The sequence below is a fragment of the Bactrocera dorsalis genome, chromosome 4, assembly GCF_023373825.1.
Source record: "Bactrocera dorsalis isolate Fly_Bdor chromosome 4, ASM2337382v1, whole genome shotgun sequence".
In the NCBI taxonomy this organism is placed as follows: domain Eukaryota; kingdom Metazoa; phylum Arthropoda; class Insecta; order Diptera; family Tephritidae; genus Bactrocera; species Bactrocera dorsalis.
In genome coordinates, this window is record NC_064306.1 from 19,409,317 (window position 1) to 19,692,699 (window position 283,383).

At 37.0% G+C, this 283,383-nt stretch overlaps 2 protein-coding genes, 5 long non-coding RNA genes and 1 pseudogene across 13 annotated transcripts; 3 read left to right on the forward strand and 5 right to left on the reverse strand.

Moving 5' to 3' along the window:
- Positions 1–3,442: 3,442 nt before the first annotated feature.
- LOC125778136 (uncharacterized) lies at positions 3,443–14,478 on the reverse strand. Of its 2 annotated transcripts, none has more exons than XM_049454679.1 (2): positions 12,623–14,478; positions 3,443–3,610 (listed from the first exon to the last, which is right to left on the reverse strand). In XM_049454679.1, the coding sequence occupies exon 1, from the start codon at positions 14,442–14,444 to the stop codon at positions 13,269–13,271; it is 1,176 nt and encodes a 391-aa protein (XP_049310636.1). In that variant the 5' UTR covers positions 14,445–14,478; the 3' UTR covers positions 3,443–3,610; positions 12,623–13,268. The 2 variants fall into 2 exon arrangements, with proteins under 2 accessions (XP_049310636.1, XP_049310634.1); XM_049454677.1 differs by having other exon boundaries at positions 3,444–4,574.
- Positions 14,479–50,753: 36,275 nt separating this feature from the next.
- On the forward strand, positions 50,754–50,883 carry LOC125778540 (small nucleolar RNA U3; annotated as a pseudogene).
- Positions 50,884–62,458: 11,575 nt separating this feature from the next.
- LOC105232894 (inhibitory POU protein) lies at positions 62,459–171,538 on the forward strand. Of its 6 annotated transcripts, none has more exons than XM_049454660.1 (9): positions 62,459–63,068; positions 77,101–77,157; positions 104,264–104,440; positions 161,869–162,046; positions 162,101–162,238; positions 162,294–162,525; positions 165,031–165,274; positions 165,356–165,488; positions 171,026–171,538. In XM_049454660.1, the coding sequence occupies exons 1-7, from the start codon at positions 62,949–62,951 to the stop codon at positions 165,167–165,169; spliced, it is 1,041 nt and encodes a 346-aa protein (XP_049310617.1). In that variant the 5' UTR covers positions 62,459–62,948; the 3' UTR covers positions 165,170–165,274; positions 165,356–165,488; positions 171,026–171,538. The 6 variants fall into 6 exon arrangements, with proteins under 6 accessions (XP_049310617.1, XP_049310616.1, XP_029409103.1 ...); XM_049454659.1 differs by having other exon boundaries at positions 165,057–165,274; XM_029553243.2 differs by having other exon boundaries at positions 62,460–63,068; positions 165,031–165,220; positions 165,275–165,488.
- LOC125778181 (uncharacterized) lies at positions 115,360–120,119 on the reverse strand. The gene is made up of 3 exons (XR_007422548.1): positions 119,496–120,119; positions 119,131–119,436; positions 115,360–119,043 (listed from the first exon to the last, which is right to left on the reverse strand). It is a non-coding gene; the product is annotated as an uncharacterized LOC125778181 (long non-coding RNA).
- Positions 171,539–178,622: 7,084 nt separating the features above from the next.
- LOC125778166 (uncharacterized) lies at positions 178,623–181,551 on the forward strand. Its single transcript, XR_007422533.1, has 2 exons — positions 178,623–181,233; positions 181,320–181,551. It is a non-coding gene; the product is annotated as an uncharacterized LOC125778166 (long non-coding RNA).
- A 1,307-nt stretch (positions 181,552–182,858) lies between these two features.
- On the reverse strand, positions 182,859–183,295 carry LOC125778169 (uncharacterized). Its single transcript, XR_007422536.1, has 2 exons — positions 183,123–183,295; positions 182,859–183,068 (listed from the first exon to the last, which is right to left on the reverse strand). It is a non-coding gene; the product is annotated as an uncharacterized LOC125778169 (long non-coding RNA).
- Positions 183,296–217,369: 34,074 nt separating this feature from the next.
- LOC125778165 (uncharacterized) lies at positions 217,370–219,172 on the reverse strand. Its single transcript, XR_007422532.1, has 2 exons — positions 217,928–219,172; positions 217,370–217,712 (listed from the first exon to the last, which is right to left on the reverse strand). It is a non-coding gene; the product is annotated as an uncharacterized LOC125778165 (long non-coding RNA).
- Positions 219,173–273,586: 54,414 nt separating this feature from the next.
- On the reverse strand, positions 273,587–274,429 carry LOC125778183 (uncharacterized). Its single transcript, XR_007422549.1, has 3 exons — positions 274,300–274,429; positions 274,055–274,208; positions 273,587–273,992 (listed from the first exon to the last, which is right to left on the reverse strand). It is a non-coding gene; the product is annotated as an uncharacterized LOC125778183 (long non-coding RNA).
- Positions 274,430–283,383: the final 8,954 nt, after the last annotated feature.

The window sequence follows — 283,383 nt, forward strand, 5'->3', positions numbered from 1 at the left end:
TGACTCCCTATCGTGCGACTTTTTCAATCTTCTGTTGGAGAAACTAATTCGTGAGTGTACAGCTGCTGGTGTACGCAGTTGGCATCGATATCATTATCCTCAACACCCGCGCAGATAGTTCTGCTTTCTCCAGACTGGATAAGGGAACGAAGCGGATGGGTCTGGTAGCAAGACGAAATATCTCCTCTCATAAAACAAACAGTTATCGCTCTCAACAGCAACGACAACGTCAGCCTCGAAATCCAACGCAATATCCTTACCTTACAAGTGTTACTTTGGACTAAGTAGGCAATTGAGAAATATAGTTTTCTCTCAATGAACAAAAAGCAAACTCTATAAGTCACTCATTATTCGACTCCTGCTTTATGGAGCAGAGGCATGGCTGATGACAACATCTGATGTGTCGACGTTACATGTTTTCGACAGAAAGATTCTGCGAAAGATTGTGCAGGTGGAGAAGGATATGGCTTCGCTTGGAATCACTAATTTTCAAGAGAATCTGATGAGTTACGATTTCTTCTCTTACCCGGATTAGCAAATAGATACAAGTAATTGCTTTGGAATCAAAAATCAGACTAACTCTGTCATTAGATCAGCAACTCAAATCTGCTCCCGCACATTCCAACAAACTCAAAGTAACCCGAGTCTGTTGTTTTGGTCACGTACTGTCGGATCATGCGATGTGGTGCAGAACTGCATGCTGTGAGTTGATGTAACCTCAGATGTAACTCCCCCAGAGCCACTCTGGGAAGTTTCCTGACTTCTTTTATTTATAATTTTAAAACTTGATTTACCATTTTTTCTTTTACAAAAAGAGAATAACAATAATTATACTTATTAATATTATTATAATTACCGAAGCACTTTGCCATAAGAAAGGCTTTTGTGATATTTTAGCTCTTCTATTTCCTTGATATTCTTTATTTATTATTTAGTACATTATTGTCAAAGTTTATTTTTGACTCATAGGTTTGGTTAAACATTTTAACAGGATATAAGTATAAGTTGATCAATAAATTTGGTTTTGTTATTACTAAAATTTTCTTGATTAATTTTTATTTCACACTTTGCAAAATTCATCATATAGTTATTTTGTAATATAAAGTTTCTTTCGTCACAATTCTGAATAAGATTCAAAATATGTGCATTCTTTATAATTAAACTGTCATCATTTATTTCTTGAATTATTGTCTTGTTGTTGTACTTAAATTCACAATCATTAAAAAAGATACAATTCTAACATAACATTCGTTTTTTGAATAACGTATTTTCTTTATATATAAGTATAATGCTTTCTATTTATTGTTACATTGATCTACGAGGGCTGTCCGATAAATAACCGACCTCAACGTGAAGCTAGCGGCACATCTGAAAAAAAAGTTTCTACTTCAAATTGTGCATATTGTAATAGCTACTCACCAAAATTTCAGAAATTTATCTTGCGCAATTATCTGTTGACAGTCGTTTTTGTGAGTCTATTTCGGTGATTTCTCCAAAATGGAAAAAATTGAATATCGAGCTGTAATTGAATTTTTATTTTTGAATACGCCTTCACAAATCAAAGATGAGTTGGACTCTGTGTATGGTGACTCTGCACCATCGTTTACCACCGTAAAATTCTAGGCAGCTGAATTTAAACGTGGTCGCAGGAGCTTGGAAGATGGTGAACGTCCTGGGCGTCCAAAAACTGTAACCACTAATTTCCACGTATTTCCAAATTGTTTCTGTTTGGCATTTGTGTGATTAATTTTAAATCGGTAGATAATTTGTAAGTCAAAACTCCTATTTTTACAAGTTTTACCACATAAAAATCTATCTTAAAATAGTCTATTTAATCTTTTGTTAATATTGCTGGGTGTATAAGTATCAGTTTAGTATTTATTTAATTTTTTCCTCTAAGTACCTTAATATGTTCAACTGATCAATTAAGAAAACATGTTCCATTATTTCACTGTCGACTGTTGTACCTGGTTCAATGAGTTCAATACTTCCTTTCTGCCGTTTTCTATTGTACTCTTTAATTGATACAGATTATTGTTACGAATTTACTCCTTGCTACATAAGCCGAGGAAGCTGCGGAGTTCATGTATGTTGGTGGGTCGAGGCCAATTTTTAACTGCTTTTATTTTTCCCTCCTCGGTGTGAATCCCCTCAGTTGACACTTTATGTCCGAGATATGTGACCTGCTTCTTCCATAATGAACACTTTTTGGGATTCAAGCGTAATCCGGCTGATGCTATTCGCTGAAAGACTTCCTCTAGATTTTTCAGATGATCATCGAAACTTTTTTCCATGATGATAATGTCATCAAGATACACCAAACATGTCTTCCAGTTGAGTCCTTTTAACACATGTTCCATCAGTTGCTCGAACGTTGCAAAATGGCATCACAGAGAATTCCCATAGCCCGTCGCCCATACTGAAAGCGGTCTTTTCACGGTCACGTTCATCAATCTCGACTTGCCAATATCCACTTTGTAGATCTAATGTAGAAAACCATTTCGCTCTAGACAAGGTGTCTAAAGTATCGTCGATTCTCGGTGGAGGATAACTGTCTTTCTTTGTGACATCATTCAACTTCCTATAATCTACGCAGAAACGGGTGCTACCATCTTTCTTTTTAACTAAGACGATAGGTAAGCTCCATGGACTTATTGAAGGTTCGATTAAACCGTTTTTGTGCATGCTTTCAATAATTTTGTTAACATCCTCACGTTTTGCTAGTGGAAGCCTACGCGGAGCTTGTCGGATTGGTTTAGCGTCTCCAGTATTTATGCGATGTTTGACAATGCCGGTTCATCCTGTGTTGTTTCCTTCGTTTGCAAATATGGATGCGTATTTTTCTAATAGTTTTTCTGCTTTTAATTTTTCATTTCCATGCACCTCGTTCAGCAAATTGTTTAGGAGTGTAGGACTTATCTGCTGTGGCTCAATAGTAGGCTTCTGTTCTGACCGTTCGCATCGTGCTATTGCACTTATATTCTGGCACTGTCCAATTACTGCTCCTTTCTTCAGCCTTATAGGCGTGTTGAATTCATTCACTACTCTGACCGGAATGGTGGCGTCTTCTCTAGTTTTCACAAGCGTTCTTCCTATCAATATGGGTGTATCTATTTTTGTTGGTTCCACAATCCACAATTCTTCAGTCCCACCTCCTCCATTCACTTTAGCCCATACAATCGCCTCAGATTTTGGTGTAATACTCTGATTACCATCAACAATCACCCTCTTACTTTCAACGTTGGTCACATATCCGGTGTTTATAGGCATCTCCATGTTCTGGCAAAACAGCATTTGCTTGTTTAAATCCGTGATTTCTGCTACGATGAAGGTGTGATTAACTTCCAGGGTACCAATCATCACTTCGCAATACACTTTTTCCGCGACAGCTGCTTCCTCTCCGGTGGCCGTTCGAAACTTGCAACCGACTAATGGTTCAACCGTTCCTCTTACCACATCCGGTCTATTTAACCACTTACCTCGGCGCTAGGTAATTCCGCACAAATTAACTAGGAAGTAAATGTAGTAACAAACACAGTTTGGTTGGCGTTTTTTTCTTTTGGGTTTTTTTTTTTGAGTTTTATTTTCCTTTGGTTTCACTGCCACTGCACTTTGTAGACAATATATATATAATCGATATAATCATAAATAAAAAATGGATCGAGGTATAAAAGGACTAGCTGTCGCTGCGTGATACACGTTCGTTCGGTTCGAGATCGACGAAAAGAAGGGAAGGTCGTCCTCTCGAACGGTCGGTTTTGATTGTTGGGCAGTGTAGAGTTGTGGTGTGATGTTCGTATGGGTGATATATATTCATGTGTAGTAGTGTGTGGTGTCTTCATGTGGAATGTCTGCATGTGTGGTGTCTTCATTTATGGATCGCGTTAGTGTGGTGTGTTGTCGTGTGGTTGTTCAGTGTCGGATGTATAAAGGGGAGAGCTAACTCATCTAGCCATCCCGGCCCCCCTAGGCGAATATTAGCCTAGCAGTCGCTGTAATTGTTGCAGCGTGGCAACAACGCTGCTAAGACCAGTGGAGCGACGGTTTGATGTACGATGTGGCCGGCGCCGCGGGGATGCTTCATTTCGCCTTGCTCTGGACGATGGAGGAGCAACTAGCCTTCGGTGCCGACTGGGCTGCGGTGGCCGGTTCGTGGCAAGCTGTCGCGCTACAGGCCGTTTTGGGGTTCGATGCAGCATGGTGTGGTGCGGCCTATTGCACAGTTGGCATAGGGTCACTGATGTGCACTCCTGTGTGGTGTGTACCGTTGCCAAGCAGTTCAGGCAGTGCCCGTGAGCTTGAGCAACCTTCTGCCGTTGCATGGGCTGCATGCTGCGGAAAATGCTGCAGTGTTGCAGCCGGTGTGGGCGCCGACATAGGGGACATCGGCTGCGCTGATGTTCTGCTACGGGTGTTGAGGACGGTGGTAGTGGTCGCGTGCCACTACGAGGAGCGGTAGCAGTGGCGGTTGCCGCTGGAGCTCGAGACGCTGGAGTTGCCACAGGGCGTGGCACGGTTATGGTTGACCTTACCGTTGGCGTTGGCACAGTTGGCATATCCACATCCATGGTAATCTGTGTGGGAGGAGGAATGTGGTTAAAATGTGTATCATTAAAATATGTTTGGCGATCGTGCCACGTTATGTGGCATGAAAAGGGTCGTCACGTAGATCGACCATTGCGTTAGGTTTCGATAGTTTAAGCGAGGTTTTAATTTGCGGGTTTATTACGTCGGGTTTTTGGTTATTTAATTTGCGTTACGATAGTATCGGCGGTTTTTTCGTTATCTGCGGTTTCGTCAATGTGTGGTAGAAAACATAGTTTCACGAGCGGTCTTGTTAATATACCGCTTTGAGTGCGGAGATCAACGACTCGTACATGACCGTCGGAACCGTAGTGTAGGTTTTCAATGCGGCCAAGCCGCCATTCTGTAGGGGGTAGACAGTCATCATGGATGATGACACAATCTCCAAGCTTTGGCGCCTTTTCTGGACTCTTCCATCTGTACCTTTTATGAAGGTCCTTTATATATTCTTCCTTCCATCGGCGGCTGAAATCGTGATGGAGAATTTTGATTCTCTCCCATTGATTTAATAAGGATAGCGACCCCACGCCTGGCTCAGGTGTGGCCAGAATGGGTGCTCCTTTGAGAAAATGCCCTGGTGTTAGGGCTGTGAAGTCAGAGGGATCTTGCGAGAGGGTTGTGAGTGGCCGTGAATTGAGAACGGCTTCAATTCGCACTAACAGTGTGGTGAACTGTTCATAATTAAATTTGTAGTTTCCAGCTACTTTTTTGAAGTGGGATTTAAAGCTTTTTACTGCTGATTCCCATAAACCACCCATATGAGGAGCGCTTGGGGGGATAAATTGCCAGTTAATACCTTGGGGAGCATACCTTTGTACAATCTCTGGTGAGACTTGTTTGATAAAATCCACAAACTCCTTTTCAGTGGCTCTTTGGGCTCCAATGAAGGTTTTACCATTATCGCTCATCAGTTTAGATGGGAAGCCGCGTCGTCCGACGAAGCGAGCGAATGCCGCGAGAAAAGCCTCCTTTGTCAGATTCGTACACAGCTCTAGGTGCACTGCTTTTGTCGTAAAACAGACAAAGACAGCCACATAGCCTTTCATTAGAGTGGGGGACCTTAGCATGGACGCCTTTATCTGAAAAGGCCCAGCAAAGTCGACACCTGTAACTGTGAAAGGCAGAGCGAAGTTACAGCGTTCCGGTGGAAGTGCTGCCATAATCTGAGTTCGTAACTTCTGCTTGTGCATCGTGCAGATCTTGCACATGAAAATGCATTTCTTTATTTGGGGCTTAAGTCGGGGAATATAGAACTCTTGACGGACTATATGCTGCATTAGGCGATGCTCAGCGTGAAGCATGAGTAAGTGGATATAATTGAGGAGTAATGTGGCAAGTGGGGATTTCTCTGCTATAATTAGAGGGTGGCGTTCGTTGTACGTCAGGCTTGAGTTAGCAAGCCTACCATTCGCACGAAGCAGACCTTTCGTGTCCAAGAATGGGTTAAGAACCAAGAGTGAACTCCTTTTATCAATGGGTTTTGATTCTCTTAATAATGAGATATCGCGGCTGAAGTAGCGCATTTGAGTGGATACGATTAGTGCGACCTTTGCCTTTTGTAGTTCTAGGTGCGTCAATGTATCGCATTGGTTAGAGTCTGGGTGAATTCCCTTAATTTTATTTTTGAGTCGCTCTATGAACTTTAGCATGTAGGCGATAACTCGGAGGGCGCGAGGGAACGATGAAAATCGCTCAAGGATGTCACTATCATCCAATGTTGCGTGAAAGCAGTCGATTTTTCGACTTTCTGGGGCAATTATATTGCGCATGGGCGATCTTGGCCAAGAATCGGGAGATTCTATTAACCATCGGGGGCCATTCCACCAGAGGGTGGTGGTGGCGAGGTGCAGCGGCTTGCACCCTCTTGTACCTAAATCGGCAGGATTGTCAGCACTGGCTACGTGTCGCCAAGTGGCTGACCCCACTAGGTCAAGTATTTGTGACGTACGATTAGAAATGTACGTTTTCCATGCGTGTGGTGGTTTTTCCAACCAGGCTAGAACGATTTCAGAATCGGACCAGAGATGCAATCTGTATTTCTTCATGTTTAAGTGGGTCTGCACCATGGAAACCAATTTTGCGAGTAGTAGGGCGCCACAGAGCTCAAGTCGAGGTAGACTTAGCGTTTTTAGAGGAGCCACCTTAGCTTTAGCTACTAATAAGTGGCTTGTGGTCGCGTTATCGCTTTGTGTGCGCACATATAAAGTGGCACAGTATGCCTTCTCAGAGGCGTCACAGAAGCCGTGTAATTCGACTTTGTGTTCGGGGGAGTAGTTTACCCACCGTGGGATTTGTATCTGTGAGATATCGTTTAGATTGCTCGCGAACTGTGACCACTTTTCTAAACGAAGTGGTTTTACTTGTTCGTCCCAATCGGTCCCATCTAGCCATAATTCTTGTATCAGGATTTTAGCTTGTATCATAATTGGCGAAAGCCATCCTGCGGGGTCGAAAAGTTTTGCCACAGAGGATAGAATTTGGCGTTTTGTGGTGGCGGATACTGCAGATATTGACTCGGTAGTGTATGAAAACTGGTCAGATATCGCATTCCATTGAATCCCCAGAGTCTTTGTTGTACTTTCCTTTTCGAACTTAAGGAAATTAGTATCCAACAAGTTTTCTTTCGGTATATGTTTTACTATATCGGGATGATTAGCAGTAATCTTTTTCAGTGGAAACCCTGCGGTTTTGAGGGCTCTTATAACCTGTGATAAGGATTCGTATGCTTGTGGAAGACTGTGACTTCCAGACAAAATGTCGTCAACATACGTTTGCGTTTTTAACACCTCGGTTGCCAGAGGAAATTCTGACTTGGTGTTTTCTGCCAATTCGTGCAGTGTTCGAATGGCTAAGTATGGGGCACAGTTAACGCCAAAGGTTACTGTTTTTAACTTAAAGTCGCGTAGTGGACTAGCGGGGGATTTTCTGAAAATAATTCTTTGAAAATCTTGATCGTCTTTATGTACGACTATTTGTCTATACATTTTCTCGACGTCCCCGTTGAAGACGTATTTGAAGATACGCCAATTTAAGATAAGCAGCATTAGGTCTGGCTGAAGCGTGGGTCCGGTAAACAGGATATCGTTTAGGGAATTTCCCGAGCTAGTGGATTTTGACGCATTGAAGACAACTCTTACCTTTGTGGTTTTTTTGTCTGGCTTTACTACTGCATGGTGTGGCAAATAAAACGAGTAGTATTTACTTTGTATGATTTTTTCGCCAGCGCTGACTTCCTCCATATGATCTAAAAGGAGGTATTCTTCTACGACCCTATCATATTCTGGTTTCAGCTCGCCTTTTTTTTGTAGGTTTTTTTCCATACTTAAAAACTGTTGAATAGCAGCGGTGCGGGAATGACCTAAGGCGAGCGTGCGGGGAAATTCTGGCTTTAGTGGTAGTCGTACGACGTACCGGCCATCTTCTGATCGAGTAGTTGTGGATTTGTAAAAATCCTCACAATATCGATCTTCAGGGGTTGTGATTGTTACGGGGGGGAGTTCTTCTAACTCCCAAAATTTTCTTAATTGGGAATTGAGGTATTCGTTGGAGATTTCCTCAACTTGAGTTGTCATCGTGGCAACTGGTTCCGCAACTAGTCCACTTAGGACCCATCCGAAAATGGTATTTTGCGCCAGAAGTGTTTTGGTAATTTTCTCAATACCTTCGAGTATTATCTGTGGTATGAGATCGCTGCCTAATAGAAGATCTATTTGAGCGGGAGTGTTGCAGTTGGGGTCTGCTAACTTAAGGTGTGAAACCTTTTGCCAATGCTTGCTATTTATATGATAGCTTGGAAGCATGTTTGTTAATTGCGGTAAGACAATAGCTTCTGCTTGAATGCGCTTATCCGCTTGGGGGGAAATTAGGGTAATGGGGCAGATTTTATTGGAGTTTTGAACTACTCTTCCGCCCATTCCCGTAATTTCAAAATTGGATAATTTCGTAGGCAGTTGTAGCCTATTTTGTGCCCTAGACGCAATAAATGATCGTTGTGATCCTTGGTCTATTAAGGCCCTGAGTTTAAACAGCTCTCCTCGGTGTTCGATGGAGACGACTGCTGTAGGTAGTAGTACTCTACTGTTGTTTTCGCTATGTAGCGTTTGAGTTTTCAATGCCTTTGAGCAGCATGGTGCTTCTTGGCTGTTTTCTGAATTTGTTGTTGCAACTAAACCTGTTGCTCTTTTTATGTTTGCGCTGTTTGGGGGTGAGCTGGAAAAATTGGTAATGTGTAACATCGAATGATGTCGTTTATGGCAATAAACGCAATTAAATTTGCTTTCACAATCTTTAAGCATGTGTGCATGTGATAAGCAGTTTGTGCAAAGTCTTTTTGACTTTACGAAATTGTTTCGATCAATTATATTTAGTTTCTTAAATTTCTCGCAAGATTTAAGTTTATGTCCCCCTGTGCACAATTCGCATGACGTTTGTTTGTATTGTTCAGATGTGAACGTTTGATTTTTGAAGTAGCTTCTATTTGAATTGTTGTTGCTACTGGCTTGGGATCTTTGGAAGCTTCTATTAAGGTCATGGGAAACACCTTTTGGTTTAATTATCTTTTTATCAACTCTTTCTGCGATTTCATACTGGGTAGTTAGGAAATCTTGCATTTGCTGCCACGTGGGGCATTTTTTCCTTGATGAGAGAGATTGTTCCCATAGCAATAACGATTTTTCTGATAATGCGGAGGTGCATATATTTATCAGAATTGGGTCCCAATTGTCTGTGGGAATATTTTGTGTCGCTAAAACCGACAAACAGTTGGAAACAGTGGATTGAAGTTTCATATATTCCTCACTTGTTTCCTTTTGAATTTTGGGCAAGTTCATTAATATCGTTATTTGCTTGTCTACCAGTATTCGCTCGTTTTCGTATCTTGATCTCAGAGCTTCCCAAGCCAAATGGAAATTGTCGTCATTTAATGCGAACTGTTTTACGATGACGCCTGCTTGACCTTTTGTTTTGTATCTGAGGTGATACAACTTTTGAGCATTTGATAATTTCGGATGGTTTATGTAAACAGCTGTGAACATGTCGCGGAAGGACGGCCATTGTTCATAACCACCATGGAAAATTTCCGTGTCGCATGCGGGCACCTTAAGGTGGATACCCGTACTTGCTTCTTGATTTTGAATTTGTTGCAGCTCTACTCTCGGAGGTGGAGTAGGTGCAACTGCTTTAATTAATTTTAGCTGATCTGCGATCATAATTTTTGTATCTTCATACTGGTCTAAGCAGTTTTCAAATTTGGCGTAAGCAGAAGATTTAAAGTTTTCTGGTAGATCTGAATCGTCAGTATCTACAATTGCGTCATATGCAGCCTGGAGACGTGTCCAAAAATTTTCAATTGTTTGGCTTTTTATTTCTAGCGCAGATTCAGAATTTTCTTGAATCGGCGAAGAAGCAAATCGATTGCAATATTTGATTAGACAGTCACTCTCAGAAATGAATTTAGAGTATGATATGTCTTTCCCCCTTTTTTGTTTCGTAGCACCTTGCTTCGAGCGTGTAGCTTCTGCAGGTGTACATGGACTTTTTTCGTCAGAAATCATCTTTGGGACTTTTAGTAACTGACTTGGTTTAGAGTCCTTTGAGTCTGAGCTCATTTAAAAAATGTATAGTATATCAAAACGTCTTAGTGAAAACTAGACTTGTAGATGTTTAACAAGGTTTCGTATATAAAATGTTCAATAGAAGACTCTTTTGTATGTAAGAGTTTCAAAGAAAATCGATAAACAGATAAATAAATTATATGCTGAAATTATTGATGAATTTCACCACAGATTGTGTATATGTACAAGTGTGTCGATGTAATATTTCGAAAGGAAGACTCTTTTGTAAGTAAGAGTTTCCCAGAAAATCGATAAAACAGATAAATAAATTATGTGATGAAATTAATGATGAATTTCACCACAGATTTCGTATACACATATGTATGTATGTTCAGACGAGAACTCTTTTACGTAAATAAGAGTTTTTAATTAAATTAGTAAACCAAACGCTTTTAATAGCCGCGTATAATTGCGATTTTGTATAACCGACAACTCTTTTAAGGTAAATAAGAGTTGTTTTATTTTTGTTTCGAATTATATTCTTTACTAGTATTCAATTTTAATTTCGATTTAATTTTATTTAATTATTTGTTATTAACCGCAAAAACAAATAATTTTTTGTTGTATATATTTGTATGTGTACTTGTATATATATTTATGTATCTTTTATTTTGTTATGTGCAAATGAGAGCTCGTTTTAGAGATCACTGCACTTTGTACATATGCATGTATGTACCTATGTATTACGCTTTATTATGTTTTACACAATCCTGCTTGTTTTTGTTGATCAAAAACCAAGGGGTATTGTGGGATATATGCCAATGTGGTCTTTGAATATATTGTATACGCAATCCTGCTTGTTTTTGTTGATCAAAAACCAAGGGGTATTGCGGGATATATGCCAATGTGGACTTTGAAGTAATATGCGTATTTACATAAGTGACGATACAAGATTGTACAAAATTTTAAGTATATTATTATTAAAAATTTTCACCGCTTAAAACGTACGGATGAGTATTAAATTTTTGGCGATTTTATTTTATTTCAATGGTATCCGAGTAAATGGAGTATATATTCTACCAAAAAGGTTTCCGAGTATATTTATGTATGTACTTGTACGTAAGTACGCGTGTGCATATGTATGTATATAAGTTCGCAGTACGTATAAACCGCGAAAAGAAAATTTTCAGACAACTTAATTTCGATATATGAGCATGTATATATGTAAGTAAATGAAGAGAGTTTACTCTTATAAGTTGTTACACTGTTATATATGTATGCATAAAAGAGCAAGTTTTTACTCTTTGCTCGTTATATATAAATATATGTTACATATATGGATACGATATATAAGAAAATATATTATTTGCGCATATGTATGTATGTATGTTCTTAAGTTTAACTATTTTATCTCTTTTGCCTGCTTGTGACTTGCCTTTAGCTTATTTTAAGCAGTCCTGCTTATACTTGATTAAGTATAAAGAGTACCGCTGGAAATTGGTGCAAGTAAATACTTGAAAAGGATTTTTTGTTGTTGAAATAATTTTGTATTTTCACACAACGGAAAGCATTTATCGGCAATCAGTTATTTATTACCCGTATTACCAAACTGTTTTGTTTCTTATTGGTATTCCGGTTTTAACCGGGAAATAAACCGAATACTGAAACAGTATGGCAACGGCTTTCTCTTCTTTTATTCTAACGGATGGTTAGAACCGCAAATTTATCTTTATTCTTAGTTTTTGCAATTTATTTTCCTTGTTATTTGAAAACCATACATATGCATATATTATATAAATACTAATAGGCACGATACAACTCACTTGAATTTCCGCCAGGGGTTTTTTGGGGACAATTTGAGTGTATTGTGGACTAGAGTGTGTGTGCGTTTTTGGCTTCTCCTCCCAGTGTGTGCATTAGTGGCCTCTTCTGCCAGTCCTTTCCTTCGGTGTGGTGAATTTGGTGGGATGGTGGTGTTGTTGTCAAAATTTTATGTTAGTTTTTTATTACTTCACGCCCGATTGTTTGTGGTTATTAATCTATGTATATTTTTGTTGTTTGAACCGGCTTCGCGCCCGCTATGTAATTTATTTATTATTTCGCGCCCGCTCTTTTTATTATATGTATATGTATGTATATGTTTTGTAGTTTGCACCTTTGTTTCTTTTATTAACACTTATGTATGTATATTTATGTACATATGTTTCGCCACTGCACTGCACTCTTATGTGGTCACTGATCGTTAATGTCTTACTTTTTTTTTTTTTTCCTTTCACTGTATAATTTTGCACTCGTATAATTTTGGTTATAAAAATTTTGTTTGTTGTTTCCAAATCTCGGCACTCGTTATAAAAAATATGCACTTATGACACTGCACAATTTTTTGTTTTGGTCAATAATTTTTATTTTGTACTTTTTTTTTTTTTTTTTTATTTTTCCATAGTGCTTCTCACTATGGCTCGAAGGACCAATATTTAACCACTTACCTCGGCGCTAGGTAATTCCGCACAAATTAACTAGGAAGTAAATGTAGTAACAAACACAGTTTGGTTGGCGTTTTTTTCTTTTGGGTTTTTTTTTTTGAGTTTTATTTTCCTTTGGTTTCACTGCCACTGCACTTTGTAGACAATATATATATAATCGATATAATCATAAATAAAAAATGGATCGAGGTATAAAAGGACTAGCTGTCGCTGCGTGATACACGTTCGTTCGGTTCGAGATCGACGAAAAGAAGGGAAGGTCGTCCTCTCGAACGGTCGGTTTTGATTGTTGGGCAGTGTAGAGTTGTGGTGTGATGTTCGTATGGGTGATATATATTCATGTGTAGTAGTGTGTGGTGTCTTCATGTGGAATGTCTGCATGTGTGGTGTCTTCATTTATGGATCGCGTTAGTGTGGTGTGTTGTCGTGTGGTTGTTCAGTGTCGGATGTATAAAGGGGAGAGCTAACTCATCTAGCCACGGTCGGATAATTGAATGTGTGGCACCAGTATCCAAAGTAAGCGTTGACAGTCGTCCATTTACGATACTGTTGATAGTAAGATTGTTGTCATGGCGACCTATTTGTGATATCGAGATGGCGGGGCAAATAGTTGTGGGAACCAGCTCACGCCCCTTTGAACTGTTCCGTTTTAGTTTAACGACTTGTGAGATGTGGATGCTCCGTCCTCGTTATCTGTTGGTTGTTTCCGTTTTGATGGGTTTACTTTTATATTGCAATTTCGGGCAAAGTGACCCGCTTTTCCACAGTTGAAACATCTGCCTGTTGTATTTACTCGCGGTGCAGCAATTGTCTTCAGAGTCTTCAATATTTCTTCCATCAGCGCCGGTTGTTCCATTTCAACTCTTTGTACTTTGTGTGCTGGTTTACTTAGTAGCGAAGCTGTTTCCTGTGCGAGGGCGTGCGAAACCGTTTCAGCAAACGTTCTTTTTGGCAATGCATATGTGGCGCGTTTGGTGTCCACATCACGAATTCCATTTATGAAACTTTGAATTTTCACCCTCTCAATGTAATCCACAGGTGCATCTGCATTTGCCAAATGAGCCAGTCGTTCTATTTCAGTTGCGAACTCTTGCAATGACTCGTTCATTTTCTGACCCCTATTTTGCAGTTCGATCTGGTATATTTGTTTCCGGTGCTCACTACCATATCGTCTTTCTATCGCACTCATCAATGCGTTATAGTTGTCCCGTTCACAGTCTGGAATAGTTTGAAGGATTTCTGCCGCAGGTACTTTCAATGATACAAACAAGGACGCCACTTTGTCCGCTGCATTCCAGTTATTGGCCATTGCTGTCTTTTCAAACTGAAGTTTGAAAATTTGAAATGGAATACTTCCATCGAATGTGGGTGCCTTCAATCTTTGATTATTTGTTGATGGTGCAGGGCCATGCAGTTGCAGTTCTCGCATACGATTACTCAGTTGAAGAAAATCTGATCTTAAATTTTCTTCGTCATTTTTTATTGTGCTTAATTCGTCTTCAAATTTTGAAAATTTCTCTTGCACTTGTGTATTATTTTCTGTAATCTGTTGTACCAAACGCTTTTCTAACTGCGTATTATTTTCAGTCATTTGTTGTGTAAGGCAAGACTTTAACTGTAATTGTAATGTATTTTCAGCTATTTGCTGTGCCAGGCGATTTTCTGTTTGCACTGCATTTTCTGCTATTTGCTTAATAGCCACTAACAGCATGTTCGTGTCTACGCTTGATGATGTTCGTTGTTCTTCTACTTTTTCTTCTACCTTTGTAGAAGTTTGTGGCCCATCAAATTCGAACTTGTCCACATTAATTCCATCCGCTTCCATTGCTTCACGTAATCGTGCCCGCAGATCCGCCTTTTTCCCGCTTATCGGCAAATTACGCTCCTCCAGTTACTTTTTTAATTGCTGAATTCTCAATTCTCCGAATTTAACCATCTTGAATTTGGATTATTTGACAATCCCACTTCTGACACCAATTGTTACGAATTTACTCCTTGCTAGTTTTACTTTACTAGGTTCGAATCTCTGGATTGACAAATAAAACCAAAAGCCGTTTAATTCGCTTCAACAAAATCTCTTTATTTTACAACTCGTCTACACTATATCAGTTTACTCTTAGCACTGGTTGATTACGTTTGCGCTGCCACGGCTTATATAGCCACGCACTTCTCGCTGATGCCGACGTGTCCTTCTAGAATATTGCGTCTGGAAATTACAAGAACATAATGCTATACGGCGGCAAATGCAGGTATTGTTTCGACAAGCAGACAGCCGCGGCGCCAGATGTCTACAACAAGACAAATGCTATTCCATATACCTACAGCTATTGTTCATAATAAGGGATGCATATAGCAATACAAATACAACTTAATACTACTTTTGTAACATTATTATTAAAATGGTTGTTTACCGAAATTTGTTTATTTAAATTGATTATCTCATTGTGACTATTTTCTTCTACTATCTTTAGATGTCCTCTATATCTTGCCTGTCTTCATCGTCCATTATCACCAAATAACCATTGTGCCTACTATGTTATTCCTATTTTCCTCCTTGGGTATAATTGTTCTTATTTTTCAGAAATATATTGACTTATGGAATAACACTTTCAAATACATCGCCATTAAGCACTATTGTGCTTAACCTATCATCCTCCTCTTCCATATCTACTCTATCTAATTTAAGTGGCCTTTCCCGTATGGCTATTTGACTTTGTGAGAAGAACCTGTATTCCTTCATCCCGATGGTAAGTCAATACCTGTTCTACCTTGAATTCATTATCCATAACGGACTTTTTAGGTTCACCGAATTTTGAAAATTGTTCAATCAATTGTTTCTATCTGTTATTTTAAAGACTGCCGCAAATTTTGTAACTTTACCTAATGTCGCGACATGTCGTTACAAAGGATTGTTTTTTTAAATGTAAAATATCAATGTGCACTATTTCATTTTTATTTTCAGGGGTTTATGTTAATTGAAATTTTGGTTTTATTGGGTTCCTATCGTATTTGACTTGTTGGCATTTTTGATAGTTGTTTGTTAGTAGTTGAATATGTTCCTTAAATTTAAGATAATATATGTATTTATATATTCTTTTTCTTCTTAATTGGCGTAGACACCGCTTATGCGATTATAGCCGAGTTAACAAGCGCACGCCAGTCGTTTCTTCTTTTCGCAACGTGGCGCCAATTGGATATTCCAAGCGAGGCCAGGTCCTTCTCCACTTGGTCCTTCCAACGGAGTGGAGGTCTTCCTCTTCCTCTGCTTCCCGCGGCGGGTACTGCGTCGAATACTTTCAGATCTGGAGTGTTTTCGTCCATCCGGACAACATGACCTAGCCAGCCTAGCCGCTGTCTTTTAATTCGCTGAACTATGTCAATGTCGTCGTATATCTCGTACAGCTCATCGTTCCATCGAATGCGATATTCACCGTGGCCAACGCGCAAAGGACCATAAATCTTTCGCAGAACTTTTCTCTCGAAAACTCGCAACGTCGACTCATCTGTTGTTGACATCGTCCAGGCCTCTGCACCATATAGCAGGACGGGAATTATGAGTGACTTATAGAGTTTGGTTTTTGTTTGTCGAGAGAGGACTTTGCTTTTCAATTGCCTACTTAGTCCGAAGTAGCACCTGTTGGCAAGAGTTATCCTGCGTTGGATTTCTAGGCATTGTTGGTGGTGTTTACGCTGGTTCCAAGATAGACGAAATTATCTACAACTTCAAAGTTATGACTGTCAACAGTGACGTGAGTGCCAAGTCGCGAGTGCGACGACTGTTTGTTTGATGACAGGAGATATTTCGTCTTGCCCTCGTTCACTGCCAGACCCATTTTTTTTGTTTCCTTGTCCAGTCTGGAGAAAGCAGAACTAACGGCGCGGGTGTTGAGGCCGATGATATCAATATCATCGGCCTCTTTGAAGTTGGTCGCCTTGCCGTGGCGAGGGGCTTAAGTAAGAGTGTGCATCCCAAAGGAAACGCACTCTAATCTTACGAACTAAGTGGGACACTTCATAATTTCCCACAATAGTGAAATGGATGAATAAACCCTAGGTTTTTACGCCCATCTCCTATTGTGGAATTGTGAGGATACCCGAACCAACACCACCCTAAGCCAAGGTGTCGAGGTACCCGTGCCAAGGGCTGAATGGTCAGCGGGGGGTAATAAATAGCTGATCACGAACGGTCCCCTCCGATGCCCGGGCGAGGTCGGAGGTATAAATCGCCTTCTCTCCGTATACCGGCTCTGCGGACGAGTGACCAACCCTTTCCGGATTACTCGTGGGACCAAAACATGAATGTAACAAACAACTTCACAACAACAACAACAACTACAACAACAACCATGACGACGACAACAGCGACGACTACGGACATGAATTATAGGAATCCGATCACGGAATCCGAAGAGGACGAATTGCTTGCCTCCAGCCAGGAGACAAGTAAGAGTACTACCGGACGTATCAACCAAAGTACACCGGTAGATACAGCAGACAAACCATCAAATTTAAGGGAGGAGGCGTCCACCTCCAAGGCTGCCATGAGCACCAACCAAAGTGCACTGGCGGCTAAAGGAGACAGCAGAAAGAAACGCAAAAAATCCCAGAATCAGCTGAGGAAAAACCGGTACCAGAGGGCAGTCTTCATACTAGGGAAGATAGCCAAAGACCAGGCAGCCGGTACCCCAGTTGATGAGGCTGAAACAAAGCGCCTCAAATCTATTGTAGAGGAATATGAGAGCTACCTGAAAAGGAAGCAATCACAACCGCAAGAAGAGAGCAAACGAGAGAGCACTTCTCAGAAGAGAAATCGCTCCACCACAGAAGTACCCGGAGCTCAGCCCAAAAAACTGAGGAGGAGTGAGGGTGAACACAGCAGCACAACAACGGCTAGGCATTTCTGCGATGTAGCCAGGGATAGCCTGCAGGTGGCCATAATAGATGGGAAATCCTCCTCTCCGAGCACTATTCAGGAGAGATGGGTGAAGATCGATGTCAGATTGTCGAGTATGGTGCTAAGCTATGTACTCGACAATCCTGCGGGTCCCCACCCGGAGTTTGACTCCTCTGAGACCCTCAGGGGCTACAGGGTCATCAAGTGCGCGGACCAGGCCTCGCTAGATTTTCTGACGGGTAGTGTTGCTAAAATTAACAACGCCTTTGTAGGCCTCCAATTGAGGCTTATACCCGCCAGGGATATTCCAAAGAGGCCTCGGGCTCGCATTTGGTTACCCCCACTAGAGTAGCCAGGCGAAAAACTCCTGAGGTGCATTAAGCTGCAGAACAAATCTATACCTGGTATAGATGAGTGGCAGCTTATAAAGGAGCAAAACCCGAACAAAGCAAGCAAGCCAATACTAGTGGCCATTTGTGATGAGTCCATTGAGGCTCTGAAGAAGACTGACAACAAAATCAGCTTCGGAATACGCAAGGCAAGAATAAAAATCTTCCAAGGCGACAAAGCGGCTGACGAAGACGACACGGAAGAGGTCGACGACGCCAGCCAGTTGCTGAGGAATGTGGGCATTGAAGAACCCCGAGATGCCCAATAACAACAGCATAAGATGCGTACAGATTAACCTGCAGCACTCGAAGAGTGCTACAGCGAATCTGACAACCCTCGTGAACGAGGGGGGCATCGAAATCAGCATAATACAGGAGCCCTGGGTCAATGAAGACTCCATAAAAGGGCTAAACAGCAGCAATTATAACCTGTTTTACACGCGGAACAGAGGAAAACCTAGGGCATGCATTCTTATCAATAAAAGTATAAATGCGTTTCTTTGTCCTAATTACAGCACAGCAGATATCACAGTGGTGAAGGTGGAACAGAAGGAAAAGCCCTCCTTCTTGGTCTCGGTCTACTTGGCCCATGACGGAGACATACCACCGGCCCCGCTCACCAAGCTAGTAGAGGAGAACAAGAAGGATGATGTCCTAATAGGGTGTGATGCAAATGCAAGGCACACCGTATGGGGTAGCTCCAGTATAAACACCAGAGGTGAGTCACTCTTGCAGTATATTTTGAATAGTAATCTAAGTATTTGCAACAAGGGAGATAAGCCAACCTTTATTTTCCCAAGCTCGGATAGGTTCCCGGGATGGGAGGAAGTTCTAGACCTCACGCCATCAACAGACACAGACAGTCTCGTTGTGGATAACTGGAGGGTGTCCGATGAGCCTTCCATGTCGGATCACTCCTGGATACTCTTCAGCATCCGCGAGAGGTACAGTCCGCCTCTCACATACCGGAACCCTAGAAGAACGGAATGAGAAAAATTTACCAGTATAGCAACAAAATGCCTCGAAAAGGGAGAAATACAGAGGAACTAGATTCAGAAGTAGAGAAGTTGGAAAAAATCCTAATCACAACTTTTAATAAATCTACTCCGCTAACAGTTTTGAAAAAGAGAAAGTCTCTTCCTTGGTGGAACAGTGAACTCAAGAATTTGAGAACACAACTAAGGAAAGCTTTCAATGAGAGTTTTAGAATTAAAATATGGCAGCCATATAAAGACATTATGAAGGAATACAAAAAAGCAGTCAGGAAAGCTAAAAATGACTCATGGCGAGCTTTCTGCACATCGATTGAAAGTTGCAGAGAAGCCGCTAGGCTGAGTAAAATGCTATCCAAAGACCATATTAATACTGCCTACATTAGGGCGGAGGGAAGTGATTGGACCTCCTCGGCAAAAGAGTCTCTGGAGGTACTAATCACAACACACTTCCCCGGGAGTCAGCAAACACCTTCAACGAGGGTTCAACCGGAACCACCGGTGAACGCAACTGACTATCGAAGCCAAATAGTAGACAAAAGAAAAATCAAATATGCCATAAATAGTTTTGCACCATTTAAAGCGGCAGGTCCTGACGGGATTATGCCCATAATGCTGCAGAAACTGGTAGAACCAATGGTTCTAAGGCTTGAAAATATATACAAAGCAAGCATTCAACTATCTTACATCCCAAGAAGTTGGAAAAGGAGTAAAGTTGTGTTTCTTCCGAAACCAGGCAGAAGAACGCACGAGAACGCCAAGGACTTTAGACCTATAAGCCTTACCTCATTTATGCTGAAGGTACTAGAATGGCTGATAGATATACACGTAAGAACAATAATGGCGGAGAAGTTATCGAAGTCCCAACATGCGTACATAAAGGGCGATTGTGAAGTGTGATTGAAAAATCACTGCACCACAAACAATACACCATGGCTGCCTTTCTAGACATAGAGGGCGCTTTCAATAACATAGAAGTAAATACGATAATTAATTCTCTGGCGCATGGGGGCATAGATGACACTGTGTGCAGATGGATACTATCGATGCTTGAGAATAGGAAGATTATAGCTTCAAACGGCGCTGCAACACAAACAAGTTATGTGAGTAGAGGGACGCCTCAAGGGGGGGTCCTCTCTCCGCTTCTATGGGTTGTAGCGCTGAACGAAATACTCCTCCAATTAAACGGTGGAGGAGTGAAAGCAGTAGCGTATGCAGACGATATAGTGTTGTTGGTATCAGGTATGTTTCCTTCAACAGTCAGCGAGATTATGGAAAGAGCACTTCGTAGGTTAAGCCTATGGGCTAAAAGCAATGGTCTAGGAGTTAACCCGAACAAAACAGAACTGATGCTATTCACTAGCAGAACCAAAATACCTCAGTTTCAACTTCCGGTACTAAACGGCACAACACTCACTCTATCCCCAACAGCTAAGTATTTGGGGGTGGAGATTGATGCCAAACTGTCCTGGAAAATAAATATAGAAAAAAGAATAAACAAAGCATACATGGCCTACTATACTTCTAAGAAAATTGTCAACAAGAATTGGGGCCTCAAACCGAGTATAATCATGTGGATGTACACGGCGGTCATAAGACCCATACTCACATATGGAGCTCTGGTATGGTGGCCAGCGCTAAACAAACTGTACAACATTAGAAAATTAAATGGAATACAAAGAGCAGCATGTGCGGGTGTTACAGGCGCAATCAGGTCATGTCCGACTGATGCGCTCAATGTGATCCTGCATCAACTACCAATGGACATTTTTATTCAAAAAACAGCAACTATTGCGGCGATTAGAATAAAAGAATTGGGAGGTTGGAGTCAGCAGAACTACGGACATAGCGTAATCCTAAACAAACTCACTATTAATAAATCAGACTACATTCTCCCAAAGCTGGATTTCAATAGACACTTCCAGGTGAGGATACCATCTAGACGAGAATGGAGAAGAGGTTCAATTGCAGAGGAGGGTACCACCTCAGTCTATACCGACGGGTCCAAAATGGACTGCGGAGTGGGCACGGGGGTATTCTCCGCTGATCTGGGCATATCTCTCTCTATACGTCTACCGAACTCGGCTAGCATCTTCCAAGCAGAAGTACTAGGCATAGAAAAAGCCTGCGAAGTTCTATTAGAAAACCACGGGAATATACATAAAGCAACTATATTTACGGATAGCCAGGCGGCCCTCTTGGCATTGTCTTCACCCATGACAAATTCCAGTATAGCAAGGAAACAATCTTCCACTTTCTCTGCGAATGCCCAGCTCTGGCACAGATCCGACACAAAACACTCGAAATCCACCAATCACCAAACCTTGATTGGATTTCCACCAAAAGCATATCGGACATAAGTAGTTTCATCGAAACCTCAAAATGGTTTGAGAGAGAAGGTGGAACGTAACAGCAGATACAGGAGGTTCCACGAACAGTGTACCAAAATGGTACATCAGTGCTAATTGAGCCCGATAGGGCTGCACTCCTACCTACCTACCTACCTACCTACGCCAGCAGTTGTACACTCTTGTAGAAGATGGTACCTTCTCTGTTGAGTTCTGCAGCTCGAACTATTTTCTCCAGAAGCAGGTTGAAAAAGTCGCACGATAGGGAATCACCTTGTCTGAAACCTTGTTTGGTATCGAACGGCTCGGAGAGGTCCTTCCCGATCCTGACGGAGCTTTTCGTGTTGCTCAACGTCAGTTTACACAGCCGTATTAGTTTTGCGGGGATACCAAATTCAGAGATCGCGGCATAAAGGCTGCTCCTTTTCGTGCTGTCGAAAGCAGCTTTGAAATCGACGAAGAGGTGGTGAGTGTCGACTCTCCTTTCACGGGTCTTTTCCAAGATTTGGCGCATGGTGAATATCTGGTCGGTTGTTGATTTACCAGGTCTGAAGCCACACTGATAAGGTCCAATCAGTTTGTTGACGGTGGGCTTTAATCTTTCACACAATACGCTCGACAGAACCTTATATGCGATGTTGAGGAGGCTTATCCTACGGTAGTTGGCGCAGATTGTGGGGTCTCCTTTTTTATGGATTCGGCTGAGCACACTTAGATTCCAATCGTTGGGCATGCTTTCCTCCGACCATATTTTACAAAGAAGTTGATGCATGCTCCTTATCAGTTCTTCGCCGCCGAGTTTGAATAGCTCGGCCGGCAATCCATCGGCCCCTGCCGCTTTGTTGTTTTTCAGGCGGGCAATTGCTATTCGAACTTCTTCATGATCGGGCAATGGAACGTCTGCTCCATCGTCATCGATTGGGGTATCGGGTTCGCCTTCTCCTGGTGTTGTGCGTTCACTGCCATTCAGCAGGCTGGAGAAGTGTTCCCTCCATAATTTAAGTACGCTCTGGGCATCGGTGGCTAGATCACCTTAGGGGTTCCACAGGAGTATGCTCCGGTCTTGAAACCTTCTGTAAGCCGCCGCATCTTTTCGTAGAATTTTCGAGCATTACCCCTGTCGCCCAGCTTATCGAGCTGTTCGTACTCACGCATTTCGGCCTCTTTCTTCTTCTGTCTGCAAATGCGTCTCGCTTCCCTCTTCAACTCTCGGTATCTATCCCATCCCGCACGTGTTGTGGTCGATCGTAACGTTGCGAGGTAGGCAGCCTGTTTTCTCTCCGCTGCGACACGGCACTCGTCGTCGTACCAGCTGTTCTTTTGCACTTACCGAAAACCAATGGTTTCGGTTGCAGCTGTACGTAAGGAGTTTGAAATGCTGTCCCGCAGTTCCCTTATACCGAGATGCTCTCGGAGTGCTCTCGGAGAGCAGGAGTGCAAGCCGAGTAGAGATTCGTTCGGCTGTCTGTTGTGATTGCAGCTTCTCGACGTCGAACCTTCCTTGTGTTTGTTGGCGTGCGTTTTTTGCTGCACAGAGGCGGGTGCGAATCTTAGCTGCAACAAGATAGTGGTCCGAGTCGATGTTAGGACCTCGGAGCGCACGCACATCTAAAACACTGGAGACGTGTCTTCCGTCGATCACAACATGATCGATCTGGTTGGTAGTTTTTCGATCCGGAGACAGCCAGGTAGCTTGATGGATCTTCTTATGCTGGAATCTAGTACTACAGATAACCATATTTCGGGCCCCGGCGAAGTCGATCAGCCTCAACCCATTTGGGGATGTTTCCTCGTGGAGGCTGAATTTACCGACCGTAGTACCAAAGATACCTTCTTTGCCCACCCTAGCGTTGAAGTCGCCAAGCACGATTTTTACATCGTGACGGGGGCATCTCACATAAGTGCGCTCCAAGCACTCATAAAAGGCATCTTTGGTCACATCGTCCTTCTCTTCCGTCGGGGCGTGGGCGCAAATAAGCGATATGTTGAAGAACCTCGCTTTGATGCGGATTGTGGCTAGACGTTCATTCTCCGGAGTGAATGATAGTACTCGGCGACTGAGTCTCTCTCCCACCACGAATCCAACACCAAACTTGCGCTGCTTTATATGGCCACTGTAATAAATGTCACAAGGACCTACTCGTCTCTGTCCTTGTCCCGTCCATCGCATTTCTTGGACGGCGGTGATGTCAGCCTTTGTTTTCACGAGGACATCAACCAGCTGGGCAGTGGCACCTTCCCAGTTAAGGGACCGGACATTCCAGGTGCATGCCCTCAATTCGTAGTCCTTATTTCGTTTGCCATGGTCGTCATCAAAAGGGGGGTCTCTCATCCGAGGCTGGTTATGACTATTCACTGGGGGTGTTTTTTTACGTGGCGGGTCCCAAACCCATCGCACAACCCTATGCAGGGGATGTTTCGCCTTCTCACGTTAGCTCGCCTTCAAACGGATGTTCTTAGGCTACCCAGAGGATACTTGGTCAAAGACCGGAAGTCGTGAGCTGCTTGAGTCACATGTAAAAGAATCGTTTCTGGCCACTCCCAAGTGAATGGCAATCAGAGAGCTTTCCTCACTTGCGTGAACTTCTACACATGACTCCATCCTCCCATAATAATAATAATGTGGGAACGCATAAAGGACAGACCAGAAGTGGGCGAGCGTATGGACGGTGACATGCAACACTGACTACAAGAGACAACGAGCGTATGGACGGTGACATGCAACACTGACTCAAATAGACAACGAGTAACGAAGACTCGAGAAACGACGGTCAGTCGAGACGTGGACGAGCATCATGCAAGTAGTTGGCAAAAAATAAGATACAGTTGTAAAATCAGTTTTGTGTAAAATTAAAATAAGATGCAGATGTGAAATCGAGTACAGTCAGTTTTGTGTAAAATTAAAAAATAAGAAACAGTTGTAAAATCAGTTTTGTGTAAAATTAAAATAAGATGCAGATGTGAAATCGAGTACAGTCAGTTTTGTGTAAAATTAAAATAAGATGCAGATGTGAAATCGAGTACAGTCAGTTTTGTGTAAAATTAAAAAATAAGAAACAGTTGTAAAATCAGTTTTGTGTAAAATTAAAAATAAGATACAATTAAAATAAGACACGTTTGTAAAATCAACTAATAAACCCTATTTTTTGAAAATAAACACGAATCCACCCCTACAAATTGGGGGCTCAACCGGTGGAATTACGAAAAAAAAAAAAAAAGAGTTTTAAAATCATTTTTTGCTGTGCGTTGAAAAAGTGCGTCGTCAAACGCTATAAAAACATTAACATTTAATCGTCCGTTGTTTTGTAATTGTAAGCGTCGTCAAACGCAGTGCAATACATAAACATATCACAAGTGTCGGCCAGCGTCTTCAAACGCTATAAAAATTTCTTAATTGGCATACGTACCAAAATTCTGGAAAGTTCGGGAAGCGTCACTAATTGTTCGTCATACGAAGTCGCCATTTCAAAAATTAACAGCGATCGAGTGAAGAAGTGAGCAATATAAACCAATCGGTGGCATCAACCAGCAGTTTGAAAGCAGAGAAGTCGATCAAGTTGGAATACGTTGAACGAAGAAGCAGAGAAGTCGATCAAGTTGGAATACGTTGAACAAAGCAGCAGAGAAGTTAAACAAAGAAGCAGAGAAGTCGATCAAGTTGGAATACGTTGAACAAAGCAGCAGAGAAGTTAAACAAAGAAGCAGAGAAGTCGATCAAGTTGGAATATGTTGAACGAATAAGCAGAGAAGTCGATCAAGTTGGAATACGTTGAACGAAGAAGCAGAGAAGTCGATCAAGTCGTAATACGTTGAACGAATAAGCAGAGAAGTCGATCAAATTGGAATACGTTGAACGAAGAAGCAGAGAAGTCGATCAAGTTGGAATACGTTGAACAAAGTAGCAGGGAAGTTAAAAGCAAGAAGCAGAGAAGTTGAGTAAGTTAAACGAAGAAGCAGAGAAGCTGAGCAAGTCGGAATACGTTGAACGAAGCAGCAGAAAAGTTAAAACACGAAGCAGTGAAGTTGAACGGGGAAAGAAGAGAAGTAGAACAAGTCAAATAAGCTGAGGGAAGAAGCAGACAAGTTGAATACGTAAAGCGAGAAGCAGAGAAGTTAAATAAGCTGAAAGCAGAAACATAGAGATTGAACAAAGAAGCAGAGAAGTGGGACGCAGACAGCAGATAAGTTGAATATAAATATTTATACATACTTATATTATTCATTATTTGTACATTGCTAGTAGTTTGTTTAGAAATACTTTTTAATTATAAGTGAAAAGTTGAATTGTAATAGTGCATTGCGACAATGGACAGACAAGCAGTACTGACACTAAACATCAGGGAATTGCAGCAAGCACTACGTGAACTAAATATTTCCACTACTGGACGTAAAGCAGACTTGCAAAAGAGACTGTTGTTGCACCATGGACATGAGACACAAGAAGATGATGAAATTGCTGACTCAGTTAGTTCCTACGACGATGTACCAAACGCAAATTTTACTGCCGCTGTGGCACCGATAGGTAGATCTGTTTTTACGTTTAATGATATCCAAGAAAGCCTAACACAATTTAGTGGTGACGATAATATCGATATTCAGCAATGGATAAATGACTTTGAGGAGAACGCATTAGTAGTAGGTTGGAATAGTGTGCAGAAATTTATTTATAGTAAGCAGTTGCTGAAAGGAGCTGCCAAATTGTTTATTAGAAGTCAACGAGGCTTGGTCAGTTGGGAATCACTGAAAGAAGAATTGATCAGTGAATTTGGGAAAAAAGTGTCGTCGTCAGAAGTGCATAGTCAGTTGAGAAGTCGTAAGAAGAGGATAAACGAAACGTTTCGCGAGTATTCGTATGTTCTTACAGAAATTGGAAAACCAGTAAATATCGATACGGAAAGTTTAATATCATATTTCATAGAGGGTATAATAGATACGAAATTAAACAAAGCGGTTCTGTACGAAGCAAAAACAATCAGTGAGTTAAAAGATAAGATAAAAGTTTACGAAAAAATCCATAGTAAAGCAGAGAAGTCAATACAGAAAGTCGTAAATACAACTTATAATCAGGAAGTCTCAAAATCGTGTTTTAGGTGTGGAAGCTCCACACATCTCATTCGAGACTGCAGCAGTCAACAAACCAAATGTTTCAAATGTAATGGTATAGGACACAAGTCTTTTGAATGCAATGGTACTCCAGGTATAGAAGTAAAGAAAGAATCAGATAAAATTAATGTTGTGAATATTGACAAATCAAAAACAAGTTTACCACTAAAAATAGTGAAAGTAGGAGGACTAAAAGTTGATGCATTAGTTGATACTGGGTGTTGTTTGTGTTTAATACGGAGCGATGTTTTCAAAAAAATTAAATTTGATGGTGAAGTAGGCGATGATAAGCGAACTTTATATGGCGCGGGCGCGGAAGAATTTTCAACATATGGTAGTTTTGTCGCAGAATTGGAGGTTGATGGTTTAAAATTCTTACAACAGTTCCACATTACCAGCGATACCACTATTCCATATTCAGTGTTCATAGGCACATCAGTACTAGATAAAGTCAATATTAATATAAAGCCAGAAGGTGCAGAATTTATAGAGAGGAGTAATGTTGAACAAGAGGTGGAAGAAAACCGCAAAGAAAAAAGGATAGAGTTATTAAAAGAGTTTCAGGAGCTATGTTTGATTGCAGGGGAATATAGTAACGACGTAGTTATTCAGGAATTGATAAACAGTTATAAATCAAACGAAAGGGCTTTGGCCGATTAATTGGGTCAGTTGGTGAGGGGTAAAAACAACTCATCACCTGGATACAGTAGAGGGAGATTAGGAGGTAGTTGCGGCGATGGCGGACGCATAAATAATTATGGAGGGGCGTAAATGCACCGAATAATTGGAATCAAGGTGGAAGTAGTGGTAGTGAAAATATGATGTCATTAACGCAACGTGGTGGGGGTATGAAGATGAATAATGGTGGTGATGGTGGTATGCCACAAGCAGGTGGCATGAACGATGGCTACGGTGGCATGCAACAGAGCAACAATTATATTGGTATGTCAGGAGGTAATCCATGTGGTTACGGTGGGATGTCATCAAATAGGGGAATGAACAATGGTGGTTTTGGCGACGGCGGTAGTGAGGGTAGTAGCTTTCCAAAAAATAATAATTCTGGTGGGAATGGGTTTGATAATTGTCCGCAACCTTCATCTGATCGCTCTAGTAGCACAAAGGTGTCCCCATTCAAGCTGTTAACAGGGCTTGACATGCGTGTGGAAAAGCAGATAGACTTGAACGAATATATTGAAAATGAGGTAATCAAAGAGCTAGAAACAGAACGCGACCAGGTTAGAGAGATGGCTAGGAAAAATATTAAAATAATACAGGAAGAAAATCGGAAAAATTTTAATGCAACAAGAAAAGCCGAACAAACGTATGAAGAAAATGAGTTAGTAGCTATAAAGCGTACGCAATATGGTCCCGCATTAAAGGTTAAGAAAAAGTTTTTAGGACCGTACAAAATCGTCAAGAAATTGAATCATGGTAGGTATGATGTCGAAAAAGTAGGCGAATACGAAGGACCGTATCGAACAACAACAGTTGCCGAGTTCATGAAAAAATGGTGCACGTCGTTCGAGGACGAACGAAGGTCAGGACGGCCGAGTGTGGGAACGCATAAAGGACAGACCAGAAGTGGGCGAGCGTATGGACGGTGACATGCAACACTGACTACAAGAGACAACGAGCGTATGGACGGTGACATGCAACACTGACTCAAATAGACAACGAGTAACGAAGACTCGAGAAACGACGGTCAGTCGAGACGTGGACGAGCATCATGCAAGTAGTTGGCAAAAAATAAGATACAGTTGTAAAATCAGTTTTGTGTAAAATTAAAATAAGATGCAGATGTGAAATCGAGTACAGTCAGTTTTGTGTAAAATTAAAAAATAAGAAACAGTTGTAAAATCAGTTTTGTGTAAAATTAAAATAAGATGCAGATGTGAAATCGAGTACAGTCAGTTTTGTGTAAAATTAAAAAATAAGAAACAGTTGTAAAATCAGTTTTGTGTAAAATTAAAAATAAGATACAATTAAAATAAGACACGTTTGTAAAATCAACTAATAAACCCTATTTTTTGAAAATAAACACGAATCCACCCCTACAATAATATATTTATATATTAGTGAAATATAAATTTCGTTTATTTTGAATTTTAATTCCTGTTCTTCTATTTCTGAGGCTATATTGTGCATCTTACAAATTTTAAATCTCTATCTTGAGCAAGCATATTTTTTACAACTTTTTCTTTAATTGAAAAATAGTCAAGTAATTCTTCATCTGCTGAATGAATTGTGTCTGACAATTCCTGGTTGGGTTCATTGTCGTTACCTTCTTTTATTTTTGGTGAGTTCTCTTATGAAATCAGCTGCAACATTATTTTTTCAATTTAAGTATTCTACTTCAAAATTGTATTCCTGTAATTTCAATAACCACCTCTGATGGCGTTGAGAAGAATCTTCTCCTTGATAATTATTAACTAGATATTTTATTAGACTATGATCCGTAAAAATTTTAAATTTTGTGCCATAAATGTATGGCCTGAAATAGGTTATTGAATATATAACGGCTAGAAATCCTTATCTGTTGTAGCATATTTTTGTTCATGGTTATTTATTGTTCTAGAAATGTAGCACATTGGCTGACCTTGTTCAGAAAGCACTGCTCCTATTGCAAAATCACTTGCATCAGTTGGATTAGTAACCTCTTTTTCATATTCAGGGAATTTTAAAATTGAATGTGATGAAATTAGTGTTTTAAAATTTTCAAAAATAGCTATTCACTGCGGATCTTTTGGATTTATTTTATAACTTTTTCAAGTACTTTATCATAGGATATGCTACTTTCGAATTGTCTTTAATAAATTTTCTACAATATCCTGTAGCTCCCAAAAAACCTTGAAGCTGTCTCTTTGTTTTCGGAAGTTCTAACTCTTTTATTGCCAGAATTTTTTCTGTATTAAGATTAATTCCCTCTTTTCTTAATGTATGCCCTACAAATTTCGTTTCTTTTTTTAGAATTTGCTTGCTTGAATTTTTAAATTGTGATTCGCTAAAACCGCAAAATTTTTTTCGAGAATTTTGTTTATGAATTCTCTTAGAACCTCATACATCATACAGACGTAGAGGCATACGGACCATTGTAGAAACATACAAGTAAAAGAGTCATATGGTCGTCAACAGCTGAGATCACCTGATCGAAATAGTTGATTTTTCGGCACAGAGATTTAAATAAAAGGACTTAAAAATAGTAAAGAGGTTGCAGTATAAGCGTGTTAGCAATATTTTTTGAGTGTTAGGTTCCCCAAGAGGCCTATTTTCACACATATAAAATATATAATACTAAACAAAACTATTTGTAATAATTTAAACAAAAATAGATAGATTCTTCAAATATTTTTAATAAAATAGAAAAAATATACCAATATTTTGATACAATAAATAAAATTTTATTCAAAACTAGGTATATTTAATCTTTATGAATTTTAATAATCGAAATATATTTGAAAATTTAACAAAAACGTACTTAAAATAATAAATAGGATAGCATAACACGGCAACACACTCGTGCCTTTTCTAAGGCATTGGCCGTTTTAGTAGTAGAATATTTAGGAAACCCCAAGGAACTGCCTGGGCTTTTGCCCTGAGTTTTCACTCATTCTATTGAATTCTTAATGTAATTTCTGTCATTCTACAAGCTTTCGCCTGTCCATGTATGGGTGAAAATGATAGGATTTATTACTTGTAGATTTATACAATGATACGGACCAACTCATACAGTCCTGCAGGAGCAACGAAAGCTGTTTTTTTCGAAATCAATGATGCTAAAGTACTGTGCTTTGCCCAATTTATTCAAAATCCCATCAGTATTTGGCAGAGGGTACTTATCAGACAGTCAGTTGGTTAAGTCTCCTATAGTCAACCACTGATCTATGTATATTTTTGAATATTTGAACCCTACCTTTTCTTTGTTACAATTAAAATAGGTGAGCTTTACCCGCTCCTACTTTTTCGTATAATCCCCTGCTTTCTTCTTCATATTTTAGAGGTAGTCTATAGATTCTTGACTTTATTTGCTGGATGGTTGTGGTCTTAAACACATGTACCAAAGTTTTTGTGTTGGTGAGATTATTCCCCTTTTGTAAAATATCTCGTCAAATGTGAAAGTTTTCCATACAAGAACTTGATTCCGATCGTTCACTTTGTATGGCAGCTATATGTTATAGTGGTCCGATATCGGCAGTTCCGACAAATGAGTAGCTTCTTGAAGAGAAAATGATCGTTGTTATTCGTTTCCTCTGTGCTGCTCACAGCATCAACATCCGTGGGTGCTCGGCCATTTGAACGTTTTGTTTGCCGAGTGCCCTTCTGTACATTTTGTCTTGCAGAGTTACCGTGGTTATTATTACGATATTGATTGGTATATTGACCCGAATTTTCTGTCCGATAATTAGTTTGTCTCTGTGAATTATTTGGGTGATAATTATTTTGCCCTGAAAAGTTGGTATTTCTTTTTATCGTCCCGAATTATTTAGTGAATAGTAACGATCATTGTTTTGCTCGCTAATATTTTGCCTCAACTTTATGTTTATTCTTTGATTATTTTGATTTCGGTTACTATTAAAATTTCTTGCTTTCTGAGCAAATTGGTCTGAACTTTTGTTTCTTGCTAGAAGTATAGGGTTTAAATTGTCATATCTGCCCATGCCGTTATATTCCGTACCTGAAAATATTTCTTTCATCATACCGCCTGTTTCACTCAAGGCACAATTTTCGGTAATATTATCCATTATTCCTTTAGTTTTCCTACCAAGTTCACTGATACTTCCCGCCCTAAGGTTAGTGATGTCGTTGGTCAAAGTCATCTGGTCCTTTGTTGGCCTAAAATGCTGTTTTATTTTGCATTTATCCCAATTTTCTGGAGGATTCAATGTTTTTTTGCCGATTCTAAAATTTTTAAGTTATAAACTACTCAGAGTGCTACCTGTTGTTGTCTTGCCTAATCAGATAGTACCCTATCAATCGCCACAATAAACACCTGTAATTTTTTTTGCATTACCTTCAAATTGCTGTAAGTATTTTAGATATTTTTCAATTTTCTGCCTAATAGCGTTTTCTGTTTTGTAGCGTTATGTTGAAGCAATTGTATTATTGTTGATAAAGAACGTTCAACGTTTAACATTAGATTTTGCATTTTTTTTATGCGAGATTATATATTATTTAATTAATTTGTTTTTCTTTTTATATTTATATATTGGTTTTGAAAAATTAAAATATTTTTATTAAAAAAAATTATCAATATCAAAAAAACCAATCTATATGCTTTTTAAGTTGTACAAAATATTGAATTTTAATCATTATGTAAAAAGAGTTTTGTTTTGTAATCATTATTTAAAATATAAATTTTCTTCCAAATATTATGTACATCTTACAATCTTACAATGTTAATAAATATTTGTCACAACACCACATTTCACTTTAATTTAATTTCACTTATGGTAATTTGCATTTAAACAAAAACTACATATGTATGTACATCTAATTCGAACAATATTCGAACAAGAGAGTAGAGTTGTAGAAACTTGACAAGTTAAACAAATTGAATTAAATTTAAATACGTTTTTTATATAAATGTTTGAACATTATAAATTGAATTAAAGGAAGTTTCTTTTATGCAAAAGTTTTAAATTAATAAAAACTCCAAATGGGGACTTAACCGAGATGTGAACATATGTGAGCAGTACCTGTTGCCGCCTGTTTCTGCCCCTTGTACAGTTGTTTTGTTGTTAGTATTTCTAGTACTGCTGCTATTGGTATAGTGTGATTAGTTCGGATTAGTAAATTAATACAAGTAATTGCTTCGGAGTCAAGAATCAGACTGACGCTGCCATCAGATCAGCAACTCAAGTTTGCTCCAATGTGTGCACACTGCACATTCCAACAAGCTCAAAATATGCCGAGTTTGCTCTTTTGGTCACGTAACCTGAGATGTAACTCAGGCAAGAAACATTTTTCACAAATGACGTTCGTACGAACATTGCCACCCACTGTCGAACGTGTTCGCCCAAACACAGCCAAGATAGTAACGTTTCTATCTTTCAAGCGAACAAAACGTCGAACACGAACACTTCTATTAACCACGAAAACTTCGTCGAAACGATCCTGGTCGTCGAACAAAGCAAGCACTAGCAAGGCTCTCCCAAGTAGGCTCAGCTACTCGGATTCGGGGGAGTCACATCGGGCGAACACCGAAGGTGGTCAAAAAGGAGGAGGAAACGGAGAAGGGGGTAACTGTTCTCTCTACCACCAGCAGGTAAACCCGACGGGCACGATGCCCCTCGTAGGAAGGCCATGAGTGGTGTCAGGCGGAAGTGGTGTCGAAGCCATCTCCGAACTCAAGCCGGGATTAGTGCGGACGGTTTCTTTCCAGCATTCTTACAACAGAGAGAGCAAGTAGTACTGCCATACCTTGTTTGGCTGATAAGGGATAGCCTCGCACAGGCGTACATCCCTGAAATAGGGAGAACCGGGAAGATGATCATTATTCCCAAGGTTGGAAGGAAGGGCTATTCACTGCCAAAATCCTTCAGGCCAATTGCTCTATCTTCCTTTTTACTAAAAAGTATGGAAAATATAGAAGATTATGAAATACCGTCGAAGGCACTGAAAATTGCACCCTGCACGTAAATCGACATGCTTCCAGAGCAGGCAGATCAACCAATACCGCTCTGTTCCAGTTAACCTCGGAGATAGAGAGTATAGAAGAATAGCTGAAACCACAGTAGGAGATACAAAGATTAGTCTCGGTACTAGAAGAGCTACCTGAAGGGAGGAGGGATATCCGCCTGTTATGGAGTCTTGTAGTGGACGACCTAGTAGTATTGCTAACTGACAAAGGGATCCGCTGTCAAGGTTACGCGGATGAGATTGTTATTATAGCCAAAGGTAAAATTGAGGACACTCTCTGTGACTTAATTCAAAGAGATTAACACCTGGCAAAAGGTTGTGTAGTGGGGTTGAGTTGACCATCAACCCCTCTAGCATGACCATCGCCCCCTTCACGATACGGTGGTCTATGCCCGGCCTTAGGAACCTTACACTTGAGGGCAGAGAGGTAGAGATAGCCAACATGGTCAAATATCTTGGTCTCACGCTGGACCAATAGGGACTGCAGACCAAAGATCGTTAGATGGATATATACCATGGTCGTGCGACCGATAATTGCGTGTGGGGCGGTGGCCTGGGATACAAAAGCTTTGCAGACCTCGGTAGAGCTTCAACAATCGAAGCTGCAACGACTTGCATGTATCTGCATGCCGAGTGCAATGTGCACTTGTCCGATATGTTGTTAGTCAGGTAGCCAAGCAAACACTTCTAAAAATGACAGCAGAAGGGTGCGGCTGAGGTACTATACCATTGGCCCTTCTCCCAAGGGACCCTTTGTTACAGCCTCAGCAGGTTTAAATATGCAATCAACCTCCCTAGGGATAAACTCACACTATTGGTCGCATTTCTAGGTACATTCCCCGTTTATCATTCAATCAATCAATAAAACCGTAATTTAGAACTTGAACGAAGGAAAAAAGTAAAAATTGGGTTATTTTTGGATAGCGAAATGATATTAAATAAATTATAGCCTTGACAAACAGTTAATCACCATTAACTACGCACTCAAACAGATCCAAATTTATAGGTTACAGACAGTAGGAATAATGCGAGTTAGTGAACAGCTGATTGACATTTTAAGCAAATTCAAGCAGATACATTGGAGTATGTTTTGAACACATCTTGCCTAATGCCATATAAAATTGAAACATATGTATCTTTGTGTCAACTTTAATTTAAAAAAAAATGCTAAGTACTAAAGTTACTTCTTATTTCTTTCTTTTGGGTTTTTCTTGTATACAATTACAATTAATTTTGAAAAACAAGTGATATTTCACTTACATTAAAATCCTGCTTTTTAACAATGTTGCAAGTGAAAATACCACTAAATACACTAAAATTTCGAGAGTAATTTTTGGATTTGGCAACAGAGGTAGCTGCAGTTAACTGGATCTAACGCTACCGCCTGTCAGGCATAATAGACAATAAAGCCATATTAACCTGCATTATAATGCACATAATATATGTATATATACATACATAGCTTAGGGAGATTCAAAAAAAATTTTTTTTTTTTCGTTTGGTACTCGGAAAAATAGGTTCCTAGACTCCTCTAAGAAAGCCTCTCCAAGCATGAGTTCTTAATTGTAACGGAAGGTCCTCCTTCATACAGTTTTCTATTTTTTCTTATTATCAGATAGAAAAATTTATATCTCGCTTCCAAATACTTGAAAAAATATCTTGTTCCTTAGATTTCGTAGGAAATTGAATGCTCTACAAAAAAGTTCGCCCATGATTTTTTCGTAAACCCAACCGTTTAAAAGATATTAACAGTTAAAGTTTGATTATTTTTGGGAACATTTTTTATTTCTTATGAATTTTATAACTCAATGAAAAAAAATCATTATGAATAATGAAACTCATAGGTTTTTGGAGAGGCTTTCTTAGAAGTGTCTAGGAACCTATTTTTCAGAGTACCAAACGAAAAAAAAATATATATTTTTTTTGATCCACCCTAATATGCATTGATGTTTGACGATGATCGGTAATAACAGGTAAAAGTTGAAAAATCCGGATTCTTACTCAGTGAACTATACCAATAAAATGCTTCCCTCGTCCTTATAAATCAATTAAACCATTGTGGTTTACTGAATGAGGAATTACTGGTGAATATTCACACTCGAAAACGCGGAAATTATATTAAATAAGTGAAAAACTGTTTAAATGAAAAAGATGAAGGTGATTAATGCTATTCTCGTTATACTATACATACAGTGGACCAATAAAGTGTACATACACCCAGTTCCATTAAATAACTACACGTTTATTTTTTTTTTTAATTAATAAATTTTGTGATTTTATTCTATCCATTTCAAAATATGTACATATTTTTAACATTAAGTATAGCATATCACAATATTTTTTTTACACAAATAAAAAAAATGAATGTTAACGTTTAAAATGCGCCTAATTCATATCAAAAAAGTTTACGTACACCCATGATTATTTATATAAATCAAAAGTAATAACAATAATTTTAGCGGTTTTTGGCCTACATTTTGTTGCAATTATGTATTTTCCCTAGACGTCGACGCATGCTCCCCACCTAATTTCTAGTATTATTTCTGGATATTTTGACCCACAAGTCGATGATCCAGTTTTTTTGCCTTATTTTGATGAAATTCGATGTTTTCGAATACGGTTTTCCAAAAAGTTCCACATATTTTAAATAGGATTAGTGCCTGGTGATGGCGGAACCTATGGAGTTGTAACGTTAATTTTATGGTATTAATTTATATGGTAACAAAAGTATCTGTTGAGTTAAACTTATAGATGTTAACCAATTATCTACTGTTACATTTTTGTTGGACCCGTGCATAGTTTTACTTAGAAGCTTACCTTGGTAAGGCTATAAGGCTCGCCTGTATGTTTTTCTCAAATTTGGGATAGCGTCGAACATACATATATTTAGACCTGTTGACGCACACTAATACGATCTTGATACCATACTTTGCTGGCTTGCTCGGCGCCTTAAATGGCCACTTTCCTCTAAATGCTAGTAGTAGCTCATCCAAAGTCATATAGTATGAGTTACGTTTAAAGAGATCTCTGTACTGTTTAATGAATGTTTCCTAAATATTTCTTATCGGAAAAAATTTATAATTTCATTTACTCATGTCGCTACGTTTACTTAGTACAGAAAAAAGGATAAAATATAAAAGGTTATTTCCCAACGTATCATCGTTAGTGCGAAGAAGTATTTCATCAACTACTTATGTTTAATGTGAAAAATTTTTGGACACTTGAAATTCTGACATTATATGAACAATATTTCTGTGAAGTTCTGTGTGAAGTTCTTTTGATTGATGGTGCTGCATACGATCATATGAAGCTATTATGAAGAATCAGCTGGCTGGGTAGAAATAAAATTGGACTGTTGATTCCCATTAGCTATAGGTACCATCTTCAGATTCAGCAATATTGTTTAGATTCGCTTGTTCTTTATTCTTTCTATATCATTATTCTCGATCCCATCTACTGAAAGTTCACCCAGAAAATTTGCTATTTCGAAATCAGAGGCAAATATGTATCTCCAAAACTAAACAGAAAGTCATCTAAGTTTAAAAAAAAAATAACGTAATTCAAAAAGCGCGAAAAAATTACAATTAAAACTAAACTTCCTTTTAGGCGAAACAGATGCCTAATCTCAAAAGTAAAAGGCCTAAGCGCAATAAATATCTACACACGCAGCATACTAAATTGTAGTGATGATGATAAGGAGCATGCATCAGCTTCTTTGTAAAATATGTTCGGACCAAAGCGTACCCAACGATTGGAATTTTAGTGTGCGCTGCCCAATCCACAAAGGGAAGATCCCACAATCTGCGGCAACTTTCTTGGGTATCGAATATTAGGGTCTATCGAGCGTACTGTGTGAAAGACTGAAGCCCACCGTTAACAAACTGATTGGACCCTATCAGTGTGGCTTTTTTTACCATGCGCCAAATCTTGGAAAAGACTCGTGAATAAAAGACGACCTCTTCGTCGATTTCAAAGCTGCAAGAAAAGGAACTGCCTCTATGAAACTATGCCTGAGTTCGATACCAAACAAGGTTTCAGACAAGGAGAATCCCTATCGTGTGCCTTCTTCAATCTGCTACTGGAGAAAAAAGAGCTAAATAGAGAAGGTACAATGTCTATAAGAGTGTACAGCTGCTGGCATATGCCGGTGATATTGATATCATTGGTCTCAACATTGGGCTCCGTTTTTTTTGCTTCCTCAATAAAGAAGCAAAGCAAATGGGTCTGGTAACAAACTAGGGTAAGACGAAATATCTGCTGTTCTCAAACACACAAGCGTCGCCCTCACGACTTGGCTCCCACGTTACTGTTGACAGTCATAACTTCGAAGTCGTAGATAATAACTCTTGCCAAAAGGTGCTATTTCGGACTAAGTAGGTAATTAAAAAGTAAAGTCCTCTCTCGACGAATAAAAACTAAACTCATTAAGTCACTCATTATTCCCGTCCTGTTATATGGTGCAGAGGCATGGACGATGACGATAACTGATGAGTGGACTTAGCGAGTTTTCGAAAGAAAGGTTTTGCGGAAGATTAATGGTTCTTTGCCCATGGGCAACGACGAATACCGCAGTCGATGAAATGATGAGCTATATGAGATGCACGATGATTTTGACCTAGGTCATGTCGTCCAAATGGATGAAAACACTCCAGATCTGAAAGTATTTGACGCAGTACCCACCTGGGGAAGTAGAGAAAGAGATAGACCTTCACTTCTATTTAAAGACCAGGAAGGACCTAGCTACACTAGTAATCTCCAATTTGCGCCAAACAGCGGTAATGAAGAACGACTTGGTTATAACCGCGTAAGCGGTGTCTACCACAAAAAAAGAAGAAAAATATTAGAAAATTACGGTTTTAACTGTTAACATTGTTATGATTTTTAATGCAGAAAGTTTATTAAAGAAAATAAGTGAAATGGCAGATGTTTGGTATATGAAATATATGCAAATTTAAATATTTTTAGATTGTAAATTTTATTAGAAAAACATACTCTCTACGGCCGATTGGACGATGAAAAGGTCAAAATGCTAATATTTTTAAACGAAAATATTAAAAACTTGTCTTAGTTTATTCGTTTTAAGCTTATTTAATTTTATTGTTAAAACCAAATTTGAAAGCGTACAAATACTTTCATATCTACAAGTAAGTTGGTTTAGTTGCGATTGCAATCTATATATATAAAAATAAGTCCGTATATGTACGTCGCCGAACTAATCATAAACGCGTCGTGCGATTTCAACCAAACTTGCACACTACGTAGGCAGTGGCCCATATATGGTTTATGTGAAGTTTGGTTGAAATCCGATAACGCATGTGTGTGCGATGCGTATGTGAAGTGAGTGTGTTTTTGCCGCAGGCGTTTTTTGTACCGCATACAGCATTCATTAGTATTGAATACGAGTACATTTTGGTCGTTTGTGTATTGGAGACCATTGCACGGAGTGATGCAAATAGCAATTTGCTATCATTTCTCTTTGGACGTCATTGGTGATTGATCTTATCGTAATCGATTTTTGAAAATATTAATTTCTTCGCATTTTTTGGTGAGTATTTTGATAAAAATAAATTAATTTTCGTTCTAATCATCGTTTTAATTTGAATATTTTGTTAAACAAAATTAGAAAAAACAATGATTACTGAGATAAAAATCGATTGTTTTGTTAAACAAGTGTTCTGATTGTTACAAACGACATAATCACAAATTTGATATTTTGTGAAAAAAATTAAAAATTGAGTGAATTTATTTTGTTTAATGTCCGATCAGTGAGCTAGATCATCAGATTTTCGTGTCTTTTCGTCAATTTTGGTGCTTTTCGAGTGCAGACGATCTCGAACGTTTCATTTTCGCTTCCGAACGGTAAGACAAAAATTATTTCGATTTTTTGGCCCATTTTTAATTGAATTTTGACACATTTTCAGCTTTTCGAGTCCAGAATTTGCTGGATTTCATCAATTTATTACTGAAGTTCTTTATTATCTATAGTTTAGTTTCTTCTAAAAATGCCGCGAAGAGCAAGAGCTGACATTGGACGTCGGTCACGTAGAACGCAACATAGATCAAGCGAAAGGGAAAATCAATCGCAAGAACAGTGGAGAACAAGAGATTACAAATACAGGGGAACGTGTTGCAAGATCGGTTTCAGATCGTAGGCCGACAAGTATTAATCAAAATTTTCGAAGGCGTGCCGCAGAAATCTACGTTAATGTTGTTTGTTGTTGTTGGTGCTAGATTTAGATATAATCACGCAATTGATTACAGTTTGCATAAGTTTGTGGTTATGCACATAGAATTATTATGCGACAAAATCAGGAAAATCATATTTTGAAATGTCGGAGACTCTTTCATCAATATGTCGTAGACATGTATGCAAAGATAGAAACAGAGCGTTTGAACTTTATTCAATTCAATCAACGGAAGTTGCGATCAGAAGAGTATATACAAGAAAGATTAAAACGAAGTTAAGTTGTACTTTGAACAAATTGGCTTTATTACACTTCAAATGACAAACCAAAAGTGATTGACTTAAACTAATTTTTCATGTCGTCACCCACGCTTCGAGCTCCTATCTCTTAGTATAAGAGACGAAATGTGAGAACGCCTGGATGATTACTGTTAAGTATGTATGTACATGAGATTGATATGTTACTCCTCCAATCTTTAAAAATTACAATGCCCTCATTGTAGTGAATATCTTAAAACTAATTATAGTGTACTCTAGTTATATGAAAGAAATAACCTAATACATTCATTATTTGCTTCTTTCGAATTAATTTAAAATACATGTAGACAAAAAGGTTAGATTTATTATCTCATACAATACTTATAATCTATATCCATAAAATAGTTAAATCTCATAAAAGATTTATAATCTAAGTCTATGAAATAGTTAAATTCATTTTGAAATTTATTTTATTAATAATTCTTCTTTTTCCGTTTGAACTGGTTTTTATATTTTCTGACTTTTTGATTTTTAAATTTAACTACATGGTGCTCTCCATCTTTTTCCGTTTGTAATAGTTTTACTTGTCGATAAGGATTACATAGTTTATCCAATCTTTTTCTTGATTTTTCTGCACTTACAAAATTAGTATCAATTTCTTTTTCTTGCCTATATTTGTTCACATTATTTATTCTTCTGTCTTTGATTAATTGAGGATCATTTTCTGGTAGTTTTTTATTAAAAAAATGTTATATGGAACTTCGCCTGTAGTGGAATGTCTATTTATATGATTGTAAGTATAAAGTGTTTGCTCTATTTCTAAGTATTTAAGCTCTTTATCTTCTGATGTATTTATTATTCTTAATTTTTCATTGAGTGTTTTATGAAGCCGTTCTATATCACCAATACCTGTTTCACCTGTTGTTACTATGACTTCTATGTTTAACTGATTACACCACTCTTTGATATTTATATTGTTTAAACCTTGATCTTGGTCTATTTTCAAAGTTTTTGGGGGCCCCATAGTATTAAATACCTTCAGCAATGATTTTTTTGCTTCCAGCCAGTTAAGCGCCTTCACCTTTTCCACCATAGCAAATTTAGAAAACAAATCAATGCATGTCAAATTATATTCATTATCCCATTTCCAAAAGTCAACCACAAATTTATCTCGTATTTCGTACACGGGAGGTGTAACTTTAAATGGAAGCTTATTGGCAATATGATCACTTTTGCAGTGATTGCAAAGTTCACAACAATTAATTATATTGGAAATTTCATTTAGATATTTTGGATAATAATATTTTTCCTTGAAACATTTTGCAACTTTCTCTATGCCCTGGTGAAGTCCACTTATATGTATTTCTGTTACTATAGCTTTAAATTCAGAATATTCCAAAATATTTTGCAATTCCTTAGTTGTCCTGTAAACTCTATTTCGACTACTATTAATCAAAGTTTTATACATATTTTGAAGCCGCAAAAAATCATTATCATCTGGCATATATATCACTGTTTTGTTCTTTAAAAGGTAAGTTTTAATTATTTCTTTTATATACTCTGTAGTTAGATCTTTATAAGTAATCAAAGTCAAATTATTTGTGAAAACTTTTTTCGTGTTGCTACTATTCTGCTTACCTCTAACTATTTTGAGTTGATTTTTATACACATTCAAGGGCCTTTCAGTTATTTGAATAAAACTTTCGCTGTCTTCAGCAGCGGAGTGAATTGTTGCGCAATTTGAGACGATTTCATCTTCTTCTGCATTACTTTCCTCAATTTTAATGCGAGAAAGTGCATCTGCAACGTGATTTTCCCTTCCCGGGATGTACTTCACGTCGAAGTCATATTCGTTAAGGCGAATCTTCCACCTTTGCAACTTGGTATTCGGCTCTTTTAAATTATGCAGCCATTGAAGTGGTCTGTGATCGCTATTAATAATGAATTTTCTCCCATATAAATATGGCCTAAAATACTTAGTAGCCCAAAACATTGCTAAAAGCTCTTTCTCCGTGGTCGAATAATTAAGCTCGTGCTCGTTTAAAGTGCGGCTCGCGAAGCAAACAGGGTGACCTTGCTGGCTTAAAACTGCTCATAAGGCCACATTAGAAGCATCTGTAGTTAGGGTAAATGGCTTATCATAGTTTGGGTATACCAATATGGGATCTTGGGTAATCAATATTTTTATAGTATTTATGGCGTTTTGATATTCTTTATTCTCGCTATTTACTTTATTACCCTTCTTCAAACAATTTGTCAAAGGTTTAGTAATATTTGCGAAATTTTGAATGAATTTTCGATAGAATCCCGCCAGACCTAAGAACTGCTTTATTTCTTTCTCTGTTCTATAATTTATAATGGCCTCTATTTTATTTGGGTTGGCTTTTATGCCTGTTGGAGTCACCACATGCCCTAAAAACTCTGTTTCGTGTTTTAAGAACTCACTTTTAGTTAACTGTATTTTCAGATTAGCGTCAGCTAGTCTTTGAAAAACCTTATCGAGCGATTCGATATGTTCCTGAAGTGATGTACTAAACACGACGATGTCGTCTAAATATACCATACAAATGTGTCCAACTAGCCCATCCAAAACTGTGTACGAAAGGCATCCGTAGAAACTCATAGTGTCCACTCTGGGTGGAAAATGCGGTCTTTGGTTTGGTTTGGTCAGGGATTTGGTGGAATCCCTGTGCCAAATCTATTGTAGAGAAATACATACATTTACCTAATTTATCCAAAATTTCGTCCATGTTGGGAATAGGATACCTATCATCTACAGTTATCGTATTTAGTTTTCGAAAGTCAAACACTATTCTCCATTTCTCTCTTCCAGATGAATCCTTTTTTTTTGGTACAACCCAGAGAGGTGCGGAATATGGAGAGTCGCTATGGCAAATAATTTTTTGCCTGAGCATTTCCGTTATCTGGCTATTCACTTCGGCTTTGTGAACTTCTGGGTATCTGTAGGATTTAACATAAATTGGGTCTTCATGTATGGTTTTTATTTTGTGTGTAAAAGTGAGTTGCTCTCCTTCCTTATAAAAAATATTTTTAAATTTTCTTAGTAATTCATTAAGCTTTTTGTGCTCTTCATAGTTTAAATGGTCTAGTCTAAAATTATTACTGTCTTCTTCGTCACTGCTAATATTCAGTAAATTATCGAAATTTTGATCTGAATTTTTCATTTCTAAGAAGTTATACATCTGATCGTTTAAGATGATAGTATTATTTTCTAAATTTATCTTTGAGTTAAGTTTTTTTAATATATCAAATCCTAAAAGCCCTTCATAGTTATTAGAAAAGTCAAACTCAAAAAGTTATAAATTCTGGTTTCCAAAAGTAACGACTTCTTGTACTTTGTCTAACAAAACTTTTCCTGTTGCTGTTTTTAAAACGATTGGTTTAACTTGAATAGCTTCATTACTAAGTACAAACGGTCTAATTAGGCTAACTGATGAGCCCGTATCTACTAGAAATATTATTTGTTTGTTGTTTATTGTTAATCTAATGGTGGGTAATGTTCCGAGGCTTCTAATTTAAAATTTGAAAAATCTTGTTCCATTGGCTCAGGTCGTCCATATCTACGAATTCTGGACTGATTTGAATTTGTCGTATCTTTTTTTGATCCCTGAAATGAATTTGTCTGCGGGTTATTGCATAAATTGGTAGTATTACGGTTGTTGCTTATGTTAAACGGAGAACTGAAATTCGTTGGCTGAAGAGGTTGAACGCGATCAATCTGTCTGGATTGCATTTTACTAAAATCATTGTTGCCTAATGGGACCCCTCCCGTGTAATAGTTATTTGTATTTAAAGTCTGCCCTAAATGGTTTCTATCTGGTTGGGAAAAGTATTCAAATTCGTTTCGATAAAAGCTATTTTTATTTGAATAATTAGGAGCTCGGTTATTTATAAGTGTATTATTTCTTATATTTTGTTTATTCTTATTTATGTTTCTGTCATCATCAAAATCACCATTTTCTTTTAAAATTTTAATTGCGGATTTAATGTTTGTGGCTAAGTTTGCATTAATTAATGCTGTTAAGTAGTTTGGTAATTCTCGTTTAAGAGTTTTCATACTAATTTGTTCTAGTTCATTATTCAGAAATTCTTTGGTAGAACTACTTGCAGTTTTTAATTTAATACAATCTTTAATTTTACAAATTTCGTTATTTATTTCTTCACATAAAATTCTCACGCTGTGCTTAAACTTAATGTTACTAACTTGCAGTATAAGTGTTGATATTGGAGTGTGCTCACCAAACTCGTCAATTAGAAGTTGCCGCAGTATTGCCCAGTCAACCGGTTGCTCTCTTCTTACGACGTCTATCGCTGGTCCTCGCAAAGTGCGTAAAACGCTATTAAAATAAAATGTTCGTTGTTCTGGTAACGATGGTAATACTGGAGGTATTATCGAATCAATGCTGTCGATGTAAAGCGCCAAATAATTGCTATCGCCGTCAAAGGTCTGAATTAATTTAATGTTCTGCAGCACAAGTTCTCTTCTTTGTTGTTCCTCAGCCATATTGATTGTAGGGTTTATGCTCAATGTTTGAAAGTTTTCACTCAAATACTGTAGTTCTGTATTAATGTCCATCTACTTATTTTGTTGCTGCGTATTTTATGTTATGTGCATTTCACTTTTTGTGATCTACGTATCAATTACTCTTTTATATTGCTCTTCTTGTAGAGTTAGAATTTGTCTCTTCACTGTTTGTTGTTGCGCTTTGTGGTAGAGTTACACTAAAATTATTCACCACAGCAGAAAAAGGTTAATTGAAGGACAATGTGGATATGGTAAATGTTGTTGCTTTAGTTATTATTTCGTTGTTTGTTTTTAACTCATGTTCTTTCTTTGTGAAGGTCAATTCAAAATCACACCGAAGTCAAATTAGCAAGGAAAGATCACGTTGAAGGTTAAATGAAGGTCGTTTTCGGCGAATGCACAAATGTTTTTTATTTTTTATTTAAAATTTTTTTTTTGTTTTTTTTTTATTTTTTTTTAATTTTTTTTAATTTTTTTTTTATTATTTTTTATTTTTTTATTTTGATAGTAGGCAGTTCATTCAACAAAGTTTATAATATACTTTTTCTGTCTCGGTTTATTGGGTTTTTTTTCAGCACGGATATTTAAAAATAGGAATAAGAATTTTCACTTTTTCACAGAGAATGTAGGTTCGTTTTTTATTAGGATATTTTTCACAGATCCTACCGACTGCGCCAGAAAGATTAAAACGAAGTTAAGTTGTAACTTGAACAAATTGGCTTTATTACACTTCAAATGACAAACCAAAAGTGATTGACTTAAACTAATTTTTCATGTCGTCACCCACGCTTCGATCTCCTATCTCTTAGTATAAGAGACGAAATGTGAGAACGCCTGGATGATTACTGTTAAGTGAGATTGATATGTTACTTACATCTCCGCGAAGCAATCAATAATGATATAAATGTTGACAATGTTGGACAAGTTGTTATTTTACCAGCGAGTTACACAGGCAGTCCAAGGCACATGCATGAATATGCACAAGATGCTATGTTCGTTTGTATGGTCGACCAAATTTGTTTATTACACTTACATGTAATCCACAATGGGACGAAATCAAGCAATATTTATCTGTAGGGCAATCTTCTACAGACCGTCATGACATAACTGAACAGAATAACAGAAATTCCTGATCAGGATGCAGGTTTATTTGATGTTGTTACAAAAAGTATGATTCATAGACCATGTGGTGTTCTAAATATTAATTGGCCATGTATGAAAGGTGGGAAATGCACGAAGCGGTATCCCAGAGATTTGATTTCCGAGACAATTAATGGAAAAGATGGTTACCCATTGTATCGCCGACGCTCAACGGATGATAATGGCAAATCAATAAATCTACGAGTCAATAATCTAGATGCTAATTTGCTAAAACATTGCTTTATTCACAAGTACCAACATATTACACTTGGAATGCATCTGGAAAGAAATGGCACAGACGTAAGAAAGGAAGACCAGTTCAAGATTATGCTGGCATTTTTGAAAGTGATGCCATTGGACGTCTCTACACAGTGCATCCCAGTCATGCTGAATGTTTTTATTTGCATCTGTTATTGATTTATGTTCGTGGGCCTACATCTTTTTTGAGTTTGAAAAGAGGTAACCGGGTCACACTTTTCGTCAAGCATGTCAGGAATTGCAATTACTGGAAAATGATAATCACTGGGATGCGACACTTAGGGATGCATCAGCAACAGGTTCTCCTCATGAAATACGAACAATATTTGCTATTATTATTGCAACATGTTTTCCATCTGATCCACTGCAATTATGGGAAAATTTTAAGGATTTTATGACCGAAGACATTTTGCATCGAATGCGCCGAATTGCAGGAAATAACTATTTAATGATTACACTTGAAATGTTTAATGAGGCATTGATTATCATTGAAGATATTTGTTTGGTAATTGCAAATAAAGCATTGACACAATTGGGTTTGGTAGCTCCAAATCGACCAATGCATGATGCATTCAATCAAGAAATAAACCGTGAAAAACAATATGATTTGAATGAGTTGACCACATTTATATACTTGAATTTGCGTAAATTGAATCCAGAACAGAGACACACATGTGATACCATAATGGACTCAGTACGAAACGAAACTGGAGGAATGTTTTTTTTTAGACGCTCCAGGAGGAACTGGCAAAACATTTCTGATTTCCTTGCTATTAGCGACTGTAAGATCACAGAGTAATATAGCATTGGCACTTGCATCATCTGGAATAGCAGCGACGTTAATAGATGGTGGTCGGACAGCCCATTCTGCACTTAAATTACCACTGAATATGAATGTAAATGAAAATCCCCCCTGTAATGTTTCCAAAAATTCGGGAATGGGCAAAGTCTACAACAATGCAAATTAAAAGTGTGGGATGAATGTACAATGGCCCATAAGAAATCAGTGGAAGCGTTAGACAGGACTTGCGTAGTAATGATCAACAGATATTTGGTGGCGCTTTGATTCTGTTGGCTGGTGATTTTCGTCAGACATTGCCTGTGATTCCCCGTTCAACACCAGCAGATGAATTAAAAGCATGTTTAAAGTCATCTTATTTATGGAGACATGTAAAAATACTCAATTTGACTACAAATGTGCGAGTACAAATTCAAAACGATCCATCGGCCGACACATTTTCAAGGCAACTGTTGGCAATAGGCAATGGTCAATCTGGTGATCATGAAACTGGCTTAATCACTTTACCAGATAACTTTTGTAATATTGCACCAACAAAAGAAGAATTGGTGTCAAGTGTTTTTCCAAATATTGCAGAAAATTATCGCAATCATAATTGGTTGGCTGAAAGAGCTATACTGGCCGCTAAAAATAAAGATATTGACGAAAGTATAAGAGAAGTCAATGATATAATAACCAGCGCAGCTGTCTTAGCAACACCAAACAAAAGCTATAAGCCGCTTGATTTCAGAAAAATCTCTAATAGAGAAATAGAAATGCTTGTAAATGTAAAAAGGCGTGCAAGACGTGAATGGCAGATAAATCGTTCCCCTTCCACTCAGCTTCAATTAAAATCTGCTGTACGTAAATTAAAAAACGCGCTTAAACGTGAGGAAGAATTGAACACCGAAATGTATATAAAGAAGCTGTGTCCGAATTCAAACAAGCAAAATTCCCTTTGGAAAGCCCAAAAGTCCGTGAAGCCACCAACTGACTTCAACATGCCTATACGAGACTTGGGAGGAAATTGGGCTCGAAGTGACGAGGAAAAGGCTAATTGCTTTGCAAATCACCTAGAAAAGGTATTTCAACCCAATTTGCCAAAGAACAACTTTAAGCTGTCAATCTTACCCAACACAGCTAAAGAGTCGCTCGAGCCTCTTATGACTTCACCTTCTGAAATCATTGGTATCATCAAAGAACTTAATCCAAAAAAGTCGCCGGGACATGATAAAATTTCCCCAAAAATGCTAATTGAGTTACCAATTATTGCTGTAGAGGTGCTCTCTTTGCTCTTCAATGCAATTCTTAGTTTCGGATACTATCCAATTTCATGGAAAAAGTCGCAGATTATCTTGATAGATAAACCTGGGAAAGACTTAACACAGCCGTCTTCATACAGACCAATCAGTCTTCTACCCTGTCTTTCAAAAGTATTTGAAAAAGTATTACTATCAAAGATGTCTCCTTTTCTCCACGAAAATAACACAATACCAATGCATCAATTCGGATTTCGTGCGAAACATGGCACAATAGAGCAAGTAAATAGAATTACTAACGAGATAAGGAAAGCATTTGAGCACAGGGAGTACTGTTCAGCAATATTTCTAGATGTAGCTCAGGCGTTTGATAAGGTGTGGCACGAAGGTCTTTTATATAAGATTAAAAAAATTCTACCTTTAGAATTGTATAGAACCTTGGAGTCTTATTTAAAAAATAGAAAATTTACGGTAAAAGTGGGAGATTTCATATCTGATGAACGTCAGATAAGGGCTGGTGTACCCCAGGGCAGTGTTTTAGGCCCAACACTATACATCATATATGCAGCAGATCTTCCAACAGCTAACAATGTATTAACTTCAACTTTTGCGGACGATACAGCAATAGTGAGCCGTAACAAATGCCACATTTTAGCATCAAGAATATTAACGGAGCATTTAAGTTCTGTCGAAGAATGGCTAGCGAACTGGCGTATAAATGTGAATGAACAGAAGTGTAAGCACATTACATTCTCGCTAAGACCAAAGATGTGCCCGGCAGTAAAAATAAACAATATCTTAGTACCCCAAGCGAACGAAGTAACATATCTTGGTATTCACCTAGATAGAAGGCTCACGTGGAGAAAACACGTATCTAGTAGAATAACATGTATGAAGATTAGAGCTGCAAATTTAAATTGGCTTTTAAATAAAAACTCCAAACTTAGCCTAGACAACAAAGTGCTCTTATATAATGCGGTCATAAAGCCGATTTGGATGTATGGCATTCAACTGTGGGGTACGACCTGTGCAACTAATATTGATCTAATACAAAGGTTCCAATCAAAAATGCTTAGAACAATCACGTGTTCACCATGGTACATGCGTAACGAAAATATCCATAAAGACCTTGGTATTCCTATGGTAAAAAAAGAAGTAGAAGACAGCAGAATTAAATATATATCTAAACTCCGAGATCACCCAAACCCTTTGGCTAATGCTTTGGTACATTCCTGCGATCAAACACGACTTAAAAGAAGAGATATGCCTGCGTATTAAAGAGCGACGTAACACCAAAACAGCTCAATCACTTGCTTGAGTCTGTCTAGTTTTTAAATAGATTTAAGATTTCATTACTTATTGTTAGGCTTTAAGAAAAAGCAGATACAATAAATAAAATAATTTTTGAAAAAAAAAAAAAAAATAAAGACGTTGGTCAAACGAATGCAGACATTTTAACCCATGTTCCTGGCGAGGTTGTAACATATCAATCAGTTGGCACGGTTACGAATCAAGACGACGCTGTTAATTATCCGACAGAATTTTCGAATTCCTTAGATTTACCCGGATTTCCACCTCATCGTTTAAAATTTAAAGTGGGTGCTCCCATTATTATGCTTCGAAATATAAATCAATCACGATTATGCAATGGGACAAGAATAGCGGTTAAAAAGGTCATGAACAATTTTATCGAAGCAACAATTTTAAAGGTGAAGATGTATTGATTCCACGCATTCCAATGATTCCATCAGATTTACCTTTTGAATTCAAAAGACTACAGTTTCCAGTACGTCTTGCATTTGCTATTACAATAAATGAAGCGCAAGGGCAATCGTTGGAATTCTGTGGAATTGATTTAGAATATCCTTGCTTTTCACACGGCCAGTTATAACTATGTTTCGTGCTCACGTGTTGGCAAGCCTTCAGTTCTCTTTATCTACACAACAACTCATGGCAAAACCAAAAATGTTTCTACGAAAGAGCTCTAAGATAGTTTAAGTGATACATACTCTAAGATTGTAAGAAACTAGAATTAAAAGTTGAATAATAGGGAACAAAACCAACTTTATTAAAAACAAGTGTGTTTCTTTTCTTATTTTGTTTTGCCGTGCGAAGCAGGCACCGGGCCCCGCTAGTAGTAATATGAATAGCAATCACTGAAATCACGGATATTGAAAAAACAAAATATCGGTCTTCACTAGACAGTTGACACGAAAGCTTGAGCTCGTATAAATATCGTACCAGATCAAATACGTTGCACCCCACGGGCGAGGATTAGTTTTCTAGATGATGCATGATTTTTTTTTGGTTTTCCATAATTGTTTTCTGATAAAAAGCGGTTGGTCCTAGATGAAGCTATATTTCGTCACCTGAAATGCAAAATAACATAACAACATTTTCGGAAATTTGCAGTGGCATGAATGAAACACGAAATAAAATGGAACATAAGTGAAACAAAGTTTTATTATTGGTTAAAACTGGTTTATATCTGAGGGCAGAACCTAAAAATGTTGGACATATGTCATATTATGTATGTAATTTGAAGTAATGAAGCGTAACCAATAAGACACTCAATTTCGAATTTTTTGACGATGCGTTATTTTGCATTTCAGGTTATTTGCATTTCGGGTTATACGAATTTCATGACGTTGTTCTTACTGTAAAAGGAAATTGTATTACCACCGTCTACGAATTACTTAATACTGTAGTGGAAGAGCTTTTGAGAAGATACGAAATCGTGAAGCTAATACTCTTTATGGAATTTTCGTTTGTAAAATGTACTCGGTAAAGCTACACTCGCTAAGAAGCTTGAACGTATCCAAAGTGCGGCTCTTAATGGCATGTGTGACGTGCTTCTGAGAACCCCAACAATGGCCATCATATTGGGTTGTCAAAAAAGTCTTGCGGTATTTTTATTGAATTTTTGAAGTTATACTTCTTATACGACGCCGGAAAAGGTTGCGATAGATTCTGGTTGCGCAACCTTCTATATAAAAGTAACGCAAAGTTGCGCAACCTCGCTCCATCCATATGAATGTAACGCAACCTTGTCTGCGAAGATGTGCGAGCAGCAAGCGAAGCGGTGACAATCGGCGATCGTTTGTTCGTTTCTTTCGGCACAGCTCGGCCGACACAACAACACAACACAATGTTCCATGCTTATGCTGTTGTTGTTTTTGTAGAACAATGTTTCAATTTTTGGTTGGTGACATATTCACATGTGTGCGCATATGTATGTTTGTATGCTTGTGCATTATTGAAGTTATAGTTCTTTTTCTTTCGTTTGCTTTTCTGCGAATTCTCAACTATTTTACGTATGTTTTGGTTGAAATACTCTGCGTTGGCCTTTCAGAATCACACAGAATCATTTCTGTGGTTTTTGAAACTGACCCACGACGACGAGGTATATGGTTTTATCTGGGAGCGTGAGATTTAAGAAAATCGCTCGCTTACAAGGGATAAAACGACTTCTGAGTGGCGATTTTAATGAATAAATTCACAGAATCATTTCTGTGCTTTTTGAAATCTATACTAATAAATATTTTTTTCTTACTAATAGAAAATAAATTTATCACAGCAATATACATAAACATATACATAATATTGCTGTGATAAATTTAATTTCTATTAGTAAGCAAAAAATTAATAGTAAATTTATTAAGACTATACTTCTCAGGGCATCATAACAATGTTATGTATATGTATATACATATTATGTATATGTATATTGCTATGATAAATTTATTGCGAAAGCAAATGTTCTACAAAGTAGGTATATTCTATACTTAAACAAAATTATTAGAACCATCGTATGTTTCTTGCATTCATAACCACATCATACTTAAGTCAGCGCGACCTAATTGTCAATGGTGGTGTTGGTGGTAAGCACTTGGAAGGTCAAGATGCTAACACAGGTCCCAGGTTCGAATCCCGACAGAATAAATTTTTAATTTTTTGCTTTTAACATCGTATACTATAAAAATAAGTATTTTTCTTTATTTTAATTTCTATTAGTAAGAAAAATATTTATACTTATATGTACATGTATTTGCATACATTGCCGAAAAAATAAATCACAAGCATACAAACATACATATGCGTACACATATGAATATGTCACCAACAAAAAATTGATCTTCACAAGTCAATCCGGCAGCCAAATTGGCGAAGAACAAAAGAGAGATGATTACGCTGCATATTCTCTTTCGCAACGAAGAGACGGAACTACTTTCCGAGTCAAAATTCCTTCATTTAGAGATTGCTTTATTCTTCATTTTATGTGCATAATAAATTTATAAAATGTGAATTTAAGTTTTCTAGTTTTCTTTCATACAAAATGATACGCATTTCTGAAAATCACTAAGAAGTATAACTTCATCCGCGCGTAGGGACTCCACGCACCTTTTTTTTTATTGAATCTACACCAGAACGAAAACGTTGAAACCATCGTTGTGCGATGGAAATGGAAACTGTATCGGGTCCATAAACTGCTCAAATTTTAAAATGTGCCGTATTTTCTATTTATTTTGCTCCATGTTTGCGATGCTATAACTCACGAACGACTTAAAAGAAACGACAATCAATCAAATACGTGTTAGCTCGTGAAATGAGCTTTCCAAAAAGGTATAGCATGACCCGTTGCGACGAATAAAACGAACTACGCGCTTTCAGCGCCAACTAGCGAAAATTCCGCAAGACTTTTTTGACAACCCAATACTTGTATAATATACACCAGAGCCGCTCAAAATTTTTCATGCCTATACTCGGAGTATAGGCAAGCAAATGCAGTCGAAGCATGTACGCTATGACGCTAATTCTGCCAGCGTCAAAAATACACTCGAAATACAGGAATTCAGTTTCGAATAAGCATATAGAGGACTTAATGAGAATCAAAACTTACGATCTTGAAGTCGATATGGAAAAAATCATGGAAAGTTAAAAAAAATTAACTTAAAATTATTGTTGTTCTTAATTGCTTTTTTAATCAAAAACCATAATTTTTTATTTTTTTCTAAATTTTTAATAACAAAATAACCAAATAGCACGATTTCACTCAGTGTACTAAGCAAGCGAGCGCACACAATCATACGCTGGCAGATATCAAATGTGTGATTGTATGCGTTGGTAAATAAATTGCGTATTATTTTGAGCGGCTCTGATATAAACATAACATCCGTGCATACAGAAGAAGTGAAGCAGAGGAGCAATACTACCGTCACTGTGCTCTCAATGTAAATCAAGAAGTGCTTGTTCTCACTATCGAAACAATAAAGTTACCTAATTATCGGATTGGTTTAGGTGCCTGCTAACTGCAAAACCATCGAATATGCAAGAGAGGATACCTTTGACTCGATTATATCATAGTGGGAACGAGCTGGTTTGCGTTGTCTTCTTACGTTCTAGTGGTAGACCCAGAAATAAAGAGATGTTCAACTCATCTCTCATTGGAAGTGTATATTATTATTTTTTCTTTTAATAGGCGTAAATGTTGGCTCAAACGTTTAGGTGTTTTGAAGACCTCTATGAAAAAACACCTAAAAACCTTTTTGCGTGTGAGCGGCAATTTATGAAGAAATGCGTAACGCAAAGGAATTGCCTCAGAGCCGTTCGGGAAATTAAATTATTGAGGCAGTTAGGGGAGTTAAATCCATAATTCTGTTTTTGAAAATACCATAGAAATGGGCGTAGAAGATTTTGTTTTCCAAATGGAAGGGTCTGCCTCAAATGTCAACGTTGCATCGAGGCAGCTGCTTTCGATTTTAGAAAGGGAAGATCGTGATATAAGCACCCAAAGCACCCAAAGCAGCATCAAGTCTTACAAATTAAGAGTAAGGGATTTTCTTGTGAACAAAAGTTCAAATCAGTTTCTTGTGATTAATTGTCACTGAAATGTCATTTGCAGTAGGATAGGAAAATTGATATGGTGATAGGTATTGAAGATTATGGCGATGAAAATCGCACATCTAGAATAGTCACAACTGCAATGACCATAATGGTGTCTCCACCTCCAAGGTTCACACCTCGGTCCCACCCGTTAGCTTATTTTTTTGTTAGAGGCTCTTGCAAAGGGAATGTCCTTAAAAAATATACATATATTCTTGAAGCCATTACCCAACTTCTAAGTATAGGGCTAGTTCCTTGCCATTTTGTTTGTGACCAGGGTACCAATTTTCAAAATTTAGCTAATTTGTTAGGTATGTATTATGTTGATATACATATGTTTTTTTTTACGATAGCCTCTATTTATTTAAATGTAATCGAAACTGTTTGAGGATGGATTCATGTGTAGAAGTTCACACAAGTGAGGAAAGTTCTCTGATCGCCATTCACTTGGGAGTGGCTAGAAACGATTCTTTTACATATGACTCAGGCAGCTCACGACTTCCGGTCTCTGACCAAGTATCCTCTGGGTAGCCTAAGAACATCCGTTTGAAGGCGAGCTAAAGTGAGAAGGCGAAACATCTTCTGCATAGGGTTGTGCGCTGGGTTTGGGACCCGCTACGTAAAAAAACACCACCAATGAAGAACCACCAGCAGCCTCGGATGAGAGAGCCCCCTTTTGATGGCGACCATGGCAAACGAAATAAGGACTATGATTTGAGGGCATGCACCTGGAATGTCCGGTCCCTTAATTGGGAAGGTGCTGCAGCCCAGCTGGTAGATGTCCTCGTAAAGATAAAGGCTGACATCACCGCCGTCCAAGAAATGTGATGGACGGGACAAGGACAGAGACGAGTAGATCCTTGTGACATTTATTACAGTGGCCATATAAAGCAGCGCAAGTTTGGTGTTGGATTCGTGGTGGGAGAGAGACTCAGTCGCCGAGTACTATCATTCACTCCGGAGAATGAACGTCTAGCCACAATCCGTATCAAAGCGAGGTTCTTCAACATATCGCTGATTTGCGTCCACGCCCCGACGGAAGAGAAGGTCGATGTGACCAATGATGCCTTTTATGAGTGCTTGGAGCGCACTTATGAAAGATGCCCCCGCCACGATGTCAAAATCGTGCTTGGTGACTTCGATCATGTTGTGATAGACGGAAGGCACGTCTCCAGTGTTCTAGACGTGCGTACGCTCTGAGGTCCTAACATCGACTCGGACCACTATATTGTTGCAGCCAAGATTCGCACCCGCCTCTGTGCAGCAAAAAACGAACGTCAACAAACTCATGAAAGGTTCGACGTCGAGAAGCTGCAATCACAACAGACAGCAGAACGATTTTCTACTCGCCTTGCACTCCTGCTCTCTGAGACCACTCGTCAACAACCCGTTATAAGGGAACTGTGGGACGACATTTCAAACTGCTTACGTACAGCTGCAAGAGAAAACAGACTGCCTACCTCTCAACGTTACGGGCGACCACAACACGTGCGGGATGGGATAGATACCGAGAATTGAAGAGGGATGCATTTGCAGACAAAATGGCCGAAATGCGTGGGTATGAAGGGCTTGACAAGCTGGCCGACATGGCTAATGCTCGAAAATTCTAGGAAAAAATGCGGCCGCTAACAGAACGTTTCAAGACCGGAGCATACTCTTGTTGAAACCCCAAAGGTGATCTAGTGCACTTATTCAGCCAGCTGAATGGCAGTGAAAGTACAACGCCAGGAGTAGGGGAACTCCATTCCCGAATCGATGACGATGGAGAAGACGTTGCATTGCCCGACCATGAAGAAGTTCGAGCTATTCAAATACGGCGCACAGTGATTCGCCTGGATCATAGTAGGTGATCAAAAGTCAATTGACAGTACTCTGATTATAACAACCCTTGATATGTCACAATTTTAAGTACGAATTGCGCAAAATATTCTAATACGGTTAAGTACAACAAGTTTAATCGAAGTGTTATCATTTTTATGTTTTCAATTTGAATAAAAAATACAATTAAAATAGTGATTTAACAAGGTTTGGAGAGGAAAACACGACTGTTGATGAAATGGAATTTAATTTAGAAGGTATGTATATATGTATATTTTATGCAATTTAATACTTGTTTTGCGTTTAGCTAATACGTTGTACGGGGTTTTGAAAACTCATATAAAAATGTTTGTGTTCTTTTTATTTTCAAGTTTTTAACGTATACAACTTTTTGTATCCACATATATCCAAGCTAATTTTTGAATATTGTATAACGGCAACCTTAAGATATACAATGACCTTTGATCGAGTACCACATCTTTCCCCCATAAATTTTAATTATTTTTTTCACTATCGAGTTTGCTCTAATTCAAAAATGGAGTTATTTGAAGAATAGCGAAAATGTAAAATAGAACGAAATTCCTAGTTAGTTAATAATGTTTTGACAAAATTTAGTGCTACAGATCTAGCAGAAGGAGATAAAGTTATAAATTTTGAGTGTTTCGTCAAAATTTTCAAAAAAATGGACTGAGGCAAATATGATGATTGAACGTTTTTTAAACAAAAATCGCAGTTGGTTAAAAGGAGCAGATTTACAAATTCACCTACAAATGGAGCATCCCTGTCCAACCTCATCAACTGGAAGCAATCGACCTCAAGGTAGACAAAAAAAAATTTGAAGAGTCGTCTTTTAAAACGAAAAAACGAAGGGTTGAAACCAGAACACTTTACTAGAATCGCGAAGAGCCATCGAGTTGACCGCTGAAGTAGCAAATCACTTGAAGGGTAATAGAAACATAGCTATGTACTTCGATTAAAGAAAGTTTGAAATCTACAGAAAAAAAGAAGTCTGGAATACTACATGCGAAGGCAGGTAATTGACAAGTGATGAGGCATTAGCTTATTATGTGGATTCTAAGTGCACAAGTTACTCCTACAAACAGACGCGAAAATGGTCATTGAAGGCAGGCCATAAAGTTTTCCATCCTATTTTAGTTTACGTAAGTATAAAAATTTGTGTTACCCTGCAGAAGTTAAACTTCAAGCCATTTTGGATAAAACAGCTAAACGTTTAATTGATGCACAAAGTGAAGTTTTCAAAGAAAATATATCTTCTAAGGCGTCATTGACACTAATCAGGAAATGGGGATGTGACGGAAGCTCCGGCCATAGCGCTTATAGTTTGGGCATAAAAAAGTGGCAAGCTAAAATCGATATAGAAAAGGCTAATGTAAAACAGCGTTCGGAAGAAGTAAGACAAAAGTTTAAAAACCAGATGGGACTTATAGTAGACACACCGAAATCTGAATATGGGAACTCTAATGATGGAAATACGGCCCGCAGGTTCTTTATGAATCTGGAACTGAGTGGGCAGATTACCGGATTGGATATTCAGCTAATTAAAAATTTTAGCATTTTATTGAGAACGCTATCCTCCGGCTACGATATTGATTGCAATAAATTCGAAAATCTTTGTTCCAAAACCAGAACACTTTATCTTAATTTATATTCGTGGTACTATGTACCAGTCACCGTGCACAAAATCCTGGCACATAGTACGGAGGTAATTAGAACTTGTATTCTTCCAATCGGACAACTTTCGGAGGAATCTAAAGAGGCCCGTAAAAAGGACTGCCGTAGATTTCGTGAACACCACACCAGAAAACAGTCACGTATAGCCACAAATATAGATTTACTACATATGCCTTTAATAACATCCGATCCGGTAATCAACTTACTCAGAGAAGTTCCTAAAGAGAGAACAGGTAAATTACCGTAGGAAGTTCTAAATTTAATTGTCCCGCCTTCAATACCATCAAAAGTACCACGTCGGGTAACGTGTGACGATAAAGATTATCTAGTATCTGATTCAGATGAATCTAACAGTGATGATGAGTCATTCAATGAGTAATGATATCGTAGCATTAACATTTTGTTGTTGTGTGTTAATGTTATTTTTATGTTATTGTTATTATTAGGTCTGTTGGTAAAAAATTCCTTACATTCAAGTAAATGTTATTGTATTTTCTGAAATTTAAAAAAATATTTAAATATATTTTTTACACAATTTTTTGTTTTCTATTCGTTAATCTAAAAAAAATATATTAATTTTTCATTGAAACTTAAAATCATTAATCAAACGACCAAAACAATTAAATTTCAAACTAAAATATTTTTGTCCCCCTAACTTGTATTAAACGATACACTGTGCGGCGGCGAAGAACTGATAAAGAGCAGGCATCAGCTTCTTTGTAAAATATGGTCGGACGAAAGTATACCTAACGATTGGAATTTAAGTGTGCTCTGCCCAATCCACAAAAAGGTGGACCCCATATTTTGTGCCAAATAACGTGAGGTAAGCCTTCTTAACATCGCGTATAAGGTTTTATCGAGCGTATTGTGTGAAAGATTAAAGCCTACTGTCAACAAACTGATTGGATCTTATCAGTGTGACTTTAGACCTGGCAAATCAACAACCGACCAGATATTCACCATGCGGAAATTTTGGAAAATACCCGTGAAAGGAGAATCGACACACAGCACCTCTTCACAGCTGCTTTCGGCAGAACGAAAGGAGCTGCCTTTATGCCGCGATATCTGAATTTGGTATTCCCGCAAAACTAATACGGCTGTGCAAGACAAAATATCTCCTGTCATCAAACAAAAAATCGTCGAACTCGCGACTAGGTACCCACGTCATTGTTGACAGTCATAACTTCCAAGTTGCAGATAATTTCGTCTATTTAGGAACCAGGGTCCGAATCGCGGCATTCGTGATCGAGCGAGCTATTGTATCGAAATAAATTTCGTGACGTTTCGAGTAGCCGGATCGCCGCACTCGATACGAAGCGAATCTAAATTAGCTCACTGTAACAGCCCTGGCCTCTCTACAAATGGCATTTACGAAGTGTCAAATTCTGAAATCAAAACAAAGAAAGTTGTTGAAGCCGTGCTATATTTTTTTATAAAGGTGAAATACTATTGTATTGTGATATCATCGGTCTCAACACCCGCGCCGTTAGTTCTGCTTTCTCCAGACTGAACAAGGAAGCAACGCAAATGGGTATGGCAGTGAACGAGGGCAAGACGAAATATCTCCTGTCATCAAACAAACAGTCGTCGCACTCGCGACTTGGCTCTCACGTCACTGTTGACAGTCATAACTTTGAAGTTGTAGATAATTTCGTCTATCTTGGAACCAGCGTAAACACCACCAACAATGTCAGCCTGGAAATCCAACGCAGGATTACTCTTGCCAACAGGTGCTACTTCGGACTGAGTAGGCAATTGAAAAGTAAAGTCCTCTCGACGAACAAAAACCAAACTCTATAAGTCGCTCATAATTCCCGTCCTGCTATATGGTGCAGAGGCTTGGACGATGACAACAACCGATTTGTCGACGTTGCGAGTTTTCGAGAGAAAAGTTCTGTGAAAGATTTATGGTCCTTTGCGCGTTAGCCACGGCGAATATCGCATTCGATGGAACGATGAGCTGTACGAGATATACGACGACATTGACATAGTTCAGCGAATTAAAAGACAGCGGCTAGGCTGGCTAGGTCATGTTGTCCGAATGGATGAAAACACTCCAGCTCTGAAAGTATTCGACACAGTACCCGCCGCGGGAAGCAGAGGAAGAGGAAGACCTCCACTCCGGCGGAAGGACCAAGTGGAGAAGGACCTGGCCTCGCTTGGAATATCCAATTGGCGCCACGTAGCGAAGAGAAGAAACGACTGGCGCGCTGTTGTTGACTCGGCTATAATCGCGTAAGCGGTGTCTACGCCAGTAAAGAAGAAGAAAAAGAAGAAGAAATACCATTGTTTTTCTCAAAAGTGATGCATGCAATAATTTTTTTATATTCGTCTTCGGAATCTGCGGAAGAAAACGTGCAGCAAGTCATAAGGAACCGAATGCGAGACAAAAGCAATCCCTTGGCATTGCCGGAGGCAGCGTAAGGAATTAGAATTGTGTACAAATTAATTTCAATTGCCTACATGTTTATATTTACAGCTTCAGGACACGGTTCAGACTCTCTAAAAGTGCATTTAACTACGTATTGGCTGAACTCAAATTTGAAGGGCATTTGTCAACCGCAGTGGCACCAATGAGTCAACTTGGAGCGACTTTGTCCCTTTTGGCCAGTGGTAGCTACCAGCACTTGGTGGGAAATGACTTTTTGATAGGAATATGTCAAAGCACTATTTGCAAAATAATAAAAAATGTAATCAGCGAAATGGAAACAAAGTTGTGCCCCCAATTTATTAAATTCGTGCCCGACAATCTTTCGGAATGCACGAAATCGTTTGTTGAAAAATACAAAATTCCTGGAGGTAAGATTAGTGCTTTTATTTTGAGTAAAATGTTGCGCTTTTAAAGCTGAAGCATACTTAACATATTTAAATATATGTTTATGCCTGCAGTTAATGGATGTATTGATGGCACGCACTTTGGGCTGCAAAAACCAACAGTAAATGAGCACACGTTCTTCAACAAGAAAGGATACCATAGCCTCAACTCAATGATAGTAGGTTGCATATAAAATGTATGCACATACACATACGTATACTTATAAACTTTAATTTAATTACAGATATGTGACCATGAATACCGCATTTTGGCCATTGACTCAAAGTATGGTGGAGCCGCACACGATTCCTTTGTGTGGAAGCATTCGGCACAACGAAAGTTTTTAGAGGAGCAATTTAACCAAAATAACTTCAAAAATGTTTGGCTTTTAGGTAATATAACTTTTTATTGTACTGTTATGCATACATGTACCTAAATTTAAAATACATTTTTCGTAAATCAATAGGAGATTCGGGTTATCCCTTGGAGCCGTGGTGTTTAACACCATTCAGGAACCCTGAAGAAGGGTCTACTCAAGCTCGGTTCAATGAGGCTCGTTCTAAAGCTCGCTGTGTGGTTGAAAGAACCATTGGTATCCTAAAGGTCCGTTGGAAAATTCTCAGCAATGACAAGAGAAGCCGTGACCAACCTGAAAAAATGGCACAATTCGGGAATGTATGTGCAGCGTTGCATAACATTTGCATACATTTCAAAGATGCGTCGTATTGCAGACATTATGCAAGTGAAGCTATTAACACAGAAGTGGATATGGGAAACGAAACTCATTTAACCAAAATTGGACACAAAATTCGAAACCATATAATGTTGGCGCTAGAAAATACAATTTGAATAAAACAAGTGTATGTACGTTTATTATTATTTGTATGTATATTTATTTATTTTCTTTTAAGGCTTCTAATTGTATTCGGTTAATTTGCAGCTCTATTGCTGCGCCGCGGCTCATACCGCCTTCTACAGCCGCCATACAACCTAGATGTGACTCCTCGGAACATTTTTGTTTCCTTTCCTGAAAAGGCCAATGAAAGGCGAGCATTTTGAGACGACAGGCTATTCCGAAGAATGTCTTCCGTGACGCCTTCAATGCTTGGAAACCGCGCTGGCAGCGCTGCATCGACGCAGTAAGAGCCTATTTGAAAGTTTTTAAAGAATTGGAACGATTGGTTCAATATTTTTTTTTTAAATCGACTCAGCCCTATTACTTTCCGGACAAACCCTGTATTACAGTATATATCGATATCTTAATACAGTTAAAGATTAATGTTTAGTACTACATGATGCGATATGATGTAATGAACAAATAACGGCAGTGAATTTGCAATAATTCCACAACCTTATGTTTAAGTATAAAGTCGATTTTCTTGTATATACACATTTATCTATCGATAATGAGTTGCTTCAAATCATTAAAATTAGGTTGATTTTAATATTAATAATTCGGATATAAAGAAATACATAGAAGTGAAGAGAAGATAAAGCTTAAAAAGGATAATACGGCATAATATGATAGGGTTGAAAAAAGCTTTTGACGGTCTCATGTACGAAACCGAACATTAAATCACTTACCATGGTATGCTACAAATTTGTCATTATTTGCATAAAAAATTTACCAAACATAGAAAATAATCATAAGAAATGAAAAGAACATATATATAGGAAAAAATTCAACTAGGGTAGTCAATATTATTATTTGGTGCATAATATTACTCTAATAATTTAAAGCTACAATGTGAAAATAGGACTACAACCACGTCCACTTCTCAAATATCACAATTTTAAATTTCGTGTGATTCTTTCACACTATACTATAAACCAAGCAGCAATATAATATACTTATAACATATACGAGTATATCGGAATAAAACTTTTAACGAATACTGGCTTTAGGATAGTCATTTCAAGTCTAAAAGTTTTCGAAATGGGGTTATAACGATTTCAATCTCCGAAAGTATGGACCCCAATGTATGTGCAGAAAAAAACTAAAATTTGTACGCTAAATACTTGTATATCTAATATAAAGAGAATCTTTGGCCAATAATAATGTACCCATGTGTCAAAATGAATAAAATCGGATCAATATTTATCTAGCGCCCACATATCTCATATAAAGAATTTGCGGTTGATAAGATGTGATTTATCTTAATAACAATAAGAGAGGGTATATTTCTAAAAGTTCTGTCCTTGTTTAACAAAAATGTTTCTAATAGAATAAATAAAGTTAACATAAAACTATAACTATAAATTCATAAAATATAAGGAGACGTGATTGTGCTGAGCACTAAAACGTTTTTTAAGCGCACAGATATGGTTGAATCATTTTACATTTAATACTTAACATGGGGACAGATTTCGGGCATACATGCACACGAAATAATATATGCGTGTATATGTTCGTTTCGAAATTCATTCATTTTGATGTTCGATAGGTCGACCTTCTGGGTATGCTACCTAAAAGCCCATCATTTGGGTCTCTCTGTCCTGAAACAGCTTTGTCCCAAATCGCCTCTTCGTCAGGCGCACGCGTTGAATTTTCTCATTTAATATCCATGAGAGCATCCAAACGAAATACACAACTTCAATAAATACAGTCTTTAAAGTACATATAATCAAAGGTTTATGTATATACATATATATGGTGTTGTGCATAAAAAGCATGGTAGATACTTATTATATAAAATTACTGTCGCCTCAATTGGCCAATGACAAGCATTCATAAGGTTGGATTTCAAATCTAAATTCAGCCACACTGAAGGGTGGGTCGGAAAAACGACACGCCCCACATGAATAATGAAAATTTGTCCTTCCCAAATAAACTGGAGTTAGTGAAACTCATCATAGAATTCTTTATCATACGGTTGTCTAGTTGTAAAATCTGTTCGGGTCCGTTTAGTTTAAACAATCGTGAATTATTGTGAATAAAGTACTTTAGATGTAATTATGTGCGTGTTTTTATATTAGTCGTTTCATAATTCATTAATTTGTAATTCATAGTTAGTTTTGGATCGGTGCTAATGTGTGTATATACATAAAAACATACATGTGAAAAGTGTCATAGTCTACGATTCAACGGTGTGACAAAGTAAATCGAAGAATGAATAATATGTTCTATATTTGTGAGAAAAATTGTATTTAAAAAGTTAAAGGAAGAAGATTATAACAAGTTCCTCAAATTGCTATTTGGTAATATTTTGTCCTGCATATTTATATGCGGGATATAAATAGATTCAAAAACAGTGCTTCAAAATTTATTCGCCGACGACTTTTGACGCCTCTCGGGCGTTTAAGCTCGAGGAGGATTTCGTAGGGAGTTGTGTGACAATGTCGATGTATTCAACGACGGATAAAATGAAAATGTCTGCTCCTACCTGCTTTCCTGGCCGATACAGCCCTACTTATAGGGGTCCGGATCAGATGAGGAGATGTATGCCGAATCCTTCTGTAAGTATAAAAAAAGAGTGCCACTCTAAATTTGTGGAACAAAACATTGAATTTAATTTTAATGTAATATTACTCCATATTGTATATACATGTATAAGCAAATCGGCTTACATAGAATATTGAAATTTATAATTGATAAATTATATTGATAAAGTTTTATATGCATATATTTGTAGGTATTTTCACAAGTAGCTATGCAAAAATGTGTGTATGAATGAATAGAGTTTTTAAAATTAGTTTTCTATTTCAATGCATTTTTCTTCTAAAGTGATTTGTATTCAACAACAAAAAGTAGATTCTAGTGAAAGAATTTTTAATTACTTCAAGAAGGAATTCTTTGAAAATAGTTTAGACAATATTCCCCTGTACGTATTATTTCTGATGTTATGTAGAGTTAAGTACCAAACATTTATATACATGTAAAGTGTATCTAATTGGATAATAACATTTTTTTGTACTAATTTTGAAGAATTTTTGAAAGAACGACGCCTAGTGGGTTAAGATATTGAAATTTTCATATAGATTTGAGCCTTTAGTTCCACATAAAAAATACATAAAATACTCTGATATGTATACTCATAAATTAGAAAATATGTGCTAGAAAAAGTTACGCCATAGACGCTGAAAGTTACAGTGTAAGAGTTTCGAATTTATGTGCAGACTTAAAATTCTGAATTAAGCGGCCTAAAACAAAAATGGTTTCACCTCGTTGATCTATAGATATTTAAATCTATAAATTTCTTTGTAGGAATGGACTTATAGTATAGCCTCATTTTTTATCGTTTGTAAAACATTTTTTTTAGAATTTTTACGAAGTAGTATGCATGGCTATGAAGATACAATTTGAGATATGTTTTTTACAGTAAAATACATTTAATTGGTTCTTATACCTTTCGGTTTAAGTTTAGGGGTTTAAGTTTTGGTTTTCACTGACCTTTTAAACTCTTTCTTCGCTTTGCTGTATTTTTCTAATTTTTTTCATTAAAAACTAAACCAACTACAAGATTTCGAAAAGAGAAAGATTGAACATCTAATAACAATCCTTATATTAATTTGTTCATTATTTGTTAAAGTTTTATGACGGCCCAAATCGTCTTCAATAATATCTAAAATAGTTAAATTAAACTTTACATTTTATATAAATGGTACTTCAATGCATATGTTGAATTCAATTCTCCCATTTTGAATTATGACAAATAAAGAAGAATACGAAAATCGACTGCAACTAATACCATGGAAAAACGATGTGTGCGAACGCACGCACATACATAAGTGATTTGAAAATTAGTCTGATAGGTGATTTGACAACAAAAGATGAAGTACACTTACTCAATTGCTAAATCCGTAAATAAACTAAGGTTTACTAAAAATCCGTTAATTTCTAAATATTTTATGTAACTTTCCGCTTGATCGAAGTTCCTCTAGGTCAACTAATAAAACTTTGTGGAAATAATTAGATATTTAACATTTTTTGGTAAACTATGTATCTCGGAAATGACACATTCAGACAATTCGTCTAAATGAAGATATATTATTTATTATTTTAGATTCGGAATATTTTAAATATATCTTCTCTTTCAAACATTTTTTAATATTTTAGGAATGTTTTACGCATTTTTAGCATACTGATATTACTTAATAAACATTGCTAAAAATACTGTTATTTTAGCCACGGCTAGTAGATCGTTAACTACGCACTGATATACATTCATAACTGTATCTTAATAACTATTGTGTAGTTAAGGTCCACGATAATTTTATTAAATTAACTAAATTCTGTTCTTGCAACATGTTGCATAGGACAATTTGTTTCTCAATCTTTGAGGTATTTAATAAATAATAAAAGCGGTACGCTTCTTTGATTGTCAAATGTGTTAGGAATAATAAAGTATTTTAATTTTTTTCACTTTTTTTAAATATAAGTAATAATAAAACTATCACAACTTACTATTCCGGTTATTTAAAAAATTGTCAACACTTGCGTTGCACCCTGGCGTTCAACATGTCCTCTGACGTATTCGCAATTGTGTTTCCCCATTTGGTGGAGAAATGTTTCCTATCGCATTAAAATAGTTTTATTACCCCTCAGTTTCCAAAAGAATTCATGCCTAGCGTTTCCATAAAATTATATTATTTACTAGTTCACCTTCAACTTTTAAAATCAAGAATTTTTGAAAATTGGTTAAACCTTACCAGAAAGTTATTTAAAAAGATTAGAAATAGAATAGGTAATCTGGTAGTTTTCGGAATCAGAACTGAAACCGATAAAACAATTAAGTATATATCATAAATTCAGATATTATTAGTCTCATGTTCGAAACAGAAATTGTATAGGTTAAAATGTATGTAATTATTTAATTTTTACATGTACATTGTCATTGATAGAGGATTTCAAAATGGTTTGTTTATCTTTTGCGACGCAGAGGTTAGCAAAACTCAATTATTTTAAAGTCCATTTACGATTTATATATTTAAATAATATTAATAATATTAATAATATTAGTAATATTAGTAATATTCAATTAATCAATCTATTATATGCCGACGTTAAAGAAATAATTTATTACATACTAGCTGACCCGGCGAACTTCGCCCCGCCCAATTTTTATTTTTTTTTTGGAAGTCATAGACTCGTATAACTTTACCACAAATAATATAAACTTCAAACAACGCATTTTCATTTAATGTTTGTAGCGCCATCTACTGTAACATACCGCACTCAATACCGCACTTAGCGCCACCAACTGGTGGATAGCTCTTTGCTAATAATAAACAAATAATTTGCAATAAATAAATAATGCGACTATAAGGAGAGTTATAAACCATCCTATCTTTCAAGTTGGACCAAACTGCACACAGTGTTGAAAATTTCATTAAAATCGGTTCAGTCGTTTAGGAGTCCATCGAAAACAAACATCGTGACACGTGTTTTTTATATATTAAGATTAAATTACCGACTAAATAAAGGCATTCTTGAAAACTCTTTTGTAACTGTAAACAAATGTTTTCTTCACCAACCATCATGACCAGCAGGAAGTTATACTCGTACATTGTCTTCGTTGTATCTTTTTGGTCACAACGAAGCGGCTTTAACCGATTGCGGCAATTTAATTAGTATACATAGGTAAATCACATAAGCTAGGAAGAGTTGGTGAAATTAAAAGAATAATCAGTTCGGTTAAAGTGCAAAACGTCTATCAGGGGGTCGGAATCCAAGCAATTTTATATGTACACTAGAGGACTCGCCTACGTTTTACTGTGGCTGATACATAGGTAGTACTACTAATACCGTCTATATGATTTCTATTAGTTAGATTATAAGTATTAGTTAAAGAATAATCGCATTTTTGATGAAGCAACAAAAATGAATCAAAAAGCATTTCGTACGTTAGGAAAGAATTTGTTTTTGGGGTAAAAATACTATTGAATTTTGGCTGTGCATCAGTGAAATCAATCGAGTCCAATCGATTATCAGCCTGGTGGACTGCATATTAAGAAACTGTTCTCAAGCGTGGAAAGACAAAAAAATCGGCTGGCAAGGTTATGGCATATTCATCGAATGATAAATGAGCCAGTTTTAATTCATTGCATTGTGTATTTGATTGCAGTTCTATTCTACCATTCCCAATATTTAGCAATTGTATTATTTTTCAGCAAGGATCAGTTATAGCTACCCATAGACGTATTGAATCACCCAATCTATTACTTAAGAACGAACAACTCTGTCCACAATATAAAAACTTGATCCACAGATGTCGCCTTTTACTTTGGCATCGTTTTGTTTAATGCACGTTTACGCCAATTTAAGGTTTGAATATTGGATACTGCGATGGTGGCGCCATCTATCGGTCAAACATTTCAAAATTAACAATTGATTAAAAATGAAAAAATAATTTAAAAAACATTTTCCAGTGGACCAAATTGTAAATCTAAACCATTCCCGAATCTCCTTGAACATACACACCAAATTTCATCACAATCGGTCCATCCGTTTAGGAGCAGTTCAAATGCAAACACGCGGTCAGAAGATTTATATATATAAAGATATGCTATATACCATATAGTATAACTTATACAAAAACAAAAACCATTATATGTAGTAGTTGCACAAAGCGAAATGGCCACCTAAAATGCCCTGTAAATTAGAAGAAAATTTAGAAGATTTCTTTTCAGTTTCTCTCCAATAATATGCCCATATTATTATTACTGGACATCTCTTTTTAATAAAATATAATTTAGGAGATGACGCGTAGAATTTAGATGAAATCCTTTTCAGTGAAATGTAATAGATAGCCTATAAAACTAAGGTGGAAACCTTTTCAATATAATTAAGAAGGTGAACCCTAGAAATAAGAGGAAACACTTCTTAATAAAATCAAGTAGATAACCTGTAAAACTAAGCAGAAACTCTCCTTAACATAGATAAGATGGGAGTCTTAATTATTATTGGAACATCATCTTAATTTTAACAAGCCGATGATCTTATCAATTTGATATTATTTTCCCCTAAATTGAAATTAACACTTTCTGAAAATAAATAAAACACGAGTTTTTTTTAACTGTTTTTTTTTTTTTATTAATTCAGCATTAGCATAACTATAGCTAGTTTAAATACTTATGTATATATAATTAAAATTGACTTTACATATTTCCTTGTAATTTTAATAACATAAATAATTGAAAAACTTATAATTCTTATAACTCTAATAGAAAATTAAAGGTATTTTTACCAATATTTTTTGGCTCTTATAACTTTAAGACCATTATTTAAAACATAAAAATCTATTGGCGGACCATCTAAAGAATTAAATTTGATGAGAGTGTAATTATGTTTTTCACTGCCAATCACATATGATTGAAATTTTTCAGAAAAATTTAGACAATATGACTTTTCGCTACAATACTAATATTATTTTCGCTTATTAAGAAATCGCATATTTCGTAAATAAGAAAACTGTCTTTAGTAACTTAAACAATGTGTCCAATTTTGAAAGTTTTTCCTCGGAAACTTATACTCAGAATCCATATTTTTAAATGGTTCAGATAAATTTACCATTATTTCATCATATTGAACTTTATTTTAAAAATTTTGAATCAACGGGTTAACCATTTCTACTATTGGAGCCATAATATGTTCTTTTATAGATTTTTGAATACTAAGAACGTCTTTTCTCAAAAATGTGGATGATTGTGCAGTTTAAAAGTAAATTAAATGAAGTTTGCAAGACAAGGAAGTGGATATTCATCACGATACTGTAATTGTGTAAGTGGCTCTTGAGAAACTAAAATTTGATTGCAATTTTCCTCATCGAAAACATATTTTGCTATGGACTGAAGCCCATGATCTTCCTTTAAATGATTTATAAGTAAACATGAAGTTAAGTGGGGCTTGTGACATAAATAGCAAGCAAATTTGGACATTTTTAACAACTAAAAAGAAAAGAAAGAAAATAAGAAAATAGTTATCTAACTTACTAAGTAAATTTGAAACTGAAGGAAAGTTCAAACTTAAGCCCAAAAAAGTATTGTTCTAAAAATACCCAAACTTGCTTGCTATTATGGGAATATTCAATTTGGAATACATAACTTAACTTAATAATACATTCGACGCATTTCATTAAAGTGTACCCCACTTTCCTTTCCACTTAAGCCCGTCGCAAAATATAAAGAATTCTGATATACTTGTATAGTCCTCACCTACTGTAATGATGTGAGGCTGCAATTGCTGTTTTTTAATCGCGTATTGCTCAATTTTGCCTGTTATAATTGAATAATGTTTAATTTGAAAATAAATACTTTGTGCTTTTTTCTTACCAATTCGTAACCGATAAAATCACTGTAGCGCGTCCAGTCTGCTAGCAAATCCGATAGGGATCTCTATCATTATTTCTAAACGTGTCTGTATCTACCCAAAATTTTTTAACTTTTTCCCAAGGTGTGCAGTTATGTGCCAACTAAAACTTTTTTCCAAAACGTTATCTGCAGTGCAAGTAGTTAAATTAAATATTGTTAAAACAACAAATTATTTTATAAAATAGGAGTAAAAAGTATTGCATACCGTCAAAAGCGTCTTCATGAGCTTCCTGAGTAACAGAATTGGCTTTATTTTCTAACTTTATGGCATTAGCCCAACGCGAGAACAATTTATCGCTCGGATTCTTTTTTCACATTTTTCTTTCCAAAAAGTAAAATTCCTAGTATATAAGAGTAACAAAAAATTGGTGTAAGTTTTTAGTAGTTGTAATCGAATTCGTGCAATTACCTTCTTTTCTTCAGGAAATACCGCAACAATTTCATTCACCCATTGCTTCATATCTGAGTATTGCATTTTGCGTCCTAAACCAATATAGTTGTCAACGATGCAATGTGTTACATTTTTTTGATTTCTACTGTCCAAGTAGCCATGCCTTTCTTGATAACTTAAAGCAATTTGTCCCTTTACTGACGTTTTTAAAAGCTCGCGTAGATTGAAATTCTTCGTTTGAGGCGAACAAGGTAGCATACTACATTCTCCCGATTTGACGGAAGACAAATCACTAGATATTTTTTTCAGCCAATCTAAGACTTCGGTGTTTGCAGTTTGTGTCTCCTGGTCACAAATAAATGGAATACCCTTGAAAACAGAATCCACACACTAACTTTCAAATTAAAATTACTTCAAATTTGGCTTTTAGAGCAAAATTAAAGTTTTTTCTTAAACGATTACTTGTGTTGTGCATACCGCTCTATAAACTGAATTGATAACTTAAAAATAAAAAAATCATCTTACCTTTTTTGTTCGTTTGTACTCATGTCTCTCACTTATGCCGACAAGCTCAGCCATTTTGAATGTTCATTTAACTGTTGACAGCTGCTTTGCTTGCACGTGTTTTGGATCGGATTTGGTCGAATTTTACCTATCAAAAAAATTGCACCACGATAACGCCCCTGCTCACACATCGTTGCTTGTGCGCGACTTTTTGGCCAAAAACAACACTCTAATGATGCCGCAGCCACCGTATTCCCCAGATCTGGCCCCCTGTGACTTTTTCTTCTTCCCTAAACTGAAGAGGCCCATGAAAGGATGACGTTACGCTCCTCTTGACGAAATAAAGACGGCATCGAAGGAGGAGCTGAAGAAGATAAAAAAAATGATTTTTGTACACAAGTGTATAATATCTCTTTGGGATTACTTTGAAGGAGACAAAATAGATATTCATGAATAAATAAATAATTTTTGAAAAAACACAAAATTCGCTATACTTTTTGAACAGACCTCGTACATATGTATGTACGCATTTGAGACGTTAAAAGCAAATTTTAAATTAATAGAAACTCTTTTAAAAATAAAAGGTTTTTCTTTTTAATCAATTTAATTGGTTATAGTAAAAATTAGTGGATGTCCTTATTGATTTGCTCTTTAATAGTTTTCTCATAAAAACAAGTAGATTTCTTCTTCAAAAACGAGTTATTAAATAAGAATTTATCATTTTATTTTTAGTCGGTTTCCTTTTCAAGAGATTTTAGAAGAAATTTAAGATAAAAATAAGAAGACTTCCTAGTAAAATTTTCTTCAATTTTTCCCCACCTAGCTCTCCCCGCCCGAAAAGCTGTTTAGAAGTCAATGTTATTAATTATAGGTGAAGTTTTTGGCTCTGTGTGGGAGTTGTGGTAGTATTGACCTGATTTTATCTATTTTTGCTAATACCACATTACACTTGCCACATACTAAAAATTGTGTAGGTTTCATAAAGTCCCCCACGTATAAACACCAATCATTTGAAGTAAAGACAGCCGAATGTTCGACAATTCGGATATTAGTTATATGGGGGCTAGGTCAAGTTGTCGCCCGATTCTATCTATTTTAGGATTTGCAATAGGGATGTATGAATAATATCACGAACTAAATTTTGTCGAAACCGGTCGGGCGGGACCCGAGATATCAGATTTCACCAAAAAGTAGGCGGTTGCATGTCCTATTTTCACAGCGGCTCGCATAAAGCCCTCTCATACATATGGATGAGGTAAAATTTAATGTCTCTGGCATTGTTGGTTATTGATTTATTTGCGCTCAGAAAATTTGATTGTTGTTGCTTTTGAAGTTTAGGAGATACATTTGTACCAGAGACCTGCATTGAACATGATCGATCCGGTTTGATCAGCCACGCTCAAAACGGTCAAACTCAGCACAGCGGTTCGCTACAAAATCGTTCGATCGAGTTTCGTGCTCAAAACGAAGGAGTTCGATCAGTTGATTTGATTGCTCTGATTACTGATTGAAACTGTTTGGTTTGTTCCGGTATGATGATTGAAAATGATTGTACAGAAAAAGACGATCAAGTCCAACGATGCACGAAAACTCAGACATCGATCAACTGTGCGTTTGAATTGATTGTGATTGAACCAATCAGATCGAGAATTGCCCTGCGAATATCTATATATGTATGTGCATAATTTGTATGTACATATTTGTGTGTTTTAACGGAAACAAGTTGCGATGCATAAAATTAACCAAAACATTACTGCATATATTTCTTCATTTTTAACGCCTAAAACTAAAATTCAATTAATGCTTAAAATTAATAAACAAAGGTAAAGCTTAGGAAACACAAATTTCTAATTTTAATCACTTCTTCATTGAGATCCACAAAAACTTAAAATTAAAAAAAGGTTTATTTTCTGGTTTCAATCTTAATCGCTAAAACTTTTATAAAATTAATTAAAAAAAAAAATAAGCTTTCAACTGAACATAGTCCGAGCCTATTTCTTTTTTCAGTTATAATATTTCCAGCTGAAGAAAAAGAACGCTCAGCGACTGCGCTGCTGGCAGGAACCACCCGGTATGACCAAACGGTATGATTGTGATCGATCGGAATGCAAGCAACATTCACGAACATTCTTTGCTGCTCACACAAGGCTTTCGATCGAGAAAAATCATGACGAAACAAGCGACAGTGATTGGAACTGATCATTCATTTTTGTTGAAGCAAAGTTTTCCGTCACAAAAAATCTGAGTCAATGATAGGGTATGATTGAAAAAATTGTGATCGTTGCAGCTCTCTGATTTGTACGATGGACGATGGGCGTTGTACCACCCACTTTTTGGTAAAAACACATACATATCTCTGGACCTGTCAGACTGATTTCGACTAAACTTAGTACCTTGCATTTTAATTATATATCTATGTCATGGCGTGAAAATTTGCGAAATCGGTTCACAACCACGCCTACTTCTCATACAACATAACTTTAAATTCCATTTCATTCACTCAAATCAGGAAGCGATTGATAAAACGGGCTAAAACTCTGCACTTAAAATTCCTACTTTAAAGGAATGCCATCTTATGATTAAAATTTGTCCAAATCCAAAAAAAATTGCTTATGAACCTAGATACCGAATATGTGAGCTCCAGTATCTATAGTTATTTTTTGACCGAAAATATCGGTCAATGTGTGAGATATACAATTGAAGCTTTGGCTGAAACCTTTCCTGACAATAGTAGTTATGTGTATTAAAACTTGTTTGAATCGGGTCTAAACTTCCCTGAGCCTCCATAAACGCAATATAAAAATTTTCGAATTTACAAGTGACTTTATGGTTGTTATAACGGCCAATATTTAAGTTACCTCAATGAAAATTACAGAACATTCTTTACCCCCCATTTAACTATTTCCTTTCGTTTTTCTTACAAATCGTATGCCGAATTTGTCGGTCAGTGTATGAGTTATATAGAGAATATGTATATATAAAATTGCTTGGGTTCCGATACTCTGGTTGAGGTTTTACATTTTCAAGTATTTCCCTGGCGTTGATTCTGTAAGTTGCAAGAGTATAAAATGTTCGGCGGCACCCGAATTTAGCCCTTTCTTTCTTGTTCTGAGTTCATTTTGAACAAAACCAACTAGGATCGTTCTTCTGTTCTTGCGTTATTTTGCATTTTCAGTGAAAATATACTTATTTCGGTTTAGCTATGCCAAAGTTGAAACCAACAGTATTTACGTGTAATTTTTGGACTAATTGTACATACCGTTATGTTAAGTAAGACTATACTACAAATATATCCAGCAGCAAAAACTAATATAGCAGAAAATTTGAATTTGAGTTTGTGCAAGAGTACGCGGATACCTCATTAAAGTGGTATAGCCGCAATCTTCAGAGCTACTCAGTTTCGTTTTGCATATTTACAAGGTCCAATATTCGATTCGACGCTTGTGACAAATTATTTGACCAAAAATCACTTTTTAACCATTAACCACTCCTCGTATTCACCTGATATGGTACCGTGCGACTTCTTCCTTTTCGCAAAAATGCATTTGCCCATGAAAGAAAAGCGTTATGCCGACGTAGAGGCCATTCAAAAGGTTTGCACCGGCATACTGTCGGCCCTACCGGCCAACGAGCTAAAACACTCGTTCGACATGCTTTTGGACCCTGCAAAAAGCTGTATTGAAGCTGAAGGAGACTATTTTGAATAAAATAAATTGATTTTGCAGAAAAAAACATTTGTTCTGTTTTTTTTTAAGTCCATTTTACTTTGGAAAGCACCTTGTAGATCTGTTTTATTATTGTGAATGGTTTAAATGGCATACAAAATACAAATTTCTATTTTTTTTTTGTATTTTTGAAACTTAAGACTTAAAATAAATTATAGTATGGTAATTTAGAGAAAAGTAAATAAAGAGTTACTGCAACGTTTCCAAACCCGGTATAAAAATTTCTTTTCATACATCATTGGTCATGCGTCAAATGACATATTGCAGGGTTGCACCACAATTTCTTCCCGTTTGTTGCAGCAGCGGATAGAGTTTTTCGATTCCTTTCTCCTCAACGCTTAACAAATCGAAGACAGTTAATATTTCGTCGTATTGCCATAACCAAAAACCTTTTATTTCTTGTATTGTATATACAAACATATGTATGTATCATATCGTGCTCCTATAATTGAACTGGTGTTTAGATTTTTGCATTTCCATAGTTTAGAGTTGTTATTTTTTTTACTAATAATTTTAGTTATTTATTTTCACTTTTTAAAACAAATTCTGTACAGTTACCTTTATATAAAATAGAAAAAGAGATGAAATTTAATATAAATATGATGAAAAGGGGCGACAATTTCTGCAAGGCGTGTTATGGTTGTTCGGTATAAAGTCAACTAGAATAGCGAAAACTATTATACCTATAAACTACAATTAGGACTGGTGCATTCATAGACCGATTACATTTTTGGTATATCCAAGAATTTACTTTCATTTAATATTAAGGTTTTTCATATTTTAAAGATAATTTATAGGTTTATTGATACTTTCGGCATGTAGGTTCAGCCATGTACATACTTACATATGTTGGCATGTGGGGGGCTTGAAAAGTAATAGTCTAATTTCAACCAGTTTGAGAGATAGAGGTACCAAAGGCATAATTTATAGTTATATTTCAATTTCTTCATTAGTGCTTAGATTATCTATTGTAAAGTGAATGAAACTGGCTGAATTTGGAATTGTGTTCTATGAAAGAGGTTGTGGTTATATTCCGATTTCTTTAATTTTAAGCCGTTATATAAGATGTACAGAGAGAGGTGGTCCAAATTTGAATTTTTTATACCGATTCCATTCAACTCACTTGTATCATTAGATAGTTATTAGATGTAAAATTGAATGTCTACATATGTATGTACTATATTTAGTTATTGCTTTAGATTTGTGTTTTAAAGAACTTATATAAAAACGTTTCATGTTAATGAAAACGGTGCTTAAATAATAATAGTAGTTCTATTACCACAGACAATTAATTATCTGTCTCCATTTTTTGTACATTTTAGTAAAACCGCTAACATAGCGGGAAGAAATATCAAAATCGCTTACCTAAATTATTTTCGAGTTTTAAAGTTTGATTACATTTAATATCTTTAAAGAAACAGAATAATTTATGAACATTAATCTTCAAAAAAATGTTTACTCTTCAAATACTTTATGGATTTTTCAAGCAATATTTTCTTTTTTAATACGCTTTTATTAGCTTCACTTATAGGTATGTATGTATGTATGTATGTTTGTAACTTTTTTAAGTGGTACTGTAACGTAGAATATTTGAGCGACACAGCAGGAAGGCGGTAGTAAGTTTAAGCAGCTCACCAAAAAAATGCGCTTAAAAGTAGGCAACATCTATATAAAACTAGTTTTAGTGACATTTAAATAGCATATTGATTTGGGCGTCGACCAGAGAACTGCAAAAATCACTATTTTCTTGATTTACTCATACGCGAACTTTTTCATTCAACCTAACTCACTGAAAAAACCAGAGTGATGAGTAAAAATCAACTAATTTTGCCGTACACATCATTCCGAGGATCTTGAGTCTTCGGTTCAAAATTTCTCACTCAATTCAACTCACTGAACAAAAGTCAGCGTTCAAAAAAATGAGCATGTGTTCGGTTCAATTTGAGTTGATTGATTATGAGTAAACTATTAGCGACAAGACGACACGATGTGAGCGTGCATGTACAGTAACAATTTCTATGCAAGCCCCATGCGTTCCACGAACTGCAGCTTGTTGTTGTAGCTTGTTTTTGTTTTCGTTCTTCTCACGTTTCATCTGTGCAGAAAAAGTGCCGCTTGCTGCGCGCATGAGTAAAATCATACGAGTTGATTTTTGCGAGTTGAGTGTTGTTCTTGTTCAAAACAATGATTGTTGAACCGATTGAGCAAGCGTCCGAAATCATTATATTGAACACGAGCCGAACAAACTCGGAGTGAAACAAAAAATCGCACACACCCGAGTGAATTTAAAATCAACAACGAAAATGTGAGCGCATGCATGTTGGATCGGCTGATCAGAACAGTGTGATTATTCGGCTGTTGAGTGCGTACGAATGTTTTTCATTCAGCCGATGCCGTTCTCTGGCGTCGACCGTTCATAAGATGCAAAGTTGTACAGTAGAACATGCAGTAATTTATCTGGGTTCTCGACTGTTTGCTGCTGGACATGCTTATGTAGCACTTAGTCGTTGTCTTTGGACTGTATTCGAATTGAAGAACTGGACTGTTCAAAGTTCACAGGTAAAACCCCATGTAACAGTGAAGCTTTAGAAGAAATGATTCGATTAAGAAGTAATAACTCGTAAAGTCGTCAATAGAACTTGGTCGCAAATAATGTAACAATTAGTCAATGAAAGGTTACGAGTATATATTAAATGCTGCCTAAGTATCGATTTACTTAACCAATACTACATGTCATAATTCATATTTTAACAAATATTGGGGTTTCTCACATCAAACTAAAAAATTAATAATAATAAAAATAAATATACATAGTTTAAAAAAACTAAGAAACACGCTTTTAAAGCATATTAAACTAATAAGTGAAAAATAATTCTTTGTATAAACTAACAATAATAATGAAGGAAAAATTCCTGCATTATTGTGAGAAACGCGTGGGGAGCTTTGTGACATATTTTTCATATATCGAGCATGCCACGCTTGGAAAAATTGTCGTGATCGGACTATAACTTTTCAAGGTCCCTGATATCGAACACGAAGAACTCAGTGCCTAACATAACCTAACCTAATTTTTCACCGAAAATATCGGTAAATCTCTCAGAATTTAATTCTAATTAATTTTACAGCAAAATAAAAAAATATGTAAATGACGGATAATGAAATCTCGATTATCACTTTATCATGCGAGAGTATAAAATGTTCGGTGACACCCGAACTTAGCTCTTCCTTACTTGTTTTAATTACCTTTCGCAGGAAAAGGAAATTCTAAAATATAATATTTAGTAACGCATTTATCAATCCTGCGATAATTGAATTATTATCTTGGTTACACGGTTGTATTTTATTTGGTACCTTAACTTCCCCCAACTAAATTTATTACACGGCTTTTAGCACTCTTCTTGAAGCCATGTACATGTATTTTGTTTATGGTTTCGTGTACATGCTTATATAGGTAAGTGAGGTATTTTTAATTAATACAAAAAAATTCACATATCATCATATATTTGTCATACATTTACAACTATATAATATTATCAATATTGCTTGTACATATTTTCAGACCCGTATTTTAGAAGACGCTTCCCTTTTATGCAATTCTTGGTCAGCTCGTCAGAATGTAAGTAATTATAAATTTCATAAAACATTTCTATATCATCTAAAATTTTTAAAAATCTGTTTGTTAAAAATAGAAAATTATGTAGCAGTAGTATGTGTTTAAATATAATGATATGAAAAGTTGAAACTAGCATTGGGCCCTCATATTTTTTAAAAATAGTAATATATGGGTTCACTTAATTTCGGCAAAGTCAGAGAAATTATTTAACTAAATAATTATTTCAAATATTCAAGTAATGCTTAGGATAATTCAGTAGAGTTTCCAGAAAGTTAGGCAAAAAATCCCAAAGATATTTAACCTCATAGAATGATTAAATTTTGTAAACTTTTTTTTTTAAATTGAAAGAAATACAACATTAAACAGAAGTTTTTGGAAATAAAACCTCAAATTTATTTTAATGATTTAGTTACATTACGAAATAGTGTATTTTTTTGTACTGGTTTAAAATTCACAAAATTAACAAAATCTTAATTTCAAAATTGGACTAGTCATTACACAGTTACGCCGTTTTCCGAAGTGTCTTTTTGTTTTGTTTCTTGATATGTTCTCTGCTTTCAATGACGTTTTCTTAACTTGATATATGTACATATTTTGATACAATATTATAATCAAGACCAATCGACTTTCACTAACGCTTCGGTCTATTTTTCTGAAAATCTCAGCTTTTTGAAATCATATATGTATATGTGTTTACGATGATTTTTTCTGCTTAGTTGAGAGTTTTTTTACTTGTAAACAATACACAACTAAGGAGGGGTTAAGTTCGGGTGCATTTTATATCTTGCAAATTGCAAGAATCAAAATCAGAGAAATACTTTTGGGTGTAAAACCAATCATATATAGAGTAAAGTCAGCCGGATGTTCGAAAATCCTGATATTAGTTATGTGTATAGAGGCAAAACCAAGTTTTTACTGAAATTTATCTATTTTAGGCACAAAGGTACACTGTTATGAATAAAACACTCTCTCTTTTTTCATTGGGATAACGATATATGTATGTGATACAAAGCTCCCCAAGTTCGAAAATCTATATATTAAGTGTATAGGGATACGGGAAGTATTGGTCCGATTCAACGTATTTTTGACATACACACATATCAATATAGGAGATGGATTATCCTTTAATTTCAGTTATATATATCACACGTTGACCAACATTTTCGATCAAAAGTCAACTATAGGTACCCCGGTACCTAGTCCATTTTTTCAAAAAATCTTGCCGACAGGTGCCCTTTGCTGCTGCGATCATCTGTACCAAATTATAGTTTTATGCCTTAAGTTAGTACTTAGTTATGGCACTTTATACGTTTTCGGTTAATGGAAATTTATGGGCGTGGCAGTGGTCCGACTAGTCTATACTTGTATAAGGGTGCGAACAGAGTGGCCGCTTGTTGCCGAGCCGAGCCGGCTGACGCTTATTGCGAGAACCAATGCGAGAAAACTGGTACTATACAAATTAGTACAAATAAGCGCGAACAGGTCATAGTGGGCGCCGAGCTGGTCAGAGCGCAAAGCTGATTGAATGCGAGAAAACAGTTCCAAAGCGTATTCTAGCGCCGAAAACATTGTTTATTCTGTGAAAAGCTAGTTTTGGACATAAAATTCTTTGGAAAAAGTGAAATCAAAAATTATATGCTGTCATTCATAATTTAATGGCATTCTTGTGTAATGTAATTTATTCATCTTTAAATTCCTCTTAATTAATTTATATTATTTATTTTTAATTTTTTTGTTTAATTTTTCTTTTTATTTATAAAAAAAATGTATTCATGAATTTAATACGATATAAAATGAATTTAATACAATAAATACAAATATATAAAACATAAAAAATTTCTTACCTGAGAGTTACTATCAAGCGTTCACATGGACATATTGGTACTTTAATAAAATTACTCTACTTCTTTTTTAATTTATCACCAATCTTTTCGAGAAAATAGTCGAAAGTTTCAATACTCATTTGAGTATATTTTTTAAACTTGGCAGGATATTTTCTTAAATCACTATATAAGTGATGAAATTCTCCAAATTCACTTCGTTTATCATTTATTGGATGTTTTCCAAATGATTTTTTATTGATATAATACTTTAAAACAGTAGCCGAAGCTAAATACTCATCATCTGACGAATCCATATCTTTTCACTTCAATTTCACAAACACGAATGAACAACAAACAAATGCATACAAACATACATAAAACACAAATAATAGATAAAATATCAGCGCTGATTCTCGCATCCACTATGCACACTCAAATTTGTTTCTCGCATGAACAAGTTCTCGGAATAAGCGTCAGCCGGCTCGGCTCGGCAACAAGCGGCCACTCTGTTCGCACCCTAACCCTATATCTATCTCGCTTGATTTTAGGTGATTCCTACAACCGTTAGGTGAACAGAACTACAACACTCTGTAGTAACTGGTTGCAAAAGTATAAAAATTGAAACTCTCACAACTTAATATATCACAGCGGGATAATGGTTCACTGCTTACATTTTTCTTTGAAGAATGCTAAGAAGAAAACTCTATGTAGAATTCTTCGATACTCGGTAATGCATAAAAGTAAGCAATGCGGCTAAATTCTACTGCGTTCATATTTACAATCAATTAAATACATGAAAAACGTTACAATACAATATGTAAACAACAAATACAAGTTGATGAAATAAAATTTATAAGTAAATATTTTCATTATTTCGTCAAATCCTCAAGCATTTGAAGAAAATTTGCAGAAAGTTGATTGTCTTTAGGTGAGCTGCTATTTTAATTAAAAATTTTGTTTAATTTTGTGTTTAAATTTTGGATAAAGAAATAATATTAATATTCTCGAAAAGGCATATGAGAAGACTAATTAAAAGTTAAGAAAGTAAAGCACTTTAATAAGTTAGTATTTGGTAAGTTTTTCGTGTTTTTATCATTGATGGAAATTTATAATTACATACGGTTTCATCTTTTTTTGTAGAATGTGTAAAAGTAGAAGGCTTCACCGAATCGGATGTGTTCACCAAACTCAAAAAAGTATCAGACTCGCCGAAGGCTCTTTCTTTAATCTCGTTGCCAGGAAAAAAACGAAAAGAGACTCAGCCACAAAATCAAAAGAAAACCATTCCTTTTTATACATAAATACTTATTTTCATAACGGATTTCATACATGTATTTTCATAAATAAAGCAAAATTAATTATTATACAATTTTTTCTATTCTACTATTGGCCTTGGCATAGAAGAATTCTCCGTTAACTTTGGCATCGAAGAATTCTTCGTCCCTATGGTAAGCGAAAGGGATGATTTGTTACTTTTCGTAGGATATCGCCGTGTTAATTTTCATCGGTCGGTGTAAGCGATACAATCATGCTGCATCGTTTACCTTGCTCGCTTACCAATGTCTACCATATCCCGCTGGGATGTGTGTCATTGCTCCTACCATAAAAAAACTAACAAGACTCACCAAAACAAAAAGAAAATGAGCTATATACGAATTTGAATAAAAATTTGACGGTGAAAACTGTTGATATATCCGAAACTACTTGACCAATTCCAGTCAAATTGTGATAATAACACGTTTTTTATGTGAACTTCAATGCATTTGGATGACTTTTTAACGAATAGGTCGGTCAATCTCTTGGATACCTTAAAAGAGTCAGATAGTATTTTTTCTGGAAATAATAAGTTTTACGTTCGCTTTTTCCTTTCAAGTGGCTTTTTGAACACTGAGTTTTAAGCATTCATTAAATATTAAAATTATACATTTTTTCATAATAATATACATAATATACTTACCAAATTCATAAAATAAAAATTTATCTCATTTTTTGAGGTGTAGGATTGAAATTTGGTAGAAAAACGAAGCAAATAGCCGAACAATCATGAAAATACAATATTCAGCTTTTTAATTGTGTTGTTTGGAAAGGCGTCCGACTTCACCCTTTGCACTCTGACAAAAAAAATTAAAACAAAAATGTTATAAACTTAACTTCTTTGGTCTAGACCTTGGTTCTAATTTTATATCCCTAATATCAGCAGTTATGCTGTTCTCATTGATGTTTTGTACATCAACTAAAATCAAAATTTAGCCTCTTAGATTAAGTTTACATGTCAGTAAGACGCGAAGTAAAATATTAATTAAATATATCCCTTCCGGCCTTTTTATATTTCGAATTTCGTGGCTATGTATAAAGCACTACAGTGCTCGTATCTGGCAATACTATACATCTTTGAAAGGTCTTGACATAACCTACAAAACGACGCTATGCATGATTAGTTTGGATATTGCGTTCATCAGTTATAGACGTGCAAACATGGAGTTCACTAACGCCGAAATTCGCGCTATTTTAAAATTTTCCTTCGTTAAAGGCAAATCTTCTAGAGAACCGTTTCGTGAGATGTTTCGGTGTCGCATGATTTGACGCAAAAAAACTTTCTGGAAACTTTCTGCTGAAACGGAACGAACTCGACACATTTTTGAAGTGGATGGTGCCTGGCAACGAAAAATAGATCACATACGACAATATCAAGTGAAAACGGTCGTGGTCGAAGGCCGGTGAATCGTCCCAAACAGTGGCCAAACCGGGATTGACGGCCAGGAAGGTTTTGCTTTTGGTAGGTTTAGAAGGGAATCATTCTCTATGAGCTGCTCCCAAGGGGCCAGACACTTAATTCTATCATCTACTGCGAATAACTGGACCGCCTGAAGCAGGCGATCGACCAAAAGCCTCCAGAATTGGCCAACAGGAAGGCTGTAGTGTTCCACCAGAACTACACCACACCACACACTTCGTTGATGATTGTTGATGATTCGTTGACACACATATGTAATTATAAAACTAATTTAGCCTATCACCTCTTTAAAATACCGACTGCGTCAAATAATGAAAGTTGAATTCTTTCGCAACATTTTTTAATATGAAGTTTTGCCAACAACTAAAAAAATTTCTCCGGCTTGCATCCGTGCAAGTTGCAAGGGTATGAAATGTTCGGTTATACCCTTAGCCATTCCTTGCTTAGTAAAAAGTTTTGCCAATACTTGAAGGTATTTCCCAGGGAAAGCTTGAAAATGCGAAAGTATAAAATGCTCGGTTACACCCGAACTTAGATATTTCTCTCTTTAAGTTAATTACGTATTTCCATTTAAATACATTTAGTTGCTATTATATAGGGTGGGCCTTATAAAATTTTAAATTTCGAAGATAGGGCGTAAAAGATTGAGTGTAGCGTTTGCTGTATGACACGTAGCGCCGTCCTGCTGGAACCAAATGACTGGAACCAAGTCTTCCTCCTCAATTTGCTTGAATAAAAATTCGGTTAATTGCGCGATATCGCTCACCATTGATGGTTACGGTTCTTTCTTCATTTTCGAAGAAAAATGGGCCGATGATTCCACCAGACCAAAATCCGCACCGCACAGTGATTCGTGCTGGGTGCATTGGCTTCTCGACGATTACGTGCGAGTTTTCTGTGTGACAATTCTGTTTGTTAACGTAACCATCGACCTCGTCCGAAAAGATGATTTTTCTGTAAAATTGACCATCCTCGGTCAAACGATCTTCTGCCCAATCTGCGAACTGTAGAATAGTGAATAGCGACCCATTTCGTAAATTTTAGACTTTTTACTGAATATCTGTCACTTTCCGAATGGTATTTGACATTTCCAATGTCGAAATTTAGATAATTCAAATTTAAAACGTTAGATGGCCCACCCGTTATTATCCATACGATTGAACAAACAGCCAAAATTAAGTTTTAAACTAAAATTTATAATTTTTAGATGTTACTTGTTAAGAGTAGATAAAATAATTTTTTTAATGGTAAAGAGTGAGTCTGTTCTGTCTGCTTCATCAAGCTACCTGGCTGTCTCCGGATCGAAAAACTACCAACCAGATCGATCATGTTGTGATAGACGGAAGACAGTGTTTTAGATGTACGTGCGGTCCGAGGTCCTAACATCGACTCGGACCACTATCTTGTTGCAGCCAAGATTCGCACCCGCCTCTGTGCAGCAAAAAACGCACGCCAACAAACACAAGGAAGGTTCGATGTCGAGTAGCTGCAATCACAACAGACATCCGAACGATTTTCTGAGAGCACTCGTCAACAACTCGGTATTAGGGAACTGTGGGACGGCATTTCAAACTCCTTACGTACAGCTGCAACCGAAACCATTGGTTTTCGAAAAATGCAAAAGAACAACTGGCGAAGAACTGATAAGGAGCATGCTTCAGCTTCTTTGTAAAATATGGTCGGACGAAAGCATGCCAAACGATTGGATTTTAAGTGTGCTCTGCCCAATTTATAAAAAAGGAGACCCCACAATATGCGCCAACTACCGTGGGATAGTCTCCTCAACATCGCATATAAGGTTCTATCGAGCGTATTGTGTGAAAGATTAACGCCCACCGTCAACAAACTGATTGTTGTGGCTTTAGACCTGGCAAATCAACAACCGACCAGATATTCACCATGCGCCAAATCTTGGAAAAGACCCGTGAAAGGAGAATCGACACACACCACCTCTTCGTCGATTTCAAAGCTGCTTTCGACAGCACGATAAGGAACTGCCTTTATGCCGCGATATCTGAATTTGGTATCCCCGCAAAACTAATACGGCTGTGTAAGCTGACGTTGAGCAACATCAAAAGCTCCGTCAGAATCGGGAAGGACCTCTCCGAGCTGTTCGATACCAAACGGGATTTCAGACAAGGCGATATTGTTATCATCGGCCTCAACACCTGCGCCGTTAGTTCTGCTTCCTCCAGACTGGACAAGGAAGCAAAACAAATGGGTCTGGCAGTGAACGAGGGCAAGACGAAACATCTCCAGTCATCATAGAAACAGTCACTACCAACAATGTCAGCCAAGAAATCTAACGCAGGATAACTCTTGCCAACAGGTGCTACTTCGGAATGAGTAGGCAATTGAGAAGCAAAGTGCTCTCTCGACAAATAAAAATCAAACTCTATAAGTCGCTCATAATTCCCGTCCTGCTACATGGTGCAGAAGCTTGGACGATGTCAACAACGGATGAGTCGACGTTGCGAGTTTTCGAAAGAAACGTTTTGCGAAAGATTTATGGTCCTTTGCGCGTTGGCTACGGCGAATATAGTATTCAATGGAACGATGAGCTGTACGAGATATACGACGACATTGACATAATTCAGCGAATTAAAAGACAGTGGTAGAGAAAGACCTTAACTCCGTTGGAAGGACCAAGTGGAGAAGGACCTAGCTTCGTTTGGAATATCCAATTGGCGCTACGTAGCGAAAAGAAGAAACGACTGGCGCGTGGTTGTTAACTCGGCTATAATCGCGTAAGCGGTGTCTACGCCAATTAAGAAGAAGAAAAGGCTGTTAGATCAAAAGTGCTGGAATGAGAATTGAAATCATGACATATACGGCGGATTGGTTCGTTTAACTTAAAATTTGCTTTAAAACCCGTTTTATTAATTTTTATAAGGACTGCCTTACAAGGAAAATGCAAGTTTTCATTGAGTAAAACAGGTCATTAGAAAAATGCACAAATTATTACTAAAAAGCCGATAAGTTGTCAAAATATCATATATGCAATAATCATAATAACAAGAACATATTCAATACATCCATGAATAAATTCAATGTGGGCATTTTAAAGCATCCCTATTCGCTAAAATATTCAGTACAAGAAATCCATTTTTTTTGTAGAGCTATGTATTATTAGTCTGAATTGAGAAACGAAAAAATATACATACTCGTACATACATATATAAACGTTTGGAAGCCTATTGATAGAGTTTACACAAAGAGCTTTGAGGTGCATTCATATGAGCGCATCGGGCGTGACACTGATCATTTTTTAGGGGGAAACTACAAAACTCAGGGACTACTCGACCAACTAAACTGGTGAATATAGAAGCATATTTTTTCTATTACCCAGAAATTGTTATCTTCTTACTGAAAAAGAAAATTCCGCCCATAATTATTTCTTTGTGTGTTTTTAAATTGTTTGATAAACGCTTTAGCCCTGATTTATTGCAGAAATAAAATCTTCCCAACTAAAAGAAGTAATTATTTGCTAAATTTTTCCCAGTTAAATTGTTTAGACCTGTAGTTTAATTGAATTTAATAGGAAATTGAAAATTTCCCAAGTTAACTATTTCTTAATCACAAGAATGGTAAGTTCGCAAATAAGGCATTCGTATTAATCTTAATAATAATAAACCAACTAATATATATTTTTTATTAAATAATGTGTTTGATATTTTCTATTAAATAAAGTTTTTGATAACTAATAAGTACAAAGGCGGAAAAGAAGTAGCATTTATATTTAGGTGGGTACAGCTAAAAAACAATAACAATTTAGTTAGCTACTTAATACCGAAGCAGTATTAGATTTAGTAAATTAACGTATGTAGTTTGTAGATAAAGAACGCTGAACATATTTCATATGAAGTACTGTTGTTTTAATGTTGTTGCACCATGACGTGTGGGAGCTATCTACATAGTGCCGGATCGAGATATCTTACCGCCCTAGGCAAATGCCAAACTTCCAAACATTTATTTTTTGGCCGATAAACAATAATATGAATGAAAGTAAAATTGACATGACAGGATTTCTTGTGACATCAAAACATTTATTTATATAATCTCTTAAAACGTAAAAACATCAGATATATTTAGAGAAATTATTACTAAATATGGAAAAATATTTTTTAAAGTCTTCTACAATTATCAGCTACTATTCCTGTATTCCATTTCCATTTATAGTACTTTTCCCATAAGGAAACATCCTGATGGAACCTTTCACCTTATTCGTCAGATGAGATTCCAGCATATCGTCACCTGAAATGCAAAATAACGTAACAACATTTTCAGAAATTTACAGTGGCATGAATGAAACACGGAATAAAATGGAACATGAGTGAAACAAAATATTAATATTGGTTAAAACTGGTTTATATATGACCGCAGAACCAGAAAATGTTGAACATATTTAATATTATGTATATAATTTGAAGTAGTGAAGCGTAGTCAATAAGACACTCAATTTCGAATTTTTTGATGATACGTTATTTTGCATTTCAGGTGACGATATGTATTTTTAAGAACATATTATACCCTAAAGCTTTATAAGATTATATAGTATATATGTGACCTGGTCTACGAAAAGGGAGCTAACGTGCGAAAACTAGTTTTCTGGGAAACAGCTGTTAAAAATAAATAACTCGTTTCGTCAATTTCTCGTGAAAATTGATTTTTTGACACCTAAGCCCCCTTTCCGTAGACCAGGTCACATATATATATTATGATTTATATATATTTTGATTTATGGTTTTCTAGAAAATTTTGTACAACGTTCACAAAGTATTTCCAGCCGAGTTATCAGTAGTCAGTAGACCTACAAATATACCCTCGTAGTTTATAGAAATGAATAAATATGATATTTAAATGTAGTTCCATTTTAAGGGCCTAACAATATATTACTATAACAGATTATACTGTCACTCGATCTACGATCACGGTTAAATATTTTCTTTGCACGGTTCTTAATAGAAGCACTTTTTGCAAATTTTATAAAAATCGAAGGATCTTTTCAAATGACTTAATCTCATATATAGTCTAAGATTTTAATTTTTCAAAATATAACAAAACAAAAAAGGTTCCCAAGGGAACCTGGCCCCTCCCTCCTTAGAGGTTAATCATTGCAATTGAGTTCTTCATGTTTTCAAAAGGTAAATAAATTTTTCATACTACACAGGGGTTTTTATTCAATGACAATTAAAATAAAGTTTAGGCTATGTTATGTCACTGGTTAGTGGCTGAATATTCAGTGTCTTTATGCAGGTTAAATATCTAGCCTAGTAGACATGAAAGGTCTTTTGAGTGTTTATTTTCTGTTTGTTTACCTATTTTCCCTTCCCATAGGATTTGGGCACCTCTAAAAACTAAATCCTGGCTACGGGTCTGATGTACGTACACATGTAGTATATACATTTCGGTGTTCACTGAAAGATTTATTTCTAAACTTTACAAAATCAAAAGTTACACCTTAATATAAAGGACACTACAAACGCATAATCTGTATGGCACTACTGTCGAATCTTATGGCCATAAATGATAAATACTTGCTGCGTGTGCAAAACAACTGATGGAAATAATACCAATATTTTGTTTCCAACTGACAAATCGCAAAGAGAGGAATGAGAAAAAATATGTGGCATGCAACTCAGTTTATAATTTTATATAATCTACATTTTAAGGCTGAGGAAGTAAAATAATATCTTAACCTTTAAAGGCAGCAAAGCCCCGAAGCGGTACGTTCATTAAAATTACTTCCCATTCTTGAAGAAAACAAGTAAGAAACCCACATCTTCTGATGAATACGAGTAGAAATTTTACGATTTTGCCGTTGAATAGGCATAAAAAAAATTTGTTTATGGGAAAATTATAACAAGAAGTCGAAAGATATACATTATATATTCTATATATCTGATTGATATTTCTATTTATCATATATGTATATGTATTTATATATAAAAATTACGTGTCGCGTTGCTTGTCCGCGATGGACTCCTAAACTACTGAACCGATTTCAAGAAAATTTAGTACACTGTGTCCAGTTTGATCCAACTTAGAAGATAGGATAGTAAAAAAATGCATAAATAAACAAGTAAAAAAGGACTAAGTTCGGGTGTAACCGAACATTTTATACTCTTGTAACTTGCATTAATCAAAGCTTTACGATGTAAAACGTCAACCAAAGGTTCGCAATCTTAGCAATTTTATATATGCATACAACATATATAACTTATACATATTATTATGACCTACATATATGTATATTCGGCATAAGATTTGTTAGAAAACCCCAAATTATTATAACTACATACATGGTCATTACTCAAAATCAGCCGGATGTTCCAAAATCCTGGTAGTGGTTATATGGGGCTAGGTCAAGTTTTTCAATTATATCCATTTTAGGCACAATGATATACTGTTATGCGTAAAATACGTTCTGAAATTCTCATTAAGATAACTCAAATGTCGGCCGATATATCCAACATAAAGTCACCAGGAAGTTCAAAAATTTTTATATCAGGTACAAGTATAAGGGGATTCAGGGCAGTAATGATCCGATTGGTTGTTGTTCACTCATTTCATCACGTGATATAGGAACATAAAAAAAAGTACCAAATTTTGTCGAAATCGGTTGGTCGGGTCCGGAGATATGAGATTTCACCAAAAAATTGTAGGTGCCACGCGCATTGTCCAATTTTCACACCGGCTCTCTAAACCTTCCTTTTACCATCTGGGTGGTAAAATTTAATGTCTCTGGCATATTTAGTTATTTATTTATCGCGCTTTTAGTAGTTTTGAACCGTACCATTATATGGGGATTTTCACACTATAGGAGTACTTGTAATATTTATGCTGGGCGAATTTGTTCATTGTAGCTTTAGTGGTTTAGGAGATATGCACATTAAACATATTAGACGGCGGGGGCACCCCCACTTTTTCTAAATTTTTATCCACAGGGGTCCCTTGCTACTGCGATCCGCTGTGCCAAATTACAGTTTTATATCTTAATTTAGTCCTTAGTTATGGCACTTTATGTGTTTTCTTTTATTGGCGAGTTGTGGGCATGGCAGTGGTCCGATTACGCCCATCTGCGAACTCGATTTTTTTTGTACTAAGGAACCTGTATTCAATGTGAAGATATCTCAATTTTTACTCAAGTTACAGCTTGCACGGACGAATAGACACACATTCAACCGGATTTCAACTTTTCGTAATCATTTATATATGTATGTACGTATGTATGTACGTATGTATATATAACTCTATATCTATATCGGTTAGTTTTACGTAATACGTACCAGTTGTACGTAGGTGACAAAAACTGTAATACTCTGTAGCAACTGGATGCAAGTGTATAAAAATACAGTGAAAGCTCTGTTAAATAGACGCTCTAAGCTGATATCTTCATTAACCATGCCCATTGTTCGGTCCCACAATTACTTGATGTTTATTAAGTACAATCTTTTAAGCCGAGAACTCTATTAACTGGACAGAAAGGCTGGTAACCAGACATTGAAAAAGCGGCTTTAATTTCATGTTTTATCCAATGAACTTCATTTGTATGAACATATTCAAAATTAAAACGCAAGTACAATCCCTTGGATTCTTATACCGACAAAAATGTTTTATTTCGTTGACACTATCTTGGGTGACAGGGCAATAACACACCTTTTCGTGCTAATTCTCGATATCAGGGCATACTGCATCTATTAAAATTTCTAAACTATGGACTATTTAGCCTAGAGTGGACTATTTGGTTGGAGTGGAAAATTCCTTCCCTAAGTTTAAGCAGTTGCTGTAGAAAATCACCATAAGTGATTCCATGTAAATGAGCTCTCATATTCGTCCGTAATTTTGTATTTTCAATCGAAGTTCATAAGGGCGACGGAATGCTTTTATGATATCTGCTCGTGTACCTATGTTAATGACAGGAAGAGTCTGTCGGAAATCTCCAGCAAATAGAAAAGTTTTCCCGCCATGAGATCAGAGGAGTTTCTAAGGTCTTTTAATGTTCTGTCCACAGCCTCTATATGTGCTTTAAGGCTCATGGTGCATTCATCTCACATAATCAATGAGGCGTCTTGTAATAGTTTACCAAGAGGCACATTTTTGCGGATAGAACATATTGATTTTTGTTCAAGATTTACGGATAGCGGAAATTTAAAAGTTGAATGAGTAGTTCAGCTTCTGCCAATCTGCCTGATAGGTTTCTTTGAGAGCTCCCTTAATGGTTTTTAAGTAGTCGAATGAGGTTGGACCGCACACGTGATGTAGCAACATCCTAAGGTAAATACTCTGAAGGATGTACATCGTAGACCTAAAGCGGGATCTTTTTTATGCCTGGATGGCCAAGTACTTATGTCTTCACTTTATTCTTTTAAATTTATTATTAGCCCATATGTAGTACAAGAGATTTGTGCTTGATAGCGAGACTGCGTTGCAGGTATAAACCATTTTTGTATTATCTTGCCTATTTCTAACAAAATTCTAAACTTTAACAATATATTGTATGTATGTTGACTCACTCAAATTATTTCTCTACTCAATTTTTCAGTTTATAAGAAAGTAATGATTTTTTTTTGAATTTGCGCTCGTAAGTCGGTTAAAAATGATCATTTTATTTTTACAAACCATCATCATTGAATTCCCTTCAAAATGGTTCAGGACATTTTTCATTTCATGGCACGGTTTAGTCAGCTGTAGCGAACAGACAAAAACGCAAATTATTTTTTACATAAGACAATGTAAAATGTATATCACTGCAACGCGTGGCCGGATCCACTAGTATATATGGGGTATTCCGTACCAAATCGACCACTTTTGAACTCGATCCCTTTAGATTTTGCTGAAACTTATCCATTCTTTTCTACACTTTGAAAAACATTTTTGAGAATTTTTTCAAAATTTTTTGTCCAAAAAATTTGTTGTTCAAAAAATGACGAAAACCCCGATTATTTTATATAACTGAAACAAAAATTAAAAAAAAAAAATGGTCCCCAAAAGTCAATTTCTACAAAAGTTATGGCTATTTGAAAATAAAAAAGCATTTTTTTTGAAAAAATCATAACTTTTTTGAAGTTGGACAAAAAATTTTGAAAACGTTATTCCTTGTTGACTGTTTGACCGGTTGGAAGGAATTCATAATGCACAACTCCACGATAATCGAAGAAAACAGTCAACATGACCTTGATTTTTGAGCGACTTTGGCGCGATTTTTTTGGTCTCGGCTCTCTTTTGGCACGATATTCGCTGGATTGATCGGTTATTTCGGGGTCGTAATCATAGATGCATGTCTCATCGCAGTTATAATGTATTTCATGACACCCTAGTAGTCGGAAAGCATCGTTTCCCACACTTCAACGCGACGCCCTTTTTCCAAAAAATTCAATGTTTTCGGTACCAGTCGAGATTTGAAGCGCTTGAGGCCCAAAACATCCTTCGAAATGGTATTGGCTGAGCCTTTCGATATGCCAACTTATCAGCAAGGTCTCTAATTGTTAATCGACGGGTTTTCAACACCAAATCTTTGATTTGTTGAACGTGAGCTTCGTCGGTTGAGGTTGATGGTCGCCCTGGACGCTCTTCGTCTTCGACACGTTCACGGTCGGCTTGGAACTCACTATACCACTTGTAAACATTTTTTTAGACATAGCCTCATCACCAAAGGCTTTCTGCACCATCCTCAACGTATCCGAAGCAGAAAATTGATTCCGTAAAAAAAATTTAATGCAAATTTTTCGCTCAACAAATTTCGACATCGCAAAAAACGAAAAACTCACTTTTATCAGCTCACAAAACGACACGTATCTCAAACACTAATGAATATTTTGACATGAAATTTGACATAAATGTGACTGACAGTACTACCAACCTAAAAAAAAAAATAATTCTCCAAATCCTTCGACGCGCGCAGTTTAAATTCAAATGTCCTTATTTTTTGGGCACACATAAAGCAAAAAATACAGACATACAGACAGACATACCAGGGTTAATTCAACAAAAACATGATTTGTTTACATTTTATAGTCAAATAAGCATAAGTAAATACTTATTTCATTTTGTTGAATACATATTGATAAATATGAAACATAATAAATACATCTGTAAAGATCTGTTTAAACTTTATACTCATGTGCCTTGGTTATCTTCACCTAATCAAAGCATGTAAATTAATAGTTTGTTTTATTTTCGAGTCACCGCGGGCAACTGCCTCGTTTTCTTTATTACATTTTCTTAAATACAATATTTTGCTTAAGCCTAGATAAAAATATTAATCTTACATTCTAGGAAGTATATCTACAATCCACTTGAGATAGGACATATGTAGGACATATGTTTCAAGTGGAAAGATTCATCTTACAATTATATATTTATATTTTTGGACCACCTAAGGCGGACAGCATTAGCAAAGTACATATAATGTTTAAATGCGGACCATATGGGTCATAAGTGTCATGTTACATATTTATGACAGATAAAGAATATGTTCATGTAATATGAACTGGTGGTATTAACTCCCCCACCTCTAAATTGAAGCGTCCCGATTCAAAGGGATATAGTACGTGAGGCTATAGACTATTTTATCAATTTAAACAGTACCATTTTAAAATCTTAATTTATATGTACAATTTATTTAAATTTGACTCTTAGATACATTTTATATTATCTTTGACTTCTAATTATTTTTTGATTGAAGTCTTTTTAAATGTGACAACTTTTAGACAAAAATTTCTTTTTCTTGCATATTAATTTAAGATTTGATATTATCTTTATGAATTATTATGTTTCTGTTTTGTATTTTAATTGTATTTCCTAAATCTTCTAATACTACTTGTTTTTTTGTATTTGGGGTTTAATTTGTTTCTTTCCCCATAAATTTTTTCATATATAATATCTCCTTTTTGATAACTTTTTTGAAGCCTTTTCTTATTATGATGCTCTAGCATTTTCTCTTGTGCATTTTGCAACACATTTTTCATATTTTTTCCATTATTTTTTGTTTTATTTTGCCGGTTTGAACTTCGGCTGGCGTTTTAGGACCTTTTTGTCCCAAAATAATATAAATTTTTTATTTCTTTATTTTGATATACATATATATTTATATTCATTTTATATTTTTTACCATTATTTTTTTCTTTTATTTTGCCGGTATGAACTTCGGCTGGCGTTGTAGAACATTTTCGTTCCACAATATTTTTTCATAATTATTCTGTTTACTCTGCTGGTATAAATCTTCAGCTGGCGTTTTAGGACCTTTTTGTCCCAAAAAAAATTTGTTTTTACTTTTTTAATAAAATATTGCCGGTAAAATCTTCGGCAGGCGCTTCAGGAGTCTCTGCTCCCAAAGAATTACATTTTTCTTTCCTTTAACTTTATTTTTCGTTTTTTTTTTATATATTTGTGAGTTTCATGAAACAGGATATATAGTAATACTCACAAAAATATAGTTAAATTTCTTTTGTATAAATCTATTCTAATAACTTCCTATTAAGAATATTTGAATGTTGTTGCCTGTCTGTATTTAAATATTTGTTTTGATCTTTTCTGGGAAAAGATACCCTTTTATTCTGGAGGGTCTGGAGTTCAGAATCGCAGAACTGAGTTTATATTATAAACCGGAGGGTCCCCCTTGCGGTAGTGAATCACGGTTTTAAAAATATTTTATTATTTGGCTGGTCGAGCCTTCATTTAAAATTTTTAATATTTAATTTGATATAATTTGTATATATTTGATATACAATTTTTTTATTTTTATTTTTAATCACAGACAGTTGTGAGTGTCATGATTATTATTTTTATAATACTAAAACAACATAACTAAACATTTTGTACTTAATGCAATTAATTAATATAAGAGCTACTTACAACTATTTTGTTGTTGTTGAATTTGATGCTGCTGTTGAATATGTTGTTGTTGTTGTTAATCAGGTTGCTGCCTTTAAAGTTTGTTACTGCTATTTCTGTTGCTGCTTTTACTGCTACTGCTGTTGCGTACGTTTGTTTGCTGTTCGCCCGTAATACGTGGCGCGTTCGATTGGCAGTTGGCACAAACACACACTCGAAATTTTTTCAATATTTTTCTAAGTGGCGCTGAGATTTTTTTGTTTATGTGTCTCTTTTTGGAATTAGCGTTTTTTCAAAATTTTTTGTTGTAATGCGTTGCTTGTTGTTGTTTATGAGGTGCTGTATTCTTTTGCTGGAGCTCTTGCTGTCGTCCTTGAAGACATCAATTTATCCGTATGTGTAAAGTTGCTGCTCTACCACAGTCAGTTCATGTTCAATACACAGAACTTGCCAATTTCGGTTTGTTTTTCTCTTTTCTCCTCAGTAGAGGATACTTGATTTATTTTTCGACGGTAACACGGGGATTTTTGGTCCCCTTAAACGGTTACCGCCTAATCTTATTGTTTCATTTTGGTCCAACAGGAGTTTTGCGATACTCCTGGCAGGATCGCCAATTAATAAGTTGTTTTGTTTTTGAGTAACCACGGGCAACTACGGGCAACTGCCTGTGGTCGACTGCCTCGTTTTCTTTATTACATTTTCTTAAATACAATATTTTGCTTAAGCCTAGATAAAAATATTAATCTTACATTCTAGGAAGTATATCTACAATCCACTTGAGATAGGACATATGTAGGACATATGTTTCAAGTGGAAAGATTCATCTTACAATTATATATTTATATTTTTGGACCACCTAAGGCGGACAGCATTAGCAAAGTACATATAATGTTTAAATGCGGACCATATGGGTCATAAGTGTCATGTTACATATTTATGACAGATAAAGAATATGTTCATGTAATATGAACTGGTGGTATTAACTTGTACGCAGTCTTTTTGCTTAGAAATTTGTCATTTCACGCATTCAAGTATTCCAAACGTAAGTGCTAACTTTTTGTCTATATCTAATAATAAGGGTTTGAAAATATTGGCTACATGTAAATGCGAAGATATGTAATTGTTTATTTATATCAATATCATTTATTTTACATAGATATTTCTTTATACCTATCTATATGTATATGTGTGCACATATTCTGATTTACTTAGTAAAATTTGTAGGCTAGTCATAATAGGTACGTTGCGTTGACAGCAGCAGAATATTTTGCTTATGGGTGGTCCAATATTAGTTTATTTTCCTAAACCATATCGAAATGTGGAAAAAATTACTATTTACCTCTCAACCCAGCTCGATAGACTTTACTCCATAATGCTCTAACTTTTTTGCTGGTCTGAGAAACACATTTTCTGGAGGTTTTCAAGCAGGACCTCTCTTGCGTCCTTTATAATGTTTGAGAAAAAAGCATAGTATATGGTAAAAGTCGAAGAATATGGTAGATGAGGATAACTGGGCGTAACGTATTTTGAACAAAATGGCCGTGGCAGCGATGCTTTGTTTTACGCAATAGAATTAATCGGACCGCCCTAGTATGTGTGTTAATAGAGAAAGAGTTAGTTTCCGTTCATGCGTTTTGAGTGTTAGGGTTAAAGCTGGTATTTCTCATATTAAAACAATTAGAAATTACGTACTCAATTTGTAACTAGCAAAGGTGCCAGCGAAACTGTATCGTTATTATCTGAAATAGTTGATAGATTACAATCATATTTGCTAACTATTTAACAAATACCACTTATCTCTTTAACTACATTTTATATTGCATCAGAAATATATACATGTACGAGGGCTGTCCGATAAATAACCGACCTAACCATGATGCACGCGACTTTTTCAAATTTTTTTTTTTATTTTTCTACATAGTCTCCTTGTAACTCCACACACTTCTCCTAGCGATGCTCCCATCTCTGCAACCCTTCCAAATAGTACTTGGCGTCTTTGTCTGCAAAATACGAGTTTACGAAAGAGATTGCCACCTCATTTAGCGAAAATCTCTGGCCGCCGAGCTCAGTTTTAAGTTGAGGAAACAAAAAAAAGTCGCTTGGTGCTAGATCCGGTGAATAAGGTGGATGGTCAAGCAGTTCGAACCGCAATTCGTGGGTTTTCACAATGGCGACTGTTGAGGTGTGAGATGGTGCGTTGTCTTGGTGGAACAAGGCTTTCTTTTTTTGCAAATGTGGCCGATTTTTCGAAATTTCTTCCTTTAGCTTGTCCAATAATGATGCGTAGTATGCTCCTGTTATAGGTTTTCCTTTTTCAAGATAGTCGGTAAAAATAATTCCATGGCTGTCCCAAAAAACACTCGCCATCACTTTCCCAGCCGAATACACAGCTTTAGGTTTTTTTGGGGCTGGTCCCCTTTTCAATCCACTGTTTAGATTGGTTTTTTGTTTCGGGCGTATAACGATGAATCCAAGTTTCGTCTACAGTTATCAATCGGCGCCAAAACTCGGTCTTATTGCCTCTAAACTGAGCCAACAGAGCGCTGGAAATGTTCATGCGCGCACGTTTGTGGTCTAACGTAAGCAAACGCGGCACCCAACGCGCGGACAGCTTTCTCATGCCCAAATCTTGGTTTAATATGTGACAAACAGTTTCTTTTGACATCTTCATAATCTCAGCTATTTCCCTAACTTTAATCCGGCGGTCGTCTAGTACGAATTGATGAACTTTAGCGATGTTATCGTTAGTGGTTACAGTTTTTGGACGCCCAGGACGTTCATTATCCTCCAAGCTCCTGCGACCACGTTTAAATTCAGCTGCCCAAAATTTTACGGTGGTAAACGATGGTGCAGAGTCGCCATACACAAAGTCCAACTCGTCTCTGATTTGTGAAGGCGTATTGCCTTTCAAAAATAAAAATTTAATTACAGCTCGATATTCAATTTTTTCCATTTTGGGGAAATCACCGAAATAGACTCACAAAAACGACTGTCAACAGATAATTGCGCAAGATAAATTTCTGAAATTTTGGCGAGTAGCTATTATAATATGCACAATTTGAAGTAGAAACTTTTTTTCAGATGTGCCGCTAGCTTCACGTTGAGGTCGGTTATTTATCGGACAACCCTCGTATTAAAGCCAACCTAGCTAATACAAAACTCTGTATTCTTCATATTGTTGCTGTAGGAAGATACAAAGCTTATCAATAATTTGCGTTACCAAATCAAATAATACTAATAGAACTGATATTAATTAACTGAAACGAAACAAACTTAACGGAAACTGGTTGATAGAAAACAGTTCTTCTGCTCCCAAATATCTTAAAAATTATTCAAATAATATAATAATAAAATCCTTTGATCCAAAAAATAGCTGAATCTGGAGCCGTGCTCCCTACAAGAGGCTAATAATTGCATCTTTAATCTTCGTATTATACATAGAGTATACATAGTAATTTCGTTTTTTAAGTGCAATTTAAACAAGATTTTTTTATTGTGTTATGTAAATATTTGCATTCACCGGAACGAAATTTTGGCGATGGTGTTCGATCACCACATTTTCTCCGTAGACATCACATAATTTTCGCTCTGCTTGAACTGTGTTTTTATCTGTTTGTTATTAAAACAGTAAAATGTACCGAAAATGCTTTTTTGAACTTCCACCTTCGATAGGTCCTACCAAAAACTAATTTAAAAAATTTAATAAATTTGTTTGCAGATAAATCTTACGATATCAGCTGTTCAAATATACAATTGTAAAGCGGATAAGTGGGAAGATAGCTGCGAAAAAAATTTAATAAGATCAGCTGTTGTCATTGAACGAAATTACTTAGTGAACGAGACAATAATTATAGAACGAAGAGTGAGCCTATTTTCAATAGAACGATACAAGGAGCGATGTTTTGACGGGTTCAGGAATCACATGCTCTTTGCACTGTCACTTGTTATATTTGTCAGTATTAGTGTTTAATATTACTTACATTTAACGACGTAGTCAATAATTTTGTTGTTAACAATATTTCTAATAATATAGGTAAGTTAACATTTTTTGATAAACACTTGATAAACCCTTTGGAATACTTTTTCAGAAATATATATATATTTAATATATTATTATACTAGCTGACCCCACAGCCGTTGCCCTGCGTGAAATGATGTGTTTTGAAATGAAAAGAAAGTTAAATTTATCTCTTAATTTATTTTTCAATGTAACGCAGCTTGACTTTAAGTCAACAATATCGGTATTTTTTGGCAGCTAATATTCCGCGTGCACTTAAGGAGTCGTAGTTACGATAATTTGGCCAATGCCCGAACATTCGTGATGAGTTCATCTCTCGTGAGTTGATAAAAGACGGATGGAATTGATATCAAACCACCGGAAGTATCAACCGGAATTGACTCGTTTCCAATTTATAGCGAAGAAGATGTAAAATGTCTTCAGCAATGTCATTTTTGTTCGTATCCCATTATTGACGCAGATTTGAAGGCTGATATGTCGAAATGATTATCGCGAAAAGCGTGCGAACTTAAGTGGTTACGTTGCTTCAATATAAAGTCCATCGAAGCTGTTGCTTGAAATTACAGTGACATCGTGACGATCGCTTGATAATTGATCCATAATAATACCGCACGTACGTCATCGCATACTGGGAGTACTCGTTCATGTGCTTTGGGCTGCTAATGTATGTTGATGCCAAAAAGAACGCCGATCGATATTAGCGCGACCTCTTCGTGGCATCGTAACAAATTTCAATCTGTAATTGATCACTTTGTGTGCAACACACATAACATTTTCACTGAATAATTTTTAAAAATTGTTGAAACAAACAACAAATTTGAACGATTCAAATAATTGAAAAACAAACAAAAAAATTAAAAAAAAAAATTGTATGGAAAAAATTAGCTTTTTGGAATTGTCCGACTTTTTCTCACGAAAAGCATGCAGGTTTATTTATTTCTAAACCTTCCCCGATCCCCACAGAACATTCTCTGAAAATTTCATCAAGATTGGTTCAGTCGTTCTCTCAGCGTTACTAATAAACAAACATTCATTCGTTTGTATGGGAAAAAGAAAAGGGCTAGTTTTAGGGGTTTCCGGCAATTATTCGATTTTTTTACTGCAGAAACCATCCCTGAACCTCAACGAACAAAACAAAAAAGAATTATCAAATTTGGTTCAGTCGTATGAAAGTTATGAGCGTACATACTTTTTGGCGATTCATTTTTATTTATATATGTACATACATATGTAGATAAAATATAAATAAAATTCTAAAAATTAATGTTTGCGCTGAGCAAAGTAGTACTTGTATATTGTTTGTGAACTAAAACTATTTTGGATAATTTTTCTAAAATATATATTTTTAATATAATATTATATATAATATAAGATAAAATACGACAACAGCTATTTAACAGCGAAATTGAAACGTCACTTAGAAAAAGTACATCCAAATTTGTCTGACCATTGGCAAAAATTCTTTGAAGGAAAATTAGAGAACCTAAAAAAAAGAAACTCGGGTCTAGTGGCACAAGATTTTCCCCATCGGAAAAAATATTACTAGCGCTTTTTGAGATTTTTAAAATAGTAGCACAATGTTACAAATCTCATACAATCGGCGAAACTCTCGTGAAACCGTGTAGAATCAAAGCCGTCAAAGAAGTTTTGGGATTAGAGGCCAAAAGTAAAGCACAAGATATACCTCCATATCTAATAACACGATCAAAGCTTGAATTGAAATGTTAAATGATATAGAAACTTGTTTCCAAAATCAGATTCAGAGAAAGGAGAGCTTGAGATGTTGGCTGGCAGGAGCTCGGTTTCAATCTCTCGAGACTACTAAACGGCGAAAGTTCTGCTGTGAAGGATGAAGAAGAACCTACACCAACAACCTCCAGGTGACAACCTTTTCGTTCCGCCACTCGACCAAGACGAGGTGGTACAACAAAGTTCCAGAGACCAATGGATTACCTGAAAAAATGTGTGTTCCAGCTGCTAAGCACGCGCTAATTACCGCGCTTTCTCGATGTTTTTTTGTGAAATACTTAGGCCAATTGTAAATAAACCGATTGGACCTTATCAGTGTGGCTTTAGACCTGGCAAATCTGCCATAGACCAAACAAATTCATATTTAGATTATGGAGAATGATGTTGTGCACAACAACCTTTTCAGTGTAGCTTTAGACCTGGCAAATCCGCCATAGACCGAACAGATATCTAGATTACGAAGAATGAATGTTAGTCAAAATCGTAAAGGACCTCTGCGAACCGTTCGATACCACACGCCTTTTTAGAAATGGTTATTACCTCTTGTGCGCTTTTTCAATATAATACTAAAGTCTAACACTGGTAGACACATAATTTGTGATATGAAAATACTTTGGTGTTTCTTATGCCGTTTGATACCCTGAAGGTGAATCTGAAAACAGAATTTTTCTATTACCCACAGATATTCTGTAACCTGCGGTTTTAGATTTTACAATACAAATGTGATCAAATTGAAAGGTGATTTAATTTGAATAAATTTATACCTTGCGTGTTTTCGAATCGGTAATTTTTTTTCTGTGAGTTGGTGGTACTGTTAGTGATATCTATGTATGCTAAATTTCGCGTCAAAATATGCATTCGTATTTGAGATACGCGTCGTTTTGCGAGGCTCTAAAAGTGAATTCTTAAAATGTTACTATGTCTGAATTTATTGAACAAAGAAGTGCCATAATGCACCATCTCATACTGCATTGGTTATTGGTGACCATTTCGCCACATTTTCAACGCCGCAATCACCAGATTCGCCTGATTTACCTTCGTGTAACTTCTGGCTATTCAGCGAATTCACATGACCACTCCGAGCAGTGGCCAGTACGTTAGGGATAAAAAAACGTTACTACATAGTGAACCTCTAGTTGATCCCAAAAAGGTATTACTACCATCTTTGCATATTAAATTGGGTTTAATGAAGTATTTTGTTAAGGCAATGGACAGAAATGGAAGAGGGTTCTTATACATACATATGTATATCTGAAACAAAAATTTCCAAGAGTCAGTGAAGCATTGTATATCTGTAAATAAGATAAGTAATGAAAGATGAAACATTTGAGGAAATGCTTAATGAAACTTACTGCCTATAAAAAATGGGTTGCAACATGTCCCTTAAAATTCACTTTCTGGACTCTGATCTGGATATTTTCCCCGAAAATTTAGGGGCCGTTAGTGACGAACATAGGGAACGGTTCTACCAAGACATTTCTGCTATGGAAAAACGGTACTAAGGCAAATGTTGTTCCAGATTTCTGCTGGCCATTGTTAAAGGATACTCCAAAAACAAAATATCGCCGAAAAACAAAGTCAGTAAAATTTTTAAACAAAAATGCTCTTAGCAAAAAAACTATGGGTGATAGAAGAAATCTGTAGCCATTTTCTGCATACAAATGCAGCAATTTTTATATAATAAACACTTTGTTCTGTTCATGTCACAAAAAACAAGTAGATTTTTGTTTGCCAGTGTAATCTGAATCGCAATGGTACTGTAGTATATTCTAAAAGAATAATGTTACTGGGAAATACATACCTACATTATATTACATTAAATGTGGTATATGTGATGTAAACTCAACCGTAGGTTTAATAAATTGGGTATGTGAAGGAAAAGTTAACCAAATAATAGAAAATTACCATGTTAGATATAATAACAAGTCCGTTCTTTTCGAATGTAACTCTATTAATTAAACTCAATTCCCAATCCTTGCAGCTAGGAAGTTAACATAATGTATACAACTAATGAGTGCAAATGTTTATTGTTGTTGTTATTATTATGTAATATAAAGAGAGACTTTGGTGTAAGGAAATTTTAAAAGAAAGATTAATTAGCATGTATGAAAATTATGAAATGAGAAAAGGAGATATGAGAAGATAAGTAAGGCAGGTAAACAAGTGTATGTTGTTGAAAGTGGGAGTACTAGTAAATGACTACACAAGGTGGGTTCCAAAGTAAACAGGACTTTAAAAAAAACTGAACATTTGGTTTTTTCGGCAAAATCAATTAATTTATTCAAAATAGTCTTCTTCTGTTTCAATACAGCTGTTTTTTTGACCGCCAGTATGCCGGTGAAAGCCTTTTGAATGGCCTCTACGTCTGCATAACGCTTTCCTTTCATGGGCAAATTAATTTTTCCAAAAAGGAAGAAGTCGCACGGTGCAATATCAGGTTAGTACGAGGAGTGTTTAATGGTAAAAATGTGATTTTTGGTCAAATAATCGGTCACAAGCGTCGAATCGATTGTTGGATTCAGAGCAATTTTTGGTTGTCAGTCAATTTGTGCAAAGCAAATCGTGCACACACCTTTCGTGTGTAAAAATGCGATAAATCGATGTTTTGGGGATTTTCAATTCCATTTCCATTAATTTTTCAATAATGATTTCGGCTGATTTTTGATGAGCTCACGTACAGTTTCGATGGAATTCCCGGTGATCACGGATTTTGATTGGCCCATATGTTTATCATTATTTGTCCTCACGACCACTTTGAAAACGTTGAAACCACTAGTGCACTCTGCTACGGGATAGGCAATCATCGCCATAAACTTGTTTCATCAAGTGAAACGTTTCGGTAAAAGTTCTACCAATTTTAAAACAAAATTTAATGTTGGCTCATTTTCGCACCGATAACACAAGCATGCTGACACTTAAAACACAATAACTTCACTTCCAATTAAAGAAAAATGTCATAAAATTCTCACTGGACAATCGATAAAGATATCAGATTCTAACGCATCAGTCGACATATACATTGATGGCACCACCTGGGGCGCTGGATTCAAAAAGTCCTGTTTACTTGGCACTTACCTTATATATAAGATTTAAGCAAGAGTCTAGGCCAAATCGATCCATATTCAACACTAAACCACATTGAATTCGAAAATATTTGTATTAGGAGAAGCATTGAGTCGATGTTATCCGTTTTCGGCATGTCGACATATTAGTTATGACCTTCATTTTGTGGTGTTGGGTTAAGGTTTCAAAGTCAAAAACGATATATTTGTGATATATTAGTTATGACCTTAATTTTGTGGTGTTGGGATAAGGTTTTAAAGTCAAAAACGATATATTTGTGTTTTTTTTGCGGCGAAATGAGTAATATAATTTTATTAAATTTAATGACATATTGTTGTACAACTTTTGAAGTATATTAGAACAAATTTTCAATGAAAAATATTAATAAATAAGCCCGTGACCGTGAATCTCCAGAAACGCGTTGAAAAAAAGTGGAGCATTATATGTAACTCGTTACCGTTTTCAATATCTTTTTATTTATTGAATCTGCTTTTTGTTTTAAAAGCCTAACAATAAGTTATAAAATCTTAAATCTATTTAAAAACTAGACACGCTCAAACAAGTGATTGAGCTGTTTTAGTGATACATTGCTCCTCAGTACGCGGGCATATCTCTTCTTTTAAGGCGTGTGTGATGGCAGGAATGTACCAAAGCATTAGCCAAAGGATTTGGGTGATTACGGAGTTTAAATATATAGTTAATTCTGCTGTCTTTTACTTCTTTCCTTACCATAGAAATACCAAGGTCTTTATGGATATTTTCATTACGAATGTACCATGGCGAACACGTGATTGATCTAAGCATTTTTGATTGGAACCTTTGTATTATGTCTATATTAGTTGCACAGGTTGTACGCCACAGTTGAATGCCATACATCCAAATCGGCTTTATGACCGCATTATATAAAAGCACTTAATTGTCTAGGCTAAGTTTGGAGTTTTTATTTAATAGCCAATTTAAATTTGCAGCTTTTATCTTCATGCAAGTTATTTTACTAGATATATGTTTTCTCCACGTAAGTCTTCTATCTAGGTGAATACCATTGATATGCTTTTTAAATGTGATGTATTTCTCGAGGTAATCAGATGGAGTTTTTTGTCTAGTTTTTGCAGCACTTGGAAGAAAAAGCGCGATTTTAACTAAAAAAAATCGCGGTTAATTTGTTAACAAAAAATAGAAAAAATGGAAAAAAAGGTCCAAATTAGTCTGAATTAAACTTTTTGATTACAAGTAAATATTGTATAAAAATTTAAAAAAGTAGAATTTAGTCGACTCTTTCTAGCATCTGAATTTTTTATAATTAGCGGCTTAACCTAACCCCAAACGGTTACTCATAACCTATCAACGCACCTGATTTAAAAATTTAAGTCCAAAGGCAAAAATCTGCGTGTTCACTGAATACATTACCCTTTGTGTATGCTCTTACCAAGATGTATTGTTCATTAAATACTTAATTCTAGAAAAAGTACATATATATTTTTTGAAGTTAAAATTGCATTGAGTAAAAAAATTAAGATAATTTAAAATTATAATAAAAGAGGCTATAATTACTACTCTTTATTTGACATATATTCAGTTGTATTTGTTTGTTTTTAAGTTTTTTTATTTTTTTAATCTAAAACAACAATATCATACGGCGTTCCAGAAAATTGCTTATGAGATTAGTAAAAAACATTTACCAGCTCAATTATCGATAACAACTCAGATTTTGGATATTTTAATTACTAAAGGTTCTAATTTGTGAAAATATTAATGATGTGTGTATATGTATACATATGTATGTAGATGGAGTACAATAAGTTAACTAGACGTTGCATATATTTCACATATTAATTCTTCATTTTTTATTCTTATTTTTAAATTCTTCTTCTTCTTAATTTTAAATAGGGTGATATATTTGCGGGAATCAATGATGGTATCCTTAGTAGGGCGGAGGCACTGGCGGCGGTGGATATGGGTAAACATCAAACCACACATCATCACAGTCAAATGCCGGGTCAAATAAAACATGACGTTATGTACCATCATCATAGTATGGCTGGACCTCCGCAACGACCATTACAGGTAAGCCCAGACCGATTTCATTCATACTCGTATTAGACACTATACCAAATTATAGCTAAAATGAAATATTACACGTATTTGTCATTATAAACATTATAAAGTAGATCACTATTGTACATATTTGAGCCGATAGATAGACATTTACTTCTGCATTACACTATATTATTATAGTTATTATAATTTTATTAATATAAATCGCAACATAACACACCCAGGCAAAGCGATCTTCGTATCTCACAGATTGATCGATTATTCCGATATCTTTAAAATTGATTTATACCATATATTTTAAAGAGAAAGAATCAGATTTAATTAAAAAAATGTGTTATATGAAAAGTAGGCCAAATCCGGTTTCTCCCATTTTACAAAGTTAACATAAACGGGTAATGATACACACCAAATTTGGTTGAAGTAGTTTCTAAGGTATGGAATTTCACGTAAAATTGGGCGATGTCACGCCAACGCAATTTTATTATAGTACACTTTGTTTAGGATAAGCAGATGAGGTTGTTACACGGTTTCACCTATTTCCCAAATCCTAAACCGCTTTATTTCCAGTTAATTTGCTTAATAATAATCTTGTCGCCGGACTGTTGCGCTTCCGAGGAATTTGGACAGCTTACTGGTCACTAGAGTCACGAGTGCAATATTATATTTACTTTATTTATTCAGAGGCTGCTTGTATTTTAAAAGTCCAAAATGTGGCTCTTTGTCACTTTACTACCAATAATTTTAGAACTATTGAATTAAATGTCATGAAACTTTGAAAATATTCTAGTTAAAGTTAGTACTCACAAGGATAACCATTTTTTATTAAATTAGTCTAGAACATCTTTGAATTGATTTGGTACAGAATGGCGTTAAACTATATTATTTGTCACTACTTTAATATTACAAGGTGCGTTCCAAAGTAAAAAAACAGAACAAATGGTTTTTTTCGGCAAAATCAGTTTATTTTATTCAAAATAGTCTCCTTCTGATTCAAGTAAAACGAGTGTTTTAGCTCGTTGGCCCGTATGGCCGCCAGTATACCGAAAGACTTTTGAATGGCCTCTACGTCTGCATAACGCTTTCCTTTGATGGACAAATGCATTCTTCCAAAAAGGAAGAAGTCGCACGGTGCCATATCAGGTGAATACTTTGAAAGCGTTGAAACCACTCGTACACCGTGCACTCTGCTACGGGATAGGCATTTATCGCCATGAACTTGTTTCATCATTTGAAACGTTTCGGTAAAAGTTTTACCAATTTTAAAACAAGTTGGCTCTTTATTTGAATGATTTGCTAATTTAACGGATTAGATTTTTTTAAAATTAATAATTAAGATGCTGTCGCAATACAAGTTGTATTTGCTTACTTTATTTTCAAGACTTATATGCTCAAATTATATTTATAAATTCTATCACCTGCGTGGAAAATAAATAATGGAATTCTATGTGAAAGAAGAAATGTACCCTTCCACCAAATTGTGTCTACAACAATCATACAATACATTCATAAACGTTGTTGTCGCGTGACTCTGCAAGTTAAATTTAATAAATATAATTGATTATTTATTCTATATGGATGAATATAGAAGCTGATTTATTTCAATTTGTGTTTTGAAATTAAAGTGACAGTGACAGTTGGGACGGCTGTCCGAGAATAACTTCGCCTCACAATCCTACAGCGCCACTATCGCAATAGAAAACAAGAAATAACATTAACTTCTCACCAAAACTTTAATATCCTTCCCAAATTCAAGATATCCCGTACAAGAACTTGATTTTGATCAGTCTGTTTATATGATTGCTAAATTCTTTATACATATATCCGATATTTTTCTTCCTTTCACGAGCGACCTAACCATCAAAACTTGCGCCTTATAGTCTCCTTTTCGAACCTGGGCTGGCCTGTAATTTTCCTTAGAAATGTTTCCAAAATTAACGTATTTCTTCTGCAGGGTAAATACTATTTGTTCCACCGTAGTACGAGTATGCTCCAATATATTTCAAAGAATGCTAGAATCTGTACATTTATGTATATACGAGTATAAATAAAATGCGGAAAGCGTATATTTCAATGTTAACGATGTGGAATTAAATACATTGGTATAATTTTATATGCAGAAGTTCTGCATGGCTCGATCCACTTCTCAGAAACTTCAAGAATTTGGACGATCTTATTACAAATTCGCTTGCTTGCTTACTTACCATGTAAAGTAATGTTGATTTCTGTCAGCCTTTTGACTTTACTGCAAGGTGGTTTCCAAAGTAAACAGGACTTTTTGAATCTAAATCCCCCGGTGGCGCCATCTACATGTCGACTAGTGCATTAGAATCTGCTATCTTTATCGACTGCCCAGTGAGAATTTCATGATATTTCATTGATTGGAAGTGAAGTTATTGCGTTTTACGAAAATTACCCAACATTAAATTTTGTTTTAAAATTGGTAAAACTTTTACCGAAACGTTTCAATTGATGAAACAAATTTGTTCCGCACAAATTGACTGACGACTAAAAATCCGTCTCATTGGTCGACGCTTGTGACCGATTATTTGACCAAAAATCACATTTTAACCATTAACCACTCCCCGTAGTCACCTGATATGGCACCGTGCGACTTCTTCCTAGAGGCCATTCAGAAGGCTTATACCGGAATACTGGCGACCGTACCGGCCAACGAGCTAAAACACTCTTTCGATTTTGCCGAAAACACCATTTATTCTGTTTGTTTTTTTAGTCCTGTTTTCTTTGGAATGTCCCTTGTATATATAGTACATATTTCTCAAGCATTTATTGTATCGAAAAATCTATCCAAACCTCCACTATCCACTGTTAATATTCAGAATTAAGTATTCAGCTGTTTCCATCTCTTCCTTTCAAAGCAGACCATGGAACTCACTTCAATCAGTCACATACAGCAAGCGATAGATATTACATACATATGTATATTTTATTTTCTTATGTTAAAAAATAACATTTATATACTAAATTTTAGAGCGTAATTAAATAAGCACTTTATTACTAGTCAATTGCATAATCCCATTAAAAACAATGAAAATCTCACGCCATAGTTTTATAGATAAATTTACAAAAAAATAGTAATTTACCAGCGCAGAAAACGACTGCATACAATTTATAAAATAGAAATATAAAAGTGTTGGATGAATATTGTGAAGAATGATGATAAAGAAGCAATTACGAAATTAATAGAGTCCACCATGGACAAATATGCATACCTTAAATATCTTAAAATGTATTTGAAGCAAAGAGCGGAAGAATTAGGTCTTGCAAATGACTACTATTCTCTACAGGATAACGAACCAAAGTATACAGTAGACATAATTAAGCTTTCGTTACTCTAAAACTTTCCCCAAGCAGCTTTAAACAAGACCACAATCACCAGATTTCAATCCTAAATAGCACCATAAGGTTCCCTGGAACGTAAAATCCCCCTACACACAATTATTTCAAAGGTTATGCTGCACGAGGAATGTGCTCACATCCCTTCGACAGAAACGCTTGTCTAATCCATGCCAAAAGCTAAAGCTAGCTAAACTTTTTAAATGTTGGGGACATTCGACTTCCTATTAAATTTTATGAAGAATTCTGAGGTAGAATATCTTATGAACCTTGTACGCGGACTTTTTCTATAGGATTGTCTATTCGTCTACATGTTTTCTTTTGTTTAGACGTTATCGTCATTATTTTAATCACTTTCATTTTCATGGAACTAAATACATATGTTAATGTGAATATAAAAAAATGGATTTTTTCATAAAATATATAAAGTTATTTGTTCCAACTAGTTATTTTCGCAGACTCTTTCTGGGTAACGTGAAAATATTAGCACATATAATTTGTAAACATGTAATTGCAAGTGCAGCTTAATTTGCGCATAGTTTCTAAAAAGATAGCGATATTTGCAATTTTTATGACAGCATTAACAATACAATGTTTATAATGTTATATAGAACAATATGTCCAATATATAATACACCATATATTATCCACTATGTATATACAAGTATGTATATTAACCGCTTTATTAGATGCTATCTTTCCTTGTATTTGGAGTATGCATCTTGAGGATAAACTGGAATGCTTCAAGTTAAATTGCCTAAAGGCGATTAAAAGATTTATATGAAAATTATTTAAATAGCAGATACACTCGGAAGTTTGATATTTGAATTTATAGCCGCCTCCAAGATATGCTTTCATTTCGTGTGAGTGAATATGATATGTTAAGTTTGCCACAATAAAGTCTCAATGATCAGCTTGAAAAGCTGAGTTGACGTAGCCGTGTCTTCGAACTGGTCCGATCTGAAAATTTTCACACGTCCCTTTCTCCCCAAGTAGCTGTTAATTTTTCAGAACCGTGGATATCAGATTACTATAGCATATAGTTGTCATACAAACTGAACGATCGGGATTAAGTGCTTGCATGGAAAACTAATAATTTTACGAGATAACTTAACGAAATTTGGCAATAACGCAAACTCCGAAGAAATTGTTCAGATCGAATTACTATGGTATATAGCTGCCAAACAATCTAAACGATCGAAAACTCTTGTAAGGAATCTCTTGTATTTGTGACGGTTATACAAAATGTACAACAAAAAGTATTTGTCAAAAAACCAACGCAAGTTGAACTCTAATTCAGTATCAGTATATTTTGCTTATAGCCATTGGCGTAGCTACAACTTCGTTTCCTACAAAGTTTCATGAGGTGGTTCGAACAAAAGTGAATTTATATAAAGTTTAGGAACTAGAAGCCACGCAAATTCTGAAGTTGCAAAATTCTCAGAATACGATTTTTGAGGAAATTGATAGTAAATTTATTAAAAGCCATAGAAAAAACCGATAACGAAGATTTAGACAGTGACATCCAAGACTTCCTACTTTTATTAAAGAGAGCGAAGAAAACCGAAGAACAAATTGGATTTTCGCCAGAAAAAGTTTTATTATACATTTCTTCAATGGGACTGGAAGGCTACAAGACGTTAGCGACAGCTTTAAAAATACTACTCACTATACCTGTATCAGTTGCATCTTGTGAAAGATCTTTTGGCAAACTTAAATTGATCAAATCTTATCTGAGATCGACCATGAGTCAGAGTAGACTGTTCAATCTTGCGATTCTCTCAATAGAATGTGAAACTGCTTCAACTTTAAATTACAATGATATGATTTTGCAGCGATCAAAGTAGAAAAGTGCATCTTTAAGTTCTATCGCTATTTTTAAGAAAGATATAACCCAAAAGATATAACACAAATTCAAAGACTGAAGAGTATTCGAGTAAAAATTAATATTTTTCAATGTTATTCAGATGATTACATTGTGAGTGTACAACTCTTTATCTTTTATAATAAGTTTTGTAAAAATAATTGTTGAAGTAATTTTCTGAATATTAAAAAACAGCGAAGATCGTTTTGCCGCCCCCAAGTCGTTGCTCCCGGGGTCATCATCACAAACTTCTCAAGTTAATTGTGGGACTTATGTAAATAGGATTGAAAAGTCAACTTTGTTACGCTGAAAGTCGAGTGAAATTTATCTATAAGTGAGTATACCATATCAATCTGACTTGTTTTTTCACATTATAGCATGTAAAACATGGTGGAATCGATTTTAGCCGAAGCAAAATATTTGTGAAAAGTTCAAATTGCTTCCTGGGTATATTATAGTCTCTAGATCTATGTGAAGTTGTATTTGGCATCAAAAATGACCGGTTGTCTCAACTGCCCTTAACCTAAAACTATATATATCGATTGTTTTAAAACGTTAGGTGAACACTGTACTCAATTATGAGCGTAAAGCACACAGGTTGCTAATGTTGAAAATAGATGGAATCCTCAATATGCACTTGAGCTACGAAACGAACTCATAGTTAATAGATTGCTTGTGTAGAACTAGTACATTTACATTGCAGGGGTGTTTTACCAGTAGTATTTGTTGTTCCGTCATGCTCCATTGTTCAGAACAGGTTGTGTAATTTGATTACAATCAAGTAGCAATCGAAATTTGTGCCCAACCCTTGAAATGAGGTTTAATATAATTAACGACACGAATTGTGTCCTTACCTGACAAACGACCGTCACGTGGCAATTTCCCAAAGGCTTACACGTTATAATTTTAATTTTATTAAAGAAATATTTGGCACCACATGGAAATACGTAATGCATTCGATTTCAATCAATAACTCGAAAAATATTGCAATCGCTGTTTGTGGTATGTGAACAACATGTGTAAAAACATTTTTTATTTAAAATTTGGCTAAACTTAGATTAGAGCATATGATGTAGACTTTAAAACTGGAAATATGCCATGCAAGCTGTTTCAATTTTGCTAACTAGTTAAACTTTAAAGACAATGTAGCTAATACAAAATTGCTGAAAGCTCATTAACTTCTGCAAACAATATGGAATTAGTATAACCAACATGAGACGATATGTACATACATATATATGTAGGTATATGGGTGCCTTTAAAGTGGGTAGACAATGCATAAGTATATTCTAACAATAAGTGTAATACCAAAATAAATATATATACTTGTAGAACATTTTTGAATCAACTTAATGACATATACTAATGTGTCTCAAGTTTTTATACCGAATTGAAGTAGGTGATGTCCTTTTCACCCTTATCTATGTGGAAAATTAGTTCTATTTAATTTATACTCACCGATATGTACATTATGATGCATACATGGGCTTCCGGTGGGGAAATGAAACAGTAAATTATACTTAACAACATATGGTTGAATTTCAGTTAGCGATATCTTAGCGAAACCACAAAAAGTTTACTTACATGCACGTAACTAATTTACTGCACCTGTTTGATTTTCGTTTTTTTTTCTTGAATAGACCCTGAACAGTGGTCGACAATCAAATTAAGTTTTACTTCAGGCATATTTTTCACGTGTTACAATGAATTGCTGAAGAAAGGCTTATGAAATATGTTATATATTGATTTTTCTAAGAATAAGTTTTGCTTTTGATTTTCTACACATTTTTTTTTACCTCTACCAAAAATTAACAAGTAAGGAAGGGCTAAGTTCGGGTGTCACCGAACATTTTATATTCTCGCATGATAAAGTGATAATCGAGATTTCATTATCCGTCATTTACATATTTTTTTATTTTGCTGTAAAATTAATTAGATTAGTAGTTCCTGAGATATGGTTTTTGGTCCATAAGTGGGCGACGCCACGCCCATTTTCAATTTTTAAAAAAAGCCTGGGTGCAGCTTCCTTCTGCCATTTCTTCCGTAAAATTTAGTGTTTCTGACGTTTTTTGTTAGTCGGTTAACGCACTTCTAGTGATTTTCAACATCACCTTTGCATGGGAGGTGGGCGTGGTTATTATCCGTTTTCTTCCATTTTTGAACTGTATATGGAAATGCCTGAAGGAAACGACTCTATAGAGTTTGGTTGACATAGCTATAGTAGTTTCCGAGATATGTACAAAAAACGGGGCAGGGGGCGGGGCCACGCCCACTTTTCCAAAAAAATTACGTCCAAATATGCCCCTCCCTCCTTTGTGCCAAATTTCACTTTAATATCTTTATTTATGGCTTAGTTATGACACTTAATAGGTTTTCGGTTTTCGCCATTTTGTGGGCGTGGCAGTGGTCCGATTTTGCCCATCTTCGAACTTAACCTTCTTATGGAGCCAGGAAATACGTGTACCAAGTTTCATCATGATATCTCAATTTTTACTCAAGTTACAGCTTGCACGCACGGACGGACAGACAGACAGACAGACATCCGGATTTCAACTCTACTCGTCACCCAGATCACTTCGGTATAAATAACCATATATCTGACTCTTTTAGTTTTAGGACTTACAAACAACCGTTATGTGAACAAAACTATAATACTCTCCTTAGCAACTTTGTTGCGAGAGTATAAAAATCGCTGCAAATATAAGTACACCCTTAAAATGTCCATTTGAGCTTTCTTACGTAGTAGCAATCGAGGGCTATACAACGATTATGACGATTTTTATATAGAAATAAAGTTAAACCTATGTAAGCGAGAGTTCAAGGGTGCACAATCTAATCTCGCTTGTAGAGGTTTCTCACTAACCCGAGTTTATGGCTAATGCAGGTACATGGGTAGCGTTTCTCTCATAGAGGTACGCAGCAATAACAATAAAATTATGTGCATATACATACATATATTTTTAATAGTGTGTATGTAACGTTCATTAAATTTCGACATATATGTATTAAGTACTTTATAAGAGACGGTATCAAGATGCTTACGAAAAAAAACAAAAATTCATGTATTATGTAATTTTATTTCATTTAGAACATAAGTTACACATAAAAAATCCGTAAATTTCGTTTGGGTTTCTGTTTTTGTATTTTGAATGTTTTTCTCTAGCCATAAATTTTATCGAATATTGCTTGATCCACAACCGCCGCGTATTTAAAGTACTGATTGACCGTCTTAAATTAAAGCATTAAAGGCTTCATTGGATTGATCTTTATTTCTATTTCCGAACGCTGTGCCTCGTCTTCACTGTCATTTCCAGCAATACAGGTATTCACGCAATTCTTAACGATGTCGTCGTCGGTTTGTTCTCCAGCGTTAGTTACGTTGCCGTCAAGTCGAACGAAATCTTCGAAGCTCGGCATTAACACATTGGATTCGCGAGACACAAGATTAATCCATTCCTCGTTGCTAGGTCCAACTTCAACATCATTTTCTTCTTGCTCATTTGTACTTTTCCAAAACCGAGTCATAAGATAGCAGATCTTAAATTTGTAATTTGTTACTGTATGTGTGTATCTTTTATAAATGTACTATGTATGTTTTTATTGTAGCTATAGTTCCTCGTGAATAATACAAGGTGCTTCTAAAGCAAACAGAGGACTTTTTAAATCTAGCACCACCTGGCGGTGCCATCTATAGAATCTGCTATCGAGCAGTGAAAGCTTCATGACATTTCATTGATTAGAAGTGAAGTTATTGCGTTTTAAGTTTCATTTTCGGTGCGAAAATGAGCCAACATTAAATTTTGTTTTAAAATTGGTAAAACTTTTACCGAAACGTTTCAATTGATGAAACAAGTTTATGGCGATGATTGCCTATCCCGTAGCAGAGTGCACGAGTGGTTTCAACATTTTCAAAGACATACATAAATGACGATCAACATGTGGACAATCAAAATTCATGATCACCGGAAATTCCATCAAACTGTGCGTGAATTCATAAAAAATCAGACGAAATCATTATTGAGTCTGATGGAAATGGAATTGAACATCTCCAAAACATCGATTTGGGTTTGTTTCGCACAAGTTGACGACCAAAAATTGCTCAGAATCCAACATTCGAACGACATCATTAAAGAGGTCAAAAAGTACAAACACTTCCTTTACAATATTGTGACTGGTGACGAAACGTGGTGTTTCCAATATGATCTCGAAACGAAACGCCAGAGTGCTGAATGAAAGGCACCGGACGAGCCGATACCCAAAAAATCGCGCATGGAGAAGTCAAAAGTGAAGACAATGCTGATTTGTTTTTATGATTCCAAGGGTATTGTCCACAAAGAATTTGTTCCACGCGGCCAAACCGTTAATGCGGTATTCTACCTTGGAGTTTTGAAGCGGTTGGTGCGCCGTGTTCGACATGTTCGCGAAGATGAAAATTGGCGTTTGTTGCACAATAATGCGCCGTCTCATCGATCGACGCTTGTGACCGGTTATTTGACCAAAAATCACATGTTAACCATTAACCTTTCCCCGTATTCACCTGATATGGCACCGTGCAACTTCTTCCTTTTCGGAAAAATGCATTTGCCTATGAAAGGAAAGCGTTATGCAGACTTAGAGGCCATTCAAAAAGCTTGCACCGGCAGCCAACGAGCAAAAACATGCTCGTTCGACATGCTTTTGGACCGTACAATTGAAGCAGAAGGAGACTATTTTGCAAAAAATAAAGTGATTTTTCTGTTTTCTCACATATCCAGTTCTCACTTACCCAGGTTCAAAATCAGTTGAAATTTTGGTTTCGGTATTAAAAGAATTCTCCAGGACAGTTCTTATGCAGAATATATTATTGGCATAGAATTTTGAGCGCTAAAGAAATTGATAAAAAAGATTTCAAAGGAGCACAATCTCATTCTCGCTTATAGAACTTTCTCACTAGCCGGATTACGATAAAATAATAACGTTATTTAGTTCCACGCAATAAAACAGGCACAATACTCACAAGAAAACAATACAAAACAAGTAAGGAAGGGTTAAGTTTGGGCACAACCGAACATTTTATACTCTTGCAACTTGCAAGAATTAAAGGCAGAGAATAAAGTCAGCCGGATGTTAGAAAATTATACACTAATATATCACACAATGACGGACATTTTCGATCAAAAGTCAACTATAGGTACCGGAGTCTAAATACGAAGAGTTTTTATTGGATTTAAACAATTTTTGGTCGTAAGGTGATACACACTAACGACATTTTCATTCAAAGTTTTATCACGTTATATTAATTGCTTCTTGATTTGTGTACTGGAAACTGAACGAATCAAGTAGAATTTAAAATTGTTTTATAAGGGAAGTAGACGTGATTGTTTTCCGATTTCATCTCTTTTCACAATGTGACGAAAGAATGTAAGAAGAAAGTCACGTACTAAATTTTGGGTGTGGTCTGTTAGTTGGGCTGGTGGCCGAGTTGGCGAACTGCGAACGTTAAAAATTATGCATTATTTCCAGGCACAATTCTTGGGTAAACAAAGACATGATGCCGTTCTTCAATTTCCAGTCGTCCTTCCAGAAATCGTTGAAGGACTCACAAAAAAAAACCAATGGAAGAATAGAATGGCTGCAGTCTAATCTGGTCGCCGTACTGTGCAACTTCGAGTTTATTGTTGGAATTTTCTATCTCAGTGATGTATTGTCACTGACGCGGACACTTAGTCTGAAAACGGACGAACACAGGGTATAACTTTTAACACAACTGACAGATAATCAATACTATTACTCTCTGCATCATTATGGCAGAGTATGAAAATGCTTATACTCAGTCTGGCCATAAATTCTATTACAAAGTTAAAATGCATACAGCGAGGAAAAATTCGCAGGAAAAGTGCCATTATTATACTCAATATTTTGCTGCAGAATATAATAGTTTTGTTCACCCAACGGTTGTACGTATCAGCTAAACGAAACAGATATATTGAATAAAAATTGTGATATTCTGATGATACTTGATGTTCGCGTTCCTTGGCAAAAATTAATTACGAGTTTGTAGATGAACTTATAAAAGTAAGCACTAAATTAAAATATAAAACTGTATTTTGACAAAGGCGAGTAGCAAGGAGCAGCTGTGGGTAAAAAATATTGTAAAATTGGGCGTGGTGGGTATTTGCTAATTTTCAATTGAGAAAATGTACGAAAACATAGTTGAGAGTGCCGAAATGAATCCAGTTCGAATAAATTTCCAATAAAAAAACTTCAAACTATTAATTAAGATAAATAATAAATTCGAATTGAATCGAAGCGGCACATGTCTTGATAGCTAATTTGTTTTTACATTTTGTTTTGAGTAAATCTGCTCAACACAAGCCGAAGCATGAGGTAGTGACAGCAATCCCTGTATCCCTTCTTAAAAACTTAATAACTTGAGAATGTTTGATCACCGCATTATTGACCATATTTCCCAAACGGCTACAGTTGAAGCCAGAAAGGTAAGTGATCAACTTCGCTTAGTTTGAACCAATTAAGTTATAAAAACCGTTCGCTAACACTTCTCAGATATCCTCTTCTTCTTCTTCTTAATTGGCGTAGACACCGCTTACGCGATTATAGCCGAGTTAACAACAGCGCGCCAGTCGTTTCTTCTCTTCGCTACGTGGCGCCAATTGGATATTCCAAGCGTAGCCGGGTCCTTCTCCACTTGATCCTTCCAACGAAGTGGTGGTCTTCCTCTTCCTCTGCTTCCCGCGGCGGGTACTGCGTCGAATGCTTTCAGAGCTGGAGTATTTTTGTCCACCCCGACAACATGACCTAGCCAGCGTAGCCGCTGTCTTTTAATTCGCTGAACTATGTCAATGTCGTCGTATATCTCATACAACTCATCGTTCCATCGAATGCGATATTCGCCGTGGCCAACGCGCAAAGGACCATAAATCTTTCGCCGAACTTTTCTCTCGAAAACTCGCAACGCCCACTCATCCGTTGTTGACATCGTCCAAGCCTCTGCACCATATAGCAGGACGGGAATTATGAGTGACTTATAGAGTTTGGTTTTTGTTTGTCGATTGCCTATTTAGTCCGAAGTAGCACCTGTTGGCAAGAGTTATCCTGCGTTGGATTTCTAGGCTGACATTGTTGGTGTTGCTTACGCTGGTTCCAAGATTGACGAAATTATCTACAACTTCAAAGTTATGACTGTCAACAGTGACGTGAGAGCCAAGTCGCGAGTGCGACGACTGTTTGTTTGATGACAGGAGATATTTCGTCTTGCCCTCGTTCACTGCCAGACCCATTTTTTTTGCTTCCTTGTCCAGTCTGGAGAAAGCAGAACTAACGGCGCGGGGGTTTGATGCCGATGATATCAATATCATCGGCATACGCCAGCAGTTGTACACTCTTATAGAAGATGGTACCGTCTCTGTTGAGTTCTGCAGCTCGAACTATTTTCTCCAGAAGCAGGTTGAAAAAGCCGCACGATAGGGAAACGCCTTGTCTGAAACGTCGTTTGGTATCGAACGGCTCGGAGAGGTCCTTCCCGATTCTGACGGAGCTTTTCGTGTTGCTCAACGTCCGCTTACACAGTCGTATTAGTTTTGCGGGGATACCAAATTCAGACATCGCGGCATAAAGGCAGCTCCTTTTCGTGCTGCCTAAAGCAGCTTTGAAATCGACGAAGAGGTGGTGTGTGTCGATTCTCCTTTCACGGGTCTTTTCCAAGATTTGGCGCATGGTGAATATCTGGTCGGTTGTTGATTTGCCAGGTCTAAAGCCACACTGATAAGGTCCAATCAGTTTGTTGACGGTGGGCGTTAATCTTTCACACAATACGCTCAATAGAACCTTATATGCGATGTTGAGGGGGCTAATCCCACGGTAGTTGGCGCAGATTGTGGGGTCTCCTTTATTCTGGATTCTTAGAAAGAAGAAAAATATGTCAACACTTATGCGAGATGATCTTTTCATGAAAGTCTACCGTCGCTCAACTGGTTTCTTCTGACAACGACTTTGAAGGAAATTAGGCTAACCAGATGCAAGCGGCTTCTTCAGTAGCACGCGATCAACTGCCATGAAAGTATCCTTTTTACGAATGAACATTTTTTTACTGTTCAAGAAGATTTTAATAAGCAAAAGTACAAAATCTAGGTCAAAACTACCAAAGAATGTTATTCCAAGGGTGAACCCCGTGGAGAGCATTTAATCTGTTGCTGCGCACGCAACTCAGAAACCGCCCCTTATGTGAAAGTAAAGGATGAATAAAATTTTGTGCATCGCTCTTTTAATATATATAATTTATTTAATAAATTTATTGAAAAAATGTATTACAGTTTCACTTTTATAACGGTCTCAACTTGTAACAGAACTAATAGCAGGACTAAGTATATTTTTCATATAATTTCTTTATTTAAAACAGTAATACTCTGCAAATTAGTTAACGGGGATAATGATATGAGAACTTTAAAGACTACTTAAAAATTGTACGTCACGCACGACTTTAAACCATGAAATAAAAAATTCTTTAAATGAAAATAATTTTTTAACTTCGCCTACTTTGTAACATATATTTAAAAATAAAATAAAAGTGAAGTGTCCGCCACCAAAAATGTATTATAATTATACAATAATAAAATTTTTAATAAAAATGCATCAACTATGATGACCTATTTTTTTTATCACCTCTACATACATATTTACTTGAAAATAACTAAATGCTTAAAACATGAATATAAAGGTGCTTATAATATTGTAAAGCCAAAGATAAACATACTTGTATTATTGTATTTCATTTGTATGTACATATGCACATATTTACAAAAAAACACTTCTATGTGAACATTATATGCATATGTTTCATATAAACATGATTTTAATCCGTTAAGTTTTTACAAGCATCTGCTACGTATCTATTCCATACGAACTAAATGTTACCACTTTTAATTTATTCAATAAGGTTGTTGTTTACTTACACAAAAGTGAACAGCAAATTGATCGTATTAATGACAATAACTAGTTTATCCCGCCCCCGTTATCAATTCAGAGATTATATGCGGATTTCCATTACTGTATAGAACATGAAAAACAAAGAAGGGGTCCGAGGCTTAATGCAATATCAAAGGTATTCAAAAAACATCACTTTTCGATTTATACAAACACATACATACATAGGTATATATGCACATATATACATATGTAGATATACTACTTATTTCTCATTTCCTCCGCTGCTGATTCAAAGCTACGTGTAGTAAATGTGCATACAAATTGTAAGGCATTCCCTTAGGAATTCCCAGGCAATATAACTGAAAGCAAAAATGAAGACAGCAAGTGCAAAGCCATCCGTCCATTTAACAAGTGGCTGCTCAGCCTCCTCCATTTGTGCATCTATCTCTTGTAATGCTCATCTCTCATCCAGCTTTTCCGGCAAAAGGTTCATGTATAAGTACGAATTTATCCGTTATACCCGCTATAATAAAAATAAATCATAATATTCCTAACTCACCCTTAATCCACCTGCCTTATGCGCGTACCAGTTAACGGCAATGTTACAAGCATACGGTGAAGTTGTAACCCCGAATACTTAATGCATCTACTTGTTAATATCATTGAAACCTGTATCGTCCTTCCTCACCTCACCTCACGTTATTTGCCATCAACCTGTCAGTGTTGTGTATTTTTGTTTTGCTTATAACTTTTTAATGCTATTTGCTACTCTTGATTTCGTTGAAAACCTTTGTTACAGAAGTTTTATTCTTCTAGCTGATTGAGCTAAATATAAGGACGTGCATGTAATTCTCGCTTGTTGGTACTGGAAAGGATGATACTCGTATTAATAATAGGCATGCAACCAAAAGGCACAAAATATACTTATATTTTATGTCATCTCCAGCTAGCATCACTAGTTTAAACGTTCTACTTTACAATTAGTAGGAGTCAACAATAGTCATTTGAAAGGCTGCTCTACTTTGGTATGTAAATTTTTTTAATTATAATGGATTGAAAGAATTCCAAAAGTGTAATCAACGTGGGCCCGTGTTAAATTGTACGATTATAAGATACAGTTTGATCTTGATAATTATCTGAATAATTAATTTTCCTTAAGATTAGAAAAATATCATTATGAAAAATAAGTGTTGCTTTCATCTCTTACGAAAATTGTAACCTGTTTTCACAAATATTTCACCACGTAGTGCATTTTATAAATAGAAAATATAGGAAAAAACGTATCTGAAATGTATATTTCGAATCCTATTATCGAAATTATACTGTATTTACATACATACACATACATATCAATATTGATAATACGCCCATCCGTGTGAACATACATATGTATACATGCAAATATGGATAGTTGTACCTTTGGGCGTTGTTCTTTTATTGTCGTACAGGTTGCTGGTAGCTGTTCGGGCAGCCGACCGACCGTCTGCTGAGTATATTGATATGTTTCCCAAAAGAGTACCTAAGCCGGTAGCGGAAACTATGAATTGGGACCGCAATGTGTAAAAAATTATAGCAAAATGTTTGTCGGGGTGGCATCTGCAATGTGCTCCCTGCGGTAACAATATGTTAACCCCACGACTTGTGTAAAGAAACACCTTTTTCTCGCGGCTAATGTTTTTGGTACAACCGAATTGTGAGTATTTTGAGTGTGACCGTATGCACCCTTAAACGTTCAGATGCGATGCCACAGCGACAATGTGATAAAAGCAAAAGATGCGGAACTTTAAGTACAATAAAATAAAATCTATTACGTGGCAAACCACCCCATATTTATGCGGCAATTTGTTGTTTTATGATTGTGTAGTAAAGTGTATCATTTTCCCATTTGAACCCCTTGCCACAATTTCAATTTATAAAGATTTGTGAGAAGCAATGTTGCCCTGTGCACTTGTTTTGATTTGTTTGGAATAATAACAGATGCTAGCAAAACATATTATTCATTGTTAAAATTATTAACGCTTTACAATGACTATGGAAGTACTAGTCCAAACATGCATACATATAGTTATGTATTCTATTTACATATGTACCTAAGTATGAAGTTCACTTGTGTACAACCTAAGTGTTTGTTCAGCTCTTTAAGTTTCGTGCCATATTAAAATAGTGTAAATATTTACCGTTATTGTTCGCGACCGCTCATTTGTGTAACATCAATTATTTCACTTATTTGAAGTGGTGCTCTAATGGTTTCGAAGCCCTTGGTTAAACATTTTCTTATATTTTAAAATAAAATGAGTTTTCGTTTTTTAAATTCCATGTAAGATAATCAGGAATGTAAAAGTTTTACTTTTGCCTACATAATTTAATATAATATATTATATTATTATAATATAGAAATATGCTCCCTTACAAGGTCTCAAAAGTGTTTATTTACATACATATAATACCATAAATTACATTCCGTACTAGGCGTTCACTGCAGTAAGGTTTGCTAAAGTTGAGAAAATAAACAATATTAGATGAATTTTCAATAGAAATTATTGGCAAACATTCGTTGTCTTGAAATAGATTATTATAAAATGGATTAGCCAATTGGAAGCGGTCTCTTGAAGGTCCGCTAATCACTGAGTAAAATTATCAAACACAGATCACAAATATTTGAAGGATCTCAATCATCTAGTATAGAAGATGTCAGCCAAAATATTATATAGTATGTACAATATCTTCTTCTTTACTAGCGAAGACGACGCTTACGCGTTAACAGCGCGTCAGCGCTTCTCCTTTTTACTATGAAACGCCAATTGGAAATTCCAAGTGAATCCAGATTCTGCTCCTGGTCTTTCCAACGGAGTCGATGTCTTCCTCTGTATTCACCGGCGAGTATTGCATCGGAAACTTCCAGAGCTGGAGTGTTTTCAACTATTCGGACGACATGACCTAGCCAGCGTACCAGTTTTTGAATTCGCTGAACTACAAATGTCAATGTCGTCATATACAGCTATGGACAGAGATTTAGCGCACTTTCTTAGTGTGATATATGATACTTAATAATGTTATACAGTATTTAAAGAAAGTAGTATCGTTATAATGTAAAAAAAAATATTTAATACCTCAAGTATTTTTTTTTCTTATATTTAATTATATATGAAATTATAGCAACCTCAGAGAAAAGTTCAAATCCTATTACTTTTATCAATAATAATATGCAAGGAAGCTATGCAAATGTGGTGAAAGGCAACACTGTGCAAATGCAACTGTCACAAAATTCTCCAAATGGAGGTATTGAAACTATGATTATAAATCTTACACAGTGTATGACACAATTTATGTCTAGAATACAAAACATAATCCAAGATTTAATAAAATCACAAAATCAAATGCTGCAAAATTTATTAAGTAAAAAATGAGCTTACTAAATATCTGTATATGGAATGCTAACGGTGTTAACCAACATAAATTAGAGATTATCAGATTTCTGTCAAAAAAAGAATATTGATGTAATGCTTATATCAGAAACTCATTTAACAAATAAAAATAATTTCAATATTCCGGGATTTAGAGTCTATGTCACAAATCATCCAGATGGAAAAGCGCATGGTGGCACGGCAGTGTTGATTAGAAATCGTTTAAACCACTATGTCCTAGAATCGCATGCTACTCCACAGTTACAAGCTACAACAATTTCACTCAAAAATCGGAGTTCTGACTTAAACTTTACTGCTATGTATGACTGTCCACCTCGTTTTAAAATTACAGAAATCGAATTTAAAGACTTTTTTGGAACACTAGGTCAAAAATTTCTAGCAGGTGGAGATTACAACGCAAAACACACGTATTGGGGCTCACGTCTTATTAATCCGAAAGGACGACAGTTGTACTACACTATTATGAATAAGCGTAATAAGCTGGATATAATATCTCCTGGTAAGCCGACATACTGGCCCAGTGATAGAAGAAAAATACCAGACTTAATAGAATTTGCTGTAGTCAAAAATATAGATAGATCGCTTATGACAGCTGATACATGTACAGACATATCATCTGATCATTCTCCTATACTAATAAAGTTATACGAACAGCCCATGAAATTTGAGTCAAAAGTTTCTCTAACATCACATAAAACTAACTGGTTGAAATATAGAAAGCATATCAGCACCCACATCAATATTGATTGCAAAATAAATACAGGAAGAGACATTGATGAAAATATAAGAGAAATTACTGATTTAATAACTAATGCAGCTGTATTGGCAACACCAAAAAGAAACAACAAACCAGTTGGTTTTAGAAAGATCACAATAAAGAAATAGAGAAACTTGTAAATTAGAAAAGGAGAGCAAGGCGGGAATGGCAGTTAAATCGCTCCCCTTTAACTCTGCTTCAACTGAAATCTGCTGTACGAAAGTTAAAAAAAGCGCTTAAACGCGAAGAGGAAAACAACACTGAAAATTATATAAAGAAACTGTGTCCAAATTCTCGCAAGCAAAACTCCCTTTGGAAAGCCCAAAAGTCTTTCAAGGCACCAGTAGATTCCAACATGCCTCTTATACAGTTGAATGGTAATTGGGCACGAAGTGATGAGGATAAGGCAAATTGCTTTGCAAATCACCTAGAAAAGGTATTTCAACCCAATTGCCCAAAGAACAACTTTGAGTTGGCAACCTTGCCCAATACCGCAAACGAGTCACATGTGTCTATTAGGACTTCTGCTTCTGAAGTTGCTAGAATTATAAAAGAATTTAACCCAAAAAAGTCACCAGGACATGATAATATTACCCCAAAAATGCTAATTGAGTTACCAAATACTCGTATTGCCGTAAAAGTGCTCTCTTTGCTCTTCAATGCAATTCTTAATCTCGGACACTATCCTAATTCATGGAAAAAGCCGCAGATTATCTTGATAGACAAACCTGGGAAAGATTTAACATAACCGTCTTCATACAGACCACCCTGTCTTTCTAAAATATTTGAAAAATTGTTGCTATCAAAGATGACTCCTTTCCTCCACGAAAAAAATATAATACAGTAGAACTCCAATTATCCGAATTAATGGGGACCGGGACCCATTCGGATAATCAAATATTCGGATAATCGGATTTTTTTTTTTTAAACTTGCCATTGGAGAGAATAAAAGCTACGTTTTGATATTGCACTATATTTTTATTGAATTAAATGAAAGAAACATGAAATTTTCACATGTTTTAAATATAAATAAAATGTACTTATGTACAAGTTTAGAAATAAAAATCATAGTTTTAAACATCTCCGTCAATGTAAGCTGCTTTGCGGTCTTCAACCGTTTTCAGGCAGCCAGGTCACGCATTCGCTTGACGGTGAGCAGTTGCAAGTGGTCACACTCGGGCTGACGCTCCACCCACTTCAAAGCAGTATCGAGGCCGGCAAATGCTTCACTAGCTGATGGTCCAGCGTCTACTTCAACATCAGCAGAAAGTTCTTCTTCCACTTCCACTTCAACATCTTCTCTCACACTTACAACAATTTCATCGTCATTGAGAATTTGAAAACCAGGGTCAGACGTGTCACAAGCCATCCACTCTCCTACATTGTGATTCGGATAATCGGCGATTCGGATAGTCGGAGTTCGGATAATTGGAGTTCTACTGTACCAACGCACCAATTCGGGTTTTGTGAGAAACATAGCACGATAGAGCTAGTAAATAGAATTACTAACGAAATAAGAAAAGCATTTGAGCACAGTTACAGAGTACTGTTTAGCTAAATTTATAGACGTGGCTCAGGTGTTTGATAGGGTGTGGCATGTAGGATTTTTTATATAAGATTAAAAAAATTCTATCTTTAGAATTGTGTAAAATATTGGAGTCTTGTTTAAAAATAGAAAATTTATGGTAAAAGTGGGAGATTTCATATCTGATGAAAGACAGATAAGGGCTGGTGTACCCCAGGGCAGTGTTTTAGGCCCAACACTATATATGCAGCAGATCTTCCAACAGCTAACAATGTATTAACTTCAACTTTTGCGGACGATACAGCAATAGTGAGCCGTAACAAATTCCACATAATAGCATCAAGAATATTAGCCGAGCACTTAAAGTTTGTCGAAGAATGTCTAGCCAGCTGGCGTAAAGGTAAATGAACAAAAGTGTTAGCATGTTACATTTTTGCTTAGACCAAAAATCTGTCCGGCAGTAAAAATAAACAAGATTTTAGTACCCCAAGCGAATGAAGTAAATTATCTTGGTATTCACCTAGATAGAAGACTTACGTGGAGAAAGCATATATCTAGTAAAATTAATTACATGAAGATAAGAACTGAAAATTTAAATTAGCTTTTAAATAAAAACTCCAAACTTAGCCCAAACAACAAAGTTCTTTCATTTTATGCGGTCATTAAGCCGATTTGCATGTATGGCATTCACCAATCAAAAATGTTTAAAACAATCACGTGTTCGCCATGGTATATACATGCGTAATGAAAATATCCATTAAGACCTTAGTATTGCTATGGTAAAGAAATAAGTAGAAGACAGCAGAATTAAATATATATCTAAACTTCGAGATCACCCAAACCCTTTGACTAATGTTTTAGTACATTTCTGCGATCAAACATGCCTTAAAAGAAGAGATATGCCTGCGTACTAAGGAGCATCGTATCATCAAAACAGCTTAATCACTTGCTTGAGCTTGCCTAGCTTTTAATAGATTTAAGATTTTATAATTTATTGTTAAACTTTTAAAGAAAAAAGCAGATTCAATAAATAAAAAAGATACTGCAAGAAAAAAATATATATATATTTAAAGTTTAGACCCTTAGGAACATATCCTCCGAAGGATTTTAAAAATTAAAATTATTTTAAGAACTACAGTTACTTTAGTGATGCAGTACCCAGCCGTAGGTAGGTAGAAACCTCAGTTTTTCAAACGCGTTTTTCTCGAAACTACTTTTTTCCACACGGTACCGGCATTATCTCAAGTTCTATACAACCGATTTACTTGAAATTTTGTGTGAACCTTCTTTATATAATCCTTTATCTTTATATAATCCTTAATCCTTTGTTTTTAATATTAAAAAAAAATCAGGAATTTCATAAAAAAGCGTAAAAAATGATTTTTATTTTCAGGCAGTCGCCATTTTTCAAAATTTTTTTTTTCGTGGTCCCTGAGGTAGGGACTATATCAGCATCCTTACTGATTAAAAATATCTTTTTATTTTTTTTTCAGACCACCAGGAGAGTCAGGGTCAATGTCACTAGGATGCGCCATTTTTTTTTACATCTGTCTCTCCCTCTCTAATTATTTTAATTTTTAATATTTTTTTGTACATTTTTTTTCTGTATTCTTAAGATATCAATAAAAACACCATAACAAATGGATAGTAAAAATATTTTTGGTTTTTTTTAATAAAATTCTAAAAACTGCCCAAAATTTGATTTCTAGAGTACAATACCCCCTTAAGTCAAAATTGGCTTGGACAAGTATTTATCGCACTTTAAAAGATCAGTGGAAAAATAAATATTATTAACACGTGGCGTTAAAATCTCTGATATTATATCTAACTTGGTTAATACCTATTCGTTATCACCGCTTCACATCTGCGTGGCAAGCTCTCTATTCCCATGCCTTACGGACTTTTTGGGGTATCTTGGATTGACTTCTTGGTTTTTTCGCGATGTACAAATGTTCTACCATCAGGACTAATCCGGTTTATTTTAGTTTCGTCCGTAAAAAGTATCCTTTTCCAAAAATTTAAATCTTTTGATCTATGGCTATGAGCGATTGACAAACGCGCTTTAATATTTTTTTTCGACAATAGCGGTTTTTTCTGCTCACACGTCCATACAAATTATTTTTATTTAAACGTCTTCGTACTCTACTTGACATGTTTAAGTCCAATTCTGCATTGACTTCGACCATAATCGTGCGTAAGGATTTGAAAGGATCAGCTTTACACTTTCTAAGAATTATTTTATCCTCGCGGGGAGTTGTTTTGCGAGGGGGAGCCTTGCGAACTTGGTTTTTTTTTAACAAATTTGGAACACTCTTAACAGTTTTGATGGCATTGTACGCCATTTTTCTTGAACATTTTACTATTTGAGCAATTTTTACTTGATTTGTAAAGGTCCCAAATAAATTTTCTTTTTTCAATCGAAGAGTATTTCCCTCTAGCCATTTTATTAAAATTTGTATTATAATATTACTAAAACTATTGAATACAAGTTCACAACTGAGATTAATTCTTTGTTTGACCAAACACAACTAATGACCGAAAACTATAAGTGCGTTAAATCATTGTCCAATTATATGAGGAAATTTAACAAAAACAAATTAACGGTATCTGAGGGGAAATGATAACGGTTATTTTCCACGCATTTAAAGAGGCGACAGAAGCAGTATTGATCTACTATTAGCAAATTCATGAAAATATCGGTAGTATTAACGGTAATATTTCTAATTATGAATGCAAGTGCGCTAAATCTCTGTCCATAGCTTAGCTGTATCTCATACAGCTTATCTTTCCACCGAATGCGGTATTCGCCGTGGCCAATGCGCAAAGGACCATAAATCTTCCGCAGAACCTTTCTCTCGAAAACTCATAACCTCGACTAATCAGATGTTATCATCGTCCATGCCTCTGCACCATATAGTATGACTGGAATAACGAGTGACTTATAGAGTTTAATTTTGTTCATCGGGAGAGGACTTTACTTCTACATTGCTGCTCCTTTTCGTGCTGTCAAAATCGGTTTTAAAAATGACAAAGAGGTGATGTGTGTGAGAGGACTTTACTTCTCAATTGCTGCTCCTTTTCGTGCTGTCAAAATGAGTTGTAAAATCGACAAAGGGGTGGTGTGTATCGATTCTCTTTTCACGGGTCTTTTCTAAGATTTGGCGCATGGTGAATATTTGGTCAGTTTTAGATTTTGCATGCCTAAAGCCACACTGGTATGCGTTGTTAAGGAGGCTTATCCAACGGTAGTTGCCGCAGATTGTGAAGTCTCCCTTATTGTGGATTGCGCAGAGTACACTTAAATTCCAATCGTTGGGCATGCTTTCGTTCGACCATATTCTACAAAGATGCTAATACATGCTCCTTGTCAGTTCTTCGCCGCCGTCTTTGAACAGCTCGAACGGCAATCCATATTTTACAAAGCTTGTCAAGCTCTTCATACTCACGCATTTCCGCCTCTCTCTTTTTTGTCTGCAAACCACTTTTTTCCCTCTTCAACTCTCGATATCTATCCCATCCAGCACGTGTTGTGGTCGATCGTAACGTTACGAGGTAGGCAGTCTGTTTTCTCTCCGCTGCAACACGGCACTCCTCGTCGTACCAGCTGTTCTTTTGCATTTTCCAAAAACCAATGGTTTCGGTTGCAGCTGTACGAAAGGAGCTTGAAATGCCGTCCCACAGTTTGCTTACACCGAGTTGTTGACGAGTGCTCTCAGAGAGCAAAAGTATAAGTCGAATAGAAAATCGCTTTCTGTTGTGATTGCAGCTTCTCGACGTCGAAACGTCCTTGTGTTTGTTGACGTGCGTTCTTTGCTGCACAGAGGCGGGTGCGTATCTTGGCTGCAACAAGAGAGTGGTCCGAGTTGATTTTAGGACCTCGAAGCGTACGCACATCTAAAACACTGTACACAAGTCTTCCGTCTATCACAACATGATCGATCTGAGCTTGTTGCATTAACATTTTACATTGCCCAGGTATACTCAAGAATAAATTTTCAAGCAAATTTATAAGTAAATAATTCATATAACTATGAGAAAGGTCTTCTCCCTTAATTTCAAAAATATATCTCACCCATAGGCAGTTGAGGTATATTTGGTAAAAAGTCTTCCATAGGCACTGTGATCTACATTTTTGGTATATGTATGTCTAGAACAGTTATGGTCTGATTTCGACAGTTTTTCGACTTGAGGTGGCATATTTTAAAGACACGATTTGTGAAAAATCGTATCCTAATAATTAGTGCTTGATTTTTAAGCCAGAAAGTGAAAAAATCGAAGGGAACATAAATTTGTGTTATATTGGGAGTGAGTGTGGTTGTACTCCTATTTTGCCCATTTTCGTAATGCATCACAGGGAAGTCAGGCAAATTTTACCAACCGAATTTAGTTGAAATCAGTAAAGTAGGTTCATAGATATGTGATATCCCCTTTTTCCTTTCCATAATTGCTAATACTGGCGCAATTTAAAATATTTCTCCGTGATATATCACATTCTTTGAATGTCACAATGTACTCTTAGTTTTACTAGAGATACAGCCGACACAGTTAGGCACAAAAAATTAACAAAAACATGAATTAACCTCAACCCGCATATTACCGAAAATGTTTTTCTATCAGACTCTAATAATTATTTTGGGTAATTTTTAGTACTTGATAAATCAATTAGGAAACATATTGTGTAAAAATTTCTGGTGTGACTTCACTGAAGATGTGTATAATAGTAGTTTGTCGCGCCGCATACTGAAGATATAACGGTACTTTAAAAATAGTTACTATCATATGCAGAAATATCAGCTAAATACATACATATGTACATGAGTAAACAAGTCTAGTACTAGTTTTGCGTTTCTATTGTTGTTCGCTTATATATAAACATTTACTTGAAACATTAATATTATTATTTTAAACATAGTGGTCTTTATGAAGTTTAATACTTGTATCATGAAGCAAAATTTTAAATCGACCTTCTAATATCAAATACTATTAAATTGAAAAAATACATTATTAACCGTAGACGTGCGGGTGAAATTCTTTATTGCAATGTAGTCAGTTCTTGAATTAAATAGAAACATTTCACAAAACAATACGATGTGGGCCGAGTTTTGAGAATCTTTCGAGAACATCTTCTGCAGTGACTTTAATGTCATGATGAATGTCCAGCAATACCAGGCTGATTAATCTATCTTGAAGCATGTTTGTCCTCAGCCACGTTTTTATGCGGCGAAGTGTTGAAAAAGAGCATTCAAAGCTCACATTCGTCACAGGAAGTGTGCAGAATATGCGAATAAAACTATGACAAACTATGATAAATGTTTTCAATGCAGTAGACGATAACTTGTTGCCTTTGACTTTTGCTTCTGCCCTCAATGCCAGTGATGAAGTTCACCTTTAAGCTTCAAACGTCGCACGACGTTGTCATTATCCAAAAGGCTTTTGAATCTATTTATCAAGCAGTCAATAAGTTTTTCCCATTCTTTGATTTTTAAAGCATCTACTTTTTCTGGAAGCAGCAAAGTTGAAATCCATCCAATACTTCTCTAGAAAAGCCCGTCTTCAAATCTTCGCCGATTATTTCCAACTGAAGAATGTACACTGAGACCCTGAAGTATTCTTCGCAAGTTCTCACGCAGAAATTTTCGAGTTTTCTTTGTCGGTCGCAGCTTCTTGGTTTTTCTTCGTCAACTTTCAGTTCTGCTTTAATTTTTTTGTGTCTGAATAAGTAGATCGAAAATGTTCCCCAGCTTTTTGTCTTCGGCTTCGGAACGTTACAAGCAGCGTCTCTATCATATTTGATGCGTTTGCCACATCGATCGATTCTTTCTAAATAATCACGCTGAGCGAATGAGTTTGAAATGGAATATCACATAGACAAAAAAAATCCCAATTATAAATTGAAAATTGTTCATGTTTATTTGCGATGAGTATCGCTGCTTTTCCCACTGTTTCTTTATTTTTCCATCTCCTAATATTGCTATGTTTGAAAACTTGGAGGATAAACGCGGAGAATGTATCAGTCAAACATATCACAGATGGAGCTGAATGCAGTATCTATTTCAAGTTTTCTATCAAGCCGCGTCGCTCAAATTTAGCACTTTCAGTTACGAATCTAATTGGATTTATTAAGAATCTAATCTGCGTACAATGCTACACTCTGTAACTTCAGTGGTATTCTAGCATTATTTATTATATTCAGAAATAGAAACAGTTTTTATTTTTTTAATGGCAAGTTTTTTCATTGTATTTGTGTTCTTTATATTTTTTCAATGTAGTAAAATTACTAATGATGAAGACGATTTGACGCATGACCGCCCGTCGTCCCATCTGTCTATTACATATCGTCACGAAACTTTGTGCACGTGCTCCTTGGTCCTACCTGTAAAATGACATCGCTAAGCTAGAAATAGAGAAACAAAATTGTATTTGGTAAAACATATCTAATGGAAAAGGGAGGCGTGGTCCCGTCCCAAACCAAAATTTTCGTAGGACAAACCTTTCGACCAGCTCTTACAAAATTATGAAATAGTTGAAATCGGATGATAACCTCGTACACTCCTCATAAAATGGTTTTGTTAAAAACTACTTAAAGAGCGATAAATCAATAACTAAATACATTTGAGACATTAAGTTTTACACCCAAGATAACACAACAGCGCTTTATAGGTGCCGGTGTCAAAATTGAAATATGGCGCTAAAAACCTTACCTTAAGTACAATCACTAACTAACCAAGTTTTCTCATTGGCCCTGTTCTTAATAAACAAATCCCTTATCACATTTGTAATCCTAATAGAAAATAGTTCACAAAATTTTATTGAATTAAAAAAAATGGTCAATATATATTCAATATAATCGTTCGCTATATCAAGACTGATGTATTTTTCAACGAAATTTTTTCCTCAGAAATTAAATTTTTATATGTATAATATTTTCTACGTATAATTTCAAAAGGTCGTTACAATACATTTTAATAAAACAGTCCATGTTTATTCATTAAATTTTATAGAAAACAATGGTTAAAAAAAGAGTTATATACATATATGTAAATTTTTAAACTACATGTTCATCGTGAATATATGCTTATTTTTTGCGTTCAGAAATTTATTTTTCTACTGATTGTTTTTCCGCGGAGAATTTGGAACACTAGAGATTAGAGTACTCAATATTAAAATTAACTGTGCACTATACCATATCAAGGTCTTCACTATTTAGAGTGTTCCCTATATCCAGACATGACTGTATATCCGTTTGAGATTAATTCTTTCAAATTTCATATAGATTTGAGTGCTAGAGCGTAAGTTACAGCTGTCAGCAATGCGGCACTCCGAGAAGTACGGAGTCGCGGTTATCTCAAAATTATGTTTTTCAATAAATTAACGAAAATTGTGTTTGTGTTTGATTTCAGACGATCAAAAATTTAATTTAATAACTTCACACATATACACATAAATTTACATGCAGTGTTTGATTATTAAAACAATCTCAACTTTAAAAAGAAAAATCAGCAAAAAGTCTATACGTATAACGCCTTAAAGTGGTATAACTTCTATCTTCAATACTAACAAGTTGTGCGTTACACGTTTTACTTACTGTTATAAATGTCTCATATTACCAATTACTGTCAAAGTAACATACAAATTTGTTATAAAAATTTTTAATCCTGAAATGGCAGGCAAATATAATTATATGTATTTATTTATTGATTTTAGTGATTAAAAATTCAAATAAATATATGTACATATGTACATATGTCGTTTACAGAAAGAGTAAAGAATGACACTGATGAATTCCCTCACCAAAGCAAAAAACGCAGCGCATGTGCTCATATTGAAAGAAATGCTAGCGCACGATCTTACTCTGAGTTAAATGTTTTTATTTTTTTTGTTAGAAAATATATTGAATTTTAACATTAGAACTCATCCACAACCGTGATAGCATAGGTGGTAATTTGCTGTCGTTGATCAAATCCACAAGAAAATGATTACGTCTCCATGTACATAGAAAATCGAATTCTTGACTCTTCACGGGAACCTTCTGCACCACCATCATCTCTCCTCAACGTTATAGCCCTCTCGATTATATATAAATAAATGTGTGTTACATATTTTTATTTGTAAAAGCTTTTTTATTTAAATTTAAGAAAATGCTCACTTGACATATATTAGTAAATAGTGTAAATATTTAAATATTCGATGAAATTTTACGATAATATTTAATAATTTAAAAGGAATTAATATCTTCACTTTTACATAATACATATGAATAAAATGCGTTTTTCTTTTATTTAAACTTTATAAATTATGTTTTTTCATATTAAATTATAAAAAAATTAAGTAATTCTTCTTTATTATTATTGTAGTTTATTCTTCTTTCAAACTATTTTATAAATCTTCATCTTGTTAAATTTCAACGATCAAACCATCAATGTAATATATATGTAGAAGTACTAGTGTATCCGGCCACGCGTTGTTGTTGTATACATTTTATACTATTATTCATATCAAAAACTATTCAATATTGTGAAAATTTTATTTACGAATAAAGGTGAAAACTTTTTTGTCGGTTTAGGTATCCAAGGAATTGTACTTGAGATTTAGTTTTTTTTTACCATCCTATCTTTTAAGTTGGTTCGAACTGGACACAGTGTGCTATATTTTACTAAAATCGGTTCTGTACTTTAGGAGTCCATCGCGGACAAACAACATGACACGTGATTTTTATATATAAAGATATAACATACATATATATATATATAAATTTGCTTATGTCATATATGTATATATATCAAAATTACCACAAAACAATTGTTTGTTTGTTCAGTAAACTATCGTTACATACTAAATATATTTGTAGTTTACAATAAACCACAAACCTTTGCCACAACTATTCGAGTAGACGCGTATGCAATTGTCAAGTTACCATAATCCTTAAAGGTGGCACCATCCAAATAGTAGCAGCGTAAGCTGAATCACTCAAAATAAAAGCTTTGTTTGGAATAAGTTTTCAGAAACTGATTTGGCTTTTGCAAAACTCTGCTGTCATGAAAAAACCAGATTCGCCACAAATTATATCTGTAAACATTTTATCTGCATCTACTACTGTTGAAGTACAAGTGGTTTTTTCTTTCGAAATAATTGTTCTTATTTTTTCTAGGCTTTTATGTACTATAGATAAGAGTCTATGCTACCTACGATATCTGTAAAACCCCTGTTGTGTTTATTGTCATTGATTTTTTTCTTTATTATAATGCAATATCTGACATATATAATATTATACTTATATTAGTTAACTGAAATAGGAGTAAGAGTCCTATTAACAATCTCGATCGTTGTCATTTTCTCCCGCCTATACAGCAATGATTTTTTCTTTTTACACAGCCCCTCCAGCAGTACAGTATGTAAAACACCAACAATAAAGCTCTAATTTTGTAAATATAAAATAGTATTAGTAAATGATAATTTTTTTCTTTATACCTATTAATTTAGCATTTATATTTAAAAATGATTGAGCTGGACGGTTACTGTTATGATGAGCTGTTATGATGTAGCCGTCCAGCTCAACGATAAAAACGATATAATAAGCTAAATTAAGAGCATAAGTTTAAAAATCAGTAATTTAATTAGCTGCAAATAATTTGGGTATTCCCGCACTTTCCACTTTTTTTGAGAAATTATCTTAGAGGTATTCTCTTTCCCTTGCAAAATCCTTGCACGGTGCATGAATTGCAGAATTTTCCTCTTGGTGCAACGGTACAACAACAAACACATGCAGAAAATTATTTGCAATGGCTGTAAAATATGTCAGACCAAAACCCATGTGTATTTCCGTGCAATGACACGTAAAAATATAATTGCAACCCTGTTTTAGCTGTCATTTTACATAAAGACATATTTCGCTGTTAAATTGTTGAGTAGGGTAAGTTTTAAATAGATTTTAACTTCTACTTAAATTATAAAGATTTGTTAACAGTTTTTTGATAAGAATGAATACAGAATGTGCACCAATTCACAATAGTCATGCTCAATAGGCATTCTCAATAAATTGACCGATTCACCAGTTCATACATCACTAGATTCTGCCATGGGTACTCTCTTGGCCTTGCATATTTCGGTATACGATTGTTGCATTTTATGTCATCGTGCAATCTTGCAAGAGCAAGAGAATATCCCTATTGTATTTCGCCACAGTTGCATTGGCAGTTTTATCTGGTGGCATCGTTTCCAAGAATTTGAAGCGTATTATTGAACACTAAATTTTAAACAATCACTAATCACTCAATAGATAATAAAATTATCCAAATCTACGAAATAAAAATTTGATGAAAAATACGTGTCTCAATTCTTGAAATTGAAAATTCAACAACTGAGTAAAAATTAGGCAGGTTTGCTTCCAAGCATAGTCCAAGAAAGAACCAGGTGGTCCTAAAATTTTAGTTGGGTAAAACTTAACATTCAAACATACATACATAATGAAATTTGAAATGGCTCAACCAAAGTGGCTAAATATGTATAATACATTGAGTATATCAGGAAAAAATCTTGTATTAGGGATCTGAGATCACCCATGATGTTAATTTAGCCAAACACTGTTTAGGGCCATCAAATATTGAGGTTTGAGAAATTAATCCCTCTATATGATAGCACATTTATTATTGACTCGTAATTCAAATCAGTAGCGTATAATTTCAATATTTGTATGCTTATGAATATATTTAGAAACTATCCAATACATACTATAAATAAATATACATACATGTATGCATATAAAAAGAATGTACATGTACACATTGATTCAAAGGCTCCAGCCAACCACAGAACAGATTTCGGCAGAATTTTAAGCGGCATGTAAATGCATACATACTTTAAGGCATATATACATATGTATATTAGAGAGATCTATATAAATATACGGGTACGTAAATATGTATATACTCGTGGGGTGGCTGCACTGCGCCGACGTAGTAAATTCAGCTACCACAGTCAGGGCTGAACCGACGTTGATTCCAAGAACAACAACTTTGATCTGGGATTGGTGTATAATTGAAGAGCTTCCCCTTTTCTGCAATGCTATTCGTACAATCATATCACCCAAACATTCTTGGTGCCTTTTGTTATGGTTGATTGCTGCATTTGACGTTGTTGTTTTTTCATTACCCCACCTACATATTCGATTTACATTGATATTTTCGTTTGAATGCAATTTTGTGTTCCTGTGTAGGAACAAGTATAAGGTCGTATTTGCACATTGTTACAATCAACAACAGTACAGTATAAAGACATGGATATTTGAAATACAAGTGTAATACTATTATATTTAGATACATACATACATATGTATACATGTATATGCATATACACATATGTATATAAAAGTAAGCATTGAAATAATTTATAATAATAAAATTATTTGCTAAATTCAAATTTAACACCTAAAACTGCGTTAAAAAACAACATAATTTATTTAGGAACCTTTTATTAATTTATAAACATGTATTTATATCATTTAATTTTTTTAACACAATACTACACAAAGAAATATACTGGAATTCATTTATTATCTAATGAAAAAAAGTACTCGCATTGTCAAAAAAAATTAACAAATTAAATTATCTCAATAGACGCACAGGATATGTAAATAACAAAACAACGGTTAATTTAATAAAGCTGCCGAAAAGGCGCTATTTAATACTGTATTAGAATATATGTATGTATTTACAAAGAAAAGAATATAATTTTTGAGAACAGTGTATTTACAAACAAATTTTTGTTTAACATACTGCTTTGTTTTATAGTCAATCAATGTTTTTTAATGCAGATGTATGTATTTACAAAGAAAAGAATATAATTTTTGAGAACAGTGTATTTACAAACAAATTTTTGTTTAACATACTGCTTTGTTTTATAGTCAATCAATGTTTTTTTAATGCAGATAATTTATTATTCGGAACGAAAATACAATGGAGTAGTAGAATGTCGCAAAATTTACTAAAATCTATAGTAAATATGTCTGATTCTTTTTATGGAGATAACTTGGAGCAAATGTTACTAAAGAAGCAGGTTAAGATATTTTTAAATATGAGAAAGACATTGTTTGAACATATCCTATTCTACATCCATTCCTATTCGGAAATGAAGCGAAATACCTGTTGCTATGCTGGTATTGTTTGAAGATATTTGATTTAAAGTTATTTAATACCAAGTAAGGAATGGCTAAGTTCGGGTGGAACCGAAAATTGTATACTCTACCATTTTTAACACAAAGGCATATTATTATCAGGAAAAAGTTCTCTGCGAATTTATATAATATACTACAAGTATATGTCTCAGATTGACCGATACTTTCAATAAAAAGTTTACTATTAGAACTTTGCGTCACACATTGGGTATTTGGGCGCTCGAATAGTTTTGGTCCGATTTGGTCAAGATATTATCTTATATTTGTCATATCGAAAGAAGACACGAGGTATGGATTTTAGTCAAAACATGGGCGGTGCCCATCGTAAATCACAACCGCTGTCAACTCCCATAAAGTCCTCTTGTTGCATTCCAAGTGTAAAATTTAATGTATATGGCTTAAAAATAGTAGTAGTTGAGGTGTACTAGTTAGATATGCGGACTACCTCTTCACTGTGCATGGGTTTGGATCCATTTTTCGACCAGTGGGCATATTACTTATTTCTAGATATCCTTAAAAATATAAAAATGTGAATAATTGATCTCGATTTGCAGTAAATCCACCTCACATAGTCATATTGTTTATTTATTGTTCATTTTCAAGAGGTACGCGTTTTTGATGCTTTTTAACCAAAAGTACTGGCGTTATTGTCTCGTATAACATTCGTGAACAAGATACATTGTCAATGTTGATACAGTTACGACAAAATTGCATAAACCGTTGTATATGCTGAGCAGAATCGCTGACACAAGATTATATAATCTTTTATGTACATACTTATGTTGTATATAAAAATTATACGTCTTTTTTGTACATATATTCGCGCTTACACCCGAACCACAAAACAAAAAAAGGCGTGAACATTTCCACGGGTATTCTTTTAATCCTGGAGAAGGTCCTAATGGGGGCTTTTTTTGCAAAATTACCCTCGATTTCGCAATTTATGTCTATATTTATAACTCAAGAACGGCTGAACCGATTTGGCTGAAAATTGGTGATGAGGTAGATTGGAACCTCGGGACGGGCATAGGCTACTTTCTAACGTTTTATGTTAAAAGTCATAACAATTCATAAATAAAAAAAATTATATTTCAAAACATAAGCATGTGTTCAATATTCATGTAAGAATCATTTGAAAGTTTTTTACTTCAAAAATACAAAATAAAATCACATACCTACTTGCAGGGAACAGTGGTTTTTGTTTACATACACATACATATGTACGAGTTGTATATTTGAATAATAGTGATAATTGTAACTGAATAAGAAAAGGTTGAATCATAATTTGAGATGAGTCTGACAAATATTCCTGAAGCACTGCACAGAACAATGCAAAATTTAAAAGGAACCATCAAGTCTGTGTTTTCTTAAGTGTAGTATCTGGGTATTATTATATGTGTAACGATATACGATGCAGATGCAGAGACTGTGAAGATGTTGTTAGATCATACATACATATTTAGGTATGTACTAATCCTTAAGTGATTTATGATGGCAATATAAAATGTAGATTGCCAATTTAACTATTCCATTATATCGTTATACTCGTAACGATAAATGATATCCTTGACAACAAAGAGCGAGCGGAGCCGCGAGTTTATAGGGGTATCTTATATTGTGTAAAACTGGTTCATAAAACAAGGTATAATTTAAGCCCATGAAAAACAAAATAAATTTCTTACCCTAAGGAAGTGTTGTTTAGTTATCTTTTAACTTTATATACATGTAAAATGTGTCGGTTTACACGATTGCAATTTCGAAAATATTTTATCCCAGTAAAAATTAGAGCGCTTTTATAATGTTCCTTTCGGTATGTATATACTAACGTAAATACCTTTTAGTTGAAAGTGACAGCTACAAAAATATTAACTGACATAAAATGATTTCAGTTCCATTAACACCAAATCATAGCTCAGCTGAGGAAAAGAGTATTTTTTTTCGAACTGGCATTATTTAGAAAAGAAGTCAGTCATGTTAATGAAATGCTTATATAAACTACTCACGAACTTGAGTGCTTGTGCATTGAACTAGAATATTATCCGATTTTATTACCATAATCCACTGCAATTAATAACAACGCGTGGTTAACAATGAATTAATGCATGAATTGAAAATATAAAAAATAAGGAAGAGCTAAATTCGTGTATAACCGAACATATCATACTCTTCCAACTTGCAAGAATTAAAGTCCGAGAAGTGCCTTCGGGTGCATAAGACTTGTTAGTTATATGTATCTGGTCTAGGGCGGGCTTCCACCCGATGATATCCATTCTAAGCACAAAACCGCACCGTTATAAGAAAAACTCACATATTGGTCGATATATGCGATATAAAAAGTCAACTATAAGCACTGGGTCCACATATTCAGAACCTAGTAGCTTGAACAGTTTCGGTTCAGTTCGTGCAAAATTTTATCCTGATATACTTGTATTAGTTCATTCTTAATTTGTATACCGGAAAGAGAAAGTTTCAAATGAAATTCAAAACTGCTTTATGTGAAAAGTAGGCATGGGTACAATCTGCTTTCGCTAATTTTCGCAGTGTTGCATTGGAATGTGAGAGGAATATTATTTACCAAATTTGGTTGAAATTGGTCGGGCGGGTCTCGAGATATGTGTTTTCACTTAAAAGTGGGCGGTGCCACGGCTATCATCCGTTTTTGACTTTGACTCTATTAAGGTCCTCTCACAAAATCTGGAGGTTAAATTTAATGTCTCGTATTTAATTGTAGTTATTGATTTATCGCGCATTAAGTAGTTTTTAGCATTACCGTTATGTGGGGAGTACGCAGGGCTATGATCCGATTTCATCCAGTTCCACACTGTCGGTAGGAGTTTGTATAATATCTGCGCTAAGCTTATTAAAGGGCGGGGCCACTCACACTTTTCAACATTTTTTGCGCCCTTTGCTACTCTGTGCCAAATTATAATTTTATGGCTTAATTTAATGCATAGTTATGGCAATTTATAGGTTTACGTTTAATGTGGTTTTGTGAGCGTGGCTGTGCCGAATTTCAACTCGTCCCATCTTTCTGTTCTTTTATACATACAACTGTTAGAAGAACAATATTGTCACATGTTGCAAATGAATAAAAATGTAAATAATCTTATGTATAAAAATCTTTACGGTCTTCTCGTCTTTTGATTACATTTTAGCTTTACGATGAAATAATTTCAAAAGTTTTGAAATACATTAGGCAGAGCCGACAGCAAGTCGATGTAGCGTTCCTGTAACCGATAAAATCCGGCGACACCAATACACTTAAGGAGTTGATGGAATCATTAGTACATCCATGCTTACATTTATACCATACGCTAACATACTAAGTATGTTTGTTATTAAGCCCGCTAATCTGTATAATTACAATTATAATTATACCTTTGTAATAATGTGATAAGCGTATACGTACAAGCTGATTGCATTCGTTGTCTTCTAATATTTCGTAAGGAACTCATGTTGTTTTTAACACAAATCAAAGCATGAAGTATATAAGGAACAAAAGAATTTTTTATCAGTTTCTGTTAACAAAATAAAATAGGATTGAAACGTAATGCTGAACTAAGTCTGTCAAAGTCGTCGCATATCTCATACAGCTCATCGTTCCATCGAATGCGATATTCGCCGTAGCTAACGTCGACTCATCAGATGTTGTCATAGTTCATACCTCTGCACAACATAACAAGACGGGAATAATGAGTAATTTATAGAGTTTAGTTTTTGTTCATCGAGAGCGGACTTTACTTCTCAATTGCCTACTTAGTCCGAAGTAGCACCTGTTGGCAAGAGATATTCTGCGTTGGATTTCGGGGCTACTATAGCCTCATGTTGAACATCATTAGTTATATGTATTAGCAATAATCAAGCTTAATAAGCTAGAAGACAAAATAAATTCCAAAGCACGACTATAATAGTTGAATGTAGTTTCGGAAAATTACCGCGACATATGTATAGCCCATCTAGACACAATATCAAAATGAACTTACACACAGATCTTATACTGAGACACCATGGGAAACTCATCATGGGTAGTGACTTTAACCTTTAACTAATGACGTGGTAGTAAATTTTACACCTTGTGTTTTGATTTTCTCATAATCCTAAAAAAAGCTTCTAAAATAAACGACAAATTTTTCAAAAAAATACAAACAGTTTAAAAATTTCTTTCCAAATACAGTAATTAGAATTAATTTAAATCAGTTTGATGAAATTTGTAAGTATTATAATAAAAAAATCTCTAATAAATTTTAACAATCAAAATGGTGTAAAATTTACTACTGCCTCTAAATCTACGTTTCGAAATTTGACCTCTTAAGTTAAAGGTTAACGCAAAACACTCCCAATAGTGTTCAAGAGTTACGACACCGAAGGGCAGAGAGCTATTTAATGCTGCTATGGACACTGTATGCCACTTTATGTCTCCATTACTCGACAAATATCTAAGACTTTCATTACCTTACATACCACCTTATCTTTCTAATAGACATACGGATTTCAAAGTTATGCTCTACAAAAATATTGATGTTGAAGTAAATATAACAACTCAAGATATTTTAGAAGAAGAAGTTCATACTTGTACATTTACGAAAACTGTTAAAAAAATCGTCTTGGAAAAGAACTTCTGTTCCTAAACAAAAAAACTTGAATACTAAATATCCTTCCGATATTTTAGAAATCACTCGATTTCCTCAATATAAAACAGAATTAACAACAACTACTCAGCACCGAAATAAAGTTATTTGCATACCATAACATTTCTAATTATATAGAAAAATTAAAGCCAAACAAAACTACAGGGGTCGAATCGTTACATCCGTGAATGTATCACTCGTCACGTAAAAGTCTGTATTTCGTATTATGACATACGTGATCGTAACGCTTCTATCGTAATCTGGCATGATGACATACGTGAGCGAGTATATAAACGTATCCGTTCCTTCGAACCGTCATTCGAACGCAAACTACCGATCGTAACAGACGAATTTATTTAAAAATGTGAGGAGATGGTAAATTTATTATTTTAGAAAATTTTTAATAATAAATCTATTTTAGGACAAATTATAATAAATGAAATCCTAAACAAAAAGATGTAATGGCGGAATTCATGTCAAGCCATCTGTTGACGCCGCCCCCGCCCAATGTCTTTTGCCACGTCTGTATCGGCAGAGCAATCTTTCTTTTCTTCTTTTTCGAAGTTTAATTCGCGCGCAACTAAACTCTAACAAAAAAGTTGCGCGCTCTCTTCTTTTGCGACAGCCCTGCTCTACAGACGTGGTAAGTGTGGTTCCAAATTTTTATAATTAAATTATATATATTATATGAAACTTTTGGTTTTATTTATTTATTTAACATTTGTGGAATAATTGCGCCAACCGTTTCCCCACGGCCAACCACATCATTGGAACGAGCGAGCACCGTGCTCCACCACCCGAATTATCATTGGTCCTTCGAGCTGCGATTGAGACGGCGGCGCCTGCTGTTGGCAGCACGCGTTGACACAAACCACACAGCAACAACAACAACCGTGTCAACGGACGTCAGCAGTCACTCAAAGCACTGACCAACGACGTCTCTCCCGCATACCACATGCCCAAGATCGAGCCAGACTCGAGTCGTCTCGCCGACTTCGGCATGCTGGTAACTTCCTTTCGGATTGGCGGCATGGCAACGATCGACTGAGACTCGATTCGTCTCAGCGACATTGCCCGGACCGAACCAGACTCGATTCGTCTCGTCGGCCACCCCATCCAAAGCGAAGGCGTGGACGAGACGCTCGACGTCAAGCAGATGCACGCCGTATCATCAAGGATAGGCAAGCAGCACTACGAACGTTTACTCCCAGCTCATGTTGCCCGGGTTACAACCAGCGGCAATGGGCCAACTCATCGCCCAAAATACGTCGCTGGGATATATCATATGCGGCGTCGTATAACATCGGCACAATAAAGTGCACTGGCTGTCAACGCCTTTCACATTCACTACCTACCCAGGATCGAGTTAGACTCGAGTCGTCTCGCCGACCTCGGAAGGTGGTGACTTCTATGCAAATTGGCGGCATGGCAATGACCGACTGAGATTCGATTCATCTCAGCGGCATTTCCCGGACCGAACTAGACTCGATTCGTCTCGTCGGCCACCCCATCTGCAAAGAAAACGTGAAAGAGGAAGTGCAGGAGCCATTTAGTTAAGTTAGTTTTAAGTAATTGATTGTAAACTGCATTTGCAGTAATACTGCAAGGCGGGGAGAATGTTGACGCCGCCCCCGCCCAATTTCTTTGCCACGTCTGTATCGGCAGATCAATCTTTTCTCTTTCTCTGTTTCGAAGTTTTTTCGAAGTTTGAATTAGCGCGCAACTAAACACTAACTAAATAGTTGCGCGCTCTCTTCTTTTGCGACAGCCCTGCTCTACAGACGTGGTAAGTGTGGTTCCAAATTTTTATAATTAAATTATATATATTATATGAAACTTTTGGTTTTATTTATTTATTTAACATTTGTGGAATAATTGCGCCAACCGTTTCCCCACGGCCAACCACATCATTGGAACGAGCGAGCACCGTGCTGCACCACCCGAATTATCACCATCCATGCTTGGCAAAAAATAACCTTCCAAACTCTGCGCAAGGAAGAATTGCGTTTAACAAATTATGGAAGGAAATGGCGAAGCAGCTTATGCCGTGGCGCCACCAGTTAAAGATGCTAAGTTGTGGACACCGTAGGATTGACGAGAAGTTGGACTTACTTCAACAAAACATGAAGTCGCTATCGGCTTTTCAAAAAGGCATAGACCAGAAGCTTGAAAGGTTAGTAGCAGCACAAGAAAAAATGCTGGCACTACAGGAAAAGCTGGTTGCTATTAAGGTGGAAAAGTACCGCATCCAACAATCAACACGGGAATTAGAGCACGAGATAAAAAAATTGGAGCTCGAAACCTTACGAAGAAATTTATTATAAAACTTGGTACATGGATGTAAATATTTTTAGTTTTAAGCATTTAATGATTTTTTTAATTTAATAGAGCTTTATTTTTTTTAATTTTATTTATTTAGTATTTAAGAAATGTGATAAAACCAACAAACGTGATGAAACGACTAATTAAAATTAAAATAATGAGTTTAAATGAACAAAATTTTTGTATTTCAGTTTAGAAGGGAAAAAAATTTACAAGGGTAAATACATTGACATTTTCACCTTCAATTTATTAAAGAGTACATTATTTGATCCCTTATTGTTTGGCCGATTGCGGTGAGGCGGTTCGCTACCCCAGTGTCGATATCCGTATTGACAGTTAATAGCCAAAATTTTGTAAGTGTGTTCACATATCTGACAATACAAAATTTAACAAATATGCATATATGTATGTATATTCAAAAAATATATTATAATAGCAACTTACTATCATAGCGTTGATACTATGGTAGCCATTTCTATTGAAGTACATGTGCTCGTTCACTGTGGGTTTTTGTAAGCCGATGTGGGTACCATCAACGCACCCTATAACTAAAAATTATTTATAATTAGTAATATTACTATTTTAGTAAAGTGTATATTCACCTCCAGGAATTTTATATTGCTGCACAAAACACTCTTTACACATAAGGGAATCCTCTGGTATAAACCGTATAAACTGTGGGCACAACTTCGTTTCCATTTCTTTAAGTACATGGGATGTCAGCTTCGAAACAGTGCTTTGACAAATCCCGTTTAAATAGTCACTGCTTATACTGTGCTGGTATCTACCGCTAGCCAAATGTAAGAGCGTGGTTGCTAATTGTAGCACTGGAGGCACTGCTCTGACGTCAGATTGCGTTAAACATATATTATTTAGGACATATTCAAAAGCCTCTTTAGTTAGACGAAATCGTTTTAAAAATCTGCAAAGAAAACTTCGTTAATGAGGTTTCATGATTTCTTTTTTATATACCTACGCTGTGTTCGGCAGTGCCAAAGGATTGCTCCGATCTCTTTAGTTGCCTCCGCACTATTTTTTCATCCCCATCACTCTCACTAGAGCTCAAATAAAAAAACAAAGTCGGATCCATCTTGATATTCAACCGTTTGATGTTTAAACTAACAAATTTATTAAATATTTTGCGAGAGTTTTGACAGTTCCACATCTATTGTGACCTAAAAATACGATCCAAAGCAATGTGGAATTTAAAAACTATTGTGAATTGAAAACACATTACGATCCGTTCGCTATCGTATGTCATAATGCCAATCGCCACATACGATTGACGTATCACATAATTTTCTTTCGTACGTTTGCCGATCCGTGCACGGATGTAACGATTCGATCCCAGATTATTCAATTTGGAAAGCTGTAAAAAATGTTAAGAAACCAATATTGTCGAATGCATCGCTCAGAAAACCAAACAGATCCTGGGCTCTCGAAGTTGAAAATACCATTAAAAGTAGATTTAAACCTAAAAAGGCTCCCGGCTTCGAATTGGGGACTGCAATGTATTAAAAAATTCAACGCGAAAAGCAATAACAAAGCATACGATGATAATAAACGCTTGCTTAAATCTCAGTTACATAGCACTGTCATGGAAGGTATCTAATCTAGTACAAAAACCTAGAAAAAGGCGCACATGAAGCCTCGTCATATCGTCGAATCTCACTGTTGCCTATTTTGTCCAAACTACTTGAAGCTGTAATCATAAGGAGACTTCAGAACATAATTGAAGAAAAGGGGCCAGTTCATCAATTTGGATTTAGATCCCAACATTCCACAATCGATCAAGGTCATCGAATAACGGGCATAATCAAAAATGCAATGGAAAAAAAGCACAATTGCACAACTGTTTTTCTTGACGTATCTAAGGCGTTCGATTGAGTGTGGCACCATGGCTTACTTCATAAATTAAGAAATCTAGTTGACTCTTACCTGAGCAGCCGCTACTTCAGAATCAAGCAGGGACAATCATATACCACATTCTTCTTCTTCTTAATTGGCGTAGACACCGCTTATGCGATTGTAGCCGAGTCAACAACAGCGCACCAGTCACTTCTTCTCTTCGCTACGTGGCGCCAGTTGGATATTCCAAGCGAAGCCAGGTCCTTCTCCACTTGGTCCTTCCAACGGAGTGGAGGTCTTCCTCTTCCTCTGCTTCCCGCGGCGGGTACTGCGTCGAATACTTTCAGAGCTGGAGTGTTTTCATCCATCCGGACAACATGACCTATGAAGCTGAACTATGTCAATGTCGTCGTATATCTCGTACAGCTCATCGTTCCATCGAATGCGATATTCGCCGTGGCCAACGCGCAAAGGACCATAAATCTTTCGTAGAACTTTTCTCTCGAAAACTCGCAACATCGACTCATCTGTTGTTGACATCGTCCAGGCCTCTGCACCATATAGCAGGACGGGAATTATGAGTGACTTATAGAGTTTGGTTTTTGTTTGTCGAGAGAGGACTTTGCTTCTCAATTGCCTACTTAGTCCGAAGTAGCACCTGTTGGCAAGAGTTATCCTGCGTTGGATTTCTAGGCTAACATTGTTGGTGGTGTTTACGCTGGTTCCAAGATAGACGAAATTATCTACAACTTCAAAGTTATGACTGTCAAAAGTGGCGTGAGTGTCAAGTCGGGAGTGCGCCGACTGTTTCTTTGATGACAGGAGATATTTCGTCTTGCCCTCGTTCACTGCCAGACCCATTTCTTTTGCTTCCTTGTCCAGTCTGGAGAAAGCAGAACTAACGGCGCGGGTGTTGAGGCCGATGACATCAATATCATCGGCATACGCCAGCAGCTGTACACTCTTATGAAAGATTGTATCTGGTCGATTAATTTCTGCAGCTCGAACTATTTTCTCCAGAAGCAGGTTGAAAAAGTCGCACGATAGGGAATCGCCTTGTCTGAAACCTCGTTTGGTATCGAACGGCTCGGAGAGGTCCTTCCCGATCCTGACGGAGCTTTTCGTGTTGCTCAACGTCAGTTTACACAGCCGTATTAGTTTTGCGGGGATACCAAATTCAGACATCGCGGCATAAAGGCAGCTCCTTTTCGTGCTGTCGAAAGCAGCTTTGAAATCGACGAATAGGTGGTGAGTATGGATTCTCCTTTCACGGGTCTTTTCCAAGATTTGGCGCATGGTGAATATCTGGTCGGTTGTTGATTTACCAGGTCTGAAGCCACACTGATAAGATCCAATCAGTTTGTTGACGGTGGGCGTTAATCTTTCACACAATATGCGATGTTGAGGAGGCTTATCCCACGGTAGTTGGCGCAGATTGTGGGGTCTCCTTTTTTATGGATTGGGCAGAGCACACTTAGATTCCAATCGTTGGGCATGCTTTCGTCCGACCATATTTTACAAAGAAGTTGATGCATGCTCCTTATCAGTTCTTCGCCGCCGTGTTTGAAAAGCTCGGCCGACAATCCATCGGCCCCTGCCGCTTTGTTGTTTTTCAGGCGGGCAATTGCTATTCGAACTTCTTCATGATCGGGCAATGGAGCGTCTGCTCCATCGTCATCGATTGGGGTATCGGGTTCGCCTTCTCCTGGTGTTGTGCATTCACTGCCATTCAGCAGGCTGGAAAAGTGTTCCCTCCATAATTTAAGTATGATCTGGGCATCGGTGGCTAGATCACCTTGGGGGGTTCTACAGGAGTATGCTCCGGTCTTGAAACCTTGTGTAAGCCGCCGCATCTTTTCATAGAATTTTCGAGCATAACCCCTGTCGGCCAGCTTATCGAGCTGTTCGTACTCACGCATTTCGGCCTTTTTCTTCTTCTGTCTGCAAATTCGTCTTGCTTCCCTCTTCAACTCTCGGTATCTATCCCATCCCGCACGTGTTGTGGTCGATCGTAACGTTGCGAGGTAGGCAGCCTGTTTTCTCTCCGCTGCGACACGGCACTCGTCGTCGTACCAGCTGTTCTTTTGCACTTTCCGAAAACCAATGGTTTCGGTTGCAGCTGTACGTAAGGAGTTTGAAATGCCGTCCCACAGTTCTCTTATACCGAGTTGTTGACGAGTGCTCTCAGAGAGCAGGAGTGCAAGCCGAGAATCGTTCGGCTGTCTGTTGTGATTGCAGCTTCTCGACGTCGAACCTTCCTTGTGTTTGTTGGCGTGCGTTTTTTGCTGCACAGAGGCGGGTGCGAATCTTGGCTGCAACAAGATAATGGTCCGAGTCGATGTTAGGACCTCGGAGCGCACGCACATCTAAAACACTGAAGACGTGTCTTCCGTCTATCACAACATGATCGATCTGGTTGGTAGTTTTTCGATCCGGAAACAGCCAGGTAGCTTGATGGATCTTCTTATGCTGGAATCTAGTACTACAGATAACCATATTTCGGGCCCCGGCGAAGTCGATAAGCCTCAACCCATTTGGGGATGTTTCCTCGTGGAGGCTGAATTTACCGACCGTAGTACCAAAGATACCTTCTTTGCCCACCCTGGCGTTGAAGTCGCCAAGCACGATTTTTACATCGTGACGGGGGCATCTCACATAAGTGCGCTCCAAGCACTCATAAAAGGCATCTTTGGTCACATCGCCCTTCTCTTCCGTCGGGGCGTGGGCGCAAATCAGCGATATGTTGAAGAACCTCGCTTTGATGCGGATTGTGGCTAGACGCTCATTCACCGCAGTGAATGATAGTACTCGGCGACGGAGTCTCTCTCCCACCACGAATCTCACACCAAACCTGCGCTCCTTAATATGGCCACTGTAGTAAATGTCACAAGGACCTACTCGTCTCTGTCCTTGTCCCGTCCATCGCATTTCTTGGACGGCGGTGATGTCAGCCTTTGTTTTCACGAGGACATCAATCAGCTGGGCAGTGGCACCTTCCCAGTTAAGTGACTCATCCGAGGCTGGTTACAACTATTCACCGGGGGTGTTTTTTTACGTGGCGGATCCCAAACCCAGCGCACAACCCTATGCAGGGGATGTTTCGCCTTCTCACTTTAGCTCGCCTTCAAACGGATGTTCTTAGACTACCCAGAGGATACTTGGTCAAAGACTGGAAGTCGTGAGCTGCTTGAGTCATATGTAAAAGAATCGTTTCTGGCCACTCCCAAGTGAATGGCAGTCAGAGAACTTTCCTCACTTGCGTGAACTTCTACACATGACTCCATCCTCCATACCACATTGCAGCCAATAAAAACAGGTGTACCCCAAGGAAGTGTCCTGTGACCACTCTTATACATTTTGTTTACTAGCGACATGCCTACGCCGCCAAACTTCACAATTGCCATATTCTGCGAAAAAATTGGTTACAAAATCATGTAAACAAGCCCGACAACTAGGAGAGACTAGAAATAGCAGGCACAAACTGCAAAAGGACAACATTTCGTCTCTATTAAGAATCTAAGAAAATAACAAATATAATATTTAGTTATTAAATTTAGTTTGAAAAAGAAAAAAGCTTATTATTACAGTTTTTATTGTTTCACTTCATAAATTGAGAAAACTATTGCTTGTTAGTTTACATTTGTCCCCATCACTTAATTACGTAAGACTGAATTTGATACGTCGATCTTAATGCAAATGATGTTGTTCCTCAACGTCAGCTTACACAGCAGTATGAGTTTTGCGGGGATTCCAAATTCAGACATCGCGGCATGCTGTCAAAGGCAACTTTGAAATCGACGAAGAGGTGGTGTGTTTATTCTCTTTTCACGGGTATTTTCCAAGATTTGGCGATGGTGAATATCTGGTCAGTTGTTGATTTGACAGGTCTAAAGCCACACTGATAAGGTTCAATCAGTTTGTTGACGGTAGGCTTTAATCTTTAACACAGTACGCTCGAATAAACCTTATACGCGATGTTGGGGAGGCTTAATTGTGGGTTCTCCCTTTCTGTGGATTGGGCAGAGCACACTTAAATTCCAATCGTTGGGCATGCGTTCATCCGACCTTATTTTACAAAGAAGCTGATGCATGTACCTTATTAGTTCTTCGCCAGCATGTTTGAATAGCTCGGTCGGCAAGCCATCGGTCCCGCCACTTTGTTGTTCTTCAGAAGGGTAATTGCTATTCGAACTTCTTCATAGTCGGGCAATGGAACGTCCGCTCCATCGTCATCGGTTGGGGAAGCGGGTTCGCCTTCTCCTGGCATTATACTTTCACTGCCATTCAGCAGGCTGGAGAAGTGTTCCCTCTATAATTTAGTATGCTCTGGGCATCGGTCACTAGATCACCTTTAGGTTTTCTACAATGCTTCTAACTCACCTTCTGTTTCAGCCGCATTTTTCGAGCATTACCCCTGTCGACCAGCTTGTCAAGCCCTTCATACTCGCGCAATCACGCATTTCGGCCTTTTTGTCTGCAAATGTGTATCGCTTCCCTCTTCAACTCTTGGTATCTATCCCATCTAGCACGTGTTGCCGATTGTGACGTTACGAGGTAGGCAGTCTGTTTTCTATCCGACACGGCACTCCTCGTCGTACCAACTGTTGTTTGTTGTCGTTTTCGGAAAACCAATCGTTTCGGTTGCAGCTGTACGTAAGGAGTTTGAAATGCCGTCCCACAGTTCCCTTATACCGAGTTGTTGATGAGTGCTCTCAGAGAGCAGGAGTGCAAGCCGAGCAGAAAATCGTTCTGCTCTCTGTTGTGATTGCAGCTTCTTGACGTCGAACCTTCCTTGTGTTTGTTGACGTGCGATTTTGCTGCACAGAGGCGAGTGCGAATCTTGGCTGCAACCAGATAGTGGTCTGAGTCGATGTTAGGACCTCGGAGCATACGCACGTCTAGAACACTGGAGACGTGTTTTCCATCTATCTTAACATAATCGGTCAGGTTGGTGACTTTTCGAGACCGCTAGGTACCTTGATGTATTTTCTTGTGCTGGAATCTACTATTTCAAGTAACCATACTTCGTCATTTCTGATTGGAAGTCATTCACGATTTCGTCGAACTATCAATTTTGAATTCTTTCGCAAAATTTTAAAAATAAATTTTATTAACACCTAAGGCTATTTCCCCACCTTCGATCCGTAGAAGATGCAATATTATGAAATATTACACCCAAACTAATAAATATGTAAATGTCAAGTAAGGTTCAAATAAATTATTTTCCTATCCTGTAGATCTGAAGATGGCATAATTCAAAAGCACTATTCGTGCAAAGTTTTATCCCGTTTATTAATTGTTTCTTGATATGTACACCCGAAAATTAAAGAATTAAAATTGTGTTGTATGGGAGGATGTGACAAAGGAATGTAAGAAGAAGGTTGAAATTTGGTTGAAATCGGTCGGGTGGGTTGGGATATACAGTACCCCGCCAACTCATTAGAAAAACGGACAATTATTCATATAATTTTGCGTTCAGTATCAAATAAACCGAAAATTATTACAATATGCGAATGCAATTTTTTGTTTAATATTTATTTGAAATATCTTCTATTCATAAAATTAAGAAAAATTTATTTTTGTTAACAGCCTTCACTATTTGAGGCATACCATTCAAACAAATATTATTATTATTTTTAAATCTGGATCATTTAGACACACATCCTTTATGTTATCTTTGAGTGGGGCTATTGTGGAATTTCTTCGGGAATATATCTTTGATTTAAGGAACGTCCAACAGCTTTCGGTGGGGCTTAGGTCGGGTGAATTGTCCGCCTAAGGTAACATATTGATATCCAAGTTGTGAAGGACATCAGTCGTTCGTCGGGAGATGTGGCAGGGCACCTCTGCGTGCATATAAGTGTACTGGGCTGCTGAAGGGTTCAGTGTTGCCAAATATGGTACAAAACCATCTTGAAGTACAATGGTGTACTGCTCAATAGTCATCGTTTCCTCAACAAAATAAATTGGTCCAGAACCTTCCACCAATATGCAGCTCTAAATCATTACATTGGGGGATATTTCACCGTTTTTTGAATGCAGTTCTCCTCATAACGTTCACACGGTCTACGTCGCACAAATTGAATGGTTTCTGTCACTGCTTCTAGCCGGCCTTAGTCGCTAAAGTTAATCTTTGTTAAGGAGAAAATCATGTTAAATAGGAGCGTAATTTTGAATGGGGGACTTTCATAACTTTTTAAGTTTACCTTGTTTCAAGCCACCTTCGTGCAGTTCTGATGGAGTTTGACCCTTACTACTCGTTGATTTTTCATTCGCTTGGTCAATTTTGATTTCTATGCTGTATGGCGGTTTTTAGGTTTTTTTCTGAAAAAATGCGTTCAACTGTTCTTTGCGATATTTCTACATGGGCATCATTTAGCTTCTTTTAATTTCTCTAGCTGGTTTGCTGCGCGATTACAGAGCGAAGTTCATTACTTTACGTTGAATGCGCTCAGACGTTTTCCCATTTTGGGTAGCATTTTTCGCATACTTGTGCGACCAACGGTACAATGTTTGAATGTGTGCACAATTTTCGTTACTCGAGTACAGTAGCTTCACTTACTCCAATTTTTTTATTTTTTTTCTGTAGGAAGTACTTTTATCTTTTAAAAGTGCAGCAATCGCACTTTGGGTTTTCTTTGAAATGTCCGATTTTTTTACCTATTTCCTAAAAAGTATATTTTTCATTGTTTGTATTATAAAGCTTCAGAAAACTTTAAAAAATACTAACTTAACAAATGAAACCCTGGAATCTATGAAATAAAAGTTAAACGCTTATGAAAAAATTCGATTTCTTCCATTACGCCATACAATTTACCTCTGATGAGCCAGAAATCACAAATACTAATTTCAAGTGAAGTAAACATTTCAATATGATTTCGTATTTAAGTTCCGCTAATTGTAACGGAATATTTATTTTATATTTGACACCGAGTAAAATGCAGTACACAGCCTACTTAATACTTAGGCAGTGGAAAAAATTCAAATTATTCGCCTAGCAAGCTTCCCCAGTACGTTATTCGTAAGTTTTTATATTTATTTACCATGTTTCTAATGGGTTGGCGGGGTACTGTATGTGATTTCACCTCAAAGTGAGCGGTGCCGCACTCATCATCCAATTTTTACCCTGGCTCCTATAAAGCCCTCTCATACCATCTCGGTTATAAAATTGTATGTCTCTGCACACCACATGGAATTGTTTTTAACTATACAATGCAATACATGTGTGTGCGTGTGTTATCGTATTGTTTATTAACCAAAGTAAATATATTTTTATTGTTGTAAATTTGAGTGCATGCATATCGCATATAAATGCATATATTTTTATGTGTTTATTTATGTATGTCGATATTTAATATTAGTGGACTTTGTTTGGGTTCAGTATTACAAGTCTTCATTTGGCTCTTCATCAGGGGGATCCAATGTTGTATCTGTTACAACATAACCAGTCTCCCTAATTCCCCCGAAGTGAGGAGTCTTTCGGAGAATAAAACGTCTCTTAAAGTCTTCTTTTCCTTCGTTTATTAAGGAGGTGCTTGCTTTAACCTCCTTTTTCGTTTTGTCCCTTTTATTTTTTTCTAAATTGTCGCTCCTCGACTCTTTTTGTTCTTCTGCTTTTTTCGTTTCTGCCAGGTTGCATGGTTTTTGGTCGCATTTAGTTGTCGACTTGTTGTCAGCTACCATTAAGTCGTATTCTTCCGTTGTGACTTTAACTTCAACCTCTCTTTCTACAACATATTTTATCTCATCTTTTCCATTCTCCTCAATTTCCAAAGTAGACATTTCATTATTCACATCATTAAATGTGCATTGCTCCAGAAATTTTTAAAGTATGAAAAGTGAACCTTCTGAATATATGATGGTTTTTTTTTTGAGAAACGAAAATTAGTTGGTGAAATTTTAGTTTGAATGAAAAAACGAAAATTCCTATGTAAAATGTATGGGAACCTAAAAAAACAAATAGCGACCCCTTAGAGATATGCTACAGCGCCTGGCTTGAGGGAGGATTATTTGTTTGTCAATCACTAACATTTGAGAGGGTAAGAGTTGAAAAAAAATTCAACAATTTTTTTGAAGCATGTATGTATATACATGCACATATATATATATATAACCCTATATCTATCTTAGTTTGTTTTAGATGATACAAACAACCGTTTGGTAAACAAAACTATTCTCCTCTGTAGCAACGTGTTCCAAGAGTATAACAGCCGAATTAATATAGAAAAATTAAAAAAAAAATGTTTGTAATAATTCATAAATATTTATAAATAAAATAAACATAATTCATCATAAAAAAGAACGGTTAACAAAATTATACAGTTCTTTGAAATTTAATATAGATTCTTATCCGAAAGTTATTTGATAAACCTGGGAAAGACTTCAGTCTTCTTTATAAAATTTTTGAAAAAGTGTTACTCTCAAAGATATCTCATTTCTTCCACGAAAATAATATAATACCAACGCACAAATTCTGGTTTCGAGAATAACATAGCAAGATATAGCAAGTAAATAGAATTACTAGAGAACAGGCGTTTGATAAGGTGTGGCATGAAGGCCTTTTTATAAGATTAAAAACATTCTACCTTTAGAATTGTATAAAACATTCGAGTCTTATTTAATAATATACAATCTATGGTTAAAGTAGAAGATTTCATATCTGATGAACAGCAGATAAGGGCTGGTGTACTACAGGGCAGTGTTTTAGGTCTAACTCTATACATCATATTCCAACAGCTAATAATGTATTGACATCAACTTTTGCGGATGACATAACTTTCGTGAACCGTAACAAATGCCATATACAGATAACAGCATCAAGAATATTAGCTGACTACTACTCTACTAAAATAACTTGCATGAAGATAAGAGCAGAAAATTTAAATTTAAATAAAAACTCTAAATTTAGTGCAGACAAAGAGTGTATTTATATAATGCAGTCATAAAGCCGATTGGATGTATGGCATTTAATTGTGGGGTACGATCTGTGCAACTAATATTGATATACTCACATACTACAAAGGTTCCAATCGAAAATGCTTAGAACAATCACTTGTTCACCGTGGTACAAGCATAATTAAAACATCCGTAAAGACCTTGGTATTCCTATGGTAAAGAAAGAAGTAGAAGATAGCAGAATTTAATATATACCTAAACTACTCTTTGAGATTCCTGCTATAAAAAACGCCATAAAAGAAGAAATATGACTAAAAAGCAAGGTATCACCAAAACAGCTCAATCATTTGCTTAAGCAATAATTTTTAAATAGATTTAAGGTTTTGTAACTTATTGTTAGGCTTTTAAAACAAAAAGCAGATCCAATAAATAAAGAAATATTGCAAAGAAAAAAGTTCTTGCATGCTGACTTATAAGTTCATACATATTCAAATATAATAAAGGTTAAAATACCCCCTGCAAATGGTCTGAATTTTTATTTTACGACCAATAAAAAACTGGTACATTTATTATCCATTTTTCCTAAGTTATTTAATTTCAAGTATTTACAACTATATTTTCAAAGTAAGGAAGAGGTATTTTCGGTGTAAGCGAATATTAAATCTTAATTTTTTTAGTGTATTACAGTCAGATTTTGTGTCTAACTCACACAGACACATACATACAGTGTCGAACAAAACATATTGGACTAGTCGGATTTTTTTGTGATAAGGGTCGAAAATCCTGTTATTTTCTGATGATTTTGCATTCTCTCCGCAATTTAAACAACGACATAAAAAATCAGCATCGTTTTAGTTTAAACAAGTTTCTTTATATAAAAAGTTGTGGCGTGATTAAAATTCTATTTATTTCGAAGAAATTAATAACAAAAAGTGACCATGGCTAGAAACAAACATTTAATTCTATTAAAACAATTAATTAGTAAAGACTACATGAATGAATTATCACAAAAGGACATTTGTAACAAATTTTATATCAACAAATCCACAGTGACCTTCATTATGAAGAAATTTAGGGACAGTGGATCTGTGAAAACTAGCCATCGTGGAAGACGACCCATAGCTAGATCACGACATCATTATTCAAAAAAAGAGAACTAAAATAGTTTCCTGATATGTCGGCAGCGATCTGGGTTAAAGCTTTAAATTTGAAAGTTCAAGCCGTACTGTAAAAAGAAGAGCATGTGCAGGGGGGGGGCTAACAAGTTATGGGGCAGCTTTTTATATCAAGAAAAATCGACCAAGAAAATTACAATTTGCTCGGGAACACATCAACTGATCAGTGAAACAATGGAAAACAATACTTTTCTCTGATGAATCAAAATTTAATTTGAAAAATTCAGACGGAATGTGAAGAGTCTGCCAACAAAAAAAAGAGGTCAGATCCCCCATACTGCCAAGGCTCGGTTAAGCATCTTGGAGGTGGCAATATGGTATGAGGATGTTTTTCCTACTAGCTAGGCGTTGAACATCTTCATCGAATCAATTACAATATGAATCGATTGATATACAATGATATCCTTGAGAACGTAATGCTTCCCCATGCCGAGTGGAATATGCCGCTTTCATAGTCGTTTCAACCCGACACGACCCAAAGCACACGTCGAAACCAATGGCGAATCGGTTCGTAGCTCAAAATATTAATGTCCTAAAGTGGCAAGCTCAATCGCCGGATCTCAATCCTTTTGAGAATCTTTAGTATATAACAAATAAAAGGATAGACAGAGAAGGAGTGAATGGAGATAAAAACAAATTGTTTGAAGCTGGTTAAGCATTCCACAAGTAGTTATTAACAATATTATAGCTTCTATGCCAAATAGATGCAGTAAAGTAATAAAAAAATATGGTTATGCTATGAAATATTAAATAACAATTATTATTCCAATATTTTTTGTCGCACTGAATATTGAATATGTTTAATATTTTTCGTATAAAATGGCAATGAATCAAATAATTTCTACGGTTTTGTATGTTTTCTTAAAATAAATAGTTATTCTTCAAATTTGAGTGATTTGTTTATATATAAAACTAGCTGACCCCGCAGCCGTTGCCCTGCGTGAATTTATAAAGATTGAAATGAAAAGAAAGTTATATGTATCATTTAATTTTTTTTTTTCAATGTAACGCAGCTGTATAAACAACATTTTTCGGTTTCTGTTCCGGTGTACAGAAAATATGGTTTTCCAACTCGTGAGCACGCTACGGCCGTGTAAAAAACATAGCATTTCCAAATTTGTGCCTCACACTATGCGACTATCTTTAGGTCCTGTTGACTGTCATCTCAACGGAAACGGAATACGTTTCTGAGAAAATGGCAAATCGTTAGAACTCAAAGGAATTCGTAGGATCAAGCACTCTGTCCCTTTGTATTCGATAGGTGCGTCACAATCAGTCGGTTTCCATTACACAGTTTCGGTGCATGAAGATTGGGAAACATAATAACGACGGATTCTACTTTGAGACGCAAATGATGCGGTGGCGTACCAAGCCTGTCCAAAGAATTTAGGAATACCACTGGATAATTCACGGCGTCGTCTTCATAGTCAAGACAATCGGTCGATTTGTATGAGCGCAAGTCTCCCGGAATTTGACTTTGAATCTTCCAGTTGAAGTCAACAACATCGTCATCAACATCATTAAGGAATCTTAGTTACGATAATTTGGCCAATGTCCGAACATTTGTGATGAGTTCATCTTTCGTGAATTGATAAAGGGAAGATGGAATTGATATCGAACCACCGGAAGTATCAACCGAAATTGTACCATTTCCTATCTTTAGCGAAGACGATGTAAAATGTCTTTGACAATGTCGATGTTTATATCGAAAAGTATGCGAACTTCATTTTCATTCCAGTGATTAACGTGTTCCAGCATTTGTAATTGCTGGCTTACTTCTCCAAAACTTGCACACATCGAACCATTCACAGTAAGCAATGACTCAAATAAAGTTGAACCGCGTACATTAATCAATAGCAATCGAAGGTAGAAACAATCGTCGTTTTTCGGGTGGATTGTGTAAATTCGTCCTAATGCATTAGTTGATAAGACACCTGGATGTCAATCTACTGGTTGGCCTTGCTTTCTGCGTATATATTCGACGATGGATTCCATGTATAATATCAAGGTATTTTCGAATAGAGCAATGTTCTCACAAACGCATCACTGACGAAAGTTGAGAAAAAACTCGTCAATGTTAATTTTGTTGCTCTCGATGTTTTCCACTGGCTATACTGTATTCTCTGGGTTGAAATACACTCTTTGGCCATTCTCCAAATTAACTGCGAGACGTACAACAGTCGTTCATGAATTGCAAAAGTAAATATCCTACAAAGCGCTTTATTGCAGTTCACGTATCGACCAGTTGATACTTGCTGATTTCATCGCGTTCAAGACCAATAACCGCCATGTTGCTTGCTTTAGTGACTTACTTACAAACGTATTTTATCGATTACACCAAACTGCAATACTCAACATTGACATGACTTTTGAATGTGAATTAGACAACAGTGGCGAATATGGTATGATCCATGTGTTGTCAACTTCGATACTCGCGCCTCTAAATTGAATGCTAAATGTTCTGCCATTGTCGTCTGGTGAGCGACGCCGATAGAGTGGATATCCATCATTTCTAGTTTGTGTTTCCGAAAGAAAAGTACGTGGATACTGTTTCGTGTATTTATTGACAGACATATAAACCGAAGTGGGGTTGTGCTGTCCGCAAGGTCCATGAACCTTATTGGTTTTCATCACTTCGTATAATACTGGATTTTTCTTTGCATCAGGAATTGCCGCATTATTGAATGATTTCATCAATTTGATCTGGTGTAACCACCTTCCACCATCCAAAGAAGAATGTGTGCGTGCGGCAAACCTCTCTTTTGCCACTCAACAGAGTACATCAAGCATCTAACAGCGCCATATATGCGTTGCTTCAAGATAATGCCCATCAAAGCTGTTGCTTGAAAATTCTTGCTGTGACATCGTGAAGATCGTTTTCTGATTGATCGCGACCCATAATACCGCACGTATGTCAACGCATCATGGGAGTACTCGTTCATGTGCCTTGCCTGCTAATGTATGTTGATGCCAAAAAGAACACCGACCGATATTAGCAATCAATCTGTAATTGATCACTTTGTGTGAAAAACACATAACATTTTCACTGAATAATTTTCAAAAATTTTTGAAGCAAACGCCAAATTTGAAAGATTTAAATAATTGAAAAATAAAATAAAACAAGTAAGGAAGGGCTAAGTTCGGGTGTCACCGAACATTTTATACTCTCGCATGATAAAGTGATAATCGAGATTTCATTATCCGTCATTTACATATTTTTTTATTTTGCTGTAAAATTAATTAGAATTAAATTCTGAGAGATTTACCGATATTTTCGGTGAAAAATTAGGTTAGGTTAGGTTGAGTTCTTCGTGTTCGATATAAGGGACCTTGAAAAGTTATACATATGTATGTGTAAAGTTTTATTCCGCTATCATCATTTGTTCCTAATGTGTATATTATAAAGAGAAGGCATCGGATGGAATTCAAAATAGCGTTATATTGGAAGAAGGCGTGGTTGTGAACCGATTTCACCCACATTTCGTACATGTCATCAGGGTGTTAAGGAAATATTATATACGGAATTTCATTGAAATCGGTCTTGTAGTTCCTGAGATATGGTTTTTGGTCCATAAGTGGGCGACGCCACGCCCATTTTCAATTTTTAAAAAAAGCCTGGGTGCAGCTTCCTTCTGCCATTTCTTCCGTAAAATTTTGTGTTTCTGACGTTTTTTGTTAGTCGGTTAACGCACTTTTAGTGATTTTCAACATAACCTTTGTATGGGAGGTGGGCGTGGTTATTATCCGATTTCTTCCATTTTTGAACTGTATATGGAGATGCCTGAAGGAAACGATTCTGTAGAGTTTGGTTGACATAGCTATAGTAGTTTTCGAGATATGTACAAAAAACTTAGTAGGGGGCGGGCCACGCCCACTTTTCCAAAAAACTACGTCCAAATATGCCCCTTCCTAATGTGATCCTTTGTGCCAAATTTGATTTTAATATCTTTATTTATGGCTTAGTTATGACACTTTATAGGTTTTCGGTTTCCGCCATTTTGTGGGCGTGGCAGTGGGCCGATTTTGCCCATCTTCGAACTTAACCTTCTTATGGAGCCAAGAAATACGTGTTCCAAGTTTCATCATGATATCTCAATTTTTACTCAAGTTACAGCTTGCACGGACGGACAGACGGACGGACGGACGGACAGACAGACATCCGGATTTCAACTCTACTCGTCACCCTGATCACTTTGGTATATATAACCCTATATCTGACTCTTTTAGTTTTAGGACTTACAAACAACCGTTATGTGAACAAAACTATAATACTCTCTTTAGCAACTTTGTTGCGAGAGTATAAAAATTGAATAATAAAATTTGTATGGAAAAAATGAACTTTTTGGAATTGTCCAATTTTCCGACTTTTCCTCACGAAAAGCATACAGGGTTTTTTATTTCTAAACCTTCCCCGATCCACACAGAACATTCTCTGAAAATTTCATCAAGATTGGTTCAGTCGTTCTCTCAGGGTTACTAATAAACAAACATTCATTCGTTTGTATGGGAGAAAGAAAAGGGCTGGTTTTAGGGGTTTTCCGGCAATTATTCGATTTTTTTTCTCCGCATAAACCATCCCTGAACCTCAACGAACATTTTAAAAAAAGAATTGTCAAATTTGGTTCAGTCGTATGAAAGTGATGCGCGTACATACATTTTGGCGATTCATTTTTATTTATATACATAGATGATAGATGATAATTGCGAGAATAGGAGATGATAATGTAAAACGTTGATTTGAGTGCAATATGTTTTGTCCGACACTGTATAAGTATGTGTATTTCAGGTAAAATTCAGAGTTTAACCACATTGTATTTATAAAACTGTGTGTACTTAATTGTATTAACATATCGTAAATTTTGACTACTACAAAAAGTTGAAATTCTGATTGGGGCTAGGGGAAGGTCTTGACGGATTTACTTTTGACATTACCAAGTATACCGAAAAAAATGTTTACAAGCAATTTTAGGAAGATGAGTTATATAAAACGTTTGACAGCATACAATGGGAAAGTATTTGGAAGGCGTTCTGATCTAGAGGAATTCCTTTAATCGAAGTATATGTACCTCAGGGTACTTCATATTAGCGAGCTCTAAGAGTGTATCACATCGACCGTACGTGTTCGCCAGAAGTGCATAGTGTGAAAATTGGGCAATCGGGGTGGCACCGATCACTTTTTGTTGAACTCCCATATCTCCTGACGCGAAAAACCGATTTCGACTAAACTTAGTTCGTGGCAATCTTCTCACATCTCTATGTCACAGCGCGAAAATTGGTGAAATTATACTGCAATTTTAAATTCCATTTGATTCTTTCACTTTCCAATATACAAATCAAGAAAAAATTAATATAACGGCATAAAATTTTGTGCTAATAATTCCTTTAAAGTATGCCACTTGATGACCAAAAATGTCCCAAATCCAACAAAACTGTTCAAGCTCCAAATACCGGAAATGTTCACTCCAGTATCTATAGTTGACATTTGACCGAAAATATCGATCAATGCATAAGATACACAATTCAGAGAGAATCCTTTCCTGGCAATAGTTTCACTGTGTATTAAAAATGGGTTGAATCGGGTTAATACTTACCTGAGCCCCATATACCTAATATAATTATTTTCGAACTTCCGGGTGACTTTATGCTCAATATTTAATTTATATCAGTGAAAATTACAAAGCGTATTTTACTCATAACATTGTAACTCTGTGTATCAAAAATGGGTTCAATCGCGTCAATACTTACTTGAGCCCCCATATACCTAATATAAAGATTTTCGAACTTCGGGGTGACTTTATACTCAATATTTAATTTATCTCAGTGAAAATTACAAAGCGTATTTTACTCATAACATTGCATCTTTGTGCCTAAAATAAATAAAATTGGGTACCTTAATGAATCCCTGGAAATATTTTTTAATAGATAAAATCATCTATACTACCAACTCGCATATACTACACATAATAATTTTCGTTTTTCTAACAAACCTTATGCCGAATATGTTGGTCAGTGTACGAGTTATATATCGTCACCTGAAATGCAAAATAACGCATCATCAAAAAATTCGAAATTGAGTGTCTTATTGATTACGCTTCACTACTTCAAATTACATACATAATATTACATATGATCAATATTTTCAGGTTCTGCGCTCAGATATAAACCAGTTTTAACCAATATTAAAATTTTTTTTCACTCCTGTTCCATTTTATTTCGTGTTTCATTCATGCCACTATAAATTTCCGAAAATGTTGTTACGTTATTTTGCATTTCAGGTGACGATATAGTACCTATATGTGTATATAAAATTTCTTGGATTCCGATTCTGTGTTTGGCCTTAAGGTATAAAACTTAAGGTATTTCCCTGACTTTGATTCCTGCAAGTTGAAAGAGTATAAAATGTTTGATTACAACCGAACTTAACCCTTCCTTACTTCTAAAATAATCTTTCTTAACCGTTTGAAAATTGTAAACGAATTTAACGTTCATTGTTAAAGTAAACTATTAATATTGGTAATTGTGTGAATAAATGGTTTTAATTTTACTTTTTCAGATGCATCATACGATGGATCAATTGGATATGTTGGACCCTACAGGGCCAATGACAACGTTAGCGCCCATGTCAGACACATCATTAACGCCGACTCATCAGCATTTACATGGGTCGTATCATAGTATGAACCATATGATGAGTCATCACCACCCTGGCGGTTTAAGTGGCCACTCTACAAGTAATTCGTGAATATATAACCTCAACGTGTCAGCTTTAAGTTTTATATTTTCAGATCATGGGCATTCTGCAGTACATCATCCTGTTATATCTGCAGCGGTGGCTGCGGCTGGACTTCATCCCGACACTGACACGGATCCTAGAGAATTGGAAGCATTCGCAGAAAGATTTAAACAACGACGAATAAAGTTAGGTAATGGCTGCTTAAATTCTGCTGCTAACATCAACTCAACCCTATTTTGCTGTAGGCGTTACGCAGGCTGATGTAGGTAAAGCTTTAGCAAATCTAAAATTACCAGGAGTTGGGGCGCTTTCTCAAAGTACAATTTGCCGATTTGAAAGTCTTACATTGTCACACAACAATATGATTGCATTGAAACCAATCCTACAGGCATGGCTGGAAGAAGCGGAGGCGCAAGCAAAAAACAAACGAAGAGATCCAGACGCCCCCAGTGTACTTCCAGCTGGTGAAAAGAAAAGGTAGACAACGTTTTGGTTAATGGAAACATTACATTATAACTGACAAGAAATATAAATCAACAACTCTGTACATTAGGTTAGTGTATTAACGCTAAAAAGTCTCGTGTAAACTAAGTTTCTTGTACGTTATTTTCATAAATGTACATACAAGTATGTATGTATGTGGGTATTTTGAATTAGTGAATAGCATAGCAGTACAGAAATCTACTTACAATACATATATATTTTTTTACTTTGGCGCACGGTTTCAGTACTAAAACTAAAAAGTTTGTATCTGGGGTCTGAGGACAGAAAAAAAGTGTTTGATGATTAAATTAAAAAGACTCTTAATAGGCAGCGGAATAAAGAGTAAATCCAAGTTTTATCTATTGTTGAATATTCGTACAAGTATAAGAGTTTATTACAATTTAACGGTTTCAAACACTTCTTAGATTCGGTTGCACGCTCTCACGCATTCCACTTTGCACATTTTCTTTTCATTAACATAATATCTCACACATTCCTTTGATATTCACTGATCACATAACATCATTTATCCTCTACATCGATGCTTACATTGCTTGCATGAAATTAGGAAGCAAGCCTACATAACGCAAGTCGTCAAATAAGAGTGTATTAATATTAATATTCGAGATTCACTTTTTATGTAGTTTCTTCAATATACCAACACTTACGTTACTCAAATGCGATGCGATAACTATGATATTTAAAACAAATCTTTTGAGAGTGTAGTCTAATAATACGATAGCTAACTTTTACGACATGAACTTCTTAGCCTGCTTTGTAGAACATAAAAAGAGATTTTTGACAGTCGTCACATCCTCACTGAAGTAATTTGTAAAGTCATTAACAGTCTATTCGCACAGCGAAATTAATTTAGTACATTAAGATTATAAAAGAACCCAATTTTTGCCTTTCACACAGCTGGCTACTCGATTAACGATAGGCTCGATTAGCGATCAACTGTTATATGCATTATTTTTCTTCTCCTAAGAACTTGGCAAAAAGGAAAACAAATCGCGTTTGAATCCGATTTTGCTTGCATATAGTACAACTAATAATATTCAACTGCATGCCGTGCAATCTAGTTACGATTGTGCACTGGCTTTATTTAAAAATGGAAAGAAAACATTTGCGAAGACAGCAGCTTATTGGATTATTGCAGCAAAAATTTACTCAAAATTAATCAACTATATTATTAGTAAACACAGCCCAATTAGCAGCGAGGAGTACAATAGAGTTAAGAAATAATATAGTAAAATAAGATTTTTATTTCCTAGGTGAATTGATTTACATTAACGCTTTAATTCAGCAAAGACCGGTTAAATGATCAATTAGTTTCTGTGCTAAGAGAATATTAAGGGAAGAGTTCGTTAAGTATCGACATCTTATGGCCTTGACAAACGGAAGCGTTGAACCCTATTAACTACATGATTAATTCGGAAGTTACTACAACTATCTCTGTTCCTAAATTCAAACATAACTTTCAAATATTTGAGGAGTTAGTGGTATTTTCGTTCGCAACATTGTTAAAAACTGACAGCTGAATTCTATTGTGAAGGAAATATAACCAACCTTAACAATTATTTTTTCAAAAACACACTCCACGATGAAATGGAGCTGCTTGAAATTGCTTCAAATATCAATGCTATAAACTGCTTAATTAAGTGCATAAGCAGTTATACATACGTACGAGTATATATGTATGTATGTATATTATTATATGTTGGGGTGTATTTTCTATCACAGGCTAAAAAATTAAATTAGCTAAAAAAAACAAAGAAAGTAAGACCTGTGTTCGGTTGATATCAAACATTATAATTGTTTCCCAAATTCAAGGCATAGCTCTTGTATTAACAGAGACTTTCAATATGAAGCCAATAATTCCACTCCAGAATGTCAGTGAAATTACAATAGATGTTTCAATTTAATTTTATTTAATATATAAGCTTTGGAAGATTTTCCCTCTCTGGCGTTTCTAACAATTTTTATAAGCGGCTTTCACTATTGGCAGTAATAATAACATATTTTTTTATGTAAGCAAACTAATTTTATACCCATTTTGTTTAAAAAACAATAATTTAGTATCAAATAATCTATTATCTTATCTTCTTAGAACTTGTCCTATTCATTATTAAAACATTTGAATGCAATTCTTTTGGAGCTCTCTAGGTTTACTCCATAGTAAATATTATTTTACTAAATATACATATTTGTACTATTAGAAGGAAATTAAAGAAATATTCTAGTCCCAATACATAAAACTATTAAGTATATATATAAGTATACATATGTATATAGGGTGCCCATCTGTTATGAAACCTCTAATATTTTATTTTTTATTTTAAACTGTAATTAATTTGTAAAATAAAATATTGTGTTCATTTGAGAAATGGGCTTTTCAGTATGGCATACGCGGCATTTTAGCGAACCCCACTGTGGGCACCCTGTATACGACATCCTTACATTGGCAAGAAAAGCTTGAAAGTAACCACTTTGTAACAGTAATCTATATCGAGTCTTTTTTCAAGAAAAAGGACTTCCATTGCGGCGCCTGAAAAACGTTCCCTGGAAGCGTACTTTGCCGTTCAACCGAGGCCTTCTGGTGAGAAAATTGCGGCTATCGCTGAGAAATTGGACTTGAAGAAAAACGTGGTGCGTGTCTGGTTCTGCAATCAAAGGCAAAAACAAAAACGTATGAAATTTGCAGCACAACACTGACAAACAAATAATACAGCCACACAATTAGGTATAGTTAGTAGTGTTACTCCATCAATGACTGGGCATGGATCAGCGGGGTTCGGATACTGATAGTCGTTTTTTTCTGGAGACTTTTACCTGTAGATCTGCCACAACATGTAGCCATGATACATATTCCTGGAGAAGAAACATTGCAATCAACAAGCGCAGTTTTGACCAATAATGCAAAATTTAACAGGGTTAATAAAATTCTTTTATTGAAGGTAAGAATTAAAATTACTTTCAATAAAAATTAAGGTATTAAGGTATTTGAAATAAATTTATAAAACAATTATTAATCGGTTTGTAAGTTGTGCAAAAATTATTCAGATATAAACACATGATTTAGTTTGCGCGGTAAAAAACTTTTTGCGCTCCAAACAGAATTGAAAAACTCCGTACAATGAAAATTTTTATTATACTAATTTTTTTTAGTAAAAATAAAATAATTACATTTTAATAGTTACATGATACATGAATCAGAAAAAATATATATAACGTTTATACTTAATATAAATTTGTTATTATAGAAAAAATTATTACCCTCTGTTGCAAAATTATAAAGCCGATCAAATAATGAAAGCTAAAGAGGGAAGCGAGACGCATTTGCAGACAAAAAACGAGAGCACAGCTGCCCGAGAGGGGTAATGTTCGAAAAAATGCGGCGACTTACAAAAAGTTTCAAGACCTGAGCATACTCCCCCCACAACCCCTACAGGTAATCTAGTGACCGATGCCCAGAGCATACTAAAATTATGTAGAGAACACTTCTAAAACCTGCTGAATGGTAGTAAAAGCATAACACCAGAAGATGTCGAACCCGATTCCCCAATCGGTGACGATGGAGCAGACGTTCCATTGCCTGTCCATGAGAAAGTTCGAATAGCAATAGCGAAGCACTGATAACAATATGGTCGGACGAAAGCATGCCCAACGATTGGAATTTAAGTGTGCTCTGCCAATCTATAAAAAGGGCGACCCCACAATCTGCGCCAACTACCGTGGAAAGCCTCTTAAACATCGCGTATAAGGTTCTATAGAGCGTATTGTGTGAAAGATTACAGCCCACCGTCAACAAATTGTTTGGACCTTATCAATGTGACTTTAGACGTGGAAAATCAACAACGGACCAGATATTTGCCAAGCGCCAAGTCTTGGAAAAGACCCGTGAAGAGAGAATCGACACACACCACTTTTTTGTCTATTCAAAACTGATTTTGACAACACGAAAAGGAGCAGCAATTGAGAAGTAAAGTCCTCTCACACACATCACCTCTTTGTCGTTTTTAAAACGGATTTTGACAGCACGAAAAGGAGCAGCAATTGAGAAGTAAAGTCCTCTCTCGACGAACAAAAGCTAAACTCTATAAGCCACTCATTATTCCTGTCCTGTTATATGGTGCAGAGGCATGGACGATGGCAACATCTCATGAGTGGACGTTACGAGTTTTCGAGAGAAAGGTTTTGCGGTAGATTTATGGTCCTTTGCGCATTGGCCACGGCGAATATCGCATTCGATTGAACGGTGAGCTATTTTGCGACATTGACATAGTTCAGCGAATTAAGAGACAGCGTCGTCCCTTTGAATGAAAACACTTCATCACTGAAAGTATTCGACGCAGTAACCGCCCGGAGAAGAAGAAGACGACCTCGACTCCGTTGGAAAGATTGGAGAGGGACCTGGCTGCACTTGGTATCTTGAATTGGCACTAAATTGCTAAAAGAAGAAACGGTTGGCGCGTTGTCGTTAACTCGGCTATAACCGCGTAAACGGTGTCTACGCCATTAAGGAAAAAGTATATGCTAGTACTTCGAAAATATGTTTAATATCACAACTGCACAACTTTACCTAAAGATTAAGAAAGATAATGCATATAATAAGTGCTGCAAAATTATAAAACCGCTACCTACAGCTTTATGTTCTTTAACAAATGAATTCGTGGCCATCGAATCTTTAGTTTGCATACTAATGTATATGCATTGTCCTGTCCAAATATCAAATTTTATTGTTTCAATTCAAGAAAGGAACAAAACCGCTTTGGAGAATCGACTAGTACAAAACTGTAATGCTTATATAATCAATACATATACTTACATACTTACTTGTAGTATAAAAGAAAGTCGATTTTTCTGTCCCTATGTCCCTTTGTATGCTTAAATCTTTAAAACTACGGAACACATTTTGATGCAGTTTGTTTTAATAAATAGAGTGATTGAAGAGGAAGGTTTATATGTATAATAATATCCATTAAATAGTGGAAAATTCTGCTATTTTTGAGTTTTCTAATATAATGTCGTAAATAATTAAATCCGCTAACATTGCAAACGCAGGCTGAACCCTACGAGATTTATAAAAATAATGTACTAAGTATTGTACCCACTGAAAAAGTCTACAGAAAACTCTGCGATGATATACATATGTACATACGTCTATCTCTTATGGACATCCCACAATAACATTTTTTTGTCATTTACTTTTTACGACAAATAATGGCTAATTTTCGGAGCGATTTTAACCAATACAGTATTAATCGTTATCAAATTAAATACCTTAAATACATTGTTGATTTAATATAGATCTATATGACCCTGTACAGCATTTAATTTAAATTAATATTTTCGAAGATATTACATATTTAAAAATTGCGGGAAGCAGCGTTTGCGGCGGTACCGGCCGGCCGGGGTGGCGGGAGCGTGCCTTCAAACGGAAACGATGAAGTATATGCGTACTATTTCAAACCGATCCTTCCTCAAAAATAATACAATTGCTAAATATTTGGTATAGTAGAACAGAACTTTTCGGAAAGTGCAAAAGAACTGCTAGTACGATGAGGAGTGCCGTGTCGCAGCGGAGAGAAAACAGACTGCCTATCTCGCAACGTTAGAATCGTCCACAACACGTGTGGGATGGGATAGATACCGAGAGCTGAAGAGGGAAGCGAGACGCATTTGCAGACAGAAAAATAAAGATGCCGAAATACGTGGGTACGAAGAGCTTGATAAGCTGGCCGACAGGGGTAATGCTCGAAAATTCTACGAAAAATTGCGGCGGCCTACAGAAGGTTTCAAGACCGGAGCATACTCTTGTAGAGCCCCCAAAGGTGATCTAGTCACCGATGCCCAGAGCATACTTAAATTATGGAGGGAACACTTCTCCAGCCTGCTGAATGGCAGTCAACGCACAACGCCAGGAGAAGGCGAACCCGATTCCCCAATCGATGACGATGGAGCAGACGTTCCATAACCCGATCATGAAGAAGTTCGAATAGCAATTGCCCGCCTGAAGAACAACAAAGCGGCAGATGCCAACGGATTGCCGGCCGAGCTATTCAAACACGGCGGCGAAGAACTGATAAGGAGCATGCATCAGCTTCTTTGTAAGATATGGTCGGACGAAAGCATGCCCAACGATTGGAATTTAAGTGTGCTATGCCCAATCCATAAAAAAGGAGACCCCACAATCTGCGCCAACTACCGTGGGATTAGCCTCCTCAACATCGCATATAAGGTTCTATCTAGCGTATTGTGTGAAAGATTAAAGCCCACCGTCAACAAACTGATTGGACCTTATCAGTGTGGCTTTAGACCTAGCAAATCAACAACCGACCAGATATTCACCATGCGCCAAATCTTGGAAAAGACCCGTGAAAGGAGAATCGACACACACCACCTCTTCATCGATTTTAAAGCTGCTTTCGACAGCACGAAAATAAGCTGCCTTTCTGTCGCGATGTCTGAATTTGGTATCCCCGCAAAACTAATACGGCTGTGTGATCTGACGTTGAACAACACTAAAAGCTCCGTCAGAATCGGGAAGGAGATCTCCGAGCTGTTCGATACCAAACGAGGTTTTAGACAAGGCGACTCCCTATCATGCGATTTCTTCAATCTGCTGCTGGAGAAAATTATTCGGGCTGCAGAACTTAATCGAGCAGGTACAATATTTTATAAAAGTGTACAGCTGCTGGCGTATGCCGATGATATTGATATCATTGGCCTCAACACCCGCGCCGTTAGTTCTGCTTTCTCCAGACTGAACAAGGAAGCAACGCAAATGGGTATGGCAGTGAACGAGGGCAAGACGAAATATCTCCTGTCATCAAACAAACAGTCGTCGCACTCGCGACTTGGCTCTCATGTCACTGTTGACAGTCATAACTTTGAAGTTGTAGATAATTTCGTCTATCTTGGAACCAGCGTAAACACCACCAACAATGTCAGCCTGGAAATCCAACGCAGGATTACTCTTGCCAACAGGTGCTACTTCGGACTGAGTAGGCAATTGAAAAGTAAAGTCCTCTCTCGACGAACAAAAGCCAAACTCTATAAGTCGCCCATAATTCCCGTCCTGCTATATGGTGCAGAGGCTTGGACGATGTCAACAACGGATGAGTCGACGTTGCGAGTTTTCAAGAGAAAAGTTCTGCGAAAGATTTATGGTCCTTTGCGCGTTGGCCACGGTGAATATCGCATTCGATGGAACGATGAGCTGTACGAGATATACGACGACATTGACATAGTTCAGCGAATTAAAAGACAGCGGCTACGCTGGCTAGGTCAGGTTGTCCGGGTGGACGAAAACACTCCAGCTCTGAAAGTATTCGGCGCAGTACCCGCCGGGGGAAGCAGAGGAAGAGGAAGACCACCACTTCGTTGGAAGGACCAAGAGGAGAAGGACCTGGCTTCGCTTGGAATATCCATTTGGTGCCACGTACACAATGCAATGGATTATAATTGGATCAGTAATCAGTCGATAAATATTTACCACGTGCATCCCAAAAGACTGATGTCACAACTTTGCCAGCCGACTTTTCGTCTTTCCGCGCTTGAAGACCAGTTCATCACTTTAGTGTGAAATGATAGAGCCGTATTTCTATTGCCACACACCGACGCAAAAATTCGGTTTTATTACGATTAAAGAGCACTCAAACACTCCTCAGAGTCTGCAATTCGCTGTTTTTGTTAGATTATGAACTTGGTAAATGGTAAAGCCTTTACGGGTATTCTAGTTTAATTATAAATTAAAGCGGTACATTTCGAATAATAATAAATTATTATTAAAATTAAATTATTATTTACCAATTTTAATTTAAAGTTACTCAAGTTTAAAAGATTTCATAAAATTCCGCAGAATAGAAACAAACTAGTACAATCTTATAATTGTGAAATGGATGTTCTTTCCTAATTTTTAAAGTTGTACAATTATTTCATCAGCTTAATAATTCTGCAGCAGAGTATTATAGTAATGAAGTAAATTTACTTATACCCATTACACTGTTTAAAATCAAAAATAAAGAATTTAATATCGATTGCAGAAAAGGGACAAGCCCACATTTTATGCAGATGGTTTGAAAATTAAATCCATATATATTTTTTAATAATAGAACGTTTTCTATCTACATATCCAAAATGTTTAATAATAGAGTGGACAAATAAATCAACAATTTCATAACATATTTATTGGAAGGATAATCATATTTAAACATGAATCGAAGTACGGTGGTACGTTGCCTATAATTTCATAGTCATCCGATCTATGGTTTCGTAATAACTGTTAAAATTCCGGATTTCACATATACAAACATTTGTATTTGAACATTAACATATTTGTGGGAGCATTTTAAGTAAATAATTATAAATAAAAACAGATTGTTTCGAAGAATTTTCACATGTACAAACATTTGTATTTGAACATTAAATATTTATTAAAGCATTTTAAGCAAATAATAGTAGTTTTAAAATTTGAATTTTCTTGTTTTAGAATCTATATTTTCGAGATGTATCCCGTAAGGATGGTACTTTACTAAACCGAAGATCCTGTGGATAATTGACGTGGTTCTTATGCTTCCTTTAAAGTAATTAATTAATAGAAATACATAATATGCAACGAATTTAGTTGTTGCCAAACAATTAGGTGTACAAAGATAAGTAGTTTTGTATTTACGTAGCATGAAATTGAATAAACAAATTGTAAAGTGTCGAACGTTATTGTAAATATATACAAGTATATGTAGATACACACGTGCATATACATCTAAGGCCATAATTAACTATAAATAGGAAATGGTGTAAGAATTCTACATATACATATACTTTAATTATAAATATGTATATGAAAATTTATACTTTAATTATAAATATGTATATGAAAATTTATTTTGAATACACATTGAAATTTTTAATTTCGAACATTAGTAACATCAAATAATTGTACCGTTCTAATTTGATAGCAAGATTTGAAAGAAATAAAAATCACAAGTACTTGTATATATAATTTTATTTTTTGTATATATGAATACTAGATCATCCAACCTCCAGTTGCCTCGGCTAAAGTATGAGTTCAAATATACATATGTACGTAGGTTTTATATCTCGGGTTTTGTGCACTGATGAACTTAATTTCAATTTTGGCGATGAAGCAAAATCAGTTCTTGTTCCGGAAACTATTGATGCTTTGCGCAAACTGATATTACAAGGTTGTTATGTGACCTATCGTGAGATTAAGACAACTATAGGCATTAGTGGGTCCAGCATACAAGTACATTCATTATTGCATGAACGTTTCTTTGTATAAAAATTTGTTAACGTTGGGTCTCATTTTTTCCTAATTTGTCAATCGCTCAAATCTCTTATATGACATCTTGACAGATGATGAATCTTAAATTTACGCGTATGAGCTCCTAAGTAAACAACAGTCGACTATATGTTTCCAAATGAGTCGATTCCAACAAAGGTGGTTCGTGCACGAAACACTTAAAACAAATGGGTGCCCGATTTTTTTTTCAGAAAAACTTAACATGTGTTTAAATCAGTTAAGCATCTACCCACTCTAGCCGGGAAAACTGCCGCACCCTAATAAGACAGCTTAATTTACCACAGTTGATACGCAACCCAACTCACCACACCTGTACCCCAACTCAACCAACAAAAGGAAAGGACAACGGGAAAACTATCTCAATTCGTGTTCACATTTCGCACATCACCATTCGCGCTGCAATTTCAATAAAAAAACGTCGTATCCACACGGTTTCAGCTAGCTGCCATTGGGCTTAATCAGTCAAGAAATTCAAATCAACTTTACATCCTGCGCGGCGCCACAAATATTTCCTACGATCATTCAGCGATCCGGTTTGCGAGTTTGTCCGTTCCGTACATACATACATACATATGTGCTCGCATTTCAAATATACAGTTGTATTTTTCTCGAGTTATAAATAAACGCATTCTTATTTAACAACAGTGAAAGTGATTAATGCTTTTATCTACAAATTTGGCAGCAAAATGTTCAACATGTAATAACCGTACCAATAAAATAACACACAACTCTTAATTCTGAGTGGTACATACAATTGTTTTTTGTCAGTTGTCTTTCAAGGAACCAAGGAAACCAACCATCATATGTATATCGAAACATTAATTTGATAAGTCCTGACTTGGCATCAAATGACTTCTTTTTATTGGCGTAATTAAAAAATAAACTAAGAGGTAAAACTTTAATAAATTTGATATAAATTTACCTTCTTATGTCCCAAACATATTGTATTTCTTTTAGAAATTCAATTGGAAAACCTACACATTTATTTCCGGCAAAAACTGCATCGATTGAATTAAATCGGATGGAAACGATTGCTTTATTGGAGAATTTATTTCTCCAACATCTTCATTATGCCGAATATGTGATCCAATTATGATCAAAGTAATTATTTTTATGTCCCGGAAAATAATTTTCATTAATTTATTTTTATATATTCTAGCAGTTTAATGCTTTGCATATTTAATTACAGTTCCATTCTACCATCCCAAATATCTAGCAATTGTTCGGCAAATATTTGTGCTGGTAATCACTTTGCAGTCGTCAAATATACATACATACATGCATTATTTTTACTTATACAAATTCCGTAGTTGGAAAAAAATTGAGTTTGGTTGTTAATACACACATTTTGTTGTATTTAATGGCGGAACACAATGGTATGCGTAAGTTTATGATCAATCGAATAATGACCGACAAGGTCTGCCCGAAAACATCAGACTGTGATCCGAAAAGTTTATCGTTACGCTTATATCTTGTATTGTTGCGCAACACTGCAGCTATTCCGCCATTTTACTATAGGGGGATTCTCTTGCTCTTGCAAGATTGCACGATGACACACACCTGTACCGAAATATGCAAGGCCAAGAGAGCACCCATTGCAGAATCTAGTGATATATAAACTGCTGATTTATTGAGAATGACTATTGTGCATGACCATTATGAATTAGCACAACTTCTGCATTCATTCTTAACAAAAAACTATAACAAATATTTATAATTTATATAGAAAATTTAAAATCTATTTAAAACTTATCTTTCTCAACAATTTAACGGCGAAATATGTCTTTATGTAAAATGACAGGTGGTACAGGATTGCAATTATTTATTTACGTGTCATTGCACGAAAATAAACATGGATTTTGGTCTAATATATTTTACAGCCATTGAAAATAATTTTTTGCGTGTGTTTGTTGTTGTGTCGTTGCACCAAGAGGAAAATTCTGTTATTCGTGCACGGTGCGTTTGTTTTTTATGAATATCTAATGACAACTATGTAGAACGCTGAATGTGCCATTCGCACACTATCTACTAAATTAGCTCAAAACTTGGTAATGCAACTGCTTATACGATTTTGATGCCGACGATTGAAATACCGACAAATTACCTTACACAATAATTTGTGAGAATTTTGAAAATAGTTAACGGTCATTAATAAACAAATAATTAACAAAAAACACCTATAAATTCAGAGATAAACTATCCTATACATTAAGTAGGATGAAACTATCATTAAAATCCGTTCAGTACTTTAGATTTTCTCTCCGTGTGTAACGTGACAAGTAATTTTTGAAGCGAAACTTCTTATTTATCGCCAAAATTGTCTGATCCATGTATTGTATGTTACATACATTTATGTAAATCAACTAACTCTTACCTGATAAAAATTATAAAATTCTTTTATTAATTATTGTTTATCGACGTATTTAAGCAAATTGACAACTGTAGGTAAATTACAACAAAAATTCCATTGACTATGAGCAATCAAATACAATAAAAATCCTTTTCTTCAACATACTTGTATTCTTCTATCTATAATATTGTATAAAAATGTATTGCAAACGCATAACTCTTTAAAGCCTTACTTAAAAATCCGTATATCTCGAGAAGTATTAATGAAAACGATTTTGACCTCGGTCCTTTTTTGTAGCAAATAAAATTTCCTACAAGTTTGTCATGTACATTTTTTCGTGGAAAAATCAGGTTTAGAGCCCCATACTACCTCGCCGGAGTTAAGGAACATGTGTTACTTAATCACATTTTTGTATCGAAAACATAAATTATCAACTGGTAACCTAAACAAACAATAACAATAGTCTCGCCTAGCATCATAAATGTAACAAACAAAATGAATGTGCGAAAATGTAAACTGCGCCAAACTATCTCATTAGAAAGTAAGCAAATATTGTAAATGCACTATCAATACAACAGACAATGTATATGTATACAAACCTAAACAAATAATAGAATCTGTATCTACAGAAACTATCAACTAGTAATAAGTAAACATTCTAGTTAGTATAAATAGAAGCATAACCATACACGCTTCGTCTTTTGTCTTTTGTATTTTGAAGATTATGAAATAAAGAACGTTCTGCTGTCAAGGCAGAACTAAACTATTTTTTTGACTAAAATAACCCAAGTGTTATTAATTGGCGCCCAACGTGGGGCACACATCAAAAAAGGATTCAGTGAATAAAATCCTTACGCGTGTGGCTCCTGATAAAAAGTAAAAGGATAACCTTTATCCTTCAAATCAACGCAAATAAAATAAATAAAAAGTGAAAATTTAATAACAAGTTAAAACCTAAAAAATGAACGGCGAAATTCAAGCACTCCATACTATAGTCACCGAACTACAGCGAAAAATAGCTTCAATGGAACTAGCTAATCCAACATTAACTCCTCAAGCGGAGGAAGAGGACGACGTATGTGTATACAATAATGCATATAAACATGTTCAAACTAATAGGAACATTCAGCGGCGATCCTAAAGAATATCGACCATGGAGAAAAATAGTGACCACTCACATGAATAACATTATGCAATTCAGAGGAACAAACTTATTTGCTCAAGCAGTGCTCATAATTTTAGGGAAAATAACCGGCAGTGCATCACAGGTCCTGGTTAACAATAACACCAGAACTAATTTTAATGCAATCATCGATCGGCTTGACATAACCTATGCCGACCAACGACCACTGTATGTCCTGGAAGATGAAATGAGAAGGTTACAACAAGGAAATTTATCACTACATGAATACTACGATCAAGTGAATCAAGCGTTAAACCTGATCCTGTCAAAGTTAGAAATGACGTATAAAAACGAAGCAGTCCTAGCATCACATAATAAAGAAGCACAATTAAAAGCCACGAGAACATACATCTCCGGCATTAGAAGTTCCTCAATCAAAAACGCATTATACTCCAGATACTGTGCATCACAGAAGCTCACGATATAGCCAGAACTATGCAACATGATGTCGGCTATCAACACCTAGAATACATACCCAGGATGCGACCACATCCGCAACACAATTATACAGTAATCAACAGGAACACATTTCCTCAAAGGATCCAACAACACAGAGTAGAACCTATGGAAACAGATTCCTCAACACGATTCCGACGACCTACACATCAAAGAAACTTACACCTACCAAACAACCCACCAGTCCAACCAAGACAACAACCAACCTTCAATCCCTTCAGACAAGCAATCCAAACAGTTGGCAACCAATTCAAAAGGTATAGAGACGAAACAGTCACTAACACCCACAACAAAGCACAGCGAGTGAACCAACTCAACAATGAAAGAAGCGAATCGAATGAGGAATCGATAAATGTAACTATTGGTGAAGACGAACAAAAACTTTTGCATGATAGGGCACCTGATGAAAAGGAAAAATGCACCGATGCAGAAGGTGATACTACCGCCAAGAATTCATCGCAAAAGAGTACAAAAACGGTTGCAGCTTTGGATGACACAAGAACATCCAAGGGTGGATCCAGCAGCAGTAAATGCAGCAAGTCTGATGACGATAAATCAAAGAGAAAAGATGAGAAGTCCGGCGACAAAAAGGATAAAGACATTAGTGAACAAAAATCATCTTCAAACAAGTCTTCGCAGAAGGATGACAAAGAAAAGTCTTCAGTGAATATCTCTACAAAATCGTCGTCCACACGATTTCTATGGAAAAGTTATCGGAGCCAAGGTGGTCACCAACACCCGAACTCCGGGTACACGTTGTTATGACTACGTAACAATGTCATCATCGTCGGATGCCAGTCGTCGCATTGAGAATTTGCATCATACCGAACTCCATGGACGGATAATATCAGTAGAGCTCACTAAAAACGAAATCAGCAACTCAACAAGTGTCGCCAAAACACAAGTGGATAAAACAGAAATAGATCCAGTTGGAAAAGCGGATGTAGTAACAACCATTTGGGAGTTACTAATACCATGGCAGCTTGTGTTAAAGCAAACGGACGAACTAAAAACCAAAAGACCACAACAAGAAAAGAAAACACAGAGAATTCCAAGAAGGACAAATAATCTACGAAAGCAAGGAATGGAATACCTAACCAAGAAGAACACCACTACAACCGTATAAAAAGGCAGGAGCCTTTACTCTTTTTTAAAGGAGGGGAGAGTTAAGGAACATGTGTTACTTAATCACATTTTTGTATCGAAAACATAAATTATCAACTGGTAACCTAAACAAACAATAACAATAGTCTCGCCTAGCATCATAAATGTAACAAACAAAATGAATGTGCGAAAATGTAAACTGCGCCAAACTATCTCATTAGCAAGTAAGCAAATATTGTAAATGCACTATCAATACAACAGACAATGTATATGTATACAAACCTAAACAAATAATAGAAACTGTATCTACAGAAAATATCAACTAGTAATAAGTAAACATTCTAGTTAGTATAAATAGAAGCATAACCATACACGCTTCGTCTTTTGTCTTTTGTATTTTGAAGATTACGAAATAAAGAACGTTCTGCTGTCAAGGCAGAACTAAAATATTTTTTTGACTAAAATAACCCAAGTGTTATTAATTCCGGTGTGAGTTTTGACTTAGTCGCAAAGAACACTTTTGTAGAGTGTTCAATTCTGAGGAATATGTGTCTAAAGTCGAAGCGATGCCATAAGATGCCTCTGAGCTATAGAAATTGTAAGATAAAAAATCACGATTGTCGTGTATTTTCAATGGAAAATTTTTACATGCCTTGGTCCAGTCCTTAATGTTAATATTAAGGGCTCAAATTTTCAGGGAATTTTTTTAGGGTATTTCCAAGGAAATTTCATGATGGGATTGAAAGAAATTAATAGTTCATATAAAAAAAACACCTTATATATACATATACATACGTAAAAAATGTTTGTTTGTTAGAACGCTAACGCTCGAGAGCGGCTGAACCAATTTTGATGAAATTTTCAGAGGTTGTTCGCTGTGGATCTGGGAAGGTTTAGGAATAAAAATAATTTTCATGAGGAAAAGTCGAAAAATTTTAAATTTCCAAAAATGACCTTTTTCCATACAATTTGAATCGTTCACTTTCGGCCGCTTGCTTTTTTTATTTCGGCTATTCAAAAGGCAAATTATTGAAAATTATTCAGTGCAGTGAAAACTTTATGTGTGTTTCATACAAAGTGATCAATTACAGATTGAAATTTGTTACGCTGCCTCGAAGAGGTCGAGCTAATACCGATCGGCGTTCTTTTTGCAATCAATATACAATGGCAGCCCAAGGCACATGCACGGGCACTCGCATGATGCGAGTACATACCTGTACGTGCAGAATTATGGACAGGCGGATTTTTTTGTTACTTTCACTTGCAATGCAAAATAACCATTGAATACGGAATTATTGGATCGCGACCAATCAGTAAGATCGTCACGATGTCACGGCACGGATCTTCAAACAACAGTTACGATGTTTGATGGACTTTATTTTGAAGCAACGTATGTACATACATATATGTATATGATGCCGTTAGATGCTGGATGTACTCTATTGAGGAGAAAAAAGAGGTTTGCCGTATGCAAACATTCTTCTTTGGATGGTGGTTATACCAGATAAAATTGATGAAATCATTTCTGCGGAACGTCATAATTATAATCATAATAAGAGATAGATCCAGAATTATATGAAGTTGTGAAGACCAATATGGTTCATGGACCTTAAGGACGCCACAATCTCACTTCAGTTTGTATGTCTGAATATAAATGAATGAAACACTATCCATCTGCTTATCTTTCGGAAATGATGGATATCCACCGGCGTCGCTCACCAGACGACAATGGCCGAACATTCAGCATTCGCCAATATTGTCTTATTCAATTCTTTTGAAATTCGTGAACGTTTTTCGACTTTTGTGTATATCGAAGTTCATTTGTAGAAGGCCAAAGAGTGTATTTCAACCCAGAGAATACAGTATATCCAACGGAAACACTTCCAACAACAAAATTAACATTGACGAGTTTTTTTTCAACTTGCGTCAGTGCTCTATTTGGAAATGCCTGGATATTTTACATGGAATGTATCGTCGAAGAAATAGTTACACAGAAAACAAGGCCAAGCAGTAGGTGGACATGCGGGTGTGTTCTCAACTAATGCATTAGGACGCATTTACACAATCCACCCGAAAAATGACGATTGCTTCTACCTTTGGTTGATATTCATTAATTTACGGGGTTCAATTTTTTTTTAGTCATTTCTTACTATGAATGGTACGTTAATCACAGAGAAGGTTCACGGCGCGGAGATCGTAAAAATATTTTTGGCTAACTCGGTCGAGATGGAAGAGTTTCACCAGAGAACGTATATTTAAAGAGAAGGTCCAACAACGGACAGGCGTGTAAACTGTCAAAAGCTAACAAAATGCGATGAGTGCATTTCACCACAGCTAGCTAAGAAGGAGAAACTTTAACAGTGGCGCGTGAACAGAGCTGAGCATTCAATGAAAATTATGCTCAGAAATACACATTAGAGGTATTCTCTTGCTCTTGCAAAACCCGGTGCACGGTGCAAGCATTGCAAATTTACAACGGCACAACAACAAACACACGCAGAAAAATATTTGCAAGGGCTGTGAAATATGACAGACCAAAACCCGTGTATATTAGCGTGCAATGTCACGCAAAAATAAAATTGCGACCCTGTTGTAGTTGCCATTTTACATAAAGACATATTACGTCGTTAAATTGTTGAGAAAGGTAAATTTTAATTAGATTTTATAATTTCTATTTAAATTATAAAGTTTTGTTACAGTTTTTTTTGTTAAAAATGTATGCAGAAGGTGCGCCAATTCACAATAGCCATGCAAAATAGTCATTTACAATAAATTGACTGAATCAGTCGCTCATACATATATCACTAGATTCTGCAGTGGGTGCTCTCGTGCCCTTCCATATTTCGGTGTAGTATTTTTGCAATCTGCAATCTTGCAAGAGCAAGAGAATACCCCTATTCTTATTGAAGACGTATGTTAGTCTTTTGGATATAATTTTGTACGTTTTTACATGCAATCATATTAATTGATATGATTATCATTTTGCGTATTTTTCTGAATACATGCAAAACTGATAACATTCTAATTAAATTATGCTATTTTCAAAACTATACATATTTGTAGCTAATGTGCGGATAAGAGTTATTTATTAAATATTTATAATGTTTGATAATATTATATAATTTCATATAAATATGTATGAATGTGGTTGTATATACATACATATATACATATGTATATGAGATACCCTAAAACACTTAATATTATATATGTATTACAACAATATCATATGTAAATCACATTTCATTATTTAAATTTTCACATGCATCTTGATATTAGCACATAGTTACATACATACTTATGTAGGTAGAATTCAAATTCAAATCGTAATGTTATCATTTATCAGTAAAAAGTGTGCGCGCACTGCTCTATATGTACATACATATGCATATGTGTACGACATTGCTAAACAAATAACCCTGCCAGCAATTCGATAGTCAACTACGCAAAAAACACATTTCTAGTTAACTTCTATGAACTAACTAAAAGCTAACTACAATGTAATACATAAATACCCCACATCAGGACGAGCATAGAGAATGCACGTGTTTTTGTTTTTGATTTATTTTCGCATCTTTACTGTTAGTTCTTTGGAATCTCTCTTTTCGTTATTAGTAGGCTGTAGTCAATTGTCCAAGAATCAGTTGATCAATGGTGTGCAAGCAAAAGTGACACAAAATTTTAAAAGATAAAGTTATTAATTAAATTAAAAATAGTACAAAGTTAATAAAAAAAGTATAAAAAGTTTAGATGTCGATACTAAATATTAAACGTTCCACATTCAGTATTCAACCAATGCCTCAGTGTAAGTATTAACTACAATAAAAATGTTGTATATAACCTGGCTTCATAGAAATGGGTTTACAGATAGCGACGAAACAAGCTGCTGCCCAGGTTGTAGCAGCCTGAAGGAAAATATTGAGCAACAATTTAAGGAGATGAACGGTAAGAAATTCAAATTGCAAAAAATTAGCGAAACTTAAATTAATTTAAATGTAAAAAAATTCATTTCAGATACTATACAAAAGCATCAAGGTAATTAATCCTTTTAAAACAGATTATTATTTATATTAAATATAAATAATTTCACTACATCTTAATTCTTATTATTATTCGTTACCAAATGCAATGCAATTATGAAGTCGTTGGCTGAGCAGAAAGTGTTGACGGAAAGGATTCTTCACCAAGAGGTAACCCAACAATAATGTACGTGCAGTTTTCCCCATAAAAAGTGTCAACGACTTCAACACTATTATTAGTGAGGACAATCGTGATATCTACGTAAGTCTTAAAAATTGTGTTCCATGAATTTAATATCTTGCTAAAATGCATTACTATACTAAAAGTTTTTATAACTTACTTAACAGGTTAACAGGATGAAGCTTTGTTAAAAGGACGCCTGGCGAAAACATTGACAGATGTTATTTCCCAAAGTGTGTGCATAGAAGTCAATTTGGATGGAGTCCACGGCAAGAAGCGCTTGAAAGATTGCAAAGCTTTTTACCAAACTTTAATGGGTAACCCATATATTGAAAGCATATACATATGTATGTATACATATTTCCAATAACATAGCTCAAATATATTTTAAATAATTTATTTTTCGGCCTTTTTTTAACTTGTGTAAATGATTTGTAGCTAATTTAAAAAAAGTCAACTGATAGCTTACTACTAAATAACTAAATTTTAACTAACTGCTAAGTAACCAACTTGTAGTTAACTTAAATAAATAGCTAATATATAGCCAACTACTAAGTAGCTAACTTTAAGTTAGTTGAAAAGTCATGCAGAGTCGGATAATTGACTACTGCCTAGGGCATGGCAATGTTAAAATAGTCAGTTGGCTCCATGAAAAATAGTCCAAGTATCAACCGCCTCTAGTTGCGAAATAGTTAGATTAAAGTGCATTAAAAGTAACCTGAGTTGCCGGCAGGGAATGTATATACACACCAACATACAAATATACGTACACATGTAAATATGTCACCCACAAAAACTACAAACATTGCTTTACAAAAACAAGAATTGTTTCAAATAGCATCATACATACTTATATGCGTACACATGTAAATATGTGCGTATGGCATTCCCTCACAAAAAATGCATACACAACATACATACTTATATGCGTTCACATGTAGATATGTCACCCGCAAAAAGTACAAATATTGTTCTAAAAAAACAACAATCGTCTAATATAGATCAGCAGCGTCACCAGTAAATATGGCAGCCAAATAGTCGATGGTCAAATTTGTAGAAAAACACACAACAACAATATTTTCATTCATGAACGCAAGCGCACTTTCAACATCTCCCCGAGCTCGCCTTTGCCTACAAGCGTCTTTTCGCGACGATGGCAAAAGCTAAAAATCATAAATTTAACAATTTCTGATATTTGTATGAGAAAGTGCCAACCGCGCAAGTAAATATTCAATATTCCTCTGATTTATGTGTACAGTGCTTAAATGAAAATCCTCCCTCTTAACTGCCTATATCTTGGAGCTTCTTACGGTTTGTTTTTTGAAATACATTCAAACTATTGTTTTAAGCACGACTCGGTTAAGTATCCGCAGTCGCTTATGTACCATATTATCACCCCTATCACGCATTTCGACTTGGATTGAAATTTTCTCCGTTTGGCGACTTTGGTATCATGCGTTCCGTTCCCGTTCAGTTCAACTTCGAAATTTACGATTCTGCCTATCATGCATTTCGATCGTAGCTCCGTTTTGCTAAGTTGCAATTTTGTTGGCGGAGAACTTTCTGTGTTTTTATTTTGCTGAGAAAATTTTATTATTTGCGTGATTTTTTTTTAATTTTCTAAAAATGTAAGTAAAACTTGTATTTAAGAGTTGTAAAACACACGATATTTCCAGTTTTAGTGATGTTTTTTGATATGATTTCAGGTCAAAAACAACACCAGAGCAATATGGAAAATTGGCAGATATGATGGAGAGTAAGCTAGATATACCCAACGGTTTCCACCAGCGTCCTAAAGGAGATGTGCAGGCTATTTGGAAAGAGGAAGCATCAAATTTACTTGCCGTCGTTTCTTCCGCAAACGTATCTAGGACATACTTAAATGCGTCCTTATTCAGACGAAAGTTTTTTTGAATCTAAATAAGTAAACAAATTGTAAAAAATGTCTACTTTCACGTGCAATTACTTACAGCCCGTCATTCATCTGGAAGGGATCGCACATATCTCGTAATCTTCTCCTTTCAATTCTCACCCCAGCATTCTGAGATGCGCTGCTCTCCTCCTCAACCAGTAATATCGCCGCGGATAAAGATTCCATAGTTACGTTTAATAAAAATAATAACAATATAAAAATTTTACTTTTATTTATTTTCTTTGAACAGCAGTAATTTGTGTATTTTTGCTTTGTTATGTTCCAGTTTCACATATTTCAAAGCAAACAGCTGATTTCGAAAGAGTTATAGCTCTTCCTCTTCTTCTTTCAATCCAATCGTAACGCATGATACCTAATTTCGACTCCGGCGGAGCGTAGAGCGGGAACGTAATCGAAATGCATGATAGGGGTGTATATTTTTATTTTTACAAACCACAAACATCTGTATCTTTGATTGTGGCACATACCCGGGATTGACTGTATTTGTCAAGGAATATAAAAAATATTTTTACGCGGCTTGCAAAAATCTACGTCGATATGTATGCAAGCTGACACACAAACATGCATATCTACGAATGGAATGTGTCCGCTTCCAAAAGGAAAGGGAAATACTCTCAGATAAAGTAGGAAAGCCCTTATCCATACGCTCAAGGGATGTGGTAAAATTAATGCTAACATCCCACCTAGCACGGGATATGGTATGTGGGATAATAGCATATATTATGCAAAGGCCGCGTGAAGAGGAAATCGCGGTAAGATCGAGAGTGCAGTCCCGAGAAGCTGCAAACGTATGACAAAATAAGAAGTTATAAATAAAAGAGATGTTATATATTTAAACAATACCTGCCCTGCGAAAGAATTGTTGGTACGGGCCAACAATATCTTTTGAAGATTTACACCCACCTTTGGTGTATCCTTAAAAAAAAAAAAAAAAAACAATGTTGTGATGCTTTGTTGTCACGTCAGCCCTTCGACCCATTGACTCTTTGAAAAAACTTAAGCTTCAGCCATTGGTTGCCCGTGAAACGAAGATTTCGCATGAAGCAATAAGTGTACACATTTACATAGAAAGTTGTGGGTAGACAAATTTACAAACATTATGCGTATGTTTCTTTTTGTTTACATACACACATAATTACATACGTGAATATGTGCGACCGCTTGGTCTTTTACATGTTATCAAAACTTTTATGTATGTATGTATGTATATATCTTATCAAGCCTACATTAATTAAAGATTTACATACATACATAGGTAATAATGCATGTATGACTTTATTATATATTTCCAAAGATTTTAAGGAATTCATCATGAAATAGTTCAATTTGTACGTACATACATGCTTGTGTGCTTTGATATAAAATATATAGAAAATATACATGCATATGTATGTATGTATGTACATATATAAATTATATGCAGTCGTTTGCGCATTGTAAATATACGAATCTGGAAGCGTACATTTCTAAACATCGAAATTAACATATTTTTTCCCATTGGCTCTAACAACTACTCAGTTCTGTTATTGTCGTGCCCCTGATGTTAAGTGGTGAAATGCGCTAATAATTTTATGTGGTGAAATGCACTCATCCAAAACAGTAAATATCCCAAAATTGAAATATCCCTAAATTTTTGATATCGTGAACCTTCTCCAGAGAACGTTTAATATAGACAGAGAACGTTTAATATAGAGAAGGTTCACGGCGCCAATAACGTAAAAATATTTTTGGCTAACTCGACAGAGATGGAAGAGTCTCACCACAGACAAATTATGAGCGTGTTTCACCACATTTAACAGCGATTGAGGGGTTTTTAGAGTCTATGAGAATAACATGTAAATGTAAATAAAAGAGAACCAATGCAGGGCAATATACATACATGTGATTATATGATTTGAATTCGCGAAAGCGAACATAAACACACATGGTTATAATACATGAATGATAAAATTTACGATTAATGTACATTTGTCACAATTGTAATATATTTCATTTTTTTAATAATATTATGATAGTTTGTTATATACATACATACATATGTATGTTATGAAGTATACATATAAGTATGATTTGATATATTCAAAAAATAATTATAAAATAGGCTTTATTTTCACATTAACAAAGATAGAGTGTTTATGTTCGCTTTCGCGAATTCAAATCATATAATCACATGTATGTATATTGCCCTGCATTGGTTCTCTTTTATTTACATTTACATGTTATTCTCATAGACTCTAAAAACTCCTCAATCGCTATTAAATGTGGTGAAACTCGCTCATAATTTGTCTGTGGTGAGACTCTTCCATCTCTGCCGAGTTAGCCAAAAATATTTTTACGTTCTTCGCGCCGTGAACCTTCTCTATATTCAACGTTCTCTGCCTTCTCTATACAGAGAACGTTTAATATAGACAGAGAACGTCTATCATAGAGAAGGTTCACGGCGCGAAGAACGTAAAAATATTTTTGGCTAACTCGGTCGCGATGGTCCAGTTTCACCACATACAAATTATGAGCGTGTTTCACCATATTGAGTGGTTTTTAGAGTCTATGAGCAATAACAAAAATGAATAAAAGAGAACCAATGCAGGGCACTATATATACATGTGATTATATGATTATATGATTTGAATTCGCGAAAGCGAACATAAATACATATGGTTATGATACATGTGCATATATGTATGTATGTAAGTTTTGAATGATAAAATTTACGATTAATGTACATTTGTCACAATTGTAATATATTTAATTTTTTTAATAATATTATGATAGTTTGTTATATACATACATACATATGTATGTTATGAAGTATACATATAAGTATGATTTGATATATTCAAAAAATAATTATAAAATAGGCTTTATTTTCACATTAACAAAGATAGAGTGTTAATGTTCGCTTTCGCGAATTCAAATCATATAATCTTCTTCTAATCATATAATCACTTATCAATAATAACATGTGCGCGCTGCTCATATGTACATACATAAATATGTGCGTATGACATTGGCACACATACAACATATGTACATACTTACATATATGCGTTCACATGTAGATATGTCACCCGCAAAAACTACAAACATTGCTTTACAAAAACAACAATCGTTTGAAATAGCATCAGCAGCGTCACAAGTCAATATGGCAGCCAAATATGTAGTCGCACGCATCTTTCGCATCTCCGTTGTCAAGATCAACCAATGGCCGAAACTGGCGTTTTGTCAAAGAGTCAAGTGCTGAACACATTGAGTGCGACAGACTGTTCTGTCAAATATTAAAATACACACGTTCTTATGGACACAGTTATGTAGTTGTGCAGCTGCCTCAATAACTGTGTCCCTAAGAACGTGTGTATTCTAATATTTGACAGAACAGTCTGTCGCACTCAATGTGTTCAGCACTTGTGTGATGATAGAAAATCCAAGCTGTGCCGAAAAAAATAAACGAATGGCCGCCTATTGACCGCTTCCCTTGCCGCTGTAACAGCTTCGCCCACAAACTAGCGTAAATATGTATGCATATGTATGAGCTTGCATACATATCGACGCAGATTTTTGCGAGTCACGGAAAAATATTTTAGACAAATATTATAAATCGACAACTCCTAAGTTGCCACTTTTCTCACTTCTTTCTGTGAAGAATCATCAGAAAGTTGTTCAATTTATGATTTTTAGCTTTTGCCATCGTCGCGAAAAGACGCTTGTTGGCAAAGGCATGCTCGGAGAGATGTTACGGCGTCTGTTTTTATAAATGAAGCGAGGTCGTTTGTGGAATATGCGCCTGCGTTTATGAATGAAATCGTTTTTGTTGTAAAATTTACTACATTTGGGCTTCGCCAATTCGGCTGCCATGTTGACTTGTGATGCTTCTGCTATTTAGACAATTGTTGTTTTTGTAGAACAATGCTTCAATTTTTTGTGGTGACATATTTACATGTGTACGCATATGTATGTATGTTTGTATGCTTGTGCATTATTTGTTCGGAAGTTTTTTTTTTTTTTTTTTTTTTTTTTTTTTGTGCCGGAGGGGGAATCTTACATAGATACTGCTACTTTACTAGCAGTATGCACGATTCGTACTGCTCGCTAAAGGTGCACCTCATTCGGGACCACGCCCAGTCAGTATTACCTACTGTTCTGGACTTGCGAAACGGTACGCCTACGTACTAAACCCTAACTCCGTCTCCTTTAGCTTTACTGAGGCCCTGTGGGACCGCCGTTAGGCATTTCATCACAGGGCAAGCTTAGCCTATGGGCTCACGTCGTTACAGCGATATTCGCTGCTCTAGATTCGCTCCTTCTTTGATGTTCTGCTCTTCTCAGGTCATGGAGAATCCTGGCTGCCATCTTCTTCACTAAATCCCACACATTCCTCGAGTGCAACATATAGTTCACTATATTATCTGGTGTTATTCGGTTGGATACTTCCTTTTCCAAAGATAGTCGCTCCTTTGTATATTTCCGACAGTGGAAAAATATGTGTTCTGCGTTCTCGCTGTTGCTACCACAGAACGAGCAAGCTACTCCTTCCTCGTGGCCGTACTTATGTAAGTACTCCCTGAAGCATCCATGCCCTGTTAAGAACTGCGTCATGTAATGATCTACCTCCCCGTGTTTTCGTTCCATCCATACTTGTATGTTACCGATTAAGCGGTATGTCCATCTCCCCTTGTTTGATGTATCCCAGCGTGTTTGCCATTCGTCTAAGCTGGCTTGCCGTTCTACTCTACGCTCTGCTCCCGTTAGTTTCCGGCCTGCGCTTTTACTTTTATCATAGATTCGCTTAAGTTCGAGAGCCATTATGTCTGGAGGCATAATTCCTGCTAGAACCCCGACAGCTTCCTTGGAAACCGTGCGAAACGCACTGACTATTCTGATAGCGCTCAACCGGAACACCGATTGTGCCACCCCAGCATACGTCTTATGTATTAATGCCGGCCCCCATACAGGCGCCGCATACATTATAATTGATTGGCTTACCTTGGCCAGAAGAGCTCTCCTGCTCTGTTTCGGTCCTCCAATGTTTGCCATTATCCTTGATAAGGCCATGTTTACACGCGCCGCTTTTTCACACGCTTTTTCAACATGCATTTTGTAGTTGAGCCTCGCATCAATCGTTACACCAAGGTATTTCACGGCGGATTGTGTTGTAATGTTGTGCCCGTCTATGTTAAGCGAAATAGTTTCCAGTTTTTTCCTGCTAGTTATAAGAACTGCTTCCGTTTTGTGGCCGGCAAGTTCGAGTTTTGCACTCGTTAGCCACTGTTTTATCCTCAGGACAGTATCACTACAAATACTTTGTATTTGATGGAGCTCCTTAGCTACTATTGTCACAGCAATATCATCTGCGTATCCAATTATTTGCACTTCTTTCGGCAGAGGGAGGCGCAATATTTCATCATATAGTGCATTCCACAGGAGTGGGCCAAGCACAGATCCTTGCGGCACACCACCCGTTACCCTATACTTTTTTGGTCCTTCGTCAGTGTCATAGAGCAGGATCCTATCGGCCAGATAACTTTGTATGACGTACAACAAATAGCTCGGAGTTTTTTTAAGCACTAATGCACGCATTATATGGGGCCAATGGGCCGAGTTAAAGGCGTTTCTCACATCAAATGTGACGACCGCACAGTATTCTTTGTTCCCGTACATCCACCTGTCTCCTTCAATAGCCTTTTCTGCTATACCAGCAACTTTCTTGATAGCATCAAGAGTTGAGCGCCTTTTACGAAAACCATATTGGTTATCAGAGAGACCACCATCTCCTTCTAAATGATTTTCTAGACGGGTACAGATTATCCGCTCTAGGATTTTGCCCATTGTATCGATCATACAGAGCGGTCGATAGGAACTTGGTTCTCCTGCCGGTTTGTTTGGCTTCTGTAGTAGCACCAGCCGTTGAACTTTCCAGATTTTTGGAAACACTCCTTCACGAAGGCTACGCGTGTATAAATCCGAAAATGGCTGTGGATGGTAGCTGATGGCAATTTTAAGAGCCCTATTCGGAATACCATCCAATCCTGGTGCTTTGCTATTTTTAAAGCGCTCAGCAGCTTGAACAACTTCCTGCTCGGTGATTTCTGGCACATCTGCGGCTTCTTCGCGATAATAGTTTCCTTCTTCTTGATTTTGTTGTGGGAACAGGGTTTCTACCACATTTTTGAGTAATGAAGGGCATGTAGGCGCTTGACATTTGCCACCTTTAATCCTTGACATTACAATCTTATACGCTGCTCCCCACGGATTTTCGTCCACTTTTTCGCATAATTCTTTGAAACATGTCATTTTGCTCTTTTTAATCGCCTTTTTTAGGTCGTTGCGTTTCTTTTTAAATGCTTCTCGCAGGCTGTCACAATTTAAGCTGCCTATGTTTCGTTGAAAACGGCGCCTCGCTTTGTGACTTTCACTTCTCAGAGATTCGATTTCTCGATTCCACCAGTAAGCAGGCTTTCTCTGTGCGGCTGTCCTCTTTTTATTCATAGCGGCATCACAGGCTTTGCTAATGTGTTGTACCATTAATTTAGCCTGCTGGTCTATGTCATCACATTCGTTTACGTTTAAGTTTTCATCCAGCATTAACTTATAAAGCTCCTCATCTAGGGTTTCAATTCTCCACCCCTTGGACTGCACCTTTTGGTGGCAAACATTTCGCTGTTGCACACTCTTGCTGATACTTAACATTATAGCTAAATGGTCACTTTGGGTATACATGTCGCATATCCGCCAGTCTATATATCGATATAGTACCCTGTTGGCAAAAGATATATCTATAATAGAGCCACGCCCATTCTTCTCGAAGGTGTTTTGTCTTCCTGTGTTAAGCAGTACTACGTCTAGAACACTAAATGCTTTAAGTAATGCGCTACCTCTCAGATTTGTATTTTTGCTGCCCCATTCTAGCGCCCAGGCATTAAAGTCACCTGCAATTATATTAGGTGTAGTTGTCATCGCATCCTTTACCAAGTCGTCAAGTATTTTTTCATATTCAGCATGTGGTATACTTGGCGGTATATAGCAGCTGTAGAAATAAATTCCCCATATTTTGGCTCTTGTATAGTATGCCTTGTCAACTAGTGGTATGTCTTGCATCATCTTATCTCCGCATGCCCATATTGCAACCTTTTTTGTGGTGTCGGAAATCCACTTGTCAGAGTCTTTATTTTTATACTGTTCACAGATTAATGCAACGTCTATTTCATTTTCGTATATGTTTTGCGTCAAGAGATCCTGGGCCGCTTCGCAGTGGTTCAGGTTTATTTGTAATATTTTCATCTTTTAGGTTTTTTGAGCGCTGCTGTATATATGGGGCATCTCCGGCTTCCTATCTGATGGTCTATGTTTGGCCTTCCACTGTGTTTACATGCCTTGCAGGAAGGATTGTTAACACAATCTTTGGCGAAATGACCCTCCTCTCCGCATTTAATACAGCACTTGCTCCTGTCTTCTGGGTTGCTGCATGCTTTCGCCACATGTCCATACTCTAAGCATCTGAAACATTTCTTCAGCTGCGCTTTTTCCCTAATTCTGCAGATTGTCCAGCCGATTTTTATCTTTTGTGCTGCCAGTAAGTGCTTTGCTTCCTGTGCCTGAAGGCTTATGATAGCTTTTTGCGTGCCTGCATATGCTGGTCTGATGTTTTTAATGCACTCTACACTAAATAGACGCAGCTCTTCAAATTCTGTACGAATTGCCTGTGCTATATCCTCTTTCGTCGTGATATCGTCCAAGTCTCGCACTTCCACTGTAATTTCCTGCGTTAGCGATCTTATTTGTGCCTGATCTCCTAGTATCTTCACTATCTCGTCTCTATATTCCTTAGTACTTCCTGTCTGCGCTTTCTTTAGCTCCAACAGTATCTCACCTTTAGCTGTCTTTTTAATTCGCGAGACATTTTCCCCAAGCACTTGCAGATTTTCATTCTGCTTAACCGCCCGAAGTATGTCTGCGTAAGACATATCACCAGTTTTTGCGATAACAATTGCTTCTGGTCGAGGGCGTGGTACGGCGTTTTCCTTCTTCTTGCTTTTATTTTTGTGGGATTTACTTGGTATCGTGATCCAGGTATCTTCCCTTGTCGCGTCCTTTTCTCCTGCCCCGAGTTTTGTTTCTTCTACTTTCACAAATGGTCCGTCATGCGTCGTTTTAGTCCTTTTTGGAGGGGTTCGTCGCTTTGTCTGCGTGTCACGTGGTCTCTTCGGTGTGACTTCAGCAGTCGTCTGCTCCATAACTACTCTTCTTGCTAAGTTGGCTTCCCGTTGTCTATTATGGTCATCTTGTGCACGGGTGTAGAGTACATATATTTGTTCGGAAGTGTATACAAATATATGTACATATAAGTATATATGAATATATGAACATGCAGATCAATGCGCGCACATGTAATATATTGATAAGTGATAAAATCATGATATGAATTTCTGAACGCGCACATGCGTATACATGCAATCATATGAGCAGATAATGAGATTAATATGATAGACGATGTATTTATACACACATACATACATATATTGTTGTGATAAATTCAATTTCTATTAATAAGAAATAATACAAAAATATTTATTAGTATAATATATTATGTAAAAATCAAATAAAATTATTAAATATTCAAGTCCAAATTGACTGTAAATAGTACTATGCATTCATATAAAATTATACTCATATCATAATTATGTTTACATGTCAATATTGAATTGCCGACGGCAAAACGCAAAAGCATACATTCATACATATGTACATATGTATCACACACAAGCGATCCTCTGGTTGAAAGCTAACATGAAGCATGAAAATATCACAATGCTGTTGTTGGGAGTATCATAAGGAGCATGCATACATACGTATATTAGACTTAGAAAAAATCTAACTACTTGTATATAGTATACAAAAGCATACAGGAACTTTTCCGCCAACCAAAAGTCACCTGCATATAAATACACATGTATGTATATTGCCCTGCATTGGTTCTCTTTTATTTACATTTACATGTTATTGCTCATAGACTCTAAAAACCACTCAATATGGTGAAACACGCTCATAATTTGTATGTGGTGAAACTGGACCATCGCGACCGAGTTAGCCAAAAATATTTCTACGTTCTTCGCGCCGTGAACCTTCTCTATGATAGACGTTCTCTGCTATAAATATACGTTCTCTGCTTGCACTAAGTACGTTTTTGGGGAGTTGAATTGTTGCATATTTTTTGGCGCAGGTTGGTTAATGGTTTGAGTTTTTGTTATAATGCTCAAAATGTAGTACTTAACTTTTATTTTAGCGAAGAATTATTGGCCGTTCCTTATGGCAGACTTGGAGGAGATAGGGATTTTGCTGCGGGACCTAACTGAAAAAAGTGATAGTAAAACCGTAAGAAAAAGACCGTAAGCTCTTCGAGTTCAAAAAGCTATTTATAAGTATCTTTGTTTAAGACTCGGGATCTTAGGCCCTTGTCACAAAGACCACAGAAAGCGTTTTGTTTCCGGTATAGAAAAAATTAATGAAATGATGACGCTTCCCTCTTTATCTCATCTTTATCGACTTCCAAAAGGCGTTCAATACACTTCATAATCTGGAATGCATTCGATAATAGAGTGGTCCCCTTAAAATTAATTGATTTAATAAGGCGGTCTACTCTGATGTGGGTTATCAGCACACATTACTCGTGCACCTGTGGGCACAACCTTTTGAAAAAGTGGGCGTGGCCCCGCCGTCTAATAATGTACATAGCTCTTAAACCACTTAAGCTACAACAACCAAATTTGCTGAGCATAAATCTTATAAGAACTTCTACCGACCAAAAGTGAATGAAATCGGCGGATAATCCCGCTCATTTTTACTAAAAGCACGATAAATTAATAACTAAATACGCCAAAGACCACCAGGATGGTATGAGAAAGCTTTATGGGAGCCGGTTTGAAAATTAGACGATGAGTGTGGCACCGCCAACTTTTTGTTGTAATCTCATATCTCGGGACCCGACTGACCGATTTCGACAAAATTTAGTACGTGGCATTCTTCTTATATTCTTATGTAACATTGTGAAATGGACGAAATCGGACAACAACCATGCCTACTTCCCATATAGCACAATTTTAAATTCCACTTGATTCGTTCAGTTTCCAGTACACAAATCAAGTAGCTATGAATATGACTGGATACAACTGTGCACAATTAATATCTTTAGTGTATGCCACCTTATGACCAAGAATTGTTTAAATTCAATCAAAACTGTTCAAGCCCCCAGGAAACTGTATACTTAGACCCCGGTACCTATTTTCAGATTTTGTTATGTATTCTTGTAATGTTAAAATAATAAAAAAAAAATATATTAAAAATATTACTTAACATTTTTTACTTGAAATTTCTGAATCTAGACTTAAATATTCCCTTAACATCGTATTGGACGGAACGGGAGAAATAAGCTGGGGTCAAAGTAGAAGTTTCGAAGACCTAGACTATATGGAGACATTATATGTTTAATAACACACACCTTTGCAAAAAGAAACCCATCAATGGGGCAAGAAACTGCAGCGAAAGTAAGCCTCGGCTAAATCAAAGAAATGCGTATAAACACCACCTATACCCAAAACTTCCAAGTCGATTGTAGAGAACTCGGAAATGTGAAATTCTTTTAGTCACTTGGGCAATTTATAGGCATGCACATTTGGTTTTACCAAACTTGACTATTATTTTGTTATTTTAGTTATTAATTTGAATTACAATTTTTTTTTATTTTACGTAATTCATTACGAGTATTTCTTAAAATACTAAATTTTCTTAATACTTATCTGTACTTAAATAAAAACTAATCAGCAAATTTTTTTTTGCAAATTGTATCGATTTTACATTAGCCGAGGGAACTTCGTTCCTACCTGGTGTCCCACGACACCACATTTTTTTTTTATTCAAATAAAATTTATTAAAAATAAAGCCAAGTATTAAGCATAAAACAGATATTTTTGTTTTAATAAACACAGAGCTTTCCAATATATGGAGTACAAACTTCTTTAATATTGATAAAATTGATAGCAATCAGCTGACACGTTTCTACGAAAATGTAAGGTATTTTACGGTAAAGCGGAAGATAAAAGCAGTGTTGGCTGACCATTCACATTGCGCTCCCATAAGATAGATCGTATCAGCTGACACGGGCCACGGGTTTACGTTGTTCGCTGATCCAGCTATTACTCCCTTGTACATTGGGTGAGCGGTTCTCACATTTCCAGTTACAGCGGAGTTGGGCATCTCTTTATCTCTGGTGTCGGATATCAGAACAGTTGTGTTAGGTAAGATGGTGGGCACGCAAAGAGGTGATAAAAATCATGGAACGATAATTGCATACGAGTCAATTCTCGATAAAGGTTGGGTTCCAGCTCTCAAATAAATGCTCAAGAAAAACAATGCCTTATTTCTGCAGCTGTAGTCAAGTAAATTTGACAGCAGGTTACGCATTGTGAATGATGCACATTAGAAAACAAAAGAAAATAAACAAAGAAAATGTTCAAGTTATTCGATAGTTCAGCAATTTTCATTCATTCGATAGTTTTCAAGAAATCACTCATTACTATTTTTTCGTTCACTCGAATTTTTTCGTTCATACCAATTTTTCGTTCAAAACGAATATTTTGTTCGATACTAATTTTTCGTTCATTACTATTTTTTCGTTCATACCAATATTTCGTTCAAAACGAATATTTTATTCGCTACTAATTTTTCGTTCATTACTATTTTTTCATTTATTAGTATTTTTTCGCTATTGAATGATTTTTTGCAAGTAGATATCCAGCAAAGATTTTTTGTACGAATTCATTTATTCCATTTCAAGTAAATGGTATTATATTCAGCAAATGTGCGAATAATGCTTAAATTGAGTGTATTTCAAAATTATGTTGAATGATTTACATATTGTTACAAAAGTAGTATTAAGTTGTATTTGTATTGCTATATGCATCCCTTATTATGAACAATAGCTGTAGGTATATGGAATAGCATTTGTTTTGTTGTAGACATCTGGCGCAGCGGCTGTCTGCTTGTCGAAACAATAGACATCTAGCGCCGCAGCCGTGTGCTTGAACAATTGCTGAGTCTGGCGCCACGGCTGTCTGCTTGTCTGCATTTGGCGCCGTATAGCATTATGCTCTCGTAATTTCCAGACGCAATATTCTAGAAGGACACGTCGGCATCAGCGAGAAGTGCGTGGCTATATAAGCCGTGGCAGCGCCTACGTAATCAATCAGTGCTAAGAGTAAACTGCTATAGTGTAGACGAGTTGTGAAATAAAGAGTTGTTGAATTAAATTAAACAGTTTTGGTTTTATTTGTCAATCCAGAGATACGAACCTAACAAAGTGAACTAGCAAGCAGTAATAATCGTAACAATTGGTGTCAGAAGTGGGATTGTCAAATAATCCAAATTCAAGATGGTTAAATTCGGAGAATTGAGAATTCAGCAATTAAAAAAGGAACTGGAAGAGCGTAATTTGCCGATAAGCGGGCAAAAGGCGGATCTGCAGGCACGATTACGTGAAGCAATGGAAGCGGATGGAATTAATGTGGACGAGTTCGAATTTGTTGGGCCAGAAACTTCTACAAAGGTAGAAGAAAAAGTAGAAGAACAACGAACATCATCAAGTGTGGACATGAACTTGCTGTTAGTGGCTATTAAACAAATAGAAAATCGTCTGGCACAGCAAATAGCTGAAAATACAGAAAATGCAGTGCAAACAGAAAATCGTCTGGCACAGCAAATGACGCAAATAGCTGAAAATACATCACAGTTAAAGTCTTGCCTTACACAAAAAATGACTGAAAATAGTACGCAGTTAGAAAATCGTTTGGTAAAACAGATTACGGAAAATACTACACAACTACAAAAACAAGTGCAAGAGAAATTTTCAAAATTTGAAGACGAGTTAAGCACTTTAAAAAATGACGAAGAAAATTTAAAATCAGAAGTTCTTCAATTAAGTAATCGTGTGCGAGAAGTGCAACTACATGGCCCTGCACCATCAACAAATAATCAAAGATTGAAGGCACCCACATTCGATGGAAGTATTCCATTTCAAATTTTCAAACTTCAGTTTGAAAAGACAGCAATGGCCAATAACTGGAATGCAGCGGACAAAGTGGCGTCCTTGTTTGTATCATTGCAAGGACCTGCGGCAGAAATCCTTCAGACTATTCCAGACTGTGAACGGGACAACTATGAGGCATTGATGAGTGCGATAGAAAGACGATATGGTAGTGAGCACCGGAAACAAATATACCAGATCGAACTGCAAAATAGGGGTCAAAAGATGAAAGAGTCATTGCAAGAGCTCGCAACCGAAATAGAACGACTGGCTCATTTGGCAAATGCAGATGCAGCTGTGGATTACATTGAGAGGGTAAACATTCAATGTTTCATAAATGGAATTCGTGATGTGGACTCCAAATGCGCCACATATGCATTGCCAAAAAGAACAGGAAACAGCTTCCCTACTAAGTAAACCAGCACACAAAGTACAAAGGGTTGAAATGGAACAACCGGCGCTGATGGAAGAAATATTGAAGACTCTGAAGACAATTGCTGCACCGCGAGTAAATACAACAGGAAGATGTTTCAACTGTGGAAAAGTGGGTCACTTTGCCCGAAATTGCAATATAAAAGTAAACCCATCAAAACGGAAACAACCAACAGAACACCGAAAGAGGATTCACCACAAAAATGCGGATGCATTATCACGTCGCCCTTGTCACTGGAATTAAACATTGCTCCAAATCAGAAGGAAAAGAAGGTATAATCGACGTGCGATTACTGAATATAGAACCTGAAGATGATTGGACTCCTCACCGCATCAGAATCAATCAGCTGGAGGACCCTGATCTTGCAAAGCTGATAATAGCCAAAGAAAATGGGGTACGACCACCAAAGGAACAAATAAGTAACGAGAGTCCAACTGCAAAAGCATATTGGGCCCAATGAAACAGCATAAACCTCGTTAATGGATACCTTCATCGTACCTGGGAAAGCGAAGGTGGCAAACAGTCTCGTCTGCTGATCATAGTACCGAAGTCCATGATCCCGAAAGTATTGAAAGAATATCACAATGGACCTAGTGGAGGGCACCTTGGAATTACAAAAACTATAGAGAAGATTAAACAACGGTTCTACTGGATCGGTTGTCGAGATTCCATAGCAGAATGGATAAGTAATTGCGTAGAGTGCATGGCAGCTAAAGGTCCTAAAGCCAAAAGTCGCGGTAGGCTACAACAGTACAACGTGGGATCACCATTTGAACGAGTCGCAATGGATGTTGCAGGTCCGTTCCCAACCAGTACGGCCGGAAACAAATATCTACTGGTTGTCATGGACTATTTCAGTAAATGGCCAGAAGTGTATGCCTTACCAAACCAAGAAGCGAAGACAATAGCCGAAGCGTTTGTAGAAAATTGGGTAACAAGGTTCGGAGTGCCCGTCGAATTACACTCAGATCAAGGCAGGAATTTCGAATCTTCCATTTTCCAAGAAGTCTGTACATTATTGGGCATCCACAAGACACGGACAACAGCGTTACACCCACAATCAGATGGAATGGTGGAGAGATTCAACCGAACGCTCGAAGAACATCTGCGGAAAATCGTTGATAAAGATCAACGGAATTGGGACAAGTGCATCCAGATGTTCCTGCTGGCGTATCGTTCAGCGAAGCACGAGACAACTGGTTACACGCCAGCAAAGATTATTTTCGGATCTGATCTGCGACTCCCTGCTGATCTTAAGTTTGGAACGAATCCTACAGCTGTAAGAAATGATGGAGATTATTGTTCTGCCTTAAAGGAAGAAATGAATGAATTGCATCTAATGGTAATACAGCACACGCATCTGATGAGCAATAAGATGAAGGACCGGTTTGATCAAGCAGCAAATTCAAAAGGTTTTGAAGAAGGTGATCTGGTCCTGTTGTACAATCCACTTCGAAAGAAAGGCTTGTCCCCGAAATTGCAGACAGCCTGGGAAGGACCCTATATGGTGATGAAACGACTTAATGACGTGGTATACCGCCTACAAAGAAATGGAAAAGCACGATGTAAAATGAAAGTAGTACATTTGGAGAGGCTCGCCCCATTTGGTTCAAGAGGATTTATGCCTAATCGGGACGATTAGGCTTTAGTGGAGGGCAGTGCTACAAAAGTAGTATTAAGTTGTATTTGTATTGCTATATGCATCCCTTATTATGAACAATAGCTGTAGGTATATGGAATAGCATTTGTTTTGTTGTAGATATCTGGCGCCGCCGCTGTCTGCTTGTCTGCATTTGGCGCCGTATAGCATTATGTTCTCGTAATTTCCAGACGCAATATTCTAGAAGGACACGTCGGCATCAGCGAGAAGTGCGTGGCTATATAAGCCGTGGCAGCGCCAACGTAATCAATCAGTGCTAAGAGTAAACTGTTATAGTGTAGACGAGTTGTGAAATAGAGAGTTGTTGAATTAAATTTAACAGTTTTGGTTTTATTTGTCAATCCAGAGATACGAACCTAACAAAGTGAACTGGCAAGCAGTAATAATCGTAACAATATGTTGAATTATGTGTGATAATGGAAATTAAATTGAATGCATGTATGAGTGGTAGAAGTTAATAGATGCTTAAAATAGATTTAAGTGAAAAGTATTAATAATAATAAATATAGACTTATAAAGCGATAATGTAGGAGGCATCGCCAAATTAATAAGATGACTAAAGTAGATTCATATGGTCATCGGTATTTGGCAAGATTAAATGACAGTTTCTAGTCGCTTTGATAAAATCCAATGGCTTTGAATTAAGCAGGTTGGCAACTTGGTTATGTATTGCGATTCGAAATTGTAGCTATGTATACATTCACTTAACCGTTTTAACTGTTGGTATTATTTGCAGCATCAATAGTAAAACATTTGAATTGGGTCGCAACTTATATAAATATTGGTATTAGATTTTTAATTGCAGTGTTTTCTGTGGTAATATAAAATGTATTTATGTATTTTGTAAAGAAAATGCTGAAAATGTTTTTATACATAATTAGATAATTCCAAAATGAGCACTGGATTAAAGAGATCAGCCGTGTGGGAGTTGTTTACTAATAATGGTAATAACGTCAACTGCAATATTTGTAAAAAAATTTAAAGTTTGCTGGTAACACATCAAATATGAACGATCACCTACGACGAAGGCATCCATCATCACATAGTGTGAAGGAGACTTCTTCGGCGATAGTCGAACGAGTACCTGCTGTAAGTGACTTAGATATGCCAAGCTGTTCTTCAACGCAAAGAGATGGAAACTATTGAAAGTGAGATAAGTAGTGTTACTTTGGTACCTCCTATGAACGTAGAAACTACAAGTTCTTCAACAATACCCAGTAGAAATGTTTCAAGTGGTGGACTATTAAAAAGAAGGGCAATGCAAACAAAATTATTTGTTACAAGCACGCGATCTGAGCTTTCGGAAACTGAAAAGAGAAGTATAGATGAGTCTCTTATTAAAATGGTTACAAGAGATATGCAACCACTCTCTATTGTTGAAAATGAAGAATTTCGAGAATATACAAAAAAGCTTCAGCCTTTGTATTCAATCCCAAATAGAAAACTTCTTTCCAACACAATGTTGCCTTCAAAATATAACGAGACACGGAAAAAGCTTCATGCCATTTTGCAAAATATTTCACACCTTTCTATAACAACAGATATGTGGACTACTGACAGCCAGAAGTCTTTTTTGTCTGTAACTAGTCATTTCATTTGGGAAAGCAAAATGAACTCAGCAGTCCTGGCAACTAAAGAAGTGTTCAGCTCACATACTGTTTAAAATATAGCCACAGAATTAAAAAGCATTTTTGACGAGTGGTCAATTTTTAACAAAATAGTGACGATAGTGAGTGATAACGATGCAAATATTAAAAAACGATAAGGGATATACTGCAAAAACACCACCACCCATGTGTCGCTCACACCCTAAATTTATGCGTAGTGGATGCTATAAAGACTGCTCCTCAGATTTTAGAGCTTATAACGAAATGCAGAGCTATAGTAAAATATTTCCATCATAGCTCTCAAGCAGCAGAAAAACTTAAAAATATGCAAAAGCAAATGGGAGTAGCTGAACTTAAGATGAAGCAAGACGTTGCTACTAGATGGAACTCTGGCCTTATAATGATGGAACGTATATGCTTGATAAAAGAACCGCTCTCTGCTGTACTAACTTCCTTACCAAGTGCACCGAACTTTCTGAATGCCTCAGAATGGGAAAGGTTACGTGATTCCATCACTGTATTGAAGCCGATAGAGCATATGACAACAGAACTTTCAGCACAAAACTACCCAACGATGTCACTAGTGGTGCCGATAGTCAGAGGACTGCAATATGCAATAAGATCCCAGCAAATGAAAACTACGGAGGGAGAATGCTTGAAAAGCAGTTTGTTGGAAGTAATTTCGAGACGACTTGGCCAACTAGAGTCTGACAAGATGTGTGCCAAATCGACCTTCTTAGACCCACGGTTTAAAAAGATTGCCTTTGGAAATGAAAGTAACTCTAGTAATGCTCAAAAATGGTTGGGAGAAGAGGTATCAGCATTCATACAGCGGAACCAAAGGACTGCTACAGCCCCAGTAATAGAACTACCCGCGGATAAAAGTAAATTATCTCTTTGGACTCTACTTGACCAAAAAGCAACGGAAGCAAAAACTATTTGTCACAACGCCCCTAGTGTTAATGCACATATTTCTTTGCAACAATATCTTAGACAAGAGTTCGTTGAGAGACATCAAAACCCTTTAAACTATTGGGGCAGCAAAAAGGCAACTTTTCCAGAGCTCTACGAGCTTTCCAAAAAATAGTTATGTATACCTGCTACTTCAGTTCCTTCCGAAAGGGTTTTTTCTAAAGCTGGGCAAATAATAAATGATAGAAGAAATAGACTTAATGGTGAAAAGCTAGATCAAATAATATTTTTAAATAGCAATTTTAATATATAATTAATATTTTTTTGCGTTCTTCTGATATTTATATTTATTTTATATGATATTGAATATCTTTTCTGTGCTTTACTATTTTTATGTTTTATTAAAATATTGAATTAAATTAAACCTTTGTATTGGTTTAATTAAAAATGAATAAAATTCCAGTACTTTTTTGTTGTTTGAAGAGCACGTCTTTGCTTAGTTATTGAATTTGATTAAATGAATGAATGAATGAATGAACGAAAAAATTCATTCGATAGTCAAAATCATTCAGTCATTAACAATCGATAGTTGAAATCACTCGATAGTTCCCAACACTAGCGAGCAAAATATGTCAAAAGTTGAGCCTGTAGAAATCAGCCATCTTTGTTTGTTTTCATTTGAACAATGTTTACGTTGTTCGCTGATCCAGCTATAATTATTGAATCCGTTTCGATCGAAAAACTTAACTATTCGATCGAAAATTATTTCATTGAAATCGTTGAAACCGTACCGAAAATTAAGTTTTGGATGCAGTGAACTTACGTCTCGATAAAATACATTCTGTGGCTAATAGATGGCGCTAATTTCGAAATCATTGAAACCGCCAAATCGAAAATATTTGTCGAAATCTATCCGGGCAGTAGTATGATTCTCATATATGTGAGGTACTGCCCGGATATTTAGCACAAACGTATCGTATTTGCAACTTGTGGTCGCACACCTACATACGAAAAACATATACATATATACATATATATAAAATACTGAGTGAAAAGTTAATTTTGAAAAAGCCTAACCACCATAACATTCAGACTTGAGAATCCTTTGCGGTTAAAATACAGATGTTTATCTCTTGACGGTGCCATTATCTTTACGTGAGTTCCATCAACTGCCATTGCCACACCAGGAATTTTTGATTTTCTAAAAAAATATGTTTTTGCTTCTAATTCCTCGCTGGCGGTCATGTCAATGGAAATCCATCTAATACAACACAAAATGTCGATTGGCTCATATTTATATTGAAGTCATTTCCAATACAATGTTGATAACTGCCTATGGCTAAGAAACGTAGACATGCAGCAAGTTTTATTTTTGGAGAAAGATAACCTTGTCTTTTGTCATTTCCAAATTCATTTTCGCATTCCCCCAAAGGGTTTACAAGGTCTGTCGCATAAGAAACAGGACTGTTAAAAAAAAACAACAAAAAATTAATATTTTTCAAAAGTTATATTTTTTTATTAAAAGTAGTTTTCTTGTGCTTCGATACAGCGTTTCGCCGGCTCAATTAGCATTTCAAATGAGTGTTTAAGGTAATTTTTCGGAATGCTCTTGAGAAATGACCTTAAATGGATAGCTGAAATGTCCTGAAACCAGTGTCCTTTCACGGGCAAATGAAGTTTTCGAAATAGATAAAAATCACAGGGTGCCAGATCAGGTGAGTGGGGTGAGTGATTAATGGTTAATATGGAGTTTTTTGTCAAAAAATCAGTGACAAGCGTCGACCGATGACACGGCGCATTATCGTGCAACAAGCGCCAGGACCCTGCCTCACGGTATTGCGGTCGAGCGCGACGAATGCGTGACAAAAGACGCTTCTTAACGCAGCATTAATAGTTTTTGCCAGGTGGGACGAACTCTCGGTGTACAATACCCTCGGAATCGTAAAATCAAATCAGCATTGTCTCTATATCCATTTACATACTTATGTAGGCATAATGTTAACAAGAGATTAAACTTTTTATTTCATATACCCACCAATAGGTGGCGCCACCAGAAACAGTTTTATTTAAAAAGTTCTGTTTCTTTTGCGACAAACCTTGTATAAATGCCCTTTTGTTGATCCCAAAATTTAAATAATTCAACTCATGGAGGATGGAGTCATGTGTAGAAGTTCACGCAAGTGAGGAAAGTTCTCTGATCGCCATTCACTTGGGAGTGGCCAGAAACGATTCTTTTACATATGACTCAAGCAGCACACGACTTCCGGTCTTTGACCTAGTATCCTCTGGGTAGCCTAAGAACATCCTTTTGAAGGCGAGCTAAAGTGAGAAGGCGAAACATCCCCTGCATAGCGTTGTGCGCTGGGTTTGGGACCCGCCACGTAAAAAACACCTCCAATGAAAAACCACCAACAGCCTCGGATGAGATACCCCCCTTTTTGATGGTGACCATGGCAAACGAAATAAGGACTTTGATTTGAGGGCATGCACCTGGAATGTCCGGTACCTTAATTGGGAAAGTGCCGCTACCCAGCTGGTAGATGTCCTCGTAAAGATAAAGGCTGACATCACCGCCGTCCAAGACATGCGATGGGCGGGACAAGGACAGAGACGAATAGGATCTTGTGACATTTACTACAGTTTCCATATAAAGGAGCGCAAGTTTGGTGTGGGATTCGTGGTGGGAGAGAGACTCCGTCGCCGAGTACTGTCATTCACTCCGGAGAATGAACGTCTAGCCACAATCCGCATCAAAGCGAGGTTCTTCAACATATCGCTGATTTGCGTCCACGCCCCGACGGAAGAGAAGGACGATGTGACCAATGATGCCTTTTATGAGTGGTTGGAGCGCACTTATGAGAGATGCCCCCGCCACGATGTCAAAATCGTGCTTGGCGACTTCAACGCCAGGGTGGGCAAAGAAGGTATATTTGACACTACGGTCGGTAAATTCAGCCTTCACGAGGAAACATCCCCAAATGGGTTGAGGCTGATCGACTTCGCCGCGGCCCGAAATATGGTTATCTGTATTACTAGATTCCAGCATAAGAAGATACATCAAGCTACCTGGCTGTCTCCGGATCGAAACACCACTAACCAGATCGATCATGTTGTGATAGACGGAAGACACGTCTTCAGTGTTTTAGATGTGCGTACGCTTCGAGGTCCTAACATCGACTCGGGCCACTATATTGTTGCAGCCAAAACTCGCACCCGCCTCTGTGCAGCAAAAAACGCACGCCAACAAACACAAGGAAGGTTCGACGTCGAGAAGCTGCAATCACAACAGATAGCCGAAAGATTTTCCATTTGTCTTGCACTCCTGCTCTCTGAGAGCACTCGTCAACAACTCGGTATAAGGGAACTGTGGGACGGCATTTTAAACTCATTACGTACAGCTGCAACCGAAACCATTGGTTTTCGGAAAGTGCAAAAGAACAGATGGGATAGATACCGAGAGTTAAAGAGGGAAGCGAGACGCATTTGTAGACAGAAAAAGAAAGAGGTCGAAATGCGTGAGTACGAAGAGCTTGATAAGCTGGCTGACAGCTTGATAAGCTGCTCGAAAATTCTACGAAAAGATGCGGCGGCTTACAGAAGGTTTCAAGACCGGAGCATACTCTTGTAGAACCCCCCAAGGTGGTCTAGGCACCGATGCCCAGAGCATACTTAAATTATGGAGGGAACACTTATCCAGCCTGCTGAATGGCAGTGAACGCATAACACCAGGAGAAGGTGAACCCGATTGCCCAATCGATGACGATGGAGCAGACGTTCCATAACCCGACTATGAAGAAGTTCGAATAGCAATTGCCCGCCTGAAGAACAACAAAGCGGCAGGGGCCGACGGATTGTCGGCCGAGCTATTCAAACACGGCGGCGAAGAACTGATAAGGAGCATGCATCAGCTTCTTTGTAAGATATGGTCGAACGAAAGTATGCCAACGATTGGAATTTAAGTGTGCTATGCCCAATCCCACAATCTGCGCCAACTACCGTGGGATTAGCCTACTCAACATCGCATATAAGGTTCTGTCGAGCGTATTGTGTGAACGATTAAAGCCCACCGTCAACAAACTGATTGGACCTTATCAGTGTGGCTTTAGACCTAGCAAATCAACAACCGACCAGATATTCACCATGCGCCAAAATCTTGGTAAAGACCCGTGAAGGGAGAATGGACACACACCACCTATTCGTCGATTTCAAAGCTGCTTTCGACAGCACGAAAAGAAGCTGCCTCTATGCCGCGATGTCTGAATTTGGTATCCCCGCAAAACTAATACGGCTGTGTAAACTGACGTTGAGCAACACCAAAAGCTACGTCAGGATCGCGGAGGACCTCTCCGAGCCGTTCGATACCAAACGAGTTTTCAGACAAGGCGACTCCCTATCGTGCTACTTCTTCAATCTGCTGCTGGAGAAAATTATTCGAGCTGCAGAACTTAATCGAGCAGGTACAATCGTTTATAGGAGTGTACAGCTGCTGGCGTATGCCGATGATATTGATATCATTGGCCTCAACACCCGCGCCATTAGTTCTGCTTTCTCCAGACTGAACAAGGAAGCAACGCAAATGGGTCTGGTAGTGAACGAGGACAAGACGAAATATCTCCTGTCATCAAACAAACAGTCGTCGCACTCGCGACTTGGCTCTCACGTCATTGTTGACAGTCATAACTTTGAAGTTGTAGATAATTTCGTCTATTTAGGAACCAGCATTAACACCACCAACAATGTCAGCCTGGAAATCCAACGCACGATTACTATTGCCAACAGGTGCTACTTCGGACTGAGTAGGCAATTGAAAAGTAAAGTCCTCTCTCGACGAACAAAAGCCAAACTCTATAGGTCGCTCATAATTCCCGTCTTGCTATATGGCGCAGAGGCTTGGACGATGACAACAACCGATGAGTCGACGTTGCGAGTTTTCGGGAGAAAAGTTCTGCGAAAGATTTATGGTCTTTTGCGCGTTCGCCACGGTCAATATCGCATTCGATGGAACGATGAGCTGTACGAGATATACGACAACATTGACATAGTTCAGCGAATTAAAAGACAGCGGCTACGCTGGCTAGGTCATGTTGTCCGGATGGATGAAAATACTCCAGCTCTGAAAGTATTCGACGCAGTACCCGCCGCGGGAAGCAGAGAAAGAGGAAGACCTCCACTCCGTTGGAAGGACCAAGTGGAATATCTAATTGGCGCCACGTAGCGAAGAGAAGAAACGACTGGCGCGCTGTTGTTGACTCGGCTATAATCGCGTAAGCGGTGTCTACGCCAGTAAAGAAGAAGGAGAATTCAACTCATTTATAGTCATCCATTTCCAACACGTCTTTTGAAATATTCCTCAAATTTCTGCGCTCGCGATGAATGTTTTCACTATTTTCATCATCACAATCACTTAAATATAATGCAATTATATCCATTTTAAATATTTGTAAAAACGAACCAAAAAGCTAAAACAATTTATTTCATTTTTCAAACTTGTCAAATTTGTTGATAACGCAGTTTACTTAAGGTATGGTGAAGCAGATTATCGCCGGTGTCAATGATCGCATGAACATGGAATCATCGATCGAAAATTCTTTCCGTAACGAATTCGATTTCGAAGCGGATTCAATAATCAGACCGAATATACATATGTGTGTAATTATATAATATAAATGTTTTCCTTGCTATTTAAGGAATGTGTTTGATAATTGGTAAGTTTTATACATCATTTCAAAATGATTATTTTTTTTCATAATAATGATTTTAACTAATTTATGACGAATTCAATGATTACTTTGAATTTCATTCAAGAAATAACTGTTAATTTCATGTTTCTTCGCAAAACTAGCGCACAGTGGTCGGTCTTGTATGGAAACAGCGGCCAAAAATACTTCCACTACCTGTAAAAAAGTGAAACTTTTGCCAAAGTTTTTAAAATCTCCCTCTCCCGTTTCCCATTCCGACATCCCCCTGATGGTAACAAATTTTAATTAATTACATTAAATTAGAAAAAGTTGATAAACAAAAAAAGGAATTTTTTGAATATTATTCAACTAAATCAGAAACTCATTTTAATAAAATTGGTTTACTTTTGCATGATAGTTTCTTTAACTGGTGATGATAAGATCTAAGCTCAAAAGCAATCAGTTTAGCAAGTCCTGATTTGTAGCGATCCGTTAGTGCATTTATGATGGAGTCGATACATCTTAACGTCCTTATTGCTTGACTCAGCAGATTCTTCTGAGAGCCTTCCAATTGAAACTGGTGCATATTGAATAACATCGAGAGCGATGTTATGACTGAAGGAAGATAATACCAGGAATAATATGAAGTTAATTATTTTGCAGGATCTAGCGCAAATCTAGTGCATTAGGGTTTATTAAACTGATTCCTTTTGAAATTGAATTCAAACAGGACAGCAGTGGCAAGTGGACGAAGGTCTGCAGTTTTTCCAAATATGTTTGCGCTCTTCAGCATTTTGCGACTTAATTATTAGTTATACAGGGGAATATGTCGTGTCAAAAATATTATTGTCTTCCAAATTATTATTTTCAAATTTCTGCTTATATTCGCTCTGACCAGAATTGCCATCAAATCCACATATTCCTATTGATAATAGGTAACTAGAGGACTCATTATGTTCATTAACTACATTTGAGACGCAATGTGGTCTAATAATTTTTTATCTCAATTTCAGCATCAGATTCTGAGACCTTTATTTGCTCAGGATAACTGTTTTTTCTTTAAATTGTTATCAGAGCTGGGTAAAAAGTTAAAATCAAGTTTTTTTGTTAACGAAGCTTCTAATAAGTAGACACTGAAGCTTTATTAAATTTGCTTCGGTGATAAGTGATATTTCTTCACACATTTTCTAAACACCAAAACTCAAAAATATAATAGAATATATGGGCGTGAAAGTTTACACCGATATGATGTGCCTAAATAAAAGTACGTATAAGACGAAGATTTGATAAAAGTGAGAAAATGATAAAATCAAAACCAAAGCTCAAATATGTATATATATGTATGATGAAAAAAAACATAAAAAACAATAAAATATTCACGAATATACATACACGTAAATACAAAAAATTATAAAAAATTACCACGAAAAATCGCATGCCTGTTAGAATAACATGAATAACAAAGAAAGTTGCAAAAAGTTGCAGCTGAAATCAATAGCAGAGATTTATAGCGGGATTCTGTAACCAGTCTCTAGTCTCTATTTGAGTCATTTTGAGGCAAAATCTCAATTTGTGACTAGTTACTATTTACTAAACAGTCTTTAGCGTTAGTCTCAAAATATTGAGACCTTGAGACAAAACTAAAAAGAGCTCTTGTCTGCCACTTTGAATATACTGAATAGAGATCATCATAGATATTAATCGATTGTCGTTTCTTTATATTTTGTAAGCAACTTAAATACGAAGAGATGAAAAATAAATCAATTTTACATAAATTTCGTAAATATTATGAAACAAAGTCAACATACATTTTTATTTTTATTGATGATTGTGTTTTTTGACTATGTTATAGAATATTTAATATTTGTTATCGACATATTTATTTTGAAAAAACATCTCTCAATAAAGAAATGTCATAGATTTTGTGACTGTCACTTACAGAATAGCAATATCGCATCAAGTCTCAAAAATTGTCTCTAACTTACGGTGCGATTCTGTAACTTGAGACAGTCTCAAGTCTCTAAATTTGAGATTTTAGGTTAGAGACAGTTTTTGAGACTTGAGACGATATTGCTATTCTGTAAGTGACAGTCACAAAATCTATTACATTTCGTTATTCAGAGATGTTTTTACACTTGAATGCAAATAAATATGTCGATAACAAATATTAAATAAACATTAACTAACCGTGCGATTCTGTAACTTGAGACAGTCTCAAGTCTCTAAATTTGAGATTTCAAGTTAGAGACAATTTTTGAGACTTGAGATGATATTGCTATTCTGTAAGTGACAGTCACAAAATCTATTACATTTCATTATTCAGAGATGTTTTTACACTTGAATGAAAATAAATATGTCGATAACAAATATTAAATTTCCTATAACATAGTCAAAAAACATAATTACCAATAAAAATAAAAATATATGTTGACTTTGTTTCATAATATTTACGAAATTTATGTAAAATTGATTTATTTTTCATGTTTTCGTGTTTGAGTTGCTTACAAAATATAAAGAAACGACAATCGATTAATATCTATGATGATCTCTATTCAGTATATTCAAAATGGCAGACAAGAGCTCTTTTTAGTTTTGTGACCTGCTAACTACCAGGTCTCAATATTTTGAGACTAACGCTAGAGACTGTTTAGTGAATAGTAACTAGTCTCAAATTGAGACTTTGCCTCAAAATGTGTCAAATAGAGACTAGAGACTGGTTACAGAATCCCGCTATAATATAAACAGCTTTGATTCATTTGAGGGCGAGCCAGGGATCACAACTTTTTGTATACCTTAAATCGATGTATAAAGAAAAACATACCTCTCAAAAGGGCACTTATAAAGCAATTGTTTCAAAATAATAAAACAACATACTATTACATAAAAATCACTTTGTTATATAACATATACCTTTATTATCAATACTCATTTCGATTTATGGGGATTAAACCCGATTTTATATTGCAATTCAATTTATTATAAGAGATAATTTTTAAGCTATTCTCACTGCACAGTCCGCGTGTTTCTATTGTCTCACTTCGCTCGCTTTTCGTAGCCCCTACGAATGGGATAGAGAAAAATTGTATTTACCGTTAGATTTACTGGTGTTTTAAGAAATATGCTTTGATACAAACAGTGGTAAATTTCAAACGTTAATTTTTTTATTTTTGGCTTATGAAATCGACCAGTGTGCACCGTTGCCATATTCGCATTATATTGAAAAAAATTATAAAAAAATAGAACTAGATTTCTTTAGAGTTGCGTTAATTATCTTGACCATTTATTAAGCGTTTTTGTATATGAAGTTTTTACATTTCTTGAGAGCTGGAAACCTACCCTTAATTAGGAATTTAACCTACTGCTGTATTCATAATGTAGTTTAGTGACAGTCATAGCCCTGACAGACGACAGCGCTAATATGCATTAGAGGCTAAATTTACATTTACTTGCGCATTTGACCCTTGCTAATGCAAGTTTGCAATGCACAAGAATTTCGTGCATTTAGCTGAATTTACCAAATTTGAGTAGGCAACACTGCTCAAAATTTTTTTGATATTTTTTGACAGATGTCGCTTGAAGTTTGCCGCCTCCTTTGCATTTACAGAGGTAAGCAGTTTAATATGGCTAATTAAATTATGTGCAAGTATATTAACAAAAACAAATTCTAATATTTTTAGGTGGCAGAAAATAAACAACGCACAGTTTGCTATCCATTTTTCCAATATTCTTAACTTTTTCGTACACTTTTTTCGCATTACAATCAATTATTGCTTTTAATTTCACTTTATTATCTTTTGATGTAGTTAATGATAAACGATTTTTTTTTCACTATCAGCTGTCTAAATGCACAGTCTGCCGTCTGTCACCATTAAATTTTAATGTGCACTAGCGTTGCTTAAGGCGCATTAATTTTGCTCGTCTGTCAGGGCTATCACTCTATATTCGCGAGTAAACACGAGCTATTCTTATTGAAACTATTTTAGTCATTTTATGGTATGTTAAAACAACTGACTTTTGACATTTCAATACCCAATAAAAGGATTTAAGCTTTTTAGCTCTCAATCAATAGATGTTTTGGGTCGGCTTTGGTATACCATCCCACGATTTCAGGGTTAAAAGTGGTATGGTTGGATAGAGCTGATGCTCCAGATTAAGATTATATATAATTATTGCCGCCGCAAACTTATAGATTTCGAGATATTTGCATTTAAAATTGAAAATTTTGCAACTTTTATCTTGCAATTTCTCGATTTCTAGTAATTATTTCTTTCATATTATGCACTTTTTATGCACTTACACTTCATTACATTGTTTCTACATACTTATTTTTCAGTAATTATTTAGATATTTGCTTAAAAGAAGCATTTTATATTTTACACAAATTTTATTAGATGCCCAATAACAAAAGTGTTCCGTGTTGATAGATTATAAGTGATGCCATAATTACACATTTATCAAACGAATAAAAATTAATAAAAAATAGGTTTATACCCCAAATACATAATTCATTATCCTTTTTCTTGCTATATCATGAGTAAAAAGCAAAACAGATTTACTCGAAAAAAAAACTTGACACACCCCGGTGTTGGATCGGCCAGAGTTATTATTATTTTTTTTTTTTTGAAGCGCGGCCGAAGGTCGCCAACGCAAAAAAGAGTTTTACTCAAAAAAAAAAACCTGACACACGTAGGTGTTGGGTCGGCCAACGCAAAAAGAGTTTTACTCAAAAAACCTGACACACCCCGGTGTTGGATCGATCAGGTTTATTTTTTTCCTGCATTTAAGTTTTTGTTTATTTTTTGACAACACTGAAAACTTCTTATTGTGCATGTAGTAAAACTTGTGTAAAAAATAAAATGCTTATTTTAAGCAAATATCTAATTAATAAATATAAAATAAATATATACAAATATTGCAGTGACCTCTGCTAATGGTAGGCACCTTGCCGCGGTGCAGAGGCTTAGCCGCAAGGCATACTCGGCGCCCCCCAACCGGCGTGGATGGTGCTGTTCAGCACTATTCAGGCAGGTTGTCGGAAGCCGCATGCGTGCGGCGAACAAGGTCTACCACCTCCTAATCCAGGGTGTCATGCGACCCGTGCCCACTGGATGATTTGCAGCCAGGAGGAACATTCGGCTGTATTCTAACGGAGCCTTCCCAACACCGGGCCGAATTGGGAAGTAACGGTGGCCTTACCGCGCCAAGGGGCTCTGGTGCGGCGGACCTTCCCGATCCCCATAAAGACCATAGACCCGACAGCTCACCCTGTTGAGCCAAGGGTCGTAAGAAAAAGATGAACGAATTTACGCAAAAACAAAAACAAACACTGAAACCGGAACTGATGACGGACACAGCGCAACTACAAGGGACAACGGCAGCGGATAAAGACAAGGAGGTCGGAGCAGCGGAAGGCAAGAGGGGTCGAGGGGCCAAGCGTAAGCCCAGCTTCTATGCCGCTCTCACGCCAGAGGAGCGCTCGCTGTTCGAGGAGCACGCCAGGGAGGATGTTGACGACGTGGCCTCTTGCAGCGGAGCTCACCTGGGGGGAATGACTAGCGCCGATGCAGCTAAGGACATCGCCAAGACCCCCGCCGGAGGGTGCAGTGGGTCAGCCTCTGGTGAGTCGTGTCGGGCAGAGCCTGACGGCTCGAAAAAGAGAAGGAGGAGAAGACGCAGAAGAGGTGGGCAACGCCCCCTCCCAGAAGCTGGCCGACCCGGCGGGTGCGGTGATCCACGGAGGAGAGGGATGAGTGGCTCCACTATGAGGTGGTACTTACGCCACCTCCATGTTGGGAAAACCCCGGAGGAGGCGGAGGCTCTAGCTAGGAGCAAGGGCCAATGGAGTAATGTCACCCCGGCAACTGGACGAGACAGCAATGTGCCAGCTCGAGCACAAGGCAGCGGTAGCAGTGGCCGTGGCCCGGTCAGCACAACGCCGTCCGTACGGCGGGGCGAAAGCAGGGCATTGCCCGCAGACACATGTGCCCAGGCCGAAAAACGCAAAAGCGGCCAAATCACGCCACAGGAGCCCCCACGATCCAAGAGGGTGAGGGGCACAGACGAGAAAGCACCTGGGGGCCAACATTCTGGACCGGCCCCTCACCGGGTGGAAGAGGGGCGGCGCGGGTATGCGGATGCTGTTAGGGGCATTCGCATGGCTGTTCTGCCTCTCAAATACCCGGCGGAATCGCTAAACCCGGAGCAGCTCACCGTGCTGCAGGACATCCTCATGGACGAGGTGTGTGGAGGAGTCGAATACACGGCGTCTTTCCTTGGTATTGACTTCAGGGGAGGCATGATGCAGGTAGACTGCTATGACGAGTCGTCCGTCGACTGGCTGAAGGAGCACGCTCCAAAGCTGGGAGGCTGGACGGGCCCTGTCCTCTGCGCGAAGAGGGTGGAGGACGTGCCAATCATGCACAGCATGACGGTTTTCCTCCCTCGGAGTGGGGACAGGTCCTACGAGTACGCCCTGGGCCTGGTGAGGAACCAGAACAGGGGGCTCAGTATCTCGGCATGGTGTGTTGCCAGCAGCAAGAAGGAGAAGCTAGGCGATATGGAGGGATGGAGGCTGAATGTATACATCGACGACGAGTCGTACAAGTACGTCCGGGCCGCGAGCTTCCGCCTGTTTTACAGGTATAGCACGGTCGTCATGCGGCCCTACAAGCCTGCTGACACCGGGAGCAAAGAAGCCAAGACGCCCGCGCTTCCACATGATAAAGGCGTCGTTAGCCAGGCAGTGCCGGTATCCGCCCAAGAGGATGCGAGGATGGAGGTGGACGTGTCGTCGGAGCAGCCCTGCGTGAGCAGAGCTGGACAGGCAGTGCCAGGGCCGACAAACGACGTCCCCGATGATGGCCGGAGCATGGGGCTACCCTCAACACAAGAGCTCCTAGACGGACTTGGTGGCTCAATCGACAGCAGCGCGGTTGACGGCGGGGTCGAGGATCTTTCCCTCCTCGAGCCCAATTTATGATGGCCGTCAACATGGAAATTGCCCAAGTGAACCTGCATCATGCGGCGGCAGCCTCAGCTGTCATAACAAGCAGGTTCACTGCGGAGAAACTGGGCACGCTGCTGATCCAAGAGCCTTGGATACACAAAGGAGAGGTAAAGGGCCTCAAGACCGAGACAAATAAGGTAATCTGGGACCTCTCTAGCGAGAGGCCTAGGACGTGTATAGTCGTCAGAAGCAATATTGATTTCTTTTGCATTTCAGAGTTTCTGACACAGGACTTGGTGGCGGTGCAGGCTAGAGACAGTGAGGGCAAAGACTTCGTCCTAGCCTCGGCATACTTTCCGGGAGAGGCAGCAACGGCACCCCCGGAGGCGGTGGAAAGGCTGGTGGAGCATTGTAGGCTGCACAAGCTCCCCCTCATCATCGGCTGCGACGCGAACGCCCACCACACGGAATGGGGCAGCACCGACTGCAACGCGAGAGGTGAGTCCCTTTTAGAATATCTAGTAGGTAGTAATTTAGCGGTAGAGAATGTAGGGTGTGAACCCACATTCATAACGATAAGCAGGAGAGAGGTGCTGGACATCACCCTCAGCAATGAGCCTGCAACAGGGCTGGTCTCGCAGTGGAGAGTCTCAACGGAGCCCTCCCTGTCGGACCATAGAATTATAAGGTTCACGCTGAGGGCAGAGGTCAAGCTGTTCCCTCCTAGACGTAACCCTCGAAGGACCAATTGGAGTACCTTCCAGAAGAGGCTAGATGAGGAGTTGAAAAGGAAGGGGCAGACTGACAGTAGCGCCACGGGCCAGGGTATTGAGGTCAGATTGACCATGCTCAACGGGTCCATAATTAATGCGTACAACGACAGCTGCCCTTTGGGAGTATCCGCAGACAGGCGCAATTGCTCTTGGTGGACAAGGAAACTCGCAGACCTAAGGAAAAAGGTACGAAGCCTATTTAATAAGGCAAAACGTACAGGGGTCTGGGAGGAGTACAGGAGCAACCTAACTCTTTACAATAAAGAGATCAGGTCTGCTAAACAGTCCAGCTTTAGGAGATTTTGTGAGAACGTCTCCTTTACACCAGAAGCGACCAGGCTGCATAAAGCTCTGGCTAAAGGGAAGACGGACACAGTGCTAGCCATCAAAAAGAATGACGGGACTTTTACGACCAGCGCAGAGGACAGAGCTAAAGAGCTCTTGCGCGCTCACTTCCCGGAGACTGTCCCGATTTATCGGTGTCTGCCCTCAACTGAACATAGGCCGTCCCGCACTGATTGGGCTATCGCCAAACAACTGTTTACTGCGGACTCGATCAGGTGGGCAATAGCCTCGTTTGAGAGGTTCAAGTCTCCGGGAGTGGATGGTATCTTCCCAGCGCTTCTACAGCAGGGTGAGCAGATTCTAATGCCACACCTGATAAGGCTGCTGAGGGAGAGCCTGGCGCTGGCCTACATCCCCGAATCATGGAGAACAGCTGAGGTTATCTTCATACCGAAAGTGGGAAGGAAGGATTACTCGCTGGCCAAATCTTTCAGGCCGATCAGCCTAACCTCCTTCCTACTGAAAACTATGGAGAAGATAATAGATTATCATTTAAGGTCTAACGCGCTGAGGGACGCACCCCTGCATGCAGCTCAGCATGCATACAGAGCTGGCAGATCAACTAATACAGCTCTGTACCAGTTGACCTCCGAGATAGAGAGTTCGCTGGAGAAAGGGGAAATCATGCTATGCGCCTTCTTGGATATTGAAGGAGCTTTTGACAACACTTCTCATAGAAGTGTAGCAATGGCACTGGAAGGTAGGAATGTGGAAGCACCGGTGCGTAGATGGATAGAGGCGGTACTCCGATTGCTGAGACTACTGCAGGGGGTACTAAGATTCGCCTAGGCACAACAAGGGGATGTCCGCAGGGTGGTGTACTATCGCCCCTGCTATGGAGCCTTGTCGTGGACGACCTGTTAGCATTGCTAACCGTCAACGGCATTCGCTGCCAAGGATATGCGGACGATATAGTAATCATAGCGAAAGGAAAATTCGAGGACACTCTCTGTGACCTGGTGCAACGAGGGCTAAATCTGGCTAAGGAGTGGTGCAGGGGAGTTGATCTGAGCATCAACCCCTCGAAAACAACCATCGTCCCGTTCACGAGGCGTAGATCCTTACCCGGGCTTAGGAACCTCACACTTGGGGGCAGAGTGATTGAGATGACCAACAGTGTTAAATATCTCGGTCTCACTCTGGATTCCACTTTGCGGTGGAAGCAGCATGTGGACCAAACCATGGTCAAGGCGACGAAGGCTCTAATGGTGTGCAATCGACTGGCAGGCAAATCCTGGGGTTGCAAGCCAAGGATTGTCAGGTGGTTGTACACCATGATTGTGCGACCGATAGTGACATATGGAGCGGTGTCCTGGGTCTCTGTTGCGGCACAGGCCTCGGTGGTGGTGAGACTATCGAGGCTTCAACGGCTAGCATGCGTTTGCATGACGGGCGCGATGCGGTCCTGCCCAACAGCGGCGCTGGAGGTCCTGATGGATCTCACACCGCTCCACATTGTGATCGGCCAAGCAGCCAAGCATTCACTTCTGCAAATAACGTCAGAGGGATGCGGCAAAGGGAAAATAATCCCGTCCCAGAGGATGGAGGTGATAGGTGCCAATAATCCAATTGCCCTCTTCCCGAAGGACGGGACTACTAAGATAATTAACTTCACTAGGAAATTCAAGGTTACCCTTGGTAGCAAGAGCGAGTGGAATGACTCCACTCTTGAGCTGTTGCTGAGGGACAGTACACTGAAGTGGTACACCGACGGCTCGAAGACGTCGGAAGGTATTGGTGCAGGGATCGCGGGCCCACGCGCAAGGTTATCCATACCGATGGGTCGATTCCCCAGTATCTTCCAGGCCGAAGTCCTAGCCATAAGTCGGTGTATAGAGATAAACCTCCACCGCGGCTATCGTAATGAGAGAATAACCATACTCAGCGATAGCCAAGCGGCACTAAAAGCAATCTCGGGCTACGAGATCAAATCGCTGCTAGTGAAGGAGTGCAGGGAACGGCTAAACAGCCTAGCGGAATTGAATCAGGTGCACCTAGTTTGGGTACCTGGTCATAGAGGCATAGCCGGAAACGAACTGGCTGACGAGCTTGCCCGCTCTGCAGCATCCACAAGTATGGTAGGGCCCGAACCATTCACCGGGGTGGGCCCCCACACGATAAAGGAACTGCTCCGTAAGGAGGAAAGAGAGGGCAGAGAAGGTCATTGGCAACGGGCGCAGGGCATGCGGCATGCCAAGTTGCTGATAGGGGGGTACAACCTCAAAAGGTTCAAATCCATAATAAACCTCCCTAGGATCAAACTCAGGCTCTTGGTCGCATTTTACACCGGCCACTGCAAGTTGAAAAGGCACTTGTTCAACTTGGGACTTGCCTCTTGCTCCAATTGCCGGTTCTGCGACAGAGAGCCTGAAACCCCGGAGCACCTGCTGATCGATTGCATCGCAGTCTGTAGACGCAGGTCTAAGGCCCTTGGAAACCCATTTCCGGATAGGGATCACATCGACTCACTAGCTCCCAGCAAAATACTGGAATTTATCGATTTGTTGGGGCTTGGTGAGTCTTTGTGAGCTAGGAGAGGGCACAATAGACCCAAGGTCGCAGTGCATACCTCAAGTAATTCTATTGTCTATTGTCTATTGCAGTGAAGTGTAAGTGTATAAAAAGTGCATAATATGAAAGAAAAAGTTACCATAAATCGAGAAATTGCGGAATTAAATTTGCGAAATTTTCAACTTTAAATGCAAATATCTCGAAAACTATAAGTTTGTGGCGGCTATAATTATATATTTTCTTAATCTGGAACATCAGCCATACTACTTTTAACCCTGAAATCGTGGGATGGTATACTAAAGTTTACCTAAAGTTTTAAATAATTTTCCGTTGAAATTATACTATGATGCTTGACATTATAAAATGTTTCATTAAAAGAATTTAAATTTCACAACTTCATTTAATTTTCTTTGTTCTTCATTTTTTATAAGTGGTCTTGAACAAAGCAACAAATCCCTCCGTTTACAATTTTTTTTGGTAGGATTTCAATCTGTCAGTCGCTCATTTTCAATTGCTAAACATCACTTCCAGTGAGGAGTTAGACATCTCTTTATCTCTGGCTTCACTGCAAACATCGGTTACGTAATGCATTTTTTCTTGATAATTCTAGAAGATAGGGCTGCTCCGAGCAAATGTCTATTGTCGAGTTGGGTTGGGTTTAGTATCGCGCCGGTTAATTTTGGCTCACTGTACCTAAACGAGACAACCAAATTGAAAATTTTAAACACGCATGTTTACTTAAATTATTGAACTTTATTTTAAAACATATTTTATAAAAATCGGTTCACAAATTTTTCCAAAAATTCACTTTAAAAAATGCTATTTTTTGCAAATTTCTCAATATATGCTAGTGTATTTTTATCTGTTGTGCATTGTACCAAACTAATTATGGATACATTTTCACGCACATATATTACTTATGAATTATAAAAACCACTAGTAATGTTTTTAATTGCTTTTGATTCTTAATTTCTTTGTAAATCTTTAAATAAAATACACCTTTTTCTGCATTAAGTTCAATAAAGCGAAAAACCAAAATGACTGCCTAATTTGAACTGTCAAATTGCCGAAAAAGCACGAACAAAAGGGAATAAATTAAACCCAGTTAGCAACAAATGTATGAAGTGAACGCGAAAAGGTGTTCAGTGCTAAAATACTGTGGATGGCGTAGCCGGTGTTAGACCGGCCAGGGTTATTTTTTTAACCTTTAAATGCATGATGATGTATATATACATCAGTGTTTTCTTCCTTACATAATTTCTAAACGGTAACTCAAACACAGTACTTTTTACTTTTATTAGGTGCTAAAAATATCTGTGTTGGTTTTTGAATGCAAACTTTCATGATATGAAATTTCACTTTTTAATTTTAATAATTTGACAGCTTGGCGCGCCATTTACAAATACACACTTGGTTTTTAAAAAGGAAAAACCATGCATTTAAGGGTTAAATCGCGGCCGAAGGCCGCCCACGCAAAAAGGAGTTCTATGCGAAAAAAAATTGATACACCCCGGTGTTGGACCGACCAGGGGTTTTTTTTGAAGCGCGGCCGAAGGCCGCCAACGCAGAAAGGAGTACTACACGAAAGTACATCGGTAACCCCGGGTATTCGCTCGACCAGGGTTATTTTTTTAGAGCGCGGCCGAAGGCCGCCAACGCTGAAAGGAGTACTACACGAAAGTACTTCGGTCACCCCGGATCCCTTTGTATCATTCTTTATTTTGATTTCTTGTCCATACAAAAATCTTGGCTGGGTTGCATTGGTTTCAGTTTGTATGGAAAAATGAGCAAAAACACTGATTTTTGGTCATTTTCAAAGGGCTCCCTACAGGTCTATAGGGGGTCGAGGGAGGGTTTATTTAAAAGTTCGATCCTTCCTCTTTCTAATGAGGGGCGTGAGGGGGGGTAGCCCTCCCTTGTTTTTCTCCATAAACGATACTAAACCGGCGCGATACTAAACATTTCCCAATATAGTAATTAAACAGTGTGAACTGGCACAAAGGTTTTATATTTGCAATCAATGTATTGGTGGTCCTTCAACAATATTTCATTATAAATTTATTCCAATATACTTATTTATAATAAATTTGTATTTATATAATAGAAGCGGAACAAAATTATGTTTGTTAATGGTTTAATACTATATAGTTATGTACAAAAATATTCGTTTTAATTATCCTTAGACAATATTTCGATTTGATTAGAGATTTGAGTGTGCACACCTTCTCCCTTTTCGGCAAGTATTTCTTCTATATTTTTTTTCCCATTAAGATCAGTAAACCAATTAAGGTTATCAGCAATTAAATGGTTATTTGAACAACCTCCGCATCGAACTATTACAACACCTTTCCGATACGACACATCAGATATTATATTAGAATTCCTCGTTTGGCAAACTTTGCAGGTATATATTAAATTAATATTTTTCTTTATATATCCCAAGGGTTGAACCTTATAGCCTCGGACCAATGAATTCAATGTGTGATTTTTATAACATGGAATCTGTCCATAATGTTTATTCACTAACGAGATACTAGAGAAGGTTCTAGCTAAATATTTACTAAGCAAAATAAACTCCCGAAAAAACGTCATTTTGTATTTATTAGTGATTGGAGATGTCAAAATAGCGATAATACTATTTATTAAATACGACTATCGATACATCTTCTTTTCAATTCAACAATAGTCTTTACCACTTTTCTTTCAAAAAATTGCGGATTTCGGGAATAAAATTGATATGATCATATAGAAGATGTTTTTCAGATAAAGAATGCAGTTAAAGCCGCGGGAAACTTATAGTTTTTGAGATATTTGTATGTAAAGTGGAAAATTACCACTCATTGAAGTACGTATATTTTCGATTTAAATTTATTTTTACACTTACATATTGTTACGAATTTACTCTTTGCTAGATTTACTTTATACTATGTTCGGACCGACATTGAAAACATAAAACACTGTTTAATTTAATTCAACAACTCTTTATTTCACAACTCGTCTACACTATAGCAGTTTACTCTTAGCACTGATTGATTACGTTGGCGCTGCCACGGCTTATATAGCCACGCACTTCTCGCTGATGCCGACGTGTCCTTCTAGAATATCGCGTCTGGAAATTACCAGAACATACGGCTATACGGCGCCAGACGCAAGCAGACAGTCGCGGCGCCAGACTCAGCAATTGTTTACCTAGACAAGCAGACAGTGCGGCGCCAGATGTCTATTGTTTCGACAAGCAGACAGCCGTGGCGCCAGATGTCTACAACAAGACAAATGCTATTCCATATACCTACAGCTATTGTTCATAATCAGGGATGCATATAGTAATACAAATACAACTTAATACTACTTTTGTAACAATAGTATTACTAGGTTCGTATCTCTGGATTGACAAATAAAAGCCGTTTAATTCACTTCAACAAAATCTCTTTATTTTACAACTCGTCTACACTATAACAGTTTACTCTTAGCACTGCTTGATTACGTTGGCGCTGCCACGGCTTATATAGCCACGCACTTCTCGCTGATGCCGACGTGTTCTTCTAGAATATTGCGTCTGGAAATTACAAGAACATAATGCTATACGGCGCCAGACTCAGCAATTGTTTAAGTAGACAAGCAGACAGTGCGGCGCCAGATGTCTATTGTTTCGAAAAGCAGACAGCCGCGGCGCCAGATGTCTACAACAAGACAAATGCTATTCCATATACCTACAGCTATTGTTCATAATAAGGGATGCATATGGCAATACAAATATAACTTAATACTACTTTTGTAACAATATGTATGTTTTGAACTTTTATAGGGAGAAATTTAGTATACAGTCCCAGGATTTGGGGAATAAAATGCGTATGGGGTCGGCTTTAGATTACCGTCCAGGATTTCGGAAATAAAATGGGTAGTGTCAGATAGAGGAACATTTTCCAGATTAAGAATATACAAAGTTATAACCGAAGGAAACCAGAAGGTTTCGAGATATTTACAAATTACCACTATTTTACTTGGTAAATTTTAGAATACATAAGCATCCATCGATTTCGAGGTTAAAATGGGTTAGTGCGGAGGTCCTCCAGACCAAGAATATCTATGTGCATATACAATAGTCTTCCGCGTAGAATTCGTTTCTGCATTGGCGGACCAACACCTGGGCGTGCTTAGTTCTTTTACTTTGAGCACCTTTTGCGTTGGCAATCTTCGGTCGCGCTTCAAAAAAATAACCCTGGTCGGACTAACACTTTTGCTTAGTGCTTACTAATAAATGCAATTTAAATATAAAATAGTATACCATAAAAGTTTTGTTACGCAATTATAAATATTGAAATTTTCTTAGTACTTTATCTTTTATTTTAAGAAGAAAAAACAAAGAATTTCGCCAAAAACTCAAAACAGCTTTCAATGTTTTTTACAGCTTTTGTTATTTGACAGTTTGCACTCCTTTCGTTGTTGTTAGATAAACAGAATTGAACAATAAGCATAATATTGATATAACACCATTTTTGCACTATGTATTGTAAAATGATTGTGTACAAAGGAAAGTACTAGTGGACATAAATAAAAAATATATGTGTAAAATTAATTTCAAATCGAAAAAATACGTTCTTTAAATACTGGTAATTTCCAACTTTAAGGGCAAATATCTCGAAAACCATGAGTTTCCAACGGCTGTAACTATATTGTTACAAAAGTAGTATTAAGTTGTATTTGTATTGCTATATGCATCCCTTATTATGAACAATAGCTGTAGGTATATGGAATAGCATTTGTCTTGTTGTAGACATCTGGCGCCGCGGCTGTCTGCTTGTCGAAACAATAGACATCTGGCGCCGCAGCCGTCTGCTTGTCTACTTAAACAATTGCTGAGTCTGGCGCCACGGCTGTCTGCATTTGGCGCCGTATAGCATTATGTTCTTGTAATTTCCAGACGCAATATTCTAGAAGGACACGTCGGCATCAGCGAGAAGTGCGTGGCTATATAAGCCGTGGCAGCGCCAACGTAATCAACCAGTGCTAAGAGTAAACTGTTATAGTGTAGACGAGTTGTAAAATAAAGAGTTGTTGAATTGAATTAAACAGTTTTTGGTTTTAAACTAGCAAGCAGTAAATTCGCAACAATTGGTGTCAGAAGTGGGATTGTCAAATAATCCAAATGCAAGATGGTTACATTCGGAGAATTGAGAATTCAGCAATTAAAAAAGGAACTGGAGGAGCGTAATTTGCCGATAAGCGAGCAAGAGGCGGATCTGCAGGCACGATTACGTGAAGCAATGGAAGCGGATGGAATTAATGTGGACGAGTTCGAATTTAATGGGCCAGAAACTTCTACAAAGGTAGAAGAACAACGAACATCATCAAGTGCAGACACGAACATGCTGTTAGTGGCTATTAAGCAAATAATAGCTGAAAATACATCACAAATAGCAGAAAATGCAGTGCAAACAGAAAATCGTCTGGCACAGCAAATAGCTGAAAATACATCACAGTTAAAGTCTCGCCTTACACAACAAATGACTGAAAATAATACGCAGTTAGAAAAGCGTTTGGTTCAACAGATTACGGAAAATACTACTCAACTACAAAAACAAGTGCAAGAGAAATTTTCAAAATTTGAAGACGAATTAAGCACTTTAAAAAATGGCGAAGAAAATTTAAGATCAGAATTTCTTCAACTGAGTAATCGTATGCGAGAACTGCAACTGCATGGCCCTGCACCATCAATAAATAATCCAAGATTGAAGGCACCCACATTCGATGGAAGTATCCCATTTCAACTGAAGTTTGAAAAGACAGCAATGGCCAATAACTGGAATGCAGCGGACAAAGTGGCGTCCTTGTTTGTATCTTTGAAAGGACCTGCGGCAGAAATCCTTCAGACTATTCCAGACTGTGAACGGGACAACTATGAGGCATTGATGAGTGCGATAGAAAGACGATATGGTAGTGAGCACCGGAAACAAACATACCAGATCGAACTGCAAAATAGGTGTCAGAAGATGAACGAGTCATTGCAAGAGTTCGCAACTGAAATAGAACGACTGGCTCATTTGGCAAATGCAGATGCAGCTGTGGATTACATTGAGAGGGTAAACATTCAATGTTTCATAAATGGAATTCGTGATGTGGACACCAAATGCGCCACATATGCATTGCCAAAAAGAACGTTTGCTGAAACGGTTTCGCACGCCTTCACACAGGAAACAGCTTCCCTACTAAGTAAACCAGCACACAAAGTACAAAGAGTTGAAATGGAACAACCGGCGCTGATGGAAGAAATATTGAAGACTCTGAAGGCAATTGCTGCACCGCGAGTAAATACAACAGGCAGACGTTTCAACTGTAGAAAAGCGGGTCACTTTGCCCGAAATTGCAAGATAAAAGTAAACCCATCAAAATGGAAACAACCAACAGAACACCGAAAGAGGATTCACCACAAAAATGCGGATGCATTATCACGTCGCCCTTGTCCACTGGAATTTAAACATTGCTCCAAATCAGAAGGAAAAGAAGGTATAATCGACGTGCGATTACTGAATATAGAACCTGAAGATGATTGGACTCCTCACCGCATCAGAATCAATCAGCTAGAGGACCCTGATCTTGCAAAGCTGATAATAGCCAAAGAAAATGGGGTACGACCACCAAAGGAACAAATAAGTAACGAGAGTCCAACTGCAAAAGCATATTGGGCCCAATGAAACAGCATAAACCTCGTTAATGGATACCTTCATCGTACCTGGGAAAGCGAAGGTGGCAAACAGTCTCGTCTGCTGATCATAGTACCGAAGTCCATGATCCCGAAAGTATTGAAAGAATATCACAATGGACCTAGTGGAGGGCACCTTGGAATTACAAAAACTATGAACAAGATTAAACAACGGTTCTACTGGATCGGTTGTCGAGATTCCATAGCAGAATGGATAAGTAATTGCGTAGAGTGCATGGCAGCTAAAGGTCCTAAAGCCAAAAGTCGCGGTAGGCTACAACAGTACAACGTGGGATCACCATTTGAACGAGTCGCAATGGATGTTGCAGGTCCGTTCCCAACCAGTACGGCCGGAAACAAATATCTACTGGTTGTCATGGACTATTTCAGTAAATGGCCAGAAGTGTATGCCTTACCAAACCAAGAAGCGAAGACAATAGCCGAAGCGTTTGTAGAAAATTGGGTAACAAGGTTCGGAGTGCCCGTCGAATTACACTCAGATCAAGGCAGGAATTTCGAATCTTCCATTTTCCAAGAAGTCTGTACATTATTGGGCATCCACAAGACACGGACAACAGCGTTACACCCACAATCAGATGGAATGGTGGAGAGATTCAACCGAACGCTCGAAGAACATCTGCGGAAAATCGTTGATAAAGATCAACGGAATTGGGACAAGTGCATCCAGATGTTCCTGCTGGCGTATCGTTCAGCGAAGCACGAGACAACTGGTTACACGCCAGCAAAGATTATTTTCGGATCTGATCTGCGACTCCCTGCTGATCTTAAGTTTGGAACGAATCCTACAGCTGTAAGAAATGATGGAGATTATTGTTCTGCCTTAAAGGAAGAAATGAATGAATTGCATCTAATGGTAAGACAGCATACGCATCTGATGAGCAATAAGATGAAGGACCGGTTCGATCAAGCGGCAAATTCAAAAGGTTTTGAAGAAGGTGATCTGGTCCTGTTGTACAATCCACTTCGAAAGAAAGGCTTGTCCCCGAAACTGCAGACAGCCTTGGAAGGACCCTATATGGTGATGAAACGACTTAATGACGTGGTATACCGCATACAAAGAAATGGAAAAGCACGATGTAAAATGAAAGTAGTACATTTGGAGAGGCTCGCCCCATTTGGTTCAAGAGGATTTGTGCCTAATCGGGACGATTAGGCTTTAGTGGAGGGCAGTGTTACAAAATTAGTATTAAGTTGTATTTGTATTGCTATATGCATCCCTTATTATGAACAATAGCTGTAGGTATATGGAATAGCATTTGTCTTGTTGTAGACATCTGGTGCCGCCGCTGTCTGCTTGTCGAAACAATAGACATCTGGCGCCGCAGCCGTCTGCTTGTCTACTTAAACAATTGCTGAGTCTGGCGCCACGGCTGTCTGCATTTGGCGCCGTATAGCATTATGTTCTTGTAATTTCCAGACGCAATATTCTAGAAGGACACGTCGGCATCAGCGAGAATTGCGTGGCTATATAAGCCGTGGCAGCGCCAACGTAATCAACCAGTGCTAAGAGTAAACTGTTATAGTGTAGACGAGTTGTAAAATAAAGAGTTGTTGAATTGAATTAAACAGTTTTTGGTTTTATTCGTCAATCCAGAGATACGAACCTAGCAAGCAGTAAATTCGGAACAATATATTCTACACCTTTCCTTCCGTCGTTTTACAATAGATGTCTCTAGGGTCAAGCACTGGTCGATTAAATCGTTTTATATCGATCTTGGACATTGGGGTCAACATTAACCCAACAAAATATTTGTAGAGATCTTTTTGCATCCCATACTTACCGTGCGATTCTGTACTGTGATACAGTCTCAAGTCTCTAAGTTTGAGATTTTAAGTTAGAGACAATTTTTGAGACTTGAGACGATTTTGATATTCGGTAAGTGACAGCCACAAAATCTATTATATTATATTATCTATGATGATCTCTATTCAGTATATTCAAAATGGCAGACAAGAGTTCTTTTTAGTTTTGTGACCTGCTAACTACCAGGTCTCAAATTTGAGGCAATATTTTGAGACTAACGCTAGAAACTGTTCAGTGAATAGTAACTAGAGACTGGTTACAGAATCCCGCTATTATTCTCAACTGAAAATGTCACTTTTTGAGCCGAATTCTCGACATTTCCAGGAAATTTTGCTTTTCTTTTTTAATTCCAAGAAAAGTGCGGCTGAGGACTCGTCCACGCTACTGACACCTACATAGATAAAACTATTACTCTACTACTACCATCTATATGATTTCTATTAGGTATTAAATAAATATAGAATTTTGGTAAGGCAACTTGTGTTAGTTTACAAAAAAATGGATCGTAAAGCATTTCGTGTGTTAATTAAGCATTGCTTTTTGAGCGAATAAGGGAAAACACTTCTGGACTGTTTTTGTTGTTGACCTATATATACATATTTTTTTAATCTGTAAAGTCTCATATAGCCGGCCATACCCATTTCGACAGGTTTTATAAAATGAATAAAGAAACAAAAACAAGAAGGCCACAACACTTGGTGAATCCGTTTCTGGAATTCAGAGGTCTTAACTATTTGGAAGCACATCTCTTAAAATACATATATTTTATGGGAGGAAGGAAAGGATTTTACCCTTGGTAAGTATGTAAATGAACTGTGTTGTCTCTTCGAAACTGTCATAGAATTTCCTTAGAAATGAAAATGGATCTGTCATACTGCTGAAGTGAAAGTTCATTGCATGGAATAGTTATTATACAAATGTGTATGCCAAATATTGTATTGCATTAGGAATATGGAGTTTCCACAGGCAATACAGCTAATATACCATAAACGTTTGCGCTTCTATTAAACATCGTTCAACATACTGGCCTGTTCGATGCCATTCAGCAAATGATTATGTTATGATAACAAATGCCAACATACAGATTTGACAACGGTAATGGCAATAGATTTTTCAGTTTGTGTGCCATAAAGTTTTACCTAACGATCTAGTATCTATATTGTGCATCAGGAAAGGTTCTAGTTAGAGTGCTGACGACTAAAGAGCAATTGACAAAATCTACTCTTGGAGAAAATAATTCGAGCTGCAGAACTAAATACAGAAGGTACCATCTTATATATGATGATATTGATATCATTGACATCAACACCCGAGCCGATAGTTTTGCTTTCTCCATGCCAGATAAGGGAGCAAAGGAAATGAAAGAAATGAACGAGGGCAAGACGAAATATCTCCTGTCATCAAACAAAGAGTCATCGCGCTCGCCCATGTCATTGTTTACAGTCATAACTTCGAAGTTCTAGATAATTTCGTCTATATTGGAACCAGTATCAACACCAACAATGATGTCAGTCTCGAAATCCAACGCAAAATAACTTTTGTCAACAAGTGTTTCTTCGAACTGAGTAGGTGATTGAGAAGTAAAGTCCTCTCTCGACAAACAAAAACCAAACTCTATAAGTCACTCATTATTCCTGTCCTGCTATATGGTATATATGCAGAGGCATGAACGATGACAATATCTGATGAGGTTTTGCGGAACATTTATGGTCCTTTGCGCGTCGGCCACGTCAAATATCGACATAGTTCAGCGAATTAAAAGACAGCGACTACGCTGACTAGTTAATATTGTCTGAATGGACGAAAACACTCCAGCTCTGAAAGTATTCGATACAGTACCCGCTGGGGGAAGCAGAGGAAGAGAAAGACCTCCACTCCGTTGGAAGGACCAGGTGGAGAAGGACCTGGCCTCGCTCGGAATATCCAATTGGAACCACTTAGCGAAAAGAAGAAAGGACTGGCGCGCTGTTATTAACTCGGCTATAATCGCGTAAGCGGTGTCTACGCCAGTAAAGAAGAAGAAAAATTTAGGTAAACAAAAATCAAATTTCACACTTCTCTCTATCAAGTCTTATACACAACTGAGTTCGTCGTTTTTTCACAGCACAATCAACGGCTGATGCAATAATGAGGAACTTAGTCTTTTAATGAAATTCCCGAAACTGTATACACATACACTCACACACGCATACCAACATCCACACACTATTAGGGTGTGCCGACACGGCCATCCTGACCATTACACGACCTCGTGCAGTTTTACCAAAAATGCTATGTTATCATTCAATCAACTTAAAAAAATTTTATTCAAATATAACTTCTAATTTTTCATCTAAACTTATAATTTCCATTGACAAATTCTTCTTCTTCTTTACTGGCGTAGACACCGGTTACGCGATTATAGCCGAGTCAACAACAGCGCGCCAGTCGTTTCTTCTCTTCGCTACGTGGCGCCAATTCGATATTCCAAGAGAAGCCAGGTCCTTCTCCACTTGGTCCTTCCAACGGAGTGGAGGTCTTCCTCTTTCTCTGCTTCCCGCGGCGGGTACTGCGTCGAATACTTTCAGGGCTGGAATGTTTTCATCCATCCGTACAACATGACCTAGCCAGCGTAGCCGCTGTCTTTTAATTCGCTGAACTATATCGATGTCGTCCTATATCTCATACAGCTCATCGCTCCATCGAATGCGATATTCGCCGTGGCCAATGCGCAAAAAACCATAAATCTTTCGCAGAACCTTGACTGTCAACAGTGACGTCAGAGCCAAGTCGCGAGTGCGACGACTGTTTGTTTGTTGACAGGAGATATTTCGTCTTGCCCTCGTTCACTGCCAGACCCATTTGCGTTGCTTCCTTGTTCAGTCTGGAGAAAGCAGAACTAACGGCGCGGGTGTTGAGGCCGATGATATCAATATCATCGGCATATGCCAGCAGCTGTACACTCTTATAAAAGATTGTACCTGCTCGATTAAGCTCTGCAGCTCGAATAATTTTCTCCAGCAGCAGATTGAAGAAGTCACAGGATAGGGAGTCGCCTTGTCTGAAACCTCGTTTGGTATCGAACGGCTCGGAGAGGTCCTTCCCGATCCTGACGGAGCTTTTCGTGTTGCTCAACGTCAGTTTACACAGCCGTATTAGTTTTGCGGGGATACCAAATTCAGACATCGCGGCATAGAGGCAGCTCCTTTTCGTGCTGTCGAAAGCAGCTTTGAAATCGACGAAGAGGTGGTGTGTGTCGATTCTCCTTTCACGGGTCTTTTCCAAGATTTGGCGCATGGTGAATATCTGGTCGGTTGTTGATTTACCAGGTCTGAAGCCACACTGATAAGGTCCAATCAGTTTGTTGACGGTGGGCTTTAATCTTTCACACAATACGCTCGATATAACCTTGTACGCGATGTTGAGGAGGCTTATCCCACGGTAGTTGGCGCAGATTGTGGGGTCTCCTTTTTTATGGATTGGGCAGAGCACACTTAAATTCCAATCGTTGGGCATGCTTTTGTCCGACCGTATTTACAAAGAAGCTGATATATGCTCCTTATCAGTATTAGAATAGCTCGGCCGGCAATCCCTCGGCCCCCGCCGCTTTGTTATTCTTCAGACGGGTAATTGCTATTCGAATTTCTTCATGATCGGTCAATGGAACGTCTGCTCAGTGTCTCTTTCAACTTTCTTTATTACTGTCTCTTTCAACAGTGTATTTTTCAACTTTCTTTATTACTGTCTCTTTCAACAGTGTCTTATTCAACGTCTACATTACTCTCACATAATCAATTCATTACTCAATCAAATGCTACACATGCCATGATCAAAACAACCGTTAGTCTGTTTTGCACTTGTGTTCGCATTATGATCTGAGTACTCTGCCATTTTTTTTGGGCAGCCATTCATATATTTAGTCATTTTTATTCGTTTACTTCACTCTCTTTAGTGATTTCAACATTCTCAATATTTTTATGCTCACTTCCTTCAGTGACTTCAATACTCTCAATATTTTAATTTTCGCTCCCTTCACCGTTCGCAACGGTTTTTCTACTTGCAACAACATCCTCATCATCATCACCTTCTAGAAGCTCTCCTATTTCAAAAGGCCTTAATTTGGTCTGATGTCTTTTTTCACTTTTAAGTAACACAAAATCTCCAACTTTGCGTCTAACTACTTTTGCCTTATTTTTATCGAATCGTTTTTTTATCATAAACTGCAGTTCATTGCAGCTTGCGCTAATTAAGAATAGTTTTTAATTACCCTTTAAAAATATATTTTCCTTCGATTCCTCGAAGGTTGCTTTTATTTAATGTTTAATATTAGTACACAAAATGTTATAACTAATTAAGTCTGAATTTCTATTCAAACTGAGGACAAGAGTTGTATGCGCGTCACTCTTTTATAGCAGTGCAGTCAACTCGTGTCGTCTTCCTATTGGCTAATTCCGGTGGCGTGGCATTTTGGATAATGCCATGCTTTTTGTTGTTGGTCACGTGGTGGCTGTACCTTCTTGTAAGATAATGCCCCATGTGTCTGTATGTTGATCACGTTGTATATGCGTGATGTGGCAGTGGCTTGTTGTTGTTGGTCACGTGGTGGCTGTACTCTTGTAAGATGATGCCTCTCCATGTGTTTGTGTTTTGATCACGTTGCACATGCGTCGTGTGGTATTGGCTTGCTATTGTTGTATATATGTGTATTGGTAGGTAATATGAGTCATACGTGTATGGCTGGATGTTAACTCCCTCCTCCTTTGGCGAAAAGATCTCCTGATCTTTTTATACGCTAGTTGTGGCATCCTTTTTAATGAGATGTTCCATACCTTGTTGTTTTAATATTTCTTCGTATTGTTTCTGCTGTCTTTCTTGTAGTTTGAGTGTTTTACATTTCATAATTGCATAATACAATTTAAAATTAACATATAATAGAATACATAATGTGATTATTACAATAATAGTTATACAAATATTTCGTATAGGATGCTCTTCATACGGGATTAAAAATTTGTGTAATTTTTGTATGTTACTGAATTGATATTTCGTATTTGTGGACATAATTTCTAATATTTTTATATTTTCTTGTCCGTGCGCTAAAATATACTTTTTTATTTCTTCATCTAAATTATGATATTTATTATTATTAATTTCAATTGTTTCATCAAATTGAACTAAATATGTTCCTTCATATGTTTTGTAGTTAACATTATTTTTTCCATTTATTAATATATTTCCCTCGCTAATTTCTTTTATTTTCTCATTATTTTCTTCTATAACATTACATTGTGATTGCAAATTTAGTAATATAGGTATTGTACAATTATCTGGTTTTTCTTCTTTGCATATGTATTTCGACAAAATATTTTTACATTTATTAATTCGTTTCATTCCATTAGCACATTTGGCAATTTTTGAGTCTAATTCTATTTTTCCGTGTTCATATGATATTGGGGTAATTTCGTAAGTTTCACATTTTTCTTTGATTATTGGATATTTATATACAACAATAAAGGTATCTCCAATTCTACATACATGAATATCTGAGTATTCCATTAAATTTATTACGGGTATATCTGATCCTTCGGTTTTAATTATTTTTTCGATATCCTCTAAATTTATTGATGCAGAGTAAAAATTTTTATTCTTTGCAAAGTTTATAGTTAACGTTAAATCTCCTAATTCTTTATGAATTTCTTCTAACATTGTATGTTGATTAATAGTTTTGTAATCGAAGGCTTCCAACAGTTTCTCAAAGTGAGTATTAATCAATCTTTGTTTATCATTGTTTTCTATTATGTCATTTATTTTTTCTTTAATTTCAATAACATCATAATGGTCTGGTACTCCGGTAACAAAGCTAAGTATTGAGCCTAAAAAATTTATACTCCTAGGTTTTCTTCTGATTAACAACTGATTTTTTAATACATCTATTCTGTTTATTATAGCCGTTTCTTTAGCTAAACCTTTGTTTCCTTGAACCGAATCGCATAATGCATCGTAATGTTTTAATATTTCTGTTAAATTTACCATATGAAATAAATAGTCTGATTTGTCATAAGTGTATGTAGGATGTGTTTCTGTTAATAAATATTTTTTGTCCTTTACGTTAGTTATTTGTATCGCGAGTGCTTCCTTTAACAGGAGCGTCATTATGATTATTCGGTACATTTCTAATATTATCTTTATGTATGACTTTATTTTTTGTTGTGATCACTGTATTTTCTTTATTTTCTTTCACAATATGTTTTATATACCTTTTGTTATATTTTTCGCGTCGACTTGTTTTTTCGTAAATTGTTTGTCCTGGTGTATATTCCTTTAATATCCTTTTCCTGTTGTGATATTCTAGCATTCGCTGTTGACTGTCTTCGATGTTTTCCTTCACAGTTTCATCTGTATTCTTGTTAAACAATAAATCGATTGGTTTCCTTTTGGTCACTGAATGTATTGTTTCGTTATATTCTTTTATTGCAGGAAATATTTGTTCCTCTGTTGTTGTTTTTTTATCTTCAGCTAAAGTTCTCGCAATTTCTAGAATTGTGGAGTGCAAACGTTCAACTTGTGCGTTCGATGTCGAATGATTGTTCGCAGTCTTTGTATGCTTAATATGTAGTTCGTTAAGCATCGCTGTTGTGCCTATACCTACGAATATACTTTCATTATCTGTCATTACTTCGGTGCAGTTCGGGAATACTTGGCATAGTACCTCTTCAAATATTTCGTGGAAATGCCGTTTACTGTCGAGCTTGCGAAAGTATGCGTATTTCGTATGTCTGTCTATGCATGATAGGAAGTTGCTGCTGTTAATATAAAATATGTCTGCTTGTATAGATGTTCCGGGTGTATTTGGTGTTGGTGTTTTGCCTAATAGCTGCTTGACTGGATTTCTCTCGTATTTATTTTGAGTACAGTTGGTGCAATTTCTTGCTACTTTCTCCGTATCTTTTTTTAGTGTTGGCCAATAACATGTTTCTAGTATTTCTTTGTAGTTGTTTAATGCATTTCTATGCGTTCTTTTATGTGTGAATTCTAGTATATTCTCTCTGTCGATTATTTCGGTTATGTCTTTTAGCTTAATTTGCGTGAATACTTATGTATATATATTTGTTATCTTCTCTTTCAACTTATGCCATGTTTCCAAGTCTGTATGAAAAGCTGTTACAATTTTTGGTTTCATTACTTGCTTCAGCGTTTCTATTAAGTATTCTTCGGTATTAAATTTTACTTGAAACCGTTCGTGTCGTGGGAATATAGTTGATGCAGTTTTTTCATTCGTTTCTGATGGTATTAATTCAATTTGTGTACGGAAAAAATTTAAGGGTTTTGCAATCATTTTAATGCATCTGAGTGCTGAAGACTCTGCGGAGTGGATTGATGTGTCTGACATCGTATTTACTTGTCTAGATAGTGCATCTGCGACCATGTTCTCGTGTCCAGGTTTGTATTTTAATTTAGCACCATATTCCTCTATTAGGTTTTTCCATCTTTTGAGTTTAGTGTTTGGATTTTTTTCTGATATCGAAAATATAAGTGACTGGTGATCTGTGTAAATCGTCAGGTCGGCTATTCCGTACAGGTAATTTCTTAGTTTCTGTAGTGCCCAAATTATGGCTAACATTTCCTTTTCATTTGTGGAATAGCTTTGTTCTGTGGTTGTCAATGTTCTTGATATAAACGAAATTGGGTTTCTACCCTGACTCAGTACTGCTCCTATTGCGTGGTTACTGGCGTCTGTGGTTAGATCGAATCCCTTTTCAAAGTCTGGCTGATATAGCTCTACCTTTTCTTTTAGTTTTTCTTTTATTTCTTCAAGGGCCTTGAGTGCCTGTTAGGGTGGGTCGATTCCAGAATTTATTCGATTCGGTATTTCTAATAGTGCGGAAAAGTTGCCTTAGTACTTCCTGATTCCAATGCAACTTTTTGTTTTGAGATCGGATTGCATCTTCAACCCGAACCTCGGCCTTGAAATTTCGGAAATTCGCCTAAAATCGTGAAATTGTCTACCTAGGACCTGAAATACGCATCTCATGGCAAAATGTATAAAACAAAAGTTATTTGTCACGTCATTTGCTACCGAAATGGTATATGTGATCATGGCCGTAGGACGAACCGTTCCCGAGATACGAGCGAAAAGGCGGCGCGCCACAGCGCAAGGTGAAAATCGGCTTGCGGCCACACTTCTTGACGTTGATTTCGCCGAGTGCTATCACTCACATTCATTCACCTACGCCAAAGGACACGTTTAATTTAAATTTAGACAGAAATGTCCTGTGTTTGGCATATATCCGTACAATCTCTCTGAGTCCCAGTTACCTACTTACCAGGATGTTCTTTTGTGTTATCAGTTTGAAAGACAACTATGAACCTAGGAGTAAAGAGGTTACAGAAATAGTTGCAAAAAAGGTTGAAAATACTTTCAAAAAGTCATCTATTCCGATAGTTTCACACACCAGAGTTGTACAAATGCTCACCACATACCATAAGAAATTTCTGACTCTTAAAAAAATGTTTTTAAGGAACCCAATAGGTTTGAGCTCTAAAAGAGACGACTTTGTCTCTTCTGCCGGAAAATTATTTGACATCGCTGCTTGTAAATGCATTTATTTTTATACTCTCGCAACAAAGTTGCTAAAGAGAGTATTATAGTTTTGTTCACATAACGGTTGTTTGTAAGTCCTAAAACTAAAAGAGTCAGATATAGGGTTATATATACCAAAGTGATCAGAGTGACGAGTAGAGTTGAAATCCGGATGTCTGTCTGTCCGTCCGTCCGTCTGTCCGTCCGTCCGTGCAAGCTGTTACTTGAGTAAAAATTGAGATATCATGATGAAACTTGGTACACGTATTTCTTGGCTCCATAAGAAGGTTAAGTTCGAAGATGGGCAAAATCGGCCCACTACCACGGCCACAAAATGGCGGAAACCGAAAACCTATAAAGTGTCATAACTAAGCCATAAATAAAGATATTAAAGTGAAATTTGGCACAAAGGATCACATTAAGGAGGAGCATATTTGGAAGTAATTTTTTTGGAAAAGTGGGCGTGGCCCCGCCCCCTATTAAGTTTTTTGTACATATCTCGGAAACTACTATAGCTATGTCAACCAAACTCTATAGAGTCGTTTCCTTCCGGCATTTCCATATACAGTTCAAAAATGGAAGAAATCGGATAATAACCACGCCCACCTCCCATACAAAGGTTATGTTGAAAATCACTAAAAGTGCGTTAACCGACTAACAAAAAACGTCAGAAACACTAAATTTTACGGAAGGAATGGCAGAAAGAAGCTGTACCCAGGTTTTTTTTTTTAAATTGAAAATGGGTGTGGCGTCGCCCACTTATGGACCAAAAACCATATCTCAGGAACTACTCGACCGATTTCAGTGAAACTCGGTTTATAATATTTTTTTAACTCCCTGATGACATGTACGAAATATGGGCGAAATCGGTTCACAACCACGCCTTCTTCCAATATAACGTTATTTTGAAATCCATCTGATGCCTTCTCTGTATAATACGAGTATGTATATACATTAGGAACCAAAATAAAAAAAATATGGAAATGACGGATAATGAAATCTCGATTATCACCTTATCATGCGAGAGTATAAAATGTTCGGTGACACCCGAACTTAGCCCTTCCTTACTTGTTCTTCTTGCACTTGTCCAAAGGAAAGGAAAGTTCCTATCAATGAACAACCATTTCTCTTGGACCAGAGAACCACAAGAATTGGTCGCATTGGAAGTGTTTATCTATCTGAAACAAAAAAGATTACAAGGAAAAATGAACGTAAAGAAAAGCTTTCAAAACGTCATTCAACATCAACACTTACCAGAAAAGTATCAGCTAGAACACGTGACCATTCAGATCAGCCAGACTCTCATACAGACGACAACAATGTAGGCGCGTCGCACATTGATTCTTCGAAAAACGATGGTGATGATGAATTTTCTCTTCCATCCTCTAAAGCCAAACAAAACACACTAGTATTACAACACACTGCTTTAGCTGCCCAAAGATTTGGAGTAAGTGATAGAGCAGCGGCCTTGATTGTTTCATCGGCTTTTCTGGATGCCAAAAAAGCAGGTTTGATAACAGAGGATCAGGCTAGCTTTGTCACTGACAAATGCAAGATTAGTCGGGCAAAAAAAAAGTGTTGGTGTTAAGCTCCAGAACACCGGAAGTATTGACTCCGTATATGGGCTGTATTTTGACGGCCGCAAAGACAATACACTTACACAAGTCAGCGAAGGTGAAAAGTACTACCGCGACACTGTCAAAGAGGAACATATTTCTCTTATAGCGGAACCTGGTTGTCATTACTTTGGCCACGTCACTTCTCCTTCCGGGTCAGCTGAGGATGAGACGCAAGCTATATGGCAACATTTACAAGACAATTCAGTTGATGTGGAACATCTAGAAGTTGTCGGTGCTGATGGCACCAACACGAACACAGGTTGGAAAGGTAGAATCATTCGGAAACTAGAAGAAAGAATAGGTAGGCCATTACAGTGGGTTGTTTGTCTTCTACATTTCAACGAACTTCCATTCCGTGCTCTTTTCGAACACATAGATGGTGTCTCAAAGAGTCCAAATACATTCTCTGGCGACATAGGTAAACTGCTCCCTTCTAAAGTTATTGGCCCCCAATCTCGTGATCTTTTTATACGCTCTACACTGAAATCTAGGCAACAAGTGCCAAAGTTTAGTACAAAATCTGATTTTATCAATAAATTTGACACAGATTCAGACTAAAACAAGCCTGGCATATGGTTGGTTGGTTGGGTTGGGCTTGGGAGGAACCCGAAGAGCAGCTACCTCCACGCGATGGGTTCTGGGTGACCAATACAGGTTAGCTGAGAGCTGCAACAATTTTGACCTTGCGCTATGGCGCGCCGCCTTTTCGCTCGTATCTCGAGAACGGTTCGTCCTACGGCCATGATCACATATACCATTTCGGTAGCAAATGACGTGACAAATAACTTTTGTTTTATACATTTTGCCATGAGATGCGTATTTCAGGTGCTAGGTAGACAATTTCACGATTTCAAGGCCGAGGTTCGGGTTGAAGATGCAATCCGATCTCAAAACAAAAAGTTGCATTGGAATCAGGAAGTACTAAGGCAACTTTTCCGCACTATTAGAAATACCGAATCGAAAAAATTCCGGAATCGACCCACCCTAGTGCCTGTTCGTCTAATTTAATTTTCACATTTTTGTTTTTATTTTTTGATATACTACCGTTTTCTCCCTTTAAGTAAATCGTTAATGGCTTGCATATATGTGCGAAGTTCTTCACGAATTTCCTGTAGTAGGAGGCTAATCCTAAAAATGACCTTAATTCTTTCAGAGTCTCTGGGGTTTTATATCTATCAATTGCATCTATTTTCCCTGGGTCTACTGTTATTCTACCATTATTTATAATATGGCCCAAAAATTCCGTTTTAGTTTGGAAAAAATTTGATTTTTCCTCCGAGATTTTCATATTGGCTGCATGTAGCCTATGCACAATCTTTGTGATGTCTTTAATATGTTGCTCTGGGTCAGCAGAGTAAATTAGAACATCGTCAATATATACATATGCACATTTTCCAATAAATGGTCTCAGAATATCGTCCACACATCTTTGGAATGTAGCTGGAGCGTTCTTTAGGCCGAATGGTAGGCGAAGGAACTCATATTTTGCCCCATTGACTGAAAATGCAGTATTTTCCCTATCTTCTGGTTTGATCATAATTTGATGAAAGCCAGATTCTAAATCTAAAGTTGTAAAGTATCTTGCTTTACCTAAGTTTTGTAATGTCATAGTTATATCTGGAATAGGGTATCTGTCCGCTATGGTTTGTTTATTTAATTTTTGAAAATCTATAACCATACGTTTTTTTGGTTTTCCTTCTTCATCTATGCCCTTTTTTGATACCGTCCATATCGGTGAGTTATATGGGCTTTTACTTTCTTTAATTATTTCGTTTTTTAAAAGTTTCTGTATTTCCTTTTCGACAAACTCCTGATCTGCATATGGATATGGATATTGTCGCACCCAAACAGGTTCTTTGGATTCAGTCCTAATCTCTGCTTGTATTGTGGTGGTGAAAGGTAACAGTTCATTATTGTAGTTATTCTCCATTAACTCCTTAATTTCTTTTTCATAAGTTTTGTCTCCTATCGTATAGTTTATTTGTTCCTTTTTTAATTCTCCTGTTTCTTCAAAAGTTATTGAATACTCAAATAAGTCTAGTTTGGCTTTCATTTTTCGTAAAGCATCTCCTCCTGATGTTATGTCGAATTCTTTTAAGTCTTCCGTTTCGTAAAAATCTATGTCAAACCCTACAAGATTGATTTCCCTCTTGTGAGTAACTGTTGACGTTCCATGCAATGTATTGAATTTAATGGGTTTTGTTAATTTAATTCTTTCCGCAAAGGGATAACTTCTATTCACATAACTACTGGTCGCACCTGAATCTATTAAAATATGCACGAATCTTCCATCTGGTGCAGTACGTCTAAGCGTTGGAAGACCGTGGTATCTTATAAAAAATGCTTTTGTACCTTACGACTATTATTTTCATAACTTACGCTAGGCGCTTCGTTGTAGAGTGATTCTGCATCGTTTTCCTCTGCGTCGTTTATCTGGTTCACGCGTAATGTCTTCCTTTGGTGTGCATTAGAGGTTTCGTCTCTATCCCGTTTAAACTGATTACCAATTCTCTGCATTGCTGTTCTGAATGGGTTTGGCGTCTGCCTTGGTTCCTGTTGTATATGTTGCGGTGCAGGATTATACGGTTGTCTTCTGAATCTTGTAGATGAAGGATCTATCTCCATAGGTTCTACCGATTGTATTGCTTGTTGAGGTTGCATGTAGTTTAGCTGGAATCTTTGTTGGTTTTGTGGGTTTTGCCACTGCTGTTGATTACGTAGTTGCACCCTGGGTATGTATTCTAGTTGATGGTAGTGTAAGTCGTGTTGCATAGTTCTGGCTATGCCGTAGGCTTCCATCAGGTTTGTACAGCTTCTGGAGTATAGCGCATTTTTTGTGGCTGAGCTCCTTAGTCCTGCGATAAAGGTTCTTACTGCTTTCATCTGGACTTCCTTGGATAGAGCACTGATCACATATTCGTTTTTATGTGTCATCTCTATTTTGGACAAAACTACATTAAGTGCCTGATTTAGCTGGTCGTAGTATATGTGTAAAGGTTTCTCTGCTTGCCTGATTCTCATCATATCTTCCTTGAGGACATAGAGCGGACGTTGGTCGGCATAAGAATCATCCAAACGATCTATGATCTCCTCAAAATTTAGTTTGGTATTATTGTTGATGAGGATTTGTGCAGCTCGTCCCGTAACTTTTCCTCTAAGCAAGATTAGGGCTTCTGTATAGATATTCTGGCCGCGGAATATCTTCACATTGTTCATTAATGTCACTGCTAGCTTTCTCCAGTTCCTGTATTCGTGATAATCTCCGCTAAAGTTCGTTAGGGCTGACTTACAGAGCCATAAGTCGACGTCCCTGGGATCTGTGTACGTACAGACTTCGTCCTGTGCTTCTTCCACTGGTGCAGCGGTTATTTGAGCTTCGGCGAATCTTCTCTGCAAGTCCATAACCATGGCTTGAAGTGCCTAGATTTCCGCTTGTGCCTGTGCCATTTTTAGAAAATTTTTTATGTTGGACCACTTTCGATACACTTGAATTTTATTTTGAATTCGTCGTTATTGAAGTCGCGAAGGATTTTATTCACTGAATCCTTTTGTTGACCGGTCCCTGCTCGGGCGCCAATTAAGAATAGTTTTTAATTACTCTTTAAAAATATATTTTCATTCGATTCCTCGAAGGTTCCTTTTATTTAATGTTTAATATTAGTACACAAAATGTTATAACTAATTAAGTCTGAATTTCTATTCAAACTGAGGACAAGAGTTGTATGCGCGTCACTCTTTTATAGCAGTGCAGTCAACTCGTGTCGTCTTCCTATTGGCTAATTCCGGTGGCGTGGCATCTTGGATAATGCCATGCTTTTTGTTGTTGGTCACGTGGTGGCTGTACCTTCTTGTAAGATAATGCCCCATGTGTCTGTATGTTGATCACGTTGTATATGCGTGATGTGGCAGTGGCTTGTTGTTGTTGGTCACGTGGTGGCTGTACTCTTGTAAGATGATGCCTCTCCATGTGTTTGTGTTTTGATCACGTTGCACATGCGTCATGTGGTATTGGCTTGCTATTGTTGTATATATGTGTATTGGTAGGTAATATGAGTCATACGTGTATAGCTGGGTGTTAACTCGCTCTTGCGTTTTCTATGTTACTAGGTGGAAGTAATCCTAATAGGCGTGCCACCTTTCCCAAGAGTATTTCTAAAGGACTTGCTTTCGTAATGCGGTTGGTTGCATAATTGATTGCCAACTGCACCTCTCCTAACACATCCTGCCAAGACTGAGTTCCAATATCAATCGCTGCACTTGACCATTAGCTCGACTTGCACCAGTGGCTATCAAATACAAGTTTATTTTCTGATCTGAACAGAATTGACTGAACTTTGCGCCTGTAAAACACCTTCCTTGGTCAGCTATTATTCGGTTTGGTACTCCAAACAATGAAAAAGCGGATTGAACGGCTTTTATGCAGCTCTCACTGTCTAATTTAAGGTTATGACTAATATAGACGTATTTGGTAAACGCGTCTACCTGAACAATAACATACTCCTTCTGGTCACTTTTGCCACTTAATTTTCCTGTCGATGTGGATAGTGTGCCAAGGAGTAGTGACTTTTGGTATTGGATGCAATTCAGCCTGTATTTTCCCTGAGGTGGCTTTTGACATTTTGCAAGTGATGCAGTTGTCAACAAATTGTCAAACCAGTAAGTCGTAAGTTTTGTCTAATGACTTATCCTAACCTAAATACATTATTGACTCATGAACTTGGTTTATAACAGACCACCTGAAAGCTTGTGGCACCACTGGTGAACAACGTGTTCTTCCATTTCTTTGTATTTTCCGATGAAGAACTCCCGCCATCAATTCCCTGGTTTTCGCAATATCTTCAAGCAAAGAAAACTCTTTTAATTTTTTTGCAATTTCGACTATGTCCGAATCTCGACCCTGTTCGGCAATAAGCCAGTTGCTTGAAATTTCAGCTAAATTTACTCTTTTCTCATCGACTAATTTTGTGGCCGAAGTAGTCTTTGTTAAAGGAGAATTTCTCGATAAAAAGTCAACATGTGCCATTCTTTTCCCTTCTCTGTACTGAAAATCGAATGTGAATGACTGCAAATAAGCCCACCAACGCTGTGTTCTGGGGGTTAAATCTTGTTTATTTTTCGACGTTTTTTTAGTGAGTTGCAGTCAGTATAAACAATAAAGTCCCTGCCTAACAAATAATGTCGAAAATGTTTAATGGAGTTTACAACAGCTAAGGTTTCCAACTCATACGAGTGATGTTATATCTTGATTCTGCGGGTGAAGTAATTATGCTATAGTATTCTATTACCTGAGGTTTGTTACTAATTCTATGTAATAAAATTGCACCGTAGCCGCTACAACTTGCGTCTGTATGCAATTCGATAGGATAAATTGGGTCAAAGATAACAGAAACTGTTTTTTCAATAAGAATGGCAATGACCTTATTCCGTATCTGCTCATGTTCTGTTTTCCAAATAAATTTATTTTTGTCTGCAGTTGAGAAGTATAACGGTTTCATTAATTATGAAAATCGAATTTTGAACCTATGTTTTCAGAAAAGTACACTTTGTAAGGTTGAATGAAAACCCAGCCTTTATTAGAACATTTAGAACAATCTGTAATCTTTCTAACGCCTAGCATTTTGTTGAGACAACAATCATGATATCGTCCATATAGACGATAACAAAGGATTTGCTAGATCCCCTAGTGCCCGCATTACTAATCGTTGAAAAACCGAAGGTGCGTTTTTGAGCCCGAATGGCATAGATAAAAATTCGTATTGCTCATCTGGCGTTATAAACGCCTTGTACTTAATAGACGCTGAATGTAAAAGGCTAGCCAGTGAAAAACCCTACTCCCTTCCTTCCTTTTCCTTCCTTATCGGCAAAATGTGTGCACAGTCAAAAACGTGGTAAAAACGCAGAAATCAGCCATCTTTGCTTTGTTTTCATTTGAACAATGTTGCCATTGCCCAATACGCATATATAGCTTTGAGCACATCTTTGTTTTCAATTACAATTTTTTACAATATAAAATATCAAAACTGAAAACAAACTATTAAAAATAGTTTATATATTTATAAATAATAGCATTCGACTCTGATTTTGAGTTATTTTAAGAAAATTTCAAACATATTGAACAGATTGAATTATAAAAGTTGATAATTACTGCAAGAAAATCGATATTGGCAACCCTGCGTTGTGAGAGAGCAATCAGCTGCGACGTATGCGGCGGCAAAATTCAAATGTGGCGGATTGTCACGTCATCGTCACGTCAGAGAGAAGGGAGTAGCGTTTTTCACTGTTCAGTTACATTGCGCGCCCATAAGATAGGTCGTGCCAGCTGACACGACCCACGATGCGTTGTTCACTGGCTAACCCCTAAAGGAATCTGATAATATCCACTGGCTATATTTAGACATGTAAAGTAATTAGCTCCTCCAAGTATATTTATTTGATCTTGTATAAGTGGTAACGGGTATTTATCAGCGACTGTATTTGAATTTAGCTCTCTATAGTCAACACAAAGTCTGTCCGAACCATATTTTTAACCAATAATATAGGGCTTGCATAAGGTGATCAGCTTAGCCGAATTATATTGCATTTTATTAATTCATTAATTTTTTCTCGAACTAAATCTCGCTCACGTGGACTTAAACGATATGACCTTCTTTGTACAGTTTTTGTTGAATCAATTAATCTAATTTTCATTTCGCCAATTCTGACTTTAGTACTTGGGATACCAGTTATAAATGAATTTGAGTATTTTGCTAACAATGAATGTAGTTTTATTTTGTTTTGTCCCTCAAGCTCAGTATTAATATCGGCTGACTTACTGCTAGTACATAAATTAACCATTTTGGTTCTTGAAATTTTAAATTGGTTTGATGAAATAACAATATCAAAACCCTGGTTAAGTATTTCACGGCCAATGACAATGCCATTTTGCAAATCATCATCGCCTATTACATAAAACACAATTTCAATACAATTATCGTCAATTTTTACGTGACTTAATATTTCTGCAGTACTACATATTCCATTACTGCCTAATCCTTTTAGCATAACAATGTTATTGAATCTTTTACCAAAAAATTTTATACTTAGCTTTTCTTTCATTCACCAACATTCCGATCCAGAATCAAAGGTGATTTCAACGAGTAAGGAAGGGCTAAGTTCGGGTGTCACCGAACATTTTATACTCTCGCATGATAAAATGTAATCGAGATTTCATTATCAGTCATTTACATATTTTTTTATTTTGATGTAAAATTAATTAGATTAGTGGTTCCTGAAATATGGTTTTTGGTCCATAGGTGGGCGACGCCACGCCCATTTTCAATTTTTAAAAAAAGCCTGGGTGCAGCTTTCTTCTGCCATTTCTTCCGTAAAATTTATTGTTTCTTACGTTTTTTGTTAGTCGGTTAACGCACTTTTAGTGATTTTCAACATAACCTTTGTATGGGAGGTGGGCGTGGTTATTATCCGATTTCTTCCATTTTTGAACTGTATATGGAAATGCCTGAAGGAAACGACTCTAGTTTGGTTGACATAGCTATAGTAGTTTCCGAGATATGTACAAAAAACTTAGTAAGGGGCGGAGCGTCCAAATATGCCCCTCCCGAATGCGATCCTTTGTGCCAAATTTCACCTAAATATCTTTATTTATGGCTTAGTTATGACACTTTATAGGTTTTCGGTTTTCGCCAGTTTGTGGGCGTGGCAGTGGGCCGATTTTGCCCATCTTCGAACTTAACCTTCTTATGGAGTCAAGAAATACGTGTACCAAGTTTCATCATGATATCTCAATTTTTACTCAAGTTACAGGTTGCACGGACGGCCGGACGGACAGACAGAGATCCGGATTACAACTCTACTCGTCACCCTGATCACTTTGGCATATATATCCCCCTATATCTCACTCATTTAATTTTAGGACTAACAAACAACTGTTATGTGAACAATACTACAAATAATACTCTCCTTAGCAACTTTGTTGTGAGAGTATGAAAATTTGGTCTCTGTCGTTCAGGCATTCTTTAGGTACTGCAACGCTGCACTGTTCCACTCGCTTTTCCCGGTTGAATGCCTTGTTCTTATCAACTTCCTTCTTTGTACGTTGGGTAGATCTGTTACCCAATTCTCCACACTTGTAGCAAGTTACATTTGATTTTTGTCGGTCCCAAAGTGATTCTGTTGTTTTCTTAATGTGCATTCAAACATCCTCCCCGTGGGGAGGTGCATACAAAGTCGTCATGTCAAAGTTTAAAGACCATAAAGGACAATCGCGTACATGCCCTAGACTATTAAAAACGGTTGTCCAAACGCTTTTTCCAACGCAATTGCTACAAAGGCAGCAAATAAAAAAGCTACAAACGCACCGCTGTTACTGACCAAGAAACTATTAAAGCAGCAGAGAGATTCGAAAATACTAAAGCATCAGGCCTAGATGGCATACCGAATAAGACCCTAAAACTCACTATTAAATATAAACCCACCCCATTTACGGAAGTCTATACGCAATGCTTGCGGGAGGGAGTATTCACTAAGATTTGGAAAAAGCAGCGGCTAGTGCTTATACAAAAGCAAAATAAACCAGCTGGAGAGCCAGGCTCCTACCGACCATTACGTTTGTTGGACACAATGGGGAAAATACTGGAGCGTATAATCTGTGTACGGCTAGACCAATATCTAGAAAGACAGCCACCGGGCTTAGCCGAAAACCGATATGGTTTTCGAAGGCACAGGTCGACCATAGACGCCATAAAAAAGCTAACAGAGGTCGCAAGCAAGGCTATTAAACGAACCAGATGGTTATATGGTACCAAATAATTTGGCGCGGTTGTGACGTTCGACATAAAAAATGCCTTCAATTCGGCCTATTGGCCGCATATTATGGAAGCCCTCAAACGAAAGAAGACACCACTCTACCTACTGAAGATCATATCTAGCTATCTCTTCGACAGATTACTGCTATATGACACAGAAGAAGGTTCTAAAAACTACATTGTAACAGGAGGTGTACCACAAGACTGAGTGCTAGGGCCACTACTGTGGAATGTTTTATACGGCGATATGCTACGTCTCCCATTGCCCAAAGAAATACAAATAATCGGGTACGCTGATGGTATAGCAGTAACGGTAGTGGCAAAAGAAATAAGCCAGACAGAGTACCTATGCGACCACGTGGCGATAAAAATAAAAGAATGCCTCTCAAAAGCAAAGCTCCAGTTACCAGGTCAAAAAACTGACCAGTAACGAGTAGGAAAAAGTTAGAGGCGACTACGCTCAACGTTGATGGATACAATATCCCAACGCAACAATCGTTGAAATACCTGGGTGTAATTAGTGAAGCGAGGCTAAATTATCAGACCCACATCGCGAAAGCTTGTGAGAAAGCAGCAAAGGTGACGGCTGCATTAATTAGAATCATGGCCAACGTAGGTGAACCTAATCAAAATAGACGCGCTCTTCTGGCAAAAGTTAGCCAGTCAGTACTGATGTACGCCGCACATAGGTTTCTGCTAGTGCATACTGCGGCTAAAAATATAAGGAGTTGTCGCAGGACAATGACATTTGGTACATCATTGTTTTGGATTCCAATCAAGAAAAAAATGAAACATTTTTTTTAAAAAATTTTATTTTACGCCCACCTCCCATATAAGGTGAAACTTAATTTTTGACCTACAGCACTGATTTTTGGTACATAACATTTTTATGACATTATATATGTTGGTGTTAAATTTCAATAATATCCGCCCACTTTTACGCCCACCTCCCATACAACTAAATTCTCTTTTATCAAGTCTCTTTTAGCAACTTTTTTACATCTTCGAGACATTCTGACATTGTTTTTTTCAAGGGGGGGCAATTTGGGGCAGCTGAATTTTTTTTTATCGTTTAGCTGAGACTTCAGGCTTTAATTCGGTATATGTATGTCGACAGCGGTAGACAGCGCTAAAAAGATGCACCACTTTGAATTTGAAGAACATTGAAATTTTGACGTCCAAATTATGTTGTTCCACAAAATTTTTTATGCATTATTGTTTTCAATGGATTTTGATGCAAATTTTTTTTTTGATACATATTATAAATGAAAAATAATAACAAAGTTGAATTTCAATAGTTGTTTTATTGTATCAATGATTTGACTTTTGAGTAAATTTTTTGCTAATTTTGATTTTCTCTACATTCACCAACTTTGGGTATTTCTGGACAAAAAACTAATGCAGATAGAATCCTAATACTTTGGGAAAATAATGTATAGATAGTTGGTAACAAACTGTGAAATTTTCATTCAAATCAGACAACATGAAATTTTTGAATTTCGGTCACAGATATCCCAATGTGCGCCGCACCCATATGGAGACCAACATTGCTGCACAAAACATATGCGAATACGGCAAAAGCAGTAGTTCAGTTAAGTGCAATCAGGGTAGCTTGCGCTTTCCGGACTATGCCACACGAAGCGGCTGAAATTATTTCAGGTATCATGCCTCCAGATATTATGGCGATGGAGCTAAATAGAATTTATAACAAAGCGAAAAAAGCGGACAGACGACTAAAGAAACAAGAGAAGCAGCAAGAAAGACAAACCAGCCTTAATTAGTGCAGAAACGATGGGACGAAAGAAACTGACTATTACTTGACGCAGTTCCTGACTGGGCACGGCTGCTTCAGAGAATATTTACACAAATATGGACATGACGATGGGTTTAAATGCTCTTTTTGTGGAAACGAGAATGAGAATGCGTGGCACATTTTCTTTCTGTGCCCCCGTTATAAAGATGAAAGAGAGGAGCTAGAGCAACTTCTTTCAGAGCGGTTAACTCCTGAAAATATTGTACCACACATGTTACGCTCCCAGCAGGTGTGGAAGTTTGTTAGAAAATGGAGCGCGACAGCCCTAATGGCGCTTAGAAGGAAGGAATGGCAAAGAAAGAGCGAAAAACGGGTAATCAACTTGGAGCTGGAAAATTCGTATAACGAAAGTCAATCGGCTAAAGCTATCCATGCGAAGATGTGCCTAGCGGCGGTCGCGCAAGGAAAATAAATAGCTTGAGGAGACGGAGTTATGGTTTAGTACGTAGGCGTCCTACCCCGCATGTTCCGCTCTTGGTAACAAAGGCGGCACATGCGCGAGTAGGATGAATCGTGCATGCCATCCGAAACACGACGGTATCTTTCGAAGATTCCCCCTCCGACAACAAAAAAAAAACACTATTAGGGTGCGCCGACATATGTATATGTTTAAGTTTGAAGATTTTCTCTATTATCTTGAACATTTGGTTGAACAGTTAAATCAGATGAGGATAGATTACGGACAAACCCTCCCATCCATAACCCCACTTTAACAACCACGATAGTTAGAAAGGAGCTTGAACGAATAAATACTTAGACCGTAACCGATTTCACTGAAACTGGCCGCAGCGTTACACTGAACGCGCTTAATATAAATGAACTAGACAAAGTCACTGATATGAAAAGTGTTGATAGAACCTTTAAAGCGTACGATTCGGTGAAGAACATCCCTAAGTACTTTGCCATACTACATACAATTAGACACAAAATAGTTGGCGATGCTTACACTTCATTGGAGTCATACAACACTACACTAAAATGGAATCAAATTCATTAAGCATTATTCCAATGCAACCGGTTGAACATATCACCTAAAACTAATCGAGATAGATAAAGGTATATATGTATATACATATATATAAATGACCATGATGCCGAGAAAAGTTGAAATCCGGTTGACTGTCTGTCTGTCAGTCCATCCGTCTGTGCAAGCTATAACTTAAGTAAAATTTGAGTAAACTTGGTATGCGGGTTCCTTCCACGGCCACAAATTGCTATTAACCGAAAACATATAAATTGCCCACACTAAACACCGTGTCGCAGCGGAGAGAAAACAGGCTGCCTACCTCGCAACGTTACGATCGACCACAACACGTGCGGGATGGGATAGATACCGAGAGTTGAAGAGGGAAGCGAGACGCATTTGTAGACAGAAAAAGAAAGAGGCCGAAATGCGTGAGTACGAAGAGCTTGATAAGCTGGCCGACAGGGGTAATGCTCGAAAATTCTACCAAAAGATGCGGCGGCTTACAGAAGGTTTCAAGACCGGAGCATACTCATGTAGAACCCCCCAAGGTGATCTAGTCACCGATGCCCAGAGCATACTTGAATTATGGAGGGAACACTTCTCCAGCCTGCTGAATGGCAGTGAACACACAACGCCAGGAGAAGACGAACCCGATTCCCCAATCGATGACGATGGAGCAGACGTTCCATTGCCCGACCAAGAAGAAGTTCGAATAGCAATTACCCGCCTGAAGAACAACAAAGCGGCGGGGGCGGATGGATTGCCAGCCGAGCTATTCAAACACGGCGGCGAAGAACTGATAAGGAGCATGCATCAGCTTCTTTGTAAAATATGGTCGGACGAAAGCATGCCCAACGATTGGAATTTAAGTGTGCTCTGCCCAATCCATAAAAAAGGAGACCCCACAATCTGCGCCAACTACCGTGGGATAAGCCTCCTCAACATCGCGTACAAGGTTATATCGAGCGTATTGTGTGAAAGATTAAAGCCCACCGTCAACAAACTGATTGGACCTTATCAGTGTGGCTTCAGACCTGGTAAATCAACAACCGACCAGATATTCACCATGCGCCAAATCTTGGAAAAGACCCGTGAAAGGAGAATCGACACACACCACCTCTTCGTCGATTTCAAAGCTGCTTTCGACAGCACGAAAAGGAGCTGCCTCTATGCCGCGATGTCTGAATTTGGTATCCCCGCAAAACTAATACGGCTGTGTAAACTGACGTTGAGCAACACGAAAAGCTCCGTCAGGATCGGGAAGGACCTCTCCGAGCCGTTCGATACCAAACGAGGTTTCAGACAAGGCGACTCCCTATCCTGTGACTTCTTCAATCTGCTGCTGGAGAAAATTATTCGAGCTGCAGAGCTTAATCGAGCAGGTACAATCTTTTATAAGAGTGTACAGCTCTCAACGCAGGATTAATCTTGCCAACAGGTGCTACTTCGGACTGAGTAGGCAATTGAAAAGTAAAGTCCTCTCTCGACGAACAAAAGCCAAACTCTATAAGTCGCTCATAATTCCCGTCCTGCTATATGGTGCGGAGGCTTGGACGATGACAACAACCGATGAGTCGACGTTGCGAGTTTTCGAGAGAAAAGTTCTGCGAAAGATTTATGGTCCTTTGCGCGTTGGCCACGGCGAATATCGCATTCGAAGGAACGATGAGCTGTACGAGATATACGACGACATTGACATAGTTCAGCGAATTAAAAGACAGCGGCTACGCTGGCTAGGTCATGTTGTCCGGATGGATGAAAACACTCCAGCTCTGAAAGTATTCGACGCAGTACCCGCCGTGGGATGCAGAGGAAGAAGGAGACCTCTACTCCGTTGGAAGGACCAAGTGGAGAAGGACCTGGCTTCGCTTGGAATATCCAATTGGCGCCACGTAGCGAAGAGAAGAAACGACTGGCGCGCTGTTGTTGACTCGGCTATAATCGCGAAAACGGTGTCTACGCCAGTAAAGAAGAAGAAGAAACTATATAAGACTTCTTCAATCTGCTGCTGGAGAAAATTATTCGAGCTGCAGAACTTAATCGAGCAGGCACAATCTTTTATAAGTGTGTAGAGCTCTCACCGCAGGATTAATCTTGCCCACAGGTGCTACTTCGGACTGAGTAGGCAATTGAAAAGTAAAGTCCTCTCTCGACGAACAAAAGCCAAACTCTATAAGTCGCTCATAATTCCCGTCCTGCTATATGGTGCGGAGGCTTGGACGATGACAACAACCGATGAGTCGACGTTGCGAGTTTTCGAGAGAAAAGTTCTGCGAAAGATTTATGGTCCTTTGCGCGTTGGCCACGGCGAATATCGCATTCGAAGGAACGATGAGCTGTACGAGATATACGACGACATTGACATAGTTCAGCGAATTAAAAGACAGCGGCTACGCTGGCTAGGTCATGTTGTCCGGATGGATGAAAACACTCCAGCTCTGAAAGTATTCGACGCAGTACCCGCCGTGGGATGCAGAGGAAGAAGGAGACCTCTACTCCGTTGGAAGGACCAAGTGGAGAAGGACCTGGCTTCGCTTGGAATATCCAATTGGCGCCACGTAGCGAAGAGAAGAAACGACTGGCGCGCTGTTGTTGACTCGGCTATAATCGCGTAAGCGGTGTCTACGCCAGTAAAGAAGAAAAATAAATTATAAATTGCACTAAACCAATATATAAAATTTTAATTTAGTACAGAGGATTGCAGTAATTTTTGAAAAAGTTGGCCTGGCCCGTCCTCTAATAAGTTTAATGTACATATCTCCTAAACCACTAAAGCTACAACAACCCAATTCGCCCAACATAAATACTTTAGGCACTCCTACCGACAGTGTGAAAATGGATGAAATCGGAAGATAACTCCGCTCACTCAACATATAACGGTACTATTAAGTCTGCTAAAAGCGCGACAAATCAATGACTAAATATGCCAGAGACATTAAATTTTACCCCCGGGATGGTATGAGAGGGCTTTAGGGCAAGCGGAGTAAAAATTAGACGATGAGCGTGGCACCGCCCACTATTTAGTGAAATCCCATATCTCGGCATTCGACCAACCGATTTCGACCAACCGATTTCGACAAAACGTATTACGTGGCATTCTTCTTATATTCATATGCCACAATCAGCTTACAAAAACGCCTACTTCCAATATAGCGCAATTTTAAATTCCACTTCATTCTTTCACTTTGCAGTACACAAATTAAGAAGCAATTAATATTGTATAACGGGATAAAAATTTGGACTAATAATGTCTTTAGTCAGGGATGGGCAAATTTTTAGCAAAGTGCGCACGAGAGCTAGATGAGGGGAAGTTTACGGAAGGAAAGGCATAAAAAGTTGCAAAAAAAAAGCAATTACATTCCTCCGAAACTTGATATTCATCGCCGAATCATAGATAAAATGATACGAATCTTTAGTATTGCCTCTCATTATTCTCTCAAACGCGTTTCCTGATTAGGTTGGTAGCGATGGAGATCAGGGAAATTCGAATAGTTGAAGTCAGAAAAGGCGGGATGCCAGAAATAAACTGACAAAATATTATTAGTACTAGCATACAAATTAAGATATTTTTATGAATAGTTTTTGTTTCTCATGTTAATACAATAGGGGTATTCTCTTGCTCTTGCAAAACCTTTGCACGGTGCAAGAATAGCATATATTTCCTCTTGGTGCACCGGCACAACAACAAACACACGCAGAAAATTATTTGCAGTGGCTGTAAAATATGTCAGACCAAAACCCATGTATATTTGCGTGCAATGTCACGCAAAAATATAATTGCAACCCTGGCTTAGCCGTCATTTTACATAAAGACATATTACGTTGCTAAATTATTGAGGAAGGTAAGTTTTAAACAGATGTTATAATTTCTATTTAAATTATAAAGATTTGTTACAGGTTTTTTTGTTAAAAATGTATGCAAAAGGTGCGCCAACTCACACTAGCCATGCATAATAGTCATTCACAATAAATTGACCAAATCAGCCGTTCATATATCACTAAATTCTGCATCGTATCGTTGTATATTTCGGTATAGTATTTTTGCAATCTGCAATCTTGTAAGAGCAAGCGAATACCCCTAATATATATATTAGTGCGAAAACTACAAAATACCCAAAACTTATTTATAAAATGCCCAATCCAATATTCTTCAGCAGTGGCATCGTTTGGCAAATGTTATAAAAAATGTGAGTTTTGACAGTTCTCTTTCGAATCAAAGAGTTGCGTATCAATTTATCTATGGCAGAATGGTTGCGGCAATACTGACATTGTACACAAATTAAAGAGCGGAAATTTACTTCATATCGGAAGTGTACAGTTGTGTGAACAGAAAGAGTTAAAAATATTTTGCAGGTTTTAAAGTTTCACATTCATATTTGTTGTTATTTACCATTGTATGCTGGGAAATTCTAATTACTGTTAGGAAAGAATTATTAAGTTATACTTGTATCTAAAAACAATTTTATTTAATAAGAAAACAGATCATTTAAAATCTTCAAAATACCATATTGTCCTTCCTATTTTGTTCACACCACTGTATGTGTAATAAAACAGTTAATGGTCGGATTCCAGTTGTAAAAATTAATTTTAGTTACAATTGGGAAAACTGGCCTCAAGTTGTGGGCTTTTATTGTATACGTATATATGCAAGGGAGTTCTATGTATCTACATATGAAAAAGGAAAATAAACTTGTAACCATAATATATCCCTGCCAGCCACGTCTAACCACTTTTCTCAAATATTTCAATACAACTACACATTTTTTCCTACGCACTAACACCAACGCACATGTTTGGGTTATTTTTTTTACTAGATGCGGCTACGCTGGCTAGGTCAACGACTGGCGCGCAGTTGTTAACTCAGCTATAATCGCGTAAGCGATGTCTACGCCAGTAAAGAAGAAAAAGATGCGATGAAAAAAAGTTATCTCAGTTATTTATTTGAATGATAATTTTCAATAGTACCAAAAGAAAATCCCAAAAAGGGTAATAAAAAAAACAATTGAAAAAGGCATTTCATTCGGGCACATACAACAAGAAGGTAGGTGAATGAATATTGTGTAATTTTTTTTTAATATTTTGCAAATAATTACTTCATTTGTTTTTATAGCATTGGAAATCAGGTCAGAATTGGAAATAACAGCAGCAGCAATATCACCAGAAGCAGCAAATATAAATTGTTAAGTAAGTATGAGAAAATAAGTAATAGAAATGTTTTTATGCGTTTATGGCGGCCTGCACAATCCATATATATTATAATATTATATGTGAAAACAAATGTTTGATAATAATATTTATCTTTTCTTTCAGATATTATTATCATTTTTATTTAATTAATCTTGCTTTTTCTTTTAGATATTACGAATTCTATTAATTATTATTATATATTATTATTAATTATTTATTTTTAGACATTAATAATTTTTTTATTGAATATATTTGTATTTCTGTAAAAATTGTATATTAGTAAAAAATAAATAAAAAAATTATTAAGAAATAAATTTAAAATGTTTGTTTAGAATTCTAAACATATTTTAAATTAGGAATCCAAAAATGCAACCCTGCATCTGCTGACGATTAGGGTAATTAGAGCAGTTCGGGTATATTTTTACATATATAATTTATATGACACTGCTGAATGAGCGCAACAGAGATGTATGATCACATGTATGTAGAATCTGCACGCGGCCTATGGCGAACTCACCACTTTTTGAGTTTAGTTTTGAGGGGTTGAAAACCTAGTGTTTCACTAGTTTTTTCACCACTTTTGGCTGGCAGGGTATATCAAAACTGACGTCAAACTATTAAAAATAATTTATATATTTATAAATAATAACATTTAACTCTGATTTTGAGTTAGTTTAAGAAAATTTCAAAAAATATTGAAGACAATTTTTATAATTACTGCGGTATATCGAGACTGTCAACCCTACGTTGTGAGAAAGCAATTAGATGACTCGTTTCTACGGTGAAAACCCAAATCGTGGGCAATTCTACGGCAATGTACGGTAAAACGATAGGAAAGGTGTTGGCTAATACATTGCGCTCTCATAAGATAGGTCGTATCAGCTGATTCGGGCTGCGGTTTTGCGTTGTTTGCTGTTTCTGCTATAATGTGTGTGCTGAGCGCTAGTTAATTTTTACCAGAAGTAAAAATGAGTCAAAAGAATATATTTTGAGCTGCATCGAAATGTGTACTCTTTATTTATACTCTTAAGACTAACTTATTACATGGTTTTAACTTCTATTTATACTAACTAGATTGTTTACTTATTACTACTTCATAGTTTGTTTACAGATTATATTATTTGTTTAGGTTTGTTTACATATATGTATATTGTTTGCTAAGATACATTTTCTTTGTTTTAAGATAAGGTTGTTGTGGTATTCAAACTCAATGTTGTTTTGATACTTCTTTGTTTAGGATTGTTTGTTGTAGCGATAGTGCATTTCAATTGTTTCAACTCAAGGTGGTTTTGATACATTCTGTTTACTGAAACTAAAGGTTGTTTTGTTGTTTGTTACTATTATAAGGAATACGTTCCTTAACTCACTCATTTGTGCATATGTGTTTGAAGAAACAGTGGTTTAGAAACTGAAATTATTATAATTTAAATGTTATCATCGAGTGAAAGCAGTGTCCAAAATTTAAAAAGAAAAATGAATTCATTTAATGAGGAATGGGAAGAAAAATATACATATATGTATATCAGAAAAGTTCTGGCAGCATACAATGTCTGCTATGTTAAGAAACATATTCAGATAAAAAAATACAATATTCAAAGGCATTATGAAGCGCAACACGAAGAATATGGTCGGTATACAAATGAATACAACATTAAAACAGAGGTTTGTAAGGTATTAAGTTGTTTCAAATATGTGTAAAACACCGCACTCGCGTCCACTCGTTATAATTGACAGTCAAACAATTAAAATATAAAACTTTATTAAAATATGTATATGAGAATATGACACTTTATGCATTTTTATAAAACGTTCTCAAACACTGCGTACTCGCTATTTTATGTTGTTCACTCGCTGATGGTTGCTTTTTGACTGTGACCTTTTGGTTGCTCTCACTTGTTTCATTTTATCTGACATTTGTTGGGCAACAGAGTTGCCATCGCTTACATATGGTATTTTCTGTAATATTGTTCTTTTAGGAGTGTTCTGTTGACAGTAACGGTACAATCCATGTTAGCTTTGCGATTGCATTTAAAATGGTTTTAGGTAACCACTCATTTTTCGATATACGAGAAGATTTCATTAAAGAATGCACTTTGGAAGCAGCTGGAACTTTAACAAAAGAACATCTTAACTTAACTTATAAATAAAAATTAAAACCAGAAGAGATTGAGAATTGGTTTTATTGTTTTGTCAACGCTCATATGACTTACCTTATCGTGGCATTCGTGGAGTATTTGGAACCTTAACTGCTTTAGAACAACGCATAGAAATTTGCTGTCGTGTTTTCGATATAAGCGTCCCAGTTCAACAACGTAGTCGGGATATTCTGGTTTCACCTCATTCTTTATTTCGTTAACGATGTTTCTTATTTTCTTGTCTTGTAGCTAAAAACTAAACAACCAATCTGCCTTGTCGATAATCATCTTGGAAATTTTGAGATCAGCGGTATCTACTTCGTGTGCCTCTTCAAAAAGTGCACGGCTCAACGCATCGACTTGGGCCATACGAGCTCCTGGTCGATGTTGAATTTCAATGCCGAATCCTTGGATTCTCAACCACCATCGGGCAATGCGTGGTATAAACTCTCGTTTCTCCATCGTTGTTCGTAAAGCGTTGCAATCGGTGATAACTTTGATCTTCTTTCCGTATACGTAGTATTTGAATCTTTCCAATGATTCCACAATTGTGAATTTTCGGAAGTAGCTACTGAGATTTAAGAATTTGCGTACTTCAGTGACATTTCTCGGCTGTGGAAAATTTACGATAGGGTTGGTTTTGACGTTGTCCGGACTGATGCCTCCAGGAGTTAGTTGATGTCCCAAAAATGTTACTGTTTGCATGAACAATTCACATTTGTTAACGTTCAATGTGAGTTCATAGGTGCGTAGTACTTGGAGTATACGAGAAAGCTTTGTATAGATTTCGTCGAAAGAATTGCTGCCAATTAGGATGTCATTCATATAATGCAGCATATCGCCCGTCGCCACTCGTCTTTGAATTCCTGCCATGAGTCTATTAAACACAGCTGGTGCATTCTTTAGACCAAACGGCATGCGTTTGAACTCATATAGACCCGGACGGAGTGTTTTATTCTATCGAATTTGGGCTCTCTAGCTGGTCTCTAAGCTACCGGGGGGGTCGGCAGGTCGCGGATAGCCGAACGGCCTGTAGTAGCAGGTCAGTTGCGAAATAAGTTAAAACGAATAAGCAATCCCCGACGATGAGCGGCAGGAGTGGAGGATGCGGCATAAAAGCTTGCAGATCCGCTGAATCTCCTGTGACTGTGGCGAATCGACACCGCCTCACAGAAATACGTGTCCCCCTCATCATCACTCATGTGCATGATGAACAACAGAAATCCAGGCGCGACGGACCCACAATGGGCGGCTTCCTGGTCAGCGTCTGCTCACCATGTTAGGTGCGGCTGTTATTAAAAAATGACCGGTACTCACCGCGGCGCACTGGGAGTCCCTCAAAGTGTCAACAGCGATTTCTCAGCTGGCGGGATGGAGAGGGTGATGTGAGCATGCTCTGCCGATGTGTCTGCTGCGGTGTGTATCAGGAACCAGCCCCTTCGGGCCCTAGTCAAGGAGTGTGCATTGGACGCAGGAGTAGTAGCCTACGTTGCCCCGGGCGAGCGCCGGTCCGTCCGTGTTTTCCGGGACTGGTAAAGCGAAGGACAGGCCTCAGGGAACTGGGGTAGGGGCAGTGTCCCCGAGGGTACACCCGTTCCTGTTTATTTCGGCCCGCCCCCCTGCACACGATGCGCTGGTATATTAAATATATGGAGAATAATGCAAGAAACAAAAACACAAACAACAACAGCAGCAATATTTTTGGGATTATAGGAGGTAGCAGCACTGGAAGCCTGAGTGATGGTGGAAATAAAGTGCAGAACTCCCCCCGAAGTGCGACTATTACGGAAGCAGATCCCTTTAAGAGGGCACCAAAATTGGGTAGGTCCCCGATTAAAAACCTTGGTGTTGACAAACCTGTAAGAGCGAGGTCATCACCACCAGCGTTGGGCGAGACCACTCCCCTGGCAAAGGCGATACAACCTCATGGAGACTGTATGGCTGAACTAGGGAACGCGATCAAGAAGCTGATTGCAACAATGCATCCACCGCAGCGGACTATCAACAACGCCATGAGAGATCTTGTCAGTGTGATTGCAAAATTGCATGCAAGTGCTCAGGAAGAGCACATCGCCAAAAAAGGAGCGCGACGAAGCTTTCTCGTCATACCAACAGCTGGAGAGATAACGCCAAAGAGGCCTCGCGACGAAGTTCAACCAAAGCGAAGAACACCACCGAAGAAGAACAAAACCACCCATAGGGAATGGCCGAGCAAACCTGAAGTTCCCCTAAACAAAGAAGGAAAGCGTGATAATGATAAAGTCAATGATAAAGAAATGGGAAAGCAAGATGGTTGGATCGCAGTCAAGCGTCAGCCACAAAAGAAGGCACCACATAAGCCGCCTCCTCGACCTGATGCAATAATCATTGAAAAAACAGGTGACATGTCATATAGCGACATTCTAAGGACTGTGAGGAAAAATGACACCCTGCAGAAACTAGCGGAAAATGTAACAAAGATCAGAAAGACTGCTAAAGGACAAATCCTGCTCGAGTTGAAAGAGGCACAAATGAAAAGCACAGGTACTTTCAAGACCGAAATAAGCAGAGTACTAGGAGAAAAGGCGCAGATAAAAGCTTTAACTCACGAGGTCATGTTAGAAATACGTGACCTTGATGAAATCACGACTAAAGAAGACATTGCCGAGGCTATACGACTACAAATAAAGGAATTGAGTAATTTTGATGGAAATTCGATTAAGAGCATCAGGCCAGCGTGCTTAGGAACCCAAACTGCAGTGGTAAGCCTACCCGCGTTGGAGGCAAGAATACTACAGGACGCACACAAAATCAAAATGGGCTGGGTAGTGTGCAGAATAAGAGCGAAGCAAAATCTCAGGAGGTGTTTTAGATGTCTTGAGTACGGCCATCTGGCGAAAACATGCCACAATCCAGATGATAGGAGCCAGTGCTGTGTCAAGTGTGGAGAAACTGGACACTTTGCGAAGGCATGCGATAAGAACCCGTCGTGTAGTGCATGTAAGAAAAAGGGCAGGGAAAACACCGATCACCAAATCGGTAGTAAAAAGTGTCCGTTATATATAGAAGCATGTAAAATCACCAAAAAATGAGAGTCATGCAACTCAACATCAATCACTGTGAGGCTGCACAAGAGCTTCTCAAGCAGACGGTTTATGAGGAAAAGGTCGATATAGCTATACTAAGTGAACAATATAAAAATATAAGCGACGCTTCATGGATATCTGACAATACGAACAAAGCTGCCATATGGATATGCGGAGGCAAAATGTTTCAAGACGAACCGCTATTGGGGAAATCCTTCTACACACGAGCGAAAATCTCTGGGATAAATTTTTACAGTTGTTACGTACCACCAAGCATATCGCAGAGTGATTTTGATAAAATCCTGGACGAGCTGGTTAGAGAAATTTCATCAACTACGAGGAATGTGGTCGCAGGCGATTTCAATGCTTGGGCGATGGAGTGGGGTAGCATCTGTACAAATAGGCGTGGAGATGCCCTACTAAAGGCATTCTCGTCGCTTGACATTGTGTTACTGAACACCGGAAATCAGAACACCTTCGAGAAAAACGGCCGGGGCTCCGTTATTGATATAACCTTCGTTAGCAGCTCACTGGCGCGGACAACAGACTGGCAGGTGTGCGACCTTTACACACATAGTGACCATCATGCAATTATGTTCACTCAGCGATCAACCGAAGGAGTATGTCCGATAAGACGTTACAAAGGAAAGAGTGGAAAATAGAAACTCTTGACGTAGAACTTTTTAAGCTCCTGTTAGACGGTAACCTAACATTTCAGGAAAACATAGATCGGCAAGCGGAGATCCTAATGAGGCACATTAGTAAAGCATGCGACGCTTCAATGTGTAGGAAAAGAAATGGCGCCCATAGAAAGCCTGTTTACTGGTGGAGTGAGGAGATCGACAAATTAAGGAAAGAATGCCACAAAGCGAGAAGGAGGTGTCAAAGGAGTCGGGGACTCACGGAACAAATGCAACTACGTGCATACTTTAAAATCAAACGAAGCGATCTTAAAAAAGCTATTAAAAAGAGTAAATCCTGCTGCTTTAAAGAACTCTGCGCAAAAATCGACGAAAACCCATGGGGTGATGCGTACAAGCTGGTAATGGCAAAAATAAGAGGTGGTAAAGGGCAAGCACCAACGTGCCCAGCGCTACTGAAAACAGTTGTGGAGACTCTATTCCCTGCGCAGCCTCTGGAGAACCGAACGGTTAACATACAGGAACCAGCTGAAACAGAAAACACCACAGTCACTGATGTGGAGGTTTTAGAAACGGCAGAGAGATTTGGTAATGCCAAAGCACCAGGCGTGGATGGTATTCCAAATAAAGCCCTAAAGATTGCCATTAAGCACAATACGAGACCTTTCACGGAACTGTTCACGCGGTGTTTACAAAAAGGAGTATTCCCAAAATCTTGGAAAAAGCAGAGGCTGGTCTTGTTGCAGAAGCCTAATAAGCCAGCCGGAGAGCCCAGCTCATATCGACCACTCTGCATGCTGGATACGACTGGCAAGATTCTAGAGAGGATAATCTGTGCACGAATAGAGCTGCATTTAGAAAACCAAGATAAGAAAGGTTTGTCCGACAACCAGTATGGATTCCGCAAGCAGAGATCAACCACTGATGCGATCAAGAAGCTTACGGACATAGTCAACAAGGCAATAGAGGGTACCTGATGGCTGTATGGCACAAAGGAATACTGCGCAGTAGTCACCTTTGACGTCAAAAATGCGTTTAACTCGGCATACTGGCCTCATATTATCAGAGCATTAGAACGTTGCGAAACCCCGGCATACTTGATTAAGATTGTATCCAGCTACCTGTCGGACCGGCTGTTGCTGTACGATACGGATGACGGGCAAAAGAAGTATGTGGTAACGGGCGGAGTTCCGCAAGGTTCTGTGCTTGGCCCATTGTTGTGGAACGTACTGTATGACGGGGTGTTGCGTCTCCCACTCCCGAAACAGGTGCAGATCATCGGATATGCGGATGATATTGCCATTACCGTAGTGGCAAAAGAACTTCGCCAAATTGAAAACCTCTGCAATCATGCGGCGACGATGATTAAAGACTGGCTCACGGCAACAAACCTCCAACTCGCTGGACAAAAAACCGAAGCTGTGCTGATCACAAGTAGAAAAAAACCCGAAGACATCAAACTAAACATAGACGGTCATAGTATCATGACACAGAAGTCGCTGAAGTATCTAGGAGTACTGATAGACAATAGACTCAACTACAAGACGCACATTGAAAAGGCATGTGAGAAAGCAGCACGTGCCACGGCCGCACTAGCGAGAATAATGGCCAACATTGGTGGACCAAGCCAAAATAGGCGTGCGCTATTGGCCAAGGTGAGCCAATCAATTCTGATGTACGCGGCGCCCATATGGGGACCAGCATTGCAGCAAAAAACGTATGCTAAGAAAGCGAAGGTAGCAATGCGGCTTAGTGCCATTAGGGTGACATGTGCATTTCGTACGGTATCCTACGAAGCGGTTGGGATATTAGCGGGCATCATGCCACGAGAGGTAATGGCCATGGAACTCAAACGAGTATACGAAAGATCTACGAGACTTGGCAGGCGACTAACGGCTGAAGAACGGAAGGATGAGAGGCAAACAAGCCTCAATGAGTGGCAAAAGCGATGGGATTTAGCTACGACGGGGAGATGGACACATACGCTAATTAGAAAGGTACAAGAAGTAGTAGAAAGGAAACACGGAGAAACAGATTTCTACCTCACGCAATTTTTGACGGGACACGGGTGTTTTAGAGAATATCTCTATAAATATGGACATGACGACGGGACGAATTGTTCCTTCTGTGACAGCAGCGGAGAAAATGCGCTGCACATCTTCTTTTCCTGCCGACGGTATGAAAAGGAGAGAGCCGATATAGAGAAACTGACAACGGAACGAGTGACACCGGATAACATAGTGCGATTTATGATAGATTCGAAACAAGTGTGGGATAGTGTGAGAGCATGGTGTGCTATAGTTCTGAAAGAGCTAAGAAGGAATGAGTGGCAACGCAGTGAAATTAGAAGGAGGATGAATGAGGAGTAGGCCGGAATGGCGTGAATGATGAGCCGAATGGCTAAGCTTGGCCTCACGATGTAATGCTTAACGGCAGTTCCGTGGGGCAAATAAACAAGCAAAGACAATGGAGTTAAGGGTTTAGTACGTAGGCGTACTGTTCTCCGTTTAAGTGACCAATACGAATCGTGCATACCGTCCGGAAAATATCTTTCGAAGATTCCCCCTCCAAAAAAAAAAAAAAAAAAAAAAAAAAAAGACCGTCCGTTGTGATAAAAGCAGTGTATTTCCGACTATCGGGTGCCATTTCGCTCTGATAGGTTCTGGGATACGATAAGACGCTTGAAATATAGTGCGATTGCTCTCAAGTTCCATGCTAGCTTGAACTACGTCAGTTGTGCCAATATCTTTCAGCCCACTGGAGAAAACATCGGCATAACTTGCCAGAAGACTTTGCATATTATTTCGTTCTGCTTCATTGCTGAAATTGGACATTAGTTTGGAGAAATTGCTCTCAGTTATTACCGTCGTCTGTACTGCTCGTCTGCTTCCGAATATTGTGCGACCATTTTCAACTTTCAGCGTAATGTTTGCATTGATGATAACATGTTGACCTATTAAAACGTCTTGTTCTAGTAACTCGTCATCAGCATGTAGGCTTGCGTCTCGATGTTGATTCCGTCGATGGTGATGTCTATGGTAATAGCCTCCGTGAACGTACGCACCCCTCCGCAAATGCCTTTTACTTGTAAGCAGCATTTTACGGCTTTATCGACGATGCGTTTGGCTACTGACATACGAATAACACTTCATTGGCTGCCCGTGTCGATTAATGCGATATACGGTTGCGCTTTTATGTACACTAATTTCTTAAAGCATTCGTCAAGGTTGGTTGCACCAAGTCGTCGTAACGCTATTGTACAACGATGTCGTTTCTGCGGCAACTTTTTTTGTTATTCATGTTATTCTACCAGGCATGCGATTTTTTGTGTATTTTGTTTTTATAATTTTTTGTATTTACGTGTGCATATTTTATTGTTTTTATGCTTTTTTTCATCATACATATATGTGTATTGATTTTAATTTTATCATTTTCTCACTTTTATCAAATATTTGTTTTATACGTACTTCTAGTTAGGCGCATCATATCATATCATATATTTGGTGTTTAGAAAATGTGTGAAGAAATATCACTTATCACCGAAGCAAATTTAATAAGGCTTTAGTATCTACTTATTAGAAGTTTCGTTAACAAAAAACTTGATATTAACATTTTACCCTGCTCTGATAACATTTTAAAGGAAAAACAGTTTTCCTGAGCAAATAAAGGTCTCAGAATCTGATGTTGAAGTTGAGATAAAAAAAAAAAATATTGCACCACATTGCCTCACAAATGTAATTAATGAACGAAATGAGACCTCTAATTACGTATTATCAATAGGAATATGTGGCTTTGATGGCAATTCTGGTCAGAGCAAATATACGCAGAAATTTGAAAATAATAATTTGTCACGACATATGTCCCTGTACAATTGATAATAAAACCGCAAAAAGATGAAGATCACAAACAAATTTAGAAAAACTGCAGACCTTCGTCCACCCGCTATTGCCATCCTATTCGAACTCAATTTCAAAAGGAATCAAACCCTAAATACACTAGATTTGTGCTAGATTAACTTCAAAATAGTCCTGATATTATCTTCCTTCGTCAGTCATAACATCGCTCCCGATGTTATTCAATATGCACCAGTTTCAATTGGAGAACTCTCATAAGAATCTGCTGAGTCAAGCAATAAGGACGTGAAGATTTATCGACTCCATCATACCCGAAGGAACAAATTAGGACTTGCTAAGCCGTTTGTTTTTGAGCTTAGATCCTTTCATTACCAGTCAAAGAAACTATCATGCAAAAGTAAATCAATTTTATTAGAATCAATTTTTGATTTAGCTGAATAATATTCAAAAAAAACCTTTTTTTGTTGATCAACTTTTTTAATTTAATATAATTAATTAAAATTTGTTGCCATCGGGGGGTGGCGGAGTGGGAAACGGGAGAGGGAGATTTTAAAAAGCTTTGGCAAAAGTTTCACTTTAATATAGGCAGTGGAAGTATTTTTGGCCGCTGATTCCATACAAGACCGACCACTGTGTAACACACCAATTCGGGTTTCGTGAAAAACATAGCACGATAGAGCAAGTAAATAGAATTACTAACGAAATAAGAAAAGCATTTGAGCACAGAGAGTACTATTCAGCTATATTTCTAGACGTGGCTCAGGCGTTTCATAAGGTATGGCGTGAGGGCCTTTTATATAAGATTAAAAATATTCTACCTTCAGAATTGTATAAAATATTGGAATCTTATTTAAAAAATAGAAAATTTATGGTAAAAGTGGGAGATTTCATATCTGATGAAAGACAGATAAGGGCTGGTGTACCCCAGGGCAGTGTTTTAGGCCCAACACTATACATCATATATACAGCAGATGTTCCAACAGCTAACAATGTATTAACTTCAACTTTTGCGGACGATACAGCAAAAGTGAGCCTTAACAAATGCCACATAATAGCATCAAGAATATTAGCCGAGCACTTAAAGTTTGTCGAAGAATGGCTAGCCAACTGGCGTATAAAGATAAATGAACAAAAGTGTAAGCATGTTACATTTTCACTTAGACCAAAAATGTGTCCGGCAGTAAAAATAAACAATATTTTAGTACCCCAAGCGAATGGAGTAAATTATCTTGGTATTCACCTAGATAGAAGACTTACATGGAGAAAACATATATCTAAAATAACTTGCATGAAGATAAGAGCTGCAAATTTAAATTGGCTATTAAATAAAAACTCCAAACTTAGCCTAGACAACAAAGTGCTTTTATATAATGCGGTCATAAAGCCGATTTGAATGTATGGCATTCAATTGTGGGGTACAACCTATGCAACTAATATAGACATTAATACAAAGATTCCAATCAAAAATGCTTAGATCAATCACGTGTTCGCCATGGTACATGCGTAATGAAAATATCCATAAAGACCTTGGTATTTCTATGGTAAGGAAAGAAGTATAAGACAGCAGAATTAAATATATATTTAAACTCCGTGATCACCCAAACCCTTTGGCTAATGCTTTGGTACATTCCTGCGATAACACACGCCTTTTTTTTTTTTACGAGGAGGAAGCATCGAAAGCCTGAACCCAAGTCAGTGTGGAACTTTAATCCGAACTAAACCTCCTACTGTCTTGTACCGAACCCCCCGGTACCACCGTCAAGTATTACGTCGGGAGGAAGGTTGAGTATTACTCATACGTACGTGATGGTCCTAATGCATTCCGTAGCAAGCTGCATTTACTTGGCCCCACCTCGGTTTGTCTTATACCCCCCTAGTACAGTGGTTGTCACCCAAAACCTCCTTGTCTGCTCCAGTCATGGTTTGTGTGTCGCGTCTTAGTTGTTCGTTGGAATTTGTAGTAATCTTCTACGTTGTTGTTCTCCAGCTCTTTGGCGTTTCATGATTTTTGCTGCCACTTCGGACACAGCTTTCCACTTATCTAGTGATTCTACCATTTGAGACACTAGATTTTCTGGGGTTGGGTCTTTTCCGAATGCGTTTTTCAAAAATTGCCTTTCTTCGTCGTATTTCGCACATTGGAACATTGTGTGCTCCACATTCTCGATGATCTCGCCTCCGCAATAATCGCATACGTCGTTGTCCTCATGTTTGAATCGCTTCAAATATGATTTAAAACAGCCGTGTCCAGTGAGAACTTGGGTGAGGTAAAAATCTACTTCTCGTGCGGTCTATTAAGCCATAGTTCTATTTTAGGGATTAGGCGGAAAGTCCAGCGACCATTTCGGTTGTCTTCCCATCGTTTTGAACGGTATGTGAGCTCTTTGCTTAAGAGGTCTAGTGGGTGTAAGCCCGCGATTACTGGAGCAGCATCTTCGGATACCGTACGAAACGCGGAGCATACTCTTAATGCGTATATGGTGTACTTGGAAAATAGGCCGCGACGATATGATTTGACTTCAAGAGCTTTCTCCCATACTTGGGCGCTATATAGAGCAACTGACTTTAATACTCCGGCTAGTAGTCGTCTCCTATTTTGTTTTGATCCACGGGTATTGAGCATTAGCCGGGTTAGAGCTCTGCATATTTTCGTAGCTTTTTCGCTTGCATAAGCTACGTGTTCTTTAAACGATAATCTTGCGACAAGAACGATACCCAAATATTTTATAGCAGGCTGAGTGGTTATGCTTACACCTTTAGAGCAAAATGTAGCAACTTCCCGGACCTTTCTGCCTGTAATAAGTACGGCTTCTGTTTTGCTCTCTGCCAGAGATAGTCCATTAGTTCGAGCCAGTCGCTAATTTGAGAGAAATTGTTGTGTTGGTTACCGAAAACTATATCCTCTATCATGTTTAGCTATTACCACCACGGCAAATGTCGTCTGCAAACCAAAATGATATGAACGTTTTCCGGTACTTTGAGTCGCAGTAGAGTACTCCGTCATACAATATATTCCAGAGGAGGGGCCCAAAGTAGAGATCCCTGTGGCACTCCCCCAGAGATTTTGTATTTTTTGTAGCCCTGGTTTGCGTTTATAGCATAGGGTCCTCTCGTTGAAATAGCTGACTATCAGGTTGAAGAGATATGCCGGTACCGAGAAGTATTTTAACGCACTTAGTATACTTGACCATGATGCCGTATTGAACGCATTTTTGACGTCGAGGGTTGCAACCATACAGTATTTGATGGTACCACCTTCCATCTTTTCCACTAATGGCATTTCCGCCAGTGTCTTCACTAGGGTCACCGCTGCGATTGTTGATCTTGCCTTCCTAAATCCAAGTTGGTTTGGGGATAAACGCCGGCGTTGTCAATGGTCCTTACTTAAGCGTTGATAAATGATACGCTCAAGAATTTTCCCGCAGAGTCCAACATGCAGAGTGGTCGGTAAGTGGGAGGGTCTGTCAGCGGTTTGTTAGGTTTTGGCAGCAATATTAGGTTTTGCACAAATTGAAAAGTGCTCTGAATGGGTCTATGTTCCTAACAATCGCTGTTTTAAGCGCTATATTTGGGATAACATCAGGTCATGAGCTTTACATGGGTCGAGCCGGTCGCATGCCTCTATAAAAGTACTGAGACAATTCTGTCAAGGGTTGTAGAGGAGGTTTGGCATTTGATCTCGAATGCGTAGTTTCCACATTACTATCTTGTATGCGAGCCGCCAAGCATTGTTTATCAGCATCGTCACAGAGCTTGAGAAAACATTTCAGGAGCTTTCTCTTGGCTTGAAACTTGCTTGTTAGGGAGTTGTATTCGTAGGTTACCACGAGACCTTTGGTATAAGCGTCTTACCTTTTGGCATTCTTTTCGCAGCTTAGCAATTGAGTCGTTCCACCAGTAAACGGGGGGATGATGATGATTACGCCGTGGAAGCTTCGACATTGATATGTGCATGAACTCTTAATGCGGCTCATAAATCAATGAAGTCGCCCTGGTTAACCGAACCGCAAAGTTGTCAGGCAGAGTAGTGGGTCCAAAGGCTTCTTCGAAGAGGTCTGGGTCGAATGTTTTGGGTCGCCATGAACTTCTTGTAGGGTCGGTAAGTGCAGCCGAGCATTTACCTTCAAATATGATGGCATAGTGATCGCTGAAAGTGTATGGTCGCTAACTTGCCATTGCGATCTACGAACTAGGCTTGAGTTTACGAAAGTAAGGTCTATCACTGATTGTCGGCCGCCTTTGTTGAACGTGCATTGGTTACTTGTGTTGAGAAGCTCAAGATCAAGGGAAGCAAAAGCTTCTAGTAAGGCTTTGCCCCTACTATTAGTTCTTTTGCATCCCCATCAATAGCCCAGGCATTTAAAATCGCCAGCTATTACCAATTTAGTTCTACCTCGGGCATCGGTCACAATGTTGTCGATATTATTTTAAATTCCTCATCGTTGATGCTGGGGGGGTAAATAGCAACTATAAATATGTATGTCGCTAACTTTAGCTCGAACAAAGCCGTTTTGAACGAGCGTGTAGACTTCAATTGAGGGAAGCTTGGGTTACAGCCGCCTTATTTTTTGTGTCAGTTAACCAGTTTACACTCCGCTTGGTTTTGTATGGTTCGCTGAGTAATGCCAAGTCGATCTGCTTTTCAGCGATCGTCTGTTTGTTAGCAGGTCCTGTGCCGCTTGACAATGGTTAAGGTTGAGTTGTAATAATCTCATACGACCTTTTGTGCAGCCTTATTATATAACGGGCACCTGACGCTTCCAGTGAAATGCTCAGTTTCTTTAGATCCTGCCTTCAGGCAGAGTAAGCATTTCGGCTTATTGGTGCAGTCCTTGGCTTGATGTTCACCTTCGCCACACTTTCTGCAGATCCTAGACCTATCCTCGTTTGTGCACACTTCGCTGTGTGACCATAGTTCAGCTTTCTATTTTGTAGAAGCTGTCTAGCTGCCTCAACCGGGAGTTTTATGAGTGCAGTTTGAGTGTCTCCGTAGGCCTTTCTTATGCCCTTAAATTGCTGAGATCGACAACTCCTTGTCTCCCAACTCTCTTTGCAGAGCATAGAGAACCTCTTCCTTACTGGTGATTTCATCCAAGTCTTTACACTCAAGTAAGATCTCCTGGGTCAGCAATTTAACGTTTGCTTGGTCACCAAGGCAATTCTTCATATTTTCGTGCGAGTCTCTTGGTATCACTGTACCACTTAGCTGTAGCAGCACTTCTCCGCCTTGTGGTTGCGTATTTTTGTTTACCATATTTCCGAATGCGTTCAGATTAGAGTCTGTCTTAATTTTGCGTGGGATTTCAGCATAGGTAAGATTCCCATTTTTTGAGATTAATATGGCCTGGGGCTTTGTCTTCGGCAATTTCGTAGACTTTTGGTTAGCTTTCCTAGCTACTATGTTCCACGGTTCCTCCATTCCACACGCCTTGAAAGAAGAGATATGCCCGCGTACTGAGGAGCAATGTATCACCAAAACAGCTAAATCACTTGCTTGAGCGTGTCTAGTTTTTAAATAGATTTAAGATTTTATAAACTTATTATTAGGCTTTTAAAACAAAAGCAAGATTCAATAAATAAAGAGATATTGAAACAAGAAAAAAAAAATGTGATAAATGTAGTCCTCGTAGTGTAAACTCTTTTAAACTTTGTCAAATACTCGTATGAAATAAATCGACGATTTGTATTTGTGATGAGAACCCTGGGTTAGGTTTGAAAGGTGCTACTCAATTTGTGGGCTAATGGACATGCCAGCTTTTTTTCTCCAAACTTCATATGATATCATCGTTAAAAATATCACGAATGTGTGTCAGTAGTCCACAGATAAAACTTAAAAAAAAGCTTGTGTTGAAGAAATGAATGCCACGTTTGAACAGAAGAACATAAGAGTGATTTAACTGTCTCGGGAGATGGAACTTGGAAAAAAAGGGGATTTACTTTTCTATTTGGAGTTACATCTCTAATTGGATACTACAGTGGAAAAATAATTGATCCTTTAGTTAAAAGCTCTTACTGTAAGCAATGTGAGCCTTGGAAATCTCACAAGGATACTGCTGAATATCAGGAATGGTGGAAAGAGCACCAAGACGTATTCTCAGCTAACCACGATGGGTCATCAGGAAAAATGGAAGTTGATGCTGTTATTACCATATTCAAAACGTTCATTGGAAAAGTGTCAATTTCGTTTTAGAAAACTACGTCAGTGATGGTGACTCTAAAACTATTCGGGGATTTGAAGGCTGCTCCTTATTGTGAGACAGAAGTAACGAAAAAAGAATGTATTGGGCATGTTCAAAAAATAATGGGCAAACGGCTAAGAGACATAGTAGAGTAATTTAGGGTATTGTGATATGGGTTGGTAAAGTGAAATACCAACGTATTTTTCTATACTATGCACGTCTGCACAAGAAATATTTTCATGAGTCATATGGCAATGGTAAAAAAGTGTTACTGAAAAGCAGCGAATGACACACAGCGCTTAGATTACCATCAGTGTGCAAAAACATTTTTCAGCTTCACAGTCGTCAATAATTTAGCGTGCTCTTCAAAAGAAGATAATTCCAAAATTTGTGTAGATTTTTAACTTCTTATATTTTAATTTGGTTACTGGTAAATATATTTAACAACTTTCAAGTATTTATATATTTTTATGTATTTTAATTACTATGAAAAATTTTTAATTCATAAAAGCTCTAGTTTGGGTAATGTGATATGGTAATAGTTGTTCAATGTGATATGGTATATCACATTAAAAACACATTATATTATATTAAAACAAATAAACGTATTTAATAAAAAACAATGAAGTAATAACATAAATTAAAACCATAGGTTATGCCGAAAAAAGGGGGAAATTCGTAAGTGGAATGCAGAAAAAACATGAAAAAAGCAATCCAAGCTATTAGAGGTGAAAAAAAATATTGTTGGCATCGAAAAACGTACCGGTGTTCCATTTGCAACTTTGCAAAGAGCTGCTCGTAGTGATAAAAAAGTCGATGATGTTTTAGCTACGCCATTAGGCCGGAGACCGGTCTTTAGCAGAGACGTCGAATTGGAGCTGGTAAGATATCTAAAAGATATGGAGGCAAAATATTGGGGGCTTACTTGTAGCGATGTCCGCTCGCTTGCTTTTCAAATAGCAAAGCGCAACAATATTGTGAATCCATTTTCTATAACGAAGGAATGTTCTGGAAGAGATTGGTTGCGCGCATTTCTTAAAAGACATACATAAGACTGAAATAAGCATACGCAGTGCTACTGGAACTTCATTAGACAGAATAAAAGCCTTCAATGAGGAGAACGTAAACAAGTTTTACAGTTTACTGGAAAACGAGTATGAAAAGTTTAAATTTCCTCCAAACAGGATTTGGAACGTGGATGAAACAGGAGTGTCTATTGTGCAAAGTAGGCAGCCAAGGGTCTTAGCTGCAAAAAGCAAAAGACAAATTGGATGCATGACATCAGCTGAGAGAGGATCTCTCATAACAGTTGTAAGCTGCATGAGTGCAGGTGGTGCCTTTGTTCCCCCATACTTCATTTTTCTAAGAAAAGAACCTTCTCCGCTTTTAATGAAACATGCTCCACCTGACTCCGATACTGCCTGTCACATATCCGGATGGATACAAATTCCAATATTTACAATGTGGTTTGACCATTTTATGCGGTTTACACATCCTTCTAAGGAGAACCCCGTCCTTTTGATCTTAGATGGTCACTATAGCCATACAAGAAATATTTAGGTTCTTGATAAAGCTCGTGAAAATGGCGTTATAATTTTATCTTTGCCACCCCATTGTACGCATAAAATGCAACCTTTTGACAAATCCTTTTTGGGACCTCTTAAAACTTACTATAATGAGGAAATATGACGATTTATGCGTGAAGAAGGCCGAAAGGTGACACAATTCAATGTTGTAGAACTCTTTGCAAAAGCTTATCTTAAAGTTCAAACTGCGCAAATAGCGATTAATGGGTTCAAATGTACTGGGATTTATCCATTTGATAAGAACAAGTTTCAGGAAAGCGATTTTATTCATGAAAACATCATGCGGAAGACGCACAAATCAAAGATGAAAGCGATTTAGAAGAACCGATCGCTAGCACAAGTAAAGTAGCCATGCAGCACTTAATCACGCCATGGGAGGTCTCACCTCCACCTAAGCTGATACAGAAAACTAGCTCGGGAGGTAAGCGTTCAGAAGCAAAAATACTTACAACATCACCATATAAGGCAGCGTTGGAAGTAAGCATCAAAAATGCTGAAAACCGCAAAAAGAAGAAAAGCGTGAAGCGGGCATTAATGCCGGGTAAAACAGCTGGGAAAATACAACGGTTAAAGTAGACTAGGAAAAGTGCATCAAGCGAGTCGGATAAAAGTTTGATATTACCCAGTTCAGACGAGGAATGTTGGGCAGAAATTCCTCCTACTAAGGATACCGTCTGCGCTTTTTGCAACAAAATCTTTGGGGCAGATGGGGAAGTCATGACTTGGACTCCATGCTTACAATGCGACTTAGTTTGAGCACATAGCAAAAGCCTCCCTAAACGTCAGGCAATATTCGTTTGCGATTCTTGTGAATGACTTTTCAAATATTTTACTAATAGTTGGTATATTACAAATGCTTACATACTATTGAATTTTTATTTGTTTCTTTTATAATATCATTTTGTTTTGTTTATTTTTTGTATAAAATATAATATATGAAATTTTGCTTTAAATAAATGAATTAATTTAATTAAATGAAAACCATAATTTTTTGGGAAGGGTTTTGGTAATTTGGTATGGTATATCATATTAGCCGATGGGGTATATCACATTTCCACCCCATTTTTACAAACCGACGTTTTCGACTTTTTATAGTTTTAAACAAATATTTTCCTCAAAACTGAACAAAATTCAATACTATTTCGAAATATGTTGGGAAATGCCTGAACCTATCGCATTAATAGAAATTATGCTAGTCTCCTCTTCAAAATTTTGATTAGTCATCGAAAAAAGTATGCCTATGTCACAATTTATTGATAAGTTAACTGTTTACTATGGATTAGCGATTGGGAGACACTGTGATTCTGTTGAAAGTATGTATAAAGCCATTTGGGCATCTTATTTCCATAACTGCTCTACAGATAAAAACCCCCAGCATGATAATAGTCCTATAGGAGAAAACTCGTGGTGTTCATGGCAAAAAGCGCAAGCCTTGGGAACTTTGCCCAGCTATAAACATGATTATGAGGCCTTACCACCTGATGCTGCAACAGCTATTTTTCCAATTTACGAAGATCTGAGTAACAAAAAATTATTGGAACGGTGCGGTGGTTTTACCCAGAACAATAATGAAAGTTATAATCAGCTGATATGGAAAATAACTCCAAAAATTGTGGGAATAGCTGCAAACATTGCAGCCGGGGTCTTTAATGAAGGTAAAACCTCTCTTCTTTATTATATGAGTGCTATGGAATTATCACTTGAACCCAATGCTCATTCCTACGTGAGTAAAGAGGACGCAGAGCGCATCTCAATTTCGGACGCAAGAGCGCAAGGGTCGACGCGCGAGGGGAGGATGGCTCGTAGACAACAACAATTAAACGTTTTGGAGGCAAACGACGAAGCAGAGGGTTCCCCTTATGGTGCTGGAATAGATGCCACGATGTAAGTTGAAAAAAAAATTTTAATTTAGTGTAAATCGTTCCCGAAACTTTAAACGCGTTTATCTCAAAACCGTGTTTTCAGAGTCGGTGAGGAAAATTTCTCCGAACCGCTAAACCGATCGGTTTGAAATTTTCGCACGACTTACTCAGATATATTTTTCAGGTAATGATCGAAGGAATAAGGTTTTGGACAATAATTTCGATTTTTTAAGCCACTTTGAAGTGAAAAATTTTCATGAAAAACTGAATTTTTTTTTTTGAACACCCGCCAATTTGTCAAAAATCAAAATTTTGACTAAACCTTCGATCATTACCTGTATTTATTTATCACAAAACTAAATATTTTTGGTTTTTGGTTTTCAGATAATTTGGACCAGAGATATCTTGCACTTTTTCTTGGACGTCTCTCCGCAGATCATCTACAGGGGATCCAATATTTTTTTAAATAAACCGCTGATTGTTAAAGTACATTAAATTCTGTTTAAGTACATTTTTTCCATTAATGTATAAAATAAAATGCCTCTTTGGAAAAAATTCACAAAAAAACGCGTTTTTTCTGCCTCGCAAGTGGATACGAGTATAACCCCGTAATGAAAATACTTATATAAATATAGGATGTGTGATATTTTTCAGTTTGATTATTTTACCAATATATTCAAAGAATTGAGGTTTTTTTCTATAATTCTTTTATTAAATTTTAAAGATCTAATATCATGTTCAGACCGACACTTAATCACAAGATTTCGGCTGTTGAGTAGTTTTATCCCACTATTCTTATAAATTTATGAAGATTTCACCATACAAAAATGACAGTTCTTATTCTCGTTTCCGAAGTGATGTAAATCTAAACTCTCTGTGAGACTCTGATTTATCACCATCTACTTGTCAGAATTGGAAATCTATTACATTATCACAGTTCATTTAGATACTAGAAAGAGAAAAAAATGTAAACCAACAAATTAATTAATCGCAATGAATCTGAATTCACCTGAAAATCGACTTCCCAAATAAAAAAAGATGGCTTTTATAACAAATACTATGTAGCACTGTTTTATTTTAATAAATTGTAAGCGATGTAAATTCTTGAATGGCAAAAACATCTGTTTTATCATCTGTCCAACGGCAGTGAGAACGGGATAGATTAGTGAAAATTAAATGTAATCTAATCACTTAAAATTAGTGGTGGGAACATAGTATAAGTTGCCTTCGGAAATGTATTAATATAATAATACGCACTTTAGAAAGGGAACACATATGTATTAAAAAAAAAAAAAAGCATCAAGTAAAAATATATTTGCGCTGCATGGCATTAATAATTGAAAGTAGGTACAGTGATGGATTACCGCCTAGGCCCGCGAGGCCATTTGGGGGGCGGCAAATTTTTCAGAATGTCAAAATTTTAAATCTGATATAATGTAACGACAATACATTTTAAAGATTTATACTGATTTTTTTATATAAATTTACTAATTGAATATTGATAAGCTTTTTCTGACGAATTTTCAAAGCTCTGTTGACTTGTTGTATCTTTAGTAAAGTTAATCTTACAAGTGAGCCGCTTCTAAAATTGCACAATGTTTTCATATTTTATTTTCAATGATTCCGGTGTTTCATATATGAATTGATATAAATATTCATTTAAAATTCATCTTTTTGTTTGTATATAAAAATATTTTTATTCCTAAAAATGATTTCTATAGAATCAAAGAAATGAATATATATTTATTTTATAGCCAATTTTTTGAAAAATAGAAACAATTTGAAGGAAGTAAAAATTTAATAACATTGATGTTTCATTTTCACAATATTGTGAATTATATTGACGAATATTAACGAACTTTTATAGCTTAAAGCAATAATTCGTAATTATTGTAAAATGTTATTAAAATTCAAGTATACTCGTATATTTATGTCGATATATACAGTCGTGGTCACGCAAATAGCACACATAGTCATAAGAAGCAATAAGAGCTTATACAATAGACAAAGTTCTTTAAAAGGCTAAAAAAGGCTAAAAAATATCATTATTTGTTTATTAATTTATCCATTTAAGTAAAAAATAGCAATTAGCAATTCACAAATAATTAATATTAATTGAAAAATTTGAGCGCCCTCTAAAATGCCTTGGACATTCAAATAGCACAATTTACCAAACCTGCAAAAATTATGTGAAATTAATGAAATTTAATCAACGATTTGGTTCCATAATATATTTACGTTTCTAATACTTGGTACTATATCCCCGATTTTTGCTTTACGGCATTACATCTGGACCTGGCTTCGCTTGGAATATTCAATTGGTGCCTCGTAGCGAAAAGAAGAAACTACTGGCGCGCTGTTGTTAACTCGGCTATAATCGCGTAAGCGATGTCTGCGCCAATAAAGAAGAAGAAGAACGTCTAAGTAAACGATTTCAAATTTTCAGGGTTCAATATAACTTTATAGTCTTGACCAAGAATTACCGATTACAATATTTCCAAAATATTTTAATTAATATTAAAGTACTCCTGTTCGGTATTTACTAAAAATGCCAGCGTCGCCAAATGATATGACACGGTTGTTAAACGGTTTGCCATCAAACTTATTGGCAACACTGTTTCGAATTAGCAAACACTCCATTTCTGACCTGTTCTGAAGTAAACCGCTTTAATTAGCTGACAAAATCAGTGTGAAATTAAATTTCATTGATCTGTGCGAACATATTTTGGTAAAATAAATGTTTATGTAAATTAATTAATGATTTTGTATTTTAACATTTATATATGCATTTTCAAAGTTTTTAATTTAGTATTTTGTATAATTTATCGAAAATGCTAAAAATAAAGAAATGTGTGGTCGGAATATATATCTAATATATATGTAAATATTATTTTAAGTTATGGTATATAAGTATATACATACATGTATTGAATACATTTCTCTGGAATATGTGATGTTTTTATGAATTGTTTTGTTTTATTAATAATAAATAATTAAATTGTTACATTATACGAGTATGTATTTACTATTTTTTTTTTATGAACTTTTTTTTCTCATGTTTATATATATATACTAGCAAATACCCGGCATACTTTGTTACGATGCAAAAACTGAAACGATGAGGATATTGGAAAGAATTTAATGTAATTTAAAATGCAAATAAAAGAATAAAAAGATTCGTACATGTAAACACACATACATGAGTATAATGTGTAACTTATAGTAGACTTACAAATATTTACTATCCATATTTGTATTAATTGCAAACACTTTTAAATTCATTAACGTTATAAATAATTTGTTTATTAAATTCTTTTTTTACAGAAAAATTAAAAATAGATAACAAAAAGGTAACAATTCAAAACTCTTACATAAAATAAATAGGATTGTATAGAGTAAATATTAATTCAAGATATGAAATAAGGTATACTATAATTGATGTATTTTGGAACAATAACCAAAAAGGATATATTTTAATTATTAAAAACTTCAGTGAATACAACATTTTTTGTTTTATTTTCATTGCCAGAAATGAGAACAGTTTGTTTTGCGGGGAACCAATTCGTGACAGAGCCACATATAATTGACCGTAAGAAAATACTTCGTTTCGAAGATCTATGCCAACAGTATTAAATGTTTGCCCTTGGGACTTATTAATGGTAATCGCAAAACACGTCTTAACGGGGAACTGTACTCTTTTGAAACTAAATGGAAGATCTGTAGGTATCATTGGTATCCGAGGGATCATTGTGCTTTCGCCTGCTGCAGGTCCGGTTAAAATGTTTGCTTGAATGATATTAGGCATCAAGTGCGTTATCTTCAATCGAGTGCCATTACATAAATTGGGAGGCTTAAGATTTTTTAGAAGGATTATTGGCGTACCAATTTTAAGTTCTAGTTGAAATGGAGGTAGTCCCGAGGGATTAAGAGAGTTAAGAAACTCCGTTGGATAGTGAACAACGTCTCCTTCATCTGTCACTGTGTCAAAAGAATTGAAAATTTATATATTCTGATAATATTCTTTGACAGACGGCTTTGTTAATTTCGTCTGCAGCGGAATTCGTCGAAGTAATTATAGCTCACTCATATAACCATTTAGAGTCTTTGTGGTGCAAATTAATAATATCTGGATACACGTAATCAATAAGTTGGCCAACTGCTCAAACACAGGTTCCTGCAATATCTGGTGACAGATTTGCAACCGTTACCAATTTTAAGTAGGAACTCTGCAAACCGATTGGATGGTCCAGCTCCACAAAGATTTATTCGCATATTGGCAGTCAATTGAAATTTTGGTGTTGTGTTCGGCGATGGCAATAAACTCCCAATAACGTGGTAAACTTGTCCATGTATTTTAAACGTTGGCATGAAATTACCCTCCCTAATTTCATTACCACCAAACGAAGTCATAGCGAAACAACCATTGTATTTTCTTATATTTTTTTTTAAGTGACAGGACGAGGGATGCTCACCTGTAAGCAGCGCTTTGATTGTCTGCGGAGGCTCACCTATATCTATTAGTTTTACATGGCTCTTGCTACAACACATACCTGGTGCCTCTTTCGCCCACTTTTTAGCCTTACAAAAATTGCAAATGCCATTCATTCGATCGATGAATAAAAGGGAATGGTCCAAATAATTACAATCCTGTCTATAGTTAAACGCTGATTTGAAAGCAATCGCCCCTTGTCTATTCTGCATCATTTGCAACCTTACATTCTCTACGCGATTTGCACTCTCGTCGACCGTCTCATTTCGTCTTAGCTGAATTTGCCGTCTATTTGATGAAGATCTAAATAATTGAGATTTTGCTTTTGGCATCTCTGAAAGCTTTTATTGTAAAAACCGTATATTTATTATTAACCAAATCAGTTTCGCTTAAATCTAATCTTTACCTTTTGATTTAATGACAATAAATTTCCAATTTTACTCTACCCTTTGCAGAATACGATCATAAATACAATAAAGTTAGAAGAAACCAGCAAGTATTTCGCAGACACACATAAAAACCACATTACATCTTAATATTTGATTTTATTGGTTTTTGGATGTTCCTTACGGAGAGCGTTCTGTTTTTATTTTCAATGTGCTTTGTTACAAATTTATGCAATTTATGCGAGCATTTGATTGTGCTGTTTAGCGTTATTTCACTTGTTCTGCGATCATTTTGTAATGGGGTTTTGTCCATAGCTGAGGTATGCTCAGCCGCTCCAGGGTCAGCCTTGGGACCCACGAACCCTTAGCAAAGAAGAGACGAGTTTTATCCTCGTAAAGTTGTATCCACACCCCACCCCTTATGCGGACAGCCAGACCAGCGTGATGTATGCAGTGGTGATGAAAACGAACGAGATTGGCGAGCCAGGCGTTGACGCTTGTTGAAGCTGGCACGGTGATGAAAACGAACGGGATTGATGAGCCAGGCGTTGACGCTTGTTAAAGCTGGCACGGTGATGAAAATGAACGGGATTGATGAGCCAGGCGTTGACGCTTGTTGAGGCTGACACGGTGATGAAAACGAACGGTGAGTTGTACAACGGTGATTTGCTCAACGGCGATCTGTACAATGGCGATTTGTACGACGGTGATCTGTACAACGGTGATTTGCACGGCGGCGATTTGTACGGTAGCTCCCCCCTGCCTATTGCTGCTGGTTGCGACCGTCCTCGCTGGAGAGCTGGAAGAAATGATCGCATTCGGCGTTAAGTGCTTGCTTATATAGCAGCATAGCGCAGCTTTCGTCAGTGTAGAGGGGTGAGTTGTGTGCGTAGCTTTGGTCAGTGCGGTGAGGTGAAGCTTAATACGTGCAGGATAATTCTGGCATGGTGGAAAGCTCTGCGTTGAGGTCTGGTGAGGGTAAATGATGTACAGTGTTGAAGTAAATCATTGTAAGGTGGTGAAAGCCACGTTACAATTTATATATGCAAACTTTTTTGCTTTGTACTTTACTTCAATAAGTTATATAGTAAAAGATGTGAGAGATGGAAGAGAGAGAGTGCATACATATGTACATATTGTTACGATTTTACTGCTTGCTAGTTTACTTTGCTAGGTTCGTATCTCTGGATTGACGAATAAAACCAAAAACTGTTTAATTCAATTCAACAACTCTTTATTTTACAACTCGTCTACACTATAACAGTTTACTCTTAGCACTGACTGATTACGTTGGCGCTGCCACGGCTTATATAGCCACGCACTTCTCGCTGATGCCGACGTGTCCTTCTAGAATATTGAGTCTGGAAATTACCAGAACATAATGCTATACGGCGCCAGACGCAAGCAGACAGCCGCGGCGCCAGACTCAGCAATTGTTTAAGTAGACAAGCAGACATTGCGGCGCCAGATGTCTATTGTTTCGACAAGCAGACAGCCGCAGCGCCAGATGTCTACAACAAGACAAATGCTATTCCATATACCTACAGCTATTGTTCATAATAAGGGATGCATATAGCAATACAAATACAACTTAATACTACTTTTTGTAACAATATGTACTTTACTTCATTACGTTATGCTGGAAAAGATGTGCAGAGATGGAAGAGAGAGAGAGTGCGTGCCGCAAACGATAAAGGCACACGCACACACACAAAGCGCGCTTCGCTGTAGACTGCGTTTGGTGAACGAAAAACCTTATGCTTGCAATATTTTTGTTTTTTCAAAAACTTCAACCCGAAAGAAAAAGGATTTGATTTCGGAAAATTAAAAAAAAAGTATGTCACTCGCGAGCCTAGAGCAAATGCTTTATTTAAAAAACAAAAATTTATAAAAATCGCTTCAGAACTTTAGGAGATTAGCCGTTACAAACATTTTTCATATAAGCGATTTTATATAATTAGTATGGATATATATATTAGTGTGAAAATTGCAAAATACCCAATAGTTATTTATAAAATACCCAATCTAATATTATTCAGCAACAGGCATCATTGGAAAATGTTATAAAAAATGTGAGTTTTGACAACTCCCTCTCTCACATCAAAGAGTTTCGTATCAGTTTATCTATGCGGTTGATACAGCTATCATTTCCTCACTCATATTACACCACTTCGTGGTTAGTGACGCCACCATATAGCTTGCGTACACTGCAAGGATAATGGGATGCCCAACTTATTCCAGTGCGAGAGCCCCTCAAAATAAGCGTTTTTTATAACATTTTCCATTGTAGCCAGATCGAATAAAATAACAGTTTTTGGGCATTTAAATTAAAACACCCAACATTTATTACGATTGCAAAATATTATATATTGGTCTTTTAATATATGGCGAAACTGATTTTATGGTATATTAAAACAACTGACTTTTGATCTTTCAATACTTAATAAGGTGAATTAGGCCTGTTAGTTCTCAACTAATAAATGTTTTTAATCATTTGTAATTGAAAATAAATTCTAATATGCATCAAATTGCAATACGTTTCATGAAATATATTTAAATTTCGTAATTTTTGCACAATGAGTGTCTTGCAGTTCACAAGATACAAAGAGATGCCCAACTCTCCTGTCACTGGAAATGAGAGAACCGCGCACTTACTGAACTTTTACAGTTGACTGGATTGGATATTTACTCGTATGTGAACGAAGGGATTTGTTGATCGCTAATAAAAAATGTTAAACAATGAAACCTGGGCGTAGAATAATGTAAGGAAGTTCAAAAGTGAAAGGAAGAAAAAATAGATGTTCTTGTTCTATGCTGGAAGAAATAAAAAAAGTGAAACAAATGAAACAAGAAAAATTGAAACCGATATAGTAAATATATAATTGAATATTGCAAATATAAATCATACATATATATCCGTCCAAATTAAATCCTACAATACATCTTTTCGCCGTACCTTGAAATGGTGTAGGAAACTTTCCGTTGAACTATTATCAGGAACGGCCTTAGTGAAACTAACAATCATAGAACTCAAGGAAAAAGCATTGAAAGTTTAATAAAATTTGGAAAGGAAGAATTGGTCGTGTCAGGAAAAGAAAATCATACATTGGAAGATCTTTGTCGACAAAACCGCCGCCGTTGTGTGGTGTATTATGCTTTAAAAGGATATACGAAGAATAGGACAGAGAACAGGCTTCAAGAAAATCACCACAAACTACACTGAACTCTAAAGTGTATGACAAATACTATTGTCTCCTTTGATTCTTTGACTGCCAAAAACAAACTAAAAATCCAATCAACTGATGTAAAAATACAAATGTACTTGAAGAAAAATCAGTAAATTAATTTTTTTTTAAGAATTGTTGTCAAAATATGTATCAAACCAAAACCCTTTTGTAAAATTGTCCCTATATATTGTTGCGATTTGTGCACTCGCTGACGCCAAAGTGTCCTTCTAGAATATTGCGTCTGGCAATTATAAGAACATAATGCTATAATGCAAATGCAGCTATTGTTTAAGTAGACAAACGCGGCGCCCAATGTTTATAATCAGGGCTGCATATAGCAATACAAATACCAAACTCAATACTACTTTTGTAACAATGTACATATTTATGTTTAAGTAATTCAGACAAAATGTTAGTTGTAAATATGTATGTATGTATTTAATACAAGTGCGGAAAAAAGATAGTTATATTGATATAATACCCTGTAATGCTGCAGCTGCTCTTGAGTTGTTCTTTCACAATTTGAAATATTGAAATATTAAACAGAAATGAAATTATTATTTATATGTATATTGCCCAAATTTAATAGATTTGCAGAATAACTAATTTTTCTTGGTTGTCCATTTCTTTATTTTGTCTTGTTTGTTATTGTAAAATAGCTGCTTTACAGCAAAGTGCTTTTCATATCATGTGCTAAGTGTTTTGTGCTTTTTTCTTGTGACGTTTGAGCAATAATTACCTCACAAAATGAACCTCGCAAACCAGTTTTGAGGATTTCTCAGAATAGGGTTGTTAACTAGTATGCACAGCCATTTGCCAGGAATAAATAGAAGGACACGTCGGCATCAGCGAGAAGTGCGTGGCTATATAAGCCGTGGCAGCGCCAACGTAATCAATCAGTGCTAAGAGTAAACTGCTATAGTGTAGACGAGTTGTGAAATAAAGAGTTGTTGAATTAAATTAAACAGTGTTGATTTTATTTGTCAATCCAGAGATACGAACCTAACAAAGTAAACTAGCAAGCAGTAAATTCGTAACAATTGGTGTCAGAAGTGGGATTGTCAAATAATCCAAATTCAAAATGGTTAAATTCGGAGAATTGAAAATTCAGCAATTAACAAATATACCAGATCGACTGGCTCATTTGGCAAATGCAGATGCACCTGTGGATTACATTGGCCAAAAAGAACGTCAGTGTTACAAAAAGTAGTATTAAGTTTTATTTGTATTGCTATATGCATCCCTGATTATGAACAATAGCTGTAGGTATATGGAATAGCATTTGTCTTGTTGTAGACATCTGGCGCCGCACTGTCTGCTTGTCTAGGTAAACAATTGCTGAGTCTGGCGCCGCGACTGTCTGCTTACGTCTGGCGCCGTATAGCCGTATGTTCTGGTAATTTCCAGACGCGATATTCTAGAAGGACACGTCGGCATCAGCGAGAAGTGCGTGGCTATATAAGCCGTGGCAGCGCCAACGTAATCAATCAGTGCTAAGAGTAAACTGCTATAGTGTAGACGAGTTGTGAAATAAAGAGTTGTTGAATTAAATTAAACAGTGTTGGTTTTATTTGTCAATCCAGAGATACGAACCTAACAAAGTAAACTAGCAAGCAGTAAATTCGTAACAATATATTGGACTTTTAATATATGGCGAAACTACTTAATTCCTTTTTTTATGATTTTATGATATATTAAAACAACTGACTTTCGATCTTTCAATACTTAATAAGGTGAATTAAGCCTGCTAGTTCTGAATTAATAAATGTTTTTAATCAATTGTAATAGAAAATTAATTCTATCATGCATCAAATTAAAAAATGTTTCTTGAAATATATTTAAATTTCGCATTTCTTTTGATTTTCATTGTTTTAAATTTTTATTAGCGATCTTGAACGGCGGCAACAAATTCCTCCGTTCACATATATTTTTGGTATAATTTCAATCTGGCCGTTCCAGTCATTCCAATTGCAAAACGTCAACACCTACCCAATCCAGTCAACTGTCAAAGTTCGGTAGGTGAGCGGGTCTCACATTTCCAGTGACAGGAGAGTTGAGGATCTCTTTATCTCTAAAAGGGATGTTCAACTTATTCCAGTGTGAGAGCACCTCAAAATAAGCGTTTTTTATAACATTTTCCATTATGGCCAGATCGAATAAAATAGAATTTTTGGGCATTTTAAATTAAAACACCCAACATTTAGTACGAATAAAAATTACCATGTAGTGGTTATTTAATATATGGAGAAACTATTTAAATCTTTTTAAAGTATATTAGAAGAACTGAATTTTGACCTTTCAATACCCAATAAAAGGATTTAATCTTGTTAGCTCTCAATCATTAAATGTTTTTAATCATTTTCCATTGAAAACAATACTATGATGCTTCAAATTACAAAACCTATCATCAAATACCTTTAAATTTCACAAATTTATTTAATTTTCATTATTTTTCATTTTTATAAGTCGTTTTAAACGATGCAACAAATCCTTCCGTTTACATATTTTTTTGGTAAGATTTCAATCTGGCCATCGCTCGTTTCCAATCGATAAACGTCAAAACCTACTGAACTCGATTAGCTGTCAAAGTTCAGTAGGTTTTGACGTTTAGCAATTGTTGTCTCACTTTCAGTGAGAGCGCTATTATACACGGCAACAAAAGTTGCTAATTCTCGGGCGATTCTCTTTTGTTGTCGCCCATTACCTTCACACGAGCAACTTGTGTTGCGCAACTCTGTTCGGGTTTTTTTTCATTCTCTTCCACTTTACTTTAACCCATTGTCTACTCTTTATTTTAACCCATTGTCGTTTTTTTTCCTTATAGGTATTTGGGCCACTCTATCACATATGTATATTAATCAGTTCTGTCAATTAAGAAATACATTTTATTTATAATTCAAAATTAAAACAAAGATTATGTGACAGACTTTCACATATATCACCCTTTTCACTATCGTCTGAATCAATTTGTATGGTTTTCTCAATACATTTCTCAATAACTTTAATTAATTCGATTTTTTTGTCATACTCCATTTTCTAAAATATTTATATTACATTATGTATATCTGTATACATATTTGCTAATTACTTACCAAAAGATGAAATTAAATTTTGTAAATATATTCAAAATATTAATTTCAAAAAGATATACGCAAATGCAACTATGTACTACGAAAGAAAGAACACGAATGCCGAAAAACGTCGCAGCGAACTGTTACGAATAAGAACACAAAGAGAGTTGCTGAACACTGGAAACTCGGCGCGATTCTCCTCTCCTCGTCGCCCCCTCGCCTATAAACCAAGGGTTGCCGAAACAAAAGTTGCCGCGTGTAATAGGCGAGTGAGAGAGGAGTTATACTATGTTCAGACCGAAAATTTCAAAGATTAGATTACATTTAAGCATTTCATAATCCAACAGTGTTCTCACTGCCGTTAGAAAGATCAAAAAACAGCTGTTATTGTCAT

Bases quoted from the DNA above. Each gene is read 5' to 3' on its own strand.
- LOC125778136 (XM_049454679.1), bottom strand. From the start codon at position 14,444: ATGGAAGCGGATGGAATTAATGTGGACAAGTTCGAATTTGATGGGCCA.
- LOC105232894 (XM_049454658.1), top strand. From the start codon at position 168,626: ATGCATCAGCTTCTTTGTAAGATATGGTCGGACGAAAGCATGCCCAAC.